The 288358-nt window shown below is 42.6% G+C and overlaps 1 protein-coding gene across 1 annotated transcript; it reads left to right on the forward strand.

Moving 5' to 3' along the window:
- Positions 1-98894: 98894 nt before the first annotated feature.
- Positions 98895-232419, forward strand: Prkcq (protein kinase C theta). The gene is made up of 18 exons (XM_038333649.2): positions 98895-99042; positions 149861-149987; positions 154257-154456; positions 159664-159724; positions 167196-167358; positions 168804-168835; positions 168925-169010; positions 170384-170513; positions 175050-175159; positions 175914-176031; positions 177581-177753; positions 181710-181883; positions 205474-205565; positions 207554-207616; positions 213602-213740; positions 219938-220126; positions 230709-230837; positions 231302-232419. The coding sequence occupies exons 2-18, from the start codon at positions 149870-149872 to the stop codon at positions 231458-231460; spliced, it is 2136 nt and encodes a 711-aa protein (XP_038189577.1). The 5' UTR covers positions 98895-99042; positions 149861-149869; the 3' UTR covers positions 231461-232419.
- The last annotated feature ends 55939 nt before the right edge of the window (positions 232420-288358 follow it).

Genomic DNA, 288358 nt, shown 5'->3' on the forward strand with positions numbered 1-288358 from the left:
GTTATGTCTCCCTTACCATCTCCTATTTTGTTAATTTGGATCATGCATCTCTCTTTGACGTTCAGTTAATTTGGATAAGGGTTTGTCAATCTTACTACTTTTCTCAAAGAATGAACTCTTTGTTTCATTGATTTTTTTGTACTGTTTTTATTGCTGTTTCTATTTTCTTGATTTCAGCCCTAGGTTTGAGTATTCCTTGCCATCTACTCCCTCTGCATGCAATTTTTTGTTCTTGTCCTCAGGTGTACTGTTATCAATATAAGATATCTCCAATTTTTAATATAGGCAGTTAGTAATATGAACTTTCTTCTTAAAACAGCCTTCATTGTGTCCCATCAGTTTGGGTATGCTGTGTATTCATTTTCACTCAATTCTAGAAATAATTAATTTCTGTCTTAGTATCGGTTTTGAACCCTTTTCATTCAGTGGAGAGTTGTTCTGCTTCTGTAAGTTTGTAAACTTTTTTTCAGTTTCTCTTGTTGATAGATAACGTTAACATGTGGTAGTCTAATAGAATGCAGGATGCTATATCAATTTTCTTGTATCTGTTGAAACTTGCTTTGGGTCTGAGTGTGTGGTCAGTCTGGAAGAAAGTTCCATGAGGTAGTGAGAAGAAGGTATATTCTTTGGTGTTTGAGTGAAATGTTCTGTAAATAATAGTTAGGTCCATTTGTTTTATGATGTCGGTTAGCTCCAGCATTTCTTTGTTTAGTTTTTGTCTGAATAACTGTCTATTAGCAAGATTAAGGTATTGAAATCACCCACTACCCCTGTGTGAGGGTCAATATGTGATTTCAGCTGTAGCAATCTTTCTTCTATGAACTTGGGTATTCTTGTGTTTGGTCCATAGATGTTAAGAATTACAGTATCCTCTTAGTAGATTTTTGCTTTCATGAATATGTAGCATCCTTCCCTATCTCTTCTCATCAGTTTTGGTTTGAAGTCAATTTTGTCAGATATTAAAAGCCTATACTGGCTTGTGTCTAATTCCATTTTCTTGGAATATTTTTTCCTATTCTTTTACCCTGTATCCATCACCCACATAAAAATCTTGGTAAACAGGCACATGACTGTATTTCTAACCTTAGCGAGGAAGAGGCAGAAGAATCCATGGGTTTTGCTGGCCAGCACTTCTAGCCCACTTTGCGACCTCCAGTTTCAATAAGAGACCCTGTTTCACAAAGATAAACAAAACAAACAAATAAACAAAAAGTAGAGAACTAATAAGAAAGATACCCAGTGTCAACCTCTTGCCTCCAGATGTACGTATAAATGCACCTTTACACGCACGCACACACATACACATACACACACACACGCACATACCCCTCACCACATCACATCACATATACAATCCATATATGAGACACACAATGTCAACCTCTGGCCTCCACATGCATGTATAAATGCACCTGTATACAAGCACACACACCACATCACATACATCTAAAATCCATATATGGACATCTATACCTTCATATAATTTGCTAATTTCCCACATTATAAAGGCAAGGATATAAGTTACATCTTTGTTTGTTTCGTGGAGAAATTGCTAGTTGCTTTGTTTTACCATGTCAAACTTCTGGATCTGGTCCTGAAATTCAAAAATCCAGGGTGTCATGGCACCCTCTTATAATCCCAGAGTCTGAGAAGCTAACCAAAGAAGCTCATAAGTGTGAGCTCAAGCCTGGACTACATAGCAAGACCATGTGTTAAACAGAAGCAAGCACGGTGATTCGTGCATGGGACCCCGGCACTTGGTAAACCGGAGCTGGAGGATTACCATGGCCTTGAGGACAGCCTTGGCTCCATATGAGTTCTAGACTAGCCTGATTAGAGAGTGAGATCCTATCTCGAAAAAGAAGAAAATGATATAGTAACCATGAAGTTATGTCCTTGGGCTAGGTCTATATTCTCCCCTCATTAAATAGGACTTCACCAGTTTAAAGTCAGTGACTGACAGCTAAGATAGGAAGTTCCTAAGAATTTCTCAAGTGCTACTCAAGGATAAAATGGCTTACCAATTAAGTTAACAGTGCCAATGGGGTTGTAAGAACCAATTGCTGACATGTGCATGAGAGCCCCCAGCCGTCAATTTGATGCACGTTAGATACTGTTTAAGTGGACCCTGCGACAGTCTTAGGCAGATGTGGGAATGAACAATTCCAGCACCTCTGCTTGGTAGTCAAGTGACCTTGGGCCCTGCATTTCTCTTTGCGAAGCCCTTGTTTTCTCAAAAGCCAGGATGAAAATGTGTCCATAGGGCTACTATACCAAAGCTGGGTGGATCTTAAATTTCCATGAGAGCTCACTGTCTTTCTTCTTTTTCTTCTTCTTCTTCATCCACTTATTCCAAAAGATCCAAAGAAAAACTTCTCCACCCCAGCAGAGAGGCATTGGCTTAGCACGAAATAAGGACCTCTGCCTAAAATTAATGAAGACCCCTTTGTCCAAATTCCCTCTTTTGTGGAGCGGCTGCGAAGTTCAACTGGTGAAGCAAGGTTGTATTTTCAAAGTGAAGTGATAATTTCTAAAAATACTACATCATATTTGGGTTAAGAGAGAGATCAGTGAGTAAAGTGCTATCTACGAAGCCTGAGGACATGAGTTCTGATCCCAAGCACCCAATACAAACCAGGCATAGGACAGTCATACCTCAGGGGTTTCCTGGCCAGCCAGTCCAGCTCCAGGTTCAGTGAGAGCCCTTGCTTCAAAAACTAAATATAATAATTATAATAACAATGTGGAAGATCAATTGAAGAAGTCAACATCAAACTCTAGATTTTACACACACCACACACTAGCACACACACACACACACACACACACACACACACACACACATATGCACACGCATAAAAACACACGAAGGACAAAAGTTATATTTCATTCTTCTAATGTGTTTCCCACAAGCATACTTTTAAATCAGCCCTAAATAGCTTTTAGAAAGAAAAAAATACATAATTTTTATTAGAAATATATTTCAGAATACACAACTTTAGGAAAAGTATACCATGTTATTTTCACATGTATACACACACACACACACACATATACACACAAAGATGGTCTCTGCATAAAGCTAGCTCAAAACCAAGTGCCTAAACTATAAGAGATGTGGGCTTAGCTCTGAACACTAGCTAGCGAGCTGTGAAGAACAGAGCCAACTGTGCCCTGGGGGCCTGCCTCAGACACCACATTAATGATTCCTGCATACACAAATTCATTACTTGTTTAATTAAGTTAAATCAAGAGTTGAATTTGTTTAATCATTAATTAAGAAGCCAGTAGAGCTGTGCTGAAATTTTAGCACCTCAGGAAAAAAAACAAAGAAAGAAATAATTATAATGTATTTGTACTCTATACCTATCTACCTATAGAATAATTTATGGCTCTGACCTCCCAGGACTACACACACACACACACACACACACACACACACACACACACACGCACACACACACGGGGTGGGGAGAAGATGGAAGATAGACAGATAGATAGACATTCAAACTTGTTGCTATTTTCCGAATAAAAGAAAGTCATTTGTTTGCACATCAGAAATGAGTTTTGTTCATTCTAAAGGTGGCATTTTCCACACTTTGAAAGAAAAATAGGACCAGGGAGGTGCTCCTTCAATACAGCGTTTCCTGTGCAATTAGGGGAATCTATATGTGGATCTCCAGAACACAGCCAGAGGATGAGATGCACTGCTATAGCCCAGGGTTGTGGAGGAAGGAGAATCCCAGGAGCTTGTTGGATAGTCTAGCTGAATCTGTGAGCTCCAGATTCAGTGAGAGATTCTGTCAAAATTAAAGGTGAATGGGATAAAGACACCCAAGGTCGGCACTGGGTGTCCTCGTGCTTGCCAGCAGGTGTTCTTGCACACACCTGTGTGAATAGGTAGGCACACAAGGCACACACAATGCCATGGAGATAGAGAGAGAAATAGTGCTGACCTTTATCCCCAAAGAGTTAATATTGAGAGGAGATATTAAATTTCAGTCCCAACTAGGTTCTCAAGAAAACCACCAGTTGTGTCAGGTCCTTTGGGAGTGACGCTGAGAAAGTAGCCCAGCCTTGCCTCTTACCCCAGTATTCAGAAGAAAACAGGGAGCTGCACTTATTCAATATCTGCGATGAAATTTTCTCTAAGAAACTACTGTCCAATGTGAAACGTCCCCTCAAGCTCCAGGGATCACAGGGAGGTAAGAATACAGTCATTTCCCCTGAAAATATAGGCAGTTGCTCCCAAATGAAATACTGGGCATGGCTTGAGTCTCCCTGAGCCCTGCAATGGGTTCACGATTTGACATGCTTTATTGGTGCACTTGGGCTTTGGATTCTGGTTGCTACTATTCATCAACTGTCTCTCTCCTTCACGGAATCTTTTACAGGTGTTTCTCTCAGACTGGATAGGAATTCTGACCTGCTTGATTTGGGGTTTTGTATTATTGAGTAGGGAGGGTGGGGGGTTAGTTTCATTTGATGACATGATTCAAGAATTTGCAGCTGAGACACCCTGCTTTGGCATAATTGTCCATGTCCTGGACTGGTTGTCATAGCAACAAGCATCCAAATTATTGACCTGATTTTTTTCTTCTAACTCTTCAGGGTAGGTGAAGAGAGGGAAACACTTCCTCCCAGTTGCTCCCAGCCAACGTGAGTGAGTTTTTCTGAAAGTGGATTTTCAAAACTCCTCTCCTCCAAGTGATAGCCTCGTGGGTTAGTCAGAACACATATGCACTCAAACTACCTGTAACCCTATGAAGCAGTACATCCCATGCTGGATAATACATGGAACTCCACATATCTGTCATGGAAAGTTAACAACTTTGTCAACTGAAGTAAATGTGAAAACTTAGTGTAAAAAGAAGTTGCAGATGGAAAAAGGACGGAATTTATTACATGGGAATGGAATAGAGGCAGAGTAGATTCCTTTGAATGATCCAGAAAAATATGGACATTTTTAGTGCCATCCATAAAACATATATGTATGTGATTATTTGTACAGTTAACTATATAAACCTCTAAATCAGTATCTAATTTTAATAAGTACGATTTGGGTTTATTATTAATTCTCCTGTTCAGTACAATCTACAGATCCACATGCATTTGTACGTTTGGTACAGCTATGAAGGAACAGTCAACAGACAGTTTCCCCTACAGAGAAGCAAAGGATGCTGGTGACTAGAACTCAAAGCCCAACAGCAAAGCCTTTAAAGAGAAGCACACAATGCAAGGAAAAGGACATAGTGGCTCACACCTACAATCTCAACACTCTAGAAGATGAGGCAGCCCAGACCACACAGTGAATTTCAGGCTAGCCTGGACTATAGAGTGAATATTGCCCTACCAACCCCCACAAAATACTCCACAAAATATTCCAAACGGGTCAGCTTCATAATCAGAAAGCTGAGGGGAGTGGTTTAGCATGAAGGCAGGAGGAAGGGCAAGGGGAAGTGGAGGCAGGAAGATCTGGAGTACAGGGCCATCCTCAGCTACATAATGAGTTTGAAGCCAGCCTGGGCTATGTGAGACACTGTGTATATATTAATATATATGAAGTCTGACAATGAAGAAGGTAATGGTGTTGATGGAAAATCCATAGGAAGATATCAATCAACCATTTCAAATGCTGGCCTACAGCATGGAATAAATTTTCAAATAATCTGATATTAGAGAATCCCCAATTAAGATAGTATATATTGCAGATGTCAACAGATCATATTCAAAAAATAAGAAGAAATTAAATGTAGCAATAAGTATTGCAGTAACCCCTTTTTTATATTCTCTAGGAAGAGTATAGAGAGGCATATTTGGTTTTATCAATCCCAATGTCATGTCAAATTATCCTTGTCTGTGGCCCCACTTAGCTTTCAATTTGACACATCCTAGAGTTATCTGAGAAGGGAGCCTCAGTTGAGTGGTGGCCCAGATTTTATTAGCATGTGGAGGTGTCTAAGGGAGATCCTCTTACTTGGTTACTGATGCAAGAGGACCAAGCCCAGAGCAGCACCACCCTAAGCAGGTATTCCTGGGCTGGCTGAGCATGGACCTCGGCCTGTGAATGAGGCAGCAAGCAATATTCCTCCATGGTTTTTGCTTTGATCTCTTGCTTGAGTTCCTTCCCTGACTGACTTCAATCATGGACTGTAACCTGTAAGCTGAAATAAGCCTCTCCCTCCATTGAGTTGCCTTTGCTCATGGTAACAACAGGAAATAACTAAAACATCCATTGTATAAATGTCAGCCTTCATTACATGCAAGTGATAAGCATTCACAAAATCTTATAGTGAAACGTGTTTTAAAGAATATCTGTGTTTACTATATATATATATATATATATATATATATATATATATATACACACACATATCAATATATATCAGCTTTGGTTTTTACTTAAGCCTTTTGGAGAACATCAGCCAATGGGCACGCTTTACTTATGAGACACCATTGCAGTCTCTACCCTTTGTTATATACGCCTCTACTTTAGGAGGGAAAAGAATGTGAAATCTGTGTCCTACATTTGAAAGCTCCTTCCCCGATGTCATAAGTCACTTCGCACATTTAATTGAGCAAAACAAATCACACAGCCCCATCTGAGCTCAAAGGGAGCAGTCATGAGAAACCTTATGCAAAGGAAATGTTTAGAAATAGCCCTTCACACCTTTACATACTGAAGTATGTCCCTCCCAAGTCATCTATGAATCTCTGAACCCTGGTGTGACTCCGGGTGCATTTAGATGCTCTCTCTCTCTCTCTCTCTCTCTCTCTCTCTCTCTCTCTCTCTGTGTGTGTGTGTGTGTGTGTGTGTGTACGTGTCTGTGTGTGTGTGTTCCTCTATCTCTTTCCCTGTGAAGACACAGCAGTAGGAATGTATATAATTACAAGTCAAGGAGAAAAGGCCTTCCCAGAAACTCACCTTATTGGTACTTGACCTTGACTTTCTACCTTCATGTCTGGGAGATATAAAAATCTGTTATCAAAAGCCACCCGGTCTGCATGTTTCTCAACAACCCCTAAACAGGCTAACACAAGCTCTATTGGCCATCCCAACCAAGATGCCTATATTGCAAGATAAGTACCTCACACAGAATTGTACATCTTTATTGGATATTCATGATGTTATACTGAGGGTTGCATGATCTGTCAAATTAAACAAACCTGGTAAAAGGAAACAGGAATCAGATGCAAACAGATGCTTCACTAAAAGCTTCTCCCACCACCAGCAAACAGTATTTGCTCATCATTATTTTCATACATTTCACTTCAGGATGAATATTCTAGTGTGCCGCTTTCAGCCCCACTCACCTAAAATGTACAAATGCCGCCAAGGAAACGCTATTACTTCTTCCCACTTTGCCTGGGAATGAGTCACAGTGCAGAGATGGAATCCTGCCTGCCAGTAATGGCTGCATACATGGAGGGCAATTCAAAGTTCTCATGTTACATTTTCATCCGTGGAGCAGAATGTTTAGCAAACAGAATTTGATGATCATGAAACATACAAAATGAAGAGACAGCTTTTCGACCATATGTCTAGGCAGAGGAAACCTGAGGTATGGATGTGGGTGCTGGATGCCTTTCCTCAGGTGTAAGAAGCCATCCACCTGCTGCAGGTTGTGAAGATACCACATAGTCCTCACCTGCAGCCTTTGCCCTTCACAGTGCTTGGGTTTACCACAACTTCTTTAGGAGAACTCCGTCTTGTAGCTACCAACAGCTTGCCCTAAGGTCTCTGCTTCCCGTTTCCAGTCACTGGGAGGTTTCATCCTCTGGGTGTCCAGTCTAGGGTAAGTTCTTCCCAAGATTCCTTTCGACCTCACAGCGTTGATTCTGTGCTGTGCTGTGTTAACATGGTTTTCACCTATCCTCATTGTTTTTTATGAGAAACCTGAAGGACAAATCGTTGATGGCCTGGATGACCCAGACCATTCACCCCCCCACACACACACTTTCCTTTGTCGTGCTCAATATAGTGATGGGCAGAGGATATGGCTCAGTCAGCAAAGCGATTGATTTGCAAGTGTGAAGACCTTAACCCCCAGAATGGATTAGGAAAAACTATCTGGGCTTGGTGATATATGCTTGCAACCCCAGTGCTCAGGAGGCAGCAACAGGGAGATCTCTCTGGCTTGCCACCATCCAGCCTAGCTTACCTGGAAAGCTCCAGGCCAGTCAGAGACCATGCCTCAAAAATAAATAAATAAATAAATAAATAAATAGATAGATAGATAGATAGATAAGTTGGTCAATAGCTGGGGTACAACACCTGAAGTTACCACCCCCTCCCCCACACCCACTTTCAAGACTAATGATAAAGGTGTGAGGGATTGGCAGCCAGAAGATCTACAACTCAAAAGACATGGGTCTTAAGCAAGTTTAATGCAGATGGGTTTGAGGACATGGTAGCTGTGAAGTGGTTCATTCATGATGGCAGTGGGCTCAACTATATCACCAGTCATGGTCCCCTAGAAAAGTGGTGGGCCAAGAACTCCTGAGAGCTTCCACTGGGCTCTCCTATACCTCACCAAGTTGTGTTCAGTAATAAATCTCACATCTAGTTGAAAGGAGAGAAAGCATTAGGCATCCAGCATCCTTAGACTGAGAGGAGGCAAGGGTACAGACATGGAGGACCAGGAAAGCTCCATCTGTGTCTTTGTAGCTGTATCTCCTGTGTTCTGAATGTTCCTTTGTGATGAAGCAGTCCTGAAGATGCAGCAAGGATTTCTTCGTTACAGCAGGAACTAAGGAACCAGTGCACTTTCCCCGTTGCTACCCATGTGCACTAACTGGTGGTCTGCAAGACACAGAAGATTCTAACTTTGCTATAATCTCATTTGCAGTGTGGTTTCAACCCCACCTTCCAATCATGGGATTTTTCTAGAGCATCATGGGAAGAACAATTACCAGGTATATACTGCCTACAATAATTTGGTAACAAAAATAGCACACACCACATAAATATTCATTGAAACTTTAAAATTTCACAATGCAGAACTCGGGGCTATTCCCCTCCCTCCAAGTTTTCTCCAGATTGTTCTGTGACTTTGCTTTGCTAAATAAACTTCTGTTCAAGTGTTTGTGTTCTTGGCTGAAATCTTTTCTCAAAGTAGACAAGAACCAAGAAAACCCCTTTATTAGGTAACATAATTTAGAGAGATTGGCAAGAGCAGCAGTGGCCCTCTCTTCCCACCCCCTTCTAGAACAGGACGTCCTACACATTTCAGCTGAGGGAATTCAAGTTCCCCTGGGGGTATAAAATAAAGAGCAGGGTGCCTTTTGGGTTCCACCAGTGTGGTGCCCTGACAGCTTTCCTGAACCTTGAACCCAAAATTTCAACTATCCCTTATTGCATACCCATGTGTATAAGAGTTGCTCTGCTTAAATTCTTGTGAGAATGTGCTGTCTTCCTGCACGTGTGCCTTTGCTAGAAATGGCAACCCAGATTTGGGGAGCTGACATGATGGAGTAGCTGCTGCCCAGTGGATCTACTTGAAAACCAATGCAGTTACTACTGAGACCTCACTGATAAGCTGGTCTAGGCATAGAATAACACAACAGGGCAGCATCTTAGACCATAGCTAGTAGACAGTTACACTGGCGTCCACAACTGTGGCCACTTCCTTACACAGTACTCAGGCGACTTGCTACGTTTTGCAGAAAGAGAACAAACGAACAAAAACAACAACGAAGCCTAAAGTCAGAGCATTAACCTGAAGTCCAGGTTTCAGCGTTTAAAAGTCACGTAGGATAAACTGACCAACACTTGAGTAATCAACCACACTAAATATATCTGGCACCTATTTCCGAAGACTTTTGTCAAAAGCAAACTAAATACATTCCACTATAATGTTTTACAGGCTGTGAATTATTTGAAAAACAGACACCTACATAATAGCATCAGTTAAATGTATCTGGGTTCTTACAGTGCTTCATTAAGAGCACAAGGATAAAATGAAAGAACAACAGTAACTAAAAACTCTAACACTCAGTCACTTGTTACTTGGCCACTGCGTCAGTAACAGTTGCATAATGTTTAACATCATGGATTCAGCTTATTTTAATGAGAACACAGCATCCTGAGCTACATTCCTTAGGGCATTAAATATATTGCTTGAGTAAAACGCTACATCTCAAGCCCAGGAGACTCCAGGCAAAATGAAAATTTTCAACAAACGCAGTTGTTTGCATAATGTCTTCTTGCAGTGTTTCCGTGAAAGCGGACCAGCTTTTTATTTAAGGTAGTGTCTCACTGCACAGCTCTGGTAGGCCTGGAACTTGATATATAGAGAGATCAGACTGACCTCGAACTCACAGAGATCCTTCTATCTCTGCCTCCTTCCCAAGTTTTGGAATTAAAGTCGTGTGTCACCATGCCCAGCCAGGAGTTTGGCTTTTTAAGCTTTTGAGGAGAGAAAAAAAAAAGAATATATCACAAATCCAGTTGTGAATATCTTATCTCTAGTTTTGTGTGTCTCGTTCATATTCCCCAATTATGACAGGCTTTCCCACAGCCTCTTGGGCAATTTTAATATTATGGCATGTAACCTAGTCATGGCTTCAGGCCTTTATCTGAAGATAAGGTATTTGCACATTTAGATATTATTCAGTAAAAATTAATGCAAGGCATTCATGCAGCCATGGATGAATTTCAAGTATTCTAGTAGTTATATTAGCTAAAGCCACAAATAGAGTTTATAAATTTACTTAAAATATATATTATATATGTGTATATATATATATACATATATAAAATGTGTTGTGTGTGTCTGTGTGTGCATGCAAGCCTAGAGTTGAAATGGAATTCCATTACAGGAATGATAACATTCCCTGAAAACCCACAGCCTATCTAACCAAAACCTTAGTGTCCGTCAAAGGAAGCCTTCCTTCAAGTTGTGGCCAGAGGGGTGCAAGAGACTCCTCAGACAATATGGAACCACCATTGCTCTTGGTTGCGTCTCAGCACTCGAAGGTAGGACCCTGTCACACCACGTACATCAGACATGGGGCTTGGAGGATTCGAGACGAAACTGACCTGGAAGTCTCCCCTGAGGACTAGCTCCCCTTCCCAGGGTTTCATGCTGAAAGGTGCTATGCAAGCTGTCAGGGAAGAAAAGCAATCAGCAGTCTGACCTGGATGTAAAACCTACAAACCACAACAACAGCAGGCCCAGCCAAGCATCCCCAGTGGTGCAATAGTGTCCCTTACATCTTGGGGGTATCCCATTGGACTTAAGGCCTACTCAATGGGTGGGAATCCATGCCTGGTACTGTAACCTAGACAACTACCTATGGTTGCTAAAGTTGTGGACCATTAAAAAAAACCTTCTACTGCCCCCTTTCCTAAGCTGGTATGTTTTTATCTGTATTCTAAATACTCATCCTTACACCCATAGATAAGTGCAGCTCTCACTCATTACCAAAGAAGTTTTTGTTTTGTTTTGTTTTGTTTTGTTTTTGCAGCATATAGAGATGGTTCCAGAAATCCACATCTGGTCAAATGAGAGAACACACCATGGGGTTTGCTATCCCAATTGATATTGCTACAAAGCACTCCCCACATTAAGATTAAGGAAACATCACAGAAGAGGAAGCAGACGGAATGTAAGAATAAGAAGCTCAGGGCATCTGCTGTGAAATGATGGCTTCTCTCCATGACCTCTCTACAGTGGGATTTCCTAACTAAGACCTGCATAAGGACAATACCAATCAGCATGCTAACACTGCTGGAGGGAACTTCACAAGGTCCACTCCCTAGATGAAAAGCCTTTGGGTATTCAATGGCTACTGAGAGAGTTTTCTCCAGGTAAACTTCCTAATAAGCTATTCAGTCCTGAAAGGTCAACACTGAACATATGTATGTAAGAGCAACACTGATTGGACTCTCTCTGTCTCTGTCTCTGTCTCTCTCTCTCTGTCTCTCTCTCTCTGTCTCTCTCTCTCTCTCTGTTTCTCTCTCTGTGTGTATGTAAAATAATAATAACTACAGAAGAAGAGGTCAGGAATTTGAGAGATAGTGAGGGTCACAAGGGACAAGTTGTGGAGGGTAGAAATGATATAAATAGAGGGCTCATATGTGCAATATACACAAAAATTCTAAATTAAAAATGTTAAGTAAAAGCCGGGCAGTGGTGGCGCACGCCTTTAATCCCAGCACTCAGGAGGCAGAGGCAGGCGGATCTCTGAGTTCGTGGCCAGCCTGGTCTACAAGAGCTAGCTCCAGGACAGGCTCTAGAAACTACAGGGAAACCCTGTCTCGAAAAACCAAAAAAAAAAAAAAATGTTAAGTAAAATGGAGCCATGCAAATAGTAAAAATGATCAAAGTACTTTATATACAAATATGAAGTTGCCATAGTGCAACTTCTTTGTTCAAGTAATACACATTAGTAAAAAAAAACTTATGATAAAGATAGTTGTAATTAACTCTTAACAATACATTTCATTTAATTTGGTAAATACAAAGTAAAATTATTACCACATGTCAAAATTTTTACAGTTTTATTTTCTATGCTGAGTGAGGGCTCATCTAGATAGACAATGCCATTGGCTCTGGAATCAGCTAAGAGATACACCTCTGTAGAGATCTGTGAGGGAATTTCTAAGGAGGATTGACTAGAGAGAACAAACTCCACACCTCTGCCTGGGGCCCAGACAAAAATGGCCACAACAAACCAAAGTAACAATTACACCAATGCTGATAGAGATTTCTGTTCCACCAGGCCCCACAGCCATTCAGTCCCAAAGAAACACACAGAGGTGTACATTAATCATAAACTGGTTGGTCTATTAGCTCAGGCTTCTTATTAACTCTTATATCTTACATTAACCCATAATTCTTGTTATGTTAGCCATGTGGCTAGGCACCTTTTATCAGTGAGGCATTCTAACCTTGCTCTTCTCCAGCTGGGTGACACCTGCAGACCAAGTCTTTCCTCTTCCCAGAATTGTCCTGTTCTGGTCGTCCTGCCTATACTTCTTGCCTGGCTACTGGCCAATCAGCATTTTATTAAATCAATACAATTGACAAACCTTTACAGAGTAGAAGACCATTGTCCCATAGCACACCAATGCCCAACTTGGTGAACTAATGGGTTTATTGGAATACCTTACTTAAATACAGTTGAGGGTTACTTATCGAGCCAGGGGCAACTCAGAAGTGGCTGCATCAATAAGAAGTCCACTCTCCTGGATGCGTGACAGCTCACAAAAATTAGAGCTCTGGACCCCTCTGCCAGACTGGCACAGCTGCACAGGTCTAAGAATGTCTTCTCCTCAGCCCCACACCTTACCTTGTAAGTTTCAACTTTCCTAAACATGTAGGGTTTGTTCCAGGAGCCTCCCACTCCTTCCTAAAGGGAATGTTCCATTTAGAGACGATCTCAATGTTAAAACCTCTGCCTGTGCCAAGCTGTCTATTAGAAGCAGTCTGTTCTCAAGTTTTCTGAAAATTCTCTCGGTATCAGAATCCCCATTAGAAGAACGAGCTCCCCTAATCTCCAGGGACCTCATAAAGGCCAGTATTTTGGTGTCTCTCTTTGATAGACAGAAACAAGAAATCATTGTTCTTGTTCATTGCTCCTGTATTGCCGCTGAAAAGCCAGAGTCTGAATCCTTCTATCTGTAGAAGATATGCCATGCTCCACATAACTTTCTCTAATACCACGCTCATAGATTCCTATTATTTTTTGATAGCTTTCACTTCAGGTCACCATAATGATTGATTCTCCTGAAATTTCTGTTTCTCAGTCTTTTCTAGCAAGCAGGCTATATTATCGGAGTGGCTTATCTTTCTTGTTAACTCTGACAGAGTCATGAAGTTTACCTGTTCACATACACACGAAGGCTTTATTTTCCTGTGTTCGGCTGTTTTGGAAGTTTGCTGGTGATGATGCCCAGAAAGCCAGGGTCTCCTTGGCCTTCCTTCTGCAGCTTTATTTGGAAAGGTTTAACCCAAAGTAATCTCTGGCTATTTCCCTGGGGGTTAGTAAATTGGAAGCGTCTTCTCCACTGGATGCAAGCCATCCTAGGGAATGAGTTTATCTCCTTCACTTCTATGATGGTTATCCCTCACTTTGCTTAGGTTGCCATAGCAAAATGCCACAGGCTGTGTGGCATAAACAACACAGTAATTATTTTCTCACACTTCTGTAGACTAGAAGTCCAAGTTCAAGTTGCTGGCTGACTCAGTTTCTGGCTTGCAGATGCCATTTTCTAGTTCTGTCTTCACAGGGAAGAGCTCTCTTTCCAATGCTATAGTTCTACTGAATGAGTGCCCTCTGACCTCATTGAACCTTAGCCATCTTCTAAAGACCATGTCCCACCAGGAAGTCAGTGTTCCAGATATGCAGAGTGAATTTTCGTGGGTGAGATGCAACTCAGTCACAGCAATTCCTCAACTCAAGTGAACCAATATCGATCTCACAGGCAAACTGTGACCCTTCCAAATCTCCATACAAACAGAAAAATCAAAGAAATGATCCCAAAGAGGATAACAATCTCTAAATTATATCTTACGTCGGATGAAATTGTGTGTTTAGCTTGGCCATTCATCATGCTGCTTAAAACACCCTCTGCTATTTTCTTCAACATCAGTCATTGTTAATATTAAATCATGCCCTTAAAAATCTAGCGAAGGAGAATAAGTGAAGAAAAGGTTCTCAAACATGAGCAGCAGGATTGTCAAGAAATCCAGATATGTAATTTCCTACCTTTTCACTGATTCTTGAAATATTCCCTGAAGCAACTGTGGTCAAGCTAGACCTTATATTATCCTCTTTGACTGAATCTTCAAGTGATTGGCTGAAGTTCCCCTTCAATCTTCAGAAAGTCTCACTTAGGAGCCGAGGAGCCATTCAGTTGGAAGCCTTTGCTTAGCATGTATCGAGCCCCAGGTTCTACCCCTAGTACTGAACAAAAGCCAGGTGTGGTGGTACACACCTATAACCTCCAAACTAGGTGGATGTAAGCCAGAAGTGTTTACCTTCACTATGAAAACCGTGGAAGGAATTCAAAGGAGAAAATGAAGAGTCAAGGGCAGTGATGAGCCAGGGAAAGTGGAACGGGTTGTCTTAGTCAGTGTTCAATTGCTGTGAAGAGACACCGTGACCAATGCAACTCTGATAAAGAAAACATTTAATCGCTGCCTTGCTTAGAGCTTCAGAAGTAAGCCGTTATCATCATGGCGGAGAGCATGGGGGCACACAGGCAGACATGGTGCTGGAGAAGGAGCTGAGAGTTCTGTCCTGATCCACAAGCAAAGACTGAGAGTCTGGGCTTGGCATGGGATTTTGAAACCTCAAAACCCAACCCCAGTGAGGCACTTCCTCCAACAAGGTCATATCTCTTAACCCTTTGAATCCTTTCAAATAGTGTCCTCGCTGGTGACTAAACATTCAGTCAGATGAGCCTCTGGGGCCATTCTTATTTAAACTACCACACAGATCTTAAGCAGAAGGTGGGCCAGGCAGAGGAAGCTGGGTTCATCTGCATGAAGTCAGCTGCTCTCCATGCTGAATGCTGGTGTTGCTCGTTTGGACCCATTCTATTACATGCCCATGACTCTGGGAACATGAAGGGGAAGAAAGACACATTACCCACAGAAATGCAAATTGTTTAGTAATTAATAATGAACTGGCTAATGAGGCTACCCTTGAGGAGAAAAACAATGCTTTATGTTTATATAACTCAGAGCAAATTGCTACATGGTAACAAAAGGACTGACTAGGTAGGTAACTCTCCTTCTGTTAACAGACTGAGAATGTAAAAAAAAAAAATTGGTACCCTTGATTCTTTAAGAGCCAAAAAAAAGTCTGCTTTTATAGCTAATACCTTTGATTAATGAGTAATGGGGTCACTAAGTTAGCCTAAATACAAGGGGGCCAGAATGCAAAAGGTTGTGATGTCCAAAACATTAGTGCAATGATCACGAAGGGAAGCAGAATATGCCACTCCTGAATACGCCACCCTTAAATATGCCACCCATAAATACGCCACTTCTAAATATGCCACTTGGGCCTTGCGTTTACTTATTTTGAGCTCAAGGCAATTGAGAAAGAGCAGGCTCCCTCTCATCTTCTGCCAAAAAGCAAAGCACAGGTTTGGAAGGGTAAAGATGTCTCCCTCTCCCTTAACAAGAAGAGAGGAAAGACATTGAATCATGGAGGTGGAGGTGATGGGGGTGGCGATGCTTACGACTGGAGATCTGAGTCTTCCAAAAATAAAGAACTAACGAACTTTAGTCGTGCATTAATTTCATGTACGTGAACCTATGTACATATTTATGTATTCCCATTAGTTTCTACCCTTAGAAGCCCAAACTCTATGACTTTCATCTAATCACTGCTTTGCAATCTATTACTTGTTTACAAAGGAGAGCCACTGAGCTCTCACACCCAAGCGCTTGTGTCAGAGTCTTTGCTTCTTTCCAGGACGGTTCTCATAGATATTGACGATAAGCTTCTTCTGGAGCTTATCTTCTGTCTAATTTACAAGCCTGCAGATACACAGCACTAAAGGATAAGGGAAAATTCGTTCTCCCCTCCAAGGTGACATCATCAGTGTAAAATAAACATGTGTGGTGAGGCACTGACGGCCCCCTAAGAAGACCTCTCAGAGTCGGGCAGTTGTTAGAAGAAGAATGGGGCAAAGGAAGAGCTACTGTCTTGTTGGAAATGTCAAACATCTCTTTTATAGTCAAGAAGTCTGCCCTGAGCATATTAACCTGTGACATAAATCCAAGCACTTACTGTAAGTTAAAATTTGAGTTACCGATTAGAGGTATTTTCAGAAGATGAGACCTCTGGCCAAATTTCGGTGTACTTTTTACCTCTCTCTCAATTTCTATGACCCAAGAAAAGTAATTCAATCTTTCATCTGATTGCTTTGAGCATATTTTTCCTATATTATATGAACAGGATAGACAATATCCATAGACTCCCTAAGCGGTGCACGGCACATTATGAGCCTAGACTTTGGACTCTCATGCTTCTCTCAAACATGGGAGCATGACCTGCCGTTAGAAGATTTTAAGATGTATGCAAAATGAGGTTTAAGGCTTTGTTTCCCAGGCAACTGTTCTCAATTCAAGATTGCACGTATTAGAGTCCCCAGAGGCATTATGCCCAATCCACCTTTCTCTGTACTGTGAGGAAGCTGTAAATTACAAGAATCCAGAATCCTAGCTTTAACTGGAGAGTGAAGGAGTTGCAGGGAGTAGGAGTGAAGAAATGGTGCTTAATTCAAGTAGGGGAAATGCCTACTAAAAAGCAGCTCCTTTTAGAAATAGTCTGTACGCGGAGAAAAGGCGCACATTGACAAACATGTTGATAGGGAGCTATGGCGAGAAAGGTATCCATTTGATGGTTTGCCACACTTTCAAAAGTAGTTGAATATTGCAGCTGGTCATGAGACATGGGAAACTAGGAATGCTAGGACCTCACTGAATACTTCCTCCCTTCCAGCCAGACTGAGGTGGTCAAACAACAAGAGCCACAAGTGTCCTGTGTCCAAACATTTTCAGATCCTGACATTGGCATATCACCTTTCAACTTGACTCTTGTTTTCTTATTTATATTAAGTCTGGTCCACTGGAATGACTGAACTTCCACAGCTCCCCTTAAGAAAGTCATCTTCTCCCCCAAAGCAGCCAATTAACTAGCAAGAACTAGAGTTGAATGGGGAAAAAATAGAAAGCAGAATGACATTCAATAAACTCTTAAAGAGATACAGGTTCATTAACAAATACAGGTTCATTAACACTCAGAAGAATTCTTAGAGTGTTAACTGTCATCTAAGCAATATGTTTAAAATCCAACAGAACAAAAGTAAACCGACACAAAGTATGCATTTCATACCCTTGGAAAATTCAGACCTTGTTGTACAAGGAGGACTATCAGACTGATATACAGGAGGCCAGGTAGCATGGTGGCAGCCGAGAAAGATGGAGAAGCCCTGCATCCTGAGTGTTAGATGTAGGAAGTAAGAACTGGAGAAGATACATGGAAACTGCCCCCGTAGATGATATCCAGGTAAGAGACCAGAATGCTAAATATGCATAGGGAAAACCATACATGGATTTATCAAGACCCTAGACACCATCTCTCTAAAATTAACCTATGAATACATATGTATGTCTAAATATAATGTTTTGTCACATGGATATCTGTTCTGGAGAATTTAATAAATTATTGCTCACTGATGGTTATGCTTCAAAAGTGAGATGTTTCTCACAGGCTCGTTTGTCTATTAGACAATGAACACCTAGTTGGTGGGGCTGTTTGGAAGCAGTCTAATTCCTAAGTCCTTTAAGAACTGGAGCCTTGGGAATTGACAGGCCTCTAGAGGGTGGGTCCTGACAGTTATAGTTTCCAGCACAGGCCCTCTGCTTCCTGTCTGCTGAAATGGAAATGAGCCACACTGAGAGCAAGCAAGCAGGCTTAATGGACTGGGCTTCTGAAGCCTTTTTCCTTTCCTTGATGGGACAGACTGGAGTCTGTGAGACGGTGAGCCAACATGCTTCCTTTCCCTTTAAGTTTCTGTTTCTGTAAGGTATTTTATCACTGTAGGGAGAAAAGTAATTAAGCTGGGATATTCTAAAGAGGGCAGGGACATCAGCTTCTGGAAGTCAGCCTCTTCTCCCTCCAAGGTCCCTTCCAAATCTGAAACTCAAGGATATGTGATGTCTGTAAGAGAGTCTTCACATGGGTGGGAGACTGGATGCTGTGCCAACAGGGATTTGACAATCCTCCAGTTGTTGAGTTTTTTATAGCATACCCAGAATTATATGCCCAAGACCAACTTTTTCTTAATAACCTCACATATCCCTATCTTAATGAGCTAACAGATCTATACAGAATGACCTGCCTCTAAGGAGGAGCAGGTCTGCAGCGGATAAGGAGACTGCCCACAAGAGCCGTCTCCTAAAATCATAGAGCATATTGCTGCGGTTTTGTGCTAATAAGCATCACAAAGCAGAGTGCTTTTCTCATTTTCCACTTCCTGTTTTCCATAACAACATCTGTTGACCTGAACCTGGCGTTCAGCACAACACATATGTGCCAGAAACTGCAAAGGTAGGTGGGAATAGATGCAGAGGTGGGTGTTGCTGAGGGACAGGAGAGCATAGGCGGAGCGAAGGGGTCCTTTGTTTTAGTTTCAAATTACATGTGAAGATTTTTTAATAGCAAAATTACTAAGCCTAATATATTTCCGAAGAAGTGCCTATGTGGAAATCTGTCTGAGGGCTAAAACCAGAGCAATGGCTCGGTTGGTCTTAAGTTGCTGTGCACAGATGTGGGCTCCGCTTAAGGACCAACCAAGGGGTAGCTGCTTTGTGTGGAGTTGCATGTTCGAGTGCTGTGCCTATCTCCAACCAGGAATCCCTTGAAGGCTTTGTCTCCTTGTGCTTCGAAACACTAATGAGTGTCCCGCTAAATCTGTACAGGTTTTGCATGTTTTCTTGTGTTAGGACAGCTTGGGTAGTTAGAAAAATCTAATTCTCCCACACTTCTTATTAATCACGCTGTTTTTTTTTTTCTTCTCAAACACAGACCAATTCCAGGATGTTCCCGGAAATCTCAGCTGAAGTCATCCTGGACTCTGACAGCATTCACAGAGAGGAGATTCTAAAATAATTTATTCTTTAATGTTTTATGAACAAACCTAGAGATGGTGCTTATTCGACTCCATCTCCATACCCAATCTCAGTTTGCCTCAGTATGCTTTTTAAACCAACCAAGTAAGGCAACAGTTATATCTCAAGACAAAACTCATAATGAAGTCACCTTTTGCCTTGAAAACACATTTTACTACAATTGGTGTGATATTCAGCAAGACAACAAGAGAACAAATTTTAAAAAATATGTTTCCCTAAATGAAATGGCTTCCCAGTGCATTGCCTTTGACAGCTATTATAAAGCCACTATAGCTAAAACTAATGACGACCTCTGACCCACTGGAAATCGCCCACTGTCCAATTACAGTAACTTTTCCTCCTCAGAGCGGAAGGCGGCAGCAGCAGTAAAAGGTAATTAGCAAGCAAGAACTGCCGGGACAGCATATTCTCCACACTGGGTGACAAAGCTGAGCTCCACTGAGTGAAGGAAAATTGTGTTTTCGCCTACATTCAACGATGTCTGCTCTCACTTGAGAGACCCTGTCTCAAAATAATAAGGTGAAGAGCAATTGAGAACCCTTGTAGATCTCTACCTCTATCCCAAGGCACTCTCCACTCCCTCCCTCCCTCCTTCTTTCCTTCCCAACCCCCACCCTCAGGATTATTCATAAATAAGCTTACTTACAGGATCCTGCCCACATAGTGAGTAATGGCCGCTTTGACTTCCTTTTGAGTACTGGGTTCAAACCCAGGGCCTTGAGCACGCTTGGCAAGTACTCTGCCACTGAGCTACATCCCAATACTTTAATCCTGACTTCTGTCCCACAGGATCTAGGGTGACACTTTGGGCTCTACAAGAGCTCCTGCCGCATCTGAAGCAGCAGCTTTGGCTTATTGTTGAGCAAGAGGCATTTACCAAGCAAAATAAACTTCTCTACTCTTGCAGCTGGGAGATCGTTTCGTGTTTTCTAGGGTGATTCTGAAGGCATTTTCTCCTCCTTTTCCCCTTTGACCACTAATGAAAGAAATTAAATTCTTTGTATTTTTTACGAATAAAAATGAAGCGCCTCTTTGATTATTCTGCAGGAAATACTAATTAAGCAAACCAATCTTCAGGACGGTAGCAACTGCTGCAGCATATTGGTCAGGCTCGTTCGTATCCCCCTGGCTTCGTTTCTCTGAGCATTTGTTGCTGGATCTGCCTGTGGAATCTGGACTGTTCCCAACAAGGGCAGAGGCAGCCAGAATCCCTGTTCTTGTTGCTAACACACTTAGATTAGTGGTGCTAGGAGGGAGAAAGAGAGCCCATATCATATATTCCTTATCATTAATTTTTCTAGGTCCACAAGATTTGGATTCTTTCTGAGTCTCTATCTAACAACCAAATGTGGGCTCAATGACGATCAATGGTCATTGGCAAATGATCTAACGCTGTTCTCTCAGGAAGATCATCGTGACTATCCTGAACCTGCTTGCCATGACCTTTTCCATACTATGGCAAAACAGAGACAGTGCCATCCCATTAACCCGTTTTATCCCAAACAATATCACTTAGAGCTGTTTATCAGATGACAGAGAGATCTAAAGTCACGGAGACTCTTCACCTTGGCTGTCCATCCTTGGGTAGATAAATGAGATCGATTCTGCATTTGACCTGCTTATGTGTCTGGCAAACCTACTGAAAACATTTATCAGTTGTTCTTTATCATTTGAAGAAAGTCTCCACGTGCTTCTCCTTCTATTTCTTTTTGGACTTTATATTTCGGTTGTTTCATCTGTGTTCATAACTGTTTTCAAATTGCTTATGATATCAGCTATAAGAGACTCATTAGATATTTCTAGCATTTGTGTCTTTGGTTGTTGGTGTTGAGATTGGAGTTTCATGTAGCTCAGTCTGGCACTGAACTCTGAATTCTTCTGCCTCTATATCCCCAGAGCCAGGACTGCAGACAGGCATATACCACCATGCCTTGTTTATACGGTGCTGGGGTTGAACCCAGGCTTTGCAAATGCTAAGCAAGCAACAAACCCTGGTCATCTATGTAACCTTTATGTTGTTTGGTGTCTCGTGGTTGTCTGTTTCCTGTTGGATGGAGATTTGCCTGATTCTGCTCTATGAAGGGATTTTTCTCTTATACTGAGGGCATTTGGAGTATTCTGTTTGCTATTGTGTCTTCTGTGTTATCTGTCACCCCCTAACATGGTACCAGCAGCTGAAGTAAAATACGACTTCCCTGTCCTCTACTAACAAGCAGGAGAGATTGCCTTAGCTGCATCAGGGTGTGGTGTGTCTGATGTGGGCAGGACATCGTTACATCAGGACCACGTGGTAGAGAAGGGCCCTCCCCTCACAGCAGAAAAGAAGGTGCCTCAAAAGCACACCCCAAGTGCCCCCACTTCCCCTCAGAGCTCACCCCCTAAACTGTGCACAACTTCCTAAAAGAATTGGTAGTTCTAAAACAGAGACAGCTAGAAAGACTTTTTCAAAAACTGGAGTAATGTGATTGAAATGTGTTTAAGAACTACTTTGAGGAAACATGAGGAAATTTCGGAGATTCAAAAGTCTAAAATTAGACACATGAGTTAGATAGCTCTTTCAGGTCAGTAGTTGGAGGATGGTTAGATGTGGATAGACCCAGAAAAGATGAAAAATATGACATCTTGAAGGTGGAAGATTTTTTTTACAACCTATATATGTAAAGTAATGTAAATAAAATAGGAGGAAACTTGCTATATTTTAAAGAAATCAGTATAGTTTACTTCAATTATATACAGTGACTAATGTGCTTATATAGCTATATATAGGAAACTCTGTCTAGGATTTCTTTTGATGTTTAGAAAAGCAATATTCAAAGCTTTTTATTTGAATAATGGCATAATGGGTTTTTTAATAATTTTTATTTCTAATATTTTAAACATGTCCTCTGGAGGCTTTTCTGTGCTCATATAATTTTTACTGTGTAGTAAACTAAAAATTTTCTACAAAAGAGGAAATAATGTAAGTAATTTTAAAAAGCCCTGAGTAAGTTTCATTTGGAACATAAAGTATTTCTTGCCTAAAATTCACGTTAAACTGTTATGGATTGTTCATTTTGTTTAATCATGAAATGTGTTTATAGCTTAGTTAGGCCACAGGTACTTTTATTCTCTTCCTCTTATATATAGCAATGCTAATTCACTAGCCCAAATGTTCTCAATTCCCTCCTCTGGATACAAATCATAGCTTATATTTTTTAAATGATATATACTCCTCTACCCAGACAGCATGTAATCACCTATTGATGAAAATGAAAATGTAATTTATTTTTGTTTACCAGAAGTTGAGTTATAAAGAAAATATTAATTTAACAACAAAAGCGCTTACCATGGTGACACATGCTGGTAATCTAGTGCTTGGAGGTTAAAGCAGAGGGATCTGGAGTTCAAAGTCATTCTCAGGCACATAGCAAGTACAAAGCCAGTCTGGGCTACAAGGAACTTTCTTTTAAAATCCCAAGGGGTAAAAATGATTAATTTAAATGCAACTAGACTAAAATCATCAATGTAAAGATGTAGACACACACAACTTATACCCAATCTATAGGAGACTATACTTTTAAGACCACAAAAAAAGCTAAAAGTGAAGGAATTAAAAAAAAATGTTCCATACAATTAGAAATCATCAAGTAGTAACCAGAATGGAGCAAGGGTGTCTCTACTTTCACCAGACATAACAGACTTTAGGTTTAAGAGAGGGGGGGGGAGAGGGACGAAGGGAGGGAGGGTGGGAGGGAGGGAGGGAGGGAGGGAGGGAGGGAGGGAGGGAGGGAGGGAGGGAGACAGGAACAGGAATAGGAAATGTCCCAAAGTCACAAATATATAAAAATTGAACCGCAGACTTTCAATCATTGTGTTAAAGATGAACTCAAACGTTTTTAAAAGTATCTTTAGACAAACAAAAATGAAAATACACATTCCCAAAATAAAGTACAGGGCAAACTTTTGAAGATGAAAGTTGAAAGTAATAACTACCTACAATATAAAAAGAATACAAATGAATTCTGTCCCCTCCCATTTGCACATCTTTTGCGTTCATTCATTGGGTTCCACAGCATTTCACTAAGGCTGCCTGCATGACCATGGTGGAGTCATTTACTTAAGCAAGGGCAATCATACACCACTGAGGAATAGGATTCCTGTTCCCCCAGCAGCCATTCTGACCTATGGCTCCCCAAGGAGATAGGGCTTTTGAGCCTTTCTCTGATCCATGATGGTCCATTTTCCTGCAGGTAACCACAGCTGTTGTAGCTTCATGCATGCAATTGCCACCTCATGTCCAGAAGGCTGCTTTTCAGTGCGCCCCCTCCGACCATACAGCTCTTGCATTCCTTCTTTCCTTCCCAAGAGAAGCTTCTGCTATGCTCCATAAGCCTTGAAGGAGGTGTCTAGCTGTCCTGTTGAGGGCTGAGCACTCAACAGTCTCTTGCCCTGAGAACTTTCATAGGCTAGAGTCTCTGCATTAACCATTGGTTACTTTAAACAGACATTTCTCTGAACAAGGAACTACTCTATGGGTATAGGCATAAATATTTAAAAGGCAGTTTGACATCATATTATAAAGCAGAACAATAGCAATTTGTTCCCCTCTCCAGACTGTGACCTTCCAAACCACAAACTTTGACCAGGTTTACATTACCAGTAATGAATTCCCATGTACAGCTGGCCTAAAATCCAATGAAAAACAGGCAGTTAGTTACTCCCATAATAGCTATGCCACTATTACCATGGGTACATCTACCTGGGAGGTTGATATTGTAGCTGTCAGGACCTGCCACTGAGTAAGACTATTGATGACTGTCTCCACCCAGTAGACAGTTTGCATATCGCTGCCCGACACTGTGAAAGCCAGCCAGGAGGAAGGAAGTGCCTCAGGTTCCGGTCCAGTCAGGGTTCAATGAGATGGGAAGGAGATGAGAGACAATGAGAAAGAAGACTATAATCAAAGCTGTAATCATAGATATAGATACTGTGAAAAAAACTAGAGGGGAAGACCTAAATAATCTAACTTCACAGCTTAAGGAAGTAGAAACTGAAGGGAAAAAAAAGGTAATCTCTGACTTAGCAGAGAAAAAGGAAGTAATAAAGATTAGAGTTATTAAATCAAATCTTGAATTTAAACATAGAAAAAAGTAGCAAAGAGCAGTTGGTTTCCTTTGAAGAAGCATAACTTACCAAACCCTAAGCCAGATTAAAAATAAAAAGAGAGAGGAACTGCTCAAGCAAAGAAAATCAGAAACAAAAAAGAAGATGTGACAGCTGGTAACTTGAAAATAAAACGATTCCAAAGGCCATTGTGATGCCAACAAACACGGTAATCAGGAAAAATGAGCAGGTTCCTGGTAACACGAAACTTATCAGAACCAGTCGGCCAGTAATGAGTAAGCAAGAGAAGCCCAGGTCCAGACATTTCACATATGTGTTCTACCTAACATTAAAACAATCAGAACCAATTTCTTTTAAATGCTTCCAAGAAATAAGACAAACCTTCCAAAACTCTATGAGACTGCAGTACCATGATACCCAAGCTAAAGATATCACAAGAAAGAAAAAGAAAACACAGACTAATATCCCTAATTCAAAACTCCTCAGTGAAAGAGTAGCAAGTCAAACTCGGCAGAGTACTGAAAGATCTCTATACCATAACCAAGTGGGATTGACTCCTGGCATATAAAAATGGGCCAAGCCCCTATCAGCCAATGTGACACAGCACATTTAAAAAAAAAATGAAAGAAAAAGTTAGGAAAATCATTTCAATGAATCCAGAGAAAACATTGATAAAGCTCCTTTTTATGACTAAAACACTTGACAGCATAGGCTGAGTAGGATCGTAATTCCATATGAGCTAGTATGCAACAACTCAGAGATACCATTATAATCAACATAAAACCCACCACAACATAAAGATTCCCGTCCTTACCACTTCTGTTCGACATAACACTAGAAATCCTAGCGAGAGCAATTAGACAAGAAAAATAAATTTGAAACATCCAAATTAGAGGAAAAGAAGAGCTGTTTCCAAGGGCAACATCATGCACATAGAGAAAACTCTAGAGATTCAGCCAAGAAACTAAAGTTATAGTTTAAAAAAGTCACACAAATATTAAAATATCCAAAAAGAATCTTGAAAAATGTAATGCCGGTTACAATATCAATAAAAAGAATGCAATAGTAGAAAAAACTTAATCAAAGAGGTAAAAGACACACAGACTGAATATTTTAAAAGGTGGATAAAGGAAATTACAGAAGACATTACTAAACAAAGATACCGTGCTTTTAAAGATTAATATAATTAATATTGTTTAAATGTTCATAGTATCTTCAAAGTCCTACAGATTCAATACAGTTTCTAACAAAATCCCTAATGATGTATTTACAGAAAAAAAAAGGAGACCAATCCTAAAATTCTAAAATACGGAACTACAAAAAAAAAACAAACAAAAAAAAAAAAAAAAAAAAAACCTTCTTCAAGAACTTACCTGGAGCTGTGTGTGTAGGTCATCTAGTGGAGTGTTTGCCTAGCATGAAGCATGCACAAGGCCCTGGGCTCTATCCCTAGCACTGCAGAAACCATGTATAGTGGTGAGTGGCACAAGTCTGTCAGCCCAGCACCCGGGAAGTGGAGGCATGGGAAGTTCAAGTTCGTTGTCCACAGCAAAGCTAGTTTGAGGGTAGTCTGGGATACATGACCTCTCTCTCTCTCTCTCTCTCTCTCTCTCTCTCTCTCTCTCTCTCTCTCTCTCTCTCTCTCTCTCTCTCTCTCTCTCTCTCTCTCTCTCCTAAAATGGCAGTAGTATCATTCTTCCTAATTTCAACACACATGACAAAGCTTCATTGTCAAAACAGTATGACAGTGGCATAAAAAAAAGACACACACAGCAGCGGGCGAGCATAACAGTACAGAAATAAACCCCTGCAGCTAGGCGAAGGAAGCATTCTGTCACCTGAGCTTTAATAACCGGAGTTCTTGAGGCTAACTTTCCCTACACAGGCTAGGAGGGGAAAAGAGACTCATCGTGCTGCACGTGAACACGGGAGCCCCTACTCACGCTGCACATGAACACGGGAGCCCCTACTCATGCTGCACGTGAACACGGGAGCCCCTACTCATCCTACACGTGAACATGGGAGCCCCTACTCATGCTGCACGTGAAACCAGGAGCCCCTACTCACGCTGCATGTAACGCAGGAGCCCTGCAAGACACAAAACTGAAAGAACTGACAGATGGCTTAGGCTAGATTCTCCACGTCATAGGGGAGAGGGAGGCAATTTCCGGGGAGAGTACACGATTTCTGGGGAGAATGAATGACAAGAAAAGCAGAAAACAGCCTGGGACAAAGCTCCTCCCAGGTGCGAACTGTGGTGGAAACACATGGAGCAACACAGCCACTGCGGCAGGATTCTCCACAAATAGCAGCCCTTGGGTGACAGCCTTCTAAGACAGATGCATCCCGTCCAGGAGGATGTCCTGACAACCTTCAGTCTCTTTTGTGCCGATTCATCCTCCCTGATAATGCAGTTGTTTGTTTGTTTGTTTCTTTTATTTTTTTATTGAGCTCTACATTTTTCTCTGCTCCCCTCCTTGCCTCTCCCCTCCCCTTCAACACTTCCTGAAGGTTTCCGTGCTCCCAATTTACTCAGATCTTGTCTTTTTCTACTTCCCATGTAGATTAGATCTATGTACGTCTCTCTTAGGGGTTCTCATTGTTGTCTAGATTCTCTGGGATTGTGATTTGTGGGCTGGTTTTCTTTGCTTTAAGGAAAGAATTGAACATTTGCCCCATCCTTTGGAACGTCTCCATTTAGTAGATAAGGTTGCATTAGAAGTCAAAGCTGGAGGTTAATGACCCCACAATTGTTAACTCGTGTGAGTCTTGTAGAGATTCTGGGATGCAGACAGACAGGACAATTCCGACTCAGCAGAGGCTAAGCGATTCGGCCACGGTTACTCAATGCGCATAAACTTGCACCTGACTTGACTCCAAATTCACTTTATTTCAGTTCTAATGACTCAAATTATGTATGCACCTTGATGTCCATACACTCCCCATGGCTTCAAAAGCGTGTATATTGCGTTTTTTTCCAATGATATAATAAGAGTGAATGGTTTCATAATGCGAGTGTCTTAACTATTTTGTTTAGTTTTCCCGTCTGAATGACAGAGAGGAATCCTGAGTTAATGTCTGCTGCCCTCTTGTGTCCGAGACTAGTAATGACATTCTACGAGGAGACAGGTACCTTGGCTTCGGTCTTCTATTTCTTTCCCTTTATTTGTCCAGGGAATCATGTCACTCCGACCTTAAGAAGTCCGAATTCTAAAATTCGATCTGTCCCAGAGAATATCTTAGCTCACCTTAAACTCTCAGGAAAAGAGAAAAGAATGTGTTTGTTTCCTGAAAACCAGTAGTTCCAGGGTGCGATGGAACAAAATTAAACCAGCACACACAATGCAATAAGCCTTCTTTGTCTCCTATCTTTGCACAAACGGCCTCAAATCAGTTTCCAGCCTTAAGTAATGGCTGTTACTGAGTTACTGGCACCTCCCTAGAGAAGCCCGAGGAAATACTGGGCACTAATGGGGAATACCGGACCCTCGAGGGCTGTTTTCTTTCAGGAGCTACGGTCTCAGGTTCAGAAAATGCAGATGGATCTTTGTGGCTTTCCTTGTTCTGTCTTTGATAAGCCATCAATATATGTTATATTACATTTTATGATATTACTTATCGTATTGATCATTCAGTACTTTAGAAGGGTCTTCTACTTGAAGGCAAACTCGGATGAGTAATTTTTCTTTTAAGAGAAATTAAAGTCCCAAATTTTAGGTACAGGGGAGATGGCTCAGTGATAAAGGACACATGGCTCTTACTCAGGACCCAAGTTCGGTTTCCAGCACTCATGTGGTTCACAACCACCTACAACTCCAGCTGCAACCAGTTCTGTAGACAGCTACGCTCACATGCACACAGCTGCACACCCACATAATTAAAGATAAGGCAAATTAATTCTGAAAAATTCCCACTTTTAGCTACCTGACAAACCCATGCTCCACACACCGTATTTACTTTAAGAAACTAGAATTTGCATATTTTAAAAATGTATTGATGCATTGGATGACTATTTTGTTGTTGTTGTTGCTGCTGCTGTTACTGTTACTGCTGTTGACTGGTGGTTTTTTCTGATAAAAGGAACACACACACATACACACAGAGAGAGAAAGAGAGAGAGAGAGGGAGAGAGAGAGAGAGAGAGAGAGAGAGAGAGAGAGAGAAAGAGACTGTCATGAGTCAAGTGCCCAGCCAAATTACTTCTGTTTTTCCATTTCTCTCATTGTAACTAAGTGCCTCAGCCACGATAGCACCAGCACTGTTCTGCGGGTTACTGAACTGAAAGGCTTAGCTCTCGGTTTATTTCCGGGAGTGTGCAAAGCAGAAGTACACTACAAGGCAGACAGCAGCTACAAACTGTACGTGTCCCTGAGCCTTCATTTTCTCTCTAAAGAAGTGGATGCTAAGAAGTGCTTCCAGCAGGACGGTGAATGGACACATTTGCCCTAGGCCGGCCCAACTGTCCTTCCTCCTTCTTGGTCAGAAAGACAGGTAACTTACTTCAAATGGCAATACTTTCGGGGAATAGAGTTATTTATGGAGATAAGTCCTTGGTGTTTAAACTGTATCATCTCATCTAATATGGTAGCCCTTAATCACATATGGCTACTTAAATTTAAATTGATCAAAATTAAAACAACTAAAAATCTGGAGTCAGACATGGTGGTCTATGCCCATAATCCCAGCACTCAGCAAGATGGGAGTCACTAGTTTTGGGGCCAATCCGGAAATCACAGTGAGTTCCAGGCTAGCCTGAGCTACAAAGTGAGGCCTCATAGCAATAAGCAAACATTTCTCAGCTCTCGGGTGCTTCCACCGCCCTTCAAGTGTTCGCCAGCCCCCTGTGACTTCTGCCTGCCGTCTTGGATAACAGCTGATAACATAGCCACAGAAAGCTGGCAATACAGCTCCGTTGGTAGAGCTTCCCTAATATGCATGAAACCCTCAGCTCGCTCAATCCTTAACACCACATGAACTGGGCACGGTGGTGCACACCCATAATCCCAGCAGCTGGGAGGCAGAATCAGAAGCTCAAGATTACCCTCAACCAGAAACCAAGCTTGAGGCCAGCCTGGTTGTATCAGACACAGTTTATAAAACATATATATGGGATGGGCAGACAGACAGACAAGACAGACAAAGACAGAGAGCCTTTCTGTCACCATAGTGCTGGACTGGGCAGCCTCATTTTACATGAAAATTTTTGGTTCTGACCAGATCATAATCAATAGAAAGAGACTGGTGTAACTATAAATATTAGGTAGGCTAAGTAGCATTTTCTTTTAAAGCAGGAAATTTTTAAATTGCATAGGACCAAGAGGGGACACTACGACCCTCGGACTCTGAGACTGACTTGCTTCCCTCCATTAAGAAATGGATACCTCTCAGCTCTAACCAAACTAAGACACCAAACTAGAAACCTGGTGTAGTGTTTCCCAGCCTAAACTGTAGCGCCCTCCATCTTAGAAGTACTAGAAGAAAACAGAAAAGAAAACAGATGAATTATTGATGGAAAAGCAACACCGGGTCATCTCAAAGTAGGCAGAAAACGCCGTACACTTCACAAGGCTACACACAGAGCAAAGCGTTCAGGGGACAGTTTGGTATATTAATTCAGCATACAAAAGTGACCTGAAGGCCGTGTCTGTGAACGAGGACCATGGGTAGTTTCTCCACCTCGGATCTGTAAACCACTACAGCGGAAGGAGCAGTTGACAAACACAAAGAGAGAAGAACGAGTCTAAGAGAAAGCCCATAATGAGGCCGACTCCCCGCTCACACCACCAGGATAGTCCCAATTAGTAAACTGTACTGCAGCTCCCTAAATGGTTCTCTGGTGCCTTCCAGTGATTAATGCATCTCTCCTAGAGAAAAGAAGATGCACCGGGCTCATCCACCCTGGGAGTATAGGCTCCATGCATGGGAAGTGGTCCGTCCACTCAGAGAGGAATTACCCTCCATAGGTCAGCTCACACATTTAGAGACCCCAGGGCTTTTGTAGATTCTATTGCCACAGGAGAGATTCCAAGAATTACCATCAGCCATGTGAGGCCCATGCATGAGGGAAATTGCAACTCTCCTTCAGGGGAGGTTGGCTGACGTGGGAGCCAGTTCTTCAGATCTCTGGAGGCCTGCTCAGTGAGGTACTTTTGTGTTCTGCGTGGTCTCATTTTGAATACACAAATACAGAAACCATCCTACCTTAAATAAGTCTAGGGAACAGAAACATTCATTTAAGGCACTTGCAGGAGTTATATCTGTTTGGGGGTTGGTTTTGTGTGTTGTTTTTTTCAGAGCACCAGAAGACAAAATAAGTCACTGAGTAGCTACTGTGAATTCTCCTGCATAGAAGACGCTGAAAAGGATGCATGGAGTGGGTAGGGACATAGGAACAAAATGTTAAGGAATTTCTCAAACTTACCTTGTGACCCCCTTCCCCCAGGGCCAGGCATGTAAATCATTAGCTCTTGTTTTAAAAATAACATCAATAAGGAAATCCCTAAACCACATGTCCTCTGCCCCGGCCCCAGAACCAAGTGCTCAGAAGTGCTGCTAACCAGCTGGCCATTCAGTGGGCTATCAGAGGTGGGGCAACTTCACATTAGCTGTGATGCTCAGAACCTACTGAACAAGCCAGGTGGGTCTTCCCTTCTTCCCACTGGAGCGTGTGTTTCAGGTGTGCTCATACAGACGCAAATACACACTACGCTGCATTTTTAAAGGTGGTTCTTTAACAATAGGCCCTCAAGCTGGCTGTAGGAACCAAAACATATATGAGATTATCAATGTATTTCAGAATCCTAGGAAGGCAATTGCTTTTGAAGCTTAAAGGCAACTGAAGGACATTGCACATCAAGCTAGGAGCTGTGACATAAGATTATTCCCATATCTTTGTGAAACTGAAGCAGGAGGATTCTTGGATCTTTGAGAGGTTTGAAGCCAGCCTGGGCAACCTACTGAAGTCCTATCTCATCTGACAAAATGAAATAAACTGGAACTAGGGACGGGAATGAGGAGGCACGCTTCCTCTGCCTCCTCTCGGACATATCTGCATATCTGAGTTGTGTTTCTCTCTTGCTCTACAGAACCATGTGACAGAAAACACAGCTCGCACAGCCTCGGTCACTTTATCTTCCAGCTTCAGGAACAAGGAAGATTCCAACTGACTATCTGAATTTCCAATCAAATATGCCAAAGAAGAGATTCGTGAGCCAGCCCGGACCAGGGTTCCTCTTTGTACAAGCCAACATGAATGAGCTGTCTTTCAAGTGAGTGGACAATTGTGAAGGATTTTGTCAAGTAAGTGTGTGTGTTGTGACAGTGCGCATGTGCACACACAGAAGGAATTATTACCATCTGCTTTCTCAGCTCATCCTCGCTCCTAAAGCTGAGAGCTCACACTGTCACCGATGGCGTTTCCCGTGTATCTATTGTGCTAGTCACTTTCCTTGCTGGCTTGATCAGACGTGTGGGCAACATGTAATTATTATCAAGATACACGAGATTTTTAATTTTCTAAATTAATTAGTTAAATTTAATCCCATCTCCTTTCTCAAATAATTGCTTAGTTACAAAACCATACTTTAGAATGCTAAACAACATATATTTTAGATTCATAATAATCACACCGCTGATTTTAAAATGACTAACCATAATTTTTTTACTTTTGGGTTTTTTTAAATTTTTTTTTGTTTGTTCACTTTTTGAGAAAAAAAATTTTTTATATAGCTCAGGCTAGCCTCAAACATATGGCAATCCTCCTGCTTCAGCCTCCCAGGATCTTGCAGGCATGAGCCTCAAGGCTTAATATATGCCATATGTTTCCAGCTATAGTTAAGAATGAAAATATTAGATGGAATCTTACATGCTCATTTCTCCAAAGCTTTTCTTAACTATCTACTTGCACCACAGCCACTGTGCCCATATGTATGTTTTTATTTCAAACCACTAGCACTTTCTCTCCTAATGAGGATCTATTAGTTTGACAAAAAGCGCAATAACAAATGTTTGGAATGAGGCTGTGTGCGGAAGGCAGTCCTGAAAGGTAAACACAGAAGCGCACAGCGTCATTAAAACAAGCAAAAATGTGAAAATGGGAAGCTGTTTCTCAACAAATATTTGTCGTTGACATATGGCGCACAGGACTCTAATAAGCTGGTTGGGGTTTCGCACAAAGCTATTTTTAACCTTAGATGAATCCATAGATACTGACCATGTCCCTTCCAAAGTGCTCACATTCTGTGAGCAAGGAAATCACATCAGAGGATCGCCAGAGATGATGGGTGAGCGAGATGGCTCCCCAGAGAGGAGCATCTACCGCCAAGACTGATAAAGCTTGGGTATGGTCCCTGGGACCCACGTGGTAGGAGAGAATTGACTCATGTGAGTGGTCCTCTGACCTCCACATGCACCTGCTGCGGCGCGCACACACATGCACATGCTGTGGCACATGTACACATGCACAGGCTGCAGCAGTGCACACATGCACATAACATGCACATGCTGCGGCGCACACACACATGCTCATAGCATGCACATGCTGTGGGGCATGTACACATGCACCTGCTGCGGCGTGCACACACATGCACATAACATGCACATGCTGCAGCGCGTGCACGCACGCACCTGCTGTGCCACATGCACACACGCACCTGCTGCAGCACACATACACACACATGCACACACGCACATAACATGCACAAAGCAGACAAACAGCAAATAAATAGGGTGAAATTTGGTTTAAAGAATGGGAGATGGCTTATTTAGAGCTACATGACAAAATGATTTCCAGTGTTATGGGGGGAAAAAAACTCAGCAATGTGTTTGGGGAAACTGGGTATTGAACTCAAATTCCAGAGCTTCCATTTTCATCACAGTCCTAACACTAGATAGACTATAGCCCTAAGGAAGTCATTCAGCAGTCTCAGTCCCCAGTGTGTGTGTTTGCAATGCTGGGGTCTAACCCAGGGCCTATCCAGGCAATGGCTCTATCACTGGCTTTGCTCCCCATCCTCTAAGCTTCACCTTTAACATGCAGCAGACATTTTCAAGAGATACAGTCAGCGCTGTATATTATAACGGCGGCAAAAAATATGCACAGTGAAACAAAACTCTCAAATGTCTCATTGGATAAAGTTTAGCACCCATATATACCAATGCATCCAATGCCCAAAGCAAAACATAAACCATTTCCAGCAGCCCAGAATATTCTCTCATGATGTAGGAGAATTTAAAGATCTTTTACATCCTCAGCTATGTATCAGGTATAGATCTGGACTTCATTATGGAGTCATGAGAAAAAAAAAAAGATTCAAGAATCTAAGCACTTGTTGGCTTACATATTTATTTTGGTGATATCTTTTTTGCTCCTTCATCCAGCAATTCCCCACAAGCAGTCTATGAAATTTGGAATGATGAATTAACTAGTTTAGGAGGTAAAAGGTGAGAGGAAGCAGCCAGTCCGGCCGGCCAGGTAAAAAGGTCTAACACCTGGGACCACCCAGGCAATGTTAAATGTGTTTCTCTGCGGTGGCTTTCGGCACCTTTATCTCACTAATGGAAGCTATCACTGTACACCAAGGAATCATAAAACGTCTGTTTTCAGAATGTAATGAATGTCCATACAGTCCTTAGACTTTTGCCCCCAAACATCTTTATTCATCAAGGGAGTTCAACGTACTACCAAGCTAGGGTACAAATGCTGACCTGATGACTATAACAGCTTGGGAAACTATCACACAAGCCTCTGAGTCCCTCCAGGGACTGTAGCTGCCATCTAATCCCGGGGGCAAATCTCTCCTCCAGTGTTTGCTGGGCAGGGAAAAAAGAACTCTCCTTTTCTACAGTTTGGGGCAATGAGTCCAATGTTATAGCTTTAAGAATACAACAGATGAGCTCATTTATGATTCTTCTGTACAAACAGCCCGAACTCCTCAAGGCAGACTGGTGGATCCCAGTATGTCTAACTCCGCAACAGTCTAGGATGCTCTGTAAATATGCGTTCCCGGTGTTCATCAGTATGTGATGGTCCCTTTTATGTCACCTGTTTCTAATATTTAATTGACATCTATAGTATGAGCTACTGTATGCTATATACACTGAAATTGTTAAACTCATGTTCGCCCTATGTTTCACAGAGGCATTCTGTAAACGGTCATAGGAGCTGTTGGTGCTAACCACTGTATGCTTCCCTAGCTCATAAAACAATAATCATCCAAATCATTGTACTTAAACCCTTTCTGTTCAGGTTTGACTCAGAAATATCCCCCACAGGCTCATGGGTTTGAACATATGGATCCTAGCTAGTGGCAGTGTTTTGGGAGGTTGTAGAACCTGAGAACATGCCCTAGATAACGGAAGTAGGGCGTGGGGGTAGACTTTGAAGGTATGCACATTTCTGGCTCTAATCCCAGTTCTCTATGGCCTGCCCATCAAGATGAAAATGAACTTGAAAGTATCTGCTGTCACAGCCCAAGTCACTCTGGTCACCAGCCTTTCCCTGCCATGATGGACCTGCTGTCTCTAAGCCCAAATCAACTGCTCATCCATTCAATAGCCTCTGCTTGTTATCTCAGCAGCAAGGAAAGTAATGAATGCTCTGTCTTCCTTCTCCCTTTGTTTTCCTGGGCCCAACTCACATCCCACCCAGTGCACATGTGCAAACATGCCATAAAGAAAAAAAGAAATCCATCATATTGTTCCACGTTTATAAAGCACATGTTTTGCATTTATTTGCTCTAGTGATCCCCGAATCCAATTTTAAGGGATTTTCCCTGTAGATTTCTTTTTAGAACTGCAAAACTTATAGATGTGCTTACCTGCCATAATTTTATTGTATATCAAGTCAGAGAAACCTCAGTCCATCCAGGCTTTCATATCCAGAGATGGGGAAGTACAAAAAGTAACAGACAAACCATGCCTGTGCTGTATACAGATCGCTTTGGTAAAGGGAGAAGAAATCAAAATATTCTGGGAAAATTCACTGAATATTATTTTTCCATATAATGCCATCAAGCATCAAGCACAGCTAACAAAGCCATAATTCACATTTTGATTCCAGTATTGGGGCTATAGGGATATTTTTTGTTGCTTGTACTATTTTGAAAGGTTTTGCCATTAACTTGATCAGTTTGATTATTTCATGAACTTAGAATACTGTTATATCTTTTTATTTAACATTTGAAAGGAAAGCCTTCTCGCTAAAATACTAAACATGTGCTTTAAAATCTGTTCTTTAAGCAGACTTTCCAGACAGTGGAGTGAATTTCTGTGGCTGTTAGAGACTATACACTCAGGATTTAAATGATACTGTGGTACTTGTGAAAGATCCATTCTAGAAACAAAAAGAGGGAAGCTTATCAGCTACTAAGTGGGCAATCTCCACTTTCTAGTTTCCCAGTAAATCAAAATTACAAGCTTTCTTGTGTTCATTTGAAAGTTGACCCAGGTCCCCTTCTGTCCTGGATTAATTTATGTTGCTGTAACAAAGCATCCTGACCAAAAGCAGACTAAAGGAGAAAGTCCATTCTAGCTCACAGTTCCAAGCTGCCGTCCATCAACTGTGAGAAAGGCAAGGTGGGAACCAAAGCAGCTACTCACCCACATTACTGGGCAGAGGAAAAAAAAGTATGTGCATGCATACCTGCTCAGTTCACATGTGCAACTGCTTAGCTCATGTGCACACCTGCTCAGCTCATGTGAACACCTGCTCAGCTCACATGAACACCTGCTCAGCTCATGTGAACACCTGCTCAGCTCATGTGAACACCTGCTCAGCTCATGTGAACACCTGCTCAGCTCATGTGGACACCTACTTAGCTCATGTGGACACCTGCTCAGCTCATGTGAACACCTACTTAGCTCATGTGAGCACCTGTTCAGCTCATATGAAGACCTGCTCAGCTCATGTGGACACCTACTTAGCTCATGTGGACACCTGCTCAACTCATCCACACATCTGCTCAGCTCACTTCCTTCACTCTTTTTCATAGCACAGACAATAAAATGGCACTGCCCACACTCAAGGTGGATCTTCTCATTTTAATTAATTCTATTAAGAAAATTCTTTATAACTGTGCCAACTTGATTTATGTAACCCTTCATTAAGACTCTCTTCCCATATGGTTCAAGATGTTTTAAGGTCAGATCAAGTTGACTATTAGAATTAACAATTACCCTATCTAAAAATAGCTTTGAGTCAGTTAGGCAAGAAGAAAGTAAAGACGGGAAGACTTATGAATACTCACCTGGGAGAAGTTAGAACATGTAGTTCTAAGCCACAACATTCTGTGGCACATTTTATTTGTTTGTTTAGTGTGTGTCTGTGTGCATGTGTATGTGTGTGTATGCATGAGTGTGTGTGTCTGTGTGCATGCGTGTGTGTGTGTGTGTGTGTGTGTGTGTGTGTGTGTGTGTGTGAATTTAAGGACATGTGGAGACCAGAGTCAATTCTTTTCTTTCAATATGTGGGTCCTGGGAATAGAACTCAGATGTAAATCTCCCTAGTCTTTAAGTTCACAGATGAAAAATAAATAAAGGAAACTCTCAGATCTTGAAAGAAAGGCAAAATGCCATGACAGACTAGAATCTGCCTCTATTAACTCATTAGGTAAAAAAAAAAAAATAAAAAGAGCTAGAACACAAATGCAAAAGTGACATAGAAAACAGGACTCTGGTAACCAATCAGATGTGATACACCATTGTCATGGTGTGTAAATCGTCTTCCTGAATCTCTATGAGAACACTTAAGTGTCTTGTCTTGTTTTGTTTTTTCTTTGTCTGAAAATATGAAACAATGAATGTGGATCCAGGGTCTGGGGAAAATGCAGACAGATGCATTGAAGACAATCTATTGTCATCATCAAATAATATTCTACTTCTTAAGGACCCATGCGTTTTGCAAATTCAGCATCTTTAGTCAATATAACTGTATTTCCAAGTGTTGAATGTCCAAATGCATGACAAGAGTTGCCAGCCTCCCCTCTCAAGTGGACAGAGATAGAGAGCAAATAAATGTTTCTTTGTTATTTTGTATTTGTATATATTAATTATGTCATACACCATTTAAACAAGCAAATGACTTTTCCAAATAGGACCACGGCAAATATCTAGGCTCTTACATGAACAAAAACTCTTGATCTCTACAATTTTTTACTTATGTAACATAATTTATATTATTTTTCTTTTAAAATGTTAGTTTTTGAGACTTTGATACATTTGTATTCTGTATTTTCATCATTTCTACCCATCTCTTTGTTCTTCAACTCTTTTCATGTCTCAAGTCCCTCTCCTATTCATGACCTCTTGTTCTACCATTGTTGTTGCTACATATGTATATAAGTATGCACAGTACACACACATAATATTTGTAGCCTACTGAGTCAGGTTATTATTTCACCTACCTGCATGTATGGAGGGCTGATATTCTTATCAATACTCCCCCTTTAGTTTTGAGATCTTGAAAATGAAAGCATTAAACTCTGCATTGGTGACTGGAAACAGGAAAGCTGCAGGCTCTGGAGGCAGATTTGGGTCAGACCGGAAATTCTGTGTAAACTGGGAAAGTCTTCATGGGAAATGAAAGAAAAAGTAAAGAGTTCATGATTCCATAAAGATCCCCACACACACTGAGTTAAAATTCCGGAGCTATTGCTGAGTTTAACAAAATCTGGACTAAAGATTGTTTTCCTATAAATGAGAAAAACTATAGACTTTTTATTCCTAGATCAGCAGACTCAGATCAGCTGAACTAGAGATAAATTCACTAATATGATTTACTGTGTTCCAGGTACTGTTACGATTTATGTTAATTAGCACAGCACATTTGATGAGAATCACAGGAAGTAAATAAGCAAGCAGGGCTGAGAATAAACCTTTGAAAACCCACTCCTTCCCAGAAACAATGAGAACACCTGGGAAGGCGTCAAGTCCAGAGTCCTAGATATGGGTCTTGCAACAACTAGAAGGGAGTTTAACCTTGGGACGAACAGACGAGTCTTGGTAATGACACCGAGTTCTGTGTTGTTTTAATTTCTCTTTACCCACTCTCCTGACTTCCTTGAAAACGAATATCCTTGCAAAAACAATAAAATAATCATCTTTGAACCCCAAGGGAAGCAAATTGGATTAGGAACCCTTCCCAAAAACATTGCCCTCAGAATCGCAGGTATTTACCCTGTACTTCCCTAGAAATTTCCACGCAGAAGGCTGTGTTCATGACCAAAGCCAGCGCACAACAGAATTTCTCCCAGAGAATCTATCAACAAAGGGTCAGCAGCAATTGATTTACACTAAAGCTTCTTGACATGGTTAGAATGTTTGGCGCAAAAATAACTAAGGAACCCTAAGAGGCAAATCCGAGGAACAGGATAGCATGAAAAACTGTCAAGTTCTGCTGTGTCCTTGGAAACCGAAATGGCCGTGCACTTGCCACAGGATATGCGTGCAAATCCATGGTTTTGTAACAAACCCCAGAAAGAGTGAGAGGGTTCAAAGGTCACCCCTTTGTCTTTCCTGAAGGCTACACAAACAGGAAGTAAGGGCCGTGGTAGGATGGTCAGCAACCTGCCTGTAATCTTCACCCTTCTTTTTGCCTTGACAAAATGCCTTACAGAAGCACCTGAAAAATCAAAATAATAAAAATAAAAATAATGATGATGATAATGATGATGATGATAATAACATGTTTTTGGATTGTGATTTTTCTTGTCTTCTTTTGTTTTGGTTTTGAGAAAAAGTTTTGTGTAACCCAGGTGGCTTGGAGCAATGTGTTGTCTACATCAAAAGCAGTTTATGTTCAAAGACAAAAAAATGAGAATAAATTTAATAAAGATGAGTTCAAAACTGAGTTTACATTGAAAATCAAAAAACTGTTGAAATAGGCTAAAAATAAATATGCAGACATTTTGTACTCACGAACTAATTGATTTAATATTATTAAAAGGTAAATATTCCTATTTTATCTATATCTATATCTATATATATTTATTGAAATCCTATCAAGCTCACAGATGATATTTTTGAACAAACATGGAAATGGAAAGGACCTGGACTAGCTAAGTCATTTTGGAAAGAAGAGCAAAGTTGGAAAGCTCATCCTTCCATAAGTCAGAGCTTACCATATCATTATAATAGTCAAGAAGGTGTGGTACTGGTGTAGAACAGATTTACATCAACTGGAATAGAATTGTCTAGAAATAATCATTAATTATAATAATTAAATAACTGAATGGTTGAAAGAGTGCCAGAACAATTATTCTCAAGGCTGAAAGAATAGTCTACATTTAAAGATTTATTTTAATTTTTTAAATTTTGTGTATGCATGTGTGTCTGTGAGAGGTGATATGCTATGCATGTGAGTGCAGGTGCCTTGGTGCCTGAGGAGACCAGAGGAGGACGTTAGATCCCACGGAGCTGAGTTATAGACACTTGTGAGCATCTCAGCATGGGTGCTGGAAAATGAACTCAAATTGTCTGCAAGAGCAGTTTGTATTCTTACCCCTGAGCCATCTCTTCAGCCCCAAGGATAGCCTTTCAAACAAATATTGCTAAAAAATTAGATATTTAAATGTACAAGAAGTAAGTTGTATATGTACTTGTGGCATATAAAATTAAGTAAGACATGGACCTAACAAAAACCTAATCATGTTAAAGATGCAAAGTGTTGAAGGAAGTTTACACGATCTTGAAATGGATGAGAAGTTTTTAGATACTACTGAAAACACAGGCAATGGTAGAAAGCATAAATAAATTATTTTTTATAAAAATTGAGATAGGTTGTACTTCAAAGGAATGGCTCAAGAAATAATGAAAGGAAACCACAGAACAAGAATAAATATTGGCAATTCATAGATTGACAAGGAACTTGTCTCTAGAATATGTGAAGCATTCCTAAATCCCAACAATAGAAAGACAAACAGATCATTTATTTCAAAGCCAGAGTTTAAGCACATTCTTCTCTGTATCTACAGAGAGGAATCACAAATATACAGTAAAACCATGAGTAGACAATCCTGTCATTGGACATTGGGAATGCAAATAAAAACACAGTAACACTCTAACCACCGCATGCCTGTGGGGAGACAGCTGCAACAGTTGACTAACATGGGGCTGGAGCTCACTGAATTTCCAGCAGGAGTACAAAATATGATGTCTGCTTTGGAAAACTGCCTGGCTGGTCCTCAAAACTTAACTTGGGCTTATATTTTTAAAAAAATTCACATAATAATTTGTACAGTGTTCCAGAAGCATTCTTTATAAAGTAATGGAAACCAAATTCGGAAATTCTTCAATAGACAAACACCTAAACCAAGCACGCACATAGATATTCATTTCGTAGGATGCAATTCCGTCACAAGAAGAAATGAAGTCCTAGAACAAGCAAGAGCAGGAATGAAACTGAAAAGGTCTGTGTTGAGTGAGAACGGATAGCGATGGCAGCATGCTATAGGGTTCCATCTACGAAATGTCCAACACAGGCAAGTCCACAGAGTTAGAAACAGATTCCTAGTTGCCAGAAGCCAGAGTCAATAGGGGAAACAAACCATGATTACTAGCCTAGCATGGTGGCTGACACTGTCATCCTAGCACTTGGGAGGCCAAGGCCGGAGAATCACTTCAAATTTGATTTGAGCCAGTTGGGTTACATAGTGTTTTAGCTACTTTCATAGCTATCTATGATAAAACACATGGCCAAAAACAATTTATGAAAGAAATGGTTTGTTTTAACTTATTGTTTCAGAGAAATAAAAGCCCATCACAACAGTCATGGCAACAAGCATCAGTCCTGTCAGAGTAAACAGGAAGCTGAGTGGGCATCTTTCTAATACACACACAGAAGCACAGTGGGTAAACCACATGGTGTGATGAGGCTATATGCTATTGGAGGAGGCTGCTTGTTTATTTCCTGGCCACCCAGCAGCTCAGACCCAAAATAATCACACAGAAACTATATTATTTAAAACACTGCTTGGACCATTAGCTCTAGCTTCTTAATAGCTAACACTTATATCTTGATTTAAACCATTTCTAGTAATTTGTGCATCACCATGTGGCTGTGGCTTACCAGGTAAAGTTCCCAGTGTCTGTCTCTGGCGGGGCTACATGGCTTCTCTGGACTCCACCCTTCTTTCCCCCAGCATTCAGTTTAGTTTTCCCCACCTAGCTCTGTTCTGTCCTATCTGGCCAAGCCAGTTTCTTTATTAACCAATGGTATTCATAGCATTCAGAGGGGACTCTCACATCAGCTGTATGCTCTCAAAGCTTGCCCAGTAACACACTTCCTCCAGTAAGGCTCTGCCTTCTGAAGGTCCCATTACCTTCCCAAACAGCTCTACCCACTGAGGATCCAATACTCAAATAACTGAGGCTCTAGGGGCCTTTCCCATTCAAATCACCACCCATACTGAGGTTAAAAAAAACAACCTGGGCTACAGAGTGAGGACCTGTCTAGAAAGGGAAGGAAAGAAAGCAAGAGGGAGGGGAAGAAAAGAAGGAAGAAAGGAAAGAAGAAGAGAAAAAGGATGGAAGGGATGAAGGAGGATGGAGAAAGAGAGAAAGGAAGGAATGAAAGGAAGGAAGGAGGGAGGGAAGGAAGAAGAAAAAAGGAAAGGAAGGAGGGAGGAAGGGCAGGAGGGAGAGAGAGAAGGAGGGAAGGAAGGATTGCTAATGTATTTGGAATTTTCTTGGAGATTGACAAGCCAGTTGTGGAATTGCGCAATGGTGACAGATCACACTTGTAAGTGTACTGCAAACCATCAAACTGCATATTGAGATGACATGTGAAGTTAACAATTATTACTATCTCTGTCTTACAGATGATAAAATGAAGACACTAAAGACTAAGCAATTACCCTGTCACACAATTAGCATGTGGTAAAACGGGGATTTAAATGCAGCTTTTCTTGCTCCAAAACCCGAACATTGGTGTCTTTGTCCTGTGGAATCCTTGTAAGTCCTCCTTGCGCTAAGAGCTCAACTAATAAACCAAACAGGTGCTCTTCTGTTTCTGTCTAGCTAGAGAAAATGATACAAACAGGGATATCTGCACCCATCTTATAAATGGGGTGGTAAATCCAGATATCCTGTTAGAGTTCCAATGACATGTAATGAAACCTGGAAATACCTTTACAGAAATTGCCTCTTAGCGGGTCATTTTCAAACCTCTTCCACCTTTACACATATAGAAGCTTCTCCCATAACGGCAGAGGAACAAGGCTTTTGCCTGTAGACATATTATTACTATAGATGAGTCATTCTCTACCTTACAATGTTCTTAACCCTTCGGTTTCGGTTTCTTTGTAACAGAGGAGCTGTATCCTGTACCTTAAAAGCCTATGTACTTCAAACTTAAGTCAGTCCCGTGAAAACTGGTCACACACACAAAAAATTATCTGCTAAGTAGTAGTTAATATTGTGTCCGAGATGATCCCATAAACTAATCATCACTTTCCCCATAATTCTTGTCAATATAATCAACAGCAAACAATAGGTCACATTTAAATGAGAATGCAGCCAACACTCACAGATCTGTACAACTGAAACACAAAATGCTAATTGCTCATGAACATGAGGAAGGGCACTACATCTTAAACCAGCAAATTAAAGCACGGGGACCGGAGCAAAGCTCTCTGCTGAACTTGCAGGTGTGTTTCTCAAGTAAAAGAAATGTGAAATGGTTACTAAAGCATTGTTCACAGCAGTTGAGTCTTGAAGCCAATTTAGGTGTCTATTGACAAAGGGATAAAGAGAATGTGTTTTACATTGTATGTGGAATTCTTTCAGCCATGGATGAGAATAAAGTTATGAAGGAAACTGGATGCAACTAGAGCAAGTCAGGTTCGCCACTACCAGACAAGCAAAGATGTTTTCTCTCATTTAGACATTATAGACACATAAAATGTGTGTAGTGACCACATCAAAATAGAAGCAAAATTGTCAGGGGAATGAAAGGAACTAATTGGAGGGGGAGGGGAGACGGAGAGTAGCATGTTTGAAAAGGATAATCTGAAAGTACATAATACACTGACCTGTGTAGCCCTACAAAATAAAAAGTCATTTTGTGTATTCTTCTAAAAACAAAACCAACCAAATAAAGAACAACACACAGAAAAATGCCAGAAAGGAAGAAAACTAGAAACAGTGGAAATTTCAGAGCAGCATGGTTAAGCTGAAAAAGTCACTTCCCCTAGAAGTCCACGAAAGTACAAACTCAAACACCCACACGCATGCACACACACTCACACACAGCCATGAACAAAGCACACGCACCCATGAACAAAGAACACACACATATTAACAAAGCATACATACACATGCGCACCGTGCACACACACACACACACACACACACACACACATCAAAGTGTTTGGATCTGCCAACAGAGATGAAGTTGGTCTCATTTCCCTCCCTTTTCTGGGTTTGAGCCTCTTGTCTTCTTTAAGAAAGCTTGACAGCTGGCTCTTTTCTAGGCCCCCAGACCAGAAGATGCAGTAGCTCAGGGAACCTGGAAGGGTGAAGCAGCAGTCATGTGTGCCTTCCACCTTTGCTAATGCTGCAGAACAGTCACCTTCTAGAGCACCCTTAAACAATCTCCTCTCACGAGGTGGAGTTGTGATTTCTTCCCTTCTGTCTTCTTCCTTCCTTTTTTAATTAAATGCAGAAAAAAATGATTGAAAACATAGATAAAATCTAAAACCTATATCTAATTCTTTAAAAACTGGCTATTAACTTGGGAAGATCTTAGGCACAATGGTTCAATACATTTACTCTGCACAATGTTTATATAGTTGCATGAGGCTGATTATCTATATTAAAATACTCTCTGTTGGAAATTCAGTGTAAAAGATCTGGTCAATGCCATGACTTGGGATTATCTTCTTCTACCTCCTCATCTATATGTACAATTTGAGAATTTGGGCTTTTTCACAGCATCTCACATTTCCTATGTGCCCCTCTCCTGTTTTTCTGTTGTATTTGTTTTGTTTGTTTGTTTGGATCATATTCTTTGTTTATTTGGTTTACACCTCCACTTCATCTTTGAGCTCTGGGATTATCTTCTCTTTGATTCATTTTGCATTTAAGGCTTTCCATGGAGTTTTCTAGCTGGGCTGTTGGATTCTTCAGCCCCATTTCATTCAGCTTGGGTCCTCTTCAGTCTTTCTGTCTCCTTTCTGAACTCCATTCTCAAATCCTGGCTTCTGTTCTTCGTTTCCATCAGTCCTATGTTTATGTTTGGGCATCACTCAGGCATTTATTCTCTGTACGTTCTTTCTCCTTGATTTCTTTGTACTTTGTTTAAATCTTGAATTCTTTGATGAAGTTTATGATTGTTCTTTTAAGTTCTGTATCCTGGGATCCATCAATGTCATTCTCATTGGCAAGCATTTCCGCAGGACTGGTAGGTTTGGGCAAGAAGATATTGGTTTGATCTTTCATCATACTCGCCTTTGGTGATGAGATCTGGGCACGCGGACTTCTTTTGTCTGATACGGCAGAGCAGGCTGAGGCAGAAGGAAGGGTGTGGGTTGGGCCTAGGAGTGAAATCAAGATGGCAGAGAAGACTGAGATGGTGCCCTGGCTGTGACTAGTGGTCCAAGCCTGGGCTGAGGAGTATGTTTGACTGCTTTACAATTGTAGTAATGAAAACAATATGGTGCTGGCACAAAAAACAGACATGTAGACCCATTGGACAAAATCAAAGATCCAAACACGAGCACACATAACTTCAGCTGTTCAATATTTGACCAAGATGCCCAGAAGAGCAGCTGGAAAAAAGAAAGTGCCTTCAACAAATGGTGCTCAGAATGACATTAAATTGTGTCTGTCACTTTCACAAAAAGTAATTCTAAACGGATCAATGACCTAACCCTGAGACCTGAAACACTGAAATTGCTAGAGGAAAATATAGATGGTGCCTACATGATGTAGATATAGAAAAGGCCCTTCTAAACAGGGCTCAATTTACTCGAGAAATAAGGCCAATAACTGACAAGTAAGATTTTATAAAACTAAAATGTTTCTAAACAACTTAAGAAACAATCAATCAGGTGAAGAAGAAGCCCATAGAATAATAAAAGTTGTATATCTAACAGAGGACTAATATCTACAATAGATAAAGAACTGAAAAAAAAAACCACATTCAAAACAATGGGCCAGGATATGAACAGAGTTCTCAAAAGAAGAAAAGAATGCCTAAGAAATACCTCAAAAATCTTCATCTACCCTAGAAATTATGGAAACGTTGATCAAAACAACTTTGAGATTTCATCTTATCCAGGCAGAATAGTGAAGACCAACAAACAGCAAATTCTAGAGAGTGAGGGAATCCTCATTCCCTGCTGTAGAAATAAATCTAGGGGCTGGAGAGATGGCTCAGAGGGTAAGAGCACTGGCTGCTCTTCCAGAGGTCCCGAGTTCAATTCTCAGCAACCACATGGTGGCTCACAGCCATCTGTAATGAGACCTGGTGTCTTCCTTGCCAGCAGTACATTGTATGCTTAATAAATAAATAAACCTAAAAAATAAATAAATAAAAATAAATCTACCATATTACCCTGCTATACTGTAGGTTCTTAGCCTATGCATAAAAGACTCAATAGTCTACTGCACAGATCCTTGATCATCTATGTTCATTGCTAAACAATATCTCAGAAATTAGAAAATCAAAAAACAAATGTCCTTCAACTGACAAATACATAATGAAAATATAATACATATACTATGTAATACCTTCCATTCAGCTGTTGACAAAAAAATTAAATCATAAAAATTGTAGGTAAATGGGTGATACTCAAAAAGATCACATTGACTGACATTCTCCAGACTCAAAAAAAAAAAAAAACCTAACATTACATGTTCTTTCTCATTAGAGACTCCTAGCTTGAAATCTTCAAATATGAGTACATATCATGGAATAACTACAGAAATCAAAAATAAAAAAGAACCAACACCAGTGTAGGGAAGTGGTAAAGAATAGAGATGGGAATGGCAGGGTATAAATGACCTGGTGGGAAAATGGAAAGGGGGTGCTCTGTTAGGGCATGGCAAGGCAGGTAAATTCAGAAGGAGAGAGCAGGATGGAAAACAAGATGTCTGAAAAAGTCAGAAGGAATCGTTCTATTAACTAACTTCCTTTAAAAAAATCTACAACACACAGAAGCCTGTGCAAAAATATACATACAGAGTTTTAACGAACTTCTCTCATCTAGTCTGAAAATGCTGCCCCCCCCCAGCCAAAGACCCTGTAACAAAAACCACAACACCAGGCACATAGAAGCACTTTTTTTTGGTATTGCTGGTCAAGGTTTTCAACTTGTAATGTTTAAAACATTACAGTCTGCTGCTATTGTTGTTGGTTGGCACCCAGATAGAAGGCAACTGAGAAAATTTTAATGATACAGGTTGTGAGCTTATTTAGTGAGCTTATTTTGCCACAATTTGTAAATAGCATATATTTAAGGTAACATCCTTCAAGATGTTGGGAACTGTCACCGAATGCAGCGAAGGGACCATTCATGTTTCTGATGGGGAAGTGAGGCTCCAACTGTATCTTTTTTTGCTGTTTTGGTTTTGTCTTGTTATTGTGAATAAAAGCATCAATCAACAGTTGTATCAGAACTACATCCAGTCTTCATATGAAATGGTAGGTTGCCCACAGATACGACTTCCATGAGTAGCTATGACAGCAATTCATGAGAATCAAAGAGCTCAGAGAATGACAGCGAAGAGCTCCACGAGTGTTTTATTATTTGTCCATTGTGACTTATATTTCCTTTCAAGTAACAACATTTGCAAATAAATCTCTACATAAATAAATTTGTAAGGTTGGGGAGATAGCTCTGTTAGTAAAATGTTTGTCTTGCAAGCATAATCATCTGAGTTCCATGCACAGTATCCACATAAAACTTTCAGGCATGATATGTGTGTGTAATACCAGCACTGAGGAGATGAAAATAGGCATGTCTGAGGAACTCTATTGCCAACAAGCATAGCTTATTTGATGAGTTCCCGACCAGTGAAAGAGTGTGTGTGTGTGTGTGTGTGTGTGTGTGTATAAAAGTTAACAGCATGAACGAAATGATGCCCAATGCTGTCCTCTGGTCACCACACACAAGTACACATATATCCACACACAAATACATGCACACATACTTAAGAAACAAATAATTAATTTTCATGTACATATATACATATATGCACATAATGAACCAAGAATTAGAGTTGATTATTAAGGTTTTGCTTATATAATATAATATGACTCATGATCTATTATGAAAGAGAAAACTGTGAGAAACAACCAATAATAAAGAAAAGAATGAAAGAATAAAACTCTTCACATATAAAGAAACAATGTGTTCATCACCTGGGGAAGGAGGCATGAAAAAGCAAACCAAAAGCTCAGACAGATGAAGAGAAAGGCTCGGTTCATCTGGTTAGCTAGCAAAATCAATCAGAAGCCACACGCTGTAGCTAGTCTCAACTGCCTGCCCAAACAACCAGGTCCTTTCCTCACTCTGCTTTGCTTTGAATACAGACCATAACTGCAAGGTAGACAGGGCTCTCTTAGCATGCTGATATCAAGAAGACTCCGAGGGGCCCTGATTAATGAGCCATGAACCAAGAAGAGACTTCTCCTGCCCGGGTCACTGCTTGGTGCCTTCCCATGCATCTTAGAGTCTTCCCATTGGGAATCCTTTTACTAGTGAGGACCTGAGAATAAAGTCAAGACTATGGCTCAGGTCACCATGTGGCAAGAATCATCCTAAACATATACATAGGAGGCACCAGCCAGTAGACCAGCTAAGCCTCCTGCATGCCCACAGAACTCTCCCATTCTGTTCAGTTCCCAAAGATCTAATCTGATTCTACCCCTTTCTCCCCACTACCCATTCCCATTGCTGTGCCCCCCCCCCCCCAACTCAGGTGACATCCTCTGCTCAGGTGCCAGTCAGAAGAACAGGTAGATAAACTCAGAAAGAGACTTCTTGCTGAACCAGAGGCTACATCAACTACCAGAATTCCAAATAGGCTGATGGCCCTCAGATCTCCTCCATTGTCTTTGTGTTCCCCATGTTATATCCAATTCCCCCTCACCTACTTATCACCATGTCCCAGCCCCTAACTTGAGCAGAGATTCCAAGAATCCCTCCTAGATCAGAGGCTATGCAGGCTACCAGAACTCCAGCCCAGACACACCAGAAGACCAAAGAGGAAACAAAAACCAAGAAACAAAACATCCATCCAACAAAGACGAACTCAGAAGTCAACACCTAGACCTATAATCACCTCAAACTCTGATGCCTAGGCACAGTGTAAGAACACAATCGATAGGAGCCAGGGCTATATGTCACCACCAAAGCCCAACTATGCTACTACAGCAAGCCCTGAATATTCAGACATAGCTGAAGCACAAGAAAACCACCTCAACATCAACTTTATGAAGATGATAACGGTCCTTAAAAAGGAAATGAATAAATCTCTTAAAGAAAGTCAATAAATCCAAAAAGAAACCAACAGTTAAAGGAAATGAATAAAACTATTTAAGACCTGAAAATTGAAATAGAAGCAATAAAGAAAACACAAACTGAGGTAATTCTGGAAATGGAAAATCTAGGCAAGTGAACAGGAACTACAGACGCAGGCATCACCAACAGAATAAAAGAGATAGAAAAGAGAATCTCAGTATTGAAGATGCAATAGAAGAGATAGATTCATCAGTCAAAGAAAATGTTAAACCTAAAAATTTCCTGACACAAAATGTCCAGTAAAAAGATCACCAACCATCACACATTGATAGTGGGGATCTTCAATACCCCACTCTCACCAATGGGTAGGACATCCAGACAAAAACTAAACAGAGAAATACTGGAACAGACATTATGAAACAAATGGACCTAAGAGATGTCTAGAACAGTTTACCTACCCAGAAAACAATATGCCTTTTTCTTAGCATTTCATGGAGTTTTCCTCAAAATTGAGCACATGCTAAGTCACAAAGCAAGTCTCAATAGATAGGAGAACATTGAAATTACCCCTGGATCCTATCAGACCACCCCAGATTAAAGCTGGATTTCAACAACAGGAAACCTACAAACTTATGGGAAACGAATAGCTTTCTACTGAATGACTACTGGGCCAAGGCAGAAATAAAGAAATAAATTAGAGTCTTCCTAAAATTAAATGAAAATGAATGTACAACATACCCAAATTTGTGGGACACAGTGGTGCTAAGAGGAAAGTTCATAGCACCAAGTCCCCACATAAAGAAACTGGAGAGCTCTCATACCAGCAACTTAGCAGCACACCTAAAAACTCTAGAACAAAAAGAAACAAGCACACCCAAGAGGAGCAGAGGGAAGGAAATAATCACACTGACAGCTGAAATCAATAAAATAGAAACAAAGGGAAAAATACAAAGAATCAATAAAACAAAGAATTGGTTCTTTGAGAAAATCAGTGAGATAGACAAATCCTTATTCAAATTAACTAAAAGTCAGAGAGGATATCCAAATTATCAAAATCAGAAATGAAGGGGGAACAGAACAACAGAAACTAAGGAAATCCATAAAAACATAGTTTAAAAACCTGCACTCCATACTACTCAGCAGTAAAAAACAACGGCATCTTTAAATTTGCAGGCAAATGGACAGAACTAGAAAAAAAACATACTGAGTGAGGTAACCCAGACCCAGAAAGACAAATATAATATGTACTCACTCATAAGAGGATATTAGACATAAAGTAAAGAAATACCAGCCTACAGTCCACAACCCCAAAGACCTTAGACAACAAAAACGACTGACCCTAAGAGAGACATGCATAGATCCACCTAGAAAAGAGAAAAAGATGAGATCTTCTGAGTAAATTGTGAGTGTGGGGAGGAGGGTGGAAGGAGAGAGGGGAGGAATGAAGGGGAGTGGGAAAAATGTATAGTGTAATAAAAACCAACAACAGCAACAAAAATCCACCTGCACTCCACATAATGGATAAGTCTAAAAGTAGTGAACAATTTTCTCAATAGATACTACTTAGCAAAGTTAAATCAAGATCAGATAAATAGTTTAAATAGACCTTATGGGTTTTTTTTGAACAAAAATGGCCCTCAAATGGAGCAGCACTATTAGGAGATGTGACCTTGTTGGAGTGGTTGTGGCCTTGTTGAAAGTAATATGTCAGTGTGGGTTGAACTTTGTGGTCTTCTATGCTCAAGCTACTCCCCCCACCCAGTGTCAAAGTTCACTTCCTGTTGCATGCATATCATGATGGAGTCATCACAATGTGTACCTGCAAGCCATTGTGCTCCCTGCCATGATTATCATAGGCTGAACTTCTGAAAATGTTGGCCATCCCAATTAAATATTTTTTCTTTATAAGGGTTGCCAGAGTCATAGTGTCTCTTTACAGCAATAGAAACCCTAGCTAAGACAGACATATAAACCCTAAAAAAATATAAGCAGTGATTAAAAGACTCTCCCTGCCCAAAAAAGATTACAGTGTACAATTCTAGCAGACTTTCTCAGAAATAATGCCAATACTCCTCAAATTATTCCATAAAATAGAAACAGAAGGAACATTGCCAAATTCATTTTTATGAGGCTGTAGTCACTCTGATACCCAAATAACACAAGATTCAGCAATGAAAGAGAATTCCAGGCTAATTTCTCTCATCAATAAGCATGCAAAAATGTTCAATAAAATACTGGCAAATCAAATCCAAAAATCCATAAAAAGATCATTCATCATGACCAAGTAGGCTTCATCCCAGAAATGCAGGGATGGTTCAACATACAAAAGTCACTGTAATCCACTATATAAACAAACTGAATGAAAAAAAAATCACATGATCATTTCATTAGATGCCAAAAAAGCCTTTGACAAAATCCAACACTCCTTCATGATAAAAGTATTGGAGAGATCAGGGATACAAGGGACGTATTTAAATATAATAAAGGAAATTACAGCAAGCCTATAGCCAACATCAAATTAAATTAAAACAAGCTCAGAGAAATTCCACTAAAATAAGGAAAAAGACAAGGCTGCTCACTCTTTCCATATCTATTCAATATACTTGAATAGACCTTGACGTTCTAACTAGCGCGATATGACAACTGAAGGAGATCAAGAGGATACAAATTGGAAAGGAAGACAACAAAGTATCACTATTTGCAGATGATATGATAGTATACATAAGTGACCCCCAAAATTCTCCCAGGAAATTCTTACAGCTGATAAACACCTTTAGTGAAGTGGTTGGATATAGGATTAACTAAAAAAAAAAAAAAAAACAGTAGCCCTCCTATACACAAATAACAAATAGGCTGAAAAAGAAATCAGGGAAACAATATCTGTCACAATAACCACAAATAGTATAAAATATCTTGGGATAACTTTAACAAAGCAAGTGAAAGACTTACGACAAAAACTTCAAGTCTTTGAAGAAAAAAATTGAAGAAGATATCAGGAGATGAAAAGATCTCCCATGCTCATGGATCAGTAGGATTAACATAGTAAAAATGTCTATCTTGCCAAAAGCAATCTACAGATTCGACACCATCCCCATCAAAATTCCAACACAATGCTTTACAGACCTTTAGAAGACAATTCTCAACCTCATATGGAGAAAAAAAAAACCATAATAGCTCAAACTATCCTATACAATAAAAGAACTTCCAGAGGAATCACCATCCCTGATTTCAAGCTCTACTACTACAGAGCTATAGTAATTTAAAAAAAATCAAATGTGTTGGTCTAAAAACAGACAGATTGACCAGTGGAATCAAAGACCCAGATGTAAATTCACATACCTATAGATGTCTGATTTTTTTTTAAAAAAAAAAAAAAGAAGTCAGAAATGCACAGTGGAAAAAAAAGCATTTTCAACAAAAGGTGCTTGTCCAACTGGATGCACAAGAATGTGAGTAGACCTGTATCTATCACTCTGTGCAAAACTAAGTCCAATTGGACCAAAGACCTCAACATAAATCCAGATGCACTGAACCTGACAGATGAGAAAGTGGGGAATAGCCCTGAACACATTAGCACAGAAGACAACTTCCTGAGCAGAACAATAGAGCAGGCACTAAAATGAACAATTAATAAATGGAACTTTACAAAACAGAAAATTTTCTGTAAGGCAAAAAATCCCAACAATAGGGATAGTAAGGCAGCCTACAGAATGCGAAAAGGTTTTCCCAGTTCCACATCCACCAGAGGACTAATGCCCAAAATATAAAAGACCTCAGGAAACTAGACATCAACAAACCAAATGATCCAATTTAAAAATGGGATACAGATCTAAACGGAGAATTCTCAACAGAGGAATATTAAATGCCTGGGCAATTCTTAAAGAAATGTTCAACATCCTTAGCCATCATGTAAATACAAAGCAAACTGCTTTGAGATTCCATACACTTGTCAGAATGGCTAAGATCAACAATACAAGTGACAGCTCATGTTGGCAAGTATGTGGAGCAAGGGGAACATTTCCTCCATTGATGGTGGGAGTGTAAAACATGTATGGCCGCTGTGGAAATCATAGCAGTTCCTCAGAAAACTGGGACTCTATCTTCCTCAAGACCCAGCTATACCTTGGGTATATACCCAAAGGACACTTCATGCTACCACAAGGACACTTGTTCAACTATGTTCATAGCAGCTTTATTCATAATAGCCAGAAACTGGAAAAACTAGAAGTCCCTCAACCAAAGAATAGATTAAAAAAATGTGGTACATTTACACACTGTAGTATTACTCAGATGTTTAAAAAATGACATCATGAAATTTTCAGGCAAATGAATGGAACTAGAAAAGGTCATCTTGAGTAAAATATCCCAGGCCCAGAAAGACAAACACTGTGTGTACTCACTTACGTGTGGATATTAGCTGTTAAGTAAAGGATAAGCAAGCTACAGTTTACAGACCCAGATAAGTAACAGGATCTGCCCTTGAAAAATGACAGCTAAGGTTGCCCTCTAGCCTTCACATGAACACTTGCTCATGTACAAACACACAAACAGAAACACACAGCAAAGATACACACATACATGACTCACAAGCCTAACCTGAGCCTAATTAATGCAGATAATTAATTAATAATTAATTAATGCATACTTGCCGCATCCTTAACATGCCTCCTCTGCAGAAATGGAATCTGTAGTTTGGACAAAATAGGGATAATCATAAAACAAAAAAATGGAAATTACCTCTAACAAAATCTATTCTGTTCCAGGAAAAAGCCATGATCCATAGGCAGAGTGGGAGAGTAACTGGGAAATTGGTTAATCCAGGCGTGCTTTTAGGAGCCAGAAGACACAAGACTTCACTTCACCTGTAAAATCACGGTGTCAGATGGATTAGTTCTCACATTCTTTCTTGGTACTACCATTACTTGACCCTCAGGAACAGCAGAGCAGAGATCTCTCTAAAGAAACATTTGACCCAATGAGAGTCAACTTTATAAATGCGTGTTTCTGTAATTCAAATTAACCCCCTTGTGGCTGATGATTTGGGAGGAGCTGGAACACAGAAAAGACACATCAATCCACACAAGCCTTCCACACATGGCACGTTTTGTCCCTCTGCATAAGCAACGAGCAGCATCGTGCAGACGCCAGTCTTGCTTAATGCGTCCAGACATGAAAGAATTCTGTCACAATGAAGACGTTAAAAACTCGAATGCACTTCATCTGAGAGGAGGGACCCTCAGTTGAGAAAATGCTTCCATAAGATCCAACTTGGGCATTTTCTTAATTGATAGGGGAAGACCTGGCCCACTGTGGTTGGTGCCCTCCCTGTACTAATGGTCCTGGGTTCTACAACAAAGCAAGCCATGATGATGAGCAAGCCAGTAAGCAGCAGTTCTCTATGGCTTCTGCATCAGCTCCTGCATCAGCCCTGGCTGAGTTCCTGCTCTCATTGATTTTGATGATGAACTGCTCTGTGGAGCTGTGAGTGAAATAAACCCTTCCTCCCCTAGTTGCTTTGGATCATGGTGTTTCATCACAGCAATAGCAGCCCGAACTAAGACAGTATATTTTGTTCTTCTGCTGGTTCCAGGAGTTTTGTATGTAGTTCCAAATTTTACCACCAGAGGGCACTGTGTCAAACCACAGAACAGAGTGTCCTGTTGGTATCTATAATAGCCTTGCCTCCCTGTCTTTGACGCACAGCCACTGAGAGGGTGAGGCTTCAAAGAAAACAAAACGCTTCGGTTGGGTTTCTAACAAGAATGTAAATGAACCACGTTTTCTTCTTCAGATCGAGGAGGTACGAGCTGACAGAATCTCCCACCAAATCCTATGCCGGAAGTTACAGTCCAGTCCAGATGGCACTGCTGTGAGACCAGCTCATAGGGAAATGGTGCCCGGCCAGCAGCCTCCTCTGGGGAGTCTCTGAAAGCTCTCTGCCATCGGTGGGCTAGCCTTTGTTCTGAGGTGACTGGTCTCTTCTCCCAAATCACCCTCTCTCAGAATAGATTCTAGCTAAATGGAAATACAGAGAGGCACAGGGGAAAAGAGAAAGAAGAAAGGCGTAAGGGAGGTTGGAGGGGAAGGGCAAGTGGGGAGGAGGATGAAAAGGAAAGACCAAACTTGATTTTCTGTTTGTTTGTTTGTTTGATTATAATGTTAATCCCTTTAACGTTCCTCTTCTGTTTTCATTCCCACTATTTTTAGTCATCCTTTATTGTTATGGGGCTGTTTAATGTTTTCACATGAGCTGGTGGTGGTGTGAAGACAGACACTTAAAAGAAATCCCACACTAGCTCAGAATTGATTATAATAGAGGGTTATTTATTTAGGGGTAGACTCACAGATTACAGTCGTCTGCCTGAACAGGGAACAGTAACCAAATCCTGCAGTCAGAAAAGAGGCCGGATGTGTGCTTTATACCAGAATTTATAGTATAAGAGCCCATGCCCAAGTGGGCGGGTAACTTAAAGGCTACTGGCAGTAGGAATTCCTACAGCACTGGTGTGTATGTGTGTGCGCGCGCGCGTGCGTGTGGTATGTGTACTACATCCTGTATTATTCTACTCCATACTCCCAAATGTTGTCTCCCAAGTAAGTTTTCAAGTACACAGTCCTGCCTTTTCTTCCTCCCTCCCTTTCCCTTGAAACTGCTAAGAATTACAATTCAATGGCTACACAGTAGTTCCTTGCTCATTTACTGACTGACCATAAGTTTACCATGTCCAGTAGCACAAAGCAGCCAATTTGGTTTCTGCGGTAGCAGGTTATCGATATGAACAATACTAGTAGTCTCAAGGTATGAGCGGTGATCCAGAAAAGTTTACGTGCCCATTAAAGAAGAAACTTCCAGAGAGCTTTGTGGTGAATTGGAGATCCTGATGGCATTGACTTCTAACGGAATTACTTTCAGAATAACGAGTAAGCCCATTGGGCTGCCAGTGCCAGTCAAACTTCCCCAAGGATGACAGAAGTCCCTGCAGTCTAGAACTTGCTGGAGCAGATATGAGAGATGACTAAGATACCAACTCACAGATTAGAACACGGGGTGGCAGTGTGTGAGAGTGACCAAGCAATATCAGCTTACATGGGACAGACTGCTGTGTGGGTCAGCTTTGGATCCCTTTGTGAATTCCCACTTTGGTGGCATTGGATATTAGCACTGTGGGAGGGTGGCACCCTAGTGAGAGAGACTGGTGCTCTCTGAGGGATCCAAACAGAGGTTTTTCCCTGCCAACATATGAAGAGACAGAGGAAAGTTACCACCTGTGACTCGGGACCCAAAATATGCTGCTCTCTTGATCTTATCTTTCTTGCCTCCGGAGTTATCAGAATTAAATTGTTATCTTTTTTTATAAGCCACCCAGCCCATGATGATTTGCTATAAAAGCAAGAATGATGTAAGACATAGATGTTTCTTTTTCTCACTTACAAAAGTCTGCTGATAACCGCTCTGTTCTGTGAAATCTTCTCTCCAGTCTTTCTGTTGCCCTAGTCTCTACCCATCCACCTGGAACCTCTGTGTCCCTGTGTCCAAGGAGGAGGAGAACAAACATAGATGAGGAGCCAGCCAGGATGCAGTCACTCTGTAGAGCAACTCCACACAGTTTCAGGAAGACCTCAGTTTAAGTGTTACAACTCTGAAGGGAATGGTAATCTGGCTGTTAGGAGCCAAGACATACTGCAAAGTCACACTGTGCAACAAACCTCACGCAAGAGATTTTTTGGGAAAGACCCAAGAGGGCAGCTGCCTCTGCTCAGGTGAGAATCAGCAGGGAACTGAGCAGGAGGCATGCTCATCTAGGGTTTCTTGGAGGACTTTTCCAGAGTGGGGAATGGTGGGGTTTCAATCCAAACCCAGAAGTAGGCTTGGGCCTTTTTCTCATCCCATCTCCTTGACTACACAATCCAAAAGGAAGACTGGGAAATACAGGTTCTTCTATGAGCCCACAGTGGCCTGAGCAGCTTAAAGCCAAAGAGGGGAAGGAAGTCTACTGAAGACTAACAGCAGTCTCTGCCGTGATGAGCAAGTCTCTGCCGTGGTGAGAATGTCTCTGTCATGGTGAGCATGTTTCTGCCATGGTAATCATGTCTCTGCCATGGTGAGCAGGTCTCTGCTGTGGTTAGCATGGACAGAAAGCCTTGAGGGAGTGCATGAAAAACCTTCTGGAACGTGAAAAACTGATTCACAACAGAAAGTGTTCTTTTACCACCCTGGTCTCTCACCCAGACTATATCTGGAGTACAGGTAATTGAAAACAAGCACAAAGGAAGCTGCTGGCCCTATCGAGTGGGCTTGTTTTCTGAAAATATAAGACCTTTCCAGAAGCTCTTTATTAATTGACATGACTAAAAATTTCCCCTATTCTATCCATCAGGCAGAAATACCCTCACTGAAAAATGACTAACCGTTTTTGTAGCAAACCTCAGATGAGAGTTTCAAGTGACTCCGGCCCTTCTAAAAGCATTGTCAATGCCTGGTGCAGACTTGGACTCTTCAAAGATCTGACCACTGTTCTTTTCTGTCTCTGGAAGGTTCTCAGCAATCAGTAATCAGGTGGTAGCTGGCTGGACCCAGGAAAATAATGCTGATACTTGTCCCTCATGTTTTGCTGTTGTTTTTGCCAAACATGTCCTGTCACACTGAAAAGCTGCCTGAGAGTCACCCACACGGATAGTTCGAAGCATTGACTCTGGGCCTCCTTTCTCCAGAATGAGATAGTCTGTTTGTGTTGGAATCTGTGTTTTATAAAACGACTCTTCATTGCCGTTTTGTTCGTCGAGCCCGTCTAGCTCAAGCTAGTTTCTTATTCATGACCAGGCTGGCCTCGAACTCAAAGATCCGCCTGCCTCTGCCCCCCCCCCCTTAGTGCTGGGATTAAAGGTGTACACCACTACAAAAGGTTAAGTCATTTCTATTTCTTTTTGTCCAGAAAATTTTGTGTGGCTGAAGGTGACCTTGAACTTCTCTAACATCCTGATGAGGAGGGTGACCTTGAACTTCTGACCTCCTGCTTGTACCTTCTAAAAACCTGGGTTTACAGAGTTGCACCAAGGTGCCCAGTTTATGTGGTGCTTGGAATCAAACTCGGGGCCTGGTCGTGTAAGCCAAGACTTACAAGGTAAGTCCTTCAAATGTGACTTTAATACAAGCAAGCTCTGAAGCTCATGAGAAAGATATTAGCCCATGTTGAAATAATTAAGTTGATAAATCACCACGTGTAGGCAGACTAATATGAATGAATATAGTATTTAAAAATATTTTCCACTAACACTATTAAAACATTTTCTTATCTATATTATGTCAGAAATCCTTTAAATTCCCCCTATTAAATTACTAACACATTGGCCTTATTAGGCATAAAAATGAATCTATGCTGTTACATTTCATTTTATGTAAGAATAAAAAGAAAACCTTACATGATTCTATTAGTCATTGGTTCAGCATTGAGACTCATGATTATAGATAATGGATGTGCTATTATAGACAATCAGAGAATAATGAAGTTTGTAAGGGCTTGTATCTGCTCCTATTTAACAAGGAAATTGAAAGTGCGTGTGTGCGTGTGTGTGTGTGTGTGTGTGTGTGTGTTCTCGGGTATGGAAGTAAGTTCCTTTTGCTTACTGTGAAGCCACCATAGATCTAAATGCTTCCCAGATAAGCACATTGGTGATAGGAATGTAAAGAGAAATGGATGACGGTCAACAGTAAGGGACATTGCCATAGTTTAAGAGAGTCCAAATGGAACAACAAGGAGAGTTTTCAGGCTTTCTTCTATTGCTTTAAATGAAACTTGGAAATGTAAAAATGTACAAGAGAAATACAAAGCACAGGGCAAAGATATAGCAAATATCAAAAACCATTTATTCTTGTATAAGAACCTCCCTCATTGAAAGCAATCTTTTCCTAAGTATAATAAACTTGATTCTCATCAATATCAATATTACACTTCTCATTAGTGTTACAATAAAATAGAATAGACAAGATCTCTAATTTATAAAGCTTTATTTTCTTCTTGTTTGCTGGCTCAGTGGGTGAAGTGCCTGCTGTAGAAGCATGGAGACACAAGTTCAGATTCTCACAATCCGTGCAAAAGCCAGGGATGGGAGCAGTACACCCATGTGTGTGTGTGTGTGTGTGTGTGTGTGTGTAGACCTGAGTTCAGATTGTCACAACCCATGTAAAAGCCAGGGGTAGGAGCAGTATATCTACTGATTGTGTGTGTGTGTGTGTCTGTCTGTCTGTCTGTCCGTCTGTCTGTCTGTGCATGTTCAATGTTTCTTTGCATAATTCTTCTGAATGCGAAAGGAAACTGCCACGTGGCTGAGCCAATAACACACTTTTGAATACTTTCACATTGATACCTTTTGTCCAATAGATAAAAACTTCAGGATGATATTTGCTCAAAATGTCTCCTTGTCCCGTCGTGACAATATCAGCATGACACCTCACATCGCCTATTAACCAAAATACAATCGTTCAAAAGAGCAAACAAATCCAGGGAGTTGACTTCTATTTTGGTAAGATTTTCTTTTAAGTAATAACGCCTTTGCCAATCTCATTCTTATCTCATGCCTGTAGCACAATGAAAACAACATGTAAGTGAATGGCAGTAGGAAAGTAACATTTCAAGGGCCCAGTGTGAAGTCATCAGTCTCCTCCTTGCTAAGATGTAGATGGAAAGAAGTTCTGTAGAGTGCTATTGCATCCAAACAGAGTGGGCAGTTCATTATCCTTCAAGTAGCTGCCATTCATTACATACAAAGACAAAGAAGATCACAACTTAATCCATTTTGTGGGCAGCTAGAATAATGAAGATAGGTCAATAAATATTTTCTAGATTCTACACATAAAATTTCTGTTCTTCAAAAGAGATAGAGTAAAAATGCATCACAGAGCAATCTTTATATCTTATTATACGTCTTCCCTTCATCCCACCTTGCACCGAGGCAACCCAGTTTCTGATCAGTAATTGATGGGTCTGTGTAATATAGAGAGCCATGACCAAGAATTCTCAGAGCAAATTTCACAAGTCACAGTGAGGACTGGGAACTAGCCCTGGATTTGAAAGATATTTATCAGCAGGGTTTTCTTGGAGTCTATTTACATCCATAAGCAGCTACCAGGCTCCGACTATACACTTAGTATCAGCAATAACAAACACAGCAGCAATAGCATTGCCCCAATGAGCTGTTTCCTATGCAGTGAGAATTGGGTTTAATGTGTCATTCTCACTTTAACACTGTGAGACAGCGATCAGTTTTCTATCCTCATCTTGTATACAAAAAGACAAGAAGGAGGATTGGGTTACAACAAATTCCCAAAGCATACAACATGTTTCTTTATTTAAAAAAAGTTTATTTTTAATTTATGTGTGAGTACCTGTGTCAGTGTATGTGCGCCAGCTGCATACAGGTGCCCATTATCTGATCCCATGGAACTGGAGTTCCAGACAGTTGTGAGTCAGCTGATGTGGATGCTGGAAACCAAACCCAGGTCCTCTAAAATAAGAGCAATACGTGCTCTTAGCTGCTGATCCATCTCTCCACCTACAAGCCCCTCATATGCATGGTTCTTGGTCCTGTTAGTTTCACATTGAAAACAATTTCATTTTCAGTAAAGCACATTTTAATGTTGGGTGTCATATTACCATTCCTAATGTCATTAATTTTAATCTTTATTTAAAATTTTACCTATGTTCCTCAGGTATGCGTGTGCAGGTATGAGTGCAATCGTGTGTGGAGGACAGAGAACATCCAGTGTGTTTCTCATTCGCTCCCCACCTTATAATTTTGAGACAGTGACTCTTACTGAACCTGGAGCTCAATAACTTTGCTAGACCAGCTGATTACCAAGCCCTAGGGATCTTCCTGTCTCTGTCTCCCAAGTATTGTGATTACAGACACATATGACTGGACCAGTCTTTGTATGGGTTCTGTAATTCGAACTTGGTCCTTAGCAAGCGCTTTATCGGCTGGTCCCATCTTCTCAGCACTTTATTTACAAAAATTAAGTTTTCTATTTAGAAATTATAAACATTAGGACTTTTTATCTTATCTATATTTTAATATGATTAAATAATTTAAGAAATGAATTTAGGTCAGTAATAAGGCCTGTATAATGTGATGTGTCTTCTTTTAAGGAATCTTCATATTGCTCAATTTACGAAGCATCAAGGAATGCACTTGCTATGATTTGAATGTTTATCTTCACCAAAATACTTATGCTGTCATTGAATTGGCATTGGTTCAGATGGTAACTCAATGCAGTAGTATTATCATTCATTCATGGGACCCTGGGTTTTATTCCCAGCACTGCACAAAAGACAGAGTGATGGAACTTTAAAGAACTGTTTAGACTGTAAGGGTTCATGTCATTGTAAAATGCTGTAGGGATGGGAAGAGGACTCCATGGATCAAGTGCTATAAGTACAATTAGTAGATAGAATATGAGCTCACATTACACACACATGTGCACACATACAATCAATCAGTGGATATGAACACAAAGACCCGCATTCAGTCCCCAGCATCCCCCTAAAACCCTGACCATGGCAGCCCTGAGTACCTGTAATCCCAGCACTGGGAAGGTAGAGACATGAAGTTCTTCAAGACTTGCTGGTAATCCAGTATAGCCCTGTCCAGTTTCAGTTAGTTTCTTTCCAGTCCAGATTCTGTTAGAGACTCTGTCTCAAAATAATAATGATAATGATGATGATAATGATAATGATAATGTGGAGAACAGTAGATAAAGACGCACTAGGCTGAAAACATGGGCATTCACAGTTGTACATGCATGAACATACATAAACAACACAGCTGCGCACACAAGGTAGGAGATGAACTCTTCTTGTGTCCTTTCTTCCTCTCTCTGTTTGCCATGTTACAATACAGAAGCAAAGCCCTCACCAGATGCCGGCATCTTGATTTTCTACTTCCTACCTTCCTAAAAGAGATACCTCGGCAAATTTCTCTTCATTGTAAATTATGTAGTCTTTGGGAAAGCAACATCATATGGACTAAGACAATTTTGGTAGCTACAAGAAGATGAAAGCCAGGTGGTGCTCAGCCTCGAGGAGAGAAAACTGAAATTGTAGGTAAAGGAATAATGAAGCATAAATAGGAGTTTTCCTCTGTTCAGAATGTCAGTGCCAATCTGAAGCATTTTTCTCCATTGCCCTCAAGTGCTAGAATCACAATTAGTAAGGAAAAGGATGCAGGCACATAATTATGCCTATGCACACACACTTGTGTATACATACAAACACACATACACATGATCTTCATGTAACAAACTGCAAACTGGCTCCCTGGGTGAACATTAATTCTTTTCTCTATGGTGGGCATCCCATACAGATCTCATAACCAATTTTGGGTCTTGGGTACCCTTAAGAGCAGTAGACCAAAGGCTCGCTAAAACATACTGATGTGGGATAATCACTCTGTATGCTGTGAATAGGTTTTATTACCATTGGTTAATAAAGAAGCTAATTTGGCCAAGAGCCAGGCAGAATAGAGACAGATGGGAAACCCAAGCAAAGACACAGGGGAAAAGAGGGTAAGGTCTGGGTACACCAGCAGTCGCTGGAGGAGTAAGATGCCAGAACATTACTGGTAAGCCATGGGGCACATGATAATACACAGATTAGTAGAAATGGGTTAATTCAAGTTCAAAGAGCTAGCTAACAAGAAGCTTGAGCTATCAACCAAACAGTTTATAATTAATATTAAGCCCCTGAGTGTTTATTCGGGAACTAGCGACAGGAGAGAAACCTCCAGTTACAATACACTCAGTGATAACAGTCTCTGACTCAGAAGAGAAGGGTCTAGCATCTCAGAACAGAAGACTGCTTTGAAAAAATATTGTTTCTTCTACCAAACCTATGTGTTTTATGTTGAAATCTGAAAAAAAAAAAAAACAGATGGTAGTTTTGAGATAAAGAGACACCAACCAACAACAACAACAAAAAAAAGCTTGTGTTGCTGTCCTCAAGAAAACTCAACAAAGGATATGAATCATACTGATGGGATATCAAAGGACAAGTAGCCTTATCTCCCTCCCAGCTTGCAGAAGATCTCCCACGTTGGCACAGTTTCAACTTTGAGATCTAGCCCTGCCCCAGACTTTCCATGATCCATAACACTCCTGTCAAGAACTGAAAATTGAAATTAAAAAAAAAATCATTGGCTCATTCCTCGCCTCAGAAAAGTCTTAACAGAAATAAAGACTCTCTGTTGGCCAAACAAAGCCAAGGAGCACAAAAGAAGGAGCACATCACTGCCTGACAAGATCTAGGAGTAGACGCAGGAGTGGGAGTCACCAAGGGGTGCGTAAGCCCAGGTCGTGAATGCTATAGAGACTGAGATGGTCTGATGGTGACGGAATCCGGTATCTGTGGCTGAAAAGGCAATGTGACATTTACAACTTACCTTTCCAGCTTACCTTTCCCTGGCTCCATAGATTGCCAAAGGAAAAAGAGAACAGACTCTCACCTAAACGGCCATGTAGCTCCCTCTCCTGATGGTAAAGGTCAACATCTTCCACATGCTCGTAGAACACTCCATCACTGAGCATGATACTACAGTCTGCCTCTCGCACAGGTTGCTCCCTTTAACTCTGTCTGCTTTTTCTTTTTCCCACTATTGCCTTCAAACACAAATGATAGTATACTTCTATATGTGGATGTATATGAGAGAGAGGACGTGTATGTTTGTGCACAGAGGTCAACCTCAGAGTTATTCCTCGGGTGCTAGTCTCTCATGAGGGCCTTGAGCTCACTGATTAGACTAGACACTAGCAAGGTCCTGTGAGACTCTTGTCTATGCTTCGCTAACACTAGGATTATAAAAACATATCACCAACAGTTTTTATGGGTGTTAGGGGCTTCAAACTCAGCTCCTCATGCTTACACAGCAAGCACTGTGCTAATTAACCCATCTCTCTAGTCCTCTCTTTATTTATTTTGTTTACTATTTATTGTCTGCCCCTTGGATGAAATAAAGATATATTAGATATGTTTTTACTAATCTGTCCCACATCCATAGTTAATCCCACATCTATAGTTAAGCCTGGCCTTCATAAGGACCTAATCTATGTTTGTTGACCGACTCAATGTCATTTGTCTCTTTCTTATTTGTTTGTCCTACTCAATTGTAGATTCTTCAAACACAAGAACCACTTCTGATGTGTACTGATGCCCCAGCCCACAATGAATATTCCATCAGGTAGAATGAGTTGAGATGGGAAAAAGAGCACGGTCCCTAGCCTTCAGAAACTGGCCCGGAATCTCAGCTAGGACAAGCTAGTTCTTGTGTTGGTCATAGCCTGCCTCAGAGGAGACCAGCCCCGGAGATGATGACTCTGAGACCATTGTGAAGCGACACAAAGCGGGCCCACTTCCTAATTTCATCTAAGCACAAGAAAAAATGAAGCCACTGAGTTACCCACAAATATCAGACACCGTTCCTCAGCCTACACGAGTAGCTGCTCCTTACCAGGCACAGTGATGTCTGCTGGCCTCCCTTCCCTCAGATGCTCTCCTGGTTTCACAGCCTCCGTTTAACTAGAACAAATTTACATCCTTACATGTCTTTTTATTGGGGCTTTTAGACTCTCTGACCATGCCAGCATGCTGTCTTCATAGTATGCCTTTTCCCCTCACTGCAATAAATAATTAGCTTGTCCCTTCTAACCGTGGGAGTATTCTGAGTGGCCTCTGGCTGAAAACCACTGACAGAATACATAATTTAATTAATACGAGTATTTCATGAATTCAGTACCTAAGGATCCCTAGGGTGTTTTGGATGTTTAGCTCTCAAACCATTAGAAGGGAGATTCATCTCCTCATTGCTTCTCCATCTGAAGAGACAGATCCTCCTACCTCAGGAAATTCTCAGGAGACTGATTTGTGAGACTTAGTCATCTAAAATAAACCCATGCATCAAGGACAAGGAAAGTGAAGACTTTATGAGTAACGTATGTTATCAAACCAGCTATGTTACGCATATGTGTGTATATCATCTATTCATGACCATGAAGTCAAGCTTATACAAAACAAACTTGTTACACTTCTGATCCATAACCAGCTACATCTGATAGATAATGATAATAGAGAGATAGATAGGTGATAGATAAATAGATTGAGAGATACATTATAGGTAGACAGAAAGACAGACAGATAGATAGAACTAGATGTCCCTCAAATAAAGACTAGATAATGGTAGACAGACAGACAGACAGACAGATAGAACTAGATGTCCCTCAAATAAAGACTAGATAATGGAAATGTGGTATCTTTACACAATGGACTACTACTCAGCTATTTAAAAAATGGCATCATTAGTTTGGCAGTGGTGGCACACGCCTTTAATCCCAGCACTTGGGAGACAGAAGCAGGCGGATCTCTATGAGTTCAAGGACAGCCTGGTCTACAAGAGCTAGGTCCAGGACAGGTTCCAAAGCTATAGAGAAACCCTATCTCAAATAATAACAATAATAACTAATAATAATAATAATAGTGATGATGATGGATGGCATCATGAAATTTGCAGGCAAATGGATGGAACTAGAAAAAAACCCAGACCCAGAAAGACAAGCATGGTATATACTCACTTATAAGTGAATATTAGCTGTTAAGTAAATGGTAATCATGCTACAATCCACAGACCCAGAGAGGCTAAGTAACAAAGAAGGATCTGGGGGGAGGGGGCACATGGATCTCCCTGGGAAGTAAAAACAGAATAGATTTTGTGAGTGGACTGGGGGGGGGGGGTAGGTGTGGGTGGGAACAGGAAGGAACAGTGGGGATGGCTGTGTGGGGAGAGAATATGGGGAGAGATGACTGGAATTGGAGACATTGGGGTTGATATGGAAACCTAGCGCAGTGGAAACTCCGTAGAATTTACCAGGGAGACTTTACCAAGGACTCCTAGTAATGGAGGCTATGGAGCCTGAACTGGCCATCCTCTGTAACTAGGCAAAGCTTCCAGTGGTGGAACTGAGACTTCAACCCAGCCTCAAAACCTTTGACCTATAATCTCTCCTGCCTGCAAAATGTAGGCACAGAGCTTGTTGGAGTAGCCAACCAATGACTGGTCTAATGTGAGACCCTCACCACAAGAGGGAGCCCAAGCCCAATACTCCCTAAATGATGGGGAACCAAAAGGCTGAATAGCCCCGGGACCTAGGATAGAAATAAAATGCAATAAACTGATTCCTTATGATATTCTACTATACTCATAGATCAGTGCCAAGCGCAAACCGTCATCAGAGAGGCTTCCTCTGACAGCTGATGGGAGCAGATGCAGAGACCTACAGCCAAACATTAGGTGGAAAGAGAACCCAAATTGGAGCTCTCCACTGGGTTCCTCCCCTTGGGACTCGGGGAATCTCACAGAAGAGAGGGGTGGAAAAGGAATTGTAGGAGCCAGAGGGATGGCCCAAAGACATAATCACCTAAACGGGGATCATAGGAGCTCACAGAGACTGAAGAGGCAAGCATGAAGAATGGATCTGTACTAAGTCCTCTACATTATGTTATGGTTGTTAGCTTGGTGTTTCATGGGACTACTAATAGTGGGAATGGACTCTGGCTATCTTGCCCGTTCGTGGAACCCTTTTCTTCCACTGGGTTGCCTTCCCCAACCTTAATATGAGTTTGTGCCTTGACTTATTGTAACTCGCCATGCCGTGTTTGGTTGATATTTGTGGAAGGCCTGCTCTTTTCTGAAGGAAAAGTAGAGAAGGCATGGATCTGGGGTAGAGGGAATGTGAGGAGTGAGGACTAGGAGAAGTAGACAAAAGGAAAACTGCAATGAAAATGAAACTACTGAAAATGAAACAAAAAATTTTAATTTAAAAATTAAATAAAAAATGAATTGACTTTCTTGTTACTTGCAAGGAAAAGCATCCAAACTTAAATGCAACATGTTTCCTTCCTTCCTTCCTTCCTTCCTTCCTTCCTTCCTTCCTTCCTTCCTTCCTTCCTTCCTTCCTTCCTTATTTCTTCATTCATTTGTGGAGTATGCATGGCATGGAAAGCATGTGACAACCAGAGGACAACTTTTGAGAGTTGGCTCTCACCTTCCGTTCTGTTGAGACATGTCTCTTGTCTCTGTGTGCTGTGTACTGCAAACTTGCGGGCCCACGAGAGTTCAGGCAGTTCTCCTAGCTCCCGCTGCTATCTTACCTTAGTAGTGCTATGATTACAGATCGTGTCTAGCTTTTGCACATGGGTTTTGGGTATGGAACTTAGGTCATGAGGCTTCAGCAAGTCATTTTACTGGCTCAGAAATGCAAGTTTTAATATGATCTGCTTGGGGAGAAGAAACTCGGGCAAACATAATCAGAAGAACTGCAATTAGAAATGATCAAATGGGGTCGTTTTCCTTAATGCTGTTGTATTCACTTAAAAGAAGAAATATCTTTCCTATATAAGATCCAACTGAAAGATGGTGGGTAAATGAAGACCTAGGCAGGATTATAAAACATCATCTTTGTATTCAGCGAATTTCTTCATCTGAGTACCTTTTACAATTCCTAGCAGTAATTGTTTGCTCTTAAGTATGTGTTAAGATAAAATAGTTAATGAATAATGACCCCTTTTTAATTCATATGCCATAATGATGTCAATTTATTTGAATAGTTGGCTTAGAAAGTCATTGTACCAAGCTAGGTGTAAGCACCCTGACAAGACAGTGCCTTTTATAACCCTCTGCCCTCTCCACACACATCCATTTTCTCCTAATTAGACAACAAAGGGTCTTTGGAAATGCCCCAGTTAGACATCATTACCAAGCATTTTGCCAGTATTCACTAGATTAATGTGACTAATTATACAGCCTTCAACAATGAGTGGGAACTGATCCACGGATTCCTTTGTAAATTGCTTTAAGTTAAAGCCAGTGCAGCCCTTAGTGATAGACCCGGTTACTTTACGTGAGATTTACAAGAGAGTGGTTTTCTTTTCTCCTTGGTCCTTGAAGGAGAATAGATGACTCACAACTCCTGGGAATTGAGTTTCCAAAGCAGCATAAGACCCATTTACAGCATTAGAGTCCCTCAGGCTGGCACAGGATGCACATGGTACAGGTAAGAGGCGGGGTAGGAATCTAGAAAACAAAGTTTGCAAAGCATAAATGAGTATGCTGGAGAACCATGTATGCCCAAAGAAAAGAGAACAGAATGGTCTGAGTTTGTGTGTAGAAAGGGCACACACGTGAAAGTCAGAGGACACCCTTGGGTTAGCAGTGCTTGCCTTCGACACCTTGCTTGAGAAAGCATCTCTTTGGTGTTGCCACCATATACTCCCAGACACCTGGTACAACAGCTATCAGTGATTTTTCTGCCTCTGTCTCCCATACCACGGCAGGCACATGGGGCTACAGGTATAGATGCAGGCCACCAGGTCCAATTCTATAATGGTTCTGAGGATTCAAACTCAGGTCCCCATATCTGTACAGCAAGCACTTCACCCAAAGAGCCACCTCCCTAGCCTTGTGTGGCCTTTTCGAAACTCATTTTCCCATTCTATGAATTGGAAACGGTAACATAATTCATGAATACTCACTGTCAGCAAAAGCACTCAGCCCAATGCACACAAATGCTCAACAACTGTTAGCATATGGTTTTGTGAAAAGGATTATGGCAATCTGTTAGAAAAATGAACACTAATGTAAATAAGCTTATTCTTTCAATTATCCTTACTGAAGCCTTAGTACTGTTGAGAAGGCAAAATTATAACAAAATTAGTTAAAGATCTCATTGGCTTTTATTGGGGATTTCTGAATTAGAACAGACTCCATTCTATTAAACAAAATGAAAGCTCAGCTGGCAACAGTTCCCATGTATAACATAGGAACTATGAAATAGGAAAAGCTAATTGGTGAGCACCCATTATGGGTTTTGGTATAGGCTGAAGGTGAGGAGACTCTTTTGTTACTGACTGTAATAAACAGAAATCGATTTGAGGAAATCTCACCTATTTGTAAAGTTATGTGACATTGGCGTAAGTGTCTCCATTTTGTTTGTATGGTCAGCTGGGCCATGGTGAAGGAGTTAAGTCAGAACACAATTATACCTACCCCCTGCCTTTTCTTTAACTGAACTACCTCAAAGTAAGAGTTCAGGATATTTCTGGGGTTCTAATTCTGGTTTCTGGTAAAGTAGCTCTCTCTCTCTCTCTCTCTCTCTCTCTCTCTCTCTCTCTCTCTCTCTCTCTCTCTCTCTGTGTGTGTGTGTGTGTGTTTGTGTGTGTGTGTGTGTGTGTGTGTGTACATGTGTGCATGTGGTTGTGCAGGTATGCAAGTTTGTGGTGGCCAGAGATCAACTTTGGGCATCTTTCTTAAGTAGCCCTCTATCTTGTCTCTTGGGACAGTGTCTCTCATTGATCTGGAACTCACCAATTTAGGCTAGGCTGGCTGGCCAGTGGACCTCAGGGGTCCTCCTGTCTCCACCTCCAAAACACTAGGATTCCAGCTGTGTGTCACCATGCCCAGTTTCTTTATGTGGGCTCTGAGCCTTTAACTTGAGTCCTCACACTTGTATGACAAACACCTCAGCAGCTGACCTGTCTGCCTAGCCCTAAGATAGGTCCATAAATGTGCGTGCTTAATGAGGAATGAGCAAAGATGAAATGATCTAGGATTGGTGGATTCGCCATCACAAGCATTTCCAGGCAAGGAGTCCAAATAGGACTTAGGGTGTGAATAGCCACTTGCTGTCTCCTTTCAAGTCTTGAAAGGAGCAATAAAGGTATTTGAAAACCCAAAGGTTGTATTTCCCATGCAAGAGGTTCCCAGAATAGCAAAATTGCCTCGAGGAGGACATGAAACTGTGAAGACGCACTGGCGAGTGCATTTCTAACCTCAGGGTAGAGGTTCACCCAAAAGGCCCCCCTCCCCACGGAGACCTCGCTAGCATGGATTTCAGCAGCAAACCTCTATTGCAAGTGCTATCTTGTAGTAGGTTCTGTGAGGCTTTGTATTCATTGATCTCATGTTCCATCAGTCCCATTCCAACTGGAGTAGGTGGTCTCCCGTTAGTTTTGTTCCACCGTCTCCATGGGTGAACGCACCCCTCACAGTCCTGACTTTCTTGCTCATGTTCTCCCTCCTTCTGCTCCTCAGCAGGACCTTGGGAGCTCAGTCCGGTGCTCCAATGTGGGGCTCAGTCATTTTCTTCATCCATCGCCAGGTGGGGGTTCTTTTTCCTTTACTTACCATCTCATCATGCAAGAAAATGAACCATAAAAACAAAATGGAGGCTTACATTAAAATTTCTCTTCCGGGAATCCATGTTTGCAAAATCAAGAAACAAGTCACTATCGTGAGTCATAAAGGACGATGCCATGAAGTTGTCGTTTATTTGGGTTACTTTCTGATTTAATTTGGGGCACACTGTTAAAATGCTTTTTTAGAGGAGACTAGGAAAAACATTAAAGAGACCATGGTGGTAAGCCTTTCTCTTTATCAGCTGCTGAATCCCACTGTGCTTTCTCAGCATTTCACAGCCTGCATAGATTTACAACCCTCCCCACTGAGATCATATTCTCTAGATGCACGACCGTCCCCATCACATGTACTTCAAATCACATGTCCCTTTCTTCTTATATGCTCCTTACATTGCAAGATGTCATCCACAGATGGACCCATCTGTGGTGCACGGGAAGTCTTGTTACCTTGAAATTGACCATGCAAAATTCGTAGTTATTTTGGATAGAGAACCATGGTATGGAAAGTATGAAGTAGACGAGAGTTCCCTTTCTTCTCAGAAGACATCCATAAGTCTGTCAGAGTAAAACCAAGTCACAGACCAAATGTTGCCACTCTGTGGACCTTTGTAGGTCACTAGTGAACAGATGTGGAAGGTTCTGAAAGATTGCTGGAGATTCAACTCACTGACCTTTGAGAGGTCTGGTGACATCTGGCCCAAGACACTGGAGGGACATACAACATTTCAAAACCAAGATTTGCTTACCAGAACACTTGCCACTGGGCCACCAGAAAGCCTCAGATTTATGTCTAGACACAGGCCATATACGGACATACTTTTTGCTCCTAAATGAAAGTAAAGTCTACAAAATATTTTCAACCAAATATGTTGAATACTGCAGATTTCACTACTAAAGCCCAAATCCAACACTCATGTCAATTTATGAGCCTCTAATTTTATAAATGAAAATGCATACTTAACATTTATCTATGCAGATTAGGAAAAAGTCTGTTGTTGATCGTGTTAACGGGAGTCAGATTTCTTGTGAGAAGCACTGTGAAGGACAGCCGACCTGAGTCTTCCTGAAGGCTGACCATCTAACATGGCAAATGATTGTTCCCGTCTGGACTTTCTCAATCCTTCCATTCTAGAAGAACCTTTTGAATGATTCTTGGGATTGTGGATAAACAAGCCTGGTGGGAGGTACATGCCTGTAATCCCAGGACTTAGAAGATAGAGCCAAAAATATCAGGACGCAAAGCTTTGGTCTCACAGTGAGTTCAGGAACGACGTGTGCTGTATAAAACTTATTCAAAAGTAAAATACAATGATGCTGTAAGTGCATGTATCACATGGTACACCTAAGTGGGACTTTATCTTAATTTAATACAGGTAACGTGTCTTTAAACAATCAATCCTCGAAAAAAATGTTAAAATGGCAAGTGAGTTTAATCTCTCAAATAAGCTCATGCTTTCATTTTTAAAAAAAGACTTAAGCATAAAACAAACAATGAATTTATATTTTTAATGGCTAAATAAGCTGAGGATGTGGCTCAGTAGCACAACACCTACCTAGCATGCACAAAGCCCTGAGATGGATCCCCAGGATTATATAAGATGGGTGTAATGGTGCTCATCTATAATCCTAGCACTTGGTGTTAGTCCTTGGAGAAACCTCAGATCCAGTCTAGGCAGAACCATCCAGGTACAGTTAAAGTTCTTCCCCATCCTTCCAGATGGTTCCCAAGGAGACCCAGTTCAGAGAAACACTCCAGTTGTTGCTCAGGTGTCTAAAAAGGAAGAAAATACAATTTGATTTTATTATGCAACTTTTTACATAAGAAGAACAAGACTTTGAGGATGAGTTTGCTCTGTCAATAAAGTACCTGTCTTGCATGCACGAGGACCTGAGCTTGATACCCAAAGCCCATCAAACAAAACACAAAAACTGTAGGCATGATGGTACATGCTTGGACAGCCAGCCTAGCCTACCTGGTGAGCGCCTGCCCACGGAGAGATCCTGATAGCAGAAACAAAAAGTGTCTAGAGACTCTATCTCACACAATCCCCTCTCTCTTCTTTTTCTTATGATAGCCTGACCTCCTATCCTACGGTGTCCCCTGAGGCTGGATGGTAGAGAAAAGGTGGGAAAAATGGGTGTGATACAGATGTCTCGATTAGGGGTAAGTACTCCAGAGTCACTTTTTCTCTGTATTTGACCATTTGTGAATCTCTATATTCTATGTTGTACTTGCTGGTTTTGTGTCAACTTGATACAAGCTAAAGTCATCAGAGGAAGGAGGCTTAGTTGAGGAAATGCCTCAGTGAGACCCAGCTATAAGGCACTTTGGCATTTCATGATCAGAGGGGGAGGGCCCAGTCCATGTTGAGTAGTGGCATCCCTGGAATGCTGGTCCTAATTTCCATACGAACGTGGGCTGAGCTATCCGTGAGAACCAAGCCAATAAGCAGCACCCCTTCATAGCCTCTGCATCAGCTCCTGCCTCTGGGATCCTGTCCTGTTTGAGTTCTTGTCCTGACTTCCTTCAGTGATAAACAGCAATGCTAAAGTGTAAGCCAAAGAAACCCTTTCCTTCCCATTTACTTTTTGGTCATGATGTTTGATTGCAGCAATAGAAATCCTAATTAAGGCATATGGGAACAGAGATACATATAGGAACAGAGATTTAGGGGGCAGTTTGCACTATGTCCATTTAGCAAACAAATTATAGTAGATTCACTCCGGGGGCCTGTGAGCCTTGGGCCTTTGGCCAAGATATTCAATAACAAGAGTGAGTTTCTTCTTGTGGAGCAGGCCATAAGTATAGTCAGAAAGAAGTTGGTTACCACCAAAACCTTCATGCCACTATAGCATCTGGGATATGTCTCTCTAGGCCAGTTGTTCTTGTATCTCATGACGTTTATATCTGAGCAAGGCTGCTGCTGACTTTTCTTCCCTAGCAGTGTGCCTAGCACCTTCCAGTCTTGTAACAGCTCTCCAGCAAGAGGAGCTTCCAGATAATACCAACTTGACTTCTCTGGTTCTGTGGCTAAGCATGCTGTCTTCAGCAGTAAATCTTACCATCACGTTCTGAGTTGACAGTCTAAGAAGAAACAGGTATTTCTTGAGGATTTTTTTTGTCTTGTTTTGTTTTTGGTTTTCGAGACAGGGTTCCTCTACGTTGCCTGTCCTGGAGCTCACTTTGTAAACCAGGCTGACTTTGAACTTGCAGAGATCCTTCTGCCTCTCTCTTGCTCTCAAATGCTGGAATTAAAGGTGTACACCACCACTGCCCAGCTCTCTCTCTCTCTCTCTCTCTCTCTCTCTCTCTCTCTCTCTCTCTCAATCATAATAATCTGAACACATTTGTCACTCTTATTACTGGAACAGAACACCTTAAAAAGGATACTTACGAAAATAAATGTAGATTTTGGATAGGTTAAAGATACATTCCGTCATAGTGTGCTAGGTCAGGATATATAGAGAGCTATAAGCTACTGCTTAGCAGGGGTCCTCCTGGTTCAACAGGAATGTCAACCCATAGGATGGTGTCACTCACATGGAGGATCGATCTTTCCCCCTCAGTTAGCTCAGCCCATAAACTCCCTCACAGACACACCCAGAGACTTTTCTCCTAGATGATTCTAGATCCTGTCAAGTTGGGAATCAATATTAATCATCACCCTTACAAATGACGTAAATGTATGTCAAGCTAGATGAGGAAGCAACCTATATCAGTTTATTACAGCCTCAGCATGTCAACACATACTCTTTGAGAATGGAATATTTAATAATTTTCTGTGTGACTTTTCTCTTTGGGACTGATGAGTTTTACTACTAGAATCCCTCTTTTAAAAAGACTCTTTCTTACAAATGCTTTGTGCTATAGTTAGAGCCCAATAATGGTTATATCAACCAATCAGCACAATGATTTGTCTAATTTTGAGGCACAAGTGCCTTTTCCATCTTTCAGGAGCCATTGCTGCACCTATAAGTTGTTTTCAAGGGAGGATGCAAAATGGAGTAAGCCACCCTCAATGACCCATGCAGTCCATTGATGAGCAGTTTCCATTGTAAATGTGAGCACACAGATTTCTTTCTTGTGAGCCCTTTGTTGTACGGATACAATGGAATGACTCACATGGTTGTAATTGCTCATCATGTCACCAATTTACCTGAAATGTCGATAGGTCTAGACATCAGGTCTCCCTCTTCTCACTTCTTATTTTTAAAAGTCACCACTTGGACCCTCATATATTCTTGCAAATGTAAATTCTAATAAATTAAAGTATGGAGTGTGAGATGAACAAAAGAACAGAAATTGCTAAACTATATGAAAATGTCAGAATGAGATCTATGTCATCTTGTTAGCTAACATATAGAACTCTTAGTTTTGCTAAATTTACCCACTGTTTTGTCTGGTACCGTGGAACTCTGAGATGGCACAAAGACAAGGCAATCAGTAAGGCATAAGAGAACTCAGCCAGCTATCTGGCTCCAAGGAAGGATAAGAACCCCAAGTCCATGCCATGAGCCAGCTCCACATTCCCATCTACCTGAACTTCAAATCCAATTCAACCCATAGTTTTGACCCTCACTCATCATAACCACTTGAAATAATATCCCTCTCCAATGCACCCCCACTCCTTCATGCTCAGAAGACTCCCAACCCTCTGCCTCATTGGATCTGGCTCTTCTCAAAGGGACTGCTCTCTTTCATATGATCAAATATGTGATCCTAACTAATGTCACCCCTTGATGACATCACATAAATTTCATCATCCTTGTCCTTCATTATTTTGTTGCAAGAATATTTACTTTAAATAGTAACCACCTTATTGAAATATGATGTACTTATCATGAGAATAATTCACTTGATATGTATAACTTAATGATTTTCTGTGTGTACTGCTTTGTGCAATCATCATGTCTATTAATTTTAGAATACTTTTATAACTCCCAAGTAAGCCATATCTCCTTTCCCTTCTATAGTCCCCCCAGCGTGCCTTCCATTTTTAGACAACCAATAATCTACTATTTTGTTTTTTATGGGTTTAATGTAAATAGAGTGATACAGTAAGGGTCATCATTATTGATTCTAGCTTTCTTCATAAAGCTTCAAACTGAGATCCCCAGGGTTTTCTATTTGAAGGACTTGCTTATTCTTCAAGTATTTACACACAGCTAGTACTATTTTACCAGCACCACAGGACTGAGGGAAACAGGGCAGCTTCAAAATCCCATGCAGCGACAGCACCTAGGGAAGACCACAGGAGACAGATAAATCAAGGTCAGACCTTGTCTAGACTGCTTCCTTCGCTGTAAAATGAAGCTTTACAGAAACGAACACCAGACTGCAAAACCCCATGCATACTCTCTAGCATGTAATAAATATTCCTCAACCGGGAGATTGTTGCTGTCTCTGGTGTGCTATCCCAGGGGAACAAGACAAGCATGAGCCTCATTAGAGTCCTGTCAACCCACTACTGTCCCTGCAAGGCACACCTGTCCCCAGCAGTTCCCACAATAGACCATGTTCTCTCAGCGTCCTTTGGTCTTTCACCCATCAGTACTGATCTGGTCCTATTTTCACCTGGTGGACTTCACTTATCCTTTAGAATAGCCCTCTGTAGATGGAATCAGAAGGAGTAGGAAGGAGACAAGACAGAGCAATGTGGGTGATTATGAAGAAAGCACATTGTGTACACATCACAACAAACCCATTGTTGTGCATAATTAATGCTAATAAAAGCATTATAAAGAGACTTAATTTTTGTGATGCTTTCTAAAATGTTCTCCAAAAGCCCTTCTCCCATTCTGCGTCAAATGACCATTCCTTGAGTACCATCTCTCTCTTATTGGTCCAGTGCTGTGCTATAACCTAGTACCTCTCCTCTTTTCTCTGCTCTTACCCTTAGAGTAGGCTATGTGGCATTAATCTCTGCTTTTGCAGTCTCCAATTAGATGCTCAATAAATATTTACTTCTTAAAGGAATGAATATATGACTGAACAAAAGAAAACGGTGCCAGGAGGTAGCAAATGCCTTTAATCTCAGCCTTCAGGAGGCAAAGCATGCAATCTCAGTGAGTTTGGGGCCACCTTCGTCTATACTGAGAGTTCCAGGCTATCCCATGCTAGACAGTGATCTCAAAGAGAAAGAAGAAGTAAGGGAAGATGTGGCGGGGGGGATGTTGAGTAAGTTGCTTTTCTGTGTATTCCTTGGCAGCAGAGCTGAACTGCAAGCCAGTCTGTCTAAAAACTTTCAGCAGTAAACTAGTACTCCCTTTGGGTTCTGAAAGTGGAATGACAATATTTCTCCAAAGAAAAGGGATTTCTGCATTTCCATTAATCTGGCCAGAGGCTACACGTATAAGACTAACAGACTCCTTGGTCTTGAGTTGGGGGAAGGAGCATCACTCAATTGCAAAGCTCACTTTTGTTGGCACCAGTCAGAGGACAGAGACATCTGCGTGCCCCAGTGACATCACTTTGTCCTGCCTTTCACAACAGAGGGGGTAAATGTCAGGGCACATTTCCAGTTTATCTAGACATAGCTGGGCCAAGGCCAAGTTTCTCTATACTTCTCCCCACTGTTACTGAGTTGTTATAATCTCCTGGTTCTCTTCACCCTTATTCTACTTCAAACCAAGACTCCCAGCTTCCCCCAGCTCTTTTGTGTGAACTGATGCCTCCAGAGTCCAAGTTCCAGATGATAACCTGATCAGTGGTTCCAAACCACGCTCTGTCTGTCCAGCTAACACACCAGATCCTGGGATCTCTGGTGAGGGCTCGCGAATTTCAATGCTTCTTTTTTTCTGGTCTCAGACCTACAGAATCCACTTACACCCATGCTTCTCCTACCGCTACTTGTGCCCTAGCAAGATTTGCCACTCATTTGCTCTCGGATCAGATTTTCTGCATCCCCACTGAAACCTGTTGGGATATGCTTCTACCACTTCCTAGAATAGAGCAAGCAGGTGTCTGAAGGCAATGAGAGAACTTTTGTCTGACAAGAGCTGTAAGTGACCATGCATGAGAGACTGTTACATGTAGCCACAGGGGGAGGAGCTGGCTTCCACTAGCAGGGAAGCTCCATCGGCTAGAAATCTGCCCCACGCTTACCTTCATCCAATCATCCCTTCTCAAGAACGGTCCCATTTCTAATGGCAATCTAACCTTCATCTCAGTAACACCCAGCCCAACTGTGTCTAGTTCATTTGTGTCAGCCGTATGGCTAGGATCTAGTTTTCCTTTTTGTTTTTAAGAGCATCCACAGATATGTCTGGCCCTCTGATTGTTTCTTTTGTATATATATATATATATATATATATATATATATATATATATATATATGTAGGGATATGCTTCTATGTGTTTTTGCATACATGTGCTGTATCTATGTGTGTAGATGCGTGTGTGTGCAGATGCATTTATGTGCATATGTGCAGATAGAGGCAAAGTCTGAGTTTGGAGGTCTTCTAACCACATCATTTTCCACTTTATGTTCTGAGACAGAATCTCTCACTGAAACGAGAGCACACTGTTTTGACTAGAAAGGGCAACAGTGAACCCCTGGTTTAAAGTGTGTGCTATCACACTTGGCTTTTACATAGGCGCAGAGAATCCAAACTCAGTGTTCCAAGCTATTACAGCAAACACTTCACCCATTGGGCCATGTCCCCAAACCTTCTGATTGATTCTTAATAAGAAAAACGGAATTCTGAGTTCATTGGATTCAAAGTTTGGTTATTGTTGTTGTTATTAGCATGAAGCTTTCTGGCACAATTAAAAACTGCAAGTTTTATTTTGAAGGTAAAATGTCTATGTTGTTTCTAAATGCAACCACATAAAAGCATATTCCTGAACCCCTACTTTTTTTAGAATTTGTGAAACGGTTACTTTTAAGGCAACAGTTCACAGGGAGATGGGAATCCTTTCAAAGGAGTTCAGGTAGTCCTTTGGCTTTCATTAAAGGCTATGATGAAATGAATTCTAGACTGGGTAAGAAGACCGAAGGAACCAATTCCAGTGTGTACTTCTAAGAACAACTTTGAAGTTGTACTGTCAGTCAAAACAGTGATCTTCTGCTACAACCGGACATCAGTGCCCTTCTGATGGAGGACAAGAGCTATCTGTAACACCTGCTGGTTCCAGCGCCTTCACCAAGACTCATCATCACACGTAGGAGACTCATTCTCTCCCCAGACTCAGAACTCATGTCAGTGGCTCTTCTCAGCAGAGTCTAAACTCATAGCCAAGATCCTAACTGCAAGAGCACAGAGACGGAAATTTTGACATTCCAGCCTCTGCATCAGAAAGTCAACCCACGCGCTTGGCTCAGATCCTTCAAAGATTCTTGTAGGAAATACCGTCTGAGAACCATCTGGAAAGTTTTCAGTGAGAGTACTCAGAGCAAACACTTACACTGGTGAGCTGGGGCACACTAGGATTCTTGCCTGCCATGAGGAGAAGACCTGAGGCCAGGTCTCTGTCTTGCGAGTGACCGAGGCAATTCAGCCTCAGCAGAGACATCACTTGGATCAACAAGCTAAAGACTGGGCATGTGGAGCTCAGCGGAAAGGTGTGGGTTCAGTGTGCATGCGCACAGCCCCAGGCTTCACACCCAGCATCAAAGTAGTTTCAAAAGCTTACTTAATCTTCAAATTCTTCCTATTTACCTTTCCTTATTTCTACATCTTCTCAGATTTTCTTTGAGAATGAGAAAGACAAAGATGACCACCCTGTACCCAAGGTTTGCAAGCACTAGAAAGGAAGAATTGTTTCATCCACAGAATTCTCTCTACAGGTTTCTCATTTGAAGAAGCCTCTGGTTGATGTTGAAGTTGGCAAGCGGGAGCCATGTATGCATTGTTTTCCTTGTGGAATTTGTATACATACAATTAACAAAGTCAAACTTAGCTGGCTATGCAAATGCTAATTATTTACTCCTCATTTAAATAACAACAATTAAGACATTGTTTGAGCTGTCCGGGTTTGCATATGCAAATTATGTTTGTCTCAACTACTGGAAACTCACTGATCACAGCTGCGTGAAAAATGGGGAGTTTATAAAATTTCCATCAGTCTTCACAGGGTAATGCTTAGTTATGCAAAATTAATTTAGCATTTGCAAATTAGAAGATGGTGCTTTCATTCATGTCTACCTTTAGCTTCCAGAACTGTACAAGTAATCCCTGAGAGAACTTGTGAACGACAATCATTTAATTTTAAATCAAATCATAAAACATTTAAATTGGGCTGCACATATGTGAAGGAGTTAGGGGACGAGAGTGCTCCTGGCAAGCATCTGGAGCCTTTTGATTGACAGAAGGGCAGTGATCACTGAGAACCCAGGAGCAGTTGTGTTGGCAGGCTCTCCCCTGACTGAGCCTGCTCTTGTCTCCTCGCTACCTCATCCCACTTTCTGGAGCATTTTAAAACTGGGTGCTGTCTCTGAATTTTAAGACGAGAGAAGAAAGCCATGCCTTGGTGGCAGCAGTGGCAAACACGAGCTGTTTGATGTCCTCCCCTCATCCCCTTGCTCTCGGGAACTATTTGCTCCCTCTTTCTACATGGGTGTTTTTGTTTTGCTTGATTTTTTTTTCCTTAACTCACAGTAAGAAATGCTTGTATTGTCTCACCTCTTTGGACGTATAGTGGGAGTTTGCCGGTGTCAGAACCTGAGGAGGGGGTAGCTCAGTTGGTAAAGTGCTTGAAAATTAGTGAACCTGAGTTAAATACCCAGAATCCACATTTTTTTTAAAAAAAAAAAAAAAAAAAGCACTGTGGAGGCAGAGACAAGTAGATGCCTGAGGCATGCTAGCCTACTTCAAGAGTTCCAGACCATTGAGAGACCCTGACTCAAAAAGAAGGTGTACTGGACCCGAGTTTGATTCCGAGCACCTATATCAAGATGCTGACAGATATGGGTACTCTATTGCTCTGCAGTATCTGATGCTCTCTTCTGGCCTCTGTGGGTTCTTGTACCCTCATATTCACATACCCACACATAATTAAAAGTAAAATCGACCTTTAAAAATATTTCAAAACCGAATTAGATTCTGGAGGCAGAAAATATAATGGACACAAATTTCCTAAGTTAGCAAATTTGTAATAGCCAATAACAAGTTGACCTTCATAGTGCCAGGGTGATGCTTCTATTGAATAAAACCTTTGAAACAAGGTAAGAAAATATTTAAGAGTGGCATTACCAGATGTCACTTTTTATGCTGATAAGAATAACAACAAAGGATACAAACACACAGAAATGTAACCGCTCTAATTTCTACTGTTATTGTTGTGTAAAGAGAAAAATCTACCATATTTCCCCATAGTCAACATGTCTCCATCAGTTCGAAGGCCAAGTAGTGAGGTATGATTTCTAACCATAGCTGGAGTCAGCCAACAAAAGTATTTTGACCTTACAATGTCTCCTTCAAAGGTTGCTGTAAGCAAGTACTTTCCTCATAAAAAGCAAAAACCAGTCACTGTTCAAAGCCAAGATGGCCGGGTTGGAAATACCACCAGCATGTGTGAATCCCTCCGCAGACCCATCAGCAGGAATAGGTGGCAATTTAACAAACAAATAAACAAAGCAAACGACTCCGGAGAGAGCCCTTTCGGGTGGAACAGGCTACGCTGGTAGCACACTAGTGTTATTCAGACAGTCTCCCCCGGGTTCGCGCTTTCTTGCAGTGCATACACAGCTGACTACTGTGACTGCTACTGTACCCCCATGTCTCCCACATCCCATCTGCTACTCCACTCGAAGCGATGGCCCCCACACTTTCCATACACGTTAGGAACTGTCTCAGCTCTTTGCCTTTGTGCCTGCTGTTATTTCTCCTTCAAATGGCTTGCTTGTATTTCTCCCCTGGGAGAAAGTCTACTCAGTCTTCCAGGTCCTGTTTGCTCCTTCCTTCCCTTGGAATGTTTTTCTAGGCATCCACTGTGCCTCTCTCAAGGAACTTAACAGTATACAGGTAGTCACTGACCTTTTGTTACGAGTTAAATTGTGTCTCTCCTGTCCCAACCCCCAAACCTTCATATGTTGGAGTCTTTTATAATTTAGTGTGTTTGTGTATGTGTGTAGTATATACACATACATCCAGATATACATACACATACAAACAGCCAGAAAAGGTTTTCAGGTATCCTGCTCTATCATGTTCCCCTTGAGTCGGGGTCACTCACTGAATCCAGATGTAGGCAGCCTGTAAGTCTCAGCAATCCTCCTCTCTCTGGACATCCACTGCATTGGTTGCAGGCACATGTAGGCATGCCTGTATTTTATGAGTGCTGCGGATTCGAATTCATGTCCTCATGCTTGCATAGCAAACATTCTTATTAAGATGAGGAACTGTACCTTGAGAGAAGACAGCATGTAGACATAGAAAGAGGACAGCCATCTACAAACCAAGTGGAATGCTTCAGAAGGAACCATCACTGCAGATGCACAGATTGTGAAACAGTTTGGCCTCCCTGATGGAGAAAATCTGTCTCTGTTGTTTAAAGAACTCAGCCTCTTGTACTTTGTTGCAGCAACCCAAGCTGGCGGATACACCATTTTCTCTTCCTCTTAAGAGTAAGTTAAGATCAAGGGCTTGTGTGCATGCAAGAGTCTCACAATATGTGCCGAATAATTATTTATTGAGCGAATAAAGCCGGAGTGAGAACAGAGAAAGAAAGTTAAGACAGCTGTGCAAGTGTTAAAAGGACTACAGCAGTTACAAAACAGAGTCTAATACTTTTTAACTAATTATAAGTTTGAGTTTTCAATAGAAAAATTAAGAGGAGGTAATGAAGGAGAAGAAACAGGAGCAGAAGAAGAGGAAGAGGAAGGCGGAGGAAGAGATACACCAGTTCTCTAGATGGATTAGGAAAACCCTAAGATAAATTGCTATGTCCTCTATTTTAGAATATATGCTCTTTTTTGTAATCATTATTCTGGCTTCACAAAATCTTGACTTATATGTAAAATATATCACCAGTTACTGAGAACTATTTATACCCATGTCATAGAGCCAGGTGTTATGGCTTTCTATAAGAATCATAAAAATATGGTGGGAAAAGCCACAAATGAGTATCTTGGTTAGAACACAGCTGACATATGTGTATGTATATATGTATGTGTGATGTCTTGTCTGTGGTGTGGTGTGTGTGCGTGTGTGTGTGTGTGTGTGTGTTATGTGCATGGATGGTTTCTTCTTGTCCAAAAGTAATATATTTTGTATATAAAACTGATATTTTGTTTTCTGAGTCCTTAGTCATCCTATGAATAGTGCTCAGGGCCTAATGAGAAAAACAAATAGGACTGTGTCCAAGTTAATGATTCATCTTTCTGCCTCAAACCAAGTTCTTTGCTTAAGTAATGTATTACTTGCTTCTGTACCTTTGTGACAGAATGCGTGGTGAAACCACTGAATGCGGACAGGGTGTATTTCAGCTCACAGTTTCAGATGTGTTTGGTCCATCATGCTGCAAAAGGCAAGGTGGAATTGCTATTGTCAGTGATGGCTGGGGGATGAGGCTGTGACTCTTCACGCAGCGGCAGATGAAGAAGCAGAGACAGACAACAAGAGCAGGTTATCGTCTTCAAAGGCCTCCTCCCCGAATCATCTGTGTCTGCTAGAGAGCCCCTACCTTCTCCATTGTCTCTTCGAACAGCCCCATTCCAATAGAGAACAGCATTCAGCACAGGAGTCCATGGGAAAAACATTTCAGACTCAAACCACAGTAGTAACAAGGCGAGCTCTGCAATCTGGCTTTGTCGAAAAATGATTTCGTTGCTACTAAAAGCCAAACTGCTAGACCTGGATCAGAGCCCTATATTGTCATTTAGCATCAATACCAAATAAAGGTTTCTTTGTAACTGGAAAGTCAGGGACGTAAATAACAAAAGGTGTCACATTGCAGTAATATTGATAATAAACAATGACATACAAATACAAAGAAGAAGAAATTGCTTTAGTCTTTATTAGGGAGAAGGCATATTTGGATACATTTTATAGAGAAGATGAAATTTGAACCATATTCAAAATGCATTTTATAGATGTCCCACTTACATACCTCCCAAATTCAGGAAACACCACGGATGAGGTGGTAGAAATGTTATAAGAGCCAGAGGCTGGGGACGAACAGAAGGAAACAGTGTCTCCTAAACATGGTATGACTATGGCATTCTTGTCAAGATAAAGCCAGTCAGTACTCTAGCATGGAAGGGGCCAATGGGGAAGGGAAAAGATTCATAAGCCCCGCCTCGTAGCTGAGGATCAAGCAACAGTTGGTGGCTGGTGAGGAGGAGGGTGAACCTTCTGTTGGGGTGTGGCCCTAGGTAGTCAACCATGCTCCAGTGGATGGTCCCAGTAATCATGTACATTTATTGACAATGCTAATGAGGTGCAATGGGTTCTGAAAAGACAACTGCAGAAAATAAGAAGGACATGAAGTTGGGAGGAAGAGAGATCTAGGAGAAGTTGGGGGAGGGTAATGAACATATCCACAAAAGAATCAAAGAATACATTTTAAAATATTTTTGCTAAAAGATGAATAAGGAAATAAAAACAAATATAAGAAATCGGCAGTTTTGCTCATGCGCTTCCCTTCCCTTTACCTGGATACTACAGAATGGAGAACGCTTTTGAAAAAAACAGAGAGAAAGAGCCTTCTTAAGAGATGAAAGGGCATCAGCCAAACAAAGGCGTGGAAGTACAGATTATAGTTTTTGAAGTATGGGTCATTTCAGTCAAGAGCACACAGGTAGAATAAAGGTAGAACAAAGAACATTTGATCTAGCTGGAGGAGTGAGGGCTTCACAAGGTACAGCAAATGCACAGGGAAGAACAATGAGCCTCGGAGACCAAGGATGAATGGCAAAGAGCGGTGAATCTAGGAGGAAAATGAGTCAGCTTGAGGACCACACCATTCTAGGGTCAAAACTGAAAAGACAAACAGTGGCCAGAGAAAAGCAGAGGAAACCCAGCATGCTTAGCACCCTGAGGGTCAGGTGACAAGACATTCCAGAGAGTCAGGCACTAATGACCCATTATTTCCATTATTTTATACATTGATGTGCTAGATAGTCCCATGTCAACTTGACACAAATGAAAGTCATCTGGGAGGAGGGAGCCCCAGCTAAGAAAATGCCTCCATCAGACTGGATTAGAAAGCATTTTCTTAGTTAGTGGTTGGTGGTGGAAGGCCCAGTTCATTGTAGATGGTACCATCCCTGAACTGGTGGTCCTGGATACTTTAGGAAAGCAGGCTGAGCATCTCCATGGCCTCTATACGAGCTCTTGAATCCAGGTTCCTGCACTGTGTCAGTTCATGCCCTGACTTCCTTGGATGACGATGAGATATGGAAGTGTAAGCCAAATAAACCCTTTCCTCCCCAGCTTGCTTTTTTGCCAAGATGTTTCATGACAGCAATAGACACCCTCACTAAAATCTGGGAACCAGTATTTCCAAATCTCAGCGGCTCAAACCTTGGGTGGCTCTCATAACCAAACTAGTGAACGGACTTTTCTGTCTCACCAGCCAGCACCCAAATAATCACACAGAGACTTCTTATTAATTATGGAAACTCGACCAATAATTTAGGCTTTTTCCTAACTAGCTCATAACTTAACCCATTTCTATCAGTTTACTTTCTGCCTAATAGCCTTAATACCTTTACTCTGCCCATGCTGCTTTCCTGCTTCCTCCCTCTCTAGTGTGCCACTCTGCCTTATTCTTTCCAGCTTCCTCTCTGCACCCCCAAATCCTGCCTAGCTTTCGGCCATTAAACTTTTCATTAAACCAATTACAGTGACATATCTTTATACAGTGTAAACAAGCATCTCACAAAAAGTAACGACTTAATTTCAGAAAGCAGCCTGGAAGAAACAACCCTCCTCTTCTGGAACTCACTAATCTCATCGTCAAGGAGAAAAGAACCTATGTGGTGTGTAAACCTACATGGTGTGTGTGTGTGTGTGTGTGTGTGTGTGTGTGTGTGTGTACAGATGCACATGAACATTTGTGTGTCTATGTGGAGGCCAGAGGCCAGCTGTAAATCTCAGTCCTCAGCAGATATTTTTTCCATATCTCTCTTTATCATCCAAGGAAGTCAGGACAGGACAGGGCAGGAACCTGGAGTCAAGAGCTAATGTAGAGACCACAGAGGAGCGCTACTCACTCACTTGTTCCCCACGGCTTGCTCAGTCTGCTTTCTTATAGAACCCAGAACCACCAGTCCAAGGATGGCACCACCTACAATGAGCTGGGCCTTCCCTCACCAATCACATGCTGAAATTTTATTTATTTATTTAGAGACAGGGTCTCTCACTGGTCTGAAGTTTGTCAATTAATACTAGACAGGCTGGCCCGGGAGCCCCAAGGGTCTCCTGTCTTCACCTCCCAAACACAAGGCTTTCAAACACTTTCTTGAGGGTTCTGGGGATCAAACTCAGGTCCCTAGGCTCGCAAGATGAGTACTGTACCAACTGAATTGTCTCCCTAAGTCAAGGCCCTACATGATTTGTTGAAACTTGTGCTTTGAATTGAACTCCTGGTAGCGATTCCTTCTGTTTACTTAGACATATGGCTAGACCTAACCTAAATGACTTTGTGGTTTATGTCCAACTAAACACCTAGAAAGAGCAGAAGACTGATTAGAATTTGCCAGTCTCGGCCCCACCCCTCATCTGCTACATGGTGGCACTGGCTGGGGAGAGATGCCCCTACCCCTCCACACCTGAGGCAGGTGGGATAGCTGGCCCTGAGGTCATAAGAGTTGGAGAGCTGTTCCTGCCCACCACCAGCTGCAGCACTTGGGAGAGGGGTCCCTTCACCTCGCCTGGGCAACACAGTAGAGCTGGCCCTGAAGGTGGAGGTGTGGGAGAGCTGACCCTGGGGGTGTGAAAGCAGGAAAACTATACCCACCCCTCACTCATCCTTGCTGCAGAGCTTACCCTGTTAGTGAGGACAGGGAGAGCTGGCAGACTGGCCACTCCTGCCACTACCCAGGCCCAGAACCAGAGTTAAGAGTTGACCCACCCCAACATCCACCTCGTCTACGACCTGCTGGAGCATGTGAAGGGGCGGGTCCTAAAGATCCAAAGCTGGAGGATCTCCATGACTCAGGGCCGCAACAGGATATTCAAGAGAGGGCCCAGCATTGGTAGTATAGCAGAAACCAGAGGCCTCTGACCAGATCAATGACTCTTTGCAATGAACACTTGCAAGTAAAAGTATTTGGATAAAAGGGTTTACTGCATGAATCACTATATCACACTAAAACTTCCATGGTGAGATTTTTCCTTTTTTTTCTTTTTTTCCATTAAATTTTCTTTTCTTTTCTTTTGGGGGGGGCAGGGAGGTTACAAAAGCAGAGGGCAGATATGCAGAGACTGGAAAAGAATGTGCTTGAGATGCATGATGTGAAAGACACAAAGAATAAATAAAAAGAAAGTTAAAAAATATTTTAAAAAGAATTTGCCAGTCTCTATTCCAACTACAGCATTATTCTAATGATAACCTTTTAGCTACAATAGTAGTATTGGCATTGTATTAACATTCTTGATTTTTATGTTGATTTTGATTTTAAAAAAATCTTCCAAAACTTCTAGTCTTATATTTGCAGGTTGTTTTTAGTCTTTAAATGCGTATGGCTCATCCACAACTCAGGCCAGATTGTACTGGCTTAACCGGTTCTTCTTCCCCTTCCCTGCTTACTGGCTAAAGACTTCCAGTAGAAAGTTGACAACTTATATTAAAAGTGTTTTCCCCATATTCCTGATGCTACTAGCGGTCTTTTCAACACTTCTTCACTAAGAAGAATGTCTCTTGGGTTTTCTAGATATTAATTATCAAGTTTAAGGAAGTACCTTTCTATATTTTTTGTCAAGATGAATGTCCTGATACTTTGTGTCTCTTGAAACGAGTAAATTTTTTTTCTCTCAGTTATGATACTGCCTGGCATGGATTGATTGCTAATGTTAAAATAATCTTGCAATTTTTAGGTAACTAGTAAGTCATCATATATTTTTAAAATAGTATTGGGGCCGGGCGGTGGTGGCGCACGCCTTTAATCCCAGCACTCGGGAGGCAGAGGCAGGCGGATCTCTGTGAGTTCGAGACCAGTCTGGTCTACAAGAGCTAGTTCCAGGACAGGCTCCAAAGCCACAGAGAAACCCTGTCTCGAAAAACAAAAAAAAAAAAAACAAAAAAAAAAAAACAAAAAAAAATAGTATTGGGATATACTAAGTTTCTTGCGATATAGTTCAGTGGTTGAGTGTTTGCCTACCGTGCCCAGAGCCCTGGATTCAATTCCTAGAGATATAATCAATCAGGCTTTTGAGGTAGCAGCTTGTGTCCTGAAATAGTAACAAAGTGGTCACTGAGAGATTGAGAAGGCCAGAGCCAGAAGGATGCCTTCAATAAATGCCTAAGGCTATGGTTTGTTAGGCACCCCAAGGAGTGAGGTGGCTCATGAGACTCAAGCAGAGTGAGGAAGATGAGTCTTTGGAACAGATCTGGGGAGTGGGTGCTAAGGCAGGTCGCCTAGGGAGAGGGGAGCTGTAGTGACCCGAATAGACATTTGCAGGGGTTGCTCTGGCTGTTATACTGAGGGCCAACTTCAATGGGAAAAAGTCAGGAGAATGCTCCCATACCACCCAATGCTGCTAGGAATGCATTTTTACAAATCCCAGCTGTGCACATGTGTTTATCACATCCATGCTGATGAGAATTCACCTGCCTAAATTAGAGAGTAAGAGAGGCAGACACGTTCCCGACAGTTTCCTCTATACCCTGGAGGCAAAGCTCTCTGTGCTGGACTCCTATATGAACATCACTGGCAGCAATGCCTCTCCATACACTACAGAGCTTCCCTCGCTATGATCTTACCTTACTGTGGCTGGCAAGGCAGTGGAAGAAAAAGAATTAAGTCACCATGTGTTTAAGATACTATTGACCCATTCTTCTCTTGCAGGCCAGGCAGTTGACATCTTGGAAAAGCACATGAGTTTTAGCCAAAACTGTTTACCCCTGTACTGTTAGACACACCAACTATCTGTGAAAAGTATTTCCAAAGTTAACTTACAAAGAGAATTTCTACAAAACTCTCTCCGTGTCATGAGTTGTTTGATAATTACATCTCAAGCAGAAAGCTTAAATGATGTTTTTCGTTCATCCATGCCTGAATTCTGGTTGACTATAAAATTCCAACTTGTCATACTTTCAATTCAGCTGACAGACTGTAAATAGTTATTGAACAATTCATTTCACCTGTAAAATGAACTCCACAGGTCAGACCCGGAGGAATTCCAAACGGGAATTGAAAGCAGCTGTGAAGGTCGGGCGCTACCAGAGGAAGAGACATTTTCATTGGCCAGTTTGCTTCCAGTGGAAGCTGGGAAGACATTTAGAGAAGATGGGAGCAAGAAAGATGCCATTCTCTGATTCCCCAAAATTTAAACTAGAAGAGAAAAAAAAAGCAGAAAGGACCTTGAAGTCACACCCGTTCTCCAGTCATAAGTATCTTCCATCATAGGACCAGATGCCATAAGGCCTCGTTCCCAAAATTTTCTGAGAACTGAAGCCATCCACAGCATTCTTCTGGAGAGGAATTTTTCTCGTGCAGGTTCTTGCGTTTAAGCAGAAAGGCTCTCCCCACCAGCACTGGTTCTCAACTGCAGTTTGCCTATTCTCTAGTGGAAAGTTCAACCACAGGCGGGCATGTTTTCTTTCCTGTGTCTGAAAACCACATGCATTTCAGTGAAAAGATGAAAGCAAAGAATGAAATGGAAGACTGTCAGCTACAAAGGTCCCTGTCACAGCAAGTGGAAACACCTTCCTTTCTGCTGCTGCGAGGGTGACCGGGGGAAGATGGCGCTTTTAGCCAGTCAGTCTCAGCAGAACGCAAATCACATTTCATTATCCAGTGTAAAAAAAAAAAAAAAAAAGCAAAAATACATGTTGGTGTTCCATTGTTTGGGATTTGAAGGATCTCTCTCTCTCTCTCTCTCTCTCTCTCTCTCTCTCTCTCTCTCTCTCTCTCTCTCTCTCTCCCCCTCCCTCCCTCCCTCCCTCTCTCCTCCCTCTCTGTCTCTCTCCCTGTGTGTCTCTGTCTCATGTCTCTCTCTGTCTCTCTGTCTCTCTCTCTCTCTGTGTGTGTGTGTATGTGTACCTGTGCTTGCTGGCACACATGTACTTGCAGGCACACATGCATTTGTGTACATATGGAGACCTAAGATCATACACTGAGCATCTTAATCATTCTCCACTTCACTTTATTTATATTTTTGGGGACAGATTTTCTTACTGATCCTGGAGATCACTTATTTGACTAGGTTGGCTGGTCAAAATACCCAAGGATTCTCCTAATTTTGCTTTATTACCGATGGGCGCCACCGTGGCCGACTTGGGTGCTAGAGACTCAAACTTAAATCCTCCTGCATGCACGGGAAGCACTCTACCAGCTGAACCAGGTCTTCGGCCACTAGTTCTGCTCTTGTAAGCAGAGAGCAACAAAGGAGCTGGGAGAGGAGGTGAGATTTACTTAGGAACATCTGTTTTTGTTTTGCTTAAATCAATTCTCGCCCAGAGGGTCAGCAATGGAAACAGCCAAAAGTTATACTACTCTGTGTGCCTCTCCTCAGCACAACAGACGCTGTGGGTGGAGACATTTCTTTGTACAGATGCAGGGTCCTTGGTGGCAATGAAGAAGGTAATGGCGGCTCCTCGGAGATGGAAAACAAGCTCTGTTTGCCTTTCTCTAAAAGCACAACCAGGAAACTCCCTCTGTGTCTCTGTCATCCTTAGCAACCCCACATGTTTTCTCAGCACTCTGGTGTGCAGTGAGGGCCAGCTCACTATGATAAAGCATGTGCATCTCAGAATTCACACGTGGAAGCAAGAGAGGCTGAAGGTGCAGCCAGGTGATGGAGTGAGATCTGACCATACAGTGGAGCATCTTGTGGGGGAGGCAGCTACACAAAGATTCTTTTTGTGTGTAGGATGGAGGATACATGTGTGTCTATTCAAGTATGTATTGTATATTTGTGTACGTGTAGGTGTGCGTGTTCACACATGTACATGTGTGTTGGGGTCAAAGTACGACCAGCAGCATCATTTCTCAGAAGCTAACTACCTTGTGTTTTGAGACTCAGTCCCTCACTGGGATTTAGGGCTCACCATTCTGCTGGTCAGACTAGTCAATGTGAGCCCTGGGGGTACTCCGACTGGGATTACAAGGGAATGGCACCGTGTTTGGCTTTTTTAAGAGAATGCTGTAGATCAAACTCAGGTACTCACGATTGTATGGCGAGCACTATATTGATGGAACTTTCTCCCAAGTCCTACATCTTGGAGGATTTTTATTATAGCAACAGATCCTGTAGTTGGCAGCTCGAGAAATTCAGTTTTGTCTGAGTAGACTATCGTCTATCCCAAAAGGCCTGTCTTACCAGATAGGTGACACTCATTAGTCACAAAAGTAACTAAACTGCTAATAAAATGCCTCTTGGTGAAAAGAAAATATAAAACAAAATTAAGAAGACAAAAAGCAAAAGTTATTTATATTGTGCTGAGGGAACAAAAACCCTATGCAGCTTTGCAACACTTTCAACTCCTTCCGAAAAGAAATGTGATCAAGCCTGAGGAGCATCAGGGGCACAGTACCTCACCCTAGCTGCACAGCTATTAACAAATGATGGCTGTTGAGGGTGCCAGTCTTCTTTAGGGGTATGGCTCCTGGCAGCCCCATACCCTGCAGTAGACAGCCCCGTTCCATGCCTGTATGGGCAGTACTAATTAGACTCATTGGGTTATAATTAAAAGCAAAACAAAACAAAAAGACACGAAGTTGGGGGTGAGTTGGGGGTGAGGCGGATCCCAGAAGAGTTATAGGTATGATTTAGGATAGATACAATCAAAATTCATTGTACACATGTATGAAAATGTCAAAGTTAATAAAAGTATTATATTTTACAAAAAATTAAGTAAGAGCAACTGAAGGATTTTGGACACAAAATCATCCGATTCTTCTTTAAAATAACTTTATTGATCTCCAGGACTTGCTTTCCTAAAGCCTCTCTACCCAGCTCATTATTAAAATTTCCTGAAAGGCCTTTTCTGCTTTGCTCTTTTTGTCATAGCCACAGAAAGGACCAAATGATGACACTGAGCGACCACTGAGCCCATTTGCCCTCTGTGCATTGCATGTGATTTGTTCCTGTTAGAAGTTAACACGAGAAGCCTTTTTGCTCAAGTTGGAATAAGTTCTTGCCCTGTTTTATTTTGTTTTGCTTTGCTTTTTATTCTTTGAGGTATTTGTCCACTGACTCTAATGTGGAATTCAAAATATCCTGAACTTTCTTTGGTATTGGAAAATTTTGCATCTTTATGATATGCTTTGTCCAAAGCTCAGTGCTAGGACCAAGGAAAAGACAGAAGGAAAACACCAGAATAAATGGGGGGGGGTGGAGACAGAAAGGGAGATGGATCAGGAAAGCCTTATAGAGCTGGCAGAGGTTTAAATGTCTCGTACCTTAGCAGCGAGGGGATAGCATAGCGTAGAACTCTTTACCCACAAAATTAAAACTATGCAGACCCCTTTCAGTGATTCCCTGAGATCCTACTGTGGTTAAGCTTGACTTGTTAGCATTGTGAATAAGAGAGAAAAGGAAGAATTAACATGTATCTCTCTCTCTTTCTCTCTCTTTCTCTCTCTCTCTATCCCTGTGTGTGTGTGTGTGTGTGTGTGTGTATGCCTGTGTATGTCTTCATGTATGTGAGAGAATATACACATATGTATATGTTTATGTGGAGGCCAAAGGTACAATGGCAGGTGGTACCTTCTGTTGCCCTCCATCACTGTTTTTGTGACTGGGTGTTTTCACTGAACCTAGAGGTCCCCTATGGGCTAGATTGCCTGGTCAGTGAACTCCTGGGGTGCTCCTGTTTCCAGCACACCTCCCTCCGCTCGTAGGGCTGGGATTACAGATGCACGGGACCACATGCAATTCTCTACCCGGGTGCTAAGGCTTCATGCTTATGCGGCAAGCGGCAAGCTATTCAGCCACTGAGCCATTGCCGCAGCCTCTAGCAAGTCTGTTTATTGATAGGCACACACAGAAAAGTCCACAAATCACAGACACCTAGATGAACTTTTACGAAGTGACCATCCTCTGTGACAAGTATGAAAAAAGTCACCATAAGCATGTAGTTTCTTTCCTATGTCCTCCACCTCCCATCTCCTCAAATGTAATAAAACTACTGTTCTGACTTCACAGTGTGCTATTTTTCCCAAATTGTTTTTGAACTTTGAATAAATGAACCCACACAGAATGCATCCTTGTTGGTCTTGCCTTTCATTAATGTTTGCAGGCTTTTTTCAGGCTGAGGCCTACAGAAGTTCTTCGTTAAGGTCAGCTGCTACAGCTTCAGCTCACCAACTTCCCGCAGTTTTATGATGCACTTGCATTGCTTCCAGTTGGGGGTGATTCTGAACAGTGCTGTAGTGAACACGCCACACAAGCCTTACAATGCATGTGGACACGCTTCCATGCTTTGTGTACCCACAACATGCCCGGGTCACTAGCTAATCTCGCGTTCTGTGTTAGTGGATATTGTGAAAACATTTTTGCAAGTTTCACTAATTTGCGTGAGAATTCCACTTTCTCCACATGTCCACATAGTATGCAGAATACACCCACTGTGCCCGGGGGGGCTGCAAAGTAGAGCATGAAATTTCTGGAATTTTCTCTCATACCGCAGAAATACGTGGGATAATTGAAGTGTAGAACCACGGAAGAGCCCTGCATTCTGTCCAAACGCAATGACAAGGAAGAAAGGAAGTGAATTTCTGTGAAAGAGAATGGTGGCAGAGAGATTTGTGGAAACAAATACATGGATAATAATTTTCTTAAAATTCCATTAGTACATTGCTACTCTACGGAACATGCAAAAGGCCAAAAACTCAACACTAGCTTCAGTTCATTGCGTGTGTGTTTTGGTTGCTTGGTTGGTTGGTTGACTTTGAGCTCAGGTTTTGCCTCAGTTCAGTGTGTGTGTGTGTGTGTGTGTGTGTGTGTGTGTCTTTGTTTGGGGCTCAGATTCTGACTGTTCCTAGGGGTAGGAGGTAGTATAAGCTTGACAGTACAGCTGCAGGGATCCTGGCTAGGTACACCTTACTCGGTTTACCCAGCAGCCCCTTTGCGAGGAAGAATTTTAAGAATGTTTAAGCCCCTGGTCAGGTCACGTTACATGATGCAAAGATTCTCAAGAAACCTTGACTTCTGTTTGAGAGAAACTTTATTAGCATAAGGCTTCATCCCCATCTTCACAGCCCTTCCAAATTTGCCATCCCCAAACTTCCTTCACCTGGTGGGTCAGTCTTGACTGCTTTGGATCAGAACCAAATCCTTTCTTTTCACTGGCAACACTTGAACCAGTTTTCTTTTCCCTGCAGTGGCAACCGCTTCAAACAAGTTACAGCTATGGGGCTGGAGCGGTTAAACCATCAGTTCTCAACCTGTGGGTAGAGATCCCTTTGGGTGACTGAACAAACCTTTCACAGGGGTCACCTAAGACTATCAGAAAACAGTTATGTATATTATGATTCCTAACAGTAGTGCAATTACAGTTATGAAGTAGCAACGGAAATCATTTTATGGTTGTGGTCACTACAACATGAGGAACTGTATTAAAGGGTCGCAACTTTAGGAAAGTCGTGATCTGCAGCTTTCGAGATTTCTGGCTGCTCCATCATCCTTCCGAAATTCTGTTGCAATATTTACACCCCTCCTTTCCTGACTTTAAAGCAATCCTGTGAAAAGGGGAATTTGTTCATTGATATGTGGCATTTGAGTTCTTTTTAGAAAAACCAGCTTCTCTTCTGGTTTAGATATCTTTGATCTTCAAGCATCAGATCTGCATGAGCTATCTTGACATATAAAAGGACGGCTCATCTGCTTTTCATTGTTTTGAAGGTTGCATAAATGTACAAATGTGAGCTGCTGGTATGATTGCTTACACATTTTACATTTTTCCTCCATTGTCACAGTATGTTTTCTGTGCTGGGAAATTTAGAACTGGTTTTTGAATTATCATCACCATGCTTTTGAGATCCCCGGCTGTCCTGGAATTCACTGTATAGACCAGTCTGACCTCAGTTACACAGAGATCCACCTGCTTCTGCCTCCTAAGTGCTGGGATGAAGAACATGTGCCACCAAGCTTGGCTGGCTTACTCTTTTTTGTAATGAGTAGAATGGAGATAAAACCTTTCCTCTTTGGATGGCATTAACATCGGTTGACATAGGGCATTTCCTCTTCTGTCTGCAGTCTACGTATAGTGACAGGCAGGGGACAAAAGCAAGGAAATAAAATAATTTTATGTGTGAATTCGAGTTGAAACAATAAGCAGTTATGAGGTTTGCCATTTGGGGCACAAACCAGAACATTTTGAGAGTGGGGACCAAGCTGTGGCCAGGAATAGAGCATCTCCCACTGACCCACAACGTAGAATAAGGTCAATGTGGTTGGCTACATCAGTACCCTGACTCACTAACTCGTTCATGTTACAACTAAGTCGAAATGCCAGGATCATGGTTTTATAATTCCTCCATTTAAAAACAAAATAAAACAAAACAAAACCCTTTTTCATGTACAGTTTCAACCTCTTTTGTATATGCTAACTGATGTTGAGGGAAAAAGCAACCCCCTCTAGACAATCTGCACTATTGACAATGGAATGTTTCTTTCTTTAGGGCTTCATTAACTGAGAGAATTATACACAATAATTCTGTCTATGTATACATGAATTCTTTTGCTTTCTCAGTATCCTATTCAGTGGAACATGAATTCATTGGAGCATGGTTCTTTTACTGATTTGAGCCAGGATGTAATCTCAACGCTTGTCTTAGTTCTGTGGTATGATGGGAAGTTTATCATGAGTTTGAGGGTCAAGTTGGTTATACGAATTTAGGAAATTATTTGTTTAGACTTCATGGATGTACTGTATTATCCATAAAATAAAGAGGATTTTACACATGTCAGGGGCTTTTTACAAGACCCCAAACCCTGACACACACAGGAAAGGCACGGTCAGCATCAGCTAGCAGCTCCTCATCACCATCGTCTTCTTCTTAAATGAAAAAATAATACCTACATGCCTTACCTTGCCCATGATTATAAAGTCCTTCAACCTCACTAAGCATGTAGAATGAATAAATATCCAAATAATGAAGCTTTAAAAAATATAACCACTTTTTTATTATCAGAGATTGAATTGCCTTCATCTTTCACTGTTCCAGATTAGTCTGCAAAGCTGACAGCATCCTCATCATCACCAGCAACTGGAGATGCAAGCTTGTAGACTCAGCACTTGGGAATTAGCCGTCAGGAGGATCAGAAGTTCAAGATCCTCCTCAGCTATGTAATGAGTCTGAGGCCAGCCAGGGCCTCATAACACTCTGTCCAAAGAACCAAACAAAATTAAGCAAACAAATAAACCCCAGGAACTAGAGTTCAGTTACTCCCAACAAAAATGCCCAATTTTGCTCTTGCCTCTGTCACTTTTACCTATCCATAGCTCTCACACGTTCTGAATAAATTTACATGTTACTTGAGCCTTTGGTTAAAGTAGTTCACCGTCCTCCATGTCCTTCAGGAGACTAAGGTAGGCCACTGTGCAAACAGTCTCTGCCAGGCTCTGAAAAGAGGATGTCTGGGTGCCAAAGTCTTCACAAAATCATCCGGATTGATGTTCTCCACACAGTGGTTTTCTGTAGAGAGAAATGTTCTTGTCTCGTGGCACTGTCCTCAAGTTGACTGTGTTTGCCACATCCTACTTCTCCGAAATACCATTCTTCTCCAAATTGAGGCTCAAACTAGGACATGTTCTTTGTGCGCTCTATCCTGAATCCCTTATGAAAGGCCAATCCCACAGAAAGCACAAGAGGTGGTTTCCATAAGAGATGAAGCCTCAGTCATCAACTAAGTCCGAGAGAAAAGCAAAGTGATGCCTGGCTTCTTTGCCAAGTTCCAACAGGTCCAGGAAGAAGTCTGGAATGGCTCATTCTTTAGTTCTCAGGGTCTGGAGTCAGATTGCATCTTTCCCTGCTGGAATGAAGTAACTGGCTTCATCCTGTACTCAGCAATTCCGGGAAACTTTAGGACAGACAGTGAAGGAGAAAAGAAGCACACAACTGAAAGTTTGGGGTGTTTTTAACAAAATGGGTAGAATCTAGCCACCCACACACCGTCCTCTCCCGGAAATGCCATTTCCTCTTCCAGGAAACAAAGGTGTGGAGAATTCTGAGCATCAGTCATGTGCTCTCAAGCAAGGGAGACAGGAAAAGCTCTGCAGCCGGGGGAAACAGAGAGGTGGTCCTTCCTGCAGCACACAGAGGTCAGTCTGCAGGTTCCCACCCCACCCCACATAGGCCAAAAAGACAGTTCCATGATTTCGTTTTTAAAACACTTTCAAGAACAAAACAAAATCATTCTTTTCCTGTAATATATGAGAGGATCCAATCTCAGAGGATCCAGCGATCAGGATAATGAACTTCTGTTGATGAACTCTACGGTTATAGGACATTCGAATATCACAGGCCTGCCAAACCCAGATGTCTTCAGAGATGGAAGGCAAACACTAAAATCAGTGCTGTCGGGATGGGGGTAGCATTTAGCAGTGCTTAAGATGCATGCTAAAGATCTCCCAGGATTCGATTCCTGATACTAACCCTTCTAAATTGTGCACTTCTGAGTATACTATGTAATATTTCCAAACATTATTTTCATGTGTTAAGTGGAGATGATGGTGGTAGAAACGTTTGAAACTTCTTTAGATTATGAAGAAAAAATTAACAATGTACCTAAATCTTCCCTCCACAGATTCTACCATATATAAATATTTACTATGTTGCCAACATCGTCACCCTTTGTAGCCTTTTAAAAGCAACTAATCTCCGATTATAGTGTGAGGCTGGGGATGTAGCACAGTGGTAAGTGCTTTCCTGGCATCAACAAGACTCCAAGTCTAACCCGTAGCAGTGTTAAGTGTCTTCAAAATTATTAAGAGGGCATAAAAACTTCCCTGAGGCCCTGCATGTATTTAGTCTCCTAAAATATGCAGGGAGAAACATAGTCATGGAGAATCGAATGTTTTCTGCCTTCTAGGCACAGCTATGTGACCACTCTGCCATTTCTCCCCAACCCAACAGGTTCCACTAAAGGCCTGCTGGAGAAGTCAGGCAAACTGCCTTTGAACGAGGGAATCCTCAATGGTCACAGACACAGATGCAGGCTGAAGTGGGAACCATTCTTCTAGCTCTGTGACCTTGTTCCCAGCCATGACACACTTTTTCTGCCAAATGTAACCACCAAAATATAGCGAAGGCTTACGATGTGCCAGGCTCTGGTGATGTCCTGATGAGACTGCCATTATACCTTAGGGCTGGAAGCGCAGCCTCTGTATTTTAAGATCCTGACTTGTGGGACAATTCAGTGCTTGAGTATCAACAAATAGCAAAGCGGGCTAATTTTGACCAAGTGTTTGGTACCCTTTTAAAAGGGTCCATTGGCTATGATGGGTTCATATTTATTAGAGAAAAGAGTTACCATACGTGGCTTCTTAACACAGCCCCGAGTATCACTTAATAAAATCCCTAAGCTCTTCCAAGTCTGTTTCATTTGTAGATTAGAAGCTGAAACTGTCGTACCTTAGGGTTTTTTTAAAAGATGGCATTCTGTACGTCAGTAATCAGAAGTCTGTTAATTGAGAACAGAGAGAAGGTGGGAAGAAGGACAGATTATTATTTAATTTCTTATACTAATCTGGCCTTCCACTACCACAGGAATAAAAATATTCCATTGAGTATGGGGAAAATCCACCACCCTTTATTATCGATATTCTTTAGGATCATCATGAAAATTAGCAACATGGTGTAAAAACTCCTGAAAAGAAAAGTGCACTGATGCTGGAGAGCCGTGAAGTTCACAGCAGTCCAGAAAAGCAAAATCGCAGATGAGTCGTAATCGCAATTAAGAAGCCTCTATCGCAGGACAAAACTGTGCCCAAACACGCTCCGTGGGTAATTAAAAAACAAACCAAAACAAAAAGCAACGCTTGCCAATCCTTTGTGATGTAAAAAGGATTAAATAAAACACTTCTTTCTATCAGCGACCTTGGCCCTTCCCACTGGCAGCTCATTTATGGTTTTTGAGTTCAGTGAGAAGAGACTGCTCTCGCGCCCCCCTTCCTGGTACTCCCGTGGCTGAGGCTGTAGCGTCCGAGCTGCTCGGTGCTGCCTGTGGCTGCGGCGTCGCTCCCCGCCCGGGACTGTACCACCCAGGCCTCCCGCAGCCTCCAGGTCCCAGTCGCAGCGGAGCGACAAGTGGCCAGTGAGGCGTGAGGATGGAGGGTGGGGACAGGACCAGCAGGAGAAAGGCAGAGAGCGCTGGCAGAACGCAACCAGGCGCGCGTCCCTGAGCCGGCGTGGCGAGCGCCCTCTGGCCGGTGTCGCCCGCCTGGAGCACCCTCGGGTCACCAGGCCCCGCGCCAATCCCCGCCATCGGAGCAACAGCGGCGGCGCTGCGCTGGGACCGCGACCGCGACACCAGGTAGGACCCGGGGTCCCAAGTCACCCCCGAAGAGAAAGCGGACTGAGGTGCCAAGGACTGGGGCCCGAAGGGTCACTAAGGTGTCCCTTGCAACTGTTCCAGGAAAGAGCAGAGGGTTGTCCGGATAAGCAGGGGTGAGAACGAAATCGAAAAAAGCAAACTTTGGGGCTCCCCTGTCCATGGTTTCTTGCTTAGTGGCGACCTTGACCAGTTGGAGGCTGGGGTCAGGGATGGAGGGGCACTTCCTTCTTCACTCTGCTTTTCCTTAGCACGAGGAAAGGCAGGCAAGGAAAAGGAAAACAGTGGTAACTTTATGTGTTCTGGGGGGGGGGGGGAAATATCTTTATTCTTGTAAGAAGTGTTTTCTGGAGCTAGTGACCTATCCAAAGAGTACACCTCGTTTTCTGGGAATTTGTTGACACACTAGATTAGTTTTGCTTTAGTTTTTGGGTTTTTCCCCCCAGGAGTCAGAGGTGGGTTTAAAGTTTTTGTTTGTTTTTTTAAAGTTGGGATATCCATTCCTATAACTTTGAGAAAGGGATTGTTTTCCAGCCTTGAGGGTTTTGTTGTTAACAAAACATAGTTTGTTGCGTGTAACCTCTTTGTTCCCCTGGAGTTTGAAGAGCCAGAATTATCAATGTGCAAGGGGTGGCTTCAGTGGCTCCCTGTGGTTGTGACGAGAGGTCTAATGTCTGGCTGAACCTTGGTGCTTCTGGGGTGTTGTGTAAGGGGAGCGTCACTGGGCTGTCCTGTTCTCTGGGCTGTCCTGCCACTCTGTGAGCTGGATGTGGTGCTAATAAAAGATTATTCAGTGGTGGCACAACTGTGTGTGTGTGGAGATGGGAGGGTGGAGAGAGCAAGACTGGGCTCTCCGGCTGTCAGTGGAAAAATGGACCGTTTGTGCCCAAGCCCAGTCCTTCAAGCTGCAGGTGCCTTTGGAGAAGGCAAACCGAGACTGGAATTGTGTGATGAACCTCAGACCAGATCGAGGGAGTCTGGTTTTGCCTTCTCAGCTTGTACCCATTTGTCCCTTTCATTTAGTAAAGAGAATTTAAAGTCTCAGGACTCGGGCAGGCATCAAGAAAGCAAGAGCTTGGCTCCACACACTTTTTCCTTTCCTTTCCTTTCCTTTCCTTTCCTTTCCTTTCCTTTCCTTTCCTTTCCTTTCCTTTCCTTTCCTTTCCTTTCCTTTCCTTTCCTTTGTTTGCCTAAGAAGCCAGTCCCACCACTGCCTCTTTCCTCTGGTTTCCAGAGAAGACCTATTTCTCGGACCTTGAGGGCCTCACCCCACTCCGCACCCCAACCTTGTGAATCACCATCTTCACACACACACACACACACACACACACACACACACACACCCAACTTATCTTTGATAATGTGTAAAATGGTAGGCCTACTGCGGATGCTTCCTCTCTTTTAAAAAAATGCTGTGTCTTGTGGGAAGAAGGGTGACATTTACTAATTTGGTTGCAAATTACTTTTGAAGTCTATGCACAGCTGTTTAAAATCCCTCAGAGATCAGTGCCATTGTTTGATGCAGGTGTCTACCACAGAAAGATCTCGTTAGGCTGTTTCTTTCACTGACTGAATGAACATATATTCGGTGATGTGGCCTAGGAAGATCTGAAACCTGCACAGGTCCCTGCAAGTTCAACAATTCGATTTAAATGAAGAGGTTTTGTTTTAGGTTTTATCACTGCTGCTTTGTCTCTCCTCACCCTGCCCCTTAGCAACTCTTACTGCCTGTCCCAACGGTAACCTTACTGGCATCCGTAGTTTTTAATTCCCAGTCCCAAGATTGTCATCTACACTTTAAAAATGCAAACTTCTTGGGAAGATCCCTACTGCCTGATGTTATGCTTGGTTGACTCTTCATGGCCTTATGCTGTGGAGGCTAAGGATGGCACTGCGCCCTGGGCAGACTCCCAACACCTGTTCTTCCACCAGCACTGCTTCCTACAGTGGGGCCTCTGTGTACACTGTGTGTGTGCAGCCTCTGTGTACACTGTGTGTGCAGCCTCTATGTACACTGTGTGTGTGCAGCCTCTGTGTACACTGTGTGTGCAGCTTCTGTGTACACTGTGTGTGCAGCCTCTGTGTACACTGTGTGTGTGCAGCCTCTGTGTACACTGTGTGTGCAGCCTCTGTGTACACTGTATGTGCAGCCCACAGTGCAGCCTCTGTGACTGTTCTGTCCTTTCTCCCAAGGGCTTTGGGGATGCCATTCACCGTTTTAAACCTAGCTTTTACAGAACCTCAAAGATCTTTCTCAACACGCCTTTTCTACTCCTCTTGTTCACAGCAGGCCTTGGAAGCTCTCTGAAATAGAGAGCTTTGGCCTTTGCTCATTTCTATAAAGATTTCTCATTCTAGTATGACATAATCCCTTCTCTCATCTGTGGAAAAGACCAGAGTTCTGTATAATGATGTCCCTGGAGTCAGGACCCAGGATTTTCTTTTAGGAATGTGAGCTTCTGGTCTAAGTCTATCATTTCAGGGACTGGGAGTAAACCTTCTTCTGATGCAGCATTAATTATGGTGTGTTTGCCTTTCTTTAAAGTAGGAAGCAGTACTAATTAGAACCCCTATTTTTTAAAGTATTTAATGATTTAATTTTTAATGCTGTTTGCCCCATGAATGTTGCTCAAGTATTAACCAAATGTAACAGCTTGCTATAAACTTGTATTTGGCTTTAGGTGATTTCTTTTCCATAGGATTATTTACGTTTCAAAAATAATTTCCTCTAAATCAGTTTAAATATGACACATTGTTTTGGTTTTGGTTTGAGACAGGGTCTCATGTAGCTCAGGTTGGCTTCAAACTCACCTGGAACACTTGATCCTCTTGCCTCTACCTCCAAAGTGTTGGGATTTCAAGTGAACACCACAACTCCAGACCTTAGGTGGTATCTTTATGATATAGTAAAAAATGCCTATGACACAGCTGTGGGAAATACACACACACACACACAAAAAAAACACCAAATTAAATTTGTAATTAAAAGTAATAAGGTTAGTCTTATGATAGCATAAGATCATATTAAGTTCATCCAGTCCTTCTAATACAGTATTTTTATTAGAGAATTTCACATCCTTACAATGTATTCTGGTCATATTCACCTCTGCTCCTCCCCAGCAACTCCCAGACTAATCCCAGAACTCCCTCAACTTCATGTGCTTCTTCCTGTTTTGTTTTTGAGATTATAATATGATTAAAATATCTCTCCCTCTCTTTCCTCCCCCCCGACCCTCTCATATGTCCCTCCCCACTCTCCTTCAATTTCATGGTCTTTTTTTTTCATTAATTGTTATTGCATGTATATATGTATAAACATATATATTCCTAAATATAACCTGTTCAATCTGTATTTTTTTATAGCCCACTAAGGGCCACAACTGATCCTCATTCTCCTTGGGGCCATTAACTGCCAATAACTCCTTTGGTGAAGAGGGTGCTGGTGACCTCCTCTTCTTCCTTGCTGTGATGTCCTGCACTGACTTCACCTTGTGCAGAGATTGTCCTGGCAGCCAGCGTTGCTGTAACATTTTTAGAGTAGCAATTCTGTTATGTTTCAAAGACTGGCTTTTCCCTATTTGTCATATCCTGTGTATCCTACAGTCTTTCTGTCCCCTATCCCATGATGACCCCTACCCTGGTAGGGAGGAGGTGTGATACAGATATTCCATTTATGACGGAAGCCCACTCTTCTTCACCCCAGTCATTATTTTAAGACTTCAAGCATCTCATTTCTAAGCATCCTTGCAGCCAGCCTAACCTGTTCAAATCTATTCCAGTAGTTAATACAAAAGTCGTGAGAGATTTACAGAAACACATGATGTAAAGCCAGAAAAGTGAATTAAAAGCTGTTTCTTGGCAAGGTTAGAGCCTTCTTTCATCTTAACCTGGCAGATATTTGTACACAGTCAGATTCTGACTACTGTGTCATCTCAACGTAATCTTAGGGGTGGGGATTGAAAGTTCAAAGTCTCAGATGTTGGAGCTATCTCATTTGAGTCCAGAATCATAGATGTCTGCTCTGGGGTTAAGTTTTCATTTAATTAAAACCCTTATAAGTTGCTAGAAAGTGATAGCTTTTGAATCATAACCAGAACAAACAAAAGCAACAGAGTTTAAGATGGGGATGTGACTTAGTTGGTAGTGTTCCTACCTGGCATGCAGGAAGTCCTGGGTTCCATCCTAGGCACTACATAAACCAGCCGTGGCACTGTGTGCCTGTAATCCCAGCACTCAGAAGAGGAAGCTGAGGATGAGGAGAGCTGAGTCATGTGCCCAGGTTTGATAACTTGCAAGAGGTTGAGCCAAGTTTGACTGACAACTAAGACCTGTTGTAAGCTGCATGTCAAGCCATGTACCAATTGAAAAATGCATACAAAACTGACCATTTTAATCTCTTAAAAAGGATTTATTTTATTTTATGTGTATGAGTGATTTGTTTGCATACCTGTCTATAAACCACATGCAGGCCAGAGTGGGTATTGGATCATCTGAGACTGAAGTAGAATCCTCTGAAAGAGCAGAAAGTGCTCTTAACCACCGAGCCTTCTTGCCAGCCCCCTCTTAACCACTTTTCAGGGTCAGAGTCAATGGCATTGTGTGATCATCACTTCCGTCCATTAAGTCCTTTTCTTTTGTGTATATGGGATGTGTTTCATGTGGCGTACACACGACTGTGTGTCCATGCACCCTTTCTCATACATGTAGAGGCCAGAGTGGGACATCAGGTGCTCTCCTCAATTATTCTCCATGTTACTGCCTTGAGGCAAGGTCTTTCACTGAGCAAAAAGCTCAGTCTTTGAAAGAGGCTGGCTGACCTAATGAGTTCTGGGAGTCTCCCTATCTCCACCCTTGGCCCCCAGTGCTGGGTTTATAGGAGCATGGAGTTGTTCTGGCTTTTTATGTGGGTCCTGGGGATAGGAACCCAGGCCCTCACACTTGCCTAGGAAGCTTCTTACCCACTGAACTATCTCTCTAGACAAGCCCCATGGAGTGCTTGCTGTCTTACAAAACCATACACAAAGCACCTAACTTCCCATTCCCCACTTTGCAGCTCCTGGGAACCACAATTCTACTTGCTAGCTTTGTCGAGGCACCTTATGTAAGTATGCTTGTAAAAGAATCTGTCTTTTATTGACTGACCATTTTCACTTAGCTTCTTCCACTCAGTCTTCTCTATCCATATTACAGCAAATGTTCAACATTTCCTGTTTTTAAAGATTGACTGTTCTCAGTGTGTGTCTGTGCCATATTTGCTTAACTATGAGTCGGCTGAAGGTTGGAGCAGTTGCTTCCACCTTTGATTGTTGCAGATAGGGCTGCAAAAAGGCAGGTGTGTTATCCCTTTCTTGTTGCTATGACCAAGTATCTCTCAAACACAATTTAAAGAAGGAAGCATTTGTTCTGGCTCATGGCTTGAAGGTATAGTTCATTATGTCAGGAACGGGTCTGCGGCAGAGCGCGGGGTGACTGGTCATGTTGCATCCATAGACAAGAAGCAGAGAGTGATGGGGCCTGATGCCTTACTCCCTTTCACATTTCTGCTCATTCTGAGACTCCACCCATAGGCTGGCATTGCACATGCTCAGAGTGCATCTCCCCTCCTCAGTTAAACATCGCTAGATATGCCAGAGATTTGTCTTCTAGGTGATTCTTATCCCACTGGATTGACAATGCAGTGTTAACTGTCTAAGTAAATGTGTAAACATGTTGGAGATGTTGCTATTGCTTCCTTTTGGGAATTTCTGAATTGGCCAGCAATTCTGTACACATTTAAGAATTATAAGGAAACACTGCGATGTTTTCGTTACTGTTGGACCACTTTGCATCCCCACCAATGACGCTACACTGTTCTAATCACTCTTAGTCCTAGCCAACCATTGCGATTTTCTGCTTTTGATTATAGTCATCCAAACAGGCCTGGTGTGCTAACTAATTAACTTTAAATCAGATCATTAGCTGCCCAGTTCCAGGGATCTGTCAGGCAGGGCTATCCCTCACTCCGTTATTTCTCCTGTCTCATCTTGTATTTACATGCCTTGTGCTAGCTCAAATTCACTGGAAGGACTCCTATTCATGAAGCTCTGACAGAGCAGGAAATCATGACCGGGAGGGGCTCCTAAAAGGCAAACTGAACGCTTTTGTCCCAATCTTCATGCAGGACCTTCTAATGCAGAAGTGAATGCCATGAAGAATGAAAGCCCATGGTACCAGTTCTCAGTAACTCTGAGTGGAAAGTATATGAAAAGTACTTATGGGGCTGAGCGTCTTTGTGAGGATGCAACTATCTTATCCGCCTATTTCCTGCCTGGCCTCTCTACAAAGACTGTAGTTTAGTCCCGGTCGCTACAGCAGGTGACACAGGCTCCTAATAGATGTTCACAGAATGACAATGTCTATGTTATATTGAGGGCAGTCTTATAAGAGCGCCAACACTTGGGGTGTCTGAGTATCCCAGAGCTGTCAGTGTTAGCTCCGCTAACACCTAAAGGGTTAGTGACCCAGGTGAGTCTTACAAAAGATAGGAACAGCATTTGTTGAGTGGCCCTGCAGCCCACAGGTGTCCTAGCACAGCAGGATGGGAGTCTAGCACACGAGGGGGTGTGAGCAGGGCGAACCAGCATCCCTTACCAGTTTGTCAATGAACCTTAATTAACTAACTTTTAGGAGTCTCGTTCTCCCTACTTGAATGAATGAGTGGCGGTGACACTGTAAAAACTGGCAAATGCTTCCCAGGTCAGGTGAGTGTGTCACTCATGGGTAGAGCTGGAAAGGTTAACTATCGTTAAGTGTCCAGCCTGGAGCACTTTTGAGAATGCAAGGGGACGTTATTAATAACTAAACTAGTGCGACAGCTAAAAACCCAGCTTTCCTGGGAACCCTGATCAGTAGAGTTAACTTCCTTTGGAGAAGGGGTTGGTTGCATGAATGCATGTGTGTTTATGTCCGTGTGTGTGTGTGTGTGTGTGTGTGTGTGTGTGTGTGTGTGGCATATGAATGTGGTTATATGTGGAGAGAAAGAGAGAGCATTGCTTGTGTAGATGTGTGCATGTGCCCAACATTTGGGTTTCTGGAAGTCAGAAGTCAACAATGGATGTCTTCTTCCCTGTTTATTCAGACAAAATGTCTCACTGAACCCCCAAACTGATTGAGTCCGTTAGCCTAGCTAGCCAGCCAGCTCCAAGGCTCCTGTTGGCCCCGCCTCTCCGGTGCTGGAATTACAGACAGATGCTGCCAACACTGGGATTTCTTACATGGATTCAAAGAAACCAAACTCAGATCCTCATGCTTGCAGTGCAAACCCTTTCCCAACTCCTTAATCCCTACAGCAACCCTCCTTTAAGGCCCACAGAGCTCTTGGCCACACTCTAAGCACAAGAAGAGCTCTGCTAATGCTCAGTTTCTCTACCTGTGGCTTTCAGTTCTAGTCAGGTATCCTTGGCCTTGTGGAGAGCCTTACTGTTGTACACACTTGTGGAGAGGCTTAGCAATGTGTGCACATGTAGGAGAGACAGCGTTGTGCGCACTTGCGGGGAGACTTAGCATTGTGTGCATTTGCAGGGAGACTTAGTGTTTTGTGCAGTTGCTTTAGCCAGTGAAAGGCAAGCAAGCTGTCTTTTCACATTTGATGGAGCGGGCAATGGTTCTGACTCTAGAAAAGCTCAGCCTGGAGAACCTGAAATGTACACAAAAGAGACTTTTTTTTAATGCGTGTGTGTATCTAGTGCCTGATTTCCACCTACTACGATTCACCCCATGTCATCAAGGTACATTATCTCTAGAATAAGTAGCTTGCTTTAGACCAGTGATTCTCAATCTATGGATCACGACCCCTTTGGTAGTTCAAATGACCCTTTCACAGGGGTTGCATATTAGATATTCTGCATATCAGATATTGACATTATGGTTTATAACAATAGCAAAACTACAGTTATAAAGTAGCAATGAAAATAATTGTATGACTGGGGAGGTCGCTGCAACATGAGGAACTGAATTAAAAGAGTCACAACATTAGGAAGGTTGAGAATCACTGCTTTAAGGAGAAAGACAAGCCAAGAAAGTATTGTGAGGGCAATCTGCATTGTCACATAAGCTGAACTGTCTGAAATGCCTGACTGCTTAACCAACAAAGCTTCCTTAAACTCTAAGATGTTGTTTTTAATGGTAAATGGGTCTTGGGCCAGTCTTTCCATTTTTCATGAGAACATAGACTCAAAGACTTGCAATGTGAGTGCAAGGGTCAAATTTCAGCTTTGTGTTGGGACATGAGCTCAGATTATTATCCTGATCCTATAGAATGGAAAGCCATCCCTGCTTTTCATCCTGACTACAGAGAGCATGTGGTAAAATATTGAGATCATAATACTATGGACTTGGCTTCAGAAGTTGGCTTGGACCACCGTGATGGTCCTAGAATCTGGGTGTTCACCTCTGTCTCCTTCCTCCATGTCCAGGGCTCAGCTAGAGTCAGGGTTTGTTAGTTTACCCGCTTGGACATCTGCTTCCTCACTCCACCCTTTCTCACTTCTGCTGCCTCCACCCTGAAATACCTCACTAGTCTTCATTACTCTTGATGGTTCTCCATGCTGCAGCAGGAAGCAGCCTTCTACACCCAAGTCTGGGTGTCCCACCCTTCTGCTTTAAGTTCTTCCATGGATACCCAGTGCTTTTTGGGTGAAACCTAACCTCCTTAACAGACGCAGGAGGTTCTAATCCTTTCTTCTCTGGCCATATACATCACATTCCTCCCAAGTTAGAGCCTCATTAAATACCTCAGCGACCCTATGTGGACCCAAGCTTGCCATGTGGTCCACTCTGCTAGCCTCTGACCTCTCTTTTCTCGAATTCCTATGCACCTCATACTTCACATAATCATCTCTTCCTGCTGGCTTTTTGTGATCCTGTAGACCAGAATTTGCTTTCCTTCTAGGAGGATTCAAAGCGTCTGTCAGATCATCTCTCAAAGGTACTTAGCAGAGTATGTAGCCTGTAGCAACCAGTTTATACTTGTTAGCAGTAACAGCACTGGGGGATAGATACATTTGTTTGCCTTTAGTTGCCCCTGGTATTATTGCCTGAACAAACACTGAGTCAACATCGTCTCTTGTCGCTCATTGCATCTCTAATATATGCCCATGTATCTGATAAATGAGAGTATCGAGAAAGACTCATGAGATAAATAAATGGCCATAAGGTCTACAATCTGCAATGTCCTGGGGCCTATCCATTGTGTTAGAAGAAATGGGTCAAATGTGATCTAAATGTTTGCACAAACAGAAGCACTATTTTCCTGGAAACTTTTATCTGTGAGTTTCTGGAATCTTCTGGATAAATTCCACTAAAACTCCTAGCTCAAGGTGTAGGAAACATTTATGGTATGAACCCTTCACAAATCTGTTATTAGTGACTCTTATGATAAAAAGGAATAGACCAGCTACAAGAAAAAGTTTTGTCTCCTCTTATATGTGTTGTTCTGTCTTTCTCTGTCAACTTTTTGCATCTCACTTTGCTGACAATTAAAATGCCAATAAAAAAAGAAAAAGAAAATATTAAAGATGATCAAGAAATTAAAGGCCCTAATTGGGCCCAGTAGTCTATGCCTAGAATTTAGGAAGGAGGAGGAGACAGGAGTTAAAGGCCAGCCTCGGGCTACACATGGACACCCTGTCTCAGAAACCTGGGGGCTGGGGCATAGGTCAGTGGCAGAGCACTTATCTAGTCAAGGCCTCAACCCTGACATTGAAAAAAGAAAAAAAATCAAGGACAGTAGGGAGGGTAGAGAAAGGAAAAGAAACATTTAAATGTGAAAATACACTATAAGCCAAAGGACAAAGAAATAAGGAAAACATAAAATCAGACGTCCTGACAACCAGAAGTTATGTTAATTTCTAAAAAGGACTAAGTGGAGGAAATACTTTCTAACCTAAAATTTAAAAGATCTTAAGGGATTTTTTTTTTGAATCTTCAAAATGAAATCATAGTTACCTGGCAGTTTAGAATAAAGGAATAAATTCAAGAGTTTGGGTATTTGGTATGTACAAAGGAAAAAAACAAATGAAATAACACACACACACACACACACACACACACACATACTCCAAAAAATCCCCAGCTAGCCAGGAGTAAGTGAAGAAGCAAGACCCTTCTCCCAAAACACAGTGAAGGCAAGAACTGACTCCCAGAATTCCCCTGACCTCCACATATAGGTTCAGTCCCCACTTTCTGTCCTCTCTCTCTCTCTCTCTCTCTCTCTCTCTCTCTCTCTCTCTCTCTCTCTCTCTCCCTTCCTCCCTCCCTCCCTCCCTCTCTCTCTCTCTCTCTCTCTCTCTCTCTCTCTCTCTCTCTCTCTCACACACACACACACACACACACACACACATGGATTTTTTAAAATTCTGTTTATATGATTCAAACATAGAATAACCACAAACATGAAATGAAAAGAGGAAAAAGGAAAAAGTATTTCAAAGAATATTAAAAATAAATCCGAGTAATAATGAGTGGGGAGGGAGGGATAGGACAGAAAGGGAAAGAAGGGGAAAGGGAAGGGCAGGTAGGAAGGAAGCAGTTCTCTAGGGGGCGGGGAGAGGGAGACACAGAGGGAGAGAGGTAGTAGAATACACTATTCCAGATCCCTGGTACCCACAAAGCAGAGATGGAGTAAGGTCAGAGCCAGTATTTATTCCTGACATGAAAGGCTGGGTCACAATGGTACACAGAGGTGATGTGCTCTCATGGTGACAGCTCTCTCCTGAGTAGTCTCTGCACAAGGTCATATGAGGGCAAACCAAAGGACTCCTCCTATTGGCTTGCAGAAGAAAGGTAACACTTCTTGCTGTGTAAGACACAGCCTTTTTCATTTCAACCATCTCAGTCTAAAGGTTTTCTTTGGGGACATGGGAAAGTATGGTGACCCCTTAAATGCCAGTTGCATCCCCTGCTTTGTTCATGATAGTCCATCCCTTTTTGCTCCCGCTTAACTCAAAAGCCTTAACCATCCCTGTGCGCTGCCTTTCATGAGTCACCTACAATTCATTCATCTTCCCTCTTCTGCTTCATGTATCCCTGAAGACTTGACGGCTTCTCCCCAGCTCACTGCTAGAATTCCATGATGATGTATGTTTTCATTCCATTACTGCTTCCTCCATAAGCTGCCTGAGGGCATGTAGCAAGTCTATTCCCTTCTGGCTTTAACTCTGGTCTTACAGAGCTGAGGCTGTGATTTCAGGTGAGGAAGCTCATGAAGTCTGTGATGGCAAACACTGACTGCCAACTTGACAGGACCTAGGATCACCTGGCAGACCAATCACTGGCCATGTATATAAGGGACTTTCTAGATTAGGTCAACCGAGGTAGGAAGACCAACCTAAATGTGGGTGACAGCATTCAGTGGGCTGGAGCCTTGGACTGATAAAAAGGAGAGAGGTTGCTGACATGAAGCCTCTACCACCTGACTGTGGGTGGGTGTGACCACCTATCTCAAGCTCCTGCTACCCTTTCTTCCCATCCATGAGGGACTGCACTCTCAAGAAAATACCTAACACAAAGCCTCTGCAATTAAGAAACATATTTGATTTTCCTCCAGTCACAAACATGACGGTTTCTGTGAATACATACCACATTTTCATAGCTTTATTAAGACCTGTAAGCACTCCAAATGTTCTATGTTTCAGGCTAAGTTTTAAGGAATATGCCTGAAACTAGTGCAGGCCAAATCCATAAAAGCCTTTAAGGCACTGACTACTGGATGTTCACCGTGTGCTGGGATATCTACTGCTCCCCTCCCAAACTCTCTCCAGCTCACTTCTCTTTAGTTTCCTCCCAGTGAGGGGGGACATTCAAACAACTGTCACCCAAAGTTAGAGCATCTCTTTTAGAAAGACCGAAGGGAGGCTATCATCTCTTGTGTCACTCATCTGCCTTGATCCCCCTTGGCCATGATGGTATACCGATGACAGCATTAACACCCGGTTAGGTGGTGCATCAGTTACCTTTCTCATTGCCATGATAAATAAATACCCGGCAAAAACAACATCTGAAGGCGGTTCCTCAGAGCTCACGGTTTGAAGGTGCTGTCCACCACGGCATTAAAGGCACGGCCACAGGATCATGAGGCAGCGGGTCACAATGAATTCATGCTGAGGAAGCAGAGAGGGACGAGTGTTGGTGCAAGGCTCACTTTCCACTTGTTGTGCAGTTTGGGACTCCAGCCAATGGGACAGTGCTGCCACATTCAGTGTGAGTCTTCCCTCCTTAGCTAAATCTGGAAACCATCATAGGCACACCCGGAAGTGTTTCCAAACCCAGTCGCCTAGACAATAAATATGAACCGTCACCGTAGGCCTTTGGAATTCCTCCAGATTGTAAGGTATTTAACACATACATAAACACACACATACATACATACACGTATCACACACATACACACAAAATTTAAAACATTTAATACTATGATAAGAGTTGTCTTCTACTGTGTTGATAGTGATGGTAATACAAGAGGTGTTACAATAACCAATTTTATTTTAAAAAAGACAAATTGATTACTTGATGACCTCAGTGAGTACGTAAATGATGATGATGAACAGAGAGCAGAATATTAATGTTGAATAATTAAACTGGGAATTCCTTCCTTCTACAAAAGGAAAATAGCATCCATATCACTGAAGATTCCCTGCTCACAGCAATATTCAGAACAGCCATTAATAACCCCTCATAAGAAGAAACTGAATGACTCTTCCACTGAAATAGAACTACATACTAATACACAGTTGTGTAAGAATTATTTTAATGATGAAAACAAGTCAATGAGAACTCACTCATGGAGTTCCAAGTTCTTAAGCAGAGCAGCTGAAGTATTTGCCAAAGGCACACCCCGGAGTCCTCTGACCTTCCCCCGTTGTTCCAGTAAGAACAGGATCACAGCTCTGAGCCTCGCTCCTAGCTCCAGGTCATGGGGGTCTGTTAATATTTGTAGTGCACCTGAGGTCTGTGACGAAAAGCAGTCCAAAAATGTAAACCATCCAAAGGAGAAAAAAGACATCTCTCTTGCTTACTAAGATGAAGAAAATGCAGCTTGTTTGACCAAGTTTAAATCAGCACATCATTCAGAAATGAATGAAGTAAAATGCACCCGTTAACAGTCTCTTACAATGAGAGCTGCCACAGAGAAATGTCAACACAGTCCACTATTCTTAACTTCATCATTTCAATAGGAAGGAAAGGTGAGAAACAAAGCCCTTCTCTTCCTAGAGCAAAAGCTGGAGAGTTTAGAACAAAAAGAAGGTCTGTCCATGGAAGCCCAGAACCAGTTTTCTTCTGGAAAAATGCTGTGAATATCTTCTTGTGGAAGAATAATTTGGATCCCCTATATTTAACTGTCTGAGACCCAGGGAGAGATTGCACACTTTTAATTCAGGTATGTGTCCATCTCAACACTCTTAATCATGAGCTAAGAAGGGAAAAACAAAAAATCACCAAGCATTCTGTAAGTTCAAAAAGTGAAGCATGAATTTGTTGGAACATTTGTTTGAAAGTAGCCAGAAGGAAGAAATCAATCCAAATTCCAAGGAATTTTAATCCACGTGCCATGCACATTTTCTTAGTCTTTTGTAAGATGGAATCAAAGGATTGCATTTTCTAAGAGCCCATTTCTAAGAAGCTTAAGTCTTAATCAGTTAAGTATGACATAGGCTTGAAATGGAATTTGCTGTCGAGTACTTAAGAATGAAGTTCAGAGTGATATAAGTTGGCAGTGAACTCAGGTTAGCACTCTGGAATTGTCCAGGATGCAGTTTATTGTTTCTTTGACAAATATTTACTTGACCCCAAGTCTTGCTTTGGATATCAATCTCTGTGGGACAAATTTCCCAAGCTTAGTGGCTAAAAGCATCTCTAATTTACTTGCTTGTGGCTTTACAGGTCAAGAATTTGGGGGTGGTTCTGGCATAGTGACTTAATAACTCGTCATAGTCCTGGGGGTAGCCTGATCTGATCACATGGTTCCATAGTGGGTACAACTAGAAGGGTAAGACCACACAGCTCCCCCATCTCCATTCTTGCCAAGTGCCTACCTTTGGCTTCTTTCCACAGCAATTGGATACTAAAAATGAGGGTTATGAACACCCGAAATCAAAGGCTCAGATTTGTAAGGTCCAAGCTAGGATGTTACACACTATCATTTCTACAGATGTCCATTGGCCAAAACAGGTCACAGAGCAGGCAGGATGTGGGAGTGGGAAGTGTGGAGTGGCATCACAGCTCAGCCCTGAGATGGGGCAGGCTGAGACAGCTATTTTTGTAGTACCATCGGACACAAACATAAGGCGGTTAGCACACCATCTCCTAGAGAGGACCTCTTGTATCTTCTGGTTTGAACCTTTGGTTTTACCCATTACATCGTTCACAGCAGGATTCTGCTCAAACGAAGCCATTCAAGATGGGCTTGCTGTGTAAGTACAAGGCCCTGAGTTTGTTTTTCAAGAACCCATGTGAAAATCTGGCTGTGGTGAATCAAGGTCTTTCCTGAGCCAGACACACACATGTCCCATGGCCTTCCACGTATTGTATTCCCAGGATACTTCCTGCATTGATACAGCTCCATAATGAATTTTAAACCTAGAATTCACCTTCTTCCACTGGGCCATTTGCTAATCCTTGAGATTTTTGCTACCTCTGACACTTCACACAGATCATGTTCCTTCTCTGTGTGCCATGACATCTTGTACACATAGGTATCTGGGCAGACATAGCAGTCCTTAGCTCCATCCCCACTGGGTGGGAGAGCAGGATCTCTAGGTATCCCCAGTATAGACCTCCTTTAACAAAGAGCCCTACATTGATACAACAAGAGGTCAGGAAATATGTACAGCCAAGTTATTGCGGGCACATAACCAAGCAGCAGAGTAACAAGGAGAGAGACCAGAAAACCCTAAACAGGAAGAAGATGGGTGTGCTAAAGAGAGCTGGGGTTGGGGAGGGCTTGCAGTAGTAGATAAAACCAAAGAACTGAGACGGGAGTGCAGAGAGCAATGAAGTGGATGATACAGAGCAATGAAGGACACAGAACAAGGACAGGAGAACAGAACATGTGATTGATTCAACAGGAGAGATGCCAATCATGGTAAAGGTTAAGAAAGAACCAATGGAAAAAACTAGAGGTGGCTTAACATCAGAGCTGACTCTAAGCATCTATGGGAATAAAGCAAGAAGCACCCAGGAGAGTACCCTAACTTGGAACCAAAAGGGAGAACACTCCACAAACCAAGCTGTCAATCTATTCCACTTGACCAGATACCTTCACTAGGCCAAACTGACTGAATAACTTTAGAGTGAACTGTGCGCTTGCATGCCAGTGGCTACACACTTGCATCCTACACTCTAGCTGACATGTCGTATTATTGGGGAACTGAGGAGAGGCAATGTGGCAGTAGAGAGTCAACCAAGAAAGATCTTCCTGGAAAGAACTCTTTAGTCTTATTTGGGGAATGGGGGAACAGACTATAAAGAAAGCAATCTAATTGACAAGAGAAAAAGAGTTTCTACTAAATACCGCAAAAACGGAGGGTTGCCCATTTGACTCTGAATCGGAACTGGTATAACTCCCAGGTAGCCAGCTTTTCCTGCCCACCAGGTTCTGCTGTTATCTCTTCACAGCTGTTGACTCATTGAGCCCTGGTAACCACTTTTGAGGTGGGTCCTATTGTTATCCTGAGTTTACAGGCAGGAAAACTAAGGTTAAATAGCTTGCTCGAAGTCATGAGCTGGAAGCTGGACCCAGGTGGTCTGATGTTGTAATCTATGTTTCTTTGTTCTTGCAGTTACTATTGGTATATATTAATTATACAGAATATGAGTTTCATTGTGATGTCATACATGCACATTTTATTCTCTCCTTTTCCCCTCCGCTTCACTGATCCCTCCCTCTTCATTAATAGTTTCTATTTTGCTTTTACCTCTACTTTTTTTCTCTCCTTCTCTAAAGTTTACACTAGAGAATAAAAATCAAGAGAGAAAATATGAAATGCTTGTCTTTCTGAGTCTGGCTTATTTTGCTTAACATAATCTCCAGCTCCATACATTTTCTTTAAAATGCATGAGTTTTTCTTGTTATTATTATTGTCATTGAAACAGATTTAAAATTTGAAATCCTCCTGCCTTATCCTCCCAGGTACTAGAATTTACTTCTGCTCACTCGTTTGTGTGTGTGTGTGTCTGTGTGTGTGTGTGTGTGTGTGTGTGAGAGAGAGAGAGAGAGAGAGAGAGAGAGAGAGAGAGAGAGAGAGACTTTCTGAGTGAATACCACAGCTGTATGTGTTCCCATGGTAAGCCCCAGAGGCATTAATTATATCCTGAAAGAACAGTAGACCAGGCTTCGTTTCCAGCACCCATATCAAGTGACTGACAGCCACCTGGAACTCTACCTCTAGGAGATCTGACTATCTTCTCTGAGCTCCATAAGCACCCTTACACACGCACACACGCTCATAAATACACACAATATAAATATATCAATATAAATGAAACAGTAAACTATTTTTGAAGCAGTGGCTTTGAGCAGCTAAGGATGCTCCTCTTCTCCGCTTCCTTAATGGCCGAGATCTGCTTCAGTCCCGACCTTCGTGCTCTACATAGCGTCCTTTCCAGTATAGCCAGAAACCTGATTCAGTTCTCTGTATACTTCGTTCCTTCCGACTGTATTCCAAACTTCTGATTTTGCACATAAAGATTCTTTGAGTCAATCTGTAAATAAAATGAACTGTATTTTAGAATCTTCATCCATTTTTCTAGACTTACTCACCCCATTCTCAAACTCTTGCCAGGCTCTCACTGAACTTTCCCTTCCTCCTTCACTCTGTCTAGGGGTATGTGACTGAGCAGGTGTTGATCATGTGTTCACTATCTAGTGCCACACGCAAGCATGCAAAGACAAATTCTCATTCTCTCTCTTCCTTCCCCTTATGCACACACACTGACACACACAGAGAGAGTGTGATACTGGTTACGGTGCCTTGCAGAGAACTATTAATTTTTTAGTTAAAATGATTGAAAATGCAGCCTGATTAACATTCTTGAGCAATAACCATGAAGTTTGAACTTTATGGAAATATTTTGGGAATTTGAAAAAATAATGTACTATGGGACATCTTAGAATTATTTTAGCTCATGCTAAGAGTGCTTTTTAATTTGCCTTTGAGTCAGGAGATTTTCATATGTATATAAATCAGTGAATTTGTGTCAGCTTTTGATGCTTCCTGTGATTGTTGCTTCTGATTTAACAGATTCCTGAAGCACATGGATTCAAAACACTAAAAAAGGCACCCTTGTTTGAAGAAGTATTTCTTTTGTCTTTAACTTCAAAAGCATCTTTTAGAGATTAGAGATGCAGCTCAGTTGGTGGCGTGCTGGCCAACATTCATAAAGCCTCAGGTTCAGTCTTCAGCACCCATATGATGGCTCACAACCATGGACGTATTCCGGGGATCCCATGCTGCCATGGGATATGACGCCCTCTTCTCGCCTTTACAGGCAGCAGGCATGCAAGTGGTGCACAGACACACACACGGGCAACATACCATAAACATGATAGATGGACAGACAGGCAGACAGATAGGTAGACAGACAGATATTTTAAAACATCATTTTAAAAAATGTTTTCTCACTGAGTATATGAACAACACTCCAGGGCAGGCCTCAATGCCCAGCATTCATTGACAAAATAAACTCGATAAATTTTTTGTGAATTTTTTGTTTTATTTACTTTGTTTTAGCATTTTTTATCTTATTTGTCTTTTGTCTGTTTTTTATTTTCATTTTTGTGGTTTTATGGGAGGCTGTTTCTTGCTGATTTTGTTTCTTGTTTTGTTAGGGGAACAGGGAGAGAATATACAGCTGGATAGGTAAGGAGGTGGGAAGGATCTGGGGGGAGTTGAGAGAGGGAGAGAACATGAATAAGAGATATTGTATGAAAAAGATTTAGTTAAACCATAATAAAAGTGATTAATTAATTAAAAACAAATGCATTACCAAAAACAAAATCTAAATGATGTTATGTTTTTGTTTTGATTGGTTATAAAACAAAATCACAATCGCAATGGAGTATTCACATTTGAGAAAATGAGCAATTTTCAGAAGCCAAACAATTAGTTGAAGGTAACTGTTAGCCACTGTTTGGTAGAGTGTTTTAGGAGCATGTACAAAGGCCTAGTATCAGTCATCAGCAATGCTCTGAGCATGGTAGCACACACCTGTAATTGGTAGACAGAACAAAGAGGCTCAGAAGTTCAAGGTCATCCTTGGTTATGCCAGGAGTTCAGGCAAGCCTGGGCTATATAAGACTTTGTCTCACATATATATATATATATATATATATATATATATATATATATATATATATATATATATATACACACACACACACAGATAGATAGATAATAGATATATGATAGATAGATAGATAGATGATAGATAGATAGATAGATGATAGATAGATAGACAGACAGACAGACAGACAGATAGATAGATATGCAAAAATATTAGCCCTGCAAATGAATTAGAATAAATAACTGCCTAAGTAGAGAACCTTTATGGCCCTCTTTCCAGGGAGCAGGGACCAAGTATCTGGCAGTCACTAAGGCTCCCCCCCCTTTAGCTTTGTCATTATGCCATATTCAGGCTCACTATTGCTAGCGTGTCCTGTTTTGGTGTATGTGAGGAGGCATATATCATGTATGTGGTCCTATGTATCTGCACACGTGTGAGGGTGCGTGCCAATGCAGAAACCAGAGGAGCACACTGGGTACCCTGCTCTATTATTATCTCTGCCTTATTGCCCTGAAACAGGGTCTCTTACTGAACCTGGAGCTACCTGGCCCACTGATCCCCCAGGCTTTGATCCCCCACAGTCTTCGTGCTTGCACTTCCCTTCCCCTAACAAGCCATCTCCCCAGGTCCCAACCAGTGCTTTTAGATGATGTATATATTCAGTCATAGATGATGAAAGGAAACTATTTTTTACAAAAGCATAAAATAAGTATAACTGAACTAACCTATTGGAGAGAAAACCTTTAGAACATTGCTTCCCATAAAATATTTTGGATAATTTCACCACACTTTTCCAATGCCTGAAATTTTGCCAATCTAGAATTTTGAAGGACATGGGTCTTCTTAAAAATCTAATGCTGCTGACATTTCCTCTGCACCTTAGACTGGTTTAGCCAATCAGGGAAAAGTGGGAATTTTTTCATTTAAATTTTATATCTGTCTAATGAGTTAAACACGTGTTGATCAGACACCTAAGCACATTGGGCATGATTTGGATACCAAAGATACAGGGATAAAAAGAGACAATGCTAGCCCTCAGGAAGCCTGCTTTCTTCCAGGAAAGGAAGACTAATGGAGTGAACGCCAGCTCAGTGAGAGAAAGCTGAGTAATGGCCAGCACCAGAAAATGCGGACAGAGGCTGGAGAGCTCAGGGGAATTCTTGCAACCTGGTCTGCTTTTAGATTGCTAAATGTATGACTCAGGAAAAAAACCTCTCATACATGTTCATTTCCACAAATCATGGTTAAGAAAAACAAAACAAACAAACAAACAAAAACCAAGATGGTGCCGATGAATCATTAGGTGGCACAGAAACAACAGGCCTTCCATCTGCCGGACCCACACATCTTCGGACAGATGCGAGTCTTCTGTCCTCCAGGGGGGTTAGAGCCTTGGGTGGCTCTCTTTTTCTAACTCCATTTTTTTGTTACTATGCTGGGCCTGACTCTTAGTAGTGGGCAGCGAATGCTGGCTCCTATGTGAATATTGTTATATCTAACATGACAGCTGTAGTCCTCGTGCATAAGGTTTATCTCTCCCTTTCATTTTCAATCCCTAATCTTTCATTGCCTATGGCTGATTTTTTTTTTTGCAACTAAAAAAAAATGAACAGAAGAAACCCCAAAATGGTTTAATTAATTCCCACTCATGAAGCTCAGACCAAAAAGCTTTCACTTCCTGCTCTCCTCAGACTTTCTGCCTGTGTCACTTCTGGGGGTGTCTCGCCCCACTTTGTGGCTGTGATTATTCAAGCGTACTCCCATCTCCAAACACTTCCTGGGAAAGGAACCACCCTCATTCACTTCTGGCCTCTTCTCTTGAATCTTAAACAGAGAATCCATCTCTGAGAAATTCCTCATGTCTTCACATGCAAAGATAAAGGCCGCAAGATATAGAATTAGGCTCTACAGCCTCACCTTAAAAAGTATTGTTTTTCTTCCTGTATCGAGGTGAGAATTCTCCCATAGATACAAGTTGGGGCATTCTTCCGATGAGCAATGATCACCTCCAGCGTCTTGAAGCAAATCAGTGTCTCAGATCTTCACACTGCTCCCTAGCAAAGCTTACTGCTTCACCGTTAGCTGTCCTTGTTTACCCTGTATCTTCTATCTCTGCTTTCTGGTTGTTTTTTATCTAAGTCATCTTCACTCTAGTTGAGCTAAGACTGTGTGGTTTTGCAAATTAAATCCGTTGTGGGTTTCTGCATATGTCCTCCTCCCTGTGTTTACTAAGCTTTTTTTTATTTTTATTTTAAAAACATGGTACGTCTGTTTTCATCTTGACAGTTGTGCGAGGAGAGATTTGTTTGGCTCGGGGTTCTTTTAAACCAATTCGAGGCTGTTTAGAAGGACACACTCTTAAGAACCAGAAATAAACGCTCTGGTGAAAGTGTACCTTTAGTAACAATCGAGTCCCCTTTAAAGTTTAAGTATGTGTGGAAGAGATCATGTAGTCCGTGAGTCTAGACTTTAGATTTTGGTCAAAGAAGATGTTTCTTTTTCTAAACAAGGAAGTAATTGTTAACTTTATTTTCAAATTTTAAACTTTTACCTTCTTAAACTTTGTGTGGATGTGTGTGTGTGTGTGTGTGTGTAAGCAATCTGTGTGAGTGTAGGTACATGCATGTCACAGTGCATCTGTAAAGGTCAAAGGTCAACTTTATGCCTTTGACCTTTGTTCTGAGATAAAGTCTGGCAAGGCCTTTCTTAATGTTGTATGGCACAGTCAAGGCCAGATGGCTTCTTCTCCTGTCCCCACCTCCTGTCTCCACCTCCTTTCTCTACCTCCTGTCCCCACCTCCTGTCTCCACCTCCTTTCTCTACCTCCTGTCCCCACCTTCTGTCCCCACCTCCTGTCCCCACCTCCTGTCCCCACCTCCTGTCCCTACCTCCTGTCCCCACCTCCTGTTCCCACCTCCTGTCTCCACCTCCCATCTCCAACTCCTGTCTCATCTCACCTTAAAGAGCTCGGACGTTGCAGCTGTGCAACTGCATAGGATTTTTCACATGAGTTTCAGGGATCCAAACGCATCAGGCTTGTGTGGCAGGTGATGTTTCCCTCCGAGCCATCTCTCTAGCCCCAAAAAGCAATTTTTAAGGACGACAAGCCACATAGCCAATGTAGAAAAGAAGCAGTCCACATGAAAAGGCAATTTGCTCAAGATCTATCACTATTATGTAGGGAAAACATATTCCCAAACTAACAGATTGAAACTAGTAATTGTTGAATGCAACAGAAGTAGCAAGATAAAAAGTGTATGGAATTTGTAACATAGGTACATGTGGGGGATGGGGACAAAGTGGGATTCATAGATGGTTCTAATATGTCTAGTTTGAAAGACTTAGTAGACAATAATTCTATTGCTCAAGACAAGAGAGAGAAGAGAGACATGGGTATCTAAGGAAAAACTAGAAACCCTATTTGGTTTGGCTATGCTTGTGAGATTGTTGAGTGACTTGAACAAGTCTGATGAACCATCATTGAAATTTTGAGAAGGAAAGAAATTAGAGTGGAGTAAATTAAAAGTCCAGATGCATCCCATAATACTTCCTTGAGGAGACAGACTAACTATAAACAGAAGCAGATGCTGGTTGCAGAGTCAGCAGACTAGTCAGCCAGCACTGGCAAGTGTGATTGACCCCGGAGGAAAGAAACAAAGAAAAGACAGCACATTTGCCATTAGCAGTTGGTCCTTTCAGAGAGCAAGATGGGCAAGTGTGGGCAGGGTGACCCAACTGGCAGGGGGTGGAGGAGTGACTGAGAGATAAAGAGATGGCCTGGGAAGGTTACTGGGAAAGGAAAGGGGTAGACCACCTTGTGGCAGAAGCGATGTCAGAAGTTATGTGTTTGAAAATGGAAAACTTGCATTGTACTTGTCATTGGGAGTAGAGGAGACTAAAGTCATAAGAATGACAAGGGACCTAGTGAAAAAATGACATTGGGTACCCAGGGCAGGGAGTCAATGTGTGGGATGCTCCTCAGTGACAAGGTAGGTAGAGAGAAATGAAGAAGAGAGTAGGAAACTGAGCAAATGTGTGTCTTGTGGCTTTCGTTTTCTCTTCAAAATAGACATGCTCATCTACCTAGGGTGGAGAAGGAAGAATGATGGTTTTGGAAACTAAAAGAAAAACAACTATGAAACAATTCAAAAGGAAACAGACCAAGATGGGATTTTTTTTAAAAAGAAGAAAAGCTCATAGGCAAATCCAGTAAAAAAAAAAAATCAGATTCATAGATTATATATTTGCTTTTGTAATTTTGGTAGAAAGAGATAAAACATTTGCTACTTAACTTTCTGTTGGCTTTTGTTTGTTTCAGGCAGGCTGGCCCTGAACTTTCTAAGTAGTCAAGGCTGTTTTTGAACTCCTGATCCTTCTACCTCTACCTCCTGAGTGCTGGAATTACAGGCACGCGCCACCACCCCAATAGCTCATTTAACTATTTTTAAGTGCATGGTTCAAGAGCATTTGCTATATTCGGGATTTTCACCCTGCTTCACTGCCAACTGTTTTCATAATTGTCTCATCGCCCAAATGGAACCTTTGCACCCTTAGCTATTAGCTCCTCTTCTCCATGTGCTCTGCCTCTGGCCGTTCCATTCTGCTTTGTCTTCCTGAGAATATGCCTGTTACACATAGCTGATATTGCTTTGCTTTTGAACTATGATTCATAAAAGAAGAAAAAAGAAGTGATAGAAGGGTCATTGTTTTTAAAGAACTGTCCTTTGACTGAAGACTCCATTTGTAATTTTAATTTATACTTTGAGAATTTCACACATGTATATAATGGAATATGATCATATCCACCCATTCCTTGGAACGTTTCCAAATCCTCCTCTCATTTTCTTGCCCCCTCCCTTCTTTTCTTTCTTCCTTTTAAATAACCATCCACTAAATTTAGCTAGTGCTGCCCATATATACACGGGTGTTGGGGCCATGCACATGCCAGTGGCCACACCCCAAAGAAGAATGATTCTCCTCCCCCAGCAGCCCCTCAGTTAGGGGTGGAGCCTTGTAAGCTCCTACCCTCTTCATGCTTTCTGGCAGTGATAAGGCAGTTGCAATCATGAACCCACAGCAGTTGTGGTTACCTGCACAAGGTAATGACACTCTCTTCACTTCCTCTGCCATGCAGTGTAGATTAGAACTTATTTCTGTAAGTGTGCATCAAGGAATTTGAACACGCAGTGTATCCAGAATAGCTGCATCCTTTGGCCCCTCTGACTACTTTGCACTGAGTCTTTCGTTTATCATCTGTGTATCCACAACAGTGAATACCTTTCCCCCATCCCAACGATAACACAGATTTACACACTGGTGAACTTTTCCTATTCAGCAGTCGATTTCAGAAAACCATTTGATTCATTTGAGTATGTGTTACTAAAACACAAGTTCCTTTAAAAAAAAAAACAGCTGTTTATGCATCATCTAGAAAATGGGACATTATGCAAACAAGCACCTTCTGCTCTTTGTCATATGTGGGTGATGGGAACAGAACTCTAAAGGGGGTACCAGACTCAGCTATATTTAATGGAAATGTTTTCCTGCTCTATGAAAGCAGGTTATAATAAGAAACTTCAGTGGAGGAAAGGTCTGGTGTTTTGGTCATCTCTGTAGAATCACATTTTCATTTGTGTGTGCGTGTGTGTGTGTGTGTGTGTGTGTGTAGCGCCTGAACAAGAGATAGGGAAATTCCTGAATTAGGAACGAATGACAAGGCCCTCTTCTTGTGGGCCTGTACTATAGACAAGCCTTTACATTGATAGCTGCAGATACAACTGCTGGCAACCACAGTGTCAGCTAGACACCAGAACTCACCACTACCCTCTAAATATTGCTGACCGAACCTACCAAAAAGGGGAACTACTTTTCTATCTTCTCACTTCCCCAAACTTAGCTCCCCTAATCCAATGCTAGTCAAAAACATTTATGAGATTATCTTGTTTCATTCATGGAGATGGTAATGGCCTGCCCTCTGTGGGTGGCATCATACCCTGGATGGGATCCTGAGCTGCATAAGTGGAGAAGAAATGAGCAGCAATATGCATTCATTGCCCAGTTCCCCTTCCTCCTCCCCGCTCCTTCTTTGCTTATGTGTGTGTGTGTGTGTGTGTGTGTGTAAGTATCATGGTCCTCTGTAGAGATCAGAGTACAACTTGTAAGAGGTGATTCTCATCATGTGTTGTTCCAGAGACCATATTCAAGTAGTCAGGTTGGTAGTAGGGGTCTTTACCTTCTGAGCCATCTCATTGGCTCCTGTCTGCTCCTTAACTATGAATGCCATGTCACCATCTGCCCAAGTTCTCTTCTCCCTTAAGTTGCTTTTGTAAGAGTATTTTATCACAGCAATAGCAACTACGAACCCTAGGAGAGCAGATATGCTCTTATTTATACTTCAATGGAGTTAATAACTCTCACAGGCCAGCCCAGGGAACCCTAAAACCCCAAAACTCCTCCAGAGAGTTTGTGAAACTCTTTTTACACTGCTGCTAAGGTCTTCTTTTCCTTTTCACTTTTATTTTGTATGTGGGTGAAGTTTCCTAGAACGGGTCTGATAGCAATGGACAGAGAACAGAAACTCATATAAAGCCAGACATTTAGATTTGCAAAGAGTCTGGTGATATAGGTCACTTGCTTAACATGGCCAGAGTCCTAGGTTCAATCATTAGTACTGCCAGAGAGGGGAAAGGTAGAGGGAAAAGAGAGAGAGAGAGAGAGAGAGAGAGAGAGAGAGAGAGAGAGAGAGAGAGAGAGAATCAAACAAATTGTTAAAATAAGAGCACCTTTTCCAGCAGTATTTTTGCTTTAGAAATATGATGTTGTATCGTGAAACACATTATTTATATTTTCATCACATAGTTGATTTATATTATATTTCATTGAGAAATAAATAGTGTAACTTTTTGTTATATTTTCTAGTATGAAAAATATCCCAATACACATAATTGAGCTCTCCTTATAGAGTGAGCTGGAATGTGGCTCAGCTGGTAGAATGTGTGCCCAGTATACAAGAAGGGCTGGGTTCAGTCCCCAGCATCTCATAGACTGGGGGTGGTGGTACACAGCTGTAATCCCACTACCTGGGAAGTAGGAGCATCCAAAATCATCTCTGACTGCATAGTCAGTTCAAGGCCAGCCTGGGCTACATGAAACCCTGCCTCCAAAGAAAGGGAGGGAGGAAGGAAGGGAGTAAGAAATGTTAAGACAAAATGTGAGGATAACCTTCTGCAGAGCAGAGATGAGCGAGAGGAGACACATGTGCTAGAGCATCCCTGGCACACAACGGGTAGAGATGCAGAGGAGTGCAGACAGCACCTTGCTTTGATTTCAAAGCTTGGAAAATGTGCTATATGTAGAATACATATTTTAAGGATCACACAATATATATCACATCTAAAGCTTGGGAGGTAATGAACTCCAAATTTAGCCTAGTAATTAATGTTCATAGAGAACAGTTGAGGATACAAACTCAAAGACATTAGAAGCGTCAAATGTTTCAATTATGTTTTCTTTTTGAGTTGGAATTAAAGGCATGATTGTTCATGAAGGTTTTTTTTTTAAATGGTTTTTATAAACTGATTGGATTTGTCTGTCGTATAATGTAAGACTAATACTTGTAACTCAAAAGCAGAAGTGCAAGCTGATTTTAGAAAACGGGCAAAGGTCTTGAATAAACATTTCTTCAGAGAAGATGTGTAAATAGCCAACAAACACATGAAAAGATTCTCAGCCTCATTGAGCATTAGAAACATGCAAATTACAACCACCATGATCACACCCATTACCATGACGATTAGAAAAACAATAGAAAAGTAAGAAATGGAGACCTGGTGATTTCTCGGCTCGTTTTCAGGGATGTAAAATACTATAGCTGGTATGCAAAGCTGTTAGGTGGTTACTCAAAACATTAAAAATAGAATCCTGGGATCTAGCTCAGAGGCAGGGTACTTTCCCAGCATGCGTGAGGTTTAATCCCATGCAATCAGCACCACACACACACAAAAGAAAAATCGAATAACCCCCCAGCCCTTCCTTCTAATCAGAAATATGCAGAGGGATTGAAAGCAGGGGCCCAGAGAGATATTTGAGTATTCATGCTTATCATCAGCTTTATATGCAGCATCCAAGAGGTGGAGACAGCCGCAAAGTCCTTAGCAGAGGAGTGCATCAGTAAAACTAAGTACGTACAGACAAGGGGCTATTGCTGACTCTGGAAAAGGGAGGAATCCTTCTCGTTCTCCAGCAGAAAACCTTGAGACCCTTATGCTGAGGGAAGAAAATCAGAGGTGACAGCCTCTGTATGATTATCCTTGCTTGAGATGTTCTGTTAGTTAAACTTCCAGGTGTGGTGGGTCCTGCCAGAAAGCCCAACGGTTGGACCCCAAGAAAGGGGAGTTGTGAGCATCACACATGAAATTGTAAATGTCATCGGAACACGAAGTAGAATATTAGTTGCCAGGGCCTGGGAAAGAAATTGAGGTTTCCTAGGTGCCGTTTCAAATTTTCCAAATGAAAAAGTTTGGAAATGGGTCTATGATAATAAGGATGCATATACTACAACTTCACTGCAAAATGCAAATGATCTCGATAGTGATGTGTGGATTTTTTTTCCCCAAAATTAAGAGGGAAATTGTATTAACTAAAACAAGGTTTTTGTGTGACCTAGAGATTTCCAGATTCCCTTCAGTTACATAAGTACCGTAAAAAATAAGTTAGTTATCTAATTAAATATCTTACCCAAATTCTACACATCAGTCCAGTCCTTGACGCGATTTTATGCTAAGCATTCTATCCTTATAGAATCTTCCACACTTTTTCTTCACCCGCATAAATCCTACTGCAGCAAACACTGCTGAGGGGCTAGGGAGGTGTCTTGGAGGGATAAAGGTCTTGACACATAAGCGTGAGTGCTAAGGTTTGGATCCCCCGGCACCCACATAAAAGCTGAGGCCTCCTTGTAACCCGAGAACTCTTAGGTGGTGGAGACAGATTCCCCGTGAGCCAGCTGGCAAGCTTAACCAACTGAATCAAATCAGAAGGGAGAACTCTAGACTGAGTGGGAGACCCCGCTTCACTAAATAAAGTGGGAAGTGAAAGTGACTGAGCAAGGCACTCAAGGTCAACCCCTGCATCCACAGAGGCACGTGTAGACACATGCATGCCCAAGCGCACACTCCTGACGCTATGTACACATGGGAGTGTACACTGCAGACATGTACACATGCAATAATAAAAGGCAATAATAAATGCCATTCTAGGAGTCTCACTAACATACTGCTTTCCTTTTGATAGTCAGGAGCCCACTTAGGCATGTTGGATTGCTCTTGCCTTGTGAACCTTGGACACTATATAGAACTGGATTGCATTACTTGGATAGACCCACTAGTGATTCTTCACGTCTCTGAGACTGCACGTGTGCTCAGCTGTTTGTATGCACCGAACTTAGGCTTCTGAGGTGAGGGCTTTACTAACTGAGCCACACCATGTTCAGTACTTTTAAGTGTATGATTTGGTTCCCTAAAGACACTGACCTTGTTCTGCATCTCTGGTCACCATCCATCTCCACAAGGGTTTCGTCTTCCCAAACAGCAGCTCTGTACCCGTTAGGAAGTAATCCCATTTCCTCCTCTTGGCCTTGGCATTCTCTTGTCCTCAGCATCTGACCAGCTTAGTTCTCTTGTGTAAATGTACGTACCCTTTGTCACTGTGACTTAGTTCACTTAGCAAAGTGCTCTTAAGGCCTCCGTCTTTAGATCTGAATATTACTGGTGCTGAGGTTTGGATCCCCAGCACCCAGGCAGTAGCTGAGATCTCCTTATAATTATAGAACTCTCAGGAGGTAAGGATAGATTCCCCTGGGCAAGCTGGCTAGCTAAACCAGTTGAATCAAAACAACTCAAGATTGATTGAGAGATCCTACCTCAATAAATAAAGGAATCCTAGGTCAACCCCTGGTTTCTACATGCTGTGCATGCACAGACACACAGTTGTGACAATATATACACACATATATACATACATGTATTACTGACTGTAATAAGTCTACCCTTTTCAGCCTCAATTACATCTTCTATAGAATATCTAGTATTGGCCATCTTTTTCAAAGGCCACTGTTTAGAGTTAATGACAACACACATAGAGAAAGATACATATATACAAAATAAGGCACGGCGCTCACATATTGGATGTGAATTCTATTCTCTTCCCTTCTCTTACCATAACCCCCCCTCATGTATGTTCACATATGCATATGAAGGCCAGATGACACCTTGACTGTCATTTCTAGACCACATCACTCTTGGTTTTAGAGGCAGAGTCTTTCCCTGGCCTATAGCTCAGCAGGTAGGCAAGGCTGACTTTGCAGAGAGCCCCAGGGATGTGCCCATCTCTACTTCCCCAGGGCTGGGGCTACAAGCACACTATCATGCCCAACTTTTTGCTGCTTTCACATTTTTATAGAAAGTGAAATAGGGTCCACATGCTTGCAAGGCAGTTATTTTACTGACTAAACTATTGTTCCAGCCATCCTTCCTTTCTTTTTCTAAACCATAGGATTCATGAGCAGCAAGGGCAAGTGTACACCCTTCTCACTTCCCTAGTTCCTGATGCCACCCTTCAGTGAAGACTCTAGAATTTCTGTTGCACTTAATTGAAAGAGTGGGAGATCTTCATTGTTTAGTAAATTGGAACCCAGCTCCCAGAGCACTAGCATTATGAAACTATTCAGCCTTCCCACACTTTCCCGCTATCCCTACCCATTTAGATGGTAACAAGGAAAATTACAGCAAGCCCATCACTCAAAAAATCAGAGTGTACAGAGTGCATTGTGGGTTGCGCTCTTACCTGGTAGCTTAGGGAAGAGAAAAGGCTCACCCATCTTGGGCTACATTAAGATACTGATATCAGGCTAAATGAATCAGATCAACATGTGAGGACCCAGTCTTTCATTATCTTAATCTGTTGTCCTCGGCCTAAGTTAATTAGAGTTAATCACTGTGGAGTTAATTATAGTACAACATAACATGTGGCTAACAGTGTATTCTGCCATCACTGCAGAATGGACAACTCAGTATCTCAGTGGACAGGGTGACTGATCTTTCACAAAGGCAAAGAAGCCTGCCTGGTGAGGAACCTTGCGTGGTGCTAATCCAGATGGAAAAACAAAGCCCCTTTCCACAGCTGATGCCAAATGACAGGAATTAAACTCAAGGTGGTGACTCTGAGACAAATAGTTCACCTTGTTTCTGACTGAACGTTTCCACTGGTTCATCTCTGTGAAAAACGTATTTTGATTGTGTGTGTGTGTGTGTGCGCGCGCGTACAGGAGCACATTTGTACACATTTATGTGGAGGTCAGAGCACAAATTCAGGTGTCTTTTTTCAGTTCTTCTTACCTTATTTTTTGACACAGAGTCTCTCGTTGAACCTGGTCTTGCAAGTGTGGCTAAACTGTCATTGGAGCCCAGAGGAGCCTCTTGTCTCAGCCTCCCCAGCTCTGGGATGATAGACAAACCAAGCGCTTTTTATGGGGTTTCTGGGGATCCAACTCTGCTCCCCATAGTGAAGCTATAAGCGCTTCACTCACTGATGGAGCCACCTCCCTGTCTTGATTTTTTTTATTCTTTAAGGCGTAGTTTCTCCCAATCTCCAGAATTCCCCAAAGACGGTAATCTGCTGTCATAAACTCAATGACATTATCAGTTTGTCTTACCTTTGAGGGGAAAGACATTGTTACTGGTTTTGAATCTGTGTGCAAATTAAAATGAAGTGTGCCATTTAGTGCTATGAGACAACCTAAATACGTCCTACAGCTGGAAGTATATAGCTGCTATTCTTTTTCTTTTTGAGTTTGGTTTTGGTTTTGCTTTGTTTTGTTGTTCCTGTTTTGAGACAAGGTTTCTCTGTATAGCCCTGGCTGTCCTGGAACTCACTCTGTAGACCAGGCTGGCCTTGAACCCAGACATCTGCCTGCCTCGCCTCTCAAGTGCTGGGATTAAAGCCCACCACTGCCTGACTTTGCTGTTCTTTTCAGTCTTGACAAGAGCCTTCACAGAACACAAGCAAAGCAAAGCCACTGTCACTTCAACTAAGAAGAATGTAGTTGGTAATGGGTGACAGAGCCCGATGTGGTGACAAATGTTTGTCATCCAAGCACTGAAGAGACAGAGGCAATAGTGTTTCAAGTCTGAGTCCAAGCTTTCAAGTTTGAGTCCAAGCTAGGACACAACATTGACTTCAAAATCAGCCTAGGCTACATGGCAGGGCTTTGTCTCATAAACAAACAAACAAACAAACAACAGGGTTTTGTGTGATGGTCCATTCCTGAGTAGGGGTGGGGGGGTGAGTGAAGTAGGAGGCCACAAGTTTGAGACCAGCATAAGTTTGTTGTAAGACCTGTCTTCAGGGAAAAACAGAAAACTCAGTACTCAGGACAGCGGTGAGACCTCATTGAACAGCGTGACGTGTTTCTGCTCCATCATGCCGTTTCTTCCCACACAGCACCTCAGCCCTGTTGAGTTTGTATCTCTGAAGAACAGCTCCATGGGAAGCCTTGTCAACAAGCCTCCTTTGTTAGGAGGAAGTTCATTGGATGACGGTGTGTTCGGAGTCTGGAGGCGTGTGTTTGCTTTACTCACGTAACCACAGAGTAGCGGTTAGTTTCTCTCAGAGATAAGAGTGACAGGAGCTGATGCTGACTTTAAAATGCCCATAAACTCTTCTTTTGAGAAGATACCTGGTGATTTAGTCATGGTGATGGTAGCTAGTCAGGTATGAGGTGCCTTAAAGGTTGTACCCATTCCCGTACAATCAGCAGTTTATCAACCCAGGAACTGAAATTACATGGCTCTGGTCACAGATCCGAAGACTGCGGTCTGGGTGCAGTCTCTGGTCCTAAATGAAAATGTCCTAGACTGTGCAGAAGATCACACAATGGCTATCAAGCGGGAGGGCTTTCTGCTAAAGAACAAAGATCCTTTGTCCCTTTCCTTAAGAATTCACTCAAGTGGGCCTCTCACTTGGGCAGGAAACTGGCCCTCAGGAAATCCACCATTCTAGGGGCTTTAGAAATAATATATAAAGCTCACCTAAAAATGGAGGCAAGCACCACTGTGGGCTCTCAGGGTGACAGTGCTTTTCTTTACTGTGGTTTCTCGGCCATTGTCCACTCTCTCCCTTAAGAGTCCTTCATATTGTTCTAAGAGTTCTGCTTATCTTCTGTGCTGTGTTCTATGTGTCCTCTGAACTCATTTGATGGAAATAACAGGGAACGGAGAGTCTGGGGAGGGCAGAGAGAGATCCTTATAGCCATGACAGGTTTCTCATGTTTGCCTCTCCACCTTCCCACAGATTTTGTTGTTTGTTTTTTCTTCCACCTGGACACAGAAGAAGCCTGGCTGGGACTCACAGACCAGGACAGATAATTGAGTGTGTATAGCTTTGCCGCAGCTGGGTATTTTCAACACGCCTCGGCTCCACCAGTGGGACGTTTTTTCTTTCTTTCTTTTCAAAAGTACACAAAGCAGGATGTGAGCTCACCAGTTACTTAGCACAGAGAAACACAGGAACTGTGGGGCTGAGAACCATACTTCAAAGGGTGGTGGAGAAGTGCCCCTGCTTCCTGCCTGCTCTGAGAGCTACACTCTCTCCAGAGGAGCCCTAACTGGGGCTCCAGAGAAGCTCACCTCCCAACCCTGTGAATTTTCTCAGAGGCTTAGAGAAGGAATTGCATGCTGGTAAAGGACACTTAGGTGATAAATTTTCCTTCTAGCTTTGGGAACCTGTGTGTGTGTGTGTGTGTGTTGCTGAGGGATTGAACCCAGGGACTCTAGCATAGTAGGCAAGAACTCTACCACTGAGCTGTAGCCACAGCTTTGATTTTACATTTTTTTTCCTTTTTAGTTTAAGATAAGGTCTTGCTCTACATCCCAAGTAGAGCCTTGTGCTTTTTTGTTGTCAACTTAACACAAATGAGAGTTCCCTGGGAAGACGGAACCTCAATTGAGAATCTGGCCTGTCTATCATGGGAACATATTTTTGATTAATGACTGATGTGGGGGTCCAGCCCACTGTAGGTGGTGCTTCCTCCTTCCTCTGGTCCTGGATTGCTCAAGAAGCAAAGCATGATGGACAAAGAAGTAAGCAGCATCCCTCCTCCATGCTCACTACTTCAGCTCCTGCCTCCAGGTTCCTGCTTTGCTTGAGTTCCTGCGTTAACTTCTCTCAGGGACCATGATGAGGACGTGTAAGCCAAAGAAAGCCTGTGCTCCCCAAATGGCTTTCAGTCAGTGTTCTGTTACAGCAATATTATAGCAAGAGAAAACAAACCAGGACAGCCCCAAACTTGTGATCCTCTTGCCTCAACACCCTCTTGCCCCTCCAGTAGCCAAGGTTATATAGCCCTGTGCCTTCTGTGACCTGGAATTTGCATTGCCCGTGTTCATAATCTCTGCATCCTTCTTGTATTCCTGCAAATACCTAAGGAAGGCACAGCATAGAGAGCCTTTTGAGCTTAGATTTCAAAGGAAAAGAAGCAAGAAAATGACCTTGTCACATCCCTGTTGCCTCTCCAAGCTGTAGTATAAACGTGCACCTGATAATCCTCTGAATTAAACTTAAATCCAGCTCGCTCTTGTCTCAGGAAAGGTTGGCATTCTGATTTTGTAGATGCTCTGCTTCAAATCTTCATGGTTTGTCTTGGAGCTGTTATGTTTGTCTGTTTGTCTTAATTTCTTTACATTTATTTATTGTGTGTGTTTGTGTGTCTGTGTGTGCGTGCATGCATGTGTGTATGTGTGTACATGTATGTGTATGTACGTGTGTGTGTGTGCGTGCATGCATGCATGTGTACATAGGTGAAGGCTAGAGGTCAATTTTAGACATCTTTCTTAGTGGCTATCCAAATCATTTTTTGAGACACAGTGTCTCACTGAACCAGAACTTGCTAGAAATCCACCTTTCTCCATATCTTCAGTGCTGGAATTAGAACCATGCAACAGAACCGGAGTCCTCATGCTTGCCCAGAAAACACCACTGACTGAGCCATCTTCCCAGCCAATGATTTTAAACCTAATGGAGCAGAATTGCTTTGAGCTCAGCATTTTAATAAATTCGTACAGCAATGAGATATGACCTAGAGAATAGGAAAAATCATTTGCAAGTTAAATATGAATATATTTTGGAGAATGTGCAAAGAGTAGATATTACCTCATTTGAAGAAGGAAGGCTTGGAGGTTATTTTAATATGCAACACAAACATGAGAATAAATAAGAAGGGAATACTGAATAACAATGTCTAGAGCTTCACCCAAAAGAGCTTTGGAGCATACAGGAGAATTTTCATTTATTTATTTTTTAAGAATTGCATAAATGGTAATAATGAAAAAGACTCAACCTAGATACACTAGCATTCACCTCAGCCTCACCAGATTTCCATTTTTGTAGAATCACTGGATGAGGGAGCTCTTAAGTTAATGAAAGTCTGCTTCTAGTTCATGGCAATATTTACAAGCTCCCGGTAGGACCGTGAGACTATGTAGCTAGTACTTAGGAAGCAAAGCTCCTATTCCAAACCTCGGAAATCGGAGGTCTTCCGAGGCAAGTACAATTCAAGACTTGCTGTAATCACTTGTCCTGTTGCTGTGAAAAATCCCTGAGGAAAGCAGCTCAAGGCAGAAAGCTTTCCTTGGCAGGCATGGCGTGAGGTTACAGTCCATCACGGCAAGAAAGCCACGGCAGCGCTAGCTTGAGGTTCCTTGACTGCCAGCTTAACACCGGTCCACAGGGTCCACAGTCAGAAGCAGCTGGAATGAGTGCTTCTGGTCACCACACTCTCTCCTTTAGATTCCGCCTGGGACCTCAGCCCATAAAACGGTACCTCCCACATTTATGGTGGCTCTTTCCACCTCGATTATCCTAATCTAGAAAATCCCTCGCCGACCTGGCCAAAAGGTTGTTCCCATCCTGACTCTAAATCTCGTCGAGCTGAAAATCAGCATCCACGCCACAGTCCTTGTTTCTTCTTCGGTCACTAGCATTTGTACACGTCTAAGTCTGGAGTGAGGACGAGAAAATCAAGCCAAATTTACAGCCGACTACACAAAACAAGATGGGTCAGCCGGACGCTAGAGCCAGATGGTGACACAGGCCTCTGGTAAACTAGGTGAAGGCCAAACTGAGGCCTTGCTTCAGTGTAAGACTTTATCCAGATTCAACACTCCAAAAGGTCAAGAGCAAAGCAGGACCCATGTCTGGAGCTACCTGCCACTCCAGCTCCAGGGAAGCAGATCCCCCCTTTCTGGACTCTGTTGACACTGTACACACATACACATATCCACGTACCAACATACACCACACACATGATTAAAAATAAAATAGATCGTTACCAAAACATGAGCACGCCGGGGAAGTAGGACTTTAGAATGTTATGGATGGACAAAACACAAGAATTTAGTCAGCTCCTATTTCCAGAGGAGTTAACTGTCGGATGCAGCCTCACCAAAGGTCCATTTGTTCTTTGCCTGCATTGATGAACCTCTAGTGGATTCTACTCCAACTTCTGTTTAAATAATATCTGAAGAACATGGATTATTCTGGAGATGTTTTATAAGCAAGTGGGCACAAAGAAAAAATGTCTGCCTTCACTGAGCCTTTAGGGACATATAAATCAGAACGAGTTATGCATCATGACTATCGCAGCAACTGTTACCAAGAAGGAAGTAGATAAGGGTGGATGCTGTACAAAGCAGAAACCCACGCCTTGCTGATGGAAACATAAAGGGCACATTCACTGCCGAAATCAGCACAGTGGTTCCTTGCACAGCTGAACAGAATACCACCTGATCCAGCCATTCCGTTCTTCAGTGCACCCAAAAGAACTGAGACGGGGACTTGGGTGTCTGCTCCCCAGTCTTCACGTCACCATCACGCAGTGCATCCAGAGAGTAGGAGCTGCTCATCAAGAGGAGAACAGACAAGCCAATGTGGTCTATCCACAGTGTGATATGAAAGGAGCAGGGGCTTGGGAGGCAGCTCAGTTGGGAAGATGATGGCTGTGCAAAAGCAGGATCCCTGTGTGAAAAGGCCAAGCTTAGTGGTCCACATTCAATGCCACAGCTGGGAGATGGAAATGACAGGCGAATCCCTTAGGCTTGCTGACTGGCCTGCCTACCTGAATTGGTGCGTTCCAGACTGATGAGAGATCCTGTCTCAAAAGACAAGGTGGGCAGTACCCTGAGGAACAGCTCAAGGTTTATCTTGGGCTTCCACACACATGGAAGACACACACACACATACATACACGCGCACACACACACACACACACACACACACACACACACACACTGCAAAACAGATGAACACCAAAAACATATGTAAAGGTGAAAAAAATTCCAACATACATGATGAACCTAGAGTGGCCAATTCCATCAGGTCAGGGCACAGAATGGCAGCATGGAGAGCTGGGGTAGGGTGTGGGTGTTGGTGTTCAATAAGACAGAGTTCGGGCTTCGAATAATAAGGATGTTCTGGAAACCGATGGCAGCGGTAATTGGGCCATGATATGAACACTCTAGGCTCATTGAATTGTGAACTTTAAAGAGTGGCATGGTAAAGTTTATGTTCAGTGTATGTCACCAACATAAAACCTATGAAGCCTAAATTCGCTACCCTGACAGTAACGACTGCACAGAGAACTTTGGCCAAGCTCTTGTGCCTGTGTGAAGGTGACCACAATCCTTGAGTCCAGAAAGGTGGAGAAAGAAGAGCTGACTAGAGGGGCTGGGAGTGTTTATTATGGAGAAACATTGGTGGAACAGCATGAGAGCCCTTGTTGAACTGAGGGTTGCACAGTAGCAAAGCCACCACCCTTAGACACCTTTTCAACACAGCATGGAGACAATGCCAAGATTAGTAGAAAAAGTGATATATGGGGAAAATGATAGGCATTTCAAAACCCTCTGACCTTCCATGGAGCCATGATTAGAGAGCCAGAGGACCTTGATAGCATTAAGGGTATGGAACCACAAAGAATTTCTCCATTTTTAAATGATGATTGGATATTCTGAGGGCACAAACTAGTGCAAATGTGTACTGCTCTTAAGCTGTTCCCATTGTCCTTCCAACTGAGCAGTGCTACCAAATAGGAATGGAGGATTTGGGCTTCACACTTCACAGCAGAAGTGTTTCTCCTAAAAGGCTAAATGTTCCTCTCTCCTAAAAGGTTGCTCCAAACTAGATTGTTCAGCCCCAGTCTGCATGCAGCCCGGCTTCCCAGGCTCACCACCAGACTCCTCCCAGCAAGGAAATAACTGAATGCTGGAATGAACAGGTTAGTCTAGCAGTCCCCTTCCTTCTAACTCTGCTGCCTCCAGACTCAAGCACAGAGCCTGTCAGTGTTCCTCCACCCTGGAGCAACAACAGGAATCGGGAAAAGAGGCCCTTCAGCCAGGTGCTGAAGACAGGAAGCTGAGAAGTGGCAGGAGCTCCTGGAGAGGCCTCGAGCAAATTACTCCTACAGAGAATTTGCTTTCTAACCCCCCCTACCCGTGCCATTTTGCCTAAAAGCTAGACTTCCCATTTATATCGCTTGCCCTTTATTGCCACATCCCCAGTGAGGAAGCTCTCAGCTCTCAGTTGCAAAAGCCTTTGGGGGGAAGAAGGAGTATGGGAAGGGCAGAAGCTGAACCAGAGAAAACAGTGTGTTCTGCCCTGCACTTCCTGGATATCTGGTGAGAATACCTGGAGACAGGGTGTGGCACCGTCATTGGGAGCAGCTGAGGTGACAGTTTCTTTGGAGAAGGCTAGGGAAGACTGTGAGGTGAATAATCAGCACTGAAGACAACAATTGTCTTTTAATCACGTTGCCTCCGCTAGAAGGAACAGCTGCGGAGCACACAGTGGGAGCCCAAAGAGCCCGGCAAAGATCTCAAACCAGCTCCCTCAGTGGGATGTAATTAAAAATAATTAGTTATAGAATAGCACTTAGCTTACTGAAGATCAAATAATTGTGAGCTTCCAGAATAGACCCCGAGGGAGGGAGGAACATTTGCTCCATCGTGCCTGGGGGAGTTTCTGTGGCACTTGGGTCTCACTTCTCACTTGGCTGTGACACTGTGCAGAAGCGGGCACACAGCTTCATCTCTCTGAGTCAAGGTCTCCATCTGTAAGACAGGCAAGAGCAGCCCCTCCGATGTACGGAGGCGCTAAAACGGGAGACTAGGAAAATTACTGTGACTACATAGCAGAAGTTTTAGCCCCTATTGCCACATTTTTTTTTCTAAAAGGTAAGCTGAGGTAGAGATCAATAAAAATTCCTTCTTCGTTAGAAAAAGATGAACTTTCATTTTAAAAGAGAAAAGAAGGGTTAGCAAATGTCCCTGAATGTCTGTGAGAGATTGTCTTTATTATGCTGATTTATGTTGGAGGACCTGCCTGGGCTGGGCTGCATCAGCATCTGCTGGGCTACATCAGCATCAGTTTCTGAACTCCCAGCCCTGGATTAAAGAAAGGAAAAAGTTGGCCAACTTTTTCTCGACTGTGGATGTAACGTGACCGGTTCTCACATGTCCCTTGCTGTGTCTTTCCCACAATGATAGACTACAATCTCGAACTCAGAGCCAAATAAACCCTTTCTCCATGTAATGCTTCAAAAACTGACCATATGTGAGCCCAGCACAGTGGACGATATTACTATGGGGAAACATATTTGCTGATCTGGGTAGTTTGAAGTTGAGGATGACCTCAGTTCTCTGAACTGAGGATTTCCTATTGGGAGGCCTGGAGGACTCTTCTATGGTTCTGACATCCGGGTGTTGCCTGAATCACTTTCCACAGAAAGCTCGTGATGGATTGGCCTTAACTGCAGCCGTGACTTGTCAAACCAACTCTTATCAAAGCTGGAGATCTTAATGGGTGTAGCATGTGAGCTGGCACTGGATAAGCTGGTCTCACAGGGAAAACAGGCTAGAACTAGAGTTAGAGGACTTGGGCCACGCCACTTCCACAGAAGCAGCAGCTGTCCCTTGAGAAGTCTTAACTCCTGAACACTTCATTTCTTTCTGCCTTCCAATGGGAACGGTCCGTTCTACCTGACAAAGGTGGTATGATGAATTAATAACTTATGCTGGGAAAATTTCCTCTTAGTTATAAATATGGTTTGGTTATAACAATAATCTCTCTTTCTCTCTTTCTCTTTCATTCTTCTTTCCTTTCTTTCTTTCTTTCTTTCTTTCTTTCTTTCCTTCTTTCTTTCTGGTTTTTTGAGGCAGGGTTTCTCTGTAGCTTTGGAACCTGTCCTGGAACTAGCTCTTGTAGACCAGGCTGGTCTCGAACTCATAGAGATCCACTTGCCTCTACCTCCTGACCCCTGGGATTAAAGGTGTGCGCCACCACCACCCAGCAATAACCAATTTTTCTAATGATTTTTAAGATAGCATACAAAGTGATAGGTTTCGTGAATGCATTTTCACATATAAACTAAATTTTTTTTCTTTCCTTTGTCCCTCCCATCCCCCATCCTCCCTGCCTCTTTTCTCCCAGAGTCTGGAGGACCCTTTGCTTTCATGCCATATGAATTCCATTACCCTTTGTTTCCCCTCCTCATATCCATTTCGACTTTCATTCACTACATATTTATTCTAATCATTTTTAAGAATTATAACTGTGGACTCTAAAAATAATCATTTTAAATCACCTAAAATCAAATCCATCCAAGATAACATTTTGGTCCAAACTTTCTCTCACTATAATTAATAATATATAATATAATATATAATATACAATATAAATATAATAATGATGCATGTATATTTAAAAATAAGCTCTTATTATAAATACTATGGTTAATATGTCTCCGATATAACCATATTATATAAATATTTTTACTTCTATGAATAAAAATTGTACTACATTGTAGTACAGGCCATTTGATTAAGCAATGTGTTTTTTATATTAAGCTTACTCCAATATTATTATGAAATAATTCAGCAACAAGTATATCCCAACAAATATACCTTATTGTTTATTATTTAACTATATTATTTAAATTATTTAATACATATTTTCTCTCCTTTTTAGAAGATTTAGTACTTTCACTGAGTGTGTGTATATTTATTTGTATGTGTTGTGTAGATGCCCACTGAGGCCAGAAGAGGATATCAGATCCCCTGGAGTTGGAGGAACAGGCAGTTGTGAATCACCCCTTTTAGGTGCCAGGAACAGAGCCCAGGCCTTCTGTAAGAGCAGTATATAGGCTAATAGATGAGTCATCTCACCAGTCCCCATATCTTCTCTTATAGAGATTGTACACATCCCTTATGGCCAGATCTGCTTCAGGACCCATATGTTATAAGGATGATAAAGTTATATATTATATATTGCCAATAAACTACACATGGGGTCATATTAATCATTTGTCTCATGTATAAACTTGTTACAAATTTAATTTGCTTCACAAGATAAGTCTTTTTCTATTTTCAGAGCTTTATAAGTTTTGGAATTATAGAGATGGGATTCTGCACTTGGCTAATTTACATATTTTTGATTTCTAGCAAAATTGAACTCTGTGTTCTATTAGCTAGCTATTCAAACCATTTTTCATATGTTGCTTTGTTGGGGCTTGTTCTATACTTTTTTATGATGTTTTCATTTTTCCTGATGATCACACAGATGAATCAATAGTATATAGTTACATGGTTTACAAAGATGTGTCTGTCATTTAAAATGCTTCGTTAGTGTTCATCACAACTGGCTTTTACATAAAATACTGCTGACATATTTCTTTATGGAGTTTCTCTGTGGTGTCATATCTGGAAAGTTCTCCCTAGTTCCAAAAGATTCTAATCACTAATCTACATTATCTAGTACTTTTACTGGTTGACTGGTTTCATTTCTTCATATCTTCTATCCACCCAACTTTTAATTTGATGTTGACCTTGATACAGCCTTCAATCAGAGGACACAGTCCCATTTACCCACAAACCTTCCCTTTCCTATTGGCTTAAAGTATCATTTTAGTTATATACAGAACCTACATACACACGTATATACATCTTAATCTGCTTCAGATCTTCTATTTTGCTCTGCTTATCTGACCTCTTTTAACACTAATTCCATAGAATTTTCTCTATCTATAAGGCCTGGTGGAAAGGAGGAAATGATTAAGTGGAACACAAAGGATTTTTAGGACAGTAGCAATGTTCCATATGGATACTATTGTTGTGGGAACAGGTTCTTGTTTGTCTATCCAAACCCGTAAGACATACAACACCAAGAATGAACTTTATTGAAAACTGTATCTTCTATGTGATGATGATAATTGAGACAATGTATCACTCTAGTAGGGATATGGGTGGTGGGGAAATTATGTGTGAGTGGAATGGGGCTCGTGAGAACCCTCTGCACTTCTCCACTCGGTGTGGCTGTAAACTTGTTCCATAAAATAAAGATAGATTAAATGAAACAAATCTAGGCAATGCTGCTGAAATCGTGGCTTTATTCCTGTGAAGAATATAAAAAGGCAAATAGAGCATCAGCTAGATTGTGTTTTAGCAAGAATCATGATTCAAATACTTTGTTATTATAGAATAGTATTTATCAAATTCAGAGGTGAAGGACCAAAGTTTAAAAATCCCATTTTCTATAGAGCACAGTTGTCTTTGTTTTTCTTAGGAAATCTATTTATGACACTTGGGTTAGTTACATTTTCCACTGTGGCAGAATGCCTGGTGTAAGCAACTTAAAGGAGGAAGGTCTTACTTTAACCCATGGTTTTAGAGATTTCAGTCCATCAAAGCTGGGAGGGACAAAGTTGAACAGTTTCCATCAGAGCAGCCCAGAGGCAGAGAAAAGACACAGGAGGACCAGGCTTTCACTGGACTGACTGAGCTGGCTTTCAGAGCGAGCAGCTCTAATCTTCCATGCAGGAGCAAAACCTATCATTAAGTCGTCTTCATGGGCAAGTGATGTCAGAGCAATAGAATTCAGGCAGTGGGAAGATGATGGACTCTGGGCTCCTGACCCACTTCTGTCACAGAGCAGACAGATAGATAGCATGGATATCTCTGAGTTTCAATTCTATTATCTGTGATATGAGAATCTAGACCAAATGGCTACCAAGGACCTTTTAATTTTTAAAACGGGAGAGAGATTAGGGAATCCCTATTCTGATTTATTTACTGTTCACATAGTTTGAATCTGAAATGTCCCCCAGTTTCAGGTCCCTCAGTTGGTGTCCCAGATAGATTTAGCTGTCAACTTGACACAGCCTAGAGTCAACTGAGAAGAGAATTTCATCCGAAGGACAGTCCAGATCAGTTTGCCTGTGGGTATGTGGAGAACAGTCTTGATGGATGTCTACCAGGAGGCCCCAGCACCCTGTGGATGACACAATCCCCGTGCTGTGATCTTTGGCTATCTAAGAAAGCATGAGTCTGTGAGCAAGTCAGGAAGCAGCATCCCTCCATAATGGCTACTTCAAACTCCTGCTTGAGTTCCTCCCTTGACTTCCCCCAATGATGGACTATGACCTGGAAGTGAAAGCCAAATAAACCCTCCCCCTCCCCAAGTTGCTCTAGCTTGTGGTGTCACAGCAAGAGAATGAAACTGGAGCAGCTGGTAATGCAAATCGGGAGGCTGTGGAGCCTGTAGGTGGTAGGCTGGTTGCTGACAGAAGGTCCCTAAGAGCAGCTGTCAGAAGGTAAACCCCATCCCTGGTTCCTGTTCCTGTTCCTGGCCTGCCCTGATGTAAGTGGCCTCTGTCACATGCCTTCCCTGACACGCACTGAGCTGCTCTGCCCTCCCTTCCCCGCCATGATGGGTTAAAACTCTGGAACTGTAAGCCAACATGAATCATTCACCTCTTGTTTTTGTCAAGTATTGTGACCTCAGGGAAACAAAAACAACGAGTACAGTTGCTGGCTTTATACTTGATTCACCCATTGACTTGTTCATTATGAACATATTATAAGTCCATCCCGATGTTCTCCATGCACAGAAATGAGATGGGAATGAGGGAAACAGAGAAAGACAGATTATCCTAAACCCTGGTGTTTCCTTCTCCACGGTGAGCCCAGAAGTCACTGAACTTAACACGGTGATGAGGAGCATGGAACCGGGAGACAGTCTCAGCACTGCCACTTGAACATACTGATTTAGGAGGCTTTCTCGTCCTCAGCTATGCTGGCATGTTTAACGTGTAGCACCACCCCAAGCATTGTTGGTTGTTTAGTAATAGCCACGGCCTCTGCCTATAGCCAGTAGCATCGGTTCCCTCTATTAACAACAGCCAAGTCTACTGCCTCTAAACCTGAACAAATGTCCACTGGGAGTAGCAACAAGCTGGTTGAGGAGCACAGACTTAGAACCTCCTTAGACACAAGCACTGTGCTAGATGCTGTGCAAAATGAAGCAATGGGAAGATGCAGGCCTCTCCAGTGTGGTTTCCTCTGGTGTAGATTCTGTATCTAGGGTAGGCATCAGGCATCTGAAGTCTTTGCTGAAGCTCAGCTTGCTTCGCTCCACAGTTTTAACTTGGCAGGTCCAGAGGGCTAGAAGGTTTGCTTGCTGGATATTTGTCAGGTGATTTGATGTTGGAGGATGCCCCCAGGGACATATCTTAGGTGTTACAGAGTTGCTGGCTACATCCTTTATGGATGTGGAACCTGCTGTACTTGTGGCTCAAAACACTGTAAAACTAATTCTTTCAGTCACACCCATTCACATTCCATATGTTTTAAATTAGGCCTCGGGGGCCACTGAGATGGCTCAGTAAGTAAAGCGGCTTGCTGCCAAGCCTGACTACTTGAGTTTGGTCCCATGAGCCACATGGTGCAAGAAGAAAATCATCTCCTGCAAGTGATCTTCTGAGCTCTACATGGATACTGTAGTGCTCATATTCACAAATAGAAAACTTAAATGTCATTCTAAAAAAAAACCGTTTAAGAAGAAATTAGGCCTCGATTGAACTGATTAGTCAACCCACAATTCATAAGATGTCAGAGGGAAAACAAGTTGAGAATCCTCTAAGGTTGGAGCAGTTGCAGTTAAGTAATGGGCTTGAATAGTACATTAATCTTGGCCTCCTCCTAAATTAGCAAATCAGTAGTAGTGAACAGGCTAACCCAAAAATGTGGATGCTGCCTAATTTTATAGTTTACATGGAGTTGAAGCTTCAAACTTTAACACGGAGTTTTTACAATCTGTTCATTTGTAATTGGAGACATTTCAGTATAATAAGACATGGACAATTCACTTGGACCCAAGCACACACATCTGTCCACATTCCTTTCCCTTCTGATCCCCTTCCCTGGACCATCATGTCTCTGTACCTGCAGCATCCTTATGTGACAGAAACACCCCAGGATCAGCATTATCTGTCCATGCTAGTGCAGGGAGGATTTCACCCAATACTATTCTGTGGAACCCCGTCAGTTCATCTAAGGACAGCTATTTCCGCTCTCTGTGGTGATAGCAGTGAACATTGTATTTTCTCTGAAAAGTGTCACCCACCCTCAGGAGGAAGTGGGGTGTGGTGTTAAGGCAGCAGTAAACACAGGAGTGTTTTGCCATTGGTGCACCCTGCGGTGACAGCTCAGTTTGCTCTTTCTCCTGTCTGTGAGACCACGTCACAGCTCTCTGCTCATGGGGTAAGAAGGCAAGAAAGTGAAGGCCAGGTTCTCAGTGCTTCGTCTCCTGATCCCCTCTAAGAGAAGAAGCCAACACTCATGTCTCATGGCTTATTTAGAGTTAAGTCCCTATCATACCCATGTATTCAGTGCAGCACCTTACAAGCCCGTTGGTCATTTAGCCAATGCTTTTTGAATAAATGTGTCACCTCATCTGCTTGGTCAGTAGTTTCGGCTTATTCTAGGCTTATGAAGTGATCCATGGTATGAGTTATATTTTTAGTAGGAAGCATTTCAAAGGACATCTGGGAAACTCTTACAGGATCATATCTGACTTTCCCACTGGCCCCTCATAAGCACTTTCTATGGATTAAGTCTTTGACTCTTCAGAACATGGACAGACCCAATCCCTCAGAGATTCCTAGGAAGCAAGACTACTGTATTCCTAGTTTTGTACATATGAGAACAAAGTCATGGAGTTTCAGATGTTTGCTTGAGATATAGAGTTGGAATATGATAGAATTGACTTTATATGTTGGCGGTGACATTTGCAAACCTATGAACACCTTCATGTTTTCACTCATCCCAGGGTCCCTGTGCCCCTGTGTATTTTAGCAAATGTTAGGTAACAGTGAAACCCTGTGCCCTGGGACTTCAGCCTCAACTTCTCATTAAGGTGCCCTTTGCCTCGGGTCCAGGCCCAGCTTTTGCTTCCCTGTTCTACGTGGTGCAGTTTTCCGCACCTTGAATATCAGCTTAGCAGGAAGAACTAGAAGTCATTCTGTGCATCAGGAGACAACAAAGCCACAGCCACAGAGACAGCTTCAGGGATGCTGGCACGATAGCATCATAGAGATCATCTTTTCAGGGTCAACTTGACACATGGAGCAGAACTATCTGCTCCTGTAAAAGACATCTTCATGCTTGCCTTTTCCCAGACTTGATTGTTGGCTGCCAGCATGGCCCAGGCTTCGGTGAGAGACCCTGTCTCAAGGGAAAAGGCAAGAGAGGGATAAAGCAGGACACTGGACATCACATGTGTACACATGTGTACAGTCACATGTTCCCATATATTCACATGCTTATAAACCACACAAACATACACACCCTACAAGCAAGCATGCACAAGGCTTACACATTAATGAAAACTTTGAATAAGCATAAAATAAAAATTCTGGGTACTAAGAAAACAGTGGGTTCTAGTCTAATTGACAGTGTTACTTTTTGCCTATAAAATAATAATGTTTGTAGTACTTAGTGCTCAGTATCTTGGAAGATAGGCATGGTGGGGTAGTTAAATGATTCAAAGATTCTTTAAGAATCTTCTAATTGGAAAAATTTACTCTGACCCCTCGAGTCAAAGCTGCCCTGGAATTTTCTTTGACCAGCTATATGTGGCAGAACTATGTTGACTGAGTTCTGTGTCCAGCCTTGAAAGGCTCAGCAGTGTGCTTCCTTCTGACCCTCTTCTGGGGCCACTGCCATACAGACGAGCCCAGGATGCTTCCAGGAGGATGAGGGACCGCATAGAGAGAGAAGCCAAGCTGGCCTAGCTGTCCCCACTGAGGCAACCCACATGCCATAAGATGTGAGCTGTCCAACTGAGCGCATCTCTAATTGATGGCAATTAATTGTGAGCAATAAATTAACGGCTGGTATTTAAGTCCCAAGGTCATTTGTTGTACTATAAAAAAAAAACCTCAAACAGCAGGAAAAATGGGCAAGGCACAGTTTTATCTTCATGAGATCTAAAGGCAGAATATAAGTTCACAAATCCTTATTTTGTTAAATATATTAAGTCTCTCAGGAAAGAACCGTGTAGACCTGTAATGTCAGATACTCAGAGGAGATCACATGTTTAAGTCATTAAGGAATCTTTAAGTTCAATCTCTAGAGCTATCAAAGGAAAAAGAACCAAGCATACAATCTCTAGTGCTAGCAAAGAAAAAAGAACCCAGCATACCATTAAGTTTTTATCATGAGTAAGATTGTAGGAGTTGAGGAAATGAAGTTGGGGAAAAAAGTCTTAATGAACTGAGATATAAATGGGGCCCTTAAAGGATGGAAGACTGGAAAGACGGCCATTGGGCATGAGCATGGAAGGATGGCCATGTGGAAACAGAGCCCTAAAGATGGACTTGGACTGTGCTCAGCAAGCAGAGAGTTCCAGAGAGCTTCTCTGTGGGAGAAAAACATTAATTAAGCCCAAAACATAAAGGCTTTGAAATGTCAGCCTAAGAATTATGATTTACTCAATAAAGATTCACAGTTCTTTCTTAGCCATTGGGGTAATTTAACCAGAATGATGCTTTTGTGGCTCCATCCATGAAAGTAGGACTTATTGACACATATCTTGGTGTGTCAGGAAACAGAACACAGGTCAGAACCTGGGATGCATATAACCTTAAGGGCCATCCTAGTGGCCAACTTCTGTCACCCAGGCCCTACCTTCAGAACACTCTATGACCTTCAGAATAATGCCACAGTCTAAGCACCAAAGGTTCAAAATAAAAACCTGTGGGAGAGCCAGGCAGTGGTGGCGCACGCCTTTAATCCCAGCACTCGGGAGGCAGAGGCAGGCGGATCTCTGAGTTCGAGGCCAGCCTGGTCTACAAGAGCTAGTTCCAGGACAGGCTCTAGAAACTACAGGGAAACCCTGTCTCAAAAAAAAAAAAAAAAAAAAAAAAAAAAAAAAAAAAAAAAAAAACCTGTGGGAGACATTGCAAAGTCAGTTATAACAATCATATTTTGCTGAGCAATTATAATTGGAAGTCAAATTCTTTGGTTTATTCATTCTCGAGTTTAATTCTAATTACAGTGCATCTTCTCTTCTGCACGTTGAACATTTTGAGCCAAATGAAAGCTGTCATGTTTTGTTTGTTTGTTTTGTTGGTTGGTTGGTTGGTTGGTTGGTTGGTTGGTTGGTTGGTTAGTCTGGTTGTTTTTAAACAGGTCTCATCATTAAATAGCCCAGGTTGGTCTCAAACTTAGGATCCTGCCTCAGCCTCCTGAATCCTGGGAATAAAGACAAGTACAACCATGTCTAACTAGGCTACAGTTTTGTTGTTCTTTCTTTTTTAATTTTTCTCACTTTTCTTTAGCAGTGAGAATGTTCAACAAGTGTAGTAATGAAATGTTGTCCATTTTTAAGTTAAAAAAACATGCTTAAATGCTAGAGGGTTGGATCAGTCAGTAAAGTGTTTGTTGTGCAAATATGAGGACCTGAGTTCAGACCCCAAGCACCTAGATAGCAAGTCCACTCGTCATGTCTGTGTTTGTAATTTCAGTGCTGGGGAGACACACTAAGGAAGATTCCAGGGGCTTGTTTGACCAGCCAATTTAGCAAAATTGATGAGCTCTCAGTTCAATGAGAGATCCTATCTCAAAAAAATATGGAAACAAGTAAATGAAGAAGACAACCAACATAAACTTCTTGCCTACACACACACACACACACACACACACACACACACACACACACACACCGGGGGTGGGGGAGATGATGTCATTCCAGCCATTGAGCTCATAAGAACATCGATCTTTTGCCTATGACAAATGCTGGGAAGTTCCCTTTACTGTCCACTTTCTCTACAACTGTGCCACCCCATTTGAACACCATATATCTTTACAGGTAAGAGAATTTCATGAGCTAGACACCAGGATTTTCATTTCCTGTGGCCTAGACTCACATCTACTGCCAATTATATCTGATTCTGTACAGCATCAAATCTATTAGCCAAAGATAAATTTGATCACACCCAGCATGAAAACACCGAGCTTAGAAGAGTGAAGATCCTTCAGAAATTTTGAGTATATGTAATGACAGTATTTTTCACTGTTGACAGCAAAAGCATGGAAGATTGCCTGGGTGAACTGCTATCTATCATGATAAGTGTTAAAACAAGATTCTTGTATCAGAGGGTAGTGAGTACTGTATGAGAGATATATGTAGGGTTTTATGAGGACATGCTGGCAAAGCGCAGGCACAGGTCACATAATTCAACCAATATGTGCCCCTAGAAGACTGTTTATCTGCTCCTCCTGCCCTATTTCGTACAAATCGATAAATAGGAAACAGACCATTAGAAAACTTATCAGGGTTTTAATACTAATAACTAACATTGATTGAGAGTTTACTGGGTGCCAATCCCATTCTAAGCACCTTTCGTGTGTCTGCCCATTTGAGAGTGCTAATGGTAACAGCAGTGCTTTCAAAGGAGCAAACAGGCTTAGAAGGGTGATATAACTCCAGCAGCCGAGCTCCAGAGAGCATCCATCTTCTGCCTGGGACAGGTGCTGGAAAGTTTTCTTAGGGGTGCACTTCCTCCACAGCTGTCTGGGCTCAGTCTGAACGTCAGATGCCTTTGCAGGTAAAAGAAATGCACAAGAAGAAATAATGTGCACTGTTACTTTTAAGAAGTAACTTCTTTGGCAAAAATGCAATGAATATCCACTATAGATGAGATGGGGGGGCAGTGGACAGGCTTTTAACTCCAGTATCTGGAGGTAAAGGCAGGACATTCTCTACGTTCTAGGCCAGCCAGGTTTGCAGAGGGAGCTCCAGGTCAGTTGGGGCTATATAGTAAGCATCCTGACCCACCTGTCATCATCCATGCACACGTGTTGTGACTTGTAGGACTGTTGTGGGTGGTGAGGAAAGGTGAAATTGATTGGCATTTACAGTTCACCAAACAAAACATGGAAACCCCAGTTCTCGGACACCATGTGCCACATGGACATTTGTTTGTATGCAAGACACTCCCCTTTCTAGCTTAATACCCAAGGAAATTTCTCCTCTTCTCTCCATGAGTTCTGAGCCCCTAAAAGTAACTCACAAAACTTCTCTATGTTAACGTTATCCCGCCCTAGCATTGATCATAGCTCTTCTTTATGCTTGACATATATGCCCTTGCAATGCCTGTTTTATTTTCTAGATGTCAACATGTCTTATCATGTCACTGTGGCTAGACCTTTGGAAAGGGAAACCCTTCACTAGTTTGGAAAACAGACACTAGCATTGAGTAAACTGTCAAAATGCTCTGAGTAAGGACATAGAATAGATAAATCAGGGGAAACACACCCAAATCTGCATCACTTATTAAATCAGAAATCTCTGCTACCAACACTAGACCTCCAGGAGAAGAAAGTTTCACTGAGTTTCCCTCCACCCGGTAACATAATCCCTGGCAAACCTACAGATTCCCATTTATTCCTAAGACAGATTTAGGTTAAGCTACTGCTGCCCAGTTAGGAGCCTAAGCTGGAAATAGCCTATGACGAATCACCAAAGGTCAGCATGGTAGTAACTTGGGCTCGAGGAGTCAAGGATCCCTCCAGATTCAAGTCAAAATCACCTTCTTACCTTTACTATGAGCTAGAACACGAAGAGAGGAAGCAAGGATGCTTCTTTGTTGCTGATACTAGATGATAGCTTCAGACCTACGGGAATTTAAGAAGAAACAGGTGGGAAAATAAAAGGGAGAGCTTGGGAGACAGGCTCAGTAGATCAAGGACTTGCCTGACATGTGCAAAGACAGGAGGAGCTCAAATCACCAGCACCTGTACGGATGCCAGGCAAGCGTGGCAATAGCCTGTAATCATAACACTCAAGATGCAGGGGCAGGGATCCCCGGACAAGCCAGTTAACTAGAACTGCAAGAATTCACATGCTCGGGGTTGAGCCCGAGACCCTCCATCAACAAATAAAGTGGCGAGTGATCAAGAAAGACACCCCATGTCAACTATAGGCCGCCACATGCACACGCTCACACAAGTACATGTACCCACACATACACACATATTTGCTCATCACTCACACACATATATACATGCAGGGAAACATAAAGGAAAAGGTGTTTAGTTGAGGAAAGTGGCAGAACAAGCAGAGATGGACCTAGCTGCAGGTGAAGATGCAGGCTTATGGTGTCAGGGAGATGGCTCAGCGGTAAAGAACATACGCTGCTCTTGCGGAGGACCAGAAGTGGATTCCCAGCATCACACGGGATGGCTCGTAGCTGTCTGTATCTGTATCTCCAACTCCTAGTGTTCAGCAGTGGCTTCTGGCTTCCTCGGCTATGTGCATGCATTCATACATATACACCGATGCACAAGTAAATAAAATCATACATCTTTTAAAATAAAATTTGAAAAAGAATCACACTAACTCTTGAAACCTGTAGCCAACACTGTGGTGATTTCCACGTAAAGCTCTGAGGAAACATATTAGGAACCCTGGCCTTAATGAGGTCCTTTGCCTTTAGGGTGAGGCACAACCAGAAAATGGTCAATGGCTTGGAGGTTTTTAAAGTGGTTCGAAACAGTTAGTAGTTTAATTGCTTGTGTCTGTATGAACATGTGTTTGTCTCCGACAAGAGCAAACCATATTGAAAATATCCAGAGTAAATACGGATCAGCTGCTGACTGCTGAGAGCCAATTCCATGACACACAGAAATAGACTACGTAAGAATGTTGTGGTGTCATGTTTACTGGCGTGACTAAAATAGGCTCGGTCTTCACCAACTCGTTTTCTGCTTGCTTTGGGCACCTACTTGAAGAAAGAAAAAGTTGGAAAATGTTTGCCTTACTGTGTAGCTATCAACCATGACTGAGCAGAATTAACCCTTAGTTCTCACTATCGAGGTTAGCCACAGGCTTTCCAAAGACCTCTCTGCAAGCAGTCTGCAGTTAAGGACCCAGCAATGTGCTTCTCAGAAGAGGAAATAAATGCATTTGTTCAGACGGATAGCAGACCCATTGGGAGTGCTGGCTATCCATGATAAGACACTAAGTGGAGGTGGAAAACTAAAAATAATTCATCTTAGGGACCTGTAAATACAGTCTTTGTCTTCTGTCACTTTTCTAGGGAACAACCATGTCACCATTTCTTCGAATTGGTTTATCCAACTTTGACTGTGGTACCTGCCAGGCTTGTCAGGGTGAGGCCGTGAACCCCTACTGTGCTGTGCTTGTCAAAGAGTATGTGGAATCAGGTAAGTTAATTGGGGTCAATATGGGGGAGGGAGAAGAGGGGGTGGTGGCTAGGCTAGACAAGACTTTCCTCATCCTTCCATCAGATGTTGATGGAAATGAATCTCACAGTTTAGGATGCTGGTACCCAGCAAAGACTAAAGACATTCTTAAGGACCCAGGTTTAGTGATGGATTCTGACCAGATCTATTTCGCTGTATCATTTTTTCCCCCATGAACAGAGATAAGGAAAGTATCAAGTTAGGGAAATTAGACAAGGGGCTAATGGAGAAGAAATCTAGTAAGGTGGAGTAGATTGTGTATTACCTGTGCTAACAACTCCTTGTTTTCAGTGACTGCACATGAAACCTGTCTAATCCTAGATTTTGGGATTAACTCTAAAGACTGCTTGTGTCAGAGCCTTTTCTGAGAAAGTTAGGAAGGAGTCAGCTAGAATTCTACATGAATAAAAGAATATTTCTGTTTTATTAACTGTGACTATATACAGGCAATACATGAGGAGGAGGAAATTGTAGTCATGTCCCGAAGATTGATTTTGTGAGTTTAGACAGCTCTGTCAAAACAATCCCATTGGGTAAAGAATCCCTTGGTGACTAGGCCCTCGGGTTGCCACTTGATCCACACCTCTTCATTTCAATATTCTTAGGTCTCTTCCAAAGGAAAGGAAGGAAGCTATTTATCCCCAGACCTTCCCAGCCTTCCTGCCTTGTTCTGTATTCCTGTGTGAGGAAGGAGAGCTGTATAGGATGTATCTCAATTCACTTACGCACACGCACACGCACACGCACATGCACACGCACACACACTGATGGAGAGTCACTGTGAGAGCCCTGGGGATAGAGCAGACAGAAAAACACTCAGTGTCTACAAAGAGGACCCTTCCTCCAGACGTTGCAGTCACAGAGGAAGGCAGGTGATCAGCAGTTAAGGTGTGATGACTAGCCATGGGGGCTGAGAAGATAAAGCAGGGCAAGAGGAGAAAAGGGCAGAGATGTGAACGCTATTCTCAATGGAGTGGCCCTAAAATGGTCTCTGTCAGAGGCTGGGAACATCTGTGGATACGAGAAGAAACTGAGGCATGCATTGAGAGCCTCTCTCTAGATGCTGAAAATGACGAATTCTGGGTTTCCAAATTTTATCGTCTTCTCCACCCCCACCTCCCTTCATGCTCCCTTCCTCTTACTAGTGCATCAAAGCCTAGGAGACTGTCTGGATGCTCTTGATTTCTCTTCCACCCAGACTCCTCCACTGTCTTAAAAGTGAAAATGCCGCTTGCTTCCACCTAAACTCTTGCAAATGTCACAGACATCTTTGAAGTGTAAAATGGCTGAGTCTTTTCAAAGCTGCTTTTGACTTAATGGGTCTTGTAGATCTGGCCCTCTTTCCAGCCTCAGGTCTCACTGACATTTGCCGCCTGCCAATCTTTTTTTTTTTTTTCTTGTCTTTTCTTTTTTTTCCCCTTTCCTCTTCTTTGGGCCTGCTTTTGAACTTGATCTCAGCCATATGGACCAAGAGACCCTGTCAGAAAAAAGAAATGGAACAAAACTGTTTTTCCAACAGATTAGTCAGTGGGCTTTAGATATTTATTTTTTATTTTTGTCCAGGTTATGTTCTGAAAAGAAATCACTGTAGATATTACCTAACTAAAAGATTCCTTCTCCAGAATTTAAACAGCTTGCCATATTTAGGGTGTGAGGTTGCATTTTTCATGATGAGTCAGGGGAATGGGAGCAAACAGGAAATGTGCTGTCAGCCTGGGACCCTTTGGAAACATTAGCCCTTGCTGGACACACATAGACAGGCATGCTGGTTAATTTTAACTATCAATTTAACAGTCTAGAATCACCTGGGAAGAGCACCTTAATGGGGGATTACCTAGATTATGTTGACCCGTGTGCAGTCTTTGAGAAATTATCTTAACTGTTAGTTGACGTAGGAAGACCTAGTCCATTTGAGTGGCCATTCCCTAGGCAGGGATCCACGAACAGTGTAAGAGAGGGGAAAGCTAGTCAAAAACAGGCAATCAAACAAGTAGGCTTGCAAGAATGCATTTCTCTCTGCTCTTTATTGTTGTGCTAGCTGCTTGAGTTCCCTCTTAGTGATAGACTGTAGCCTGGGATTTAACCCAATAAGGCCTTTCTCCCCTAAGTTGCTTTCTGTCAGGGTGTTTAATCACACAACAGAGATGAAATTAGAACAACAGGATTCTGAGTTCTGGCCTACGTTTTAGGTTATTCTTAACCTCGTGCCTGACTCTTGGATGCCTGCCCTTCTCTGAGCATGAAGAATGGATATAGTGAAAAGGAATAATTTAATAGGGAAGCTTAGAGAATATGATAAATAATATCATTATTGATTTTCAAAGAACCCAATCTATCATTGTTTTTTTAACCTAACCATAAAAATCTCCCCCTCCTTTTACGGAAACTCATGAGTTCCCAACCCCAAACTGGAGAGCTATTGCCAGTTGGTGGTTTCTGAGGTAGAGTGAGTCAGGTTTCTTTAAAGGTGTAACTCCTGGTACGTTGGCCAGGCCCCATTAGTTGTCTCTACACCAATGTATATGGAGAATACAGAAAACTGAACTTGCTGGAGAATAAAGGAGGAGGAGGAGGAGGAGAAAGAGAAGGAGGAGGAAGAGAGTAGAAGAGAAGAAGGACGAGGAAAAGAAAGAGACTCAGTGTTGAGGAAACTATGTTGGGAGGAAATGGGGTGTGTGGAGGGTGGATCAGAGGTGAACCTGGGAGGAATACAAAGGTGGAAACTATCATAATACATTGTATTTTTGTATGAATGTCTCAAAGACTTAATGAAAATGTATATTAACATTTTAATCACCCCCTTCCTATTCAATCCTTCACAGTGTCACAGTTTATACCTCTACTGGCTGTGTCTCCCTAAAGCTTGACTTTACTACTAAACGCCCACTCTATTTAGCCTCCTGTGTTGTAAAAGAATGTCAAAATGACTTCACATTCCTACTTCAAGCAGATTTGTTTTTCTTTTGCACCACCAATGTCTCTGAATTGCTAAAGATGACATTTACTAGGCTTATTCTCAGAAGAAGCAGTCAAATACTACTGCAGTCCTCTGCTATTGAAATTACCGAAGACTGTAAACCAGAGATCTCTTGTGGGTAGATGCAACAAAATGACTTAATTCCATTTGTAAACTCTTGCCCCTGCCAGGGAGCTTCTGGGAAAGATTCTTGTAAAGAACTCAAACCGGTCACAGCTCTTGTTCCTGTGACCAGGTCCTTTACTTTTCTGCCTGTCATCACATGTGAGTCTGCTGTTGGCTTTGCTGGTCCCTTTTCAGCCTTTGCCAGCCTTTGCTTATATACTCTAAGCCATATCTTCAAAGATTAGAGAAGGAGGCTGAGTGTGGAGGCGCGTGCCTATGATCACAGCACTTGAGAGGCTAATGTGGGAAGATAGAGAACTCAAGGCCAGCATGGGCTACACAGTGAATTTGAGACCAACCTGGGCTATCTAGTAACACACTATCTAAAAGAAATGGGGGTGGGGAGAAGGAACTAAGGACTCATTTGTTTCAAAGGCTTTTGTTTCCATGTGTTTGTGGCAAATAAAAATTATTTAAAAAAAATATTAAGGGATCATTCCTTATAAGTTCAACTTATGTCATTGAGTCTTTCATATAAATACAGCAGCTTTATGGGGGCTTCATTTTTATCAGATGCCAGTGGAATTAATAGAACCAAGCTATTATAAGAAAGGAAGGTTTTTAAAGGGGTAGGTTGGGGATTTCTTTTCTTGGTTGGTGTGTTGAGAGGAGCTATGTGAGTGTGGTTGTGTTTCTTGGTTTTGTGTGTGTGTGTGGTTATCTGAGACGTGGTCTTGCCACAAAGCACAAACTGGCTGTGAACCCTCCATCCTCCTATCTCAGCCTCCTATGTGTTGGCGTTATAGGTGCTCACCACCATGCCTAGTAGCAAGGGACTCTTTTAAAGGTTATGTTCTCAGATGTTCACTCTCAAAGTGAAGAGAGAAAAAAAAACCATTGACTGGGAAAGGAAAATTTCCAGTTTAAGTAATTCTAAGAGGGTTGCTACTTAAACTATCCATATCGGACTTATAAAATGCAATGTGCTACCTTACATCTAACAATGTACCTGTCTTATTCTGCCCTAGACTGTCTCAGAATTATGTACATGACAGCAATAGAAATGGTGGCCACTATTAAATGGAATTGAATTATTCTCCGGAGTTTGTAGCAGAGTAATTAAAGAGACAGTATTTTTCTCTCCCTAGAAAATGGGCAGATGTACATTCAGAAAAAGCCAACCATGTACCCACCCTGGGACAGCACTTTTGATGCCCACATTAACAAGGGAAGGGTGATGCAGATCATCGTGAAGGGCAAAAATGTGGACCTCATATCGGAAACAACCGTGGAGCTCTACTCCTTGGCGGAGAGATGCCGGAAGAACAATGGAAGGACAGAAATATGGGTAAATATCAGAGCTGTGAACCGTATGAGCGGTGTGCACCCAAGCCTTGAACTTCTGACCCTCCTCCCTCCACCTCTCAAGTGCTGGGTTTAGCGGTGTGTGCCACCACACACAGCTAGTATGCACCATGATGCTGGCTTTTGAGTAGCTTGAAATGACCCTGTTGTCCTTAAGGCAAGAGGACATGAGTCATGGATAAGCAAACAGCCTATCATATACTCCTTGTGATTTGATAATTACAATGACTACTCATGAACTGAAGGGTGTATGAAAACCTCAGATATGTTTGTATGGAGAGGAGGATCTCAGGTTATAAATAACAGTTATTGTCTGTTACTCTTAAGGTACTCCTGGAACTAACAGACTTATCCAGGGGTGAGAGGGGAGTTTTGAAGTCTCCCACTATTAGTGTGTGGGGTTTAATGTATAATTTAAGCTTTCTTGGGTGGGGGTTGAGATAGGGTTTCTCTGTAGTTTTAGAGCCTGTCCTAGCTCTTGTAGACAAGGATGGCATTGAACTCACAGAGATACTCCTGCCTCTGCCTCCTGAGTGCTGGGATTAAAGGCATGCACTACCACTGCCCAAGGTATAATTTAAGCTTTAGTAGTGTTTCTTTTGCCCTTGTATTTGAGACATAGACATTCAGTATTAAGATTTCCTCTTGATGGATTTTTTCTGTGACTAACATGAAACATCCTTCTTTGTCTCTTTTGATTGAATTTAGTTTGAAGTCTATTTTGTTAGATATTAGGATAGCTATACCAGCTTGTTTCTTAGATCCATTTGATTGGAAAATTTTTTTCCCAACCCTTTATTCTGAGGCGATGTCTGCCTTTGAGGTTTTCTTGGATGCAGAAGAAAGATGGATTCTATTTTTATATCCAATCTGTTAGCCTGTGTCTTTTTATAGGTGCGTTGAGTCCATTTATATTAAGGGGTATTAATGACCAGTGATTACTAGTTCTAGTTTTTTTAGTTTTCATTGATAGTGATGTTACTGTGTGTCTTTTCCCCTTCCTTGGGATTTGCTGCTGTGAGATCATCTATTGTCTGTGTTTTTATGGATGTAGCTAACTTCCTTGGGTTAGAGTTTTCCTTCTAATACTTTGTGTAGGACTGGGTTTGTGGCAAAGTATTGGTTAAATCTGGTTCTGTCATGGAATATCTTGTTTTGTCTGTCTATGGTGACTGAAAGTTTTGCTGAGTATAGTAGTCTGGGCTGGCATCCGTGGTCTCTTAGTGTCTGCATGACGCATGACCAGGACCATCTGGCTTTCATTGTTTCCACTGAAAAGTTAGGTGTAATTCTGAAAAATTTGCTTTTATATGTTATTTGACCTTTTTTCCTTTGCAGCTCTTAATATTCTTTCTTTAGTCCGTATGTTTAGTGTTTTGATTATTATGTGATGAGGGGACCTTTTTGTCAAGTCTGATGTTCTGTAAGCTTCTTGTATCTTTATATGCATATCTTTCTTTATGTTGGGAAAGTTTTCTTATATGATTTTGTTGAATATATTTTCTGTGTTTTAAGTTGGACTTCTTCTATCCCTATTATTCTTAAGTTTGGTCTTTTCATGTTGTCCCATATTTCCTGGATATTTTATGTTAAGCTTTTGTTACATTTAATGTTTTCTTTGACCAATGAGTCTATTTCCTCTATTGTATCTTCAGTGCTTGAGATTCTCAATTCCATCTCTTGCTGTTTATGCTTGCATTTGTGGTTCCTGATCATTTTCTCATATTTTCCATTTCCAGAACTTCCTTGGATTTTGTTTTCTTTATTGTCTCTATTTTGTTTTCAAATCTTGAATCATTTCTTTCATCTGTTTGATTGCTTTTTCTTGATTTTCTTTATGAGATTTTTTTTATTTCTTCCAATATTTCATTTGTCTTTTCCTCCATTTCTTTGAGGGAATTTTTCATTTCCTCTTTAAGGGCCTCAAACATTCTCCTAAAGTTATTTTTTAGGTCATTTTCTTCTGCATCATCTATATTTGGGTTTTCAAGTTTTGCTGTTGTAAAGCCACTAGTTTTTGTTGATGTTGTGTTGCTCTTTGTGGTATCGAGTGTGTTCTTATCTTGTCTACCCATCTTTTCCTCTGATAGGTGTAGTGGGGGCTGTGTCTCTAATGATCAATCTTCCAGTTGCCAGTGGATCCAAGGCTCAGATGGTTGCTCCTCACAGAGCAGTCAGGGCCATGGTTGCAGTCACCTGGAGGTCTCTCAATGTTCCCAGAGGTTGCTTGGCACTCCTGAGTGTCGCTCTGCAATCCCGGAGGTTGTTTGGGCCTACTCCTATGGAGGTTGCCTGCTTGGGCCTGCTCAGGTAGAGGTCGCTGGCTCAGGCCTGCTCTGGTGGAGGTCATTGGCTCCCTGGGCAGTCACTCCCTTGTACCTGCTGTGGCTGAGGTCTCTGCCTTGGGCCTACTCCCACAGAGGTCTCTGACTTGGGCCTTCTCCCTCAGAAGTTGCACCCTTGTACCACGGAAATATCTTCTATATAGATTGAAAGCCAGAAAAATATTTCCATATGTTTATGTCATTTATGCCAAAGTAGTAAAACTCCTTACCTTTCTACCTGCTCTAATAATTCAGATTTTAGCAAGACTTCTAAAAGCTTTTAAGTTACAACTTTCACATGGGAATGATGGAAACCTAGAAATGGCATTCTTGTGTTCTTATGACCTCACATTGATTTTGTCTTCTTAAGAAAAGTACATAACTCATCCTTTCTGTCACTAAGTTAATATTTAAGGACAACAACATGCCAAGATTTTTTAAGGTGCCCAAGATGACATACATTTAGGCAATGTCATTCAACAGTACACATGGAGCAGCCTTTCACTCCACTTGGGGAGGAGATTGTGGCAATTCCAACTCCTGTAGACTGGCTGCTTAAGCAAACAGGAAAGGTTAAAGAACTGGCGGGTGTTGCAGATGTTGGGTTTGGTGTGAAGGAGTTTATACAGTTCAAGCTAATGGAGATGTGGGGCTCTGGCTGGGTCTGAAACACAGGAGATGGAAGAGATAAGTTACAGAAACTCCCACTTCCCTGTGCCTGAATGTTTCCATGATTTTCTACTTTCTACCTAATTTATTTTGTTGAAATTAGACCTCTCTTTAATTTTTATAACTGACCATGTTTTCTTCTCAATGAAGGAACAGATAATCAGATTTTTTATCCTTCTCTCATAAAGTACAAACTTCATTCACTATCAGTTTGCCTTTCTATCTTTTTGAAGTTGCCTTTAATTTCACACCCTGAGTTTTGGCAATTTCTCTCCTCTTCCTCCTCTTCCATTTTGTTTTGTTCAAACAGAGACTTGTTATGTAGACCAGGCTAGCCTTGATGTATCAGCAGTCCTCTGCCTCATGTGGACCAGGCTAGCCTTGAACTACCAGCAGCCTTCCTGTCTCATTCTCCCAAGTGTCAGGACTGCAGGCATGCAGTAGACACAAGTGTGCACTTGTAAGACTTCATCTGCAGCCTAGGACCGTTGGACAGCAGTACACAGCAACATCCACATCCTCACATAGCCAAGTTGCAGGCTCTCTGTATTCTTAAGCCTTATTTGTTGGGGGTTATTTCTTGGTTTACTTTCATTTCAAGAGCTCCCAGATTATTTTGAATTTATGTTTTATCTTGCTTCTGAGTTTATCAGCTGTTTTAAAATTGATTTTTTTTTTTATTTTCTCAAATTTGCCATTCATGCCCATCTTGGCTATAAATGACACATTGGTCCTCCCTTTGTGTTTCCCATGGTTGCGAGTATCTGCAAGGTTTTGCCCAGTCACTCCCCAGGGCTTTATAAAACATGACTTTCCAATGGCTTGCTGACTTGAATGCTGATAATGCCGTGTTGACCAAGTTTCAGTTTCCTTTGAAGATGGGTCTCAAATTCCCCCTTCTTGTTCTGTTTTTGCCTCCATTTTCTACAATACCAGAGATTAGAAAATGATGGTGTTAAATTCTTATGGTCTAAAGCACTTCTCTTCACATTAATCAGTTTAAGTTTGCATGAGAGTTTATAGCTATTCCAAAACATAGCTTTATTACATCACACAACTCTGATGGCAGGGGTACTGCAAGTTGCCAGTCTTTCAGAGTTCATTGAAGACTTGGTGATTTGCACAAGGTCACGCCGCTGAGAAATGTCCCTCAATGCTTTGAAATTTAACTCTGGGTTCAACAGAACAGTTCCTGCTGTCTCTTCCTTAGTACAGGCAACTGCTGCTATGATGATCAATAATGAGTCACTTTAAAGTCATGTCTTAATCTATTTATTCCACTAATGGCATAGTGTGATGATTTTACATGTATCATATATGTATAAGTGTGTATATGAACATACATGCATACATATATTCAAATACACGTGTATATAAATATTTACATAGATAAAGATATATATCTAATTCCTTCCTGTGTATGTTACATTACATGGTATTCTGAATAAGTCTTAAAATGTCACTTTGCTCTTCTGTCTTCGGTATGATACTGTCCATATATATACATATAGTACTCGAATAATTTTAATAATACATAGAATATATAAGTACCATGCATGTACTTTTTCTAAAATACATGTCAGATAATTTAGTAATTTAAAAACTATTCACACATGCATATATAACATAAATAACATATACATATATAAAACTTTCAAGAATCACGTAATTAAATTTTTCTTTAGTCATTTTACAAATGCTTGTGATAGAAAAAGGATACTCCATGGAGTATACCCTGATCTACCTAGATGTGTAGCCCACATAGTAAGCGAAAGAAAGCCCCCTCAGAGCAGGACTTATCTTTACTCCCTAGGACCTACTTCTTCCCAAGTGAGCAAGGCTTGGCATTCAGGATACGTCTTCATGATTAATATCTGGGGATAAGCTCTTATGCTCTTCAGGTAAACACCCTGCAGGAAAACAGATTCCGGTTTTGAATCTTCTTTCTTCTGTCCATTTTGAACCTCAGGTAAAATGAATGAATTGCCAAGACATTATTCCATAAAAGGCCAGCCACTGTCCCAGATGCTGCACAGTTCTGATAATAGCGGGCACGGTGATGATGAACGTGCGTGGAGAAGAGCCGAGATCTCCTCTCTAGTGGAAATCTGCCATCAGTCATGCAGCTAGTTAAGAGGTCCTCGAGCCAGGGCTGGCTTCCCATTCTGACGATGTCTTTTCTCCTTCTCTCTCCCAGTTAGAGCTGAAACCTCAAGGCCGAATGCTAATGAATGCAAGATACTTTCTGGAAATGAGCGGCAAGTGACATTTCTTCTTCTTCCTGTTTGGGGGTGAGGAGGGTATAGCCTGTTCAGCAAAGGCTCGTTTTGCTTCTGCAATATCCTAGAAAAGAGAAATGCAAAATATTCTATTAAAATTCTCAATGGTGTTCGGGCAGGAATTGAAAACAACTGTCCAGACCAGACAAACGTAGAGCAAACATAAACACATGGGCATAGTATAAATGTAAACATAAAACATTCGTGGAGCTGGTCTATAAATGGTGTAAATTCACAAGCCTGGTGCTTTCATAGTCTCTCTATTTTAGTTTGGGAGTTTACTCTGAATACAAAAGGCAGCTCCTGCATTGCTGTGTGTAAACACATTGCCTATTTATAAATGGTGTTCTATACCCAGCATTCCACTGGCCTAGAATATGAAATAAGAAACTGAAAATATCTTCTGTAAAGCTAGTATCAAATGCAAAGGCCTAAAGTTAGTCACCTCACATCCTCTTAGGAATAAGGAAGGGAAAAAATGCACGGCCAAAGAGTTTCAGTTCCGTGTCTCACATAAACCCAAATGGCAGAAGGTAAGCTTAGAAGCACTGTGGATACACTGGGTGCCGGGACAGTCAGGCAGTACTGTCTCTGTGAATTAAGTGCTACTCTTGATAAAATCCTGAGCCACACACTACGCGTGTGAGCGGAATAACAATAAACTGTGTTTAGTAAATTATTTTTACTTCAGGTTCAGTATCACTTTCCAAAAATGCTTAAGACCAGAAAGGTTTCGGATTTTGAATTATTTAGGGAATTGGGGGTATTTGTTATTTGGGGATTTAAATCCAAGTCTGAACAGAATATTCTTTTATATTTCATATAAGTGTTACACACCAACCTGAAGATAATGTTATATACTATTTCAAATAATTTTGTGCATGAGGCAATGCTTTATGATATAGAAATTTCTAGTTGTGGATCTTATCTGTGCTCAAAATGTATTTAGCATTTTGGATTTTGGACTTTAGGATTCAGGTGCTCAAACTATAGCAACACAAAATGAGTTTTAGTTCAGATATTTACACTGCTTTATTTAACATATATAAGTCCTAATATGCCCAGACTCAAATAGCATTATAAGACAAACAGGGAAAACTTACACACTAGGTGTTTGGAAATCTTGAGGCATGGTTATTAGACTTTTTAGGTCTGCTAATGAGATTATAGCTGTGTGCTTTATTGTTATCAGTGTCACGTTAAGGGAAAAAATAAAGCACTTCCCCCTTGGAGTTGTTTCATTAAAAGCAGGTCCAGATTTGAATTCTATGCTTCATGCTTCCTGTGTCTTCCATCCATCTTAATCTGTGCCTACCTGAAGGCTGTCTTGTGGATATGTCCCTGTGTCTGTCCATGTGTGTCTGTCCATGTCCGTGTGTGTGTGTCTGTGTGTGTGGTATGCATTGTGTTTGTGTCTGTACATGCCTTACATGTCTGTATGTGTGAATGGTATCTGCCTGGATGGTGTGACTGTCTGCCTCTAACAAAGGGCCTCTTTCTGTCTTTAATGAGCAGCATAGAAATCATCACGTGGGGAAGGAATGGGATACTTTACAGAAATTTTTAACAGTTTTAGAGAAGATTAAATCACTGACTGCAACTGATCCCAGCTAGCGCAGACCGCAAACATCATTATTTATCAACCAATATCCATTAATGGTTGTTTTCAACTTTTATGGTGGATTTTGGGAAGTTTCTTTCCACTTCCCTATTTGCTACTTTCAGCCAATGTACTGATACACATATATTATTCTGGGGCAAGAAGAGTACGTAACTTTTAATTATAACTATGCTTTAGATTAGGTTGTAAAAGCTGATAGTGTGGGAAATCCAAGGCAGGTAAGTTTGATTGTTGCTTATTCTTTTGTTGCAAGGAGGCACTGCTTGTTCATCCTGGCCACCTGACTAGCTTAGCCCCGAAATAACCACAGAAAAACCGTATTAATTAAATCACTGCTTGGCCCATTAGCTCTAGTTTCTTATTGGCTAATTCTTACATCATAATTTAACCCATTTCTATTAATCTGTGCGTTTCCGTGTGGCAGTGGCTTACCAGGTAAAATTCCCAGCATCTGTCTCTGGCAGATCCATGGAGTATCTCTGACCCTGCTTTCTTCCTCCCAGAATTCAGTTCTGTCTTCTCCGCCTACCTAAGTTCTGCCCTATCAGGCCAAGGCAGTTTCTTTATTCATTAACCAATACAATTAACACAAGAGGGGACTCCCACATCATTCTTTGAAAAGTAATTTAAACAAGGAGGCTGTGTGCACAGTAGGACATCAATCTTCAGTGACCTCATGGTGTGTTAACTCTGGCTGTGAGGTCCAGCAAAAGTTCCAGTCTCTTACAAAATAAGAGGTATTTTCAGAGGGTGGCATTGTCACACAAGACAGGTGATCACTTCATGCCTTAGGTCAGGAAGCAGAGAGATGAATGTGAGTGTCCATTTTGAATGCTGGTGCTCATCTTGCTACTTATTTTTTTTCTCTTTTTATTCGTCTGGGAGCCCAGGCTATGAGATAGTATGGTCCACCTTCCCTCCTCAGCTAAAGCTCTCCAGAAACACCTTCATGGGTGGCCCCAGGGGTGTGCCTCTTAGATGACTTTAAATCTACCCACACTGACAGTGAAGACGAACCAGAACAAGTTCACCCCCATCAACTTAAGACCCAAGCACATCCCTTTAATCCAGAACATTGCTCCTGACCTCCCAAATGCCCATAGACATCTCATAATGCACTTAGTTCATCTCCAAGAGCCCCCCAGTCTTAATAGTTCTAAGGCAATTCAAAAATCCCAAAGTCCAAAATCTCTCCTGAGAATCAAAGCAATCTCTTAACTATGAACCCCTGTAAAATCGAAAGGCAACTCATATACTTACAATATATACAATGACATAGAGTAAACATTCTCATCCTAAAAGAGATTTAGTGACATAGCAAAGAAATAATAAAACTTAAACTCAGCAAGGAAAATAACAAATTATTTTTTCATGCAGCTCCATAATTGGCATCTAAGTCTTTAAGTGGCAGTATCTGGGCTCAAATGGCCCTTCCTATTAATTCTGTTGCCTGCACATGTGATCTGTCTTGGTCTGGTTTTATTCCGTGCCTGTTGCTTTCCTTAGCGGACATCCCACAATCCTGATATTTCCAATATCCTGGAATCTCTGTTTCAACTTAGGATTTACCATCAATGCTTCATAAAATGGACTCTCGGGGCTTCCTTGCAGGGAATCCAACCCTGTCACTGATTGTCAGGCCTTAGTGTCTTTCTGGAACCTTGTAGTAATCCTCCATGATCCCATAATTCTTGCGTGCCTACAAACACAGCATCACATCAATGATACTGACAAATACTATCATTTGAAATGTAATCTGGTTCCTTCTACTCCAGCTTTTATGGTCTCTGCGCACCTTTTGCAGCCCAAACTGTTAAACCACTTGCCTAGGCAGTTGTTTTCCAACGGGAAACCCCTTCATCAACATTCTCTGTTCATGTTCTCTCCTTTCAAGTAAGTTTAGATTTTTCACAAGCTGAGACCTTAAATGGGTTGATAGGGTCTAGCTGGGAAGGGGCAGAGGTGTGTATCTTTCCATTATTCCAGTACGAGCCCAGGGGCAGCATTTGTTGAACCACCTCTTACGTATTTAACTTTATGACTAGATTATAAATTAGGCAATAGAAGCAGAAATACATGATAATTAGATGGTTTAGTTGGGTTCCCCATTCAGTAGCTTTCAATTTCTTTTGGTTCCTAGATAACAGTTCTTTCAAAGGCCTATTTACCTTCTAACAAGCTCGTAGCTCTTGTTTTCTTAGGGTATCTCAGCTCTTGTTTTCTTGGGGTATCTCACCCTTACTTTCACCCTGAAGGTTGGCCTTGGCCCAGGGTAACAGATGGCAACTTCGTCTCTGCCTGTGTGCTTTAGGATGCAGCTGTTTTCTCTTCCTGTTCCTCTGTCTCAGAGACAGTCCTCCCTTTGTTGACCTCACGCTTCATCCCTGGCAGCTCGGCACCACCAATACACTTCCTCTCTAATGTCAACTTTCCCTTTTCTCTGTCGTTTCCTCCTAATTGCTGAGAGGTCCTATATTAAGCCTTCTTTTCCTAGCTTGAAAAATACATATATTAACCTTTTGCCTTTCTGGGTATTTCTTTTCTCTTTCTCTGTTGTGACATTTCTGTTCTATTCATTTTTTTCTTAAGACATGATGTCAGATGGCCTGACTGACTTGATATATACTTGAAGATGACCTTCAACTCCTTATCTTCCTGCCTCCACCTCCTGTGTGCTAGGACAGGACCACAGGCATGCATCACTCTGCTGGTGATATGCTACAGTGAGAATATAATCTAGATCTTTGGGCTTGAGAAGAAAGCACTCTACCTACTGAGATACATCCCCAGCCCTCAATGGCAGTTCTTGAAGATACAGCTTGTATATGTTAGTCATTCTTTCTTCATTGCTCCTTTGGGCTTTTCCCCATTTTTTCCTTTTATTGAAAATAGATTATTTTTCTCACATAATATATACTGATTATGTCTTCCCCTCCCTCTACTCCTCCTTGGTCTTCCCTACCTCCCCTCTTATCCAGCTCCACCCCTTTTATATCTCACTAGAAAGCAAACAGGCTTCTATGGGATGGCAATAAAGCAAAGCAAAATAAAATATAATACAATATGAAACAAAAACCAACATATCAGAATTGGAAAAACAGAAGGAAAAGAGCACAAGAGAAGGCACATGCAACAGAGATCCACTCATTTACATACTCAAGAATCCCACAAATATATTAAAGTGGAAGCCATAATGTGTGCAAAGGACTTACAGAGTAAAAAGAGAGAAGAAAAAATATATATTAAAAATAAAAGTAAATAATAATGAGATAATAAAGAAGGAAGGGCCCTGATATGACATGAGACAAGGAACCTCCAAAATGCCGCTGTACTTTCTGCTGACCCTCTAATGCTGGACATGCAGTGGACCCTAGGGGAAGCTTGTTTCTCAGTAAGATGCCTATGGAAAAACTAAATGTTCATTTGGAAGTGATTAGAAAGCCAAGATTGCTTCTGGGCTAGGGATGGGAGCATATATCCAGTTCCTTTGATTCTTAAACCCTAAAAGCCTGGCATATATCCTGACCAATCTGCTAATAGAGCTTCCTCTGAGACACTGAACCTTCTCAACAAGTCCCTAGTTTTCCAGCCTTCAACTTCTGAGACATTTGTCAATGTGAAGAGTCTTTTTTTTTTCCTGATCTGTAAGGTTTCAATATTTTTCCTTAAATTCTCAACTTTCTTTACTTGGTTTCTTTAGTAATTTATTTTCCTAAACCCCAAACCATCTGAATCTATTTTACACCATCATACGCTGCCTCTTATAATTAGCGCTATTATCTGTGTGTTCTTCGTGTCTCTCTGGCTTAGCTGTAGATGCTCAATGGTTAGGAGTAAAACCTCAGAACTCTGCAGAATGCTCAGCTCAGAAATTTAGATGCTCAGGATAGATCAGTGCTTGATTGACTGCAAAAGAGCCAAGTAAGTAAAAGATGTGGAGCTGTTTGTGCAAAAGAAATGGCCAAGCACGTCACTTCAGAAATAAACGCTGCCAATACCAAAAGAATTAAAGAAAGTCTATGTTATATGCAGGCATTCCCTTATAGTGACTGTAAAGATTAGAGATGAAAGGGAGCCACTAGAAGGAGTAAGGAAAAATTAGTTTCTGGAATATTCTAACGTTTTTAAGTTTACTGTAGTCTAATGTATAGAAGGTTATTTACATACATATTTATAATAATACAGCTAGGGCTCTAGAATATTCATTTATTCTACAGATTACACATGTCTTATACTTTCCTTCATTCCGTTTCATTACATCTGAACTAAAACAGAAATGTCTGATTTTATTAAGGATTGACATATACAGGTCATAATTTATAGCTTTATCTGTATAGTTATTTCATACATTGAGGGAGAAAATTATTAACTTAGTGACAATCTCTCTCTCACCCACACTTACCAAGCCCAGTTTATTCCCCTCCTAACTCCAAATAAAGTCACCTGAAAAATCTATCCTGAAAGTAGTGGGCAGAGCGTTGTGGCCCAGCTGAGGAACTAGGAGGAAAGTGTGGGGAATTCCCTGCATGTAGGCGCTTGCGACTTCTGTAAAAACAGACTCAGGAATGGCTGCCTAGGAAACGTGAGTCCTAAAGTGTATCACTAGATTCAGATGGGCTCCCAGGGAAAGGCCTCTACCTGCCCCAAATCTCGTGTGTCTAGCTCTTGCATTCCCAACCAGTCGCTATTGACAATGGAAAGTAAGAAACCTTAGTAGATACACCTACCTCAAGTGTGTGGTTAGACCTCTCACCGCTGAGCCATGATAGAAGCAATTTAGTTCCATATTGTTGATTTTTTTATGTATTTGAAATATAATGAGTGCTAATTCTAAATTTCCATTTTTGCAGATAAAAAGAAATAGCAAGTGATCCAACAATCTCCAACCTATTACAAATTATGATTCTAAGCATTATAATCATTAAACTTATTATCCTTGCTTTAGCAATAGATTACAGTTCTCATTATTTTTTTATTATTTATCATGTTAATTCTTCTTCCTTCGCTGAAGCGTTTATTGCACGACTTAGTAACCTACCATTTTGTGTTCCTTGTGCGTCTTGAGCATTAGCCTAGACATTATAGGTATTCTCAGGGTTCTAGCATCTTAGAGTCCTTCAACCCTTTGGGAAAATTTCATCTGCGCATAGGATGCTATGGATAATGGGACCCACAAGCCCAGGGCTGACTGAAAACATTCAAACTTGACAGTGTGAAGTAAATGACACAAGACGACCTAGGCATGTAAAACTTAAACTATTAATTTTCTGGCACTTTCTACAACAGAGGCTGTAGCTCGTATATCTGATCGCTATACCCAACAAGAACCAGAATATTAAACTTCTCCCCGAAGTTCTTTACCCTTGCAAAGGGCTAGGTAACTCCTTTCCATCTTTGGTACCCTGTATAAACCTAAAACTATGCAAAGGGCTAGGTAACTCCTTTCCATCTTTGGTACCCTGTATAAACCCAACACTATGCAAAGCATCCTGGCGCCAGAGTTCTCTCTCCTCCTCACGCCACTGTCAGTCACAATACTCTGTGGAAGGACGGACTTGAAATGTCAGGATTCTGGTTTAAAAAACTAAAGAGGGCTAGCTGAACTAGAGGAGCAAACAATGGACCAATCCAAACCCTTAGCAATTCTTCCTGCGGCGATTCCATACTGCCATATTAGTAACAGAAGCCTAGTGCCATTCCCACTTCCATAAGCCAACTTTCACTGCGTGCTCAGCACTTACTGCTTCTGCTTCTCCTCAAGCACCCACCCTCTCTGCCCCGCTGTGACCATCATGTTGCTTCACTGCATCCTCTGCTCTCTCTCCACAGACACAAAGGACATGAGCGACTTTGAGAACGAAGGATTCTTCGCCTTGCATCATCGCCGAGGAGCCATCAAACAGGCCAAGGTCCACCACGTGAAGTGCCATGAGTTCACAGCCACGTTCTTCCCTCAGCCCACGTTTTGCTCTGTCTGCCATGAGTTTGTCTGGTACAATACTTGATATTTTCTCGAGCTTCAAGATAGGCATTTTGTCACTGCTGAGCACTACGAGCTCTACCGTGAGGGAGGGTGAAGGGTCAAGTATTGGCAAATGGTGGTCAGTGGGCTCACCAGCACTGAAAAGGTCTAAAGAGCCTTTTCACACAAGGTTTTTATAATGTGACTCTTGAAGAGGGGAACCCACTCCAGAGAGAGTCTTCCATGAGTTAGCTTTCCTGAACTATGACGAAACACCCAAGACTATCTATCACTTTTAAGAAGCGAAGGCTCATTTGGCCTGACAGTTTCCATAAAGGTTGCCTAGGCCTTTTATTTTAGGTCTATGACAAGGCAAGACACTGAGGCAGGACAGGGCACCTTAGAGCATCCAGGAAGAGAGCAAGAGAGGAGAGAGAAAGCACCAGGGTCCCAGCATGCCTTCCAAGGGCACACTCCAGTGACCTCACTTCCTTCTGCCACCTCCCACCTCCTTATGGTTTAGTTCCTGGTTTCAAAACATTAGCACATGGCTTTGGGACATTTCCGATCCAAACCATAAGAAGGCCCAGTGGAGTTTTGTTTCTGACTAAATGAGAGGCTTCTGGTATATGTGGAAAGGAACAGATGAGGGTGTATTGTTATTGCAAGCAGAGCCGTGCGATTTTATAGTCAACACCTTCATCATCGCAATAGCTCCACTGCTGCATGGCTGCACTCTGCACCGCACAGCAGTCTCCCACCGTAACACATGGCTGGAATGAAGCTCTCGGGTGTCTTCATCTCGGAGCTCAGTGTAACCACACAGCAAAAGCTACGGCAGAGGGGAGCGAAATGATGCCTCTTTCTGCTCTCAACATCTGTGCCCGCTAAGAGATGCTGGTCCCCTTGGGCTCCTGCAGAATCATTAGTGCACGAGTTCCCACTTGGTGGGGTATCCTCAAGCCAGCAGATTAGGATGAACTTTCATTAATTGTTTTTCCTCTAATCACTCGGTCCTTTGTTTTCTTTGTTTCTAATCAACAGTGCTGCTTTATAGATAGCAGGTATTCTTAGACTTTCAGAATGAGGAAATAGATACTTTACAGATAAGTGCACTCATTTGTACATAAGCCAAGAATGAGTGAGGGAGTGACTCACTCATAATTAAATGAGGAACTGACTTTTTTAGTGAGGAGCATAGGAATTTATTGCTAGGAGCTCGGGATACATTTGGTCTGGTGTTGTAAGCAGTTTGCTTGACAATGCAAAGATGATAAGAAAATTAATCTCATTTAAGTAAAACAACATAAACTGCTAAACTACCCTCTTGGCTAGTGATGCATGTGGATCACACGTGGACACAGAGGAAGTCCTCTGTGGTCTTAGGAATGTCAAGATCTCATTTACCTATAGACCATTTCTGCTGAGAATGTCAATGTGAGCATGCATTTAAATCCCACGTTGCTTTGTTACAGGGGGCTGAACAAGCAGGGCTACCAGTGCCGACGTAAGTACAAGGCATTTCTACTGTACCTCAGTACTCTTTGCACTGAATTGTTCCTCCAGAAATAACAAGTGGCAATTGTCTCTTTTCAGAATGTAATGCAGCAATTCACAAGAAGTGCATCGACAAAGTGATAGCCAAGTGCACAGGCTCAGCTATCAACAGCCGAGAAACCATGGTACTGGCGTAGTTAGATGCCATTCCCTTACTTTCTTTTTTTTTTTTTTTTTTTGGTTTTTCGAGACAGGGTTTCCTGTAGTTTCTAGAGCCTGTCCTGGAACTAGCTCTTGTAGACCAGGCTGGCCTTGAACTCAGAGATCCGCCTGCCTCTGCCTCCCGAGTGCTGGGATTAAAGGCGTGCGCCACCACCGCCCGGCCCCTTACTTTCTTCACCTTTTCCAGCAAGTCAGATTGCCAGACTCACTCTCTTAACCTCAATAGCTACCAGAACCTCTAATGAAAATAAGCTGTCAAGAAACTGAGTTAAATGGATGTGTGTTTAAGACCACAGTAGTTTGTTCTCCGGGTTATCTTTACTTCTTGCACCTTCAAGAGGATGTTAGCATTGGTGTTCTGTTATTCCCCTAACCCTGGAATAGTACTGTCCCATAGAAGTCAAATGAGAGCCATGTGTGGAATTTTAACCTTCCAAGTGGCCACAGTAAAGAAGAAACAGACAGGGTATGGTGCCATAGGACCAGTTCGGGACGCTGAGGCAGGAGGATTACACGTTCAAGGCCAGCCTGAGTGACTCAGTGGGACTCTGTCTAGAAATAAAAAGTACAAAACAGGCTGTCAATATGGCTTAGTGGTAGTGTACTTGCCTAGCATGGGAGAGGAGGCCCTTGTTTCAGCCCTCAGTGCCACAAGAATCAACAAAGTCATCTAAAGGATAGACAAATAAAATTCATTTTAACCATACGTTTAATTGAGCCAAGTCTATTACTATTTCAATATGTAATCAATATAAAATATTTTACACTACTTGTCCTTAGCAAGTCCTCAAATCCTACTGTGCAATTTTGCGTATGATTCTGAATTCTAGCCCTTCACCCTACAGGTGTTCACTAACCCTGTGTGCTTACTTGGTTTTCCTACCCAAAAATCAAATCAGGAGTCTCCAGTTGTCATATCTGTGGCCATTGGGTCACCTCTCAACATTCAGGTGTTCCTCCATTTTGACCTAATGTTCTTTAACAGCATTGTGCAGTAGCAAATGCGTGTTTTCTTAGCTCCTATTTGAAAAAAAAAGGGTCCGTATCCCCTCTTCTTGACAAGGTCACCCCATCTGTCAAGATAGCTGCCTCAGACATCAGTTATGAGCCTCCTGCTGCTTGGTGCATGCTTTGACACATGATGCCACAGGTGCCCTCACCTGGGAGAGCTGCAGGTTTCTCCAGGTACCTCAGAGAGGTGGTGGGCTGTATGATGGATAAATGACCCTTGCTACACATGTTTTCATTACAATCACTGTGAGCGGTACATCTAGGAGATTATGGGAAGTTAAGACCTAGGGACACATGTGCAGTCAAGTCTCTGTCATTCTTTCAGTTCCACAAGGAGAGATTCAAGATCGACATGCCGCACAGATTCAAAGTCTACAACTACAAGAGCCCGACCTTCTGCGAGCATTGCGGGACCCTGCTGTGGGGGCTGGCGAGGCAAGGACTCAAGTGTGATGGTGAGTGCTGAGGGGTGGGTGTGGGTCCTGCGCATAGCCTGATGCCGCCTGTGCATCATGGAGGAAAGAAGAGAGGCTCTAGAATGATGACCTCTGTCCCCAGCTTTATGTGCCCACCAAGATGGATGTCGCCTCCATGAGACAGTAAATTTCCTTTACCATCCTTCTACCCTGCCACGTCTCCATCTTCACATCAAGGAGAGTTCACAACTGCTCAGATTCAAAGTTTAGGCTCAGTACCTTAGGGTCAAAATCAGGGTTCAACAGGTCAAGGTCCAACAGATCAAGGTCAAAGCTCAATAGCTCAGAGTCAAGGTCAAAGATCATGACTCCATATTTCAATGTTATACTCATTAGTCCTGGAGAGAAATGACAGCCTTCCTCTTTTGACTAGTCCCTCTGCCAAGGACTCTCCACTCTGCCCCAATCTGTCGTCTCTTAGATTCTGGGCTACCCCCATATTAATTCTAGCAGATTGACTCGTGTGGAACTCCCGCTCTCCTCTTCAGCACTGGTTAATGAATTATTTCTGCTGCCTCATTAAGGAGTAAGCACGTGTGTCTCTTTGAGCAGTGAATGGGTCCAGTGACAGGAGCTCTGGACTTTAGCTGCAGAGTGCATCCTCAACGATGGCTGTGACTACAAGTGCCCAGATGAGACAGGGTCAACCACCCTAGGCCTTCCTCTGGGGGTTGGATTATAGCAGAACTAAGATATAATTAGTATAGATTATCTTATTTTTATTGTATTTATATACATGCTATCAGTCTCTGAAAGTGGAGGTACTCAGACCTACACTGAAAAGAGAAACAGGCATTCTTTTTTTTGTTTTATTTGTTTTGTTTTTTCGAGACAGGGTTTCTCTGCAGCTTTTTTAGAGCCTGTCCTGGAACTAGCTCTTGTAGACCAGGCTGGCCTCAAACTCACAGAGATCCGCCTGCCTCTGCCTCCCGAGTGCTGGGATTAAAGGCGTGCGCCACCACCGACCGGCTAGAAACAGGCATTCTTGATTTGGTTTAAAAACCAAAATGCTACAATGAGGGAGTCACGAGGGGGAAAAGTGTCTAATAAAGATCAGCAAAGCACCCTGCCTTGCCAGTGAGAGAGAAGGAGAAGGGGGGACAGTTTCTTAGCATATAAAAAGGCCTTTCTGATGGCGAACTATTAAATATATTAGCCTTTTATTTTACTTTGCAACATTTCTTATTTCTCTTCTCTTTGAAGAGCTAGAGATGGCCTTTTAAAAGTAGAAGATCATCCTCTTCTGTCTCCCTTTCCTTGTCTCAGTACTGTCCATGTACCTGGAGGCCCTAAGCATAGCATTTTAGTGGAGGCAAGAAGAGTTAGGTTTAGCGATTATTACCACAGTAGTGACTAGCCAGTCACAACTCACCTTAAGAATCCCTTGATGGGCCCCAAAGTCCTGTTTGTGTCATTTCCTTCATATGTCTGTTTATAAAGAAAACTTCGGCATGCAGGATTATGGAACATACTATTAATTCTTAGGTAACAACAATGTCCAAATATCCCAGCTGTAGAAACAGAAAGGCAAATGACCACACTCTTACTGCGTGTGGCTCCTGTGACCATCTCTCTTCCCGGGAGCCCCGGTGCCTACTCCTTAAGACAGAGTTGATCTTAACAGCATGATCGCAAAGCTTAGAACCTCCGTGAAGATTCCTAAGCATTGTTTCACACTAGCAGGCTTTGCTTTGCTCTTTCTAACATTCTTTCCTCCCCATTCCATCCCCTCCCCCTCTCCTGCTATCTGTATTTCATATAATCCCCTTCCCTCTTCTCTTTTATTCCCTCTCCTTTCCCCCTTTCCCTCCGTCCCTCCCTCCCCCTTCCCATTTTAAGGTCCATTTTTTTTGTCATATTCCCTTTTTTTCCACCAAGACTCACCCTTTCTTCCTGACTGTTCTAGTCATCCCTTCCTTGAGTTATCTTTAGCCCTCTCTCTTTGCCTTACCTTCCCCTCGCCTCATAGTCCTCTCTGAGTGCCCTGCCTCCCCAGCCTCTACGCTGTCTTCCTTCCTTCTCCACCATAATTCCCATGAAAATAGTCATCCGAAGGGACTGTTTGCGATCACAGAGGTCAAGTTTCCACCTGATAGGTTAGTAACAAAGACCCATGGTGTTACAATGGGAAGGAAGGTCTCTTCCTGAGCATCAGAGTCAAACTTAGACCTAGCTACAGTTTCAGGAGCAGAGTAAAATAAAAACCCCAATGTACCTAATTCTCAACTGGTGTCTTACTTACATATCTATACTCCCATCACTTGGGAAGCTGAGACAGGAGAATGTCCAGTTCAAAGCCAGCCTAGCCTACATTGCAAGACTCTGTCTCAACCACAACAAAGTAGAAGCCTTAAAACCTCCCGAACAAATCCAATGTAGTTATATCAACAATGCAGAATTTTTACTGCCAATATTAAATATTTTTCAAATATGCCTAAAAGATTTTACCTTAAATGAATTTTTGTAGCAAATGGAATTTATTTGCATAGATAATGTCTTATTTGTTTTATGATGAACTATCTAGAAAAATTGGACTATTTAAAAGGTGAAGGCTGCCACAATTTCATCTTGTTCTTTTAAAGTTTAGTTTCATCTGAAATTGTGTCTATGTGTCTGTCTGTGTGTGTGTGTGTGTGTGTGTGTGTGTGTGTGCGCGCGTGTGTGTGTCGGTGCCTGTGAGTCCAAGTGTCCGTGGAGGTCAGAAGAGGGTGTTGGATCCCCTGGAGCTGGAGTCATAGGAGGTTGTGAACTATATGACATAGGAGCTGGGAACTAAACTAGACCCTTTACAAGAGCAGTAAGTGCTCTTTCTTAGTCAGTGAGCCACCTTCCAGTCCCACCTAGATGTTTTAGTACATGATGATGCAATACATTATTATGATGAAAGAGAACTTGTGTTTGCTGAACTGCAGTCACCGTGTGAAACTCTGTGCATGTGACTTGCTAATAAGCCGTGGAGATTAAGTTTGGGATCTTAACTGCCTAATTTACTAGTGCAATGCTTTAAGTACTTTGGTAGAAGCAAGTAACACCTGAGGTTAGAGTTCCTTTCATCTGCTGGAGCTTAGAATCTTTATGCCAGTTTTTCTAGTGTAAAGTATAATGGTGATCTTTCAAAAGGAAAATTTTCTAAAAGTGGTCTTTCCATGGACTCACGAGGACACCCAAGGACAAAAGGAGGGTCATAAGGTCACAGGATGGTGCTGTTATCAGGACTTGTGAAGCAGGGTACTTGTAGGGTGTAAGAGCTGGAAGTCTATGTAGACAGCATTAGCCCTGTAGAGAGAGCCATCAGACAGAGAGAGACACACAGAGAGAGAGAGGGAGGGAGGGAGGAGGGGAGATTGTTTATAGTACCAGAGATTCTACTCAGAAACCCTTGGGACTTTTTGTTCAAGCTTATGCAAGGTCAGCTGTGATCAGAAAACAGTCCTCCCCGCTCATGTATTGACCACTTGTCATTCTTTTTCTGTGGAAAAATTAAAAACTACATCTTATAAGACCAACAAAGTTGAAGGTGTGCTCTGTTCTCCGAGCCTCTTTCTGTTAGCTATGCCACAGATGTAAAGTTAAGACTTAAAGTCGTATGTAAGAAATACCTTTTTTTTCATGACCTCAATATTAACTGAAGCACAATTACAATAACCGTAGAGGTCCTCTGCCCTTCCTGTAACTGCACAATATCTGGGGGGTGCATTGCTTGGGGGCCTGAAAACTGAGGCACAACCTCCATCCAGCTGTCAGGTCGACATTGGCATCACCATCTAAAACCCCAGTGATGAAGTCTGTGGCTTCCTTCCTATGGCTTCTGTGGAAGATGGTCTGATTTCACCAAATCTGAGGTCAGTGCCTAGGTCCAGTCCCTCTAGAGTCACTACTATAAATTCCCCTGGCATCGCAGTCCACCCAAGAGCTTCCTTCAATCCCGGGTCCACAGTTGTTTGATTTGCCCTTCTGAAACACCGTTAAGTCTCTGAGTTCTGCTCCCAGGATCCTGGATCAGCCATCCTAAATGTCCCCCCTGTAGCCAGCGCTCAGACCTATGCCCTCATTGCTTGGCCCCATCATCACTAGTCAGGAAGTTTATTTAAAAAGAGGACATGGTCTCCTGGCCTCTTTCCGCCTGTCCACTCCTATCTCCTCACTTACACAAGTACCACCTCATCCCTATCCATTTCCCTTCTTCAGGCTGAGGCCGCAACTTAAACTTCACCCCAAGGAGCAGAGAAGTTCCACCAGTGCAGCTGGAAAGGGGACACTTAGTCTCCAGACTGGAGTGGAAGGGCACCCTCTTCTCTCCTAGTATTTTCTAATCAATAGACCCATCCATTGATGGTTCCACAGAACCAATGTCAGCTTGGCAGCTTAGGGCTTCTATCCACTGTCCGTCTCAGATGCAATGCCAACCACAGACTTTCTTGCCTAGAAACGAGACTGTAATGCTCCCTCAAGATGTCACTGTGTAGCCCCAGGGCTGCTTTTCCTGCTCTTCACCAACTGCGTTCTTCCTTTCAGCATGTGGTATGAACGTCCACCACCGATGCCAGACAAAGGTCGCCAACCTCTGTGGTATAAACCAGAAGCTAATGGCTGAAGCACTAGCGATGATCGAAAGCACCCAACAGGTGAAGCAGACAAGGGGCTGATGAGATTCGCCCTGTGTCCACTCAACAAGGGCTACACGAGTACTTTGCTCCCTCACCCCATCATCCATCCCTGCAGGATGCCCCAGGGTGTCCTTCTGAACACTTGCCTCTATCTTTTAATCTTCCTGCCCACATTGCCCCTTTGAGAGGCTTACTGCCTTCCTGCATCTGTGGGACTATTTACAGTATCTTAAACCCTTCCTAGAATTCATTAAAATTCTTGAGGATTTACTGCCAGCCTTATATCTAAATATTAGAGCTACCTACAAAGCTGGAGGAAAAGTATCTGCTTCCTGGAATCATCTTCAGAATTCTCTCAGGACACTGGGTCTAGGTGACTTCTGCCTGGCCATTTACACCTTGTCAGAGGTTCAATTCCCATCTCTTAGGACCAGTTCTCGTTGAGGCTTGGAATTGCCTTCTAGAGAAGCTTCTTCAGCATTGACCTTCTTTCCTGCCCTTACTTGTTACGGAATGAATTCACTTGTATGGAAGATTCCAGCTAGTCCCCTTGAAGGGTGAAAAGGAACTAAGTTCCTGCTGCTGTTGCATTAAATGCTATAGATGCTTGCAAGACAAAGAATCCTAAGGGAAGAAAAGATTTGGCTGTCCAGCTCATTTAAAAGTCTGAAATGTCCTTTGTCCCGGGGACAAGCACAGTATACTTTCTGTGAGGGGGAGATGGTGGCAATGACAGGTGGTTGGGCTGGCTGACCCTGTTTTTATGATGCAGGCTCGCTCCTTAAGAGATTCAGAACACATCTTCCGAGAAGGCCCAGTTGAAATCGGTCTCCCATGCTCCATCAAAAATGAAACCAAGCCACCATGCATACCAGCACCTGGGAAAAGAGGTAGCTATCACCATGGTTGACTGTCAGTCAGTGCCAGTCACTTGTTCTGATCAACCTGACCCTGTGTTCTCTGGATTTGAGTTTTTCATGATAAGCTTCCTTTTTCTCTGTTTTAAGATTGCAGATCCAATTACAAACTTTGAAGCCCCTATTTTTTTTCTCAGCTGGAAATACATTCATTTCTCATACAATACAGCCTGATTGCAGTTTCTCTTCCTTCTCTTCCTCTTTTTAAGAGTAAAACCAAAATGCTCCTAACTCGGAGTTCTTTGTGAGAGGGTTGCTGGTGTGGGAGGGTGTGTCTAGAATGTCACTTCCTACCCATGTTAAATGGTTTTATAGACATTCATCTTCTGTAGAGCGAGGTGAGAAGGGGGCAACAGTGTTGCTCTACACCTTCGAGACTCTTCTATGAGGTTTCAAGACAGGAAGGAAAAGAGTCAGACCTTCAGGCCTTAACCTTTGCCATGTGCCTACTGCTTGAAAGAACTTCAAGGGAAAATGCAGCTATGTGATTCTGGGAACTGAGTCCTATCAGCAAACATTATAAAATATGGTCTTTGGACTTAGAGACTATTAAATAATATCAAGGGATAGGGCGATGTCTTAGTTGGTCAGTAATTGTATTGTAAGCACAAGGACCTGAGTTCAATACCCCAAACTGACATAAAAAAAAGAAGAAGTACAGGATGGTGTTCATTTTTAATCCCAGTGGCGTGAGGGGTTGATGCCAGGCAGCCCTGCCTAACTGGCATGTTCCATGGCTCTGAAGACCCTGTCTCAGAAAACAAGGTAGATGGTACCTAAGGACTGATAGTTGAAGCTAACCTCTGGCTTATGTACCATATGTACACACACACACACACACACACACACACACATGTGCACCCCTCACACACACATACCCCCACAGACAAAGAAATAGTATTAATGATATTAGTTACAAGGGAGGGATGCCTACAAACATTTTTCTACACTTCTTCTGGCTTCACACAAAGACTAAATTGACATCAAATTTTTAAAGAGAGATTGAAAGCCCATCTTGGAAAGATTTCCAAGCAGTCTCAGTGATATTCGCTACAGAAACCATCTTGTCTTGAAGATCACACGCATAATATGGTTCAGCTCTTTAACAGCCTCTGCTGGATTCCCTGTTCTCAGAGCTCACATTGTGGTTAGTGGACAGTGATGTCACTGTGTCAGGGAGCCACAGAGACAGTGGAAATCTCATTTCCTCAGGCTTGTGAAAATTCCTATTTCCCCAAGACCTGAAATTATTAAAAGTTCTCTCTGTCTCTGTCTCTCTCTTTTCATACATAGCCTTTGATTGAGTCTAGCCTTTCTCGAGTTAGACCATTTCTCAGGCCATTGACTAGAAACAGAGACAAAGTCCATACCCAAAATGGCAGATTTAGACAGCTGGAGAAGAGTTAAACTGAATTAGACAGACTCTCAGAATGAGACATGAGAAGAAAAAAGTGGGTGGGTATCCTAAGTGAATACAGTAAACGTAGCCATTCCTGTTTAACAATGGATTTGCCATTTGCAGAACCCCAGGGAATTTCCTGGGAGTCCCCTTTGGATGGAATAGATAAAACGGACCATCCTCCAGACCGTCCTCCTGAACCTGAAGTGAATGTGCCAAGAGCCGCTCTGCAGCTAAAGCTGAAGATCGACGACTTCGTCCTGCACAAAATGCTGGGGAAAGGGAGTTTTGGCAAGGTATGCTCTCAGGGGCTTCAGACTAAAGCCCCTAGTAGGTGATGCTAAATTCCTAGGGCCAGATGGTGTGGGTGCATGCCAAGAGAGCACCCCCAATGTGTTGGGAACAAACAGAAAGCACCCAGCATTAATTGGGAGTGACTCTGTGGTATTGGATAACAGAGGTATAAGCCTCTGTTTCCTGTATATTTGGCCCCAAAGCCATTTGCTTTAAGTCCACATACATCGCATGCTGTTGAGTTTGACATCTTTGAGCACCAAAGAATCTAGGAAGTGGCCATGTTCATGCTGGTTCTGTTGTTTTTATTGCTTATTCCCCATGCCTAGAGTATTGCCCAGTAACTTCAGATGACCTTATACCCATTTAAAAGCCCATCTCCAAATGTTTTCACACTCAGAAGTGCTAGGGCCAAGATTTCACCTTGACTCATAAAGAGGAGAAGGGAGAAAACACAGCTTGGGCACTAACACTGTAATTAGGGGAAGTCTTAGAAAATGTACCTTGGGGAAAGTCCCCGTTCCCTACCCTTCTTGCCACTCACAGGGCAGGGATAGGGGAAATAACTTTCCTCTGTCAGTCATAGAGAGCAAGTACAGACTGAGGAAAGAAAAATCGAGAGAAAGAAGATGAAGTAAAAGCAGCCATCCTCAGGCCTGAGGGATAGTTAGGGAAGCACTTGAGTTGCAAGCTGAGGGGCCTGCGTGCAGTTTCCAGAACATACATACAAACATCAGGTTTGGTGGCAGGTGCTTGTCATCCAAGCACTGGAAGCAGAGAGACCAGAAGATCCCTTGGGCTCTCTGGCTAGCCAGCCTAGCCAATTTAGTCTGCCTCAAGGAACCACGAGACCCTGTCTCAACAAAACGAGACAGACAGCTCCTGAGGAATAGCGTGTGGGGCTGACTCTAGACTCCCCTGTCACGCTCCACAGTGCATGCAAACTCGTGGACACAAAGAAATTTCAGCCATTGGTGACCCCAGAAAATTTCCAAGTTAATGATTATAAAGGGGGACATGATAGACTATAGGCTTTTGGGTATCTTCAACATTACGGATATGTAATTTATTACTACAGTTCCTAGCTATTTTTAAAGCATTAGACAGAACTCCTAGGAAATTTTTAACCAAGGGCCACTCTCCCACGACTGCGGGAATCCAAAGCCAGCTAAGCACCTGCTGACCAGATTTTGGCAGCAGTGTCTTCCCAGTTCATTTAACAATAAATAGGTTCAAGTGTACCGGAGTCTCCACCATGGCCGAGTCATACTGTGTTCCGACATGTTTGCATTTGAACACTAATGCATTTTCTTTTCACAAAACCTACTCTGCCCTGCAAGCAGTAGCTGGGATCCATGAACTCTTTTCAGTTCCACAATAATGAAGACCTCAAGAGTTCTTCCAGTGTTAGTCTGAGTGCAATAGGCAATTTTACAGCCTATCTTTATTATAATTTAGCCGCAATTAATGCGCAATTATAACCTGATACAAAAATTGAAAGGGCATTACGTAGATGGCAATTGCCTTCTTGGCTCTTAGTTTATGGCTGGTTTTAGGATGGTTTACTAAAAGAAACAATTACCAACAGAGTACTTTTGTTAATGAAATGTTTATCTCTTTTTGTTCCCATGTGGATTTCTACACTTGAACAAAGTTAATAAGCTAAACATACATGTCTTGGCAAGTTTCCCTGGGGACATCCTGGGCTCTCTCTAGGTACCTCCCTACTCTGTGCGGAATGCATGGTGCCGCTTTGCCCTGAGATGCCAGGCCCTGCACAGAGAGAACCCCAGCTGACCCATTTCTCTTAGAATACTAAGAGTTCTCAAGAGCTCACATTTCATCATTTTCCTGGCTCTCTGTGGAAAACATGGCTTCTAACCAAAACAGTAGTCTGCTATGGTTTTCAATCTGCTTTTAAGCCAGTGCTAACAAATTACATATTTTCTGGCGATATCAACACCATGTATGAGTCTGAGTTCTCATTCAAGCTCCAATCACTCTACCAAGCGATCCGTCAGAGTCAACTGTGTATCTCTTTTTTAAAAAAAACAAAACAAAACAAAACAAACAAAAGACCCCCAAGGTTTTAGGTGGTCCAGGCTGATCTCAAACTCACTGCACAGTAGAAGAATGACCTTGAACTCCTAATCTTTCTGCTTCCACCTCTGCAATGCTGAGATTACAAGATTGCAGGCCATTCCTGGTTTTTGCAGTGCTGAGGATTGACTTTCTGCATGCTAAGTAAGCAATCATTTTACCAACTGGTCTACATTCCCAGCACTGCACGCATAGTATCATTTTAAACCTAGACCCTCGCATTTTCAGCTCAGCACCATTGCATTTTCAGCTCAGCACCATTGCATTTTCAGCTCAGCACCATTGCATTTTCAGCTCAGCACCATTGCATTTTCAGCTCAGCACCATTGCATTTTCAGGTCGGCACCATTGCTTATGACATTTTCTAAAAGTCAGTAAAAGAAACAAAATGTTAAGAGCTTTTGTACCTCCCAGGGCTTGGGAGATGGCGCAGTGCTTAAGAATATGTATTGCTCATACAAAAGACTGGCATTCAGTTCTTGGCACCTACATCTGGCACTCACTGCTGCCTGTAACTCCAGCCCCAGAGTCTCTGGAGGCCTCTTCTGGGCTCCTTGGGCACTTGCAGCACACACATACTCATCCACACCACACATTAACCAACAAAAGGAACATCACAGTTTTAAAATAATAAAAATAAAAGTTTTTATGACTTTCATCTGGAAAGCATTTTACAGCTGCTGAATCATTCCAATTCATCATGGATCACCTGGTGGTCACTGTAGTCCTGTGACTCAATAAATAAGGAAGCCCCACCCCCAACCCTACACACCTTTAAAGCTGGGAAACCGAAGCCCAAAGAGGTCAATGGCTTTCTCACATGCTCATAGCTATATAAATGGTGTGTCCTTTCAACTGCCAAGAGTCCTTTCCTGTCTGCTTCACAAGTCTAAAGTTGTTTAAACTCTCTGTTACATGGCATCTGGTGTCTGGTAACGTCTGAGACAGGAAATCAAGTGGGAAAATAAACTCTGAGGTTAGATCGTCCTCAAAGTAATTCCATGAATTTGAGCAAGTTATAATTTGAACTCAGATGGAATGTCATTGTCTTTAGTATCAATATCATTAATACATATCCTGCAGTGTTCAGAACTGGGAGTTGTTCTGAGTCCTATTGTGTAGCCCAGGATAGTCTCAAACTCACTATGTAGCCAAAAATGACCTTTAATTTCCGATTGCCCCACCCTTCCCTCACCTCCTAAATGCTAAAATTAAAGAGACACACCGTATTTGGTCTCTGAAGTGCTTCATGCGTGCTAGGCAAGCACTCTACCGGTTGAGCTACAACCCAGACCCACGATTCTCATGCGTTAGAATAACCTTCCAAGATGAGCTGTGGTGGTACATGCTTTTAATCCCAGCACTTTGAAGGCAGAGACAGGTGGATCTCTGTGTTTGAGGCCAGGCTGGTTTACAGAGCTAGTTCCAGGACAGTCAAGGCTATGTAAAGAGAAACCCTGTCTCAAAAAACCAAAATAATAATAATAATAATAATAATAATAATAATAATAATAATCACCTACAAATGCATAGCAGTTTTGTGAAAGCTTTGGAAAGGTAGGATGATCTGAAACTCTTAAGTGACATCCTAAACAGTTAGACACTATCCAGGACAGGAACCGAGTATGCATTAATAAGAACCTTCCAAATGCATCAACAGTTTGCGAAATCCTTGCAAAGGTAAGATGATCTGAAACTCTTAAATGCTATCCTAAATAGTTAGACACTATCCAGGACAGAGACCAGAGGCCTTACATTTCTCCCACCTGGCACAGATCTCTCCTAAACTCTGTTTTGTCTTCTTTAATATGTGGAAATCCATATTCTGAAACCAAGTTGCTGCCTCGCTTCCTTCTAGGTCTTCCTAGCGGAGTTCAAGAGAACCAATCAATTTTTCGCAATTAAAGCCCTGAAGAAGGATGTGGTGTTGATGGACGATGACGTCGAGTGTACCATGGTGGAGAAGAGGGTTCTGTCCTTGGCTTGGGAGCATCCGTTTCTCACACACATGTTCTGCACATTCCAGACCAAGGTATGCTTTTCTTACGCTCTAAGGGTTCTAATCGGTTCCTTCTCTCTGCCAATTAAAGAATTAAAATGTATGGAAAGTCCAGAGATCAACAGGTAGCAGCAGAGAAATCTCAAACCCAGCAGGCAGAATCAGCAGTTGAACAACAGCTTTCCCTGAGGTTGAGCAAACACAGACATGCAGCAAACACACAGAGAAAAGGACCCTCCACAAAGCAGAAGCAGACTGGGAACTCAAAAATCCAGACTCTTCACAAGGCCTGGAGTTTTTTAAGTCTCCAAAGGGTCTTCCTCCCCTGATTTAGGGGTTAGTCCGTTTATTGTATAAACTGTTGTATGAACACGTCCTGATGGAGCCTTGAACTCGGTGAGTCAGTCCATCAGCAGCATACCGGCAAGCGGAAGAAAAAGCCCACAAGACTTTTGTTTAAGCTTCCAGGCTTTTGTCCCAGGTCAGGAAGTTGAGGAAGAGGCCAGCCATCTTGGAAGGTCGCCACCTTTAGTACCTAGCCATGGTTCCCCTCCCTGTCTATCTGCCTACCAGGGCATCTGTGTAACTCCACTGTCTGCTCAGACTCACTTTCTCTCCCCTCGTTTGACAAATGCTGTCCCTAGGGTGGCTCCCGCATGCAGAGAAATGGAGTAGTGTCTTCCCATTGCTCTTACCTCTCAGTCTGGCCTCCTTGTGCCCATCTCAAAAAGTTTCATCGCTTCTAAGCACCATGGAAGCATGACTTAGAATTATAAATGTTGTATGTGGGGAGAGACACTTGCTGCCAGGTCTGTCTCTATGCACATCATTTGTTTTGATTTAATTTGTTATAAGAACCAGGCTCCTACATAGTGTTCCACTCTTTAATATACTGTACATGTATTTAAAGGTGCAAAAAGAAGGGAAAACAGATAAAAAAAACTGATAATCTCTATTAAATGAACTGAAGGAGATTTATGCCCTGGCAATGCTGAAGCATGCATGAGCAGCCCTGATATGGCGGGTCTTGTCTATATTGGGTTTCATGATCTAAGCTGATGAGGACGACCGACCAGGTCTCTTCCTCAAGAGGGCACCAGATCTCACAAAGACTATCGGAAAAGGTGGGTGTCAGTATGAGTTTGTGGGTGAGAGAGGTTGAACAAGATGCACCTACATTAGCATCCACACTGGACACTGGCCCCTCCCTTACGCTGGCTTTCTCAGCAGTTGCTCCCATTCCTGGGAAACTCTGCCCCCATCACCTTTTCTCTTATGGACAATAGCTCAATTGTGTTTTTCTGACTCATAGCATTATAGAGAATTTTGAAGACTCTCAAAGATTTATAATCCTACCCTGGATAGACTTACCATTAATACTCTAAAGCCTGTCATTCTAGACTTTCCCTCGCCCTCATGAGCTCCTTCAGAGAAGTAACAATCCACTGTAAATACCCATCAGTCTATAACTTCCATTTTTAACATCTTGTATTCATTTCCTCGGATATGTGACTGTTCCTCAACATATCCAGACTAAAGCAAAGACTTACTGAGCCAGACCTACATCTGAAGCACTGTGGGGCCTACTGGCCCCAAAGCATCCCCTACTTTATAAGACCATACTGACACTGTTACCAGGGAAACTGGGCCTTCCTTCTGGAGTTCTCAGTCTCATTAATAAAAGAATATTAAAAGAAATCAGAAAACAGCCCAAGGACCAGTTTAATCGTCTTTGGAAGAAGAACAGCAAGGCAGGCAAGCTGTAAATGTTAGCAGTTGCTTGTAGAAGGGGTATGGAGAATAAGAAAGGAAGTCATGCGGGAATAAGAGATAGTTTATTCTAGAACCAAATTTGAGTGATGGGGCCCAGGAAACAAGGAGCCAGGTTGATGTTCCCAACAAAGAAGCAAATTCATGGAACTAGCTTTATAGTGGCAGGACAAAGAAAATCATACATCAAGACATTAAAATACATTGATAGAAACAACAGAGAGGTAATTGCAGCAAAATGAGGGTGTGGAATTTCTCCTATAGGTCTCAAATGCCATCAGACAGCATCCTCTACCCTACCATTGGTGGAGAACAGGGTTTTGTGAAGTTAATATGTTTGCAAAAGCTTATATCTATTAGTAGGATATTAAATCCGATATACAGGTAGGTAAGCAAGGGTTCTTAGGGGGCTAGAAACAGTCCCAAAGACGTTTTAATTAGGCTATTGGATCAGAAGTATGCCAAACTCTTCATTGCCACTGAAGTTTTTGTTGTTTTGGTTATTAGTAATTTAGCTATGAAGGTCAGCAAGCAGACACATGGTAGGAGGGATCAGGCCTCAGGGAATGAGTGAGAAATCCCCAGGGAAATCATTATGTCAGTGTCTGAAAGAATAAGAGAAGGAAGGAGAAGGGAAACAATGTTTTCTGAGTTAAGACTAAGGAAAGGGATCAGGCTCAGCAGTGACAGGGACCAGAAGCCCTGCAGGCTGCTCCAGAAGGGCCCTCTGAAAGGAAAAGGCAGTAATCAGCCCTGCCCACTCCCCACATTGGCTTCTTGATGAATCAGATTTCTGGGGGTGTAGGGCTCCCTCCTGGTCAGGTGACCGTCAGATTAACTCTCAAAAATACAACAATATTAAATGATGCTTTGGGTAGTCAGAAGGTCAGATCTCCACCCAGGCCCAGAGGTAGGACCTAGATTCCAATCTTCTGACCAGGAAGAAAGAGCTTTCCCTTAGGGAACCCCAACAAAGCCCGCAGGCCTCCACCTTGTCATAGGATGATCTAAATCCTAAAGTGGTGCCTTACTTTCTAGAAACAGGGAGACAGGAGGTGAGGCCCAAAGTCAAGCATGCGCCAGGTGGTCCTCCATGTCTCAAAGCTGATAATGCAACCTAGCTACCTGACCACAGCTCCAAGCTTGTAATACTAATCAGAATACAGAAGTGGCAGATCCGAAGAAACCAGATATTAGAACTTGAAAGACAGAAAGGACAGGAAGTTGGACCTGGCAGGTATGGAGGTGCAGAAAGTTTGAAGGGGAAATGATAAGGCTCTAAAGCAGTGGTTCTCAACCTTCCTAATGCCGGATGACCTCTAACACAGTTCCTTGTGTTGTGGTGACCTCGAACCTTAAAATTATTTTTGCTGCTACTTCACAACTGCAATTTTGCTCCCTTTATGAAACATAATGTATAAATATGCAGGATTTCTAATACACGGCCCCTGTGAAAGTGCCATTTGACTCCCAAAGAGGATAAGGGTTTATGATCTAAGAGAAAGTAACTTTGCTTGATGCAGCAAGGAGGAGGATGAGATTCCTGATAGTGAGTGTTAGAAATTTCCTAACAGCATCTTCCTGTTTGTCTGGGTGATGTAGATATGTTACCCGAAATCAGAGCCACATACTCTGTCCCTCTCTCCCAGGGGGAGCCCCAAACTGCTGTCTACTCTGGGAGTGTTGTCATGGCACTTTTCCTCTTGCGTTTTTTCTGAAAAGTGCGTGCGTGTGTGTGTGTGTGTGTGTGTGTGTGTGTGTGTGTCATATGCACACACGTGTGGCTTATGTACATGTATGTGTAGATGTGTGCAGATGCCAATGCTCCTGGGTACGTATGGAGGACAGAGGAGGCTGTTTGGTCTTCTGTTCTTTCACTCTCTGCCCTCTTTCCTCAGAGCAGGGTCTCTCACTGAACCTGGAGCTAGTTAGTCTGTGCAATCCTCCGGTCTCTGCCCCACCAGTCCTCGAGTGCAGGCTTGACTTTTTTACATAGGTGCTGGGGAATTTGAATTCAGGTCCTCATACTTGTGCAACAAGCCTTCTTATGCACTGAGCTCTTTCCTCAGCCCCTTGATTTTATTCTTATCTCTAAGCGTGTATTTGTAGTAAATGAGTGAAATAAAAACCGAGGCCTCCCTTTTTTAAAGGATGGGGGCATACGATCTGTGCCACATACTTCCTGTGGCAAACTGCCAGTTACCCTCCAAACAGCCTTCCAGGGATTCTTGAGCTTCAAGATTAATTTAGCATCTTTTATATGCATATGTAACATATGCATCAAGTCCCCTGTGGGAAGGCATGTATATTCCCATGTGTGAATGTCGGGCCTTCTCACGGGGACACCATTCAGTTTGTCTATCAGAGCCACAAGTCAATATTTTTCAGATTCCATGCAGTTTTGATACTTTAATGAAGCATGATTAATAAAAACCCAGAGACAGATATTGGGATTCAACCTGAAGACCAGAAAAGCAAAGCAGCCAGCCACTGGCTCTTATCTCTACCTCGTCCAAAAATGGTGATCCTGCCTCCAGGAACCCTCAGAATGAGACTGAGCCTGAAACCTCTCACGGTGCTGGAATCAAAGGCGTTCACCACTACTGCGTGGTTTCTATGGCAAACTAGTGTGGCTACTGGGATAAAGGTGTGTGTCACCACTGTCTTGTCTGTATGGCTGATCAGTGTGGCTGTTTTACTCTGTGATCTTCAGACAAACTTTGTTTATTAAAATACAAATGAAATATCAGTACACTTTAACAAGACCAGAGAAAAGTGATTGTACCAGCATTTTCCTTGGCACACACATACACACACACACACACACACACACACACACACACACACAAAGATGGAAAGGGTGGCCAAGTATTTGCACATCAAATGTAAATGTACCTGGTTCACTTGGATTTTAAGGACTTGAGTCCTTTTAGAAAAAGATGAAAGAAAGAAAGAAAAGAAGAAAAGCTGTCATGACACTGAAAGCCGCAGAACCCTGAGCTTTTGAGATGTCCTGATTTATTTTTCAGACCTTGCCCTGTCAAACAAAGTAACTGACTAAGTGCCCCGCGTCAAGGGGAAGCAGTGGAAGTCACCCTTCAGCCCCAAGCCTCAGGTTTGCTCCGCAGGACTCATCTCCTGACCCAGCTCCCCAGCCCAGGGTCCTTGGGTTTAACACACCATTAATGCAGGCACGGCAGTGCACCCCTATAATCCCAGCACTCAGGAGGCTGAAGCAGGAGGATCACCAAGCTTAAAGCCAACCTGGGCTATAGCATGAGTTCCGAAGATCAACCTGGGCAAATTGTGAAATGGCTGCCTGACAGCGTGGCTTGGTGAAAGAGGTTTGCCTAGCAGGTACTAGGTCCAGATGAACTATATCAAAACAGGACATAATATAAATCCACTGCTGCTTTCCTAAGGAATTGGGATTTTTTTCCCCCAGAAAGTTATTTGTTTGCCTCCTATTATTAATCCCACCAATAGAGAATAAGACCCCTATCCCCAATTTCAAATCAAATTTGAAACAAGTTTTAATTAAATACTAGCCAGGTGGGTGGGCTCTGGTCAGGTTCCTGGGAAATAGCCCAGAAGCAAGTATGATAAGGGCTTAAGAAGAAAAACCCATAATTCCCTGCATTTCCTATCAGGTCAATCAGGGCAAGCATACATCCTGACATACCTCCAGCCTGTGAACCTCCTGCCCACATGTGATCAAGCCCATTAGATGGGTCATCTGATGTTTACGGGAGTGAAAACACGTGGCTTGCTAGCATGCAACTTTGGCTCTCACACTACTTCCAAGGAGTGCTCCTGTTGGACATCGGAGCGGTTGACGGGTGTTGAGGTTGTCCAGCTAGTGGTTTCCAGGCACATGTGGATCAGATCATTAAAGACTTTTAACGTCAGGCAAGGAAGATGGCTCAGTACATTGTGTACTTACCACACAGGCATGACAGAAGGCAGGTGTGGAATGTGCACTTCTCATCTCAGTACGGGGGAGGTGGAGACAAGAAGGTCCCTGGTGCATCCCAGCCAGTCAATTTTGCCAAATGAAACAGACCAGTAAGAGCTGTCTCAATAGAACAAGAAGAGCAGTGCCCTGAGGAGCCACACCCAAGGCTGACCTCTGACCTCCACATGCACCTGTGCTTGGGCTCTCCCTCCCTCCCTCGCTCCCTCCCTCTCACCCTCCTTCCCTCCCTCTCTCTCTGTCTCGTCTCTGTCTCTCTGTCTCTGTCTCTGTCTCTCTCTTCTCTCTCTCTCCTTTTCTCTCTCTCTCCCATGTTTGTGTACACGTGAGCATGCACACACACACACAATTTTATGAGACTAGGTGGGTGAAAATGTGATAAGAAAGAAAGGCCTCGAGCTGGGCGGCGGTGGCGCACGCCTTTAATCCCAGCACTCGGGAGGCAGAGGCAGGCGGATCTCTGTGAGTTCGAGACCAGCCTGGTCTACAAGAGCTAGTTCCAGGACAGGCTCCAAAGCTACAGAGAAACCCTGTCTCGAAAAACAAAAAAAAAAAAAAAAAAGAAAGAAAGAAAGAAAGAAAGAAAGAAAGAAAGGCCTCTGAGAAAAGGATAAGACCGTGGGCGTGGATGCTGAAGTTGAGCCTCAGTCCTAGTGTTTTCTTGCCTCCTTGCTCTGAATGAAAAGGAAACCCCAGTGTGCAAAGGGGCTGCCGGGTACAAACAGGTACCCTACAGGAAAGTGCCCTGCCAAGGCCAAGGAGGCACAAGGCATTCCATTGAATCCAAACCTTAACCTGGAAGAAGCGCAAAAGAATCTTCCAGATTAATTTTCTTGACCCTTGATCAAGATGACTTCATATTCCTGTCAATCTCTGACATAAGCCATTGGCCCCACAGTACAATAGTGTTGAGGGTTGAGACTGACATAGATAAAGAAAAGAATGGCTTTTAAATTATCTGATTTACTTTTTATTTACATTTCTGTATTATTCCTTAATATTTATATTTTCTGTGCCTAATATGGAAGTCCACAAGGCTTACAATGTCACAATCCCTCCTCAGTATGTTCTTTAATGTGTGCAAGCGTGTGACACTGATCTTAACCCTGTGTGGAGCTGAGTGGGTTAATGTTAGAGCGCTTGCCTGGCACACACAAGGCCCTGGGTTCTCTGTACAGCAGAAAGGGAAAAATAAAAAGAAAGGAAGATGTGAAGGAGGACTAGAAGGAGGGAAGGATGGAGGGAAAGATAAAGGAAGAAGAGAGGGAAGGAGAGGAGAAAGAAAGGCAAGAACGAGGAAGGAGGAAACTAAGGGAAGAAGGAGGATCAATACCTATTTTTCATTATTGATTTTTACAGTGTACAGGATGGGGGCTGGAAAGCTGGCTCAGCAGGTAAGAGCACTAGATGCTCTTCCAGGATTGGGGTTCGAGGCCCAGCATGCATATGATATTCATGACCACCCACTCTCCAGTTCCAGGGGGTCCATCCCCCTCCTCTGGCCTCTGCTAGTAATAATAGCACACACATGGTACACAGACATGCATGCAGGCAAAACACCAATGCACACACTGTTATACCCAGAGTGTGCTCCCCCCCAAAGAAAAACACCAAGAGACCAGATCCAATGAAAAAGCAGAGTCTTTTCAATTACGAGTTAACTTGGGTCCTCCATCCGTCCAACACAGCAGGTGGAAGAGGAGAGACCCTGAGTGGCAGTGGGGCAGGGCATATATTGGGGGCAGAGCAAGGGGTGCATCTGGGGTTCTACTAGTTGCATAGTAAAAGTCTCAGGAGAGGTCCACCGCCGAGTTGGGGGAACACCTGCAGGTTGGTGGAACCTGTCCTGGGCTGATTGATCAGCTGTGGCTGGGGAAACGTTACTCTATCTGGAGGCCAGTCTCAGTAAAGCACATCCAGAGCCCACCAGCTAACTTCTGATTTGTTCCTTACCACATGGAGGATACCTGGCAGTTTCTTCCCGGTGATTAGAGCAAGGTCAGACAAGGTGGGAGGCTCAGCACATCCTGCAGCTGTCATGGCTGCCAGAGCGTGGGGGGGGGGCGGGGTTGGGGGTTGGGTGAGGGTCTGAATCCTTCAACACAATTTATTTTCATAAATTAATCCTTTTTTTAAAAGATGAGAAATATATAAGAAAAACTATCTACAAGAACAATTGCCAAGAATCTTTCAGCTGAATTCACTCATGAATGAATTAAGAATAACTGGAAAATACAGAAAACTTTGAGACCCACAAGTGAATTAAAAACAACTGGAATAAATTAAATATGAACTTTAAGACTCCATCTCACAAATTTCTCTCAAAAGTCCCTGTTAAATTAAATCACAAATGCTTCTCAGGGAACCACTATCTGTGAGTTCTGTGTTTCTCCGCAAAAGAAACAAAACTCAACACTTAACTATAAAGTTTTGCCTATTTTTATTTTAATTAGTAAGAAAGGAAAATAAAAAGATCCACCTAATTTGGAAGAAAAATACTCTGCTTCCTTGACTTTCATTTTTAGATTGAAGTCTTGTTTAAATTTTATTTCATTTTCTTCTCTGGGGGCGCATTCATGCCAGAGTGAGCGTGGCAGGATCAGAGGACAACTTTCAGAGTCAGCCCATGCCTTTTCCTTGCTGAGGTAGGGTCTCCAAAGACACTCCACTTGGAGTTTGTTTTCTTCTTGGTAAAACTGGCCTTTGGGCAAGAAACTGAACATGCCTCGACCACTGCCAAAGTACATGATGTCCTGACTGGACAAGCAGGATACAAGAAAAAAGACTACCAAATCTTGCCAAGACAGGGTAAAACAGTTTTGAAAATTTTCCTGCCTCTGAAAGTGGTCTGTCAGTTACTCTAGGCCTTAGCCAAAGTTGATTGATTCTACATTGCAAATGAGACTGCCTGGTTGAACCTGACCAATGAGCCTCATTTCCTTAAGTGTTTGGATAGATTATTTCAGAAATGGTGACTCACTTGGATGTTCATCAAGCAACCCTCCACTACCCTTCTGCCCCATGTCACAAAATGGTGATTTTGGATGTAGATTCATAGTTTATCAAATTTGGTACCTTTTTTTTTTTTTTAAAGTTTTTCAAGACAGGGTTTCTCGGTAGCTTTGGAGCCTGTTCTGGAACTAGCTCTTGTAGACCAGGCTGGCCTCAAACTCACAGAGATCCGCCTGCCTCTGCCTCCTGAGTGCTAGGATCAAAGGTGTGCTCTACCATCACCTGGCAATCAAATTTGGTAGCTTTAAAGTTAATTTATGGTAATCTAATATGCTTGGAAAATTTGCTTAAAGGGTTTTGTCCAATGTCGCAGGATAATAGGGGAATTAATGAAAAGACATACAGGAATTCTTTATTCTTTGGCATGTAAAAAAAAAAACCAAACCGAAAACCAGTATAGTAGAAATGTCACAAGCTCCCTGCATCTCTAAACCCGCAGGTGTTTTCTCACCTCCATGTGACTGTCGTGCTTCTTCAGAGCTCAGTGCATACAGCAATATTAAAAATGAATATGCATGTTCTACAGGCCAAGTCAAAGAATTGTCTGTGGATTCTTTCTTTGTTATTTGTATAGTTTGGTTTGCTTTTATTTTGGTTTGTTTTTTAGATAGGGTCTTAGTAGCCCAGGCTCTGGTCTCAATCTTGATCTTGACATTGGCCAAGGAACCTCTGGTCCTCCTGCCTCCAACTTTTTAATGCTTAGATTCCTGTGCCTGTTTTTATATGATGCTGGAGATGGAATCCAGGACTTACTGCATACTATGCAAGTACCCTGTTAACTGAACGACATCCAAGCCTGTTTCATTTAGGGTTGGGTGGGTATAGTAACTTCCCTGTTTTCTGAGTGGAATTCCCAACTCTATCCACCAGCTGTCATAGGCTGTCTCCCAATGTATACATGCCTTCTGTTCTCCGATATCCATCTTCTTCTTTTATAATCTTGAAATTAGAACATCGTCACCCATGTTTAACTCATGATACCCTGAAAAGAATTAGGTCTACTTATATCTTATTTTAGGAAGTACTTTGGTCCTGATTTCTTTTCTTCTTCAGATACTGAAAAACTTAGACATAAATTTGTTACATTATTCTTTGAAAATCTCATGCATCTCAGTTGCTCTCACCTCTCATTTCTGCCTCCAGCTCTCAGGACTCCCCACCACATCTCCACCAGTTTCATGTCCTCGTCCTATAAATTTTAATTATCAAAGAGTAAATAAAGTTTTATAAAAAGACAACCCCCCCCCCAAAAAAAAACCCTGTTATTTGAGTTCCCTAGTGTTTGAAGAAAAATGATACCTAGGAAAAAATAACTATAATTATTCTTTGCTTTTGTTCCCACCTTGCTTATCTGGTAAAAGGGTTAGTGTTCTGATGTCATTTGTGTGACATTTGTCAAATTCCTTTGCATTTTCAAAGTTAATTGTTCCTGCTTTGATAAAATCACTAGCTAATTTCTTTGATGCTGTGAAATTCTCATTTATCCCAAACGTTTGACAACTGTTCCTCTGGTTACATTTTCCATTCTCTTTTTACTCGGAAAATGTGAGCATTGCAGCGAGAACATGGTATACAAGCCAGAGAGCATCAAATAGCTTTAGTGTCTACTTTTATAATCTCCCTTTGGCTAATGATAGAAAGCTCACAGACTGCCCTCTGCCTTCTCTAAGAATGAGTTTGTGTTTTAAATACTGATATATCCCCATACTTCTAGACCCTGTACCTTCTCTAAATAATGTCTATGAAAGCAGCATGGTCCTATGATATTTATACAATTGATTTTATTAGGTTAATCACCTTAGTTTCTTTTTAATCATCTCTCCTTTATACCATAAATTTAGATTTGTATTTTAATGGTGTTTATCCTTTTAGAACTTTTAGGTTGTATTCTTTTTGGAAAAACTATTCTATTTGTCTTACTTTGATTCAAACAATTTTTAAGTCTTTTTAAACCCCAAGTTCTATGTGTGTGGCAGTCGCCTATAGCCCAGGCTGGTCTCAAACACTCTGGGTAACTTAGGGTGACTTTAAACTTCTGGTTCTCCTGCCTACATCTCCAAAGTGCTGTGATTATACATTTGTCAGCACACATCTGGGTTATTCCTTGCTTGCCTTGAACCCAGGGCTTCGTGCACAAGAGGCAAACACTCAACCTCATCCCCAGCCCTCCAAATGTCTTACACGGTTTTTGACATCCAGCAGATCACTCTACTACTTTGTACCTGTCCACATTTTCTTTTGTGCATCTTCAAGGTAATAAGATCATTGACATAGATGAGTTTTGGGACTAGGATCTCAGTGGCTCCAAACACCAGGTCTGTTTCCCTGCCAGCTCTAGAATTGTCAGTAGTTACAAGAATTTATCAATGAATCAACTTCAGCTAAACCTTCTTTATTGACCTTGACACTGATTGGTGTGTAAGGCCTTGAAGTCATGGTAGTTCTCCTTCCTTAGCCTCCTGAGTGCCGAGGGTAAGGTATGTGCCACACCCAATGTTTTTGTAATTTCCTACCATTGATAACTTAATTAATAACTTTAAATGGTCAACAAAAAAGGGACATTTTCACATCAAACCCCTGTTTCAGACAACTCACCTTTTTTGTTAAAACCCAGACTATTCCTGGGACATTTATTCTCAATGTGTAGTTAATAACTACAGTTATAAATATGAAAACACCTGACATTTATAGAGCATTACTATGTGTCACTCCATGTTCCGGGCACATTACATATTTGAGCTCCTTTACTCTTCATAGCAGTCTATGAAGTAGACATTATTAACGTCCATGTTTTATAGACAAGGGAACGGAGGAGCCCGGAGGGATAAGGAGCCTATTGAAAGGCAGATCACTGTGAAGCAAGGGAGCCAGGATGTTGCTGCACCGCCTCTCCTTAGAGACCAAACACACCAAGGAAAGTGCTTTAAAATTCATGAAAGGGAGTTTTAGCTGCACTTTGATTGCAAAGGAAAATAATTGGTTAGTTAATGCAAGAAGACCCCATGGAACAATTAAGCCAGTAAATACAACTGAGCCCAAGTCCCTGTTGCAAGGTACCGATGTCTTGAAATTCAGGCCAGATATTTCTGACTCACACTAATGAATCTACAAAGGTAGTGAATTTTACTAATTAAAATTTACAGTAGAAATATAAACAGGCCAGAATAAATGGGCTTGCTAGTTTGTAGAGAGCCATTTATTTCTTTCCTATCTCTGCCTTGCTTGAATACGTACATTCGTGTACACGCATGCACACCCACACCCACACACAAACTGCACCTTTATATATATCTAATTGTACAAAGGATTTTTTGTTGGATCCTTTGTGGTGTATATTTATGAAAAAGAAATAAGCTTTGTTTCTTAGAACATCTCAATTTGTACTTGAGTAAATTAAAATGAAAGAAAGAGCCTGGTGAGGTGACACAATCCTGTAATTCCAGCACTGGGGAGGGAAGCTGAGACAGATTGCAGGTGAGGAGCCAGCCTGGACCACATAGCAAGACCTGTTCCAAAGAGAGGATGAATACATTCAAAATTGCTCCAGTCTCCTACAATACCACAACGTCTAAATTCCGATTTATCGACACCAATCCAGGGTTTAGAAGCACAGCAGAAATTTTGGAGTGAACCTCCAAAGACAGCATGGAGTACGTTAAAGAGGGACCAAAGTCTCACCCTGCCACCTCTTCCCACTCAACATCAAGTCCCCTCCACCATATGTTTGAGCAGCCCTTGCTCTATAGTGAGATACACAGGAAGCTCCTCTCTTTTCTCTCCATGGAGGTGCGGATGTGGGTAAGGTAGTTCCTCACCCTACACCTTTCTCTGCAAGGTGATAGAGTCCCCTTTAGTAAGCAGGCTTAACTGAGCCTTGGCTGTGTTGGTCCACAGCTGAATGGAATCTTTAGCTCTTCTAACACCAATGAAGTCTTACTGTACTGACAATGTAATTTTAAAAATAAAAAGAGATAAAGCAAAATAATAAAAAGGAGTAGAAGCCACAAAAGAAGATACTGAAGATAATGTGTTAGAATCAGCTCAGAATAGAGGTTTACCTTCTTTGAGGATCTGAGTTCAACCCCGAGAACCCACTTTTTAAAAAAAAATGGCATTGTAGCATATATTTGTAATCCCCACTCTGAGGAGACAAAGAAAAGCTACTGAAATAATTAAAACTTTTTTATAAAAATTACTTTTCAGTTCTTTGATTTATAAGATATTTTTAAAATCTGTATTCTTGTATACATTTTTACCCCTTTTCTTCATATTACCTAAAAAGAGTTTTCACAGGTAAAATTTTATTTATATATATATATACTTATATATATAAAATAAAGAAAATGAACACAAAGAAATTTTGATTATCCCGTGATAACATATGTTTTCTCCAGTGAAGGATGAAAGACACCTGTAGAAGCTGTGGGTAACGTGATCATTCACACACAGACCCCTGCAGGTCTTGGCAAAGCCACTTGGCTATTTTTCAGGTTTTTTTCAGAGTACTCAAACTGTATACTTAAGTAATTTTGTAAGAGTATAGTGAACAGGAGGCTGGAGAAATGGCTCAGCGGTTAAAGAGCACTGACTGTTCTTCCAAAGGTCCTGAGTTCAATTCCCAGCAACCACATGGTAGCTCATAACCATCTGTAGTGACATCTGATGCCTGCAGGTATACATGCAGGCAGAACTGTATATGTAATTAATAAATAAATCTTTTAAAAAGTATAGTGAACATATGTGTGGCATGTGTGCAGAATGGAGGTCAGGAGATAATCTTGAATGTTGGCCCCCATTGTCATGGCTGCATACTCCAGGCTAGCTGGCCTGTGAGCCTCTAGGAATTCTCCATCTCCACTGAGATTGAAAATTGCTGCTTCTCATTTTATATGCATCCTGGAGATCCACACTTGGGCTCTTATGCTTTTGCATCTGTCTCCCCAGCCCATAAACACAGTATTTAGGAAAAAGAAGAATTTTCTTAATGCATCAAATCTTTATAATATTATCTTTTTCAAAATAAACTTAGTTATTTATTTTATATCCAAGAAGTATTTTTCCCTCCCTCCTCTCCTTCCAGTTTCTCCCCATACCCCACCCTAATACACTCTCCCTCCATTTCCATTTAGGAAAGAGCAGGTCTCCCATGAGTATCAATAAAACGTGGCATATCAAGTTGCAGTAAGACAGAACACATTCCTCATATATTAAGGCTGGGTAAGGTGATCCAGTATGAGGAGTAGGGTCCAAAAAGCTAGTAAAAGAATCAGAGACAGCCCCTGTTCCCACTGGTAAGAATCCCACAAAAAGACCAAGCTACACAACTGTACCGTATATACAGAGGGCCTAGGTCAACCCCATGCAGGCTCCTTGGTTGTCTGGTCAGTCTGTGAGCCCCTATGAGTCAAAGTGAGTTGATTCTGTGAGTGTTCTTGTGGTATCCTCTGCCTCCTACAATCCTCTTTCCCTTTCTTCTATAGGATTCCCTGAACTCCTCCCGATGTTTCGTTGTGGATCTGCCTCTCTTTCCTTCATGTGCTGGATAAAGCCTCTCTCAAGACAATTTGGTCACAGGAGATGACCAGTTCAGGCCATGTATCCAATATTGCTAGGCGTCTTAGCTGGGGTCATCTTTGTATATTCCTAAGAGATTTTCTTGTACCAAGTTTTTACCTGACCTGGAAATTCCCCCCCTTTGCAATAGTCTCTTTCAGTACTTTCCCCCATCAGCCCTCTCCCCAACCTGATTGCTCATGTTCCCACCCTCAACTTCCCTCGATCCACTCATAAAATCTCTTCTATGTCCCCTTTCCAGGGAGACCTGGGCATCCTTCCATGAACCCTCCTTGTTACCTAGTCTCTCTCCTAGTCTCTCTGGGCCAGTGGGTTGTAGCATAGTTATCATTTATCTTACAGTTAATACCTTCTTATGCGTGAATACATACCATGCTTGTCTTTCTCAGTCTGGGTTACCTCACTCAGGATGATTCTTTCTAGTTCCATCCATTTGTCTTTATATTTCCTAATGACTTTGTTTTCAGCATCTAAGTAATACTCCATTGTGTAGATGTACCACATTTTCTTTATCCATTCCTCAGTTGGGGGACTTCTAAGTTGTTTCTAGCTATTACTAATGAAGTTGCTATAAACATAGTTGAGCAAGTGTGCTTGTGGTAGGATGGAGTGTCTTTTGGGTATATATCCAAGAGTGGTATAGCTGGATCTTGTGGTAAATTGACTCCCAGTTATCTGAGAAACTTCCACACTAACATCTAAAGCGGCTGTACGAGTTTGCACTCCCACCAACAATGGAGTAGTGTTGTCCTTGCTCCACATCCTTTCCATCATGAGCTGTCACTTGGGATTTTGATCTTAGCCATTCTTACAGTGTAAGATGGAATCTCAGAGTCATTTTTATTAGCTTGATGGCTAAAGATGGTGAAGATCCCCTCAAGTGTTTCTCGGCCATTTGAGATTCTTCTGTTCAGAATTCCCTGTTTAGATCTATACCCCATTTTTAAATTGGATTTTTTGGTTTTTTGATATGTAGTTGCTTGAGTTCTTTATATATTGGAGAGATCAGCCAACTCTCTGTCGAATGTGGGGTTGGTAAAGATCTTCCCTCATTCTGTAGGCTGCTCTTTTGTTCTATTGATGGTGTCCTTTGCCTTACAGAAACTTTTCAATTCAGAGGTCCCATTTAATTGTCATTCTTAGTGTCTATGCTATTGGTATTCTGTTCAGGAAGTTGTCTCCTGTGGCAATGTGTTCAAGATTATTTCCCATTTTCTCTTCCATCAGGTTCAGTGTATCTGGATTTATGTTGAGATCTTTGATCCACTTGGACTTGAGTTTTGTGCAAGGTGATAGATATAGATCTATTTGCATTCTTCTACATGCCAACATCCAGTTGGACCAGCACCATTTGTTGAAGGTTGCTTTTTTTTTTAGCATTGTATAATTTTGAGTTCTTTGTCAAAAATCAGTATTCATAGGTATATGGATTTACGTCTGGTTCTTCAATTCAATTCCATTGATCCACCTATCTTTTTTATGCCAATACCAGGCAGTTTTTATTACTAAAGCTTTGTAGTAGTGTTTGAAATCAGGGATAGTGATACCTCCACATTTTGTATTTTGTAAAGGATTGTTTTAGCTATCCTGTGTTTTTGTTTTTCCATATAAAGTTGAATATTATTGTGTTGGAATTTTAATGGGTATTGTATTGATTTTGTAGATTGCTTTTGTTAAGATGGCCATTTTTACTATGTTAATTCTACTGATCCATAAACATGAGAAATCTTTCCATCTTATGATATCTTCTTCAATTTCTTTCTTCAAAGATTTGAAATTCTTGTCATATAAGTCTTTCACTTGCTTGGTGAGAGTCATATCAAGATACTTTATATTATTTGTGGCTGTTGTAAAAGGTGTTGATTCTCTGTATATAGGAGGACTACTGATATTTTGAAGTTAATCTTGTATCCAGCCACATTATTGAAGGTGTTTATCAGCTGCATGAGTTCCCTGATAGTATATTTGGGGTCAATTATGTATATTATCATATCACCTGTGAATAATGATGATACTTTGGCTTCTTCCTTTCCTATTTGCATCCCCTTGATTTTCTTTAGTTGTCTTATTGCTCTAGCTAGAACTTCAAGTATTATATTAAATAGGGATGGAGAGAGTGGACTACCTTGTCTTGTTCATGATTTTAGTGGAATTGCTTTGAGTTTCTCTTCATTTAATTTGATGTTGACAATCAACTTGCCATATATTGCTTTTATTTTGTTTATGTGTGTCCCTTGTATCCCTGATTTCTACAAGACTTTTATCATGAAGAGGTGTTGGATTTTCTCAAAGTCTTTTTTGGCATCTAACAAGATGATCGTGCTTTTTTTTTCTTCTTTCAGTTTGTTTATATAGTGTATTGCATTGACAGGTTTTTGTATGTTGAACCATCCCTGAATCTCTGAGATAAAGCCTACTTGATCATGGTGGATGATCTTTTTTGATGTGTTCTTAGATTTGGTTTGCCACTATTTTATTGAGTACTTTTGCATTGATGTTACCTGAAAGCTCTAGAACAAAAAGAAACAGACACACCTAAGTGGAGTAGATGGCAGGAAATAATCAAGTTAAGGGCTGAAATCAGCAAAATAGAAACACAGAGAACAATAAAAAGAATCAATAAAACAAAGAGTTGGTTCTTCAAGAAAAATCAGCAAAATAAATAAACCCTTAACCAGACTAACTAAAAGGCAGAGGGAAAAGATCCATATCAACAAAAGCACAAATGAAAATGGGGATATAACAACAGACTCAGAGGAAATCCATAGACTATTAGGTCATATTTCAAAAACCTACATTCCACAAAATTTGAAAATCCAAAAGAAATGGTTAAATTTCTGGATAGATATAATTTACCAAAGTTAAATCAAGAGCAGATTAATCCCTAAAGAAATAGAAACAGCCATTAAAAGTATCTTAATCAAAAGAAGCCCAGAACCAGATGATTTTTAATACAGAATTCTACCAGACTTTAAAAGAAGAGCTAATACCAATACTCTTCAAATTACTCCACAAAATAGAAACAGAAGGGACATTGCCAAATTCTTTCTGTGAGGTCACAGTCACCCTGATACCCGAACCACACAAAGACTCAACAAAGAAAGAGAATTACAGACCATAAACACCATTTAAGGCACCAAGAAGACAATGAGACACAAAGCCACAGAAGCTAGAGAAGTGATTGAGGCCCAGAGGTGGCACATATCTTTAATCCCAGCATTTAAGAGGCAGAGGCAGGTGGATCTCTTTGATTATGAAGGCAGCCTGATCTACGTAGTAAGTTCCAGGATTAGGCAGAGTTACATAATAGAAAGACTTTGTCTCAAGCAAACAAACCAAACAACCAACTGAAGCACATACTGCTCTTACAGATTACTCATATTAGGTGGCTCACCATCACCTGTAACTCTAGTTCCAAGGGAAACCAATGCTTCCGGCTTTAGAGGGTACCTGAACCATTATGCACATACTCACACACAGATACACATAGAAACACACACATGCACACAATTAAAATAATAATAATAATAATAATAATAATATAGCTACAGAGGTTTTAGCAAACATCTAGTAACAGAACACCAGAGCTTACTCTATAGACCAGGCTGACCTCAAACTCAGTTCTGCTTGCCTCTGCCTCCCGAGTGATGGGATTAAAGTCATATGCCACCTCCACCCGGCCATTTGTTTTCTTATGACTGCAGCTACCAATTACCCAATGCATGCAAGGTGCTAACTCGAAGTTCACTTTCTACAAAGATCCTCTCATCTCATACTCAGAACAATCCTATGAGTCCAAACGTTAACTTCCTGATTTCAGAAATGAAAGGAAGCCCAGGAGAGGTTAATGAACTTAGCCTGCAAATAAAGGTGACTTGAAATCAGCTCTAAGAAGAGACAAAAGCCATGCTTTATTGGTTACGCTGAATCTCCCACGCTTGGTTAACTCTACCTTGCTGAGTCTGGACTTTTCCAGTTGGCAGACCTTTTTGATAGCAACTCTGAAGGGGTCCAGTTCAGACAAAAGTCATTTTCTGAACCTTCCTTCCCTGGCCACTGATGAAAGCTGTTTGTACCAATGTTTCAACAATGGATTCCAGTTTTAAAGGGACTATCAATGCTCAAAAACAGAATCCCCAAACTCCAAATCCCACATAATACTAGATAGCTCACTGGCTTTGAACTCACGATGTAACCCAGGTTGTTGGGGTTTTTTTTTGTTTATTTTTTTATATTTAAAAATTTCCATCTCCTCTCCTCTTCCTCCCCCTTCCCTCCCCACCCCTCCACCCATAACCCCCCTTCCTCCCTCTTCAGGCCAAGGAGCCATCAGGGTTCCCTACTCTATGTTAAGACCAAGATCCTCCCAACTCCCCCCAGGTCCAGGTAGGTGATCAACCAAGCTGAGAAGGCTCCCACATAGCCTGTCCCTGCAGAAGAGTCAAAGCTCAGCGCCTTTGTCCTTGGGTTCTCAGTCAGCCTCCACCGTCAGCCACATTCAGAGAGTCTGGTTTGGTCCCCTGTTCCATCAGTCCCAATCCAACTGGAGTTGGTGATCTCCCGTTAGTTCTGTCCCACCGTCTCCATGGGTGAACACACCCATCACGGTCCTGACTTTCTTTCTCATGTTCTCTCTCCTTCTGCTCCTCATCAGGACCTTGGGAGCTCAGTCTGGTGCTCCAATGTGGGGCTCAGTCATTTTCTTCATCTATCGCCAGGTGGAGGTTCTATTGGTGATATGCAAGAAATTCATCAGTATGGCTATAGAAACTGGCCTTTTCAGGCTCCCCTCCTCAGCTGCCCAAGGAACTAGCTGGGGGTGTCTCCTTGGAAACCTGGGAACCCCTCTAGGGTCAAGTCTCTTGACAACCCTCAGATGGCTCCCTAAATTAAGATATATGCTTCCCTGCTCCCATATCCACCCTTCCTGTATCCCAAGCATCCCATTCCTCCGAGCTCCCCCCATTCTCCTCTTCACGCTTTTCTCTCCCCATCTTCCCTTGGCCGCGTCTCGCCCCACCCTCAAGTTCCCAATTTTTGCCTGGTGATCGTGTCTACTTCCAATATCCAGGAGGATTACTATATCTTTTTGGGGGGGTTCACCTTCTTATTATCTTCTCAAAGATCCCGAATTATAGGCTCGATGTCCTTTAATTATGGCTAGAAACCGATTATGAGTGAGTACATCCCATGTTCATCTTTTTGGGTCTGGGTTACCTCACTCAGAATAGTGTTTTCTATTTCCATCCATTTGCATGCAAAATTCAAGATGTCATTGTTTTTTACCGCTGAGTAGTATTCTAATATGTATATATTCCATAGTTTCTTCATCCATTCTTCCACTGAAGGGCATCTAGGTTGTTTCCAGGATCTGGCTATTACAAATAATGCTGCTATGAACATAGTTGAGTAAATGCTTTTGTAGTATGATTGGGCATCGCTTAGGTAGATTCCCAATAGTGGAATTGCTGGGTCCTGGGGTAGGTTGATCCCGAATTTCCTGAGAAACCGCCACACTGCTTTCCAAAGTGGTTGCACAAGTGTGCATTCCCACCAGCAATGGATGAGTGTACCCCTTACCCCACAACCTCTCCAGCAAAGGTTATTATTGGTGCTTTGGATTTTAGCCAATCTGACAGGTGTAAGATGATATCTCAAAGTTGTTTTGATTTGCATTTCCCTGATAGCTAAGGAGGTTGAGCATGACCTTAAGTGTCTTTTGGCCATTTGAACTTCTTCTGTTGAAAATTCTCTGTTCAGTTCAGCGCCCCATTTTTAATTGGGTTAATTAGCATTTTAAAGTCTAGTCTCTTGAGTTCCTTATATATTTTAGAGATCAGACCTTTGTCAGTTGCAGGGTTGGTGAAGATCTTTTCCCAGTCAGTAGGCTGCCTTTGTGTCTTAGTGATAATGTCCTTTGCTTTACAGAAGCTGCTCAGCTTCAGGAGGTCCCATTTATTCAATGTTGCCCTTAATGTCTGTGCAGCTGGGGTTATACGTAGGAAACGGTCTCCTGTGCCCATTTGTTGTAGAGTACTTCCCACTTTCTCCTCTATCAAGCTCAGTGTGTTCAGATTAATATTGAGGTCTTTAATCCATTTGGACTTGAGTTTTGTGCATGGTGATAGATATGGATCTACTTTCATTCTTCTACAGGTTGACATCCAGTTATGCCAGCACCATTTGTTGAAGATGCCCTCTTTCTTCCATTGTGTACTTTTGGCTCCTTTATCAAAAATCAGGTGTTCATAGGTTTGTGGTTTAAGATCCGGGTCTTCTATACGATTCCATTGGTCAACTTCTCTGTTTTTATGCCAATACCAAGCTGTTTTCAATACTGTAGCTCTGTAATAGAGTTTGAAGTCAGGGATGGTAATGCCTCCAGAAGTACCTTTATTGTATAAGATTGTTTTGGCTATCCTGGGTTTCTTGTTTTTCCATATAAAGTTGATTATTGTCCTCTCAATATCTGTGAAGAATTTTGATGGGACCTTGATGGGGATTGCATTGAGTCTATAGATTGCTTTTGGTAGAATTGCCATTTTTACTATGTTGATCCTCCCAATCCACGAGAATGGGAGATCCTTCCATTTTCTGGTATCCTCTTCAATTTCTTTCTTCAAAGACTTAAAGTTCTTGTCAAATAAATCCATCACTTCCTTGGTTAGAGTTACTCCCAGATATCTTATGCTATTTGTGGCTATTGTGAAAGGTGATACTTCTCTGATTTCCCTCTCTGCTTCCTTATCCTTTGTGTATAGGAGGGCGACTGATTTTTTGGAGTTGATCTTGTAGCCTTCCACGTTACTGAAGGAGTTTATCAGCTGTAGGAGTTCTTTGGTGGAGTTCCAGGTTGTTGTTATAGTGATCCCCTGCCTCAGCCTCCTGATTGCTGGAATTACAGGTCTGTGCCACCACACTGGGATTCAAAGTTCTGCCTTCAGAGTATTGATGGGAGCTCTAGGATCTCACTGGAGAAAGACTAAAGCAGGTTCTTGACCAAACTAGATTTTGTTGATCCTTCCTGAGATCTGGGGGCGCTGGGGAAAGTTGTGATTGCTTGTTGTCAAGGCCGTCCTCGACCACACGGCACAGCTAAAGAAGGAAGGACTCAGGGACACAGCAGAATCATAAAACAGAACTTTGCTCAGGACCAGTCAGGCCTAGCTGACCTGGACCCCTTCTGAGTTGCTATGAAAAGCCCTGCCGAGTGGAAAGATTCTTCCTGAGCTAAGAGAGTGAACTCAGAGGACAATGACCAGGTCCTCCCTTAAGCCCGCAACCTTCACAAAGCCCTTGTCACAGGAAGAATGTGTGAAATATGTGGGACAGAGTTACATTTTTTTCCCACCAGTCTCCTTTATCCACTTTTTCCAAATCTAAACTGACAGCGTATAAACTGTGAAATCCAAACAAACATTGCAGGGCCCCGTTCATATCCTGCCGCTAAAAAGGAATGACCGACCGCCTTTGCCTTTTCAGATGATCTTACCAACTGGTTTTACGTGTGGGTGGGTGTGTAAGGGTGAATGTGTACGCAAGTGTGTGTGGGGACATAAGTGTGCACAACCTGTGGAGGCTAGAAGTAAATGCCATGTGTCACTCCTCAGGATCTGCCCACCTTGGTTTCTGAGACCGGGTCTCTCACTAGGACCTAGGGCTTACCAGAGAAGTTAGACCGACTGGCCAGGGAAGCCCAGCAATCCACATGTCTCCACTTCCGTGGCACTGGCTGTTTTACATGGGTGCTGGGATTTGAACTGAGGTCTGTGTGCTTACATGCAACATAAGGACTTTACCCACTGAGCCATCTCCCCAAGCTCCTGGCATGTGAGTTTAATCATACGTAAGAGAGAAAGATGCCAGTGCCATGGCTTGTTCAAGGCCAGTAGGGTTCTGAGTGAAAATGGTAAAGGCTGGAAGTGGTTTAAATATTAATCACAGTGGGGAAAAGGTGTGCCAAGGAAGTGCAGGTTCCTCCCGATGAGGGAGATGCCACACTTGTTTGAAATGTCAGGGCTGAATTACAGTGATTGAATTGGCAATTCTGGCTTGTACGCAGCAGACCAAAAAAAAAGTGTGTGTGTGTGTGAGAGAGAGGGGGGGGAGAGAGGGGGAGAGAGAGAAAGAGAGAGAGAAAGAGAGAGAGAGAGCATGTGTGTGTGTGTGTGTGTGTGTGTGTGAGAGAGAGAGAGAGAGAGAGAGAGAGAGTATGTGATTATGTATTTGTGTGATGCAGTTCAATTAGTGGAATCTAAAAATTTTATCTTAGTCAACTTTGAAAGAAGCGGATGGATATTTAACTTTACTTAAATTATCAAGATAATTGCCATGATATTTAGCTTTTCTCGTTCTGGGGAAATGTGGCTTCAGTACAGATGACAGGCAATGAATGTTACCATGAGGCCAGAACACTTTGACCCGTTACCTTGTCTGCCTTAACACCCAATTAGTCTCAGTTCCAGACAATAAAGTTAACTCTGGCTTTTTAAAAAAGTCACTCAGTTGAGGTTAAGCGCAGATACGTGCACAAACACACTGTCTCCACACTTCATGGGTTAGTGACGCTGTGGCTCTTAAAAACTCTTAAGAATCCAGGTGTTCAAAGAGCTGTGATTGTTTTTTCTGGAAGAAATGGTCTCTCACGGTATTAGTGAAACATGATCTGGTTGGTATCTGGGACCAACCATAGCTGGTACTGTCACCTGAGGATTTCCAAGGCTTTCTGTTGATCACTGCCTATGAGCACTGGATTTCTAATGCCAGGCAGGGCCCTCATCCTATGCTAGGAGCTACATGTTCCAAAACTATGGCTACCTCTGCCATGAGTGACATGTGGACGTGAGCGTAATACACGAACTTGATGACAAGACTGGGGACTCTTTGACGGAAGACCTGGAATATCACCCACAGGGCATATCATTGAGTGTAGGCTGAGCATCATATAACGTGGAGGTCCTCACCCTGTTCCTGGCGTTGGAGACCCAGACACCATCCTCCACATTGTCTCTTGTAGCATGTGTGTGATCCACACCCACTAAGTGCTCCATGCTGCCCATAGTTCAGCAGGCAGATCCCATCCTGTCAGATGGGTCACAGCGCACGGTCGCTTAGTGTGTTACCATCCTCCCAGGGGGATTCCACACATGCCCTGGGGTTCAACAATATAGTTCAGCTGAGAGAAATTTCATGATAGAATTGATTTCTCTAAAATTGTCTAATCTCTTTAAAAAGTCAACTTTCTTTTCTTTCTTTCAGTGCTAAAATTTGGTGTTTGGTTGTTTCTTCCCCTAGGAAAACCTCTTTTTCGTGATGGAGTACCTCAATGGGGGAGATTTAATGTACCACATCCAAAGTTGCCACAAATTTGATCTTTCCAGAGCCACGTAAGAGCCTCACTTGGTATTTGGGACGTTCTGTATTCTTGATGGTTTATGTGCACCCAGCACTCACTCACGGATTGCTTTTCTCATGTGGTCTTTTACATGTAGTTTTTGTGATTGTGTGTGTGTGCTTGGGTTTCTGTCTGTGCACATGTGCATGCAGTGCCCTTGGAGTCCAAAGAAGGTGTCAGGGGTCCTGGAACTGGCGTTCCGGGCAGTTGTGAGCCACCTGCTGTGGGTACTGGGATTCGAACACGGGTCCTCTGAAAGAGTAGCAGGTATTGTTAACCACTGAGCCATCTCTCCAACCCCCTCACAGATTATTTTTCTTACTTTCTTGCTTGGCATGCCTAAGTCCCAGGACAAGGTAAATACTTGGGAATCGTGTCAAACAAGTCAACAATTTCCAATTTTTATAAAACTGAAATCCACTCCTGTCTTATTTCACGTTCAACATGAATCAAACCATTCATTCATTTCATAGGAACCCTCTCCAGTCCATCAAGTTCCTAACTCATTGAGCACAGATGCAAATATGTATCCTTTGGAAAGAGCAGAGAAATGGAACCCAGATGTCTCAGGTGACCCTTGGGGTGGCACTGAGCTGCAGCCTGTCATCCGGAAGCTCGGTGGGAAGTTACAAAGCATTCAGCCCTTCCTGTGTTTGAAAATAACCCTCCCCTTCTCTGGCATCAAACAGCTGGAGATGCTAGTGGAGCCAGCTGTTTCCCTGGTAGGACGGCGGGTCCTACCAGCTGGGTTCCGCAGCTCACCTGCAGGTGTTGCCTTTCCCTTAGCCTTGGTCCTGCTTCCCTCCTGATAAACCCACAGTGACATACAAGCAAACATAAGCAGTGGAATTAGCATCATTAGTTAGGGCTGGCAAGATGGCTCAGAAGGTAAGGGTGCCTCATGACCTGGTCCCATCACAGACTTATGTAGGTTTCCTTTAATCTGCACATATGCACCATGATACACAATACATACATACATACATACATACATACATACATACATGCACAATAAATAACTACATACTAGCTTTTTTCCCTCAATGCTCGGCAATCTATCATATACCTCTTCATGACCACTTAAAGTGGTTTAGGCAGAACTGGGCTGAAAGATGGACTTGGTCCACCAACTTCTGCAAAAACCAGCACCGTGGCTGTTTAATCAACTCTAGAAGGGAGCACTGGCCACTCCCAAAGTCTTCAGGCACCTTCAGCCAAGTACCTGTGATTATTTTATCAGGTTTCTGCAGCGTTGAACAGAAGTCACTGGGCATTGCACACTTGCACGAGAGAGGGGGAGGGAGTAGTCATTCTGTCCCACAGGGTTCTATAAAGCTTGAATGAAGCTAACTTGAACACCTGCTGCCCCTATTGTCCCCTAAATGCGTTCTTCCTAGGACCCAGCAAATTTCCCTTCCAAGAAGCTCTCCCTTACGTCTGACTTAATCCCACTAGAGAGACATAACCTCATTTCCTTTAAGCCTCTCACCACCGATGATGAGGAGCAGCTTATCACCATCTGTCTTCCCATATCCTTTTACCCCCTCTCAGTCTATAGCTCTGGCCCAAGCTTAACAACATCAATATGAAAATATTCTAGCCAGATATGTTGGAAGTGGCCTGGCACAGGGCTCTGTGGGCTCTAGGCAGAATTTAAAGTAAAGGAGGAAGCTATTTTTCCTACTACACTGTACTATTTATTACATTTCATGTTTGCCTAGGTTTTAAGATAGTGTTGGCATCGCAGTTTAGGAGTTAAGAGCAAACAGCAAATTCACCAGCTCTTGAATGATGCTTTCTGGGCAGACACCAGGTGAGCTGGAACATGTTAAGTGCAGAGTGGATGACATCTTCCTTCCTGGAATTCAGCAAAAGCGCATGTGTGCCATTTAGTTGAATATACATAAACTATCGCAAAGCTTGGATCTCTTGCCCTGCTCCTCCTATACTCATGCTGTCTCTTGACTGTCTTTCTGACAGGTTTTATGCTGCTGAAATCATCCTTGGTCTACAGTTTCTTCATTCCAAAGGAATTGTCTACAGGTAAGCCATTCTCTGGGTTGATTCCACGGCCCCGTTCATTTCAGCACTGCAGTTGACTGATGTAAAAGCATCCTGGAAGGACAGCCCCACGCAGTATCCTTTCCTCTGGGATTCTAATCCTGGAAGCCAGAGGTTCTGTCTTGTTTCATCCTTCTTTCTTCTGGCCCTTGCATGGTCTTTCCCTCTTCTCTTCCTGCTTCAACTCTGATGCTTTATTTCTGCTTTTTCCATCCTTTGTGCCTTTTTACCTCTTCTGGTTTAGGTCACCTGGAAATGTTTATGCAATGTTTCCTTTTGTGGGGGAGAAGGAAGCTCTTTCAACATCTATGAAAACTCACGACTACACCCTACAGAAGCACACAGACCACCTCCACCGCCCTCTTGGATAAATTCAAATTTTCCCTTTTGCATGGTGTTAATTCACTCTCTGCTTCCAGAGCTCTTAGATGAATACCATACTACACTCAAAACACAGTTGACGCATATTTAACATAAAATCTTCAATGTTAGTTTTCAGATGTCCAGTTTTCAGACTCACTGCAGAGGAAGGGAGGGAGGGGGTGAGGAAAAGGAGCTGGAAGGAGTTGGCTAACTGCCAGTAACCAACACAGGGGCCTGGTCTGGGATAGGCATGACCTGGAGTCACCATTAAAAGTTCCATTGTCCTGCACTTGGCTTTTTGCAGACAGCAGGCTGAATAGAGCCTTGGTCAACACTGAGGCTTTGGCATTTGCAGAATATGGTTCTGCTATCAGAAAAAATCATATAATAAGAACATTCCATTTCCAGATATGTCCTGGTGAGGGTACTCTCTGCAGCATCGCAAAACTCAAGTTTTTGAGATGCACACTCTGGAGTATAAACTTAAACTTCTTTTATGTTTTTTGTGTGTGTATATGTAATGTGTGTGTATATGTGATGTGTGGGTGTGTAGTGTGGGTGTGTGTGGTATGTGTATAAGGTATGTGTGTGTGCATTGTGGTGTGTGTATGTGTGTGGCGTGTGCATGGGTGTGTTGTGTATATATGTGTGTGGTATATGTGTGGTGTATATGTGTGTGGTATGGGGGTGTAGTGTATGTGGTATGTGTATGTGTGTGCATGGTGTGTTTATATGGTGTGTGTGGGGTGTGTGTATGTATGCGTGCGGTGTGTGCATGGGATTGGTATGTGTATTGTGTGGTGTGAGTGTGATGTGTATATGTGTATGGTTTGTGCCTCTGTAGTGTGTATGTGTGATGTGTGTGTATGCAGTGTGTGTATGGGGGGTGTTCTTGTGTGGTGTGTAGGTGGTGTGTGGGTGTGTAGTGTGTGGTGTGGTGTGTGTGCAGTGTGTATGTATATGTGTGGTGTGTGTTTGTATGATGTGTGTGTATGTATGGTGTGTATGTGTGATATATATATATATATATATATATATATATATATATATATATGCAGTAACTACGGAGGCCAGAAGAAAGTGTCAGATTCTTTGGAGCTGGAGTTACAAGTGGTTGAGTTATGCTCAGCATGGATGCCAGGAATTGAATTCAGGTCCTCTGGATAAGCAGCAAACACTATTAGCCACTGAGTTATCTCTTCGGAATTTTTTTCTAGCTATCTAAAAGGTGGTAGGTTAAGGATAATAACTTTCATTTTTTTTAGTTTTATTATAATGCCTGGAATGTGTGAAGCACACTTAATATTGCCTAGTTTGTATGTTGATATGTGGACAGACGGATAAGTGGATGAATGGGTGAATGAATATCTTGATAAGTTGATGAGTGGATGGATCAACAAATGAATGGATGGATGAGCAGACTAGGTGGATGTGAAAGGGGGGAAGTCAGGAATTTTGGAAAGAGAAAGATTTGGATATTGTGGAGCTGCTAAGGACTTATAAACCTGAAATCCATATTCCCCAGTGCTTCTCTTCCCACTCAGCATGCAGCTTCCATCTTGACATGCTGATGGACGTGCAGGACAAAATGACCAATAAATGTCTCCCTATGACAAACAGCATACGCTCATTTTAGGGCTTTATCCACATGTGTGAGTCATGGTTTTAAGGCTTATGTACCAATCAGAGAAGAATATTTGACTCATTGAGTGAGGTCATTGTAGATCTTTGAGAGGCATCCTAAGATAATTAAAATCAAGATGAGGCCATCAGTCCTATCCCCACGCTGCTTGGAGAAGACAGCAAGCTGTTGATGAGGATGGTGGACCCCAAACTTCAGCTGCTGATAGCACTGACGTTGGCCTGTTTTAAGAAACATTTCAAGTGCTCAGGTGTAACTTGACCGGTAGGTGACTGAAATGGCAGAGTCAGCCTATTCATTCTCTCCCATGGGACAGGGTTGCACTGGTCTGTTTACAAACTCCAGTTCATAGCTCTGAAAGGCCACCCAAAAAATTAACATAACTCTGGCGGCACATTAAAAACAAAACATCATTCTGTCATAGTTCTAGAGACTAGAAGGCTTAAATCAAAGTATAGCAGAACTTTTCATCAAAGGTTCTAGAAGAAGACCCTTCTCCAGCATACCCAGCCCGAGAGTCTGCAGACATTTGTAGCTACGTCACTCCAATCTCTGGCACCACCGGGACCTTCTCTCCCTGTGTGTCTCTCTTCTGTGTGAGATGAGAGCAAGGCATGATAAATTTAGTCTGCCTTCACTACACATGCGATTCAGGATGAGTTCATCTTGACACCTTTAACTTAACTATATCCATAAATATTTCTTTTTTAAAATGGGTTGCATTCACAGCATTATAGGGAGTATGACACAGATTATATTCTGTTTTATTATTTTAAAAATGCACATGCAAAGTCAGGCATGGTGGTACATACCTGTGATTCTGGCAATCAACAGGCTAGAGGCAAGAGGATTAAAACTCAAGGATAGTTTGGGCTACAAGAGAGTTCCTGCATGCATGCATGCATGTGCTGCATGGGTGTGTGCATGTGTGTATGTGCTTACGTGTGTGTATGAATATATATGCATGAGGTAGGCACCATTCACTACTCTGTATCATGAACTGGTAAACGTCCACTAATGCATTGTCCATGGTTAAAGACCATGATGGGCAGAAAATATGTAGAATTCCAAACTGTAAGATAACTAAATAAAGGCACTCTCTAGATTTTCTTGGAGGGTAGAATTACATGAAAAAATAGAGGCAGTGCATTCTAAAAAGTTCAAATAAATAGGATTCCAGTTTTAAAGAGAGAGAGAAGAAAAGATCTTGTGGGACTGCTAGCACTCCAAAAGCAAAATCTTCTTATCTTGATAATGTTTTGTTTTGTATTTAAGGGGAAGAGAATTTTCAAATAGAGAAAATGACTACAGAGAAGCCACCCTTCCCCGCCCCCACCCCACACACATGGAGGAAGTCAAGCAGAAAGGGACAGGCCAGTTAGCTTGTAGAGCTGCTCACTGCCTCCTGTAGAACAAAACTGAACTCATGGGTCCAGAGTCTGTGGTTGGGCAGCACAGAACTGAAGAGATGTGATGGGGATATTGTTCGTCTTTCAACAGCATCCAGTAGAGAACAGCAGCATCTTAAGAGATGCTAATTTGCATGTGATATAAAACCAGGGACTCAGAAAATACACAGACGTGGCAAGAAAATGCAGAGCCTCAATTCTGAGAATATCAGAGATGAGGAGTGACTTACTTCTGAATGAGGAACTAGACCTCACTTCCATATCTGAGGCTATTTCCAAATGCTTTTACGTGGCCTGTTTCAGTAGATGCCACAAGAGATAAGCAAGAGGTATCATGGGTCTTGTTTATTGCTTAGTAACAAGAGGCTCAGCAAGGTCTACCGTGAAACAACTGTAACTTGGCTTCTGAATAGAAGATCTTCTCTAGAACTGACCACACGCCAAAGGGTTCCACTGATTTTTCCATTATGATTGACACACAAGTGCCATGGTGACAAAGAGTGGCTTTGGACTCTCAAGTGCTTCCCTTGAGTCTTGATGTCCTAGAGTGAAGAGTAAGTTAAATGACTGCCTCGGAATGTTCTGGATCTTTGGGTTCTACAGTATCTCTAGTTGGCTCCAAAGAACCTGGCTAGTCTTCTGCTCCAGTCCTTACTTCCATGAAGCTCTAGCTTTGAGGAAAAGAAGTCTTTTAGGGCCTTTCCATCCCTTAGGTCTCTCAGACCTTCTTTCCCACCATCCCAAAAACATCTGTACTGCTTTAAAAAGTGGACTGGGAATTTGACATGAAGCTTATTTTTCCTAGCCAGAGGCACAGAGAACATTTATTTTTAGAATCAGTTAAAATACATCCGTGTATAGTTTCATAAGACCAGTTTGATGAGAAAGACCAGGTGGTCATGGTATAAAAGAATGTAAGAGAGATAGACTAGGTTTGCATCCCAGGCCACTGACTAGCTATGTGATCTGGATAAATAACATCATGCATGAGAAACTTTTATCTTACCTAGGGTTAAAAAAAAAATGAAACTACATCAGTAGTAACTTGATGAGGTTGACGAGATGGCTCAGTGGGTAGGAAGGAGCGGTTGCTATTCAAGCTTAGAGACCTGAGTTCAAATCCCAACACAACCCACAAAAAATCCGAGAGAGGAGGCGGGAGGCTCTCTGGAGTTTGCTGGGTACCAGCCTAGCTCCAGGTCCAGTAAGAAACACTGTCTCATGGGGAAAAGATGGAGAATGACAGAACAGGATACCCACCGTCTTCCCCTCACCTCCACATACACATTCAAGTGTGAGCATCCACCCACACATGCACCTGTATACCACACTACACACTTCACATATACTCATACCGTAACACTAGTAATAATAACTTGATATCAAAGGACTACTGTGAGACTCAAATGATGAAATAAGTGCATGTACAAGCAAAAGAACCTAGCAAAGTATTAGATACTGTGGCTATTGTTCTGGTCTTTTCTAAAGCATCACAGCTGGATCTAGCTCTCTGGAGATGATGGCATCAACTTCAGCCAAATTTTAGAACTATATTATCTATAAATGACAAACTTAAAATGACATCAATATGGCATAGCATATAGACTAGCTAATAAGCCTGAATTGTTAGTGTGTGAATTTAGATCAGCCTGTAATTGGACTGAATGGATAAAGCTGGTAAGTCATGTATTTAACTCCAGGGACACATCAGGAGACAGAAGACCAGCACTGTCCAATGAGAAGGCTCAGACACAGCAGGCATCTTCTGTCTTGACCGCGAAAGTGTGGCAGGGACACAGAGAAGCAGGTGCTGTCATGAATCTAAGACATGTCTAGGGATTCCCAGTCACACAGAAACTACTGGTGTCATGTGGGTAGCAGAGATGACTAAACTGGACCAAATGGAAGACAACTCCGGGGACATCTGCTAAGTCTCAGCTGCAGCAGCCTAGCTGGGTTCCACTCTGTTTCTCTCCTCAGCTTGCTCTCGCAGGGAGTGGAGCTAGCAGTTAAAACAGTTACTCACGTGTGCTTCGCAGCTAATAACCACTGGTTGATTGTGAAGTGATTCCATAAATGTCAGTGAGTGCCTTGTGTGTTGTCAGAACTGCCACCGGAGCAATGGCTCGGGACGCTAATATAGCCACTCTCCAGCTGGGACAACCACATGGGACGTTGATGTTCTCACTCTTCTGCTGACATAGCCACACAGGAAATATGGATCGAGCCCCTAAGGTGCAACAAGTATTCAGAAAGCATGGAAAATATGATGATCTGTTGTGGTATCTGTCCCAGACCAGATGGCCAGGGCAGCAAGGCCCTCAAGAGAAGCCCTGAATATGAGCCTCTGATATGGGGAGGCGGGACATTTGACAGAAGACAATGAGCCACTGAGAAGAGCTATGTCTGGTCCAGAGGACTTGGTGGCAGCAGAGCCTTCCGCAAGCTCTCCCCCGAGCTGTGATGGCACAAGCTACCTTACCCCCATGAGAATTTCATTTTAACAAAACTGTGTTTATTCAAGTGAGATTTCACTTCTCTTTTGTTTTCCAGGGACCTGAAGCTAGATAATATCCTGCTAGACAGAGATGGACATATCAAAATAGCAGATTTTGGGATGTGCAAGGAGAACATGCTAGGAGATGCAAAGACAAATACTTTCTGTGGGACTCCTGACTACATCGCGCCGGAGGTAGGGACACACTGCCTGGGTGATCCTCCCCCAGCCTCTGTGCTGAGGCCAAGGGATTCCTCCCCTAAGGTTCAGTATGGTTTGGTCTGTGGAGTGTTTTCCAGATGTAGATATACATATGGGTCTTTTGAGTTTTATAGAAAACGCTACCCCTACCAACGACATCCCTCCATGGCCAGAGATCTAGACTCCCTTTGCGTTATGGGTCTGAACCACCCCAGCCTTAAAACTTATCTCTTCAGACCCACCTGAAGGGACACCTGGCAAAGAGCCAGGAAGAAGCAGCGCTCCACCTAAATCAAGTTTAAAGGTGGGGTCAGAACACCTGGATAGAAGGGGAAGGCGGAAGGGCTGGCAGCGCCTCTCACCCCCGTTTCTGAGTGTAGGTGCTTCTCTACAGCGAGGATAACTCTGACTCGTGGCGTTACTGAAGCTGTTGAAGGAGGAACATGTCTGACAATTCCATAATGAAATCTATTACTCTACTCTTACTCTGTATGATTATTCGTTGCTTTAAAAAGCTTTAAAGGATAGTGGAGCGTCTAAAAACTATGACTCATTCTAATCCCACAAAATTGTACGAGTTCCTGGTGATCTTATGACCAGCGTTTTCTCAGGAGGCATCCGCTCTTTCAGTTATAAACTCACTTTCCCACTTTGGGGGATTCTCCTCCAGCTGCCACCCCAGGGAGACTAGAGACCGCCTGACCATGCGGCCCTTGTCACAGCATGGAGTATCTGGCGCTGTGGCATCTATTTTATCTTCCAGTCCCCTGCGCAGCTGCTTGTTTGCTCTGCCGTCTGGTACTGTTGCTCGCTTTTAAGACGCTTTTTAAATTTTGAAGTAATGATATGTTTGTAAGAAGTTCCAAAAATCGTCCAGAAACACCTGCACCCGCCACCCAGTTTCCTCCATTGGTTATAACTCAAATTGTTCAAGATCTGGAGAGAAGGCACAATGGGCAAGAATCTTCCTGTGTGAGCATCTGGACCTGAGTTCAAATCTCCTAGCACCCACCTAAGAAGCTAGGCATGGCCATGTACACCTATAACCTCAGAGCTTTGGAAGGTAGGGGCGTGACAATCACAAGGATTTGCTGACAACATGCCTAGCTCCAAACTCGGTGAGAGTCCCTGTCTCAAGGAATAAGGTAGAGAGTTAAGCAGCAGGCTACTCGATGTCTTACATCATGGCTGCACACATCCCCACACCTGCATTTGCATCTGCACAAAAGCCACACATACAAAACATATTAGTTCCTTTTCTACTGCTCTGATAAAACACCATGACCAAGGCAACTTGTAGAAGGAAGGGTTTATTTGGGCTTGCAGTTCCAGAGGGAGAAGAGTCCATCACCGTTACAGAGGGGAAGTAAGGCGGCAGAGCAGAGGCTGAGAGCTCACATTTTGAACAACATGCAGGAAGCCCAGGGAGTGGTGAAAACCTTTGAAACCTCAAAGCCGGCCCTCAGGGACACACTTCCTCAGCAAAGCCACACCTAAGCCTCACCAAACAGTGCCTCCAAAGCATTCAAATGCTTGAGACTCTGAGGGACATTTCGCCAGTTCCCCTCACGGATAGATTTGGGTGATCTTCCCTTTTACTCGGTGAGTAAACTGACTCCGTAAGATAAGACAAGTTAGCCTTTTAAAGTGAATGAATGAACTTAAGAATGGAGGATGATTGTCTAGTAAGGACAGATCTCTGAATTCCCTGGTAAAGCAATGTCAGCAGCAGATCCCATAGTCCCACAATCAACCATGGCAGCTGGGGCTAAGAACCAAGCTGCTTTCACTGCACTACCATGGTTTTCATTTTAATTTAACCTCACTAAAAGGTTCGGATGGTGGCTGTTCTTTGGGAAATTGTGGGTATTTTAACTGTCCAGTTCACGGCTGTGATCCCTTTCTGATATAGAACCTGCATGTGAACACAGATACTGCCTGTGTGTGTGGGGGGGGGGGGGGGGGGCAATAAAGCAGCTTTAGTTTGAGGGGAAGCCAAAGCTATTTATGGCACAAGTGTAGACCTCAAAGCGAAGACTGTTCAGTACTGAGCCCCTCCCGTGATTATCCTAAACTGTGTGGACTCAACTCAGATATGTTGTGTTAGTCTCAGCAAAGGTCTCCTGTATCTTCCTCTTGCCCGGTACTGACCTCCTCCTCACCCACGCCCACCCCTGACTCCATCCTCACCACATGAGATGCCTCCAATTCTTTTACCTCCATCTTAGAATGTCTAAATATCTTTGTGTCTGTTCTTGTCCATCCCTGTCTGCAAATTCTTAGGTTTTGTTCTTTCCTGAGCAGTTAAACAAGCACCCTGAAGATATGTGTATGTGTCTACATTACATATGAATTTCATGCATTGCTACCAACTAACATGGTCTAAGTGTTAAAAATATGTCTAAAATGTGTAAGAGCAAATTGAACAAAGAATGATATAAAACAGGTGCTAAGTAGCTTAGTTCTTCTGTCTTAATAGTAAAAAGTAAGTATATGTCATGAAAATTAGGAGATCAAATACCTTATTAAAATTATCTCTTTTCGAGATTTAATATAATGTACATCATCCCCTTCCCTTTTTCCTCCAATCTTCCCTATATTCCTCCTTGCTCTCCTTTTCCATTAATTTTTGTTATTGCTGCTGCTGCTGCTGCTGCTGCTGGTGGTGGTGGTGGTGGTGGTGGTGGTGGTGGTGGTGGTGGTGGTGGTGGTGTGCGTACATGTATGTGCTCATGTGTGTATATGTGTCTGTGTGTTCCATACACACACAAGTACAACCTGTTCAGTCTTTATAATATCACTTGTGTTTATGTTTTCAAGGCTAACCATTTGGTATTAGATAACCAGTTGGTGGCTCTTCCCAGGGTCAGACGATTTCTCCCGCTCTCAGCATTCCTTAGTTGCCTAGGTTGAGGTCTCATAAGCTTCCCTCTGTCCACTTTAGCATGGCTATTGGTTTGACTGTTGTCCAGCTTGTCTTTAGACAGTCACGTTAGCGAAACTTCACGGGTGTAGCTTCTGACACTCCGAAGAGAGACAGTGTTGCAGCAAAGTCCCCGCTCTTCTGGCTCCTCCAGTCCTTCTTCTCCTTGACCCTGATCCCTGAGCCTTAGGTGTGGGAGTCAAGTCACAGAAGCCTCAGCTGGGACTAGGCTCCACACTCTGGGTTTGATTGCTTTTCTGTAATTGTCTCTCCATCTGCCACAAAGAGAAATTTCCTTGTTGATGGTGAAGACTATACATAGGAGATAAATTAAAAAAAAAAAAAACAGTTTTGGTTTAAGGATCCATGAGATGACTCAGCAGGTAAAGGCACTTGCTGCCAAGGCTGACAACCTGAGAGCCATCCCTAGGACCCATGTGATGGAAGGAACAGACTCCTAGAAAGTTGCCCTCTGACCTGCTCACATGTGTCATGGCAAACACAAGTCACCTCCCACACACACACACTAAATAACTGTAATTTAAAAAAATTTTTTTTTAAAATATTGGTTTAATACTCTAGGGCTCTGGGCATTGAAAAGTCCGATGTATTTCTTCAAATTCTTTGTTCTCACAGTATTGTGGTGACTGGTAAAGATTCCTAGCAAGTATAATATGAACAATATATAATCAAGAGTTAGCAAGGACTATCGCTGATGATAGCAGATGCAAGTCCATGGTCCAAAGCACTGTTTTAAGGGTTTTTTTTAAAGCAAGCTTCCTTTTGACCCAAAGCACAGTTAATGAAGCCCCTGGTTTAGCTTCACACATGGCTGATAAACAAGCTGTCTGAAAGGGACGGTGCCACCACTCTCTCCTTCCGCCTACGTATATATAGTCTTGTCATTTACTTCAGCTCTACCTCTGGCCCAAATGGCCTGTGTGCTGTAGATCCCTGTGTTCACCAATGGGCTACACGTTATCAGGAGCTATTCACCATCATCTCAGGAATGTATACTCCTTAACACACTTGCTCCAAGGAGCTGTTACTGTCACCCATTACAGGGACAAAGAGGGTCTGTGTCAGACAGTGACAAAGCCGTTATTATTATCATTATTACTTGACTAGTTTCTCCACTTTGAAATTGTTGAGTCTCAGTTCTTGGAGTAAGGCGGACCCTCGACCTGGCACAGCTCCACCGCCCTGTCCGTCACAGAACAGTGTGCAAAGAACCATGTGGGAAGTGATAAATACCAGAAGACAATATTAACTGTGCTTGAAACGCTCAGAGACTGGACTTCAGAACCAGCTCTCAACTCACTATGAGACCTTAAATAAGGACCACAGCCTCTTAAGTCGTCACCCTCCGGGGATAACAGCAGGTTGTGGGTATTCTTAGAAATGAAGACATAATGTACAAAAAAAAAAAACAGCTGGTGGATGTTAGCGTTCCTTCTCGAACCGCCTGTTCCCTTTGTGAATTTGCAGTTTGCTCCTCCCTCCTAAAGTAAGACTGTGTTTACTTTAACTTACATCACCTAGCCTCAAAGCTCTAATTTCTGTGACAGCGGTCTCCTGGCTTCCAAATTTCTTTTCATTTGTTCCTCCAAAATGAAGTTGTTTACGGAGATGTTTGTTGTTCGGGAACAGTTCTGGTTGCTTTGGCACCACCTTGTGGCTTGTCTTGAGAATTGCATGTGAGCCTGGTGCCTAATACCCTTTGTGTCTATGTAGGGCTGAACCAACTGATCGTACAAATCAATGGTGCATCTTTTCTTCCTCGTCACTTTCTCTGGGTCATTAAGACAAATGTAGTTGACTTTTTGTTTGTCAAGTTTAATGTGAGCTTTTACATTTCCATATTGGATTACAGCTATCAAGTAGCAATTTATAAATGGTGGCATATTACAAAATTCTGTTTTCTAAATGATCTTTGCTTTCATGCATGGGGATAAAGTTTATCCAAGCAGCTGTTCAGCATGGCACATACAACAATTTCCAGGCCCTACATTTCCTAGGACCCTTGGAATCACCCTGTTATAGCCTTAAGGTAGCCAAGCGTGAACATCCTTTCTAACAAAGGAGGTTCTGGAGGGGTAAGGAGGCTTTCTCGAGCTGTGCAGTGAGGGATCCAGCCCTTGCAGAGCATGTGGGACTTTGCATTGTTGGAAAGCATCCTGCTGTGTCTAAGTATCACAGTTTCTTTGTACATTCATCTCACGGATGGGATCTTTGGCTGGTGCTCTCTCTCTTAGTCACCATAAACCGTGCTATATTAAACAGAGTGCCCATGTCTCTTAAACTCACTGGCTTCATTGATTTTGTTAATACATCCACCACCGCATCCTCTTCAGTCATTCATGCAGTCATGGATCCCACTGCGCACTGTTTTTGCAGTGCCTACTGGCATTAGGATGCTGTGCAGTGACACTGCACAGCCTTGGCAGCTTGCACATCCTTGGCATTCCAGCAGCAGAAGGAGCTGCTGGAAGTCAAGGGACAACATCTTTATTGCCACAAAATGTAAACTGATGAAAGGATAGATTTAGTGTCTTAAGTTAGGTAGAATTTCTACTTTTACATCCTCTGCCCTGGAAGACAGACCAAATCTGTTCTCAGAACCTATCCTTAGCTGTAGGTCTGAGGAGTCTCTGATCTGACTTCCGGGTTGGAAGCGTCTTGCTGTCCTCTCTCATGATAGCGAGTCTTGCTGGCCTCTCTCATAATAGTCCCATGACTTGATTCTGCATCCCAGTGGCCAGTCACGTGACTCTTGACATGAACAGTTGTGACTGGCTCTTTAAAAAAAAAAAAGATGTCACCAGATGGAATGGATTTTGTGTACTCCATTACCTTGGTGGTTTTATGCAGAGCTGAAAGAACAGAAGCCAGTAAAACACATAGATTTCGTTTAGCTGACCGCATCAAAGGTAATGGAGAATTTAGGCTCGGGCCAGCTCTGTAGGATACAGTCCCCGCCCCGCACAAACCTCACAGCACAAATGGAAAAATGAAAGCTACAGACTTGGTTCAGTCATTACACTCAAAGCCAGAGGAGAAAAATACAAAATAAAAAGGAGTGTGAGTCTTTACTTCCACTCAGAAGCTTGGGCAAGATGTCACCATCTCTTCCCGGTCATCAGCAGGCCAGAAGATACCGCTCTCAATCTAGACTACTATCACAGCCAGTCACTCGTCTCCAGACTCGGAAGTGTTATCAGTTGTCAGACTCGAACATTAATGATGCTTCTGCCTGTTGGTCGTGCAGATCTTGCTGGGTCAGAAGTACAACCATTCCGTGGACTGGTGGTCCTTCGGGGTCCTCCTTTACGAGATGCTGATTGGCCAGTCGCCTTTCCACGGCCAGGACGAAGAGGAGCTTTTCCACTCCATCCGCATGGACAATCCCTTTTACCCGCGATGGCTGGAAAAGGAGGCCAAGGATCTTTTAGTGAAGGTAAGAAATTAAAGTCAAAGCCTTGGGGGTAATGCCCTGACTCCCAGCTTTGGAAAAGCAAAAAAGGAAAAGAAACAAGAAAATGGCGCTAAGAGAGGATTCATAAAATCGGTGCTTGATTCTGCTCCCAGGTCCTGACTCAGACATGACCAAACACCACAGCATGTAGTGAAGGGTTTAATGGGATGTTGCTGTCTGTGTTTCAGCTGAAACACTGATGCTATGAGCTCTGGTATCAAAGTCAGGGGATCAAGACAGGGGTAAAGAGGAGGGGGAAAAAGACCCATGTTTCATGTTGTTTCTCATAGGCAGATTCTAGACTGTGTGTGTGTGTGTGTGTGTGTGTGTGTGTGTGTGTGTGTGTGTGTGTGTGTGTAAAAATAAAAGAAAAACTATTGGAAGGAAGGAAAGAAGCCAGCCAGAAAGGGAAGGGTGAAAAAAGAAGGATATTAGGGGCACATATATGAACTAAGCTTGATGTTATATATGTCTGAAAATGTCACAATGATTCCATTACTTTCTATACTAATTAAAATAATAAGAAAATTTAGCTTTGAAAATTAAAAGAGCCATAATCAAAAAAACAAAACAAACCAACACAAAACTAATATTTATAGACAAGCATGGTGGCTTACAAGGCTTACAAGGTAGGCGGATCAGGATTTCATGGGGGCCAGATCAGGCTATATGACTACATGAGACCCTGTTTTTAAAAAAAAAGAGGTGGAGGGTGGATGAGAGGAAAGAAGAGGAAGAAGGAGGAAGTAAAATAAACCCTCTTTTCACCATTTATAAAAGAAATTCCCCAAAAAAACTTTGGTGGCCCTGGGTGGAGGAAGCCTTGGTGGCCCTGGGTGGAGGTGTAGTTGGTTCTTTAAGCAGTCACAGTATGTGATTTACAGCAATTTTTGTCTCTTATATATAATGCCATCTGGGCCAGCAACCTACCCATCCCTAGCAGGATTCAGACTTCTCCACTCATGCTGCTGAAAGGCAAACCTCTAAAGTCCCAGACACCATCTCTGCCATCTCCATTGAGAATCAAAAGCAGGCAACCCTAGCCCCAGTCAGCATGTCAGTCTTAATGTTAATGCAAGACTACTGCCTACCTCTGCTCAGAGGTCATGATGAGGAGATGGGACCGCAGCCATGCTGAGGTTGCCTGCATCCTTGTTCTCTTCCTTTCCAACCCTTGAGTCTTCTTAGGCCTATAGTGATAGATATAGATACAGATGATATAGATATATAGAGAGAGATAATATGCTATGATAGGATATTTAAATATTAATTCTCTATTATAATCATTTAGATATGGTAGATATATAATAATAATGAGATTTATCTTAATTTTTTGTGGCAAGGTTTCCAACTGAGCCTGAATTCACAGATTCTTCCTCTGTCCCCGAGCCCAAATTCATGACCTCTTTTAATTATTACTCTTCTACACACACCTCTGGTTTTTTTTTTGTGTGTGTGTGTGTGTGTGTGTGTGTGTGTGTGTGCAGCCTGATGAGTCCGTTATGCATTGTTAACCAAAAACTATTTCTCCAACCCCTATTAATGAGTTTAACCCAAAAGTTTGGAAGCATTTCCATGAACAAGATACAGCTCAGTGACGGGGTTTTTCTAAGCTTACAGAAATTCTAGGTTTTGTAGTGATGAGCTGTGGGCAGGCTTCCTGCCGCCCGGATCCCGGCCACCTGCTAGCTTTATCTGAAATAATTACACGGAAACTGTATTCTTTTAAACACTGCCTGGCCCGTTATTTTCAGCCTCTTACTCACATCTTGACTAACCCATATCGAATAATCTGTTTAACACCACGAATGGTGTCTTACCGGGAAAGATTCAGCACGTCTGACCTGGTGGCTGGCTCCATCGCATCTCACTCCCTGAGGAGAGGCATGGCATCTGTCCCAGAGAGCAGAGGCGGGGCAATTGTCTGAGCCATTTACCTCACTTCCTTTTTCCTGTTCTGTCTACTCCACCTATCTAAATCTTGCCCTATCAAAAAGCCAAGGCAGTTTGTTTATTAGCCAATGAGAATCTTCCATCAAGGTTTCCTGCCCAATGCCAAAAAGAAAGAAAGAGAGAAGAAGGAGAGAAGAATGGAAGGAAGAGAAGGAGGAAGGAGGCCAGGGAGGAAGGAAGAAAAAATAGAGAAGGCAGGGAGGGAGAGAGAAATAGAGAATAAGGGATTTCCAGGCTCATCTTATACTAGTCAGCATTTTTTCCTCTTAAAAACTATTTAGGATTAAATCTAAAGGGCTTTCTACTTCCATGTCCCTAAGGCAAGTGACAGCTTGTCCGAGGTATTAGAAATTTTGGAACGACTCCAGAGCTTTCTCTGGGAATTGGGATCATGAATCTGAGAGGTGTTGACAAAGCCCCATAGGAAACTCGGCCTGAGGTTAATGGAAGTAGGTATTTAAAACCAGAGCCTGTTCCATGCAGCTCACACCTTCTGACTCGGAGCCAAACAAGCACCAAGCTTAGAAAACTCCCTGAATGGCCAATTATATTCACTTTTAATGAGCAAACAAAACACATGGATAATGAAAGCTAATTTAAAAATTAGCTAGGTTTAAAAAAAAAGACAGCAGTAAAAATAAGCTAGTGGGATTCCAGTGCAAAGTTCCACTTACGGAAGGCAAGTTCAGCTTCCATGACAACCAGGACATTTATTTTACACGTGGCTGTAGGAAGGACTCAATGTGAATTGAACATGTCAGCCCCGGCTGCCGTAACACAATGTACCCAGACTGATCAGGCGACATTTCCCTCTCGTTGTTTCTTAACTGCTTGACATAGTGTCAGAGGCAGTGTTTAAAGGCACACAGATCAGCCCTTACCCCCTCCCCCGCCCCAGCAAGACCTACTTATTACACACTGAACTACAGATGCGTCTCACATAGCAGACATTTATTTCTTACCAAGTTAGACATCCAAGATCAAGGGTCATCGGGGTCTATCTTGGTGCCGGCTTTCTTCATAGAAGGCATATAGGCACCTTGCTGTATCTGAGAGAAGCAGTGGGTCAGAAAAACACTCTGTATAGCTCTTATTTTTAAGGACAATAATCCTATGAGATTTGGGCTCCCTCCCTGTGACCTCATTTAACCTTCATCACTTCCATAAAGTTTCTCTCCACAGTCATACTGGAGTCAGGACTTCACTATATAAGTTTTGAGGTATAACATAACAGCTATACTGAAGTATCAGGACCAACAGAACTTTCTGGAAGAAGGAAAATGAGGAAGAGCCCTGTTCCCATCATCAGAGATTCAGTCACCTTCAAATCGAGCCTACCGGTCAGATGAGTCCCCAGAATTAGCTGCAACCCCCCAACACATGTGTGTGCTCCTCAGCCAGCCTTCCCATCGTACCTTCCAAATGCCGAGTTCCCACTCAGCATCAGGACATCTTCAGGCCACTAGGATAGGTGAAGTAGGGACAGGCCAGCAAAACCACAAGTAACCTTGAGAGGAAAGTGGGGAGGGCTAGTTGCCAAGATAAGAAAGATTGGGTAAGAGGAAATCATTACTTTAGTTGGGAAAGGAAGTAGAGCCTGTATAACCGATACCCACATCTCATCGAAAAGAGCAAACTGTTGATCCATGTTGATCCATGCAAGCTGTGTGGATCCCAAAGGCAAAAAGTTAATCAATGCAATGTCCTTAAAGTGGTGGAATCATGTTGTTCAGTCGGGGGAAGGAGCAGGTATCGGGGCAGGCATATGGCTATGACTATATTAGATAGCAAGAGGGACAGAACTTGCCATCATTTCAAGCAACAAAATACTTAAAAACAGCCAGGTAACATAGTACACACTTGGAATCCCAGGGCTGGGAAGGTGAAAACAGGCTGTTCCCTGGGGTTTCCTGGCCAGACAGCCTGGCTGGACCCATGAGCACTAGGTCAAGTGAGAGGTCATGTCTCAAAAACCAAGGTAAAACAGGTTGGAGAGATGCTCAGGGGTTAAGAGGACCTGCTGCTCTTGCGGAGGACCTGGGGTTTAGTTTCCAGCACCCACGTGGCAACCCACAACTGTCCTTAGCTCCAGTTCCAGGGACCTGACCCCCTCTTCTGACCTCCACAGGCACCAGGCACACACCTGGCACACAGACAGACTTGCAGACCAAGCCCCAAAAATATCAAATTAAAATTAATGATAAAAATGTTTTCTAAGAGAAATAAAGCCAGGAGGAGACACCTGAAGAACAGCCAAGGCTCCACTGGTCTCCACGTAGGTGCACATACCTACCTGGACACCCATGCTCAGAAAAATTAAAAGCAGAAGCAAGGGTGAGGTGACTCAGCAGGTAGTGGCACACACCCCACAGCCTGATGACCTGAGACTGATCACCAGTGACTCAGCAGGTAGTGGCACACACCCCACAGCCTGATGACCTGAGACTGATCACCAGAGAGTCACATGGTGGGAGGAGAGAATCAACTCACACACACAAACAAATAGATAGAGGTAATAAATTTCAAAAAAAAAGTAAAAGTAAGACTAAATGCCATGTAAATACCAAAACATATGATATACATTTTTGCAGATTATCAGTGGCAGAAGAAAAGTGTGTTATGAAAATAGGCAAAAACGTGTTGAACAGATCAAAACTTAAGACAATTAAGGATAAAAACAGAGAAAGGCTACAGGCAAAAGAGACTTTAAAGCCACTTGGAAGCCTTGGTGATTCCTGACATGGATTTTAACAAACAAAAAAAAAAAGTCTGTCCTTCCTCTTCCTCTTGCACACACTGCAGCAATTCGGCCGATAAAAATTAATTTCCATTACACAATTTGCTGCTAATGCAGCTGATTTGAAGTTTATCTTCCCTTCTGGATCACTTTAAAGCCTAATCCAGCAGCCTTCACAGCCTTGGGCTCCCTCTGCTGCAAAAATCCAAAGAAAACACTATTTCTCAGAAATTCCCTGTGGGGACTTTCCCATAAGATAAAGCAAGAATTTCGGGGTTCTTCGGGAAGGCTGAACAGGCAGTGCTGTGTGGCACCCCTGAGAGCAGTGGGACCAGACTGTCCCCTTGAGCTCTCATTGGGCTAGGGTACCTGTAGCCCACCGAACAACTCCATGTCAGGAGAAGCTGAGGCCGTGCTCCACCAAGAGTTGCAGCTGGGATGCTGCTGTGCAGTTGCCTAGTGACAAAGTAAACAGCAAGCACCGTTTCTCCCCTGTTCATTTCCCCAGGATGTCTGGTCGCTGTGCTTGAAAACGATGGGAAAGTAATGATCTTAAACAGAAATCCATCTCCCTCCCCCGCCCCCGTACCATTTTCCCGAGGAGGGACCCAGGAAGGAAGGTGGGATCCAGGTACAACCCAACACAGCTACTGGTGGCTATGAACTGCTTCCTACCCAGGCTGTCAAATAAATTTAAACAAACTCCAGCTAGATCCCAGCCTTTTACGTAAGAGTGTCTGTGTCCTGTAAATATAGGAAGCTTCTACTGGCAAAAGCAGTCGTGTCCTTGCGCCCTTGGTGTGGCGTTCCTGCCGCAAAGCCCTTGACCTTGGTGTCCTTAGGACCTGTCTCACCCTGGGGACATTAGTGAGTCTGTTTGCTCCTGGGAGAAAAGATAAGGACAGAAAGAATATTGAACTTGAGGGCTAGAGGCCAGATTATCTTCTTATTTTCCATTTTGCTCTTAAAAAAAAAGCATTATTTTATTTCACAGGTGCCTAAGCCAAGCTCAGATGGCTCTTTGTTAGGATTTTCTTGGTTCAAATGTCACAGGTTTGCTAAGAAAATCTAATAGAAAACCGAGTGTGGTTCACAGTTGGCCCAAGGCAGTGACTTCTCATTTAATTCTCTAAAACATTTCATTATACCAGCGTCAGCTAGATTTGGGTCCATTCTCAAGACACTTAAGATTTCCACCTCATCTTGTTTCATAAAAATATTCTTGAAGCCGGGCGGTGGTGGCGCACGCCTTTAATCCCAGCACTCGGGAGGCAGAGGCAGGTGGATCTCTGTGAGTTCGAGGCCAGCCTGGTCTACAAGAGCTAGTTCCAGGACAGGCTCTAAAAAAGCTGCAGAGAAACCCTGTCTCGAAAAACCAAAAAAAGAAAAAAATATTCTTGAGAGGTAGAGGTCAATCATTTATTATGATCGTCTGGGGAGGAAAGAAAAGGGGGCAGGCTGTTTATTTCCTCTGTTTTAAATGATGATGATGATGATGATGATGATGATGATGATGATGATGATGATGATAATAATTTAATTAGGGCTAGAGAGTTGGCCCAGCATTTAAGAGCACTTGCTTCAAGAAAACCAGGTTCAGCTCCCAGCATCCATGTTGGGCAGCTCACAAGCTTCAGTAACTCCAGCTTGAGAAGGTCTGATGCCCTCCTACTGGCCTCCACAAGTACCTACACTCACATGTATACCCACACAGAGACACACACACAGACAGACAGACAGGCAGCCAGGCAGGCAGACACACACATACACACATACATAAAAATAAAATAAATCTTTTTTAAATAACAACAACAGCAACAACAAAACCCAATGTGCTTTTCCATCTGTCTACTCTCTGGTTGTTTAGTCCACAGAGAAAATCATCTTACTGCAAACTTGGTGCCTTGTCTCCAGGACAGAGGGTGTGTGGTCTGCAGATAACCTGGGAAAACAGCATCTTCAGTTTTCCGGCCTTGGCTTAGCAGCTTCTTAGAACTAGGGATGGTGCTAGACTCTGTGGGTAGCAGAAATACAAGTGGTGCCTGTCCCCAGAGCTTACAGTCTACAGAACAGGACAGACAGACTTGAAAAACAGACAGCAGGCAAAAACAGCTGGGAAATGTTATATGGAACACAGCAGAAAATGGGAGGGAGGCACTGACCATGACACCCTGCTGCTGGCTGGATTCATGACCTTGAGGAAGTGACAGAGCTACTCTGAGCCTCAGTTTCCTCAGCCAACAAGTAAGACAGAAAGATAGTTTCTATTTTTCTTTGAAATTTTAGTTTGTTTATAACTATTGTGAGTGTATCCACAATGCGTATACCTGAGTGCATGTGTGTGTGCTAACACACAGGCATGTAGTTCTGCAGACAACTTTGGGAACCAGTTCTCTCCTTCTACTGTTGTTTCCAGGATCAAACTCAAGTCTTCAGGCTCTCGTGGGAAGTTTTTACTTGCTGAGCCATCTCACTAGTCCAAGTACTTTTTAAAAAGTATTTTGAAAATTAGGATGAAGTTACATCATATCACTTAAATGCAAGGTTTGAGTTCTGAAGATCTGTCATCCAGCATGTAGGCTACAGTTAACATGCTGTCCAGCATGTTGGCCTCAGTCAACATGCCATTCACTGTGTGGCCTGCAATCAAGATGTGGTCTAGCATATGGGCCACAGTCAACATGCTGTCCAGCGTGTGGGCCGAAGTCAACACACTGTACAGTGTGTGGCCTGCAATCAGCATGCTTTCCAGCATGTGGGCTGCAGTCAGCATGCTAGCCAGTGTGTAGGCTGCAATCAGCATGCCGTCCAGCATGTGGTCTGCAATCAAGATCCTGGCATCCAGCATGTGGGCCAAAGTCAACATACTGTACAGCATGTGGCCTGCAATCAGCATGCTGTCCAGCGTGTTGGCTGCAGATTGAAAGGTGCAGAACAGATTTTAAATGATCTCATTCTCCTCCTAAAAAAAGTGAGGTGATGGATGCTCATTACCTTCATTAACCATTCCACATAAATCAACATATCCTGCTATACCGCATAAATATATACAATTGGAATAATCAAAACAAATCATGTGGACCTGTCTGAGACAGCCAGCGCTGAGCGTGACTCTCTGAGAGCACTGGTCAGGATAAACGGGGTGGCCAATCAGATGACCTCAAAAAGGAGGATGAGCTCTGTTATAGGGGGGGTTAGTCAAGGAAGAGAGGACTGGAGCAGAATTTAAAGACTCAGGACTGGGAGAGTGGTTGCGCCACCTCCTAGAAGATGAATTATCATTATGAAGCTGAGAGGGACAAGTGTCTGTTCAATGAGCAGATTTGTCCCAGAAGAAGGGACAGGAGTGCTGGCATCAGAGTAGAGTCTTGAATGTTAGTAGGAGTATGGGGACATTAGGACTCTCTGGGTCCTGGAGGTCACCTGAACTAACCTTCCATTCTACAGACAAAACTGCTATAGTTTGGGTCTGAAATACCCCCCACAAAGGCCCACGTGATAGAGGCTCAAGAGGTAATAGAATCATGAAGCGGTGGATCATAGGGCAACAAAGTTAGTTTGGGGAGACCGTTAGATCCTGGCCCCCACCCTTTCTCTCTCTTTGTTGCCCACATCCTGCCTGAATGTTCAGATTCATCTCAGGCCCAAAAGGCATGAAGCCAACTGACCATAGGGCGAAACTTCTGAAACCATGTCCCAACATAAAACTTTCCTATTTTTAAAATCGATTATCTCGGGTATTTTGTTACAGTAATGGAAAAATGGTGAAATAGGAAGTAAAGATTCAGAAAGCTAACCCAAGGCTACAAGAGCCCTAAGTCAGACAAACAGATTAGTCACCCATTCCATGATGCAAATGTGGTCAATTTCGTACATGATAGTCTCAGGTTACTTCCCCTGGGTAGTACTTTTATAAAGCACTTGGACCCTCAGGATATCAGTAAGAGTCCTCCATGGCTGATGAAAGCAGCATCGGGACCATGCTGAGGACTCATCGGTGGGTGTGCAATGGTTCATAAGCCTTATATGTGGCCCTTGTTTTTAAGACAGGACCTCAAGTATCTCAATCTGGCCTCCAACTCACTCTATAGCCAAGGCTAGCCTTTCCCTCCTGATCCTCCTGCCTCCACCTCACAGGTATTGAGATTGCAGGTGTGTGCCACCATACCTGACTGCACCTGGAACTTTAAGTAAGACTCTCTTATTTAATTAGCTAATTAATTGATTAATAAAAAAAATCTCCAGGTTTTTTTTTTTTTGCAGTTTTCTTCAGCACACCTTTATGATTTAGGGAAGAGCTGAGAGCTGAGACACTGTAGGTTTTCAAGTTACAAGATAACATCATTTTTAAAACATTCTCAGAAGCCATATCCTGGCTGTTCTTAGAAATAGTGAAAGCAACAAATGGGGCTGAAACCCTTGTGGGAGACACTTGGAAAAATCCCTACATTTTCCCACATTTTCTATCTACAAAGGCCATAAGCTCCTTAAAACACCTGAGCTGTGACGTTATAGGCAAACATCGTGATGGTGCTGAAGTAAGAAGTAACTGCTTGAGACACCTGGGGAACCTATTACTTTATGAGTTAATGTCTAGACTCCCCTGCTCCATTGTCCCGGACAGGTTAAAGTTTCAAAACCTTCCAGTTGCTCTGCTGTTTGTCCAGTAGCCACTGTGACTGTTAGGTGAAGCAACAGGAGAGAGGACGGTGGAAAGGGAAAGTCACAACACAGGCTGAAAGGCTGGAGGGACGAGCATGGTTTGAATAATAAAGCATTCGTCAGAGGTCTGCGGAGGGGATGATGACTTTCTGTACCCAGAGGCTCTTTTTTCCCCTTTGGGGTTTTTTTCAAACAGCACCTCACTGTAAAGCCTAGGCTGACATCATCCAGACTAGACCAGACTGGCCTCAAACTCATTATCCTCCTTTCCTGGCCTCTTGAGTGATGGGTTTCCAGACACACACCATTGTGTCTGGCTTATGCTGTTGGGAATACAGAGCAGATTTTACAAAGAACAAATATGCTAGAGGGGTTTGCAATATGTGTATATTTGCTTATGCACACATACATATATGCTTAGCCACGTACATAGACATGCATGTGTGTTTGTGATTGTATGCATGTTTACATGCCTCTCTATGTAAAGGTGTATATGTATATATACATGTGTAAGCTTGTATATGTGTATATGTGTAGATTCTGTTTAATTTAATCCTACGGATAGGATTAGACACTTGATATATGTTCTAGTTTATTTTCTGTTGTTCTGATAAACATTATGACCGAAACCAAATTGGGAAGGAAAAGGTTTATTTCAGCTTAAAGGTTACAGTCCATCATTGAGGGAAACTGGGGCAGGGACTCACACAGAACTGAAGCAGAAACCGTGGAGGGATGCTGCTTACTGGCTTGCTCCCTGACTCATGCTCAACTGCCGTTCTTACATAGCTCAGGACCATTTGCCCAAGGATGGTACCACCCACATCAGTCATGGTCCCTCACAGACACAGGCATAGGCCAGGGTGAGTAAGGCAGTTCTCCACCTAAGGGTCCCCCTTCCCAGGTGACCAGCACAGCAAACGTCACAGGTTAGGAAACTGACATAGAGTCAAAGACCACGTAAGTAACAAAGCAAAGTTGATTCCACGCCAGGCCTATAGAAGTCACAGTACAGCCTGCCTGGGCAAAGAGTAAGAAAGTCAGAGAGCAGACCGTGGAAAGCTCAGAGAGGGTGTCCAGTTAGTGTGAACCTACTCCATCTCCACGAAGGTCAGTGAAAAAAGCCAGCTGCTCATACCCCAGTGAGTGAACACCCTCCTGACCCAATGCCTCCTCGCAGAAGTGAACTTCTCCCTCTCTGCTCCCTTGCAGCTTTTTGTGAGGGAACCTGAAAAGAGGCTGGGTGTGAGAGGAGACATCCGCCAGCATCCTTTGTTCCGAGAGATCAACTGGGAAGAACTTGAAAGGAAGGAGATTGACCCGCCCTTCAGGCCAAAAGTGGTAAGGACTCTCCCACTGGATGGTGTGGCTTCAGCCCATCTCCTTTTGTCACCTGCCCCAGCCCCACCCTCGGGAGGGACATGCTTCTTCAATCCACACCATTTGACTAGATCAGAGGTTGGCGGGTCCCATTGCCTGTCATTTTTAAACTGTGTCATCAGAATTCACCTAGGGGAGGAATAAACTGCAGAATGTTCCCAAGCTGAGCATCTGTTGCTGAGAGGAACGGTCAGGAGATGGGGCTTTGCATGAAGCCCTTATAGTCTTGATGATGTACAGGACTGAAACCCGTACAATGTAACTCTTTCATGTGAAATTAATTATTCTAATAAAAGAACAGATGACTCAAGATTTGGACCCACTGGGTGGTGCACACACTACAGCCTACATAAGCGAAGTTAAGATAATGAACTTGTCTAATTTTTTTCCCCCTCTTTTTCTCTCCTCTTTAAATTGCGACCAAGAAATCACCGTACGACTGTAGCAATTTTGACAAGGAATTCCTAAGTGAGAAACCCCGTCTGTCATTTGCCGACAGAGCGCTCATCAACAGCATGGACCAGAACATGTTCAGAAACTTTTCCTTCATTAACCCAGGGATGGAGACTTTCGTTTGCTCCTGAACCTCACCCCTCCCCAGACCAGAAGGGATTTGCCTTCTCTCTGGGAACTGGTTTCAATAACACTTCTGGGGGTCTCTTTTTCAAGTTGGAAAAGAAAAGAAACACTCAACAGCAAAGGCGGGGAGACCTTCGATCTCCTCACATGACTCCTTACCTGTAGCAGAAACCAAGTCTACTTCACTAATGACATCACCTGTTATAGCTCCTGGCATCTTTCCCAGCAGCCCTTGAAGTTAGATCGCTGTTAACTCTAGTCGTTTACTGGAAAGATGGTTCCTGATAATGTGAAAGGGTCGAAACCTAATTCTGCCTTGCCCTAGACAGCAATTGCTGGTTGGTGATGAGCCAAGGTGCAAATGGAACCCGTTTCTCAAGACTGGAACAGCAGATCACCCCTTAGAGAAGTGGATCCCACTCAACCACAGAGAAGGAGCCACTAACCCACATTGCTCTGTGCACGTCTGCAGAAATGTAAATGGCAGAAGGGAAGGAAAGGGGAAGCCCTGAGCGGGTTGTGATGGGATTCTCTCCAATAAACATAGCTTGGAACTTGAGATTTACAAATCTGTTCATTCTGGCTAACCCTGACATTCACAAAACAGAGGAGAGCCAGTGGCAATGAGCAGAGCTCATGTCACCAGCTTCCGGGAAGGGTATGTGGCCTGTGTGGAGCATCTTGTCCGCACAGACGTAAATGCAAGCGACAAAGATGGGATCGTTTGCTGCCGCCCATCCAACATTGCCTTCCTTCTGTTCTCAGCTGACCTCTTTATCAGCACAGTCATTCATTCCCATCTCCCCATCAGACAAGAAATAAATGCATGATTCTTCTGAGATAAAGAAAACCAATCCCTTATTGTGCTGTTCCTGGTGATTTGATGACAAATAAGTCCCTCTCTAGGTGTCCTGTGAGATAAACCACCCGTGCATGCTATTAGCAGCAGTCAGTCCTGCTGGATTAGAGTACTAACTATACACTGAAAGTATTTGTGCTGTTTGTATATTTTGATGAGATGTTATGACAATAACAAAGAAGTGGTTGTGTAAAATGGAATAAAAGAAGAAGAAAGAAAAACATGCCTCTTAATGGTTTGATTCTCTACTGTGCCCCTCAAAGACATTCTTCCACCATGGTGACCATCAGAATGTAGCCAGGGTCCGATTTGCTTTAAAACTGAGGAACTGAGAAAAAGAGATGCTCAGAGGGGTGGGACATTCAGGAAAATAAATCGCCATTGCTATACACTCCTCTTTACTCTCCTCTGAAAGATTTCCTGTTGGAGGGATCTTCACAGGCTGCCTTCAGACCCTGTTGGGCCTTGCTTCCTCCAGCAGCAACTTCTTCTATCCCTGGTGGAATGCTCTCCTTCCTCATTCACCTTTGTGCAGCATTTTGTATAAGAACAATGCTCTGGTCCAGCCTGTCTTCTGGAATTTTCTGATGACATTTTCCTGCATTCTCTCTTGCTTGCCCCTCTGTTGACTTCTTGTCCTTCCTCCCACGCTAAATCCCTCAGAACACCCCTCCCACCCTTGCCTTGATCGCCCCCTTGTAATCTCCTTTCCCTCCTGCCGCCACTCCATGAAGACAGTCACAAATCTAATCTCCAGCTAAAGCCCCTCTGCTAGCAGACTGCATTAACCCAACATGCCCAGAACGCATTCATTCCATGATTAGGAAATAGTTCTGCTTGTATTTCCCATTTCTATGGATGCTCCCTGCACCATAGCCTCTATTAGCTGGACCCAGAATCAGAATTATCATTAGCAATCCCTTCTCGCCTTCTAACTTCCTTGATTTTTACTTTCAGACCAAATCCTATGTTCACGATCCTTTGTATAGTGCGATGGTTAGCACTGTCAACTTGATGGGTTTAGCATCACCATGGAAACAAACCTCCACGCACCTCTGAGAATTTCTACAGTTCAGGTTTCCTTGATTTGGCGAAATGAGGTGGGAACACACAGCATTTACTACGCTGGGCTCTTGGACTCTCTGAAAAGGAGAAAAATCAGAAACAAACATCTGGTTTCTTTTCCCAAATGAAAATTAACATCACATGGCAAGCACACATGTTGAAAATCTTTATAACGCTCCCTGACTGAGCCCCCATGGACAAAGTTCCTGGACTTCCTCTTTACCTTGAGCCTCACTGCAGCCTCCGAGTTTCTCAGCCTGGTGCAGACACATGAATGAGTTCTCACAGCTCTGTCTCCCTGGTACTATTTTATTTGCCTCCCATGCCCCATTCCCACTTATCCAAATGCCCCTTGTCTCTCGGGTGGAGATCAAATGGCTGGCCCATCACATTGCATCCTCCACCTTAGCTCTCTAAGCTCTCCCATCATCCCCTGCTTCCTTTGGCACATTCATCATTTTTCTGGTGAGCTGTAAACCCCCAGTGGGAAAGATCTCTGTCCAATTTATCTGTGCATGTTCCATCGCTCCTTTTTCATTAGTGCTTAAAGAGCTGCCAGGTGAAGGGATGAATAAGCAAATAGGTTTTATGGCTCTAGTGTATATGTGTACCACGTTTCCCCTTACCCATTCATCCCGAGATGATAGGCATCGAGGCTTTCTCCACACTCACTTACTGTGAATACTGCCACGATAAACATGGGTGTTCAGATATTTCTTCTGTATATTAACTCGTTTGGCTATATTGTAGCCTCTCACTTTTTACAGGACTAAAGCTCCAATTGCAAAGGAAGCAGTGACCTCCACATTCAGGACCTGCCTTCCATCTCTGGCTTCATTTTCCACCCTTTGTTCACTTGCTTTCTGATTTTCAAACACTGGAATTCTCACAAGGGGCTGTGTCCTCCCACATCAATCACTACTTAAGAAAACGCCCTACACCATGGTGATGTCGGGCCCTAGCTGCCACCGAGGACCATGTCTGGGTCTATGGTTGCGCTGCAGCTGGGATCTGTGAGGATGGCCACGGTCTGCATTAACACAGGGGTCATTAGAACCATGCTGTGTTGAGCCAGCCCCACGCTTCTCTGGCCCAGCCTCTTGTGGATACTATGCAAGAGAATTGGAGCCACTAGGAAAAAATAGCCCATTTCTCACCACGGGCACGCACCCCCTGGGCAACACACTGGGACTAACTCTGTTGTCGGGAACACAGATGAGCTGGCCCTGAAGTCCTGAGAGTGACAGAGCTAACCCCCACATCTGTCTGCCACAAGCATGGGTGGGGGAAGATGCTCTTCCCCCCTCTGCCCCTCGCTACCTGTGGCAGGTGAGACAGCTGGTCCTGGGGTCATAAGAGTGAGAGAACTAGCTCTGCCCCTTATCAACTGCAGCACACCCGGCCTGGGCAACACACTAGAGCTGACCCTGTTGTTGAAGGAGCAGGGGAGCCAGCCCTAAGAGCATGAGAGCAGGAGAGCTGACCCCACCTCCCCCTCATATGTACCCTACAGCAATCAAGAGAGGCCTGCACCATGCCTGTACAAGACAGTGGAGATGACCCTGGTAGTTTAAGTGTGGGTGGGCCAGGTATTAGGACCTGAGCTCAGGAGAACTAGCCTTGCTCCTTGCTGCGGGCTGTACTGGGTGAGCTAGCCGAGGCACTGCTGAGCTTGCCCAGGGAGTGGCAATGAGGGAAAGCTGGAGGTCTGACCAATTCAGCTACCACCCAGGCCCAGAACCAGGGCTAGGAGTTAGCCCACCCAGCATCCACCTCATTTATGAACTATTGGAGCACGAGAAGGGGCCAGATCTGTAAATATAAACCAGCAGGCTCGCCATGACATAGGACAACAGGATATCAAAGAGGAGACCCAATCAGAGCCCATTATCAGTGTTGTAGCAGAAGTCAGAAGCCTTGACCCAGACCGATGACCCCAATGACTCACAGCAATGAACACTTGCAAGTAGAGATGAATGAACTAAAGGGTAAACTGTGTGACTCCACAGGCCAGGCGACAGCTTTCACGACAAAAATTCTTCATTTTGGTTTGTTTGTTTGTTTAATCTTTGAGGTTTTTTTTTTAATTTTGTTTTGTTTTGGGGGCATTTGCAAGGGAAGGAGGGAGGATGTGAGGGGCCTGGGAGATGAGTGGAATTGGAATGAATGATGCAAAATTCAATCAATAAAAGTTAAAAGAATTTTAAAAGGAAAGGAAGGGAGAGAGGAAGGAATGGAGGGAGGGAGAGAGAGGGGATGAAAGGAAGGAGGGAGGGAAGAAGGAAAGAAAGAAAAATGGAAGGAATGGGAAAATGCTCTACAGGCTTGCCTGCAGCCTAATCTTTTGGAGACATTTTTTCTCAACTGATTCTCCCTTCTTTCCAAAGACTCTAGCTTGAGTCAAGTTAATAAGGAAGTAGCCAGTACACTTCCCCCCACAAAGCTCATATGATTAAACGTTCCCTTTTTAAAATTAAAATCCTCTCATCCACCCAGGCAGAATGGTAAGAGGGAAGAAAAAGTAGGAGAGGAGGAGGAAGGGAGGAAGGAGAAGAGAAGAAAAGGAAGAAGAAAAATGCTAGAAAGGATGAAGGATAAAGAAACTTTTATATTGTTAATGGGGATGTAAATTAGTCCAGCGACTATAGAAAAATGTCATAGTGATTCCTCAAAAACTAAAATTAGAACGAACCAGGTAGACTACTCCTAGGTATATATCACACGAAGTTAATATCCATAAAGATACTTGAGCACGCGTGTTCACTGTGGTGCTCTTTACAGAAGAACTGAATCACATCATTTGTCGAGGTATCCTGTTAAGCAAACTATGTCACAAGCAGAAAAACAAGTATACCATCCACTTAAAAGTCATACTAAGATTTTTTTTAAAAGCAACTTGAAAGTAGGAGCAGGTTTTAACCAGGGACCAAAAAGGAAACCAGGGTCAGGAGGAAAGAGCAACAGGGGATAGCTGGGAAACAGATGCAATCAAAACGCTACTTGCATGTGTAGAACCGCGACAGTGAGCTTGTTGCTATGGATAAATAGTGCGAATTAACAGTTATAATAAAAATTAAATTCCCTTTCAACCATTTGCTTTGACCTTTTTTCCTGTCAACCTTTTTTCCAGGAGCGTATGACTAGCACTGTCTAGACTAAGTCTCCGGAGCCACCCCGCAGACTGCAATAGAGATGACCCCTAGAATAGAGATGACCCCTAGAATAGAGATGACCCCTAGAAGAAGAAAAGGCAAGCAGTGGGTTTGGGAGTCAGGAAAGCTGTCTTTCATTCTACTATATTTTTTTCTGAATGAAGAAAGGCCCACTGACTTGATTAAAGATGTCAGTCAACATGGTGAAATATTAACCAAGTCAGAATCTCCATTCTGAGATTTGTAACGTACTGGAAATGCCAATAGACTCCATGAATCCAAAGACTCGTTCACTCATGGGAGCAATTAGCCTTCATGAAAGCAATAGAGCAGCCTTTGCAATTGGCTCATTAGTCATCACTTCAGGGGAAATTGATTGTAACAGGAATAAAGATGAAGTGGCCCGAGAGTAGATAACAATAAGAAAACTATAAAGCAACAATCATTTGGCTACATTTATAGAAAGTCAGATCCGGAGAATTCAATAGACTAATTTTCCTTTAATGTAAACATAAGCATGAAGATATTAGGAAAAGGTCAGTTTGCTTCCAAACAATTAGAGGAACAAATAGAACAAAGAAAAAAAATGTAAAAGCAATCACAAGCAGGCACACTTTTAATCATGTCATTAATCAGTATGTCAGTGAGTTAAATCTCTAATAAAAGACAGTCTCCTGTTGATGCTTTTAATTTTGTGCTGTTCAGCAGCAGACACAAATCAGGCGACAAGAATTTCTGACAATCAGTGGCTAAGAAAGATTTTGTAGCTGAAAGAAGAAGAAAAGAAAGATAAAGGAAACAAGGAAATGGGGGTTGCGGTAAAGAATTAGTGTGATTGTCAAAAGTGACAAGGGCGGAGATCACAGGGTGAGTCTGGACCCAGCTGCACACATGGCTGAGTTGGAATCTGTGGCCCGGGAGCAAAGTGACCAGTGAGTGGAGAATCACCGAGTGATGCTGATGGGTTAGCGGAGAGCCAAACCCCATCCTTGAGTCAAGGTGGCAGAGCCTCACTGAGGGATGGCGAGAAATGAGAGATTTGACCAGATACCAACAGTGGCAGATTCTGGCTACACTCGCCCGGTATATTAGTTACACTGCAAAAATGAACATGGAAATCCAAATCTTTTAAGCTAGCTGGGAAGAGAATTCAGAGACCAAACCTCTGACAAGAGTTTGGCTAAGGGAAGAGTCTGCATCAAGACACAGGAAGAAATGAAAAGAAAAATGACAGTTTCCGTAATATTAATGCCAGGCAGAATGTAGTTAAAATAAAAAACAAAACATTGCAATTTGAATAGAAATATCCAGAATACATAAAAATGTAGAGACTTTTGAAAGTATAATAAATTAAACTGATTTAAAGACAGGTAAATTTAATCATCATAGTGAGAGGCATTAAAATACTTTCTCAAGGGTTCACCCACTGAGGCAGTGTGCCTGAGCTAATGGGAGCTCACCAACTCTAAACTGGACTGGGAATGAATGAGCATGGAATCAAACTAGTCCCTCTGAATGTGGTTGACAGTTGGGGCATACTGAGGGGCCAATGCCAATGGCACTGGGAATTGTCACTACTGCCTGTACTGACTTTTTGGAATTCTGTTCTCTTTGGATGTATAACCTGCTCAACCTGGATGTAGTGGGGAGGGCCTTGGACTTCCCACAGGGCAGGGTGCCTTGCCCTCTCTTAAGATTGGAGGGGGTGGGAGAAGGATGTGTGGAGGGAGTGGGAGGGAAGTGGGAGGAGGGGAGGAAGTGGGAATTTGGATTGGTACTTTTTTTTTTTTTTTTTTTTTTTTGGTTTTTCGAGACAGGGTTTCTCTGTAGCTTTGGAGCCTGTCCTGGAGCTAGCTCTTGTAGACCAGGCTGGTCTCGAACTCACAGAGATCCGCCTGCCTCTGCCTCCCGAGTGCTGGGATTAAAGGCGTGCGCCACCGCCGCCCGGCTTGGATTGGTACTTTTTAAAGTAATAAAATAAAATAATAATAATAAATACCACCTCAAAAATCAAAACATTAGGCAGCAAAGAATACTGCCAACTTGAAAAAGTTTAATAAGCATGACCTAATAGAAAATTCAAATCAGAAAAATGCTAAATACATATATACACCCCGAGTAAGAAAGTATCTGCTCTCACAGGATTTAATAAAGCTTACTGAGTTAAAATATGGAAAATATGCCTAGTACTTGGTAAAGAGAGGAAAGTGTGGGGAACATTGTTATTTTCAAAATCTAAACAAAACCACCAACACACCTTCAACAAGCTATAAGTTAAAAGACTTCAGCTACTGACAGGGGGACTGGCAAGAAACTTCCATCTGGCAAGGTGAAAGCTCACTCGTAAATGCTGCTTGCTTCACTAGAGAGCAAATAAAACACAGTTCACACACTATTTATGAATGAATAACAATAGAACAGCATAGATGGCTGAAACGGTTGGTCTTCACCTAGGAGGTATTGTGTCTGTGAGGCTGTTTTAGGGAGTTTCATCGAGCAAGAAAGACATACCCTGAATGTGGCAAAATAGAGTGTCACAATCCTAACTGACTGAAAAGGGGCAGGGTAAGCAAGCTGAGCACCAGCATTCATTTCTGTCTGCTTCCTGACTGCAGATGTCATGTGACCAGCTGCCTGGCCTGGCTTGATACAAGAGAGGGTTGTCTGGGAAAATGAACTGCAATTGAGAAAATGGATCCATCAGATCGCCTGCGGGCAAGTCTGCAGGCTGTTTCCTTGTTTCATGGTTGATGAGGACCAGCCGACTTGCTGGGGGTGGTGCTAGCCCTGGTCAGGTGGTCCCAGATCATATAAAGACGGCAGGCTCAGCAGGCCACGTGCTTCAGTTCCTGCCCTGACTTCCTGCCCTGCCTTCCCTTGATGATGGGCTGTGATACGGAACTGTAAACCGAAATAAACCCTTTTCTCCCCACATCACTTTTGGTCCTGGTGCATTCTCACCGCAGTGGAAATCCTGACTAAGGCCATTCCTACCGCTGTTCCTTCTCTACCATGTTAGAGCCATGTCGCCTCTGTGGTGACTTGGATGAGACTGGCTCCCATATGTAGGAATAGGGCCGCTTGTTTGTCCTGGCCTCCCAAAACCAAAATAATCACACAGACATTGTATTAATTAAATCACTGCTTGGCCTGTTAGCTCTAGCTTCTTATTGGCTAACTCTTATATTAATTTAACCCATATCTATTAATCTATGTATTGCCATGTGGCAGTGGCTTACCGGGTAAAATTCCCAATGTCTGTCTCAGGCGAATCTATGGCGTCTCTCTGGCTCTGCCCTTCTTTCTCCCAGCATTCAGTTCTGTCTTCCCCACCTACCTAAGTTCTGCCCTATCAACAGGCCAAGGCAGTTTCTTTATTAATTAATGGTAATTACAGCACAGAGAGGGAACTCCCACACTACCCATAGGCTCATATATGTGAACACTTGGTCCACGAATGGGTAGAAGAATTAGAAGGTGTAAACTCATGAGAGGAGCTGTGTCACTGGGAGTGGGCTTTGAGGTTTCAAAAGCCCATGCCTGGTCCTGTCTCACACACACTCTCTCTTCCTCCTGCTTGTGGATCTCTCTCTCTCTCTCTTCCTCCTGCTGGTGGATCAGAGGTAAGCTCTCAGCTATTGCTCCAAGGCCATGTCTGCTTCCTGTTACCACATTCCCCATCATAATGACTAGGGACTTAACCTCTGAAACTGTAAGCAAGTCCCCAATTAAATGTTTTCTTTTATAGTTTGCCTTGGTCACGGTGTCTCTTCACAGAAATAGGATAGTAATTAAGGCGCTCTTCAGAAGTGAGACAAATAAACCTTTCTTTCCTTATATTGCTATTTTAAAGCTTGTGTCACAGCAACAACAACAAAATTAATGAATACAAAAAAAACGCTGGTGTTGAGAAAGGGGGCTGCTGGGATGACCTGACTATGTGGCTTGTGACTTTGGAACTGATTTTGAAGAGGAATGTGAAGAGAGTGGCCCTTCCGACTGGAGAAAGCCGAGTTTTGTGGCTGTTACAATGGGAATTGGAAAACCAGAATCCTAACACGAGTACAAGCAAGAAGGGCTGGGCTCCAGGTAATCCTCTCGGGAAACAATCACAGACACATGCCAAGGTGTTCTAAGGGATTCTAAATCTCCAAGGTCAAAATGAAGAAGTAGAGGCTGGAGAGATGACTCAGTGATTAAGAATGTTTGCTGTTCTTTCAAAGGATTGAAGTTGGACTCCCAGTACCCACATTGGGCAGTTAACAACCACTTGTAACTCCAGCTCCAGAGGACCCAATGTCTTCTGACCTTGTAAGTGTACACACACTTAGAGAAAGAAAGAAGGAGGGCGAGAAGAAGGGAGGGAGGAAAGGAGGAAGGAAGGAAGGAAGGAAGGAAGGAAGGAAGGAAGGAAGGAAGGAAGGAAGGAAGGAAGGAAGGAAGACATAGAAAGTAACCAGGACTACAGAGAGAGAACTTGTCTGAAAAAAGTCTTGTCTTAAAGAGGAAAAAAGGATGGAAAATTTGGGGAATAAAAAAATAAGACATCTAGCAGAAGCATTATCTGAGATGTTTGAGATGGGGAGTTTATGCCTTGGTTCACATCTTCTGCAAATAGGAAAATTTCTATATTAAAAATATTTTTAAATGAACGAACCTTGTAAGAAATCACAAAAGGTCTTATATAGAAACCGTATAGATTGGCAAACAGAAAGTTTTAAAGACAAATACTGAAAAAAATACTGAGAAAACATGCAGCAGTGTTCACCAATAAACCCAAGCTTTGACGTTCTTGGTGAAAAACTATTCCTTATCTACTTGTCATAAAAATAATCTAGAAACTATTGTCTTAATTACAGAACCAAAGAGGAAGCGATACATTATGAAGAATAAATACCTATGATTTCATGTCAATACATTTTAAAACTGAGGTAAAATGGACAGTTTCCTAGGAAAAACGAAAATATGAATTTCTAAGATTTGATTTATCACATGGGTTTTGTGTTTGTGTGTGCATATTCATGTGTGTGTGCACAAGTGTACAAGGGTGTGCACACACACGTAAGCATGCATATGGAGTCCAAGCTGATATGAGTTGCTCTCCATCTTTATTTTATTTTATTTTAGATAGGGTCTCGTGCTGAGCCTGAAGCTCACAGATTTAGACTGCCTGTTCAGCAAACCCCATGTTAGTGAGAGACCCTCTTTCAGAAACATGAGCTGGATACTCCTGGAGAAATGATACCCAAGGCTGACCTCTGCTCACTACACACATCAATCCACCCCGTTCTCACCCCCAAAATGCATTCAATGCCTTAGTAGCATTTCTATATACTAAGAATGAACAATTTGAAAAATTAAGAAATTTCTTCCATTTACAGTAATCCGGCAATGCAGAGACAACCAAGCCTGACTATATGTGTGTTTTTAAGATAGATTTCAAAGAAACATTCCTTTGTCAACATTTTAAAAAATATTTATTGTGATTATATTTTCTATTAAAACAAAGACTTTGCATGCAAGTCCATGCTCATTTGCATGGTCTCTGCCTGGGTGCAGATGGTGACTGCACCTCCAACCACTGCGATTAATCCAGACACACCACCGTCCCATTAACCATGCAGTGAGAAATGAGCTCAGCTATTCTCTGGGGTCACAAGGAAAAAGGCATCCATTTCTGAACCACTCAATTTCTTTTCATCCCAAGTCCAACCTGAGTCCAGAGGCTGATTTATTTCATAGCTCTAATACTTTTTGCCGGGGTTTCAACTCCTTTCACTGTGTCAGCTAATCCCTTTCAAAGTTCTCAGTTAAAAGGGACTTAACAGGGCCAGGGAGGAGGGGACCGACTTATTGACATTTACTCCACAGGTTTGACAAGAGAGTTGCCAGGGGACTTTTTCCCCTGCGTTACTTGGAATCAAAACAAGTGGTCCCAGGTGACCAGACAGATCAGGGGACTGTGGGGGCCTGGAGTCTTACAGGAAAAGACAATGTGTTTCTTCATTGGCAGGTGTGGTCCTGGCCCCATGAATGCCTTCGTCTGTGTCCAGAGGTGGGGTTCATCTTCTGACTTCCCTCTCAGATGTCAGGAAGGGAAGTGCAAGGAAGCCATGTTGCCCACAGCTCACACACACACACACACACACACACACACACACACACACACACTCCAGGGTAACCAACTGTTCTCCTGTGACATTCACAGGAAACCTAGCTAATGCCCTTGTTATGTTCTGCCCCATTTTCCTGCAAACGTTTAACAGGCTGTGGGTGGCTAGGTCTTGTGTTAAGGCACCGAAAATATCAATGAGGTAATGAGCTGTAGGAGTGAAAGCCTCCAGGGGCAGGACTCATCAATACTCCTCCTACCATGTCCTCTAAGTCTAGGTTAGCTGTGTTTATTTACAGCTATGGTATTTGCATTCCCACAGACGGCTTTGGGCACCCCCTGGGTCTACCCAGCCCATCTCCATTCTCCTCTTTCTTGTGTATTTTTGGGTCAAGCATGTCTGTGACAGTGGGAAGCTCACCATGTGGGTCTGAATTTCAGTGGGTACACACAGTATGTCTGCCTACATTGTTTATGAACCGGTGGCAATTCTGTTGGCTAGTGACTCTGAGGGTATGTTGGGAATATAAATATCAATCCTGAATGCAGGTAAATAATGTAGAGTAATAATATCCACTAAATGAAAGAGTTCTTAGTTTCCTTTCTTCTAATGTTAATAATATCCACAATCCAGCAAGCTGTATAAGGACAGTTTCTTGGTACATTATAAGAGCTTTGGTCCTCTTCTGGATGATTCAGATAAGGACAGGTTACCTGACTTTCTCCCTCTAGAATCTAGTCATGACACTCATCAGGGAGCAACTTGCCCTTGAGTTTCCAGCAATAGTTATTCTGGAACATTTTTCAAAAATAAAATAGAACAGTAGATCTTCAAGGAAGAAACTCTGTGTGTCTCACATCTGCTCTGTCAATCTCTTCCAACACCAGTGCCCTATGCAACTCAAAGAGTACCCACCCAATGCAGACACCCTCCTCACAAAAGACACCCACATGGGAAAGATAGTACACTTGTGGTGCTTGGAACAAGAGTGTCCTCCATAAGCTCATGTATTTGAAGGCTTAGTCATCGGGGAATGGCACTACTTGAGAAGGATTAGGAGGAGTAGCCTTGTTGAAGTAAGTTTGACCTTGGTTGGCATAGGTGTGGCCTTGTTGGAGCAGCTATGGTCTTGTTGGAAGAAGTTTGTCACTGGAAGTGGGCTTTGAAGTTTCAAAAGTCCAATCCAGGCCCAGCATCTCTCTCTTTCTGCAGATCCAGATGTAGAACTCTCTGCTACTTCTCCAGCACCATGTCTGTCTGTGTGCTGCCATGCTTCCGCCATGATGATAATGAACTAAACCTCAAAACTGTAAGCCACCCCAGTTAAATGTTTTCCTTTATAAGAGTTGCCGTGGTCATGGTGTCTCTTCACAGCAATAGAGCAGTGCCTAAGATAACACTGAACCAAGAACCTGCTAGAGCATTCAACAATGTGAGAGGAAGTGTATGTCCTTCCTTAGGCTGCAGTAAGAGTGGTTCACATATCTTTGAATACTAGTTTTGAATGCAACTTTTTTTAAATTCATACTGCTAAATGACTGATTAAAAGAATAGAATTAAAGAATAGAGAAAAAGCTCAGGGGGTAAAGAGTTTACTGTGTAATCCAGGACCTGAGTTTGAATCGTCATGATCCATGTAAAAACTGGACACTGTGGTACACATCTGCAGTCCCAGTCTGGGGGGGGGGGAGGGCAGACATAAATTCCCTGGGACTCTCCAGTCAGTGAGCTCCAGATACAATGAGGGATTACGGTTCAAATAATATGGTGGCAAGCAATAGGACAGCTGACATCTACCTTTGACCTCCACAAGCACAACACACCACACACACACACACACACACACACACATATGCACTCACAATGCATACACACACATACAACATATGCACTGGCACACTGACCCGCATACACACACACATACATGCACATGCACTCACATGCACACACACACACACATACACGTACACTCACACCCCGACCTGCATAAACACACACACACACACACACACACACGCAGAGTCCAGAGGAGAAACCTGTTTTTTGCTTTTACTATTACTCTGTGCTTGTCACCAGGTGCACACATCCCTCCCTATTTCTCACTGAATTTCTAGTTATTTTTGCCAACCAAATCTCTGTTCTCTATTCCCTGCCATGCAAGACAGTTCCCTACAAATGTGCCCATAGGCCCATCTGATCTCTACAGTTCCTCAGTTGAGACTTCTCTCGAAGGACTTCCAGCTGTGTCAAGTTGACAGTCAAGGTTAACTAGGACACTAACTCTCTGGCTATGTTCGAAAACAAGCGCTTGTGCTTCCCTTGCTCCAGATGAAAATGTTCACAGATGTTGACCAAATCCACCCACACGGGAGAGAAAGAGAATCCGTATCCTGGAGTGGGTAGCCTGTGGGGAGGAATGGCCTTTGCTCTTGAGTTTGCTGTGCAATCTCGTGCGAGCGACTCATTTTGTCACCCCAGCTAAGAGGGTCAGCACAGACACATCTGAGGTCCCTTCTGACTTGAAGGTTTTCTGGTTCTCATGTGAATCAAAATCCTAAGGAGCTAAAATGTCAGTGAGCAATTCTTTCCACACACGGTGCCCACTGAGACTACTCTCCAGATGTGGGGCCAACCCCAGCATTCTCAGTTCCTTTCAGCTTTCTTCTCCCTCACAACCCCTGCCCAGCCTCCTGCTGCCACACAGAAAACCCCCAGTCCCCGCAAGAGACAGACAAGTGTATGAAGACTGTTGGTCTCTGGGAATAATAACCTACCCACTTTTATTCCCTCTCTACTTTACTGAAAACAGTGCCTCGTTTCCCTGTTTTGTAACAGATGTTTCCTGTATGGTTTGTTGGACAATTAACAATGTTAATATTTGCTTCATATTTTAGCCTGTAAAGTGTTCTTACATATGTCCTCTTATTCTCACAGAAACCTCTGGAATCATTTGTTAATATATCTACTTGAAAAGCAAAAGAAGGCCGGGCGGTGGTGGCGCACGCCTTTAATCCCAGCACTTGGGAGGCAGAGGCAGGCGGATCTCTGTGAGTTCGAGGCCAGCCTGGTCTACAAGAGCTAGTTCCAGGACAGGCTCTAAAAAAGCTGCAGAGAAACCCTGTCTCGAAAAACAAAAAACAAAAAACAAAAAACAAAAAAAAAAAAAAAAAAAAAAAAAAAAAAAAAACGAAAAGCAAAAGAATTGTGGTGGTGGGTGACAGCCACTAACCTCAGATCATACCAGAAAGTTGACACTGGAAACTTGAACCCAAACCTCTGGACGTGAGGTTCTATTCCACTATGATACACACGCTTCTGGCTGCATCTTTCCATCAGTGACCACTGACTATGGTTGACTAAGAGTTTTACATGGGTTCTCCCAGCTTTAGGTCATAGCTGGTTCCACATCTAGGGAAATTGAGTCAGGGACATAGTCTGACGCATGCTTGGTAGAGCTTTTAGCACAACCCCAAGTCCCTGTCCATCTTGTGCTTATACCCAGACTCCATCTTGACAACAGAGATGAGGACTGTTCCTTGGACCCCAGCCAAGGGTCTTGGAAATAGAAATATGCTTACTTCTTTTGAAGGGATAATGATTTTTTTCTTTGGCTTCTTTCATTCCCTTGGCCAAAAGTCTAGCACATCTACAGCCTCCTCATTTTTCTTGGTGTGTTGTTTCTACAGAGCAATGTGTGGGCATTTGTGCTGCAATACAGGCAGAGTAACAAGGTGGGCGCTTTAGTCTTAAAATTCTATCTATCTTCTTTGCTTAAGGACTTTCTAATAACATGTTAACAGACAGCATCTTCTTTAGAGAGACTTGAAAAGCTTCCAGATTTTTCTAGCTCTTTTGGGCCCTAAAGAGTACAGAGTAGTACCTGTCAGTCTAGAAACATCCCTCTTTCTTTTCCCCTTTTTTTTTTGTTTATTTTTGTTTCTTTTTCAAGACAGAGTTTCTTTGTATAGCTTTGGAGCCTGTCCCGGAACTAGTTCTTATAGACCAAGCAGGCCTCGAACTCACAGAGATCCACCTGTTTCTGCCTCCTGAGTGCTGGAATCAAAGACATGCACCACCACCGCCCAGCCCTTTTTTTTTCTTTAAATAATCAAATTAGAACACTCAGATTGACACCCACAATACATCCTAAACAAACTTGCACTTCCTCTCTCCAGTTCCCCTTGGTCTATAAAAGAATACCCATCATGCAACACCAGGTCCACTCTGTAGTGGGCCAAGACAGTTTGCTTCACATAGAAATTTGTTTGTTGTTCCCATCACTGAATTGGACCACATAACTCTTCCCTTCTTCATCCAGAGCATCAGCGGCTACTTCTGTGGTCGTGTGCTTCTGATAAAGTGCGAAGTTTGGGTTCACCCCTCATTTCACTGCATTTCTGACAGCCGTGGCCGGTAAGGAAATGCTCAGTTTCATCTTGACACAGCCAAAAGGGAACAAGCATGAGGCTGTCCTCGCGGAGTCTATGCTACTTCTGCACATCCAGACAAAGGGGCACGGGTACTTCCTGTGGACAATTTGTGGACTATTGAGAGAGCACTGTCCATGGTGTGCTCATCTTTCAGCTAGCAAGAGGAAGAAATCCTAACTGTCAGCAGTCACGGGAGAGATGCTCTGTGCACAGCAAGAAGAATGCTAGGATAGCTCTCATTCTCAGATGACCCCATGGTGAGTAAGCATCAGTTTGAATCACCTACCAGACCCAGAAATACCAGGATCTGTTCACAAGAGTTCAAATCCAGGAAAATGTCTCTAATCATTTCTTCCTTCTTTACTTTGCCTTCCCTATCTTGCAGGCGGGGGAGGGGAGGGGTAGGGAGGGAGAACAGATGCCCAGAGGAGCAGAAGCTATGGTTATCTGTTTATTAAAGGAGAAGGCTGAAACCAAGGAATAAAAAGGCTTCAGGAAGCTAACTCCAAGCATCCAACATGAAGCCCACTTGAACAAGAGGAGGGGAATATATTTAATTGAAATGATTCCAGAGTCGTTTGCTAACATGTTTATTTTGCTGAAACACGAGTTGAGGGAAGCCACTGTGTGTGTGTGTGTGTGTGTGTGTGTGAAGATACAGAAAGATCAACTAAATGATTACGAATACAGCACACAACTATTTATGCCATGCTGGTTGACTAATTGCTCCCTACACACTCACATCTCAATATGTATATTCCTGTCCCAGAACCTTTACTCATTGTCTCCTACCTGCCCAGAGGGCCCCATGAGTCTTGTAAGCAACTTAAAGATAACCCACTCTCAAGGCCCAGCTAAAAGCCTTTAGTGACCATACCAAGTAATGGTGGCCAGGGATGGCTTTTTCTTCAAGTTGTCCTTTAAAATGACATTCAGGAGCAGTGCCAAACTCCCGGAGCCAAAAGGCTATGTGTGTTAAGTGTGTTTTAAAATGGAAATAGTTTTCTAGCTTCCAGTTACCTAACAGAATAAAAAAAAAAATGTGTTTGATACAAAAATGGGGACAAGGTATTCATTCAATTCCTTCTGAACTTCACCTAAAGTTTTGAATAGAAAGTTTCAACATTTAAAAGGACAAAGGGGAAAAAGAGACAAGAGAGGAAAGCTATTCAGAGTTTCAGAAGATGGAAAAAAAGTCAAGGAAGATTTGGTACAGTAAAGAGAAATACTAAGCCGTTGAGTCACAGAGTTCAGAAAGGAACAAACCTGTGGCTTGTGGAGAAGGTAATCATAATACATCAAGTAGATTCCTCTAAGTAATAGTCATGCATAAATAATTACATAAAAGCAAGTTTAATCAGACAGAATGAGAAGTCAATAGACAGTTTCTGTATGGAGGAGAAGATGAGATATATCCTCACCTTGCTTAACAGGAAGCCAGACAGAATCTCAGAATCCAGAACCTAAGAAAGAAAGCACGAAGGACACATCTCTGAAGAACTTTCAAATTATGTGCATTCATGACTTCAAACATATATAACGTATAGATTCATACACATACTTATGTAAAGACAAGACATGCAGGCAGAAAAAAATAGTGGTAAATAAAACAGAATATAGAACGATTCTTTTATAGATAAGTGAGTGGAATGATGAATGTTTGATAAAGACATATGGGTGATGATAGATAGAAAGATAGATAGATAGATAGATAGATAGATAGATAGATAGATAGATAGATAGATAGATAGATAGAGATGATAGATAGATAGATAGATAGATGATAGATAGATAGATAGATAGATAGATAGATAGATAGATAGATAGATAGATAGATAGATAGATAGATGGAATAGATATAGACAGACAGGCAGGCAGACAGATAGATGATTTCCAACTTACTATTTTCTAACTTTATGAAAGGACAAAAGCAATAGACAATAGAGATCATACTCATACTTTCAGTTTTGAATTTTGTTCTTTCCTTTGGCTGGCAGTATGTGGTGTGATACTTTCTCATGACACTGGATAGCAGCAGCAAGTCATGTTCTTTGCCAGCCACACAGTCACAAGGGCGACTAACTGATGCTCTGTACTGACAACTTGATAATCAAGGACATTTAGTTTAAGTAAGGTGTTTACTATTTTCGTACGCATGTATAAAAGTGTACATGCCACAGGTGTACAGATGTCATGGAGGCCAGAAGAGGGCATCAGATCTCATGTAGCTTGAGTTACAGGTGGTGGTTGTGAGTCACTTGATGTGGATGCTGGGAAATGAACTCAAATTCTCTTGGAAGAGCAACAAGTGTTCTGAACCTCTGAGTCACCTCTCCAACCCAAGGGTAGGGGTTCTAAATGTATTTTTTCAGCCTACAATAGGTTTATTGGGACATAATGCTAACCTGAGTAAAGGAATCTCTGTGGATGGAAGAAGACACACAGATAGATGGACAGGTAATAGATGACAGATAGGTAGGTAGGTAGGTAGGTAGGTACATTTAAGATAGATAGATAGATAGATAGATAGATAGATAGATAGATAGATAGATAGATAGATGATAGATAGATGACAGATAGATGATAGGTAGACAGATAGATAGAAAAATATGTATACATTTTTCATACATATATAACAGATGATAGATAAGAGACACGTAAGTAACTCCTTGGGAAGCTAAAAATTTCTTGGATCTAAATAAACACAAAAATATGACTCCTTTATGAGAGGCAGTTAGAGAGCTTTTCAAATACTATAATTAACTTATTTCATCTTCAATTGTCCCTCTAACCTTTGTGATTCCATAAGAAGCCTTGGGAGTACAGCTGGAAAGTCCTGGGGCTTCCTGAACTGCGCACCAGGAGCTGGGTGAGGGCAGATAGAGCCATATAAATAGTGGAAGGCAGTGAAAGTTGCTGGCAGGGATGGAGAAAAGAAGGGAGAGGATGGAGACAAAGAAGGAATTAGACTAGGCTCTGTCTCTCGTCTCCTATGAGGAGCAAGAGACACCACAGGCTGTCCTGGGGCATGGAGGAGAATGGGTTCCACAGTGTCTTAAGAGTCCCATTTAACTTGAACTGTAAGTGTCACACAGCCTTGGGTCATCTGAGAAGGCAGTGTCAGCTGAGGGATTGTCCAGCTCAGACTGGCTTGTGGGCACGTCTTGATTGTTAGTTGAAACCAGGGCTTCTCTAGTGTTTTAAATGCAAATAGCACAGAATTAATTTAAAAAGAAAGAACCTTGTACTTTGGAAAATGACAGTCTAAAGCAGCTGCCTCGTAGGCTTTCAGAACAAACACGTTTGTGAGAATTATAGGTGGCTCATAGACACAGAAACAGCTATCTGGGAGACAGCGAAGGGCCTGAAACCCTTGCGAGGAAGCAGTCCACGTCAAGAAGTCAGGCACGTAAGTGATAATACAAAGGGCCTTCAAGTTCCATGATGCTCAGGAGGCAAGGGTAGGGGCTGAACGGTGGGGTAGGATGAAAACAGGAAGGACTCCAAGTGACAGAACTCATCATACTCTTCCCCCACCAAGAGTGCTGACTGCTCACCTGACCGCTCATCTGACCCCTTGATTGTCCAGCTGCAGTGACCGGGAAGGTCAAGGTCTTAACCAATACCAGAGAAGAAGGTCCAGACCAACATGGATGGATCAAGATACTGAGCATCCATTCATGCCCTTAGAATCATGGTGGGGGAGTGTGCATGTAGGATGCTGTTTCCCAGGCATTTGCCAGTTTTTGTTTGGCACGGAGTCTCTCGCTGGCTTGGAACTTCACTAAACAGCCTAGGCTAGCTGAGCAAGGAGTTCCCGGTTCTAATCTGCCCACCTCCTGCCTCACCATCACTGGGATGACAAATACCTGTCACCATGTCTGGCCTTGAACATGGGTTCTGGAGATCACACTCGGGTCCTAATCCTTCATCAATGGAACCACCTTCCCAGTCCCAGAATAATCTTAAATTGTATACATTCTAAATAAGAGATCAGTTACTCCGTTACCTCAAGTTTAATCCAGGACTACCAAAATGAAATCCAGAGGGACAATAATTTCTCAGCAGTTTGTGTAACAGCCACCACATATTCTGTCTTTGTTGAATTTTGTTTTGTTGTGTTTCCAGGGCTTCAGGCTGTGAGAAGGTTTGGATGCTCAACCAAAGATAAAAATCTGAAAACCAAGTGGAAACTCTAAGTCCCCGGGTATTTACTTAGATTTCAAGTCGATATTTCAAAACACCCGCAGGTGACAGCCACCGTCAGAAACCAGAAACGGCTCACCTTTCTCTTCAAACTGTAGATTTTCTCCGTAGCCCACTCCCTTCCTACTCCTCAGAATAAGACACCCTCATTGTTGTTACGGAGGATGATGGCAGGCCATGTGTTTTATGATACAGTGGCGACCTCTAGTGTCCGCAAGTTGTATTTCCTTCAAGAAAGAATTGGATGCTGTTCAAAGTCTTAAGGAAGTACGTTTCTTAACAGAAAAATAAGACTTAAGGAGACTCAAGACTAAACACAAGATTATTTGGCTTAGAAGTCAAGACATTAACAAGGGGCCAGGTGGATAGCTCAGCTGGTAAACCTTTTTCCTGTGCATACACAAGGATGGGTGTTTGATCCCCAAGTTCTTGTGCGTGCTTCCAAGAAAAGCGTGCTTAGAAGGGTGGGGCAAGGTAGAGAGAAAAGGTTCATCTCAGAACCCTCGCTCCTCTTCCAAAGGACCACATGGCATCTCACAGCTGTCTGCAACATTGGCGTCAGAGCATCCTATTCCCTCTTTTGTCCTCTAAGAGAGCACACAGCACACACGACACATGCCTGCAAAACATCCACACAAGTTTAAAAAAAAATTTTCATCTAGGTGTGATAGAGTGTATATGAAATCCAAGCCCTGGAGGGGCAGAGACAGATCAATCTCTGGGGCTCACTGGCCAACCAGCATAGTCTATTTGGTGAGTTCTAGACTACTGAGAAACACAGTCTCAAAGAATTAAAGAGAGATGGTACCAAAGGAACAATACCAATGTCCTTGAGCCTCCACACACATGCTCGCGTGCGCGCACGCACACACACACACACACTCATGTGCATGCGCACACCTGTTTGCACACACTCACACACACACACAAGCGTGAACAACCAAAGAGTCAAGGAAATCCAGGAGGTACATGTGGTATCAGCAGAGTGAAAGACAGAGACTTCTTCACAGCTTAGAGAGCTTTTAGGCTAAACATTGAAAAGTGGCGAGTCTCTCTGGCGACTCTGAGATTATTGATGACTGACCACAGAAGTTTTTCTGAGGATGGAGATGGAGGCCAAACTGGACTCTGTCAAGGATATGGGAGAATAAAATTTGAATGGACCAAAGCTTCAAAATGCTTGAAATATCAGGCCAGCTTAGGTTCCATAGGAAACTATTTGACAATAGGATTCTAGGAGGCAGAGATTGCTCAAGTGGTAAAGTGATTGGCACATGAGCAAAATGACCTCAGCTCAATCAATAGGATCTACATTAAAACACACAGAGAGAGAGGGGGGAGGGAGAGGGAGAGAGAGAGGGAGAGAGAGAGAGAGAGAGAGAGAGAGACATCTGTAGTCCTGGAACTGGGCAGGGTAGGGGAGAGGGGAGGGGGGAGTGGGGGCGGGAGGTGAAGCCAGGATAATTCCTGGGACTCATGGCCAGACAGTCTAGTTGAATTTGTGAGCTCCAAGTTCACTGAGATACTCTGTCTCAAAATGAAAAGTGGAGAGTAACTGAGGAAGACACTGATTCAGCACTGACCTCTGCCTATAAGCACACATGCACACACACACACACACACACACACACGCACTCACACACACGCACGCACTCCCTTTGTTTGACAGTCATGAAATTGCTCTGCTCATGCATGATGCATTTCTCAGTTCCTCATGGAAATCTCTCCAAGTCATCTGGTAAATTTCTTAATTTGTTTATTTTCATGGCTGGCTAGCCTACAGTAAATAATTACGGTTGTGCAGCCATTCTCTCACTAATGGGCATTCAGCTTTTCTCCCATTCCTGCCCGCTGCTAACAATGCAATAATAAAAAGCCTCATATATTTGCTTTGATTTGCACGAGTCGGGCATTCTGGAGAGGAAGTTCTGGGCTGGCTGTGCTGCCAGCTGCTTGCCAGGAAAGCACTCTGCGACGCAAACAACGAAGATGAAGAGAGTGTTCCCACAAGCTGTCAGTTGCTTTTCATCTTTGCCAGTCTGATGGGGAGAACCTGGGTTGGCAGGTTCTGTCCCACCCGGTCCCGTAATAAACAGCATCCAGTTTAGTTTTCCCTGCCTAGCTCTATTCTGCCCTATCACAGGCCAAGGCAACTTCCTTATTCATTAACCAATAAAAGCAACACACATACGAAGGACTTCCCACACCAAACATGATAGTTCAGTGTTGCTAATACAGTTTGCATTTCCCTAATTGCTTGTAAGCTTCGACATTTTCTTGCTTTTCTTACCTTTTTGGATTTGGTCTTCTATGATATTTTCCCATTAATGTCATTTATTCCATTTTCTGTTAGCTCATATTATGTGTTCTGTTTTATTTTATTTGTTTCAGAAGTTTGTAGTTTATGTAATCTATTGCAAATAAAGTTCAATTTTATACTAAAATGTCATTATTATTAATTACTATTTGGATTGTTGTTGGTGTTGGGAGTCTGGGTTGGATGTATCTAGGTTCTCGGCATCTGGTTCAAGAACTAAACAGAAGTGCAACTCAGGTTGAAAAGTAGTATGAATACTTTATTCAAAGCAGAGAGATAATTCATATCAGGAATGCACTGTTAGCAGGCCTGGGGGCTCCCACCCAATCCCAGCACTCAGCAGGCAGAGGTAGGCAAATCTCTGTGAGTTCAAAGCCAGGCTGCTCTACATAGTGAGTGCCAGGCTAACAACCAGGGCTGTACAGTGAGACTGTCTCAAAATGAATAAAGAAAGGAGGAAAAGAAAAAAGAGATATGCTGTCAAGTTAGACTGCAGGGCCCAGGCAGGGGGCTCAGTGGATAAGGGTGCTTGCCTCTGAGATCGATGGTCTGAACTAGACCCATGTTTCACCCACATGGTGGAAGAAGAAAAGCAGCTGCTGGAGGTCAGGGCATGACCTCCACGCAGAGACAGGCAACGAAAATAAACAAACAAATGAATAAATAAATGCTATTTTAAAATTGAAGTTTGACAGCAGCCCGTGAGTGAGGGTACTCAAAAGTTCAGATTATTGTTTGGAGAGTTTCTTATGGGGTTTAAGAAAAGGAGGAGTTTGCTACTGGGGGTATAATCTGGATGCATCTCCATCTTGGTTGATAGTTTTCCAGCTATATAACCATTTCTCTGTGGATGTCTCATCCCATAATGCATTGGATTAATCATATGTATGCCCACATGCACGAGAAGGCAAATAGGGGTTTCTCCTTAAAAATACCCGTTGCAGACACAGTGTGCCTTATTTTACATGTAACCTAAACGAGCTGAGACGAGATTGTCCCTCCCACCCTTACAACCAGACATAAGGAAAGTATAATTTAAAAGAACCTGGTTTCTTGATTGTTATTAAGGGAAGCAGAAACATATTTCACCATTCAGAGAGGGGTGTGCTTACAGCCTGGGGGTTTTACACTGCTAAGTTGCTTAGGGCGTTGTTTAGAAAGAGGGGTGTGGATAGTATATTCAGGTAAGAATCTCAGGCTGTCAAGTGCATTGTTAGAAAATAATGGGTGCATGGCCTAAGACAGGTGGAGTCCCGGGTACTAAGCTATTCCCTATGCTTTCCTGCCTTCAGAAGCAATAGGTATCTATTTGAATTTAGAAAAACCATAATTTGTTTGCATACCTTTTAGGATTGTATGTGTATGGGAAAATATATAAGATGATATATCTTCAACTCTTTGTCCAAGGACTGGGAATTCCAACTCTGAGGAGGGTTCTGTTTTGATTTGATTTTGTTGATACTGTCTGATTAGATTTAACTGTCTTGGAACCTAGAGTCATCTGAGAGAATCGCCTCTACTGAGGAATTGCCTAGATCAAGCTGGCCTGGGTCACATCTGTGAGGGATTGTCTTGATTGTTAATTGTTGGTGAAGGGCCCAACCCACTGTGGGTAGCACCATCTCTAGGCAGCTGACAACTATATAAGAAAATAAAGTACAAGCCAACCCGTGAGCCAGCAAGCAAGCAGCATTCTCCAGGGCCCCTGCTGTCTTTCTTTGGCTATGACATGGGTTCCTTAATTCAAGTCAATAATGCATAGAGTAGCAAACAGGCCTACCTTCAAGTTCCAGCCTTGAGTCCCTACCTTGACATCCTTAATGATGGACTCTGACCTGGGAGTGTAAGCCAAAGAAAGCCTTTCCTCGCTTAAGACACTTGGTCAGAGGATTTTGTCACAGCAACAGACTGAAACTAGAAATGACAGCCAAGGACATTTTTACAGCTCTAAACTAAGAAAAAGTGTGTGTGTGTGTGTGTGTGTGTGTGTGTTCACAAAGGAGACTAAACATAATTGCACTCCCCCACCACCACCCAGCGATTGTTTTAGGTAGTCCCTTTACTTTTCAAGCAGGTTCTAACAAACTTGAAAAGACAACTGTCAGCATATGATATATTTTGACCATGATCTTTGACCCCTTGTCAAATTGGAAATATGTCAGGTTTCTCTACTCCAAATATTTCTTGATTATATTTATATGGATATTTATCAGTTAATAAATGTATACCTGTATGGGCCTTTTGGATTCTTATACTATATAATGGATTGTAACCTGCTGTAGGAAATCCTACAGCCAGTAGCCTTTAAGTTACCCACCCACTTGGGCATGGCCTCTTATACTATAAATGCTGATGTGGAGCACATGTTCTCTCTCTCCAGCTGTGGGATTCGGTTGCTGTTCCCCGTTCGAGCAGAGGACTGTGATTTGTGAGTCTACCCCTAAATAAATAACCCTTTATTGTACTCAATTCTGAGCTAGTGTGGGATTTCTTTTAAGTGTCTGTCTTCAGTAACCCTTACAATCATCAACTTCATCTGCAAGGAGTTCATTTCCATCCCCCAGTGCCAGTCGTTCTGACCTCTGCAGACTGCTTTTCTTGTACACACAAATACGTTATATATTTCTTATTTAAAAATCAGCAAATGTAGGGACTGGAGAGACAGCTCAGTGGGTAAAAGCGCTTGCTCTGCAAGCGTAAGGACACAAGTTTGGGTCCCCAGAAAACATATTTAAAAAAAAATCAAAACCAAAAAAACAACAGCCCCCAGAAGGCAAGCTCAGTGATGCATACCTGTAACCCCTACAGCAGAGACGGAGACAGGTGGATCCCAAGTGTTGGGGTAGCTGGCCCAATCCCTGCGTTCAGGGGCGTGGCTGCCCCAGCGAGGTAGGATACCCCTTAAATAGCATCGGGGCACCGGGAGGAGCCCATTTGCTATTCCCCGCGTCACCCGCTGCTCCGCTGGACCCTTGGTTCTGTAAGTTCCCTTATTCCGCCTTTTATTAAAAACTGATTTATTATAAAAGGACTATCTTGGTCACTTCCTAATTCCTCCGACCGCCGATATCGCCAGTACATTTTATATGGACTCAGGGGTATAAATTATGTGCATATATATATATATATATATATATCAAAAAAGGGGGGGAGGGATTAACTGGTGACCTGAAGGAATAATTGATTTTTGTGAGTTATTGTTTTTTGAAAAACTATATGAGTGTTGATTCTTGTATATTGATATATTGAACATTGTATGAGAGTATGATACTACCTCTGTTTGAAACAATTGTTATATTGACATTGTTTAACATATTGCAATGTACATTTCTACCTCAGATATTATTTATGTAATGACCCTGTTTACATTTGGAAATCATTGTCTTCATTTATTGCACAGTTGTCTATTCTATTAGTCATACAGTTACACAAGTGTTGAGAATTATATGTTGGTCATATTTATATTTAGGACAATCAGGTTTTTTAGACACATAGAGTTGTATTTAGTATAGATAGCATAATCTTCGACCTCTTTGAAGAGCTGTAGAACATGGCCTTTAATCTAACCTAGAGTTTTGTATTTATGAGACACAATCACTCCTGGCAACAATGCTCTACTCCCGAGAGAACGTTGAGCACCAAAGACACTCCACTGGGAGTTTGTCTTCTACTTGGCAGAACTGGCCTTGGGACAAAGAAAAGCCCATACCTCCATTACTGACTAAAGTACGAAATATCCATAAGTGGATAAAACAGAATTGTCTTATCTTGCCAAGACAGGATAGGATAGTTCTACTAAAGGTTCCTTGCCATTGTATAATGGTATGTCAGGTTTTTTCAGGCCTCAGCCAAAGTTGGTTGCCTCAACATTGCTATCAAGACTTCGTGTGGTTGTCCAGGTAGTCAATTGTCTCTGTCTTCTGTTGCACATTTTGGAAGTTTCTCGTTTGTGCTTCCTGGTTGCTTTGGTAATATTACTTTCCTTCTCAGATCTTTGATGGGGTTGAAGATTAGATAATGGTAGCTACCTTCTACATTATTTAGACTTCCCAAAGTAGAGTGATTAGAAAAAATTTTTTTGTTATATGCTCCTCGCCTGATATTGTTTACTTCTTGTAATTTTATATGATCTGTTCCCGTTGTATGTAGTTGTATTTGATTTCTGAATCTGCCTTATTTAGACAAAAGGGGGAGATGTTGGGGTAGCTGGCCCAATCCCTGCATTCAGGGGCGTGGCTGCCCCAGCGAGGTAGGATACCCCTTAAATAGCATCGGGGCGCCCACCCGCTGCTCCGCTGGACCCTTGGTTCTGTAAGTTCCCTTATTCCCCCTTTTATTAAAAACTGATTTATTATAAAAGGACTATCTTGGTCACTTCCTAATTCCTCCGACCGCCGGTACCACTGGTACTCACCGGTACACCCAAGAACTTCCTGGACAGCCAGACTAATCTAAACGGTGAGCTCCTAATTCAGTGATGGACCTGTCTCGAGGCAGTAAGGCAGAGAATATATAGAAAAACATCCTGACCTCCACACCCTTGTACATATGCAGGCGTGCACACACAATTAGGCACGGCAAGGGATTAAAAAGCTATAGATCTTAGCGACTTCAACATACTATTTCTTTCCTTTCCTCGTTGAGAACTTCAACCTTTCTGCTTAAAGGGAATACCTTGCAGATTCTTTGGCATATCCTTTGGTTAGAGTTAGGGGTTTAGGAGTTAGGGTTGGGGTTTGGGGTTAACAATAGGGGCTAGGGTTAGGGTAAAGGCATAGGGTTACTGTGCAGGGTTAGGGTTAAGGTTAGGGTGTAGGGTTAGATTAAATTACCATCATCATTGTTTTTGAGCTTGAGGATGTTTATTAATTAAGATAGAGTTACTGTAACATAAGCACTTGCAGAGTGTAACTTAAATGATAGCTCATGTCTGCTGAGTGACTAATGGGGAGGTAGCGTGTATACTACATATACACTGGTAAAAAATAACCCAAGTCCCAGGAAGTAAAAGAAAGGTTTCATCTTGCTTCTTTGAATTGGATACAGTGTTAATCCTAGATTATTTTATTTCTAGAATTTTCCATTCAGTATTTTCTTGTCATGTGGACCTCAAGTAGCTGAAATGCTGGCGTGTGTAGGTATGTGGGGTTACTACACTCACCCTCCTACTCACTCACCTGTTCACGTCCACATTCAAACATACTCTGCTGCTCCACAGCCTACACTCCTCCTACTCTCACCCTCCCTTTCATCCTAACACACACACACATGCACACACTATATCACATGCAACATCACACACACACACATGCACACACTATATCACATGCAACATCACACACACATACACACACGTGCGCACCCAATTAATCTGAAAAATACAACTCTGACTGCAATAAAATGCAAATTTTCTTTTCTGGTGTGTGTGTTTGTGCATGTGTGTTGGATGCTAGTGTGTGCCTGTACTTATGAGACCAGAAGTCCATCTCAGGTGTCATTCCCCAGAAGCATTCACCTTGTTTATTGAGACAGGATTATTCATTGGCCCAGAGCTCCCTATTTGGCTAACTGGCCAGCACCAGAGAGACCTGGCCCTCTCCCCCCCTGAAGCACTAAGATTACAAGCACTACCATTGCCAGCCTCTTCTTACCTTAGATCCAGGGATCAAACTCAGGTCCTCATGTATCAAAATGTAAATTTTCTATTGGACAAAAGGTGTCGTTTTTTTAAGAAATTTTCCCATCATCTTATAAACAACCCCTTCTCATGCAAGCTGTATTAATTAAAATCAGTGGGTTGAAGAAACATAATAAACCAGGAAGAGGGTTCATTAGGATAAGGAGGGGATTCAACAGACAGAAGGGGTAGGGAGCTGAGAGGGTAATGGAGGCGTAGCCAACATACAATTTATATGTGTGTGAACGTGTTAAAGAATAAAAATAATTAAATACGATATAAAGGGAGGACAGACCAGCCAAAAAATAATGTCTGACCACTGAAAACTTATTATGCATAGTGTAATGGTTATATTTTAAATTTATTTCTAAATATATGTTAGAGGGCAAGGGTTTGTATGTGAGTTGCCCTCAGAGGCCAGAAGCGGTGTCAGATCCCTGAAACTGGAGTTGTATGTGATTGTGAGATTCCATCCTGGGTGATGGAAAGTGAGATCCTCTGCAAGACCAGGACACCATCTTAAGTATTGATCCATGTCCAGGCCCTAACTAAGCTGGTTAATTTGGATTGACAACTTGATACAATATTGAACCCCTTGGTGTGATAGTTTGAATGTAATTGGCCCCCATAATTTCATAGAGAGTGCCACTATTAGGAGGTCTGACTTTGATGGAATGGGTATGGTCTGTTAGAGGAAGTGTGTCACTGTGGGGGAGGGCTTTGAGGTTTCCTATGCTCAGGAAACACCCAATGTCTCAGTGGACTTCCTGTTGTCTGCAAGATGTAGGGCTCTCAGCTCCAGCACCACATTTGCCTGCATGCCGCCATGGTCCCTTTATGATGATAATAGACTGAACCTTGAAACTGTAAGTGAGCCACCTCAATTAAATGTTCTCCTTTATAAGAGTTGCCGTGGTCACTGTGTCTCTTCACCGCAAGAGAACCCCTAACTGAAACACCACCGGAAGGGAATCACAATGAGGAATTTCCTAGATGAGGCTGGGCTGGGGACTTTCCTGTGAAGGATTTTCTTACTTGGGTTAACTGAGGTGTTAAGTTCTGCCCTGAACACCTGAATAAGGCAGAACCATTTCAAGAGCCAGGACCTGGTGTGAGTGATTAGGAGAGAGGAAGCTAAGCACCAGCACAGCTGATCCCTTCTAGGTGATTGCTGAGTGTGGCAAGTCTGCAATAAAAAGTAACCACCAGTTTCTTTCTACACTGAGAAAACAGAAAGAGCAGGAAGCCTAAGGAACCACCTTCCCACTTCCTGGGCTCTAGTGTGGCAATTGCTGTTCTTTACCTTATTTCATTTAAAATTGTCATTGCCAGGTTTTCATTACAACCAGGGCAACTGCTTCCAGGGAATGAATATGCAAGTTTAATTTTAGTGTGGTCCCCCCAGGGGTCAACTTAGCATTATTTGACTGCCAAATTCTGTAACTACAAGTCAGAATATGGGTCCCCATACTTGGGAGGCTGAGGTAGGAGAGAAGTCAGAAGTCTGGGCCACTGAGGGCTGCAGAGTGAGATTGTCTCAGAGTAGAACACACATGCACACAGTGTGCAAATTCATCCTTTCAGAGATAGAAAAAAAAAGTTGGTTTGGGTGGTCTGGTTTATTGCTAACAAACCACTTTAGAACGTATTTCTGAGTTTAAAAAATTAATTTTAGTTAGGGTAGTTTGATATAGACATGGGAAGCTACTTCTAATTTGGACAAACTAATTCCAAGCCAAAGATTTTTCTAAAATACTATTCATTTTATGTTGGTTTTATTACTTTAAAAAATGTTAATGTGTATGAATGTTTTGCCAGTATGTATGTCTATGCTCCATGTGTGTGTATGCCTGGTGCCCTGGGGTCAAGAAGAGGACTCAGAGCCGCTGAGCCTGGAGGGACAGACAGTTGTGAACCTCCATGTGGGTGCTGGGAGTCAAACCCAGGACCTCTGCCAGAGCCGCTAGTGCTCGGAACCACTAAGCCATTCCTCCAGGCCCCACTATCCATGTTAAACCTACGGGATGGTTTAGATGCCGTTCACGAGCAAACCTCAGAAAGTTTCAGAGGAAGTTCTCTTTCAAAAACGTTGCTCCTTTTCTCCACTTCCAGAAATAAAAGCATAGTTGGTTACTGGCAAGGTTAAGTATGGATGACCAAGCTGCCATCTGAGATGGCAGTGCGGCAGCTGGCAGCACTGTTTGAGGAGGTTGTGGACCCTTCAGAACGTAGCCTCTCTAAAGAAAGCGGGTCACCTCAGGTGGGCCTTGCGGTTCCACAGCCTTGCCCTGCTTCCTAGCGTGACATGATGTAGCGAGTCACCTCATACAGGGCCTTCCACTCCCTTCCCACTGTGATGGGCTCCATCCCTTCTTAAAATGGGATCGAAAATAAATAACCCCTTAAGCTGCTTTTGACAAGAACTGTGTGCATGCGCTCTTCTTTCCTGAATATTTCTCTCTTTAATTCCATTAGACTTCTGCTTTTAATTGAGTGTGGCAATCAAAAGGGTTTAGGTGTGTGTGTGTGTGTGTGTGTGTGTGTGTGTGTGTGTGTGTGTGTGTGTTTATAAAGCATTTGGGCCAGTATTTAAAATATATATATTCTTTGAAAATTGCATAATATGTACGATGTGTTCTTATTTCTACCACAATTCTCTCCTTCCAACACCCCACACCCACACAGTGTGTTTCCTCTCTGTAGCTTCATGAGAAAATTTAGAGATTTTTATTCCTATTGGTAAAATTAGATCTGAAAACTGTTTCTTGATCATCAGAATCTATGGGCACTTTTTTTTAAATTAATCAATCTCCTGCCCTTTTTGGTTTTCACAGTCTGGTATCTTTTGCCTCTTCTTTAAATGTTCTCTTATATCATAAACCTTGACATGGAAATTACAGAGGCCTGGCATCAAATACTCACACTGCACACACTTGTTGACCTAGCAACTCTACTTAGGAAAACATAATTGTGTGAGAGAAGAAAGTATTGCTGAGGTTAATATTCGTGCTTGCTTTGGGCAGGGGGTGGAGGGAATGGCTATATAGCCCTGACTTGAGCTCACTTTGAAACCCGAGCTGATCTGAAACCTTCAGTCTTCCTGCCTCAGCCTCCAGAGGGCTGGGATTACAGGTCTATAGTACCATGCCCAACTCATCCCTTCTTTTCTTTATTTGTTTATGAAATGAGAAAATTATTGGTCCCCATCATGTTCCAGATATTGGGAAAAGAAAAATCATATAGCAGCCCTTAGCTATTTCCACTTCTAGCAGGAGAAGCAGAGACTTTCACTTGGGTACAAGACTAAGGGTGGCCCAAATTAGCACCGTCTGCAACAGTGTTCAGACACCCTAGGTCCTCCAGGCTGCTACCACAGTACAGAATCGTTTCTGTGGTTATCGTAATCTCCTGTGATAGCCAACAAGGCCAGCAGTAACCTGTGAGTGAGCGGGAGACTCAGGGATCCAGAATGGCAGTGATAAGGCCCTGGACCCTGAGCTGTGCTCCACAGTTGTCTGAAGTTCAAAAGGAGCCACGAGGGCCTGGCGTGAGAAACAGGCAGAGCCCTCCCTTTCCCTCTGCCCTGGTTCCAAACAGTGGTCTACCGACCTGATCCTGGCCTTGTCTGGACTAGGGTGTTCTTCGTAAATCCTTAGGGTCGTGAGAAGTGTGACTCCCCTGCACCCCACCTCTGAGTGTTTACTGTCTGCAGACTGCAAGAAGTTGGATGCTGTGGCTCAGAGGGGAACAATCTCTCCAGGCATGGGAGGAGACTGGGACATAAGGACAAGCCACAGGACAGACTGGGGGCTGTCCAGTCTGTGCTTGGCATTCCTTACCCAGCATAGTGGGAAACAGAGGAATAAAATAGTAAGTGAAAGAGGATTGATAGAGGAACAGAAGAGGAGAGATGGGGCAGGGATTAAGATTGTATTAAAAGCGGGTGGATTCCTGGGTTGGTGGCTCAAGATCACAGAGTTTAACCTGGCACTAAAGAGAGAGCTATCCCAAGAATAGCTGCTGCCACTCACCGGCACTCCTTGCTGCTTCTTTGATTCCGAAAAAAAGTCAAAACATTCTGGATGAGGAAATGCAAGCTCCAATTCTTATCTCCACATCCTTGATATTGAATACAGTGTTGCCCACACATTAGGTGTAGGAGGGGGGGGGAAGGAAGGGAGGAAAAGAAGGAAGGAAGGAAGAAGGGGAGTAGGGAAGGAGGGAGGGAGAGAGTCAATAAAGCTCAGCTTCTTTGTAGCTTCTGGGTCCTTTTCATAATTAACAGCAGCAATACAGCACATGTGCTTTATATCACATAGACACATTATGAACATTTACTTACATGCATATATATACAGATTGGATTAGTTACTTGTGCCACTGCTGAGAAGATACCTGAGAAAAGCCTCTTAGGGAAGGAAGGGTTGTTTTGGGCACACAATTCCAAGGGACACATTCCACTACAGTGGAAAAATACAGCAACAAGCAAGTGAGGCAGCTGGTCCCACGGCATCTGTATTCGGGAAGCAGAGTGATGGATGCTGCTGCTCAGATCATTTTCTCCTCTGTTTCAGTCCTGGGATGCCAGCCCAGGGCCATGGTACCTCTACATTTAGTGTGCGTCCTACCCAGTTAATATAGTCTAGGTAATCCTTCACAGATAAGCCCAGGGGTGTGTTTCCATTTTGATTCTAAATACTCTCAGGTTGACAATAAGACTAGCAATCACATGCACATGCTCACATACACACACCCCATACACCCGCCATACATACCACACTTATGCAAACACCATACTCAACACACCACCACAGACCACACTATACGATATACATATATATACTATATACACCACACACACACACACCCTCTATACATACTATATACAACACACACACACCACACCACACACCACACACACACACAGGTGATCTGAGGCTAGATCACCACTAGAGGGAAGCAAAGGAACATGACAAGAAATGATACTGCCACCAGACAAAATTAGAACGGAATGCGATTCTTCAGCCTGCCTTCCTTCCTTCACAGTGGGTATCCTTCAAGGAAAGCAAAGAGGGGGATCAGCAAGAATAATGAGGAAGAGGAATATGATCAAAGTATGGTATGATGCAAGTAAAAAGAATGTTACAATGAAGTCCGTTGTTTATTTGTATAATTTTAGTGTACGCTAATGCATTGAGTGTATTGTAGGGAAATAATGAGAGAAAGCCTGCTGTCATAAAGTAATGCAGAACTTTGAGCTGAAGTCAGGAGCATCGTCCGGGTCGTGTGATCAAGGGACTCTCAGTAGACAGGCATTTTTGCAGAGGTATCTGTCCTCCTGAGCCCAGTCTCTGCATCAGTGAAAGGATTGTGTTGATTCTGTTCTTTGGGTAAACACCCAGGTCACATAAACTGACTGGCACACTCCCCCAGGCCGAGCAGACGGCCCTAGCAGATGACACAACGCAAGCACTGTGTGGCGACTGTGCATTTGGGTCACCAAGCTTGTCTACCTAGTTCTCTTCATACAGTTCCGCAATAAGAGCCCGCAAATGGTTCGGTCATTGCCTTTAGCGTCAAAGATGTTTGGGCAACCAGGAAATAATGGTTGCTGGGTTTCCTAAATGAATGAGAGAAACGCTCACATGCGGGAGACCATAACTCCACCAACTAAAAACCAGCTCTGCTCTCACCATTTACCTGAGACATGGTCGTTCAACTGAGGTCATCCTCACCCTCCTGTGTGTAACGCAAGCTGTCTACAACCCTACGTCATTTCCAGTTCCTGACAATTCCCTGAGGGTGGCCTGTAATATTTATCACTACCCCCCAATTCCCTTAGCAGCCACCTGCATGAGTATCTCAGGACATCTAGAACCAACAACACACAATGAAGGTGTCTTCCCCTAAGACTAGGGACTGAGAAAGATAGACAGGGGCAGTAAACATAATAAATAAAGTGTAACTGCATAGTACACTAAAGGCCAATAGTGTTTGTAAATTAAGGAAAGCCAAGCATGGAGGATTCGAGTGTTGAATGAGAAAATTTAGGTAGACAGTTAGTTAGGAGAGACACTGTCAGCGTCTCATGTGGTTCCCTAATACAGCCTCAAACCTAAGCCAGCCATCTAGTCTCAATTCCCTACTGTTGACCTGGTACTTCAACGCTGCTTTCTTTCTCTTTCGACTCCCATGTGAACCTAACTAGGTATGCATTCAAATTTACTTTCCTCCCTACTAGTGGCACAAAAAAAATCTGCCACTCTTCCCATGAGCACTACTCAGTATGGTCCCCCTCTGTGCAGGCATTCTTCACAGTGACATCATTTGATTAGGCTAGAGTTTAAGTTCACGTCAGTGCGGTCCCGTAGCATTGCTTGTCTCCTTGGTTAGAATGACCACATTCCTGTTCTACCTAGACAACTCTTGCTCCTAAGTTTTGGGAAGTTGACCAACAAGCCTGCAGACGTACTAAACTAATGAATGGGGGAAGAGCCAGGCTTCCCGAAAGTCTAAAGGGCTTGAACTAATTCTAGCATTTAACCCTGTTTGAAGCAATCTAAACCACATGATGGTGAGCTTCCTCTGGCCCTCCTCTACTGCCCCAGTCTCCCCAGCTGCTCTTTCTAATTGCTTGTGCTTCCTCATCTCATGACTCTGGCAAAACTTAAGGCTGCCTATTCAACCTGTTGCAAGACACACTCTGTGCCAAAAGTAAAAGAAGAGAATGAAAGGACTCTGGGCAGGCTGCTGGCTGCTGGGCTAAGCTAAGAAGGATGCAGCCAAGGCCGCTGGAGGCAGTCAGCACAAACTAACCTTTAAATTCAAAGACTATACTGGAAAAAAAAGATGTGAGCTTATTGTTAATATTACAACTCTGTACATTCATAGCCAGGGATCCAGCTACTCACGGTCACACCATCTAATAAATAGATATTGTTGGGGAACTACTATGTGCAGGACACTGTATTTAAAGTCCTCCACTTGTGTGGACACTGTAGTAGAATACATAATGACTCTTATGACTCAGCAATAAATAACAAAAGCCCAAACTAAGAATAGAGCAACTGAATGTCCCTAAAATTATGTGCAAATGTCTGGTAACAAAATGAAAAAGATGTTCAATATCATAAGTCATTCCATGGCAGATAATTTTGTAAAATTACTCAATGTGTTTTTTTTTAAAAAAATAGCCTGGCAGTTAAATATTAAAAATACACTTACCACGTGAGCTCCCATTACTACTCCTATATTTATTTACTCAAGAGAAATGAAACCATGTCTGCACCAAACAGGTTACACAAAGTTTCATTGCAACTTTATTCATTTGAGCCAAAAAGGAAACACCAAGTGGTCATCAACTGAAAGGCAGATATGGTATTGCTGTACAACAGAATACTCTTCATCACTAAAAGGGAATGATAGGGGCTAATACATGATGTAATATTAATTACTTCTCAGATACACTAACCTATGTAGGGAGAAGGAAAGCGCGGAAGAGTACACAGTCTAGAATTCCATTTCCATGGAATGCCCAGTACCACATGAGACAAGACATGCGTTAGCATTTTCTAGCTCTGGGCATGAGAAAATGAGGCAGAGACACTCTGGCAGGGCTGATGAGAATGTTCTGAAATCAGATTACTGTGATAGCTATACAACTCTGAAGACATAAGGAGAACAGCATATTATGTACTTTAAAAATGACTGTTTTATGAGGATTATAGCTTAATAAAACTTGTTTATAAAAGCCTATCAGCTCCTTGCTGGCCAAGGATGTTCCTGAGGCCTCCAAACAATGCAGCATATTGCTGCTGCTGCTGCTGCTGCTGCTGGTTGCCCACCAGAATGGGTAGCAATGCACCATTGCTGAACCATGCGCTTTGATTTCATTTAGGACTTAGAGAAATAAGGCTGAGACTGGCAGAAACCTTTGCTCCCTATTGACTGGTTTTATGTATCTAAAGGTGCTGTGCAGCCATCTGAGAGAGAGCTGTCACTAACAGTCTTACTTGGCTCTGAGCCCCATGTGTTACACACTTGTGCAGTAGTGGCATGGCGGTCATGGGAGTAATCAATTGCTTTCTGCCTGGATTAAGACCCCTGGGATGTTCTAATATCTGCTAATTGTTTCCTTTGGACTAGGAGTCCTTAGCATTTAAGGTTACGTTGTGTCGACCAGTATCTTGTTGATAAAGAAAATTGGAAAACCACTAAGGAGTTCTGCTAGACCAATTGTGGCAGCTTAAAGCATGGGAGCGGGGCATGGGAGCGGGGGATGCCACGGGGATAGTTCTGAAGGCAGGGATAGCCTAATACATTGAGAGAGGGTCTCCATGAGGTGGAATATTAGCAGGTCTGTGCTATCTTAACACATGGGAGATCTTCAGGAAGTATTCCTGGAAAGAATTAGAATCAGTGGACAGTGGTTAAACCCCCCCAAAAAAATATCACAACTGGTCAAAGTATAGAGGACAAGCACAGTTGGGGAGTGCTCAGCCACAGTGAAACATTCATATCACATACACCGTCACCCCCGAGTCCAGGGGCCGTCATGGAAGAAGAGGTGAAAAGATTATAAGAGCCGTAGGCTGGGGAGGACCAGAGCTAGACAGTGAGTGTCTTCTGGACATGACAGAGCTGTGGCATCCAGGAATTCACGGCCCCTGTGATGGTTTCCATGAGATCAAGCCAGTCAACATTCTAGTAAAGAGTGGGGAGGCGCTCATGGGCTCCCACCTCTAGCTGAGGAGCTATTGACTGTTGGTGGCTTCTCTGGGAAGAACATTCCACTGGAAAAAGAAAGGAGAAAGAGCAACCGAGCATTTGGAGCAAAGAGCACAACTCTGTGCCTCTCGACCACACTTATTCCAACACGGTCAGCACTTGGTTTTAAGCAAATAGCTTTGAAAACCACCCTGCTTTCTGGTGGCTCAGACTGTTTCGATTGCACTCCCTAGTTTTGCAACTGCAACTTTTCTTTCACGTGTTCCTGTGTTTATCCAGCTCTGCAGATGGCTCTGTGGGTATTCCTGGCCCAGCACGTGGGTACCCGTATTTACAATGTGCATATGGGCAAACAGATCCTCATGGCCCATAGCACTGCTATGGCATTCTATGTGAACACAAATTCCCCATGTTGTGTTCACAGTCAGAAGGAATCAAGGTACTGTTGGTTGAAGCTGACAATGAAAAATCTGATAATTAAAGGGAAGGCGACTATCCCACGTTTTTTAAAAGTGTTTTAAATCTTCTGCTTTGTTTTAGGAGAGAAATGGAAGAGTAGAAAAATGACTGACCCAAGTCAAGGACTCACACCATCCATGGTGCAATGCATGTGCCGTGAATCAGCAAGTCAGCATGCAGACCACAGAAACACAGTCCAGCCTCACAGCACAGACCACGCTGCAGACAAGGAAAGCTTAGAGCGCCACAGAGTAAAAGTGGAGACTGGGGCTAAACCTCACTTATCAGCAAAGATAAGGGCTAGGCCATCAACACACTAATCAGAACTCAACTGCTACTGCTAAGGAACCAGAACAGGTTTCTCCTCGTGTGTGTCCTTAAAAAACGTCTCTCCCCACAACTTCATGTACTCATTACATGATGTACAGTGATTGTCTGCATTACACGAGTGTGCTGAGAAAGTTTCAGGGACAGGCAAGGCATAGGCTCTTCACAAGTTCTACAATGTAAGGGAGAGATTTGAACACAAGTGGATAGGGTGGGATTGGATGCCTGACACAAGTTGAATGTGCTGCATAAAGTCCTAAGAGAAGACAGCTCCTAGGCTCTCTCTGGGATGCTTCCCTATGGCAACCGACTGAAGACCTACACTCCCTCCTTCATTTTTATATTGATGGATTGTTTTACTTTTTAAGAATTATTACATTTATTTAGTGTGTATCTGTGTGTCTTTGTGTGTGTGCATGCGTGTTCTGTGTGTATGTCTGCATGTATGTCTGTGTGTGTCAACATGTGTGTCCCTGTATGTGTATGAGTGTGTATGTGTGTATATCTGTGTGTGTGTCTGTGTACATGTGTGTGTACAGGTGTTCTATGTGGGTGTGTCTGTGTGTTTGTGTGTGTGTGTGTATGCATGTGTGTTCTGTGTGTATATGCCTGACATAGTGCTACTGTACAGGTCAGAGACGACTTTCAAGAATCAGCATCCTCGCCGGGCGGTGGTGGTGCACGCCTTTAATCCCAGCACTCGGGAGGCAGAGGCAGGCGGATCTCTGAGTTCGAGGCCAGCCTGGTCTACAAGAGCTAGCTCCAGGACAGGCTCTAGAAACTACAGGGAAATCCTGTCTCGAAAAACCAAAAAAAAAAAAAAAAAAAGAATCAGCATCCTCTTCCACCACATGGATCCCAGGGATTGAACCCAAGTTGTCAGGCTTCTCTGCAGGTGCCCTTTACCCTGAGCCATATCACTCTCTTATAGATTGCTTTTCCTATGAACCATCTCCAAAATCAGAAATCAACAAATTATAGCCAAGGTACACCAACCCAGTCCTCTACTTGTTTTTATAAATAAAGTTTTGTTGAAACACAGCGACTTTCATTCATGCAGGTATTGTCCATGGCTGAATTTACACTACAGCACCAGAGTTCAGTAAAGTATATGTCCACAAAGGTGAACATCTTGACAATAAAGCCCATTACAGAAAAACAGTACCAAAATTTATACAAAGCATAGAAATGTTGCCAGGTGTGGTGGCACTTGGGAGGCATGTCTCTGAGTTAAACAGTCTGGTCTGCTTAGCTGGTTCCAGGCTAGCCAGGGCTACATAGTAGGATCCTATCTCTTATACTTGTGGTTGCGAGCCTAGCCTTTAACAGCTGAGCTATCTTTCCGTCCAAGGATCCTGTCTCAAAATACAAGCAAAACCAAAAACTCCACCCAACAAAAAATTTTCAAAAGATGTAACAGCAAAGGTTTCAGAGAAATAAAACTATAAAAAAAAAACCTGATTGAATAGACTAATGTGTTTTAAGTATTTGGAAGCACAGGCCATGATAAAAAGATATTGGCATAAATACACACCAGTTCTCCATTTATTAATACAAAGTCCCTGTCTCCAGTGAGCATCGCAAGGGAGTCAAGGAACCTTGGGGCTTTTGTTGTTGTTGTTGTTTAATTAGATTGGCTGCTATTTGATTATTAGTTTCTAATATCACTTGACAGTTTTATGAAAAATATACTTTTAAGAATAATTTACATTGAAATATTTGAAGTGAGAAGGGTGAGGTATTCTATAAGTCTCAAAAAGGATGTTTTAAGATAAATGAAAATGGTTTTGAAAAAGGTGCTATAATACAATAAACATGACCTTGACCGAGTTAGACTACTAGACAAAGAATTCCAAACTACCACCCAGTGTATGTAAGAATTTAGTAGATTGAGAAAGGTGGTGTTTTTATGTTGTTTGAAAAACGTGGATTACTTAATATTATTAGCAAAGTTTAGGTAAGGATGGTAGATCTAGCATATGCCTCCATTTTCATTCCTTCCCACACCCTAGTAAAGAAAATGCATGCTGGAGAGATAGCTCAGAGGGCAAAAGCACCTACCACCAAGCCTACTGACTTGAGTTCCATTCCCGAGATCTACACAGTGTCATACAGAAAGTACGGAAACACCAGCAGGTGGAACTAATGGAAAGGAGCTATAGCGTTGGGTGCAGGTCTTTAAAGCACACATTGGGACCCAAGGCCCCACCTCTCCTTGCCTTTTGTTTCCTGGCCTTTGTGAGGTGACTCCCACCATGATTTCTAGACCCCACCACAGAGGCAACAGGCCAAGCAGCTAAGGATGGAAACTTCTGAAACCATGAGCTAAATCAGCCTTTCCTCCCTTTAGATTGTCTCAACAGATACGGGGAGGCTGTCTGGCATGGACTGTCCTTGCCACTTTTCTCCCTAATGAAGTAGGGTGTTCTGTGGCTGTGACTGCAGTCTCAACCTCTAGTCAATGCCAGGCACACAGATGCCACTTGTTCGATACCGGGTAAATGAGTGGACCCCGAAGTCGGGCAGACTTTCCACTGCAGAGGCCCTGACTGTGCCCCAGGAGGTGAGGGTGAACGAGAAGGCAGGGAGGAATGGGCTTAGTCGAGAAGCCCATTTCAGCTATTCTGAGGGATGTATCAAACCCTCTGAGGCTAGCACGGGTCAGCTCCAGGCTGATAGCCAGAAAGTTCAGAGAAGAGGCCAGGACTAGAGCCAAGAGAAATCCAGTTCATCACAGCCAAGCTTAGTGGAAGCTCAATGGGCAGAAAGTGGCACACAGTAACCACAAAACCAGTGTGAGGGGAGGAGGGTAGTGAGGGGAGGAGGGTGGTGAGGGCAAGGTGGGCGGTGAGGGTCCTAGAGTGACTTCTGCTTCAGGCAGCATTGTGGACCGAAGCCAGGACAGACAAAGACACTCGCCATAGCCTGACCGGCAAATTCCTGCTGCTCTGGGCCCTTGGGTGCCAGGAACTGATTAGTCTCATCTTTGACACTTACAAACACCAGACAAAAAAGAAATATTTAAGTTCAGAGAGTCACAAGGGACCTTAGAAGTTCTCTGTGTAGCCAAAGGCTTTCAAGTGGTATGAAAGAAGGATGAATCCTAGCTACATCTTTTGAGATGTGTGTGTATGTATGTGTAAGAGTGTGTAAGGGTGTGTGCAACATGTGTGTGTGCATCTGTGTACAGGTTTGACCACCCATAAGTGTACATATAGGAGCCAGAGGTAACCACATAATGTTTATGATGTGTGCCTCTATCAGTCTCCGTCTTGTTTTGAGGTGAGGCCTCTCAGTGACCCTCAAGTTTGCTCTCTATGATTTGCCTGCCTCTGCCCTCTTCATTGCTAGAATTCCAAACACATTTTACCTGGATTTTTTTGTGGGTTCTGGGAGTTTTGAACTCAAGTCCTTATGATTATTATTATATAGCATCCAAAAAAAAACCAGGCATTGAATACTGTAATCCCAGCATTTGGAGGCCAAGTCAGAGAGTTCCTGGGAGCTCAGTGGCCAGTGAGCCAGGTAAAAGTTTCTCTCAGGTAAGACTCTCTCAAGGAACAGAAGAGCACTAGAGGAAGATACATGGCATCCTCCTCAGGTCTCTGTGTGCACTTGGTCTCACACACTTATGCACATGCACCACACACACACACACACACACACACACTATTTATAACTTCTCCACAAAATGCAATCCAAGCCTCATTACTTAACACCAGGACTGACATCCTCACCATCACAACTAAGGTAATAATTAACCAGGACCAATGAAAATGAGTGAATGTGCGTACCCTAAAATAGTACCACGTTTAAATCATTGCTCATTAAAATTGCACACACACACACAAAGACAAAATCAGACACTTACTGGAAAATGCACTTCGTTTCACACATTCTCCCCAGCTCTGTAGTGAAGACTGAGGTATGCCCTAACCCCTTGACTCAGTGGCATCTTTTATCTCCCTCTAGAATGACTCAGAACTAATCTATGTAGAATACAACTTTCTTTCCAGATCTGCATCAGTCTGGAAATATAACACATTAAACTACATAATGCAAACTGCATCTTAAAAAGTAAAGAATGAAATTAATTTAATAATGTTTTACTTAGCCCGATATATTCAAAACATTATGGGCTCAACACATAGTTGATATTACAAATAATCAATGAAACATTGTACTTGATTGTATATGTAGAGTAAGCCTGTGAAGCCTAGTGTCTCTTCTGTACTTTAAGTTTCCCACAGTAAGGACTGCCCATGAATCAAATGTTCCATACTTATCAGTAACTGGTGGCTATGAAGGTACAAATCTAAAAGCCTGTAAACAGTGCTGTCTAGTTAGGGGTTTTATTGCTATGAAGAGACACCATGACCATGGTAACTCTTATAAATGAAAACCTTTAATTGAGGGGGCTCTCTGACAGTACAATTATCATCATGGCAGAGAGCATGGTGGTATGTTGGCAGTATGGTGCAGGAGAGGTAACTGAGAGTTCCACACCTTGCAGGTGACAGACAGGAAATCCACTGAGATACTGGGTGGTGTCCTGAGCATAGGAAACCTCAAAGCCTGCCTTCACAGTGACAGTTCCTCCAACAAAGCCACACTCACTCCAGCAAAGCCACACCTCCTAATAGGTAGTTGGATGGACAAATGGATGGTTAGTTTGATGGATGGGTGGGTGATGGCTAGAAGGCTGGATGGGTGAATAAGTGGATTGGTGGATGAGTAACAGGTGAATGGGTGGGTGGAGAGATAAATGAATGGATTTCCAAATACATAGTTAATCTTTTAAACTCTGATAATGTTTGTGAAACTGGTCTGTGTGAGACTCACTCACAGTGGCCTATCCAGGGAACTGGCAATTGTGCCATTATGCCGTTGGACACCTATCAGAAAGGTCACAGGCTTCAGCACCAACAGTAAACTGTTTATTAAAAATATGCTCTATGTTGACCTTGGCATTCTTTTCCCTATAGACAGAGTGTTCCATGTTTGAAGACTTGGTAGGAGGGGAGCTGAGGCAAAACAAGAGAAGGGAGGCGGTGGTGCTGCTTAAACCACCTAGAACCTAAGTTCCTGTCATGCCTACCGTCTGGGACTCGTGGTCCCGTCTTTCCCCACTCTGAATCTGTTTTCTCATCTTGCAGCCTTTTCTTCAAGGGAAGGCTTTGGGAAAAGCTCCATCTGTACACTAGAAACAAACTGGTTGTGGGAACAGCTCTGGGGTCTGGAGTCTCTGCGGCACAGGGAATCACACTTAGTAGCACTATATAAAGCTTCCTCTCCCACTGAATTCAGTACAATTGTACAAAGCCCTCCTCCAACGAGCTTCTTGGGGCTTTCCATCTTTGTGCTGTTGGGTGGAAGCTCCAAGAACTGCTTAAAGTGGAATTGTGGGGAGATTAGCCTTTCCTGGAAGCACAGCAGTGGGCAGAGCAGCCAAAACTCTCATGATGTGATTGAGCAGAGAAAGGAATTAGGCAATAGAGTTGCTATGGGTCCCAGCCACAAAATGGATGCCAAGTAGATGGAACCAAGTAACGGTGGGGAGCACAGGTACGATGTGGTCAATATGCCCTGTTTTGTTGTTGTTGTTGTTGTTGTTTGTTTGTTTGTTTGTTTGGTTTTTTGTTTGTTATTTAGACAGGGTCTCGCTAGGAAGTCTTTGTTGGAACTCATGATACTCTTGTCTAAGCCTCTCGAGTGCTGGGATTGCAGATGAATGGCATCACACACAGTCAATATGCCTCTCTCCAACTAAGTGGTCTCCCTTATGTGTATGTGTGAAAGTGGTTTTTTAAGCTTAATGAAATAAATATAGTTTCAATGAGAGGACTAAACTTGTGCTTGTAGCAATAAATATCTCTTTTCCCTGTCTCAAAGGAAAATAAAGCCAACTCGTGATTCATGCTGAGTTCTTCTCACTCCCGTCTCACCTCGACTTTCAGTGCCAGATAAAGTCACTCCCAGAGTCAGTTCCCATGGCAGCTATGTCACGTCCCACATCCCTCCTGTTGTCTCACTAGAGCATCCCCCATCAGCCATGTGTGCATCATTCAGCCCTCATTTCCATATCCAGACGCTGTATATTCCATTCAGACGCAGTGGGCTCTCGGGTCATGTGCCCAATAACATTAAAATGTGCTTGCTATCTTCATAGGCCCAGTGCAAGTCTGAGGCAGGTGATTCCTAGCAAAGTCTTACATTCCGCTAGGGCAATGCTAGAGATGGGATCTGGAAGGGACTTACTCTCTGGCCTATGACTCCTCCTACAGTAGACACCATAGGAGGTAGAATCTGCTCTACCATACGGAGCCTGCTGAGAGATTTGAAGTCATTGACAGAGCACTCTTGAAGGAATTGCGAAGCATTCTCTCTCTCTCTCTCTCTCTCTCTCTCTCTCTCTCTCTCTCTCTCTCTCTCTCTCTCTCTCTCTCTCTCCCTCCTTTTCTCTCTCCTTCCCCCTCCTTCTCTTTCACTTTTGGCGGTGAGGCAGGTGAAGTTTTCCTCCATCACAGACACACCATGATGACTTTCTCCATTGCACTGAGAGCAACAGAGCCAACCCACCATGGGCTGAAACCTTCAGAACTGTAAAGCAAAGCAAAGCATTTCTCTTTGTCAGCTGACAGTCTCCTGACTTGTTACATCAACAGAGGGCCAAGTACCATGGGCATGTTTACAAAACTTCATTATGCTTTCTTCTTGGACTATTTCAGTGTTCATAGATCAGGACATGAGTTCATTGTGCTTTCTGATATGAGGCTGCATAAGGATTTGGATTAAAGGAAGTGGTGCATGATGGGTAATCTGGTGAAACTGGCTTTCAGAGCCTGCTTGGGCAATAGCTATCAGTTACATCAAGGGCAGTAGCCAACCTCTAAGAGGTCTTAGTAACTTCCATAAAATGAGGGCCGGATCCCTGTAATGCCTACAGCCTGTAATACTATTTCACCACGAGTAGGCAGAAGAAAGCTCTCAACTTTCGAAGATTGTTAATCCATCTTTCAGAAATTTTGAGTTCTTGGGATTCAAAACTGAGAACCCTAAGTATACATAGGCATGCGGAGGAGCCTTGAAAAGACTTGAGATCTCATTAGAAAATGTTAATATCTCGAGGAAGTGTAGAAACACTAAGGGCATATGTGTGTGTATGTGTGCGCTCATGCACGCACACATGTGCACACATATGTGTGCTGTTGCCATATCATTTTGCTTGTTGGAGGAGGGGGTTGCTTGTTTGTTCCCACTCCCCAGAACCAAAATAATCACACAGAAACCATATTAATTAAATCACTGCTTGGCCCATTAGCTCTAGCTTCTTATTGGCTGACTCATATATTAATTTAACCCATTTCTATTAATCCGTGTATCGCCATGTGGCTGTAACTTACCTGCTAAAGTTCTGTCTGTCTTCGGGCAGGGCTCCATGACTTCTCTCTGACTCCTCCTCCTTTCTCCCAGCATTCTGTTTAGGTTTCCCCATCTACCTCTGTTCCCCTATAGCTCTAGGCCCAAAGCAGTTCCTTTGTTAACCAATGATATTCACAGCATACAGAGGGGAATCCCACATCATTTGCTAATGGAGAGTAGACCACAAATGGCTTACTCATCACAACCATAACAAGCTTCCCGGTTTCTTATAATTCATTGACTCATGAGGCCGTGTGATAAGTAGTTGGAAATTTGACCATCTGGGTGATGTCCCAATGGCCTCCCTCCAGGAATCAGGCTGTCAGTAAACAAGCTGAGCCACACCTCTTGGAACTTTTCAGGGGGACTTCACCACTTAGTACCCCAACAGCACATGCACCGTATCTATGGAGAGCATTTTCTGTGTGTCTTTCTCCATTGGATGATGTTGGTTCCTGGGAATAATACTCTGTGCTGGTTTGGGGTTTTTGTTTGTTTGTTTGTTTGTTTGTTTGTTACTTTGACACAAGCTAGAGTCTTCTGGAAAGAGGAAGTCCCAAATGAGAAAATGCCTTCATTGGATTAGCCTATAATATTAGTGCATATTTCTGGGAGGGTCCAGTCCATTACAAGTCATCCCGGACTGCATGAAAAATTAAGCTGAGCAAGGCATGACAAACAAGCCATGCCTCCTCTGTAGCCTCGGCTTCGGTTCTGACTTCCAGGTTTCTGCCTGAGTTTCTGCCTTGGCTTCCCTTCATGGTCTATAAATTGTAAGATGAGATACACCCTTTCTTCTCCAAGTTGGTCATGGTGTCTATCGCAGTGACAGAAAAGCACACTGGGAAATACTGTAATAAACTGAGACACATTGTAATAAACTAAGGGGAAGGCATCCTTTTGACATGTTAATGTCCCCTCCCCCCCAATGTTGGCGTTCTCTTTCTGGTTGGTTTATTTTTATGCACGATTTTTGTCATTTGTCACAACATGGTGGATATTTAGAGTATCATTATGCCGGCTAGTCTTTATGCCAATTTGACGCAAGCTAGAGTCATCTAAGAGGAGGGAACCTCAAGTGAGAAAATGCTTCCATAAGACTGGGCTGTAAACAAGCCTGTAGAGCATTTTTAAATTGGATCTCAAAAAGGGCCAGCAGACTCCAGAGCCGTGTGGGAGGATGTGACGTGTACATGGATAAAAAGGCTTCCCTATCTCCTTGGGGCAGGAGCTGCTGGGGAGGGTTAGAAGGCTAAACCTGAGATGTGCAAACCCATCAAGACCTCCTGAAACCCATCTGGGACATTCAGTGTGGGAGGCGGGCTGACTACAGTGTTATTTGCTTCCGTGTAATACTGGGGCAAATACTAAATATAGTATTAGCTATGAATGACTCACCCAAACTTGAATAAAAGAGACACCTACCTTAAATGGCACTTACTATTTCCTAACAGGAAGCTATGGATGAATTTCTCTCTATTCTCTATAGGTATTTAAAACAAAAGAACACTCATCAGATGTCTCTATAGCAGACCAAATTCACAAAATCCCTGCTATAAACTGACAGCATCATGGCAAGAGCTGGGATCTCTTTAGAAACTGCCAATCAATGGGATCAGAGATTCTGAGCATGTACTGCTCTTGCAGGTGACCCAAGATGGGCATGGAATACCAGCACCCATGTACAGTGGCTCATGGTAGCCTGTAACTCCAGCTCCAGGAGGTCCTGGGGTGCGGGATATTTCCAGAGTCCCTGATTCATAGCCTTTTCATTACTGGTACAAATGTGATCAGGAGCAGAAGCTAACTCCGGTTTCATTGGGGCCAGAGATCATTTGGGGTTGGCTGTCAGATACCAGACTCGGGCCACCACATGCACGCCCACACCTGTACCTCCAAGGGCCCCTCACATTCACCTGCATGTATGTACACACAGGCACACACGAATACCTCCAAATAAAGAGTAAAAGAAAGTAATTTGGTTGTTCTTTTACTCTTCTTACTACGGCCCATTTGTTCTGTTAAAGCCTCTTCAGGGGTTCGGGGAAAGAGTGAAGCACCCACTGCATAAGAATGAGGACCTCAGTCTGGGTCCCCAGAACCGACGTGGGAAAAGCCAGTTATGGTAGCACCCACCTGTTATCCCAGCTCGCCCTGGAATTAGCTGGGCAGCCAGCCTAGGCAAATTGGTGAGTGCCAAGGTCAAGAGAGAAACTCTGTCTCAGAAAAGTAAAATAAAGTGGAGAGAGGTTGAGGAAGACACCCAACACTAACCTCAGACCTACACAAACATGCCTGAACATGCACATGTACCTGCATGCACACATGTGCACATATACATGCAAACATGCACAGACATGCACACATGCATAAACACACATACACACACAGGCATTTATTTTTTTAAAAGAGCCATCATGGCAAAGGTAAGGGAAATATTCCCCCCACCCCACCCCAACCCACACCACCTGAAACAGGCACGAGAGCCAGCCTTGACCCTGAGCACATAAAACCAGAAGAGCTGGCTTTGCCCACCACCAAGTGCACCAATCCAGGAAGTGGGCACTGCACTTCACCTGGTCAAAACAGTAAAGTTGGCCTTGACCCTAGTGGTCTGAAGGTGAACTAGACCCAAGAGAATGAGAGCAGCAGAACTGGCTCCACTCTTTGCTGTCTGCAGGGGCAGTGCTGGAGAGCTCACATAGATGGTGATGATAAGGGAAAACTAGCAGGCTGACCAACCCAGCTACCACCCAGACCCAAAATCAGGACTACAGGGTAGCCCACTGCAACACCCACCTCATCTATGGACCTATAGATCCAAAGCTGCAGGGTCTCCATGACACAAGGTAACAATAGAATACCAAGAGGAGTCCCAGTGAGGGCCCAGTATTGAGAGTGTAGCAGAAGCCAGAGGCCTTGAACCAGACCGATGACTCATTGCAATGAACACTTACAAGAAAAGATTTATGTAGACTGAAGGCTATACTGTGTGACTCACTGGGCCACACTACAGTTTCCATGCTGAGATTTTTTTGTTTAATTGTTACTTTGTTTTTTGAGGTTTTTTTGTTTTACTTTTAAGTTTTGTTTCAAGGGCAGGGGTGGGAAAGCGAGGGGATGGAGAGATGAATGGGATCAGGATGCATGATGTGAAATCCACAAAGAATCAATAAAAACTTAATTTTGAAAAAAAAAATCCATCAGGTAGCCGGGTGATTGCTCAACTGTAGGCATAGTTTAAACACTTCCTTTTATTTTATTTGTCATGGGTAAGACCCTGGGGTGGGGGAATTTTTCCTGAGTCTCTGATTCATGGCTTTTTAATTACCAGTGCAAATACAATAAGGAGCAGTAACCAGCTTTCAGTTTCCCTGGGGCCAGAGGTCACTCAGGGATTGGCCAGACACGAAAATGGCTTTATGTATGAAGTGGAGTAAGCTGTGAAGATTGACAATTGAAACGTGGAGTGATATTTGACACGGTGAAAACATCACTGGTTTAGAAGTCAGAAGTCCTGGTTAGTCTTGTATTGACCTCTTCCCTCTGGGAGACCCACTCCTGTTTTCTTGCCCTTAAAATAAGTCACTAGACCCTTGCAGCACACCACGGCCTTCTGCACTCTACGCACCGCCATACAATTCGGGAACCAGGCAAGGGGCTGGAGGTTGCAACACACACAAAGACTCACAGACAGAGACACAGGTACTCCTTGATGCAAGAATGCCCCCTTTATTGTGTCCAGGGGCAGCTTATATAGGGATAGCCATGCCCCAGCCAAACGCACCAGAAACCACTCTCCTGCCATCAGGAACTCCTGAAGGTCTCATGCTCAGAGCAGCTGTAGGCACGCCAATCAAGGGAAAACAGATTGATTGTTTACAAGAAATTCAGGATCTGGAGATTCACATTTCCCAACAGACCCTGTATTCTGGGTTCCTTTTCAGCTCTGAAATTCTAGAATCTCGGTTCTAATCCCAGAACTCAGGGTGCTGCATAGGAAGGACCACTAAGAATATAAGGCCAACCTGAGCAACGCAATAAGCTCAAGGCCAGCTTGGGTTATGTAGCAAAACCTTGAGTCAAACATTTAAAGAGAAAAATGATTCCCAAACTATGTGGCCCTTCTTGAACATAAACTGACATCCATTTAAGCAGCATAACTGCTCCCGCCTGTAATGCACACATTTGGGAATCATCTCAGGCTCCTGCAGCCAGACCTTCCCAGCTATAATGGACTGTCGCCCCTCAATAAGCCCTGCTCCTCTTGAGTTGCTTTAGGTCGAGTATTTGAACACAAGAGCAGGAAGAGTAACTTATACACACAGGGGAAAGACGCTGTGACTGTTTGATCATTTCCTGTGTAGAGAAGGGAGTCCTGGAGGCAGGACCCCAGGCACAGTCTCTTGAGCTTGTAATCCGAGTGCGGGGGAGGCAGAAACAGGCAGACACATCTGTAGTGCTCACTAGCAGGCCAGTCCACCCTACTTGGAAAGTTCCAAGCTGGTATGACACCTTGTCAAAGAAACCAGGTGGATATATTGTATCTAAGGGACAAAACCTGTGCAAGCACAAACCCGAGTTCACCAGCAAACACACGTACACACACACATGCACATCCACTCACACGCACACATCCCTTACCTGCATTGCCATGCTTCCAGATAGGACATTCCTGGGCAGCGTCCGTGAACATCCACGCACCATACCCCACCCACTCTCCAGGCATTCCAGCCACCCCACCCATTCTAAGGCTTCTAACAGCCCGGAGCTCCATCCTGAGTGTCCTCGGTGCTCCAACTATGCCTCAGCTCCGCCTTTTATGGGAGTTTAAAATGATGCATGTGTTACTTCGAAGACACACATGTTCACAAGTAGATTTTTTCTGACCCCGGAGAAGTCAGGGAGCTTAATTAAAGGGAAAACATGTGCAGAAGCATCTGATGAGTTCCAAAATAGTTATTTAAGGAAAGAAGACAGCTACCTCAAGCCATAAGGGACCTGAAGCTAAAAGCTCCACTGCTCCAAAGCATCACCCTTCCTAGCCTGGGCTCACACGACAATTTTCTCACTCCATACACAGTTATAAACTGTTTTAAAATTATGATACTGTGGTATTACTTTCTAAAGATGTTCTGTTTGCAGGGTGGGGGAGGGTGGGGAGAGAACTCAGTCAGTTTGATGCTTGCCTTGCAGACATACAGACCCGAGCTTTATCTCCATAATTCATACTTTTAAAAGGGTGAATGGGGGCACTAAAGAGAATGGCTTAGTGTTTAAGAGCACATACCTGAATTCAGTTCCATCAGTCAGTCCACAACCGCCTGTAGTTCCAGCTTCAACAGATTTGATGCCCTCTTCTGGTCTCTACAGGCACCTGCTCTCACCTGTATACACACACACACACACACACACACACACACACACACACACACACAAATCTACACATAATTAAAAACAAAAAAGAATAAAAAGTTATAGTGGAGTGTGCTTTTAGTTCTAGGACTGGGGGGGCAGAGACTGTTGGACCCCAAGAGTCACTGGCCCCAGCCTAGCCTATTGGTGAACCCCAAGCCAGTGAGAGACTTGGGCTCTAAACAGAACATAAAGTGGGTGGTTCCTGAGGCATGACACCTGAGGTTGAACCCTGGTTTCCACATGCACCCTGACACATGTGCAGCTGCACATACAGGAGGTACACATAACCGTGTGTTATCTGGTTAGCTGACAAAATAGCACAGTCCTATGTAACTTTTCAATCTACAGTAATACTCGGCAACCCAGAACAGGCTCTGAAGCCGCAGCACAGAAACTAGTGGGGCTGTTGAAGTCCATCTTTCCCCCACTGCTGTGGTTGTGTAGAAACAGAAGGACAGCACTGGCTGGCTTGAGGGACAGGAGAAGCCCTTGACGCTGGTCTCAATAGGAGCAAGAAGAAACTTGGAAACCTGACCACTGTTCCCAGGCGTGAGATCCTGGAGGCTTAATGGGCTTCGTCTGACTTTTCCGAGAAACGTCTTCATTCAAGGGCTTTTGCCTCTGTGAGTCAGAGGCAGGACAGCCTCCAGCTCCACACCAACCAGTACTTTTCCATGCCTTCATGAATTATATAACATGGCACATTTTTAGAAACTTGGTTTAAGTTGCAGAGGCTCTTTCTGAGCTGAAATTTTAGCTTTCCAGTTCTACACTCTTGCATTTTCAGAAGATGGGATGCCGGTGTATTGGAACTACAAAAAGGAGTGAGAGAACAACATATTCTTATTCTGTGTAAAGGAATAGTTCCAGGCAATTGCCTTGAAATGTCTCCTCCTTGAGGCTGTGTCTGCATTGAGATCAATGAAACAAACTGAACCTACCTGGGTTTTATTCTGTCACTTCTGGGAGAGTTCCTCTGCTCGGTTACTTTAAATGCAGCGTTACAGATTATAGTACCCTTAGTTCATAATAACACTCAAGTCACTGTACTAGTTACTTTTTCTCACTGTTGTGAGAAAATGCCTAACAAGAGCAACTTCAGGAAGGAAGTGTGTGCTGTTTGGGCTCACACCTTGAGGGTGATTCTAGACCCCGTTAGGTTGATGGTCAAATATTAACCACCATGATGACCAACGCAATATGCAGAGACGCTTGTATAGGAAGGAAGCTTGAGGAGGTCCTCTTGAGCAAACTGGACTCTGAAAATAAGGCGAGGCAGAACAAGAGGACAGGAATTTGTTCATAGAAACGCTTCCGGGCCGGGCGATGGTGACGCATGCCTTTAATCCCAGCACTGGGGAGGCAGAAGCAGGTGGATCTCTGTGAGTTCGAGACCAGCCTGGTTTACAGAGCTAGTTCCAGGACAGGCTCCAAAGCCACAGAGAAACCTTGTCTCGAAAAACCAAAAAAAAAAAAAAAAAAAAAGAAAAAAGAAAAAAGGAAAAGAAAAAAGAAACGCTTCCGGGCTCAACTAGCGGGAAAGCTACTTAATCGACCTTCAAGTCCATGTTACAAGATGACTAATTGTGAGAACCAACGTCTTTTGCTTCTACCTCACTTCTTAGAATATCTAGGGTCACCCTTTTGGAAGCATGTATCCAAACCAGCCCATTGTCCTCTCCCATATGTGCCTCAGAAACGAAAGAAACAAATGACTACTTGATGCCAACGTGTCTTCTTTAGAAGGCCTTCAGTAACGCTACCTGCAAACTTACTTTGAAGTCTAGAAAGCTGGGGACAATCATGCAGCTTGTTTGGTCTAGACCAAAAACATCGTGTCAGAGCCAAACAGGAATTGAAAGCAACAAAAAGCAGAGCAGGATGGTGTGAACATCAGCTGGTTGGTTGCCCTCCAGAAGACCCATGTCTGGGTTATTTTCTTCCCCTGCCCACAAGCACTGACCCAGTATGTGTATATCATCCCCAAGGGCCCTCACATCAAACCCACACTACTTTTAGCCACTCTCCGTGGCCATGTGTCATAAAATATGCCTAGAGCTACAACTTAACTCTGGCCTGTGATGTTTTTAGGCACAAGATGATTGCAGTAAGTGGCCAAGGCCTGTCCTCTTAAAACCTATCTCCCCAGCCTGGTCTACAAGAGCTAGCTCCAGGACAGGCTCAAAAGCTACAGAGAAACCCTGTCTCAAAGAAAAAAAACCCTATCTCCAATGACACCTCCTGAGGCACGTTCTCCATTACAGCTGCATGTTATGTGATGACTAATCTTACATACTCATTAGTCAAGACTCTCTATAAATGAAGGACAGATAGAGTTAATATATAATGAAAAGGGACTTAGTAGACTGGCTCTCATGAGATGGGTTATGTCCAACAATGGCTATCTACTCACATCGTGAGGCAAGATTCCTCAGCAGTTCTATGTGACACTGAAGGCCAGGAGGGTTTCTAGTGAGCTGCTGGGTTTTAATGTGCATTAGAAGATTGAAGAAATCGGGTTCTGATGTCAGCAAAAAGGTTACCATAGCAGCAGCAGTAGACTACACACACTCATGAACAAGGAGTGAAGGCAGACATGTAGAAGCATCCACTTGTCCATCAGATCTTTTTGTATATGAGATATCACTGGAAATATGACTCCCCCAGTTAATCCTTCCTGGAAATACCATTACAGACCCGCCGCCCACAAGAGGTATGTCTCTTAGTTGATTCCAGATCCAATCAAGTTAACAACCATCACATACCCTGAGAAGCAAAAGAGTGGAAGAGTAGAGAGGTGTTTATATAGAAGCCCTTGGGTCCCTGTCTCTGTCCCAGAATAAAGTAAGTTAGTGTATAACTTGTTTTGTATGTAGGCAGGTAGTGTGGCTTCTCCTGAGGCCAGGGGCTCTGTGTTTTATGGTTGATTACTAAAGGACATTTTCAGTTATCCACCTCCAAAGAGCCTATTAAGCTGATCTAGAGAGAGATGAGAAATCTCCCAATAACCATATTAAAGATGCTAGGGAAAATATCTTGGCTATATGACAAACACAGGAATAGGAACCAATCACCAACAATGATAAGACAGGCTCCCCAACTCCCTTTCCTGAATGCTTGTACAGTCTGCTTGAAAACTACACCATAATAAGACCAGACCACAAATCCCAGTGATGTGCCAACTGGACTTGCTCTTGGGAACTGACATTAAGCCTCTTTTCCCAGATCTGAGGAATATACAGTATAAAAACTGGCAGACACTACGAATCAGAGAGTGGTTTCAATTTTGTTGGCTTTTTCTTTCTCTTCCTTCCTTTTCTCTTTCCCTTCTCCTTTCTTCTTTCTTTCCTTCCCAGTGGTATCCCAGCACCATTGTTTTCAGGGATAGAATCACAACTGACATGTTGTAACAGAGAGGAATGTGTGTGTGTGTGTGTGTGTGTGTGTGTGTGTGTGTGTGTGTGTGTGTGTGTGTATATATATATATATATATATATATGGGACTAAGGTAAGGCTTTACATAAGAGTTGATAATGTTGAATGCACATAGCAAGCTGAGTGGGCTTTTTACCAGTCAGGAACAGAGAAGGAAACCAGTATAAGCTGCTGTGCTGCCCAGGGAAGGCTAACTGAAATATAAAAAATAAATGAGTTTTTGGCACTTGGATTGGATGGGGCAGGGCTGTGCATGGGCAGAGCATCCATTGTCGTTTGAATGAACAGTTATGTGCCAGGGTGTCCGGCTTCACATAGAGCAAGGAAACGGGCCTGACAAATTCTCCTCTCTTTTCCCATCCAAGGGACTCCCATGAGAGGTTCTGCCTGTAGAGTGAGACACTGAACCAAGAATGGCCCCGGTGCTTGGGGTGGTGCAGGTGAAGACAGAGGGGCCACTAAGCCTTGCTGGTCAGCTAGCCTCGAAGAATCAGCAAGTTCCACAGTGGGAGATCCTGCTTGAAAAACAAATGTGGAGAGTAACCAAGGAAGACACCTGTGTTGACCTTTGGCCTTCACATGCACATGGACCTTCACACACATATGAACACATACAAGTGCATACACCACACACTAAAAAATTGATACAATGACCACTGCACACCTACTTAGATAGCTAAAACCAAGGGTAATGGCGATACAAAACACAAGCCAGAGTGGTAAGCCTAAGGACCAGCCCTTTTAAGGGTGGCATGCAAAACTCCAGAGCCACTTCAATGTCTTACCTTTAAGAGGCTAGCATATTCTCCACATATGTTCTAGCCCTCTGTTCTTTGGTGTTTACTCAGTTGCGTTGAAAACATATGTCCACCTAAGTTCCTGTTCTACCCAGATTCTTACAGCATCTTGACTCATTACTATCAAAGTGTGGAAACAGCCAAGATGTTCTTCTGTAGGTGCACATAAACTGCAGAACGTATTTGCAGACAATGGGATAGGATTTGGCACTAAAGATGAGTGTGCTACCTTCCGAACCATGAGAAGAAGTGGCCGGAGCACAAATGAATATTACTAAATGAAATCAGTCCATCTAAAGCATTTACACACTGTACAATTCCAGTTAGATTATATTCTGGGAAAGACCTGTACACTGACGACAATAAGAGCAGTGGCTTTGGGGGGCTGGGGAGGAGCAAGGGTACACATAGCACTAAGGACTTTAAAGGCAGCGACACTATTGTATAAGATACTACATTGGTAGAGATGTCATTATGCTAATGTCTAAACCCATAGACTGTCCAACACCAAGATAAATCCTGATGGGAAGCACGGACTCCAGGTGAAAATGTATCAATGTGTGTTTATTGATTGCAGTACACATAGCTGTGCAAGGCAGGATGGCAGCAATGGGGGAAACTTGGCATGACTGAGGGCAGACGTAATTTGAAAAGTCTGCTTATTGTGTAGGTGTTTCCTCTACGTTAAAACGGTCTTGGGCTGCACATATGGCTCAGTGGTTAAGAGCACCTGTTGCTCTTGCAGAGGATCGGGGTTCGGTTCCCAGCACCCACATCTCTAATTCTAGCTCCACCTGTCATAGACAGGTACTGGAAAGTGACCTCAGGTCCCCTGTAACAGCAACCAGGAAGCTAGGCTTGATTTTCTTGTTACAGCTGTATCTGCTGGTAGCAAGAAATAGAAGTCATGATTATCTTTTAAAAGTACATGGTTGATACAACTGGTCTTTAGCTAGAACTAGATCCGTGCCAGGAACCACTGAAGCACAGGCTCTATCCTAAACAGTCCTAAACAGAGAATTCTCAACTGAAGAAACTCAAATGAGCAAAAGACAAGGAATTGCTCAACATCCTTAGCCATCAGAGAAATGCAAATCAAAAGGACTCTGAGATACCATCCTTACACCAGTCAGAATGGCTAAGATTGAAAACACGGATGACAACTTTTGCTGGACAGGATGTGGAGTAAGGGGGACACTCCTCCATTGCTGGTGGGAGTGCAAACTTGTCCAGACACTTTGGACATCGGTATGGTGGTTTCTCAGAAAATTGGGAATCAGTAAGATCCAGTATTACCACTCTTGGGCATATACCCAAAGGAGGCACATTCATACCAACTTCCACTTTACAAGTTGCTGCTTTCAGTCTTTGAATATTTTAACACTTCGTTCTTTCATTCAGCTACTAATCAAAACGAATGTGAAACCTATTTATACTTTGGTGTGAACTCAAATCAGTGACTCCCCTCCCCCCCAGGAAGTAGCATTTAGCCACACTATGAAAAGCAATGTGTTATTCTTAGGCAGGTGGGCAAAAACATTCTCTCTTCCTCCCTTCCTATTTAACTTTTTATTCACTGAGAAGGGCTTTCATGATGGCATCACATACAGAAAACCTTTACTAAGAGACTGAGCGAGTGCCAGAGATGTCACCCACAATATGCTTTGGGGGCATATGGATGATTTTAAACTCAAAGCAATTGCAGCTTTTTACTTTTCCCTTACTTCCTGAAACTAGAGTAAGAATTTCCCCCTTGTAAAGGCATTTTTAATGCTATGATTACAGTGGAAATTTCCACTTTTAAAGATGCTTCTGTAGGAGGAGGAGGAGGAGAACTGTAGCCTCAGATAACTCTAACTGTTCACTGCAGACACGGCAGCCCTTTGTCACACAGCAGCTCCTGGATGTGTCAGAACTTGACTCTCCCACCCAAGAGGCCACAGCCCCTTCCCTCTGTTTAGCCTAAGATGGTTTAAGGCCACATTTTGAGTCATATTTTTTTAAGAATTTTTTTGTCTGTCTACAAAATCAAAACTTTCCTTCCCTCTTTTTAATTTGTCAGTTTTATCACAACCCCAAACTTTGAACCTAGGAGGGTAGCAAGGGACAGGCAATCCCAGAGCAGCAACAGCTCCATGATACCGATTTGCCCATTGCAGAGAGATGGAGGGGGTAGTCTTGGAAAACATCCAAAACCATTCTGAGGAGAACAGCACAGGATCTAAAGAGATGCTTCTTTCCCTCTCTTGAGGGATGACTTACATAAGGACCCCTAGAGCACCCATCTGGCTTTGTTAGGGCTCATAATTGGTCAAATCAAGAATGACATTCTGATCACAACTGTGAAACAGAGGATTGTCTCCCCAAGCTCCTGAGATAGTAAGTGTATGTCTCTAGCATCAACACAGCAAATGCCTAAAACAGTTTTAAATACCCAAGTCAGAATTTCCTCAAAAATTTCAGTGTCTGAAAAACCAGCAAGAGGTTGTGTGTCACACT

This window comes from Arvicola amphibius, chromosome 6 (assembly GCF_903992535.2).
Source record: "Arvicola amphibius chromosome 6, mArvAmp1.2, whole genome shotgun sequence".
Classification (NCBI taxonomy): domain Eukaryota; kingdom Metazoa; phylum Chordata; class Mammalia; order Rodentia; family Cricetidae; genus Arvicola; species Arvicola amphibius.

What these genes read in the sequence shown, in the direction of transcription:
- Prkcq (XM_038333649.2), top strand. Translation starts at nt 149,870, where the DNA reads ATGTCACCATTTCTTCGAATTGGTTTATCCAACTTTGACTGTGGTACC. An exon ending in ATGGAAGGACAGAAATATGG is followed by an intron (nt 154,457 to 159,663) that starts GTAAATATCAGA and finishes TCTCTCTCCCAG; the next exon opens with TTAGAGCTGAAACCTCAAGG. An exon ending in ATACTTTCTGGAAATGAGCG is followed by an intron (nt 159,725 to 167,195) that starts GCAAGTGACATT and finishes CTCTCTCCACAG; the next exon opens with ACACAAAGGACATGAGCGAC.